Source organism: Dermacentor andersoni, chromosome 1 (genome assembly GCF_023375885.2).
Source record: "Dermacentor andersoni chromosome 1, qqDerAnde1_hic_scaffold, whole genome shotgun sequence".
Lineage (NCBI taxonomy): Eukaryota > Metazoa > Arthropoda > Arachnida > Ixodida > Ixodidae > Dermacentor > Dermacentor andersoni.
The window spans coordinates 120,887,743-121,103,153 of NC_092814.1; the positions used below are offsets into that span (position 1 = coordinate 120,887,743).

At 45.1% G+C, this 215,411-nt stretch overlaps 3 protein-coding genes and 4 long non-coding RNA genes across 11 annotated transcripts; 3 read left to right on the top strand and 4 right to left on the bottom strand.

The window, feature by feature from the left end:
* Positions 1–20,292: 20,292 nt before the first annotated feature.
* Positions 20,293–21,859, top strand: LOC126544041 (probable nuclear transport factor 2). The gene is made up of 4 exons (XM_050191231.3): positions 20,293–20,537; positions 20,826–20,897; positions 21,094–21,192; positions 21,581–21,859. The coding sequence occupies exons 1-4, from the start codon at positions 20,430–20,432 to the stop codon at positions 21,692–21,694; spliced, it is 393 nt and encodes a 130-aa protein (XP_050047188.1). The 5' UTR covers positions 20,293–20,429; the 3' UTR covers positions 21,695–21,859.
* A 15,775-nt stretch (positions 21,860–37,634) lies between these two features.
* Prosalpha4 (proteasome alpha4 subunit) lies at positions 37,635–69,577 on the bottom strand. The gene is made up of 6 exons (XM_050191224.3): positions 69,363–69,577; positions 69,030–69,156; positions 68,829–68,953; positions 58,609–58,731; positions 43,395–43,571; positions 37,635–37,788 (listed from the first exon to the last, which is right to left on the bottom strand). Exons 1-6 carry the CDS (start codon positions 69,465–69,467, stop codon positions 37,699–37,701), a joined length of 747 nt encoding a protein of 248 aa, XP_050047181.1. The 5' UTR covers positions 69,468–69,577; the 3' UTR covers positions 37,635–37,698.
* An 8,362-nt stretch (positions 69,578–77,939) lies between these two features.
* Positions 77,940–176,478, bottom strand: LOC126544037 (type 2 phosphatidylinositol 4,5-bisphosphate 4-phosphatase-like). Of its 2 annotated transcripts, XM_050191225.3 has the most exons (10): positions 176,395–176,478; positions 176,211–176,341; positions 153,653–153,807; positions 150,850–150,956; positions 142,415–142,556; positions 135,393–135,442; positions 117,331–117,415; positions 108,550–108,601; positions 104,008–104,116; positions 77,940–78,085 (listed from the first exon to the last, which is right to left on the bottom strand). In XM_050191225.3, exons 2-9 carry the CDS (start codon positions 176,281–176,283, stop codon positions 104,034–104,036), a joined length of 747 nt encoding a protein of 248 aa, XP_050047182.1. In that variant the 5' UTR covers positions 176,284–176,341; positions 176,395–176,478; the 3' UTR covers positions 77,940–78,085; positions 104,008–104,033. The 2 variants fall into 2 exon arrangements, 1 of the variants encoding a protein (XP_050047182.1); XR_008608710.2 differs by lacking the exon at positions 108,550–108,601 and having other exon boundaries at positions 176,211–176,429.
* On the top strand, positions 152,665–184,575 carry LOC129380575 (uncharacterized). The gene is made up of 5 exons (XR_011893188.1): positions 152,665–153,028; positions 158,712–158,803; positions 164,643–164,677; positions 165,528–165,576; positions 184,372–184,575. It is a non-coding gene; the product is annotated as an uncharacterized lncRNA (long non-coding RNA).
* On the top strand, positions 176,593–182,587 carry LOC140216524 (uncharacterized). The gene is made up of 2 exons (XR_011893187.1): positions 176,593–176,746; positions 180,882–182,587. It is a non-coding gene; the product is annotated as an uncharacterized lncRNA (long non-coding RNA).
* On the bottom strand, positions 182,598–185,264 carry LOC126544045 (uncharacterized). 2 transcript variants are annotated; one of them, XR_008608711.2, is made up of 3 exons: positions 185,123–185,264; positions 183,047–183,968; positions 182,598–182,978 (listed from the first exon to the last, which is right to left on the bottom strand). It is a non-coding gene; the product is annotated as an uncharacterized lncRNA (long non-coding RNA). The 2 variants fall into 2 exon arrangements; XR_007602046.3 differs by lacking the exon at positions 185,123–185,264 and having other exon boundaries at positions 183,047–184,377.
* A 15,072-nt stretch (positions 185,265–200,336) lies between these two features.
* LOC140215245 (uncharacterized) lies at positions 200,337–203,652 on the bottom strand. 3 transcript variants are annotated; one of them, XR_011892191.1, is made up of 5 exons: positions 202,749–203,652; positions 202,548–202,612; positions 202,152–202,475; positions 201,428–201,587; positions 200,337–200,609 (listed from the first exon to the last, which is right to left on the bottom strand). It is a non-coding gene; the product is annotated as an uncharacterized lncRNA (long non-coding RNA). The 3 variants fall into 3 exon arrangements; XR_011892190.1 differs by having other exon boundaries at positions 200,340–200,609; positions 202,152–202,310; positions 202,384–202,612; positions 202,749–203,650; XR_011892189.1 differs by having other exon boundaries at positions 200,338–200,609; positions 202,152–202,612.
* Between the last annotated feature and the right edge of the window lie 11,759 nt (positions 203,653–215,411).

Genomic DNA, 215,411 nt, shown 5'->3' on the forward strand with positions numbered 1-215,411 from the left:
CCCGGAAAGGTGTTGAGTTTTTCTTCTTTTTCGATCGTCGGGGGCCATTACTGATAGAATTTGCTAAATCTTGAGAGGCTATCAATTATTTCCGATATTGTGAAACGCCGGATTGGCTGCGAGTCGCAATCAAGAACAAACGACGGGGAAAATTGACGAATGGGGTCATCTTGTTCCACGACAATGCCCGTCCCCACGTCCCTGATGTGGTTAATATAAAACTGGCAAAGTTCAAGTAGGGAACGCTGCAACATCCGCCACACAGCTCAGACCTGTCGCCTTGCGACTTCCACATTTTGGGGCAACTGAAAAAACAGCTCAAGGGAACCAGATTCGTGTCGGACGATAGAGTCAGTTGCAGGCTTTTTGAAGCAGCAACCCAAGGAGCTTTATGAGAAGGAAATCACGCGACTCGTTAGTCAATGGGAGAAATGTCTAAATGCTCATAGAGACTACTTTTAAATAAGGTGCCCCGTTTGTCATGTATTCCCATTGGCTCGTTTTCATTGGACTCGCCCTCGTATATTTTGCAGAACTCGTGCTTTTTATACGTGCTCTCTGTTGCGACTATAATTTCGGTGCAATTACTCACGATATACGACCGGTGACAGCTGCTCCTGCGTAATACATTCGAACAAACGACAGCGTCATTGAGATTATTCTCTGGTTGTTGCATATGTACGAGAATGTGAACAAGGTTCTTGAATGACAGTTTCATTAACACATTTTTCGTCAACTTGTTCATTTCATGGGCTTTACCTTTTTCATATCAGTGGCACGCACTGCTTTGCTGGCTTCGAACTGATCTAGTTCTAAAGTTCGTGTGATATTTCCTTTACTTATTAGATAGACAAAAACATGGAAGCATTGATATAAGTTGTTTCGGGCACAATTTTTGGGACACACGAGTATATTCTGTTATGAAAAAAATTGGCTGAAGGCTTAGCTTGGTTAAACCTGAAAGATTGCGAAAGCAATACCCTTGGCTGCGCCTTGGTTCGGCTGATGGTGTGGACATGGTTGCCCTTTATTAAACTTATGGCTATACATCATCCGACATAGCGCAAGGCAGCGCGCCGACCACGGCGAGGAGCCGAGCTGTAGCCCCATTTATCCTCCTAGCGAGACGTCACACCAGCGAGCGCCCTCTCTCGGTAGCGCCGCAGCAGCGGCGCGCAAGGCTTCGCCTCCACCATCGATGCCGCGAGCTGGGGCCCCGTCTCTCGGTCTGGCGTGACGTCACACGGTCACGTGACGCGCAGCTGTGTAAGGTGGCGCCACGACCACCGATGGGCCGAAAGTGCGAGCAGTATTGCTTTCGCAATAAAAATACATATTTTGCTTGTTTTGACAGTGTGTAGCGTTCAAGAATTCGTTTCCAGCATCTTTGGCAATGGCACTGCAGTTATTATTCATGTATTTGATCCCTCGACAAATTGTTTAAGAGGAAGCTTTAGCTCGGGCCCAACACCGACGCGGCCTATTCAAGTACATGCAAAACGCAGAAACGCTTTTCTGAGATAACCCCTCGATCGCTTTCATTGAAATTTGTTGCACTTGAGAGAGAAAGTTAAATTATAGTGTTTGTTGGAAGCGGAATTACGGTTTACAGTCTGAATTTTGTTTAATTATTTTGAAAAAATCGAAACTTCGAAAAAGAAGAAGCACGACGTTTAAGAACTAATAGCTCTGCATCAAGAACAGATATCGCGGTTCTCTAAACGGCATCTATTCTAACAGTCAAAGCGGACAAATTTGATATGTCAATTTGCATCTTACGTGAATTGCTTACGTTGTGTACAATGCTTCTGCAAAAGCCCTATTTCCATAATACTAAAGTTCTTGAGATTCATGGGTAACATATCAATATTGTCCGCTGTAGATGTACTATTATATGCAATTCACAGAATTGCGATATTATTTGTCATTGTTGAGTTACAGAGTTGTAAACTTGATAGTTTCGTTTTCTGAAAATTTGCGATATTTTGCAATTTTTAATAAAGAATTTACAACATAAATGAAAAACTCGAAACCAAAAGCCAGTAGAATTTAGGTTTTTATATTAAATCCAAAAAACCTCGTCAAATTTGGTGCAGTGGTTGCCGAGAAAAACGAATTCTCCTTCAACATGTATTTACAAAGGAGCACCTGAGCTAAAGCTTTCTCTTGAGGAGGAGGCCGAGCTACAATGTGAGCTCCCGCCGAACGAAATTTCTGGCTACGCCACTGGAGGGGGCACCCTTATAAAGCGAAGGAGAGCCCTTGGAGCGCAATCCTTCTTATTGCACTGGAGATGATCCGGCACTGGTCTTGAGCGGAAGTGCAGGTCAGAAGAGTCTCCCAGTAAGACTCCGCCACGGCAGGTGATGGGGGATGAGGGAACGTGGGGCATGTGAGGAGGGTGTGTAGGAAGTCTCCTGGTTGGGCGGAGCGCCCCGGCTGCTGCCGTTCGCGCGCTGTACACAAGAGTGACGCGCACTGTAATACTCAGCGAACTGCAGTAGTCTCGACTGTCGAAATCAAAACGAAATATTCTGCTCTATAGTATCACCAAGCATCGCCAAGTTATGCGCTAGCATCAGGAATTGCAAAAGGCGGTGCCGGAAATCTAATGCTCCCCTTGCTGTCTGAGCTTGCTTTGTCCCTACTTGCGCTGCCTCTTCCGAACGCAGCTGTCGAAAGTATGTTGTTCAGTCTGGTTTCGTTGATAAAGAGTGATCTGAGAAACCGCATGTCGAATGAGACACTGCGTTAAGTTAGGCCTGGCAGAGAGTGGGGACTGCTACAAAGGTATTCGGTCAGATGAAGTTTCTGTCGCGTTCCAACTCTGCCATTCTATTCGGCCCGAGTGGCAGTGAGAAACTGGGCAAGAGAGTATATTTAATCCATTTGCGTAAATCACCAGTGTGAGAAGAATCAACTGGGACGCTACACAATGTTTCTTTTCCTTCTTTGTTTTAGTCAAGCAGCTTTGTATTGCGTGACGGTTGCGATTGTTTAATGATACTTTTTGAACGTTGCATCTTATTGCAATGATAAGCTGCGTAAATATATTAAAAGGATGTTTGTCCACAGTGAAGATGGCAAGACAGTTGCTCTCCAAAGGTCGGTGAGTGATTGCTTTGCCAAATTCAGGTTGAGAACTCGTCGATTTTCACACCGTACTTCTGCGGCATTTTTTTTTCCTTTAATCTATGTGCCTACGAGTAACTGCGATTATGGCTTGCTTTGTAAATGTACATACTTTATGACCATTGTAATTCCTCTTTGTTCGTATTACTATTGTACTTTGCTCACGCGTATTTTCGAGCTGTGATGAAAAGAAAAAACTGCGTTCGACATACATAATAGGCGTTCGTGGTACTGTTACGTCCATATTTTATTATTTTTGCCCATATCACTGTGGTGGTTGGGCAAAGAGTTCTTGCTACTTTGCAAAGGTTTATACAGTGTTCTATTGGCATCCTATTCTGATGTACAGTGCTTGAATTTGTTAGACAAAGGGGTTTACGCTGTACTTGATGACAGCCGTCTGGGACCCATTAAATAAATTGTCTTCCCTAGTGAAATTACATTTCATTTTTTTTTAATCGCACTGGAAGTAAGGTACACAGCCCCCCCTCGGAAATTTGGCAACACACGCATTCGTGCCTGCATTCACAGAAACTTACGTACATGTTTTTCATATTGCACGAATCTTGCGCAGTTCACAAAATTCAAATTCAGTTCAGTTCAGTTCAGTTCAAATCTTGCGCAGTGCACGAAATATTGCGCAGTTCAACTCTTTTCGATACTGATACCGCCTGCATTATTGCCAGCGCCATAATCTAGGTGGCAATTGAAACTATAAACTTTAATTAACATATTCTGTTAATGGGCAGCAGGTCGTTCTGTTTGTTTCCACTCAAAAGCGAATTGCAGTCACAACTGCCGCTTCTTCGCACGAGGAAAACGCGAGAAGGTTTCAAGTTTTCTTCAGAGTCCAGTCTTCCTCCAAGCAGCGGCATTTGCTAACTCAGCTTCGAGCTGCTTTCGAGTAAATTGAGAGAGAGAGAGAGAGAGATAACATGTTTATTTTATAAACCAAGCCTGTAGGAAAGGCATCCCTATTTTAATGCCTTGAGTTCGGGCAGCCTCTTGGGCACTAGATCGTGACCAGCCGAATCTGATCCTTGAGGCTGGAGCTGGCAATAGTTTGCTTGACTCTTTAGAAGAATGCCTTGGGTACAGCGAGGCGTGAACTAAAGTTAGCTTAGAACGTGGCTCAGTAAATACCAATAAAGTCATGAGTAAATCGGAAATGAAATTCTTCAGTTCGTTGTAACAATAAGTGGTGCCTAAATCTACGTCTGAGTAGCAGCTCTCACTAGAATTCTTTACGCAGATCTTGAGGCCAGTGTTGTGCTGGTTGCGTGCGGCGGAGTAATTTTGGAGCCGCAAAAATGCGCGCCGAGATTTGGACACCGTCTACACCATCTGCAGAGACAGCTGCAGAATATCATCAAACGTTTTGGCTACGGTTTTGGCTACTTTTCGCTCACAAAAAATTAGGGTTTGGCTATTTTTGGGCTACATTTTGAGATCATTTGGCTATTTTTGTTCGGACCATCTGGCAACCCTGTCCGCCATCTTGCACTTGCGGCAGCAGCTCCCGGAAGCATAACGCGCGAGCTGGCGTACAAGGCGCGGGAAGAGACCTCGATACCCGCAAGTTCCCGAGAGGGTGCTACGAGATCTTGCCGTTGAGTGCAGGAGTTGGCCGACGTTGAGGAGGATTTTGAGAACTGAAGGTTTATTTATATTATTTACAGTAATAACACAAAGTAATGAACAGTCATAAAGTCATTGACGACCGGCAGCATATCGGACGCTGCGGCCCGTGGCAAGAACGAAAAAAAAAAAAAAACTCTTCTCCGTCTCACGCTTTTAACCCCTTCAGTCTCGGGGTGAGGTCATTTTCGGCCAATCGTCGAGCCAGCTCAGGTGTCATCATTTTCCTCCAATGGTAGGCGCCCGTGCAAGTGCCGTCACATTCAGCCAATGGGGACGCTCCAAGGGCTCCATTGTCCGAGGGTTGACTTGCCTCCGGTGTCACCTCCTCGCCTGGAAGCGCTGAGCTGGAGGGGACGGGTTGTTCTCTAACGACCTTCCAGAGCCGCAAAACAGCTTTGCTCGGGACCAAGATCAACTACCAGGCACACCATAATTGGAATGCGACGGCGATTGGATGTGGTCGGGGAACTTGAGTGATGCCAGGAAAAGGGTCCGTATCCAACAGTACATATACACATCATCAACACGCCTTTTATTGTTTTTTTTTGTTTTTTTTCCTTTAATACTCGTATACGTATATACCCTCAGTCTTCGTGGCCAGATGTCCTCACGTTACATACTACAATCCCGAATAGAAGCAGGAATATGGCGGGGGTACGTGGTTCAGCAACACACCGTGGTCACGCACCACATGCACGGACAGTGTATATCGTAGGTCGGCAAGTGCGGGTACGCAGACAAGTGCGCGAAGGCACGCCAATTATTCGGGAAACAGTGAAAAAGGATTAGGAGAGTGGCTACCTGACCGCGCCTAACTAGCGAACCGCCGTGCACGCAAATTAGAAGGCGCACCACAAGTGAAACGATTCAGATATCGGACCTTCGTCTGTTTCGCACTGAGCCCAGCAACACGTCAGCACGTCTTTGGATTCTATGCGGATTTCGGAGTACATGGAGGCGAGTGGGATAGCAGCATACTATTCAGCACAGCTGTCCCTGCCGGTCCCTGCCTCTTCTGCTGCCACGTGCGGACGAGCCCCCTGAACCATCTCACACCTCTTTCCTCTTTACCTCCTACTCCTCCTCTCCCCTATGACGCTGCGCCGTGCTCCCTGATGGGCTGCAGAAATTAAGCATCTCTTTCCTGCTTAATAATCACCATATATAGCTCAAATGCTCAAGTCGTAAAAACTAAGGGGGTACACCACGCTGCTTCCAGTGACATATATTGTCGATAAGAGGCACGTACCCAGGATTTTTTTCGGGGGGGGGGGGGGTACCTTTAGTAGTACTAATGTGAATAACGCCCACCATTCGCCATAAAAACGCGCAAACCCACAAAAGAGAAATGAAATAAGGTGTATTTTACACGTACGCCTGTGCGATACACCTCTCCTTTGCTTGGCAAACTAAGAACCACGTCAAATGGAGAGAGAGAGAAAAAACATTTATTTGTCATGAGATTGGGTGTCTTCCTCGTACCCAATCTCAAGACAAATGTTTTCTCTCTCTCTCCATTTGACGTGGTTCTGGACTCGCGCAGGAAAGAAGCGCAGAAAGAACACTGCCAAGAGCAAGTAAAGAAGCAAAAGTGTAAAATAAAGATTGCTTTAGTAGAATAGAACTTTAAAAAACAGCAGTTGGCAACAAAGGCACACGGACTGCGCGGAGTTAGATTACTCCGCCAGCCAATCACAGAAGCAAACAAAATCGTCGTCATGCGGCCTTTTCACCATGGCATCGTACTTGACACCTCCGGAGCGTCTGCTGTTCTTGAAGAGTCTTTTCAACGGCAGAAGCAATGAGGTGTGCAAAAGACATGGACATAATTATGGGGTCTTCAAAAGTCTGCGGTGCACTTCATTTCACTGCTGCACCAGCTTTACTCATGAAACTTCACTGCCAACTGAAGTGAAACTTTACAACAAATAGTTGTAGCGAAGCAAACACGTTATTCCAGTTCAATTAGGAATTAGACATTCGCCATTCCACTATAATAGGCGAGGGAAAAGGTATAAAATTACGCGATAATAATTTGACTTCTGTAGTTACCGCCTTATTTGGGTAACAGAAAAAGTTTGAAGTACGAATTATTTGCAGCCTCGCGGAGAAACAGTGGCTAGCGGTTATGAGGGCGTGGTCGGGGTTTCATTGCAGACTTAGGTTGTGTCCGACTATAGTAGCGTTTTTTTAATTAGCTCTAGAAGAATTATACAGAAATATATATTCGCGGAATAATCACAGTTCTTTTCGATCCCTCATTTACTGCTCTAACAAGTGCCACAACCGACTCGTATACTGTTATTTGGGAAGTTACGTAACGATGCGTGGTGTTAAGAATGGCCATACGGGGTGGCAACGTGCCAGCTTTCAGCCCGCTGCACGTGTTCCAAGCCCACCAGTCGGTGCGCCCTTCCGAGAGCTGCGAACGGCCGGCAGCCACGAGGCGCGTGATCAACTCCGGAAATTGGTACTTGGCCGCACCACCCGGGACAAAGCAGTTCTACGAGGCCCTCTGACGTCGGCACTGAAAGCTGGGCAGTACCGAGAACTGCGGATGACCGGCAGCCACGTGGCGCGCGGTCAGTTCAGGAATGTGGCACTCCGCTGCGCCACACCAGACGGAGCAGTTCTACGAAGCCCTCGGTCGTCGACTCCGGAGCCTTTGTGTGTATGGTTTCGCACCTGTGTGTTTGCGTGTGTTTGGGCGATAAACGATAGTGCGGGGCGGCGACAAGTTTACAATGCTTGGACGAACCTTCCCGACCATTCCTGCTCCGACCCACCTCATCCTCCAAGCCGGCACACCTCACCCTCCATTCCTGCTCCGTCCTCGTCCGAACGATGACGTCGAACTATGACGTCAAGTGGAGAGCTTATAAGCAGCGTTTGCCGGCTGCTAGGGAGTGCTCGTGTCGTGATCGTTGTCGGGAGCTGAGTGCTCTGTCATACTAGAAATGTACTAGTGAGCTGTGTGCTCGTAAACTGTTTGCTGTATGTTAGTTTTGCGGGCTCCATATGGGAGTCGCGCTAGTCTGCCAATGTATGTCCAGTTTTAAATGTAAATCCTGCAATTAAATCCTGCTCGCCTAGCCCTGTCGTCCCAAGTTCATCTCTACGACTACGACCGCCAAATCTAATAGTGGCCGCCAATCGCGTACAACCGCGTATGGCGCAAGAAGCTGCGATTCTAGACGTACTGCGCCCACCGCGGAAGGTTAGAAAAACACTACATAAACACAGCAGAGAAGTGGCTACGTTAGGCGGCTCTAATGATAACTGTAGAAGCGTCATTCAGAACACACGGAATTGTCCTCCACTTCCGGCGGCGTTTTCTCTGTTTCCTTTTTAAATAAAGAGATGTTGATCCATAAATATTTTCATAAATAATGGCTAAATTTGTTCATTTTCGCTTTTTCTTCCTGTTTGGCTGTTGTCTCGGCCCTCTCCCTTAGTAGATCGCTTAATTTCCCAACTCCTTGAGACTCTTCTTTCCAATTGCCAATTTTGCACGAAAAGTGCTGTACAATGAGAGAAAAACCAGACGAGTTAACGGGTGACAGTCATATTGCTCATGAGTTTAAGGGTTATTGCAGGGTTCGATGATGAACGCTCTATCGCATTATTTTATTTTCCACCTTATCTAACCCATATCACGGGTATATGGTTCCGAGGATCTGTCAGCGTCGTGGCGAGCCGTCACTCGAGGAAATAATTAATGAAACAAAAAGAAAAGTTAAACGCAATTGGCATACAGACCAGCTGCATACAGACCAGCTGACCACGAACTGTATCCCTTTCCTGGTCCCTAGATCAGTCCAGACGTAGAAGGTTCAACTAATGAAGCAACAACGATGCTCGTGACCGTTGAATAGAACTGAACGCATCTCGAGTTAATCGCGCGTGCACCGAATTGATGAGGAAACTGGCCTTCACATCCCAGTAGACGCCGATAACTACCGCCATCCAAAAGGAGTGAAAAGGGCAACAAAATGTTGACCGCTGAATAGCTGTCAAGTCTCAACATTGACTTGGCGGCGCTTTAGGAATGTGTGTGAGAAGTGGTGGCGTGGGCGGAGGGGGGGGGGGGGGGGCCCTTGGGTACGTGCCTGGTCGATAACTATTATTGCAGACGAGACGCAACACGATCCGCGAGACTGCAATTAAGCATGCAAAAAACCCGTTAGCTGCTTGTACATTGCGTCGGCCACTTTTTACATACTATAGATGATACGTGACACTGCACAACCCATCTCTCTCTACCACTCCCACCCCTCTAGGGAGCAGGTGGTTTTGTTTCATACACGCACACACGCTTAAAGGGACACTAAAGGTTACTATGAAGTCGAGTTACAGCAACAAAGCAATGCTCTAGAACGTCTAAGGCGTCAATATAATCGCGAACAGAGCTTTAGTAACCAAGAATTTGAGGCAAATGCATGACACGATTTGACACCCCCCAGCGACATTCCGGTACTAGCCCGATGACGAAGGCACTCCTCATCATAATTTGTCACTAGTACTCAACTACTGGTATTAAAAAGAACATTTCATTAAGTTATAAGACGGAAAAAAATGCTACTTGTCTATTTCTGTTCGATTCTAAGAAAAAATAATATTTTGACGTTACCCTTCAGTAGCATGGGTGGTCGAAAGGTTTCGTTTTCGCTCGACTCTGCGCCGCGCGCGCCTTGGAGTTTGTTGTTTCGTTATCGCGTCGTGCTGCGCTGGTTCTGCTGGCTCGCGAAACTTGCATTTGGAACAAGAACGCGAGAATACCACGTCCATGTGATGCCGTGGGATGCGCGAACGGTCCGCGGAACTTGGCCAAGAACAGTTGCAGCGGCGAATCCAACGTTACTTATCACTGTGTGCCAACGAGTGAACCTCTCCGTTCGAAGTGGTTAAGTGCCGTACCTCTGCCACAGCGCGTTGGCAAAGAGCCGAAAAATCGGATAGTGTGCTCGCTGCACTTTCGTCCAGAGGATTACGAGTTCAACGCCGACTTACTGAAGTCGTGTGGAGTGCCTTTCAAACCAATGCTTTCCCGTAGCGCTGTTCCGTCGGTCTTGCCTGCATTCTCCGAAGCGCAAGAACAACTGCATGTCGAAGACGGGGTGGTGAGTGCGGCATTTGGTTTTCACAAATGAAAAGCTACAAATGTGCGAATATGTACAGCCATGACATACGGTTGCCGTCGTAGTAGTACGCAACGACGCCGGCAGCGCGAGCCCTCAGCAGCAGGTCACGTTCATCAATGTTTATATCGCTGAAGTCGAGCCTAGTATCGCGAGCCAATGTGTCGTTGTCAGAGTCGTCCATTGCAACGAGCGTCAAAGTTGGCGTCATAAAATAAAGAACCAGCTTATCGTCGCGCGCTTTCCCTTCTGCACGGAGCAAGATGTCTTCCTCCGTGGCCTTCTGCTAGCCACCATAGTTCCGCTTTCGCGCTGCTGTTGGCTCTGTCTCGGCTGTGTTTCTGGCCGCGCGTTTGCGTTTTGCGCAGAAAAGCTGTAGCGCCGTTTTACTCACCGACGGCGCAACGTCACTATGAGACCATGACGTCACCAGTCCTCGGTCGGAGGGCGGGGGATATGAACTGCGCTAGAGGTACGCGGACGCTTCAAAACGCATTTTTTTCTTAAAATAAGCCTCTTCTTCGCACGAAACAAGCGTTTCGACGTTTCTGGGATGGTATTTCAACAGTCCACGTTGACTTAATATTAACCTTTAGTGTCCCTTTAAGCGTTGTTTTTGTGCGTATAAAGACTCGCTACATCCCCCCACCCCTACCCTTCAATTCCCAAGAAACTGCAACAAAACCTTTGAAAGGCGACATCTGCCGTTTTCAATTCAGCCCATGTCCCCCACTACGGCGTGCTTCATAATCATATCGTGGTTTTGGCACAAAAAACTCCTTTTTTTTTTCATAAGTACGCATTGCATGTGTTTTACGAACTGCTTATGCGTTTAAATCTCGCAACCTATTTGTTATTGCCTCACTGAAATGTGCTCTGGCAACTGGGTGATGCAATGCGCACGTGAACAAAAGCGCTGTGATACGCGGAATAGATTAGCAGCTGCAATATTTTTGTCCTCTCTGTTATACTAAGCATAACGAGCAAAACGAGAACAAGGTGAAAGCAGGAGCCAACGTTTCGACAAGTGGAAGACAAGTTCACTTGTCGAAACGTTGGCTCCTGCTTTCACCTTGTTCTCGTTTTGCTCATCGTCTTGAATGCCTTCCCCCTGTTTTCCCTAGATTTATACTAAGCGTGGCACTCAATTTATCAGAAACGACGGCACTCATGTTGCAGTGCCGTACGTCTGGTGCACGTATGGCTACGTATACAGTTCATTGCCTTCTTGCTTCATCGGATTAGAGAGGAGACGCAGACGCGGCGAAGTTCAACGCTGCAGCTAGCAGACGCCCAGAAAACGACGGCGCTGAGCTGCACAGAAATGCGATTCGCTATATCATGTAATCCGGATATTGGACGCATAGAACGATGGCGACATAGCATGTGACCACACTTCCTCTTTTGCCGTTCGGTACACAATCGTATTTTCCCTCGCTTATTAACGGAAGATAGGCAAACATTGTCAGAAGATAGGCGAAGTATGGTGTACACATATGAGATGACCGGAGAAGTGATAAGGTCGTCTCGTAATGTGAAAATATCAGAAAACACATGTGAACATGTAAGAAAAACATTTCTCTCAAGCGACCCGCCGTGGTTGCTCAGTGGCTATGGTGTTAGGCTGCTGAGCACGAGGTCGCGGGATCGAATCCCGGCCACGGCGGCCGCATTTCGTTGGGGGCGAAATGCGAAAACACCCGTGTACTTAGATTTAGGTGCACGTTAAAGAACCCCAGGTGGTCGAAATTTCCGGAGTCCTCCACTACGGCGTGCCTCATAATCAGAAAGTGGTTTTGGCACGTAAAACCCCATAATTTATTATTTCTCTCAAGCGGGAACTGAAACGCCGAGCCTCTGGAGCAAGCTCTGATGGCAGTCACGCATGAAGACAGGCAAGCCGACGTATACTGTGGCAAACGCCGTTCTATTAAAAGCAAATAAATGTGAAAGTAGACGCCGCAGGTATCGGACAAGAGCGTCAGAAATCAGACTGCATGGACGTGTGCTAGACCTCCAAGTGCGAAAAAGCTGCAACTGCTATTGCTCAATTTTTCTTGTTTACTGCCATAAACATGAGGAAACATAAAGGAACAATACACTCGGTTGTCATTTTTTTAAAACTGCTATACATAGAAATTATTGACCGTTCAGCGCGTAGAACAATGGAACATCACAGACATCCACCTAGCGACCTCAACGCCAGTCACCTGGCCTATAAAAGACAAGGGAGGGGTGGAAGGAGGGGGGAATGCATGTGTCATCATTACAATTCAGTGCGTCCTCTACGCATTGCATGCTCTCGCCCATTGAAAATGTAAAAGCGTTACGCCGACTTCACTGTTTAAACAGTTCAACGTTTTTTCAAGCGAAGCTTGTATTGGCTCACAAGTTTCGGTGGCGTTGTCGTGGTCACGCAAAAAACCCAATTGCTCCCAGAGCAGAGCAGCTGCGGGAAAGGGCGGTTTGATGAGTTGGCAGCTGCGCCGGAGCGTGAGTCATTAGCAAGGACTCCAGCTGCATAGGCGCGCGCTCACGTCACGCGCGCAACCAATCAGCCGTTTCGCTTCCGCAGGGAGGGATAGGGCAGGAAATAAAGGCAGGCCCTTTTCGTTTCCGTTCAGTCACGGAAAACGGTAGGACGGCCACGCGTTGTGCGTTCCCCCAAGGAACATGCAGCCTTCGACGAGCGATAACTCGCCAATGAAAGGGCTCGCTGTCGGCGCGCCGATCCAGCCGCTAGAGCCGCCCGAGCCCAGGCAATCCTACAGCAACGAAAAGATCCCGAGCTGAGGAAGCGGGAGGCCGAAGCTATCCGGCACCGTTACCTGTGGGTTTCCTAACCGTAACGAAGGTCAAGTGCACGCAAGACAAGCTTCGCTTACCCCCATTTTCCGGTAAGGGAAGGGTTGGTCATTTCTTTAAAAGCCCACGCTGAGAGCAACCTGTAATGTCACGCAGCTGTATCGACGCCACCGGCGCCGACGTTCTTTTTTTTTTTTTTTTTTTTTTTGACGCCCACGCCACAGGGCGTATTCGGTATTAACGCGATAGCATTACGGGCCCCGTGTCACAGAAGATCCGGCGTCCAGCGTCGTTTTGGCAAAAAAATTCTAACCACGCATACACAACCACGCAGGTCCTCCATATAGCACATTGAAGTAAATAATTGAATTTCTCAAGGTAAAATACGTCAGAAAATCGTAAAGTACGACTTACACACAACCTACAGACATGATAGCATCGAATTGTAATTTTGATATACCAGAAAACATAATTCTGTTGCGCGGAAACTAAAAAAAAAAAATACAGATCCCATTTCCAGCGTTTCTACCATTCATATAGCAGCCATGGCCTCCGAGATTTGCACGCGCAAATCTCAAAGGCCAAAGCGACGCGCCTGGTTCCTTGCAAAACCTCCAGATATGCTCGCCTCCGCCGCATCGTAGGAAGCCTCCATGTACATGTTACATGGAGAATCCCTGCCGCATCGCGGCCCACACGGTTGTATACCAGAAAGCTCGCCTTCGTGCATAGCGTTCGCCGCCAGCATTTTCCGGTAAACATCACGGTTACATAAGCTGCAGTTTCTGGGAAGCGTGAGAAGCAATTGGTGATCTTTGAATGCTACCGCGTTCCACTTTTAAAGGCGAAGCTTAAGCGTCCTCCAAATTATTTTTACTGTCTTTTGCTGCACCTCTGTCTTCCTAGAAACACAGAGGCATGTGCAATGCATGGACGGTATTCCCGAAGCACTTCGTACAACTAAAGCGGCTCGCGAGAACACGTACCGACGGTGTTGCGACAGTGTTAGCGGCCATTACGTTAGCAAATACACACACACACATACACACACAAGAATTCTGCCCTAGTTTCGCATCGAAGATATAAGGCATCTATGTGTTGTGCGCTAGCCCAATAATACCCGAGAAAGAAATAGAAAGTTACTCTCAGACATAAATCCTGCATGTGTCTGGCTTCCCAGTAATATCGGCTTGTATAGGAATGTTGCAGAGTGGTACCTCTCTCTTGCTTGCTGCCGTTTTCTGGAAACTTGGCCTATGTTTCCTGCACCCTCGCTCGGCTGCCCCAAACAGGGTTTAACATCAATTTATTGGCACATCCCTTTGGTGCTTTGATGAGGAGTGCGTGCTGATTTTTTTTCTTCGGAGTGTAAACTTGGGGAGGGGGTACATTATATACCTTAACTGTTACAACATAAGCTCTATTAGTTAACCGCTCAACTGCTATAACTCCCCCTGTTAAACCTCTGCTAAGTGGACTGCAACTCATCGATAACATTTACTGAACAAACACCTTTTCACGTGCTGCTAATAACTTCAAGTTGTCTAATTTTCCCAATACCATCGAACAACGGCTCTTTTTTTTATGGGGCATCATCCGCTGTTGCAGCTAAATTAGTCTTTTTTTTTTAGATATGCTGTGCATTTATTCTCCCAGTAGGTACGCATCCTTGCAAATCTATTGTAGGTTTAATAGGACATATTTGCTGGATTTTGTGTGCTTTGCTATGTCTTCCAGCCTGAATTAATTATTGTAAATACTACTCTATCTGGAATGGCCGAAAGCCCGATGTGCGACTCCTGTGGGTGCGAGGAAACCATCGAGCACCTATTGTGTATCTGCCCTCGCTACGATGTACAACGCCTCTCTCTGCGGGCGACTACACCAACTGGACTCAAGACCGTTCACCGAGTCAAAAAATACTCGGACCATGGCCACACCCGTCACTGGCACAAAAAGCGATTCTTTCACTTGAGCAATACTTGCAGTGCACCTGCTTAAAAGAGACTGTTTATAGTGGCCCTGTGTAGTCTCCCTCCCACACGCACTCAGTGCTTACTCTCTCCTTTTTTTTCCTTCTTTCTATTCCCCTTTCCCCCACCCCCACTGTAATATAGCAAACCGGGTGCTCTTCTGGTTGACCTCCCTGCCTTTCCTGTCCTTGCTTTCTCTCTCTCTCTCTACTCTATCAATGCCACTCCTGTCATTACCCGTTTAGGCCTGTCCTATGTAAATATACGTAAATAAGCAAATAAATGCAGAAATAAATAAATTGTCCGCGAGGTGTGGTACCAACTGTGCTGCAGGAGAAGTTGTTGGGCTAGTAGGTGTTTACTTTTTAAACAACTTATCGTAGCACAAAGGCACAATCACAAAGAAATGAGTCTGTGTGTTCCTATTGTGGTTGTGCCTTCGCGCTACAATATTTCGTTAACTTTGCTGTGTTCATCCTAGGTGTGTGGTGAGAGCATTGTTATCGCTCGCTTAGTTTGACCATTTGTCACGTGGCATATTGGTTAACCACAGCCATGCAATTAGAGCAAAAAAGTGAGGACGCCTTTAACTTACTATTGCCAATTTTTATTATTTTCCCCTTCATTCTATGAGATGTTCTTGCATACTGATCTCTGTCGCCAATCCCCCTCCTAGGTATGCACCGTGGGTTCAGGCAGAAGGTGGTGCAAGATGTGGGTCAAGGACTTTTCCACCAGACGACAACTGACCGATCGACCAACCAACCAACGTGAAGGGATGACTTTACTGTTGACTGAAAGCAATATGCTACTTTCAGTCAACAGTTAAGTCTTCCCTTCTGGACAGGCAGTTCTGGAGAGGCGGTATACCGCCTGTCCAGCACGCATTCTTGGGATATCAGCGGATAGTCAATAGTGGTCAAGTAGCATGAGAAAAAAAACTGCATAATCAGAGTCGCTGACCAAGCGGCGTGAGTTCGCGAGGTTTCTTTGTTAGCAATGGGCCTCTCTGCGCGAGGCGGTGCTTTCAGCCAATGAGTGTTGCATATGCAGCGTCTCGAAAAGTTCGGGACTGCCAGGGACGGATAATCAAAGAGGCCCAGTGTATCAGAATAACGCCTTTATCCAAAACTGGACACATTACTAAATTAATGTGTACGGTTATATAACTTGCTGTGGCCTGTCAGAATACCAGGTAACATCTCATGCATGGTTCTTACTTCGTGTTTTGAATCTTTTCAGCGATGCTTTACAGCAACAGCAGCATACATGTATGGGTCATTAGATGCTTTTCATCTGCCATCCTGCTATAGTCTACCTGCGTGCATATGCGACGTGGCCGCTATCATAGCTCCCTCCAGAGATTCGGCCTTCGAATTTTCACATGAGAGATGCATTTTGTGTTTATTATAGGCCAACGTTGTGACGTGTGTGACGTTTACACGTCACATGCACGCCCGTAGTCTGTATATTTTCCTGTAAAAAACTGCAATGCGACATTGAAAGTTATCAGAGGGTCAAGAACAATGGGACATACCAGTGCGCCTTGCACCTCTGTGTGCACGTTAGTGTGCAGAGGGAAAGCTCCCACTTGAGGGTTGCCAGGCGCACGTGACCGAACTACTGTAGCCAACCTCCGCGATCTCACTGGCTCATTCCGCACAATGACCATGAGGAGCAGCGTCTGTCAAACTCTGGACTAACAGAATAATTGGACGAATAGGAATATTGGGTGAATAAATTACCGGACAAGTCGAGATCCACACACTGCAGTTCCCTCTTTTTATTATTTAGTCGTAAGGAAATGTAAAAAAAAAAAAATTACTAGAGCATGCTATATCGCAGTTCGGCCTGTTCAGGATCTGAAAAGGCAGCCATTACTTGCCCGACAAATCGCGGTATTCCTGTAGCTAATTAACTTTTCATTATTCACTTTAAGGTGCATGTTATAGCAGCGAAATTGAAGCTGAGCAGTAGTCAAGTCACGCATGCTTCACAAATCTCCTGTCTAGTACCATTTTCGAAATGTCCGTCCTTAAAACGTGCTACAAAAATACATTGGCGTTTCATTTAAGTTTCCCAGAAGCCTCCCTCTAGTTCACCAGTGCTTCTTTTGGCAGCTTTGAGAACGATTGTAGTCAATGTCGCATGCGAGTAGCACGGGAAGTCGGCACAGGCATAGGAGTTTTAACTGCTATTATTTTACAAACAATAAAAACTTAAGGTAACCCACACATATTGTCGATGGGTTGTAGTTCTTCAAAGTGAAGGCACCCCGAACAAGCAGCTTTGACATGCTGTCTTATGTCCTCCAGCTAGACGATGAAGAACGTCACATTACGGAGCTCCGGATTTTCACGAGTAAAAAGCGCTCCAAACAGCAATTTTTTTTCTCCCTTTTTTTTGTGGGTGTGTGGGTGTGCATGGGTGCGTGCATACACCCGCTGTAATGTGGTCGGGAACAGAAACCGCGACCTCGGGTTCTGTCCTAACTCCATTGAGTCAGAGCGGCATGTTCATTAATCGATTGCGAGCACAGGAGGTCACATATTGCAGCCTTCAAAACACATCAGTATTGACGCTGGTGTGCATCGAACGGTTTGAGCATTTGAGAACGAAATCAAGAAAACGCGATTTTTTAACGATCCATTTAATTTTCAGCTGTTTTCATCAGCAGTAGTGGCAACAGGGAAGCTTCGTCCTAAAAAAAAATGACGGGGGAAGGGGGAGGAACGAATCGTTACAAAATATGGCCCCAGTACTTTCGTGTGGTTTGATGTGCGCTGGTCGCCCCGCTAACCGTAATATGAATAATAATACAGGGTGTTTCAGCAAACACTTTCAAAAATATTTAAAAATTTCCTATGGCAGATAGCAAAATTCTAGTCCATTAGCTGGTCTACTCAAGAGGCGGACATTACTTGCACAAAAATTGAAATGCCTAGTCCACTAATTAACAAAATTCTACAAATTATGTTTTTAACTAATTACCTTACGTCGCTCGCATATTGCAAGTTACGAATTCCAGCAGGTGGGACTGCAAGGAATTGTGTGGATGACACCATTTACGAGATATGCGACGTCAAATTTGCGGTCAAAATGCAGGGTCGTTCCACTTACTTTCTTAACAAGGCGTCGTTTTATGCATTGAAGCACAAAAGTAACTGGAACGCCAATGCATTTCTCCACAAAATTCTGGAATACCTAGAAACTGGCGTCATCCTGAGAATTAGTTCTAAGTGGATCCGCCTTGCGAACTCCCCTGGCTAGAATTTATAAATTGCTATATGTGCCATATGGTAATTAAAAACTTATTGAATTTTTGTTCATTATTCAATTATGCATTTCAATTTTTGAGCATGTCCGCCTCTTCCAGCAGACCAGCTCATGAACTACAATTGTGATGTCTGCTACAGGCAATTAAAAAAATATATTGAAAGTGTTCGCTGAAACACCTGGTATACGGCATGCTCTTGTTTGAAACCATGCAGAATTTTAAAAGCTGCCTGTGGCAGAAGCGCAATTGTAGTCCTTTAGCTGAGTCACTTGAAGCGGCAGACATTACTCGCACAAGGAATCAAAAGGTATAATCGACTAATTGACAAGTATTCACAAATTAACCTTTTAATTAATTACCTATTATTTATTGCAAATCACGAATTGTAGCCGGTGAGTTTGCGAGACATATCCACTTGCAACGAATTCTCAGGATCACAGGGCTTTGAGACGTGCGCCGTGAAACCTGCTGGAACAATGCAGTATTGTTCCACTTTCTTTACGAACCGACGTTTAATGCATTGAATGAAGCAGAAAAGTAACTGGAATGCCCATGTACTTCGTCACACACTTTGGGAATATCTCGAAACTGGTGTCATCCCGAAAATTATTTCCAAGTGGATACGCCTTTCGAACTCGCCTGCTGCAATTCAACTGCAATATGTGCTTTAATTAAAATTAGTTAAGTGTTTGTTAATTAGTCATTCATGCAATTCGACTTCTCATGGAAGCAATGCACACCTTCTTCGGTAATACAGCTCAGTGGTTAGAATTATGCAATCTGCCACTGACGAATTTTGAAAATTTTGTATGGTCTAAAAAGAGTAAAAAAAAAAACATTTAAAAAATGCAAATGATTAACATGGAAGTTGCAGTTCTTGCTGCTTCACAGTGGGATAAGTTCGTACTTCATGTAACTTGACTGCAACTAGTAAAATTTCAAACATTCACACAACCCGTTTAGGACAAACGGCTTAATTTGTCACCATCCTAGTAAAGCGGGGAAGTCATCACGCATCAAGTTCCTTACCCAAGATGCATGGTTGGATTCCCCGCCGCGTTTCCCGATGTTGACGGAATACAAAAACGCTCGTTGAAAAAAGAAAAAAGGAATATGGGGTTTTACATGCCATAACCACGATCTGATTATAAGGCACGCCGTAGCGGGGGACTCCAAAAATTTGGATCACCTGGGTTTCTTTAACGTGCACTTAAATCTAAGTACACGGGTGTTTTCGCAATGCGCACTCATAGTAATGTGGCCGCCCCGGCCAAAATTCGATCCCGCAACTTCGTGCTTACAGCTCAACACCATAGCCACTAAACCACGGCGGGTCTCGTTTACGGCCTCTCACTGCGCTTGTGTTGCTTTTGGACGCCAAACTCCAACGACCATCATTGGTCAAAAACGTGAACTCGACAGACACCCCACCCCGCATACCACACTCTGGAGCATTTGGAATCGACATTCGCCATAGTACATGGCGATCCCGTGATATTGTGGGTAGCTCCTCATATACAGGTGAACTTTTACCTTATCGTTTCAAAGTTGAGTATACGGCCTTAAACTGCCACTGCGATTATAAATTTTATTTATCGATCGACGGCGGGCCATTACGCCGTAAGTTCACTAGCTAATATATAACAGCGGGACATGGCTAGACAGACCGGTTTTGTTGAGCTAATAATGAATGTCCGTCTAGAAATGCAGGTCACTCCAAAACAAAAGTGATCTCACCTGCCCCTTACATGTTTTCAGATTGACTATAGATAAGCGATACAATTTGGCAGGCAAGCAGCGGTTTTTCTTTAAAACAGGCGCTACAACTGGACATACTGATAACTATTTTGCTTTCGATTAGCTAGAATGTGCTCGCGCTAGTGGTGCCTTTAGTGAATCCGCGCGCGCTTTTGTCATCCGGACAGCCCGTAATGTTCCGGAACGGTACCTACTGTGTGCTTTATGCGCATGTGTGGATGTTGCATTAATAAACGCGTAAAACAGGGCTGCAAGAGCGCACAAAACACGGAAAAACTTCGCACATGGAAACATGAATCACAATAAACCACAGAATATGGAAGAAAACGATCAGACCATACAACAAACCCACAGCCGCAGCCCAGCCCATGCGCAGCCGGTATAACCGGAAACACAGTGCTCATTCAAAAATGAGGCACGGAAGGGAACATAAATTTTTTGTCTCGATATTGAACTACTAAAAACGCTATCTTACAATAGCATATTTAAAATGTTAAATATTTTAAGACCATTTTAACAATTGGTGAATATTATTTGTTAAAATTTACCTTAATTACGCGAGATTTTGGAGTTGGCAAGCGGAGTGGCGGAGTCCGGTGCTGTCGGTACTCTGTCCGTGCTCTCCGTGCTAGGCCTACTGGCAGCGGTTATTTATTTCTTGCTGTGGTTGTGTTACAACCCACTAAGTCACAGGCGATTTTAAGTATGTCGCTAAATCCACAATACGACACAATCGGGAAAACTTTTATACAGCAGTACTATGCTATGTTCGATGATCCTGCCTTGCGACCAAATTTGGGGACGCTGTACAATGTAAGCTATCTTTGCTCTTACTTCTAGGCTAGGTATTTGAAATGAGGAACCTAATAACGTTTCAAGCTCTAGTAATGATTCTAAGTTCACCAGATGTTGTGTGGAAACTCGGCTGATTGCATAGTGATGAGTCTGTTAGCAATGTTGCACATAGTGAACGCATTTCCGTGCATGTTCCGTGCGTGTGGGTGGAGACCTGCTTGACCCATTGACAAGGATCAACTAAAACAGGACTTTGCCTGCTCGTTCAGGTACGCTGAAACTGCAATTTGAGTTCTCGTCTTGCAGGAAGAAAAGTCACTGATGACGTTTGAAGGACAACAGATTTTCGGACGAACGAAAATACTAGAAAAAATACAGGTAAGTTGTACCGGTTATTTAGCGAGTGCGGCTACTTGATTCAGTGCACCGTGAATTCTTTCTGTTTAAGTGACAGCTACGTAGATGTAAGCGCGTGACAAGCAGTCCCGAAACAGGAAGAAACGTGCATTGTTGTGACGTTTCTGATAATCGCACCTTTAATAGAAAATTTCATATTTCTCCCGTGTCTGACTAGGGTCTGGGCTTTCAGAAGATATGCCACTCTGTTACTATCATCGACTGTCAGCCAATGTTCGACGGTGGTATCCTAATATCCGTCTTAGGCCAGCTCAAGGTGAGTTCAAATTGTTGCACATTTATTGGTTTTGTTTAGAAATGTTACTGCAGACGTTTCAGTAGTCACAGTTGTCATAACCAGCAACTTAATGCTTACATAGAGCTGACATTCCCGATATGACAGTATTAACCTGGTGTACCATTTTCAAGTGTGGTAGTTGAACTAGGAGTCGAGATGCTAAGCATGAGCACATTTTTGCCCCAGTGCCAAAGAAATATGATTGTCATCTGTGCTGCTAGCTGTGTGTGCATTAAACAAGAGATGTGTGGGAATTTGTGGATATTTGGCCCTTTGCAACCATTTATGAGGTAGTTTCAGATAGAGTGGGCCCAAGTAATAGTGGCTGAAGCCAGTATGGCTTTTCTTTTCTTTTTCTTTTCTGCAGACTGACGATGATCCAGCACATACATTTAACCAGGTGTTTGTGTTGAAGCCAATTGGGGACAGCTTTTATGTGGAGCACGATGTCTTCCGGCTAGCCCTGCACCACACGGCATGAGGACAACCAGTGGCAGCAACATGCGGTGTAGATCAGGGGACACCTGCTCTGCTGCCTGTATCGTCTCCGGTAGCTACGGCACAGATGGCTCAGGAGACAGCCCCAATTTGCTTTTGAAAGTTGTATGCGTGGTTTGTAATAAATGTACATTTCGCTCCTTTTTCACAGGCATCTCAAAATGTGACTTACTGCCTGAAATCTATGTTTGAGAAGGTTCATGTGCTTACTATTTCCATGCTTCTCGATAGAATACTGTGGCACCATGCACTTTTCTGCTTTTCGAGACACATGGTTGTTGTTCATAGCAGTAACACACAAGTATGGATGCAGACTTGTGTGTCACTCATTGGACTTCAAATAATTTATAACTGTAAGAACACAGGCTTTTACTGTGCACGTCTAGTGTAGATGCACTTTCAATGTTAAGTCAGAATTTTAAATTGCGCTTGTAGATCTAGGATACATGTTGCATGGAAACTTCAGCGAATTGCTGAATGTGTTCTTATATTGGTCTAACAGTGCTAAAGCAGACAAGGACTAAAGGCACACACCAGTGCTGACTTGCAAGTTTATTGTTGAAAAAACAATACAGGGAACAAATAGAAAAAAGTTTTTTTTTTAGTTGTGTGTGGTGGTACATGGTGGTATCAAAAAGGTTTGAGACTGGCCCTGTTCTGAAGAAAGTAATTTATTTGTGTGCATTGAAACACTGTCGCCTTTTAAATAGTCCCTTGCACAGCAATACAGCACTCCCAGCGTTCCTGCCACATTGCGAATGTCCTGGATGTCTTCTTTCCAGAAGGAGTCTAGCACTATGCTGTGATTCAAGCTAGACAAAGGCAGTCATGCCAGATTGGTGACTTTTGAGCTGAGTTTACTTTGGCAAGAGACTGAAATAAGTGGCAGCCAAGTGTGACAAGCAGGGTAGAAATAATGTTTTCGACAAGCTCGCGTGTGCTGAGTGATTTGTAATAGGGTGCTTTGTGATTGCGCAGCATCCTGCTCCAGACAGCCTTCCTCAGATGCCCTACACCTTGGCAGGAAAGCTCGCTGTTCATAATCTGGCCATTTTGGATGAATTCCTAATGCACAGTGCCATGAATGCCGAAAAAAAGCTACATGCGTGCGCTTTGTCGAGTTGTGAACATTTCTAAAGTTTTTTTTTTTTTTTGTCATAGATACAGGTTTTTCCACTGCAACGAATATTGCTTCGTCTTAGAGTCATAACCGTACACCCAAGTTGCACTCCTAGTGATGACCTTTGTCGTGAAAGATTGGTAACTCGTGTTTGCTTCTGCTTATTTCATTCTTCCCAAAATTAACAATCCAGCTTGAACATCTCCATTCTGACACAATTTAAATTGAGTTCAAATAGAAGGGTGTTCAACTCATTTTGGTAAAGAGCCGTCCAGGCATATTCTCAAATTTTCAGGAATGCTGGGAGCACTATATTGCTGTGCAAGGGGATTATTTCGAAGGTTAGTATATTTGCACATAAATTAATTTCTTCAATACAGAGCCAGTCTTGAAACTTTCGGTACCACCTCATATATGTTTTTTCATCAATAAGCATAGCTGTGAATAAGCGCTCGCATGCATACCTTATAGTCTTTGTCAGATTTAGCGTTGTTCAATGTAGCTGTAGTAATTTCTTAGTAAACTGGCCTTCTCATATTTCGTCATTTGTGATTGAAGTCTAAAGCATGGTTCAAGGCTATTGTTGGCAACCTTAAATATAGTGGTCTTTTTTATCTACTGTCATTAGTGGGTTTTTTTTTTATCTTGGTTCATGCAATAATTTTCATCTATTGACCTACCAACACGGGGAATGACTGCAGGTCATTATTGTTGATGCCAAACAAAAACGAGAATATTAACCGTTGAAACCTACGTAGCATATTCCTGTTGAAAAATTGTCTACTGTAGCACAGATTTGTTAACTAAAACTAGCTCCTTTGGGTGTATCCAGCAGTGTCTGGTGCAAATGTGGTTTATTTATTTATTTATACTGCAACCCCGAGTTGGGGTTTTAGCAGAGTGGAGTTACATTTGTTGGGTTTTTCAAATTTCCAAACAACTGTAACAATAAAGGAAATACATGGAAAGGAAGTACATAACTTGGCAATGTAAACACAATGATTTACTGGAACCAACACAATAGCATATAATAAGCTTAGTGTGGCATGCGAGACAAGTCACTGCTGTGGGTGTACAGTAAAAAGGTTTACGGATGGTTGTGAAACGACTTCATTAGTAAGTTTTTTCCATACAGTTATTGTCCTAGGAAAAAAGAATACTTAAAAGTGTTATTTCGAGTGGAAAAAGGAGTTGTGGTCAAGGCGTGTCTCTTCCCTGTGGCATATCCTGTAGAAAAAGTATCTGCGATATGTCTACCTTATAATCTTTAACTAACTGAAACAAAAATTTCAATCTCAAAATGCGATTTCTTTGCGTTAGTGTTGGGAGGTTGGCTTTTGCTAATAATTATGTGATTGAAGTTCGCCCAAAGCTGTTTTAAATAAATCTCGCCACTCTCTTTTGCATTTTTATTTTTCAATTTGGTTAACGTGTTTCTGAGTGTACAGGTACCAAATTATAGCTGTGTAACCTAAAGTTGACTGAACAATTGCCTTAAATGCAATAAGGCGAACAGCAGGAGTGGAAAGTTGGGCAGCTTATCTTAGATAAAAAGTTCGATGAGCTAACTACAGCGTTTGTTTCATCCAGCTAAGGTCATGTGAAATCCATAGAGCAGTGCTCCACTTCCAGCAGAAAGACGTTACAAGATGAATGAAGAGGATTACGCTTATGGGAAATTTTAATGAGAACGATCTTTTCAAAATTAATAGACATTTGCCATTTATCACACCAATGAACGACCCTTTGAAGTGCTTCATTCAAATGAATTTGATCGTGCTGGCTTTCGATTTCCGAGTAAAGGATGCAGTCATCTGCATATAACTTTACTTTTACAGGTGTGTCTTGTATTATATCATTTATAAATAAAAGAAACAAAAGGGGCCCGAGCACAGAGCACTGAGGGACACCAGAGTCAACTGGTACTGTGTGAGAACAGTGATCATTAAAGGAAACATACTGTTTTCGATTAGAGAGAGAAGCAGAAATCCAATTTACAAGCTGAGAGTTTTTAAACATATCTAATTTAAAGAGTAGTTTATTGTGAGAGACTTTATCAAAAGCTTTAGCGAAATCCATAAAAATTGCATCAATCTATTTTCCAGAATTTATAGCTTGAGCAAAATCATGTATGGTAATTATTGAATGCAAGTAGAAAACTCTTTTGAATCCATGTTGAGAACTTGACAAAACATTATACTTATCTAAAAATTACGAAATATGCTTATGTATTATACGTTCAAAAATTTTACATGAAGTGTAAATTAGTGATTGGGTGATAATTAGTAACGTAATGTGTGCTTCCACTCTTGTGAAGGGGCGTGACTCTGCCAGTTACCCAGTCATCTGGAACTCGGCTCTCGTTAAAAGATTCAGAGAATAGAATTGTCAGATACTTTGAAACCCACTTTGCATAATACTTTAGGAACTCATTGGGTATTCCATCCGGCCCAGGAGATTTTTTTTACATCAAGTTGCAAAAGTAATTTAAAAAGCACTGCTCACTAATCGTAATGTCGGATATAGGTGGGCACGACACATCAAAATGCTCAAGGACTTTGTTATCCTTAGTGAATACTGATTTAAAATGAGCATTGAGAGCATTATAAATAACGAAACAGTCGCTAGTTTCTACACCATTAATTTAAAAACACATCACTGGTCACAGTATTTGGAGAAATCAGACTCCAGAACCTCTCGGGAGACGACGATACGAAGTTGGGAACCTGCTCCCCGAGATAGCGTTCCTTGTCAGCCGATACATTTGTCTTGACTTGAGAAGAAGGTTCCGTTATTCGCTGCTAGAGAGCACCTACGTCATTAAAATTGCGTACTTTATTTTTTAACCGTTTTAGTCGTCTTTGCAACTGCCACGTCTCCCGAGAAATCCAGGGGTTCTTTCCTTTCAATTTCTTTACAATATGTGGAATAAATCTTTCAATGCACTAACTTATGAGTACCTTAAAACTATTGCATAAGCCATGAATATCTGCAGTACTGCTTGAAAAAGAATTGTATTCAAATGAAAGCAAGTCCAATATTCAAGTATTGTCTGCACGTGAAAAGTTAGAGAAAGAGACCTTCTTGGAATTTTTATTTAAAACATCAGAAAGGGTTAGTTTCACAGCCTGATGATCAGATATTCCAGGGAGACCATAACAGCTAGCTTGAGCAGCAACTGCCCCACTTATGAAAAAAAGATGTTGAACGAGAGTTTCCCTGAATTCTGGTGAATTTGTTGACAATTTGCAATGCAGCAACTGCCCCACTTATGAAAAAAAAAGATGTATTGTTGAACGAGAGTTTCCCTGAATTCTGGTGAATTTGTTGACAATTTGCAATAAGTCAAAAGAAAATGCGATATCGATCATGTTTTCACCGATTTTGTCATTAGGCTGTTTTAAAGAAAAAGAGGGCCAATTAATATGAGGCAACTTAAAATCTCCGGCCAAAATAATCTGATCTCCAGGCTTTACATGTGCAACAATATAGTTGTTTGATTCATCAAGAACATCAGTGGAAGTGGTGAGTGGCCAATAAATAGCCCCGGTGACATACCTCGTCTTTCCATAATAAGCTTTGCAAAATATACCTTCAACGTTAAGTATGTCCGGCATTTTTAATATTTGTAGTGATTGTCTAAAAAGAATCTCCACTCCACCACCTCTACTACCACGGTCATTCCTGGGTAAGCATTGAGTATGCTATTTACAGTAGTGCATTGATGCAGTCATGATTAGTGCTCACTTGCTTTTGAAGTCGCCCATTTTTGCATGATTTGACCTGTACCTGCAAGCTGTCGTGTACCGCAATTTCAACACTGCACAACCTGTTATAGCAGGTGCTATGTGAATTTTCGTTGTCAGTCTGCATTCATTCTCAAATTCCACACGAGTGAGTTTTTGGCATCTGTTAGCACTTTTTAAGTCAACACGTTTGGTTATATTTGTCTTTGTGGTTACAGCTTTTGCAAAAATTCGCTTTTGGGTATTAAGGTGAATTTATTTAGATGCTACAGCAAGCCCTTCAAACAAAATGTTGGTGAAGCACTTTTATTGAAATGCTTTAACTTTAATATATAAATTAATTTAGATTTTACACCTTGTTGTAGCAGTTGTAAACATTGTTATCCTGTTCTTTCTAATCAAATGCCTTGCAGCATAGATAATTGTCTTTCCTGGGTAACACTTGGAGTTGTGTAGCTGTACATCAAGTTGAAGCCCAATGCTGATGGCTGCATAGGCACATTAGACAGTTTTTTCGGTATGTGAACAGAATAAATTAATGGGGGATTGCAGATCTGGCTAACTTGGAACGTAAGGGTGATAGGCCAAATTTAACTACTTTTCCCCCGTATTGTTCATTGTGCTAGTGCTTTGTTGTTTTTTACATCATGTTTAAGCATATTGATGTTGGTGTAATTATCCATCACTCTCTACTGCGTTTTAGAGTTAGGCCATGAGGCCTATCTCCCCGAAGTAAGCCAAAAACGCCAAGCTTGAAAACAAATGGCAAGTATTGCCACATTGTATTGATACTGTGCATGTCACTGCAGTAATTGTATGGTGATGATGATGTGATAGTTTGAAAAGCAGCTTATATGGCCACTTGGTGAGCACCTAGTAGATTTGGGAAGTAAAAGCCAGTGAAAAAAAAAAAATTTGTCTCGCACATAGCAAAGCTGCTGGAAAATTGCAGTGCTGCAACTGCATATGGAAATATAATAGGAAAGTAGGGAAGATGTTTTTCTGCTGTCCCTTGAATAACAAAACTACTAGGGCAGCCAGCACTCCTTTCAAGTGCACCTTTGCTGGGTCTACTGTTTATAACGAAGCGAATACTTGCTGCCGGTTTGCGGCACCGTTTTCCCCATTTCTGTGGCATACGGGAGGCAGGTCCGGCCTCTCTCTAGCCATATGAGAACTGGGCTGCCATTTGATGCTATTCCTTTTTGCGCTTTGCCAGTGGTCAGAGCAACGCTCCCAGCGTCATCGGTGGGATCAGCCGGCCATGAACGGTAGATAAAAGAGTGGCACAAAATCGAGCGGAAGACATCGCTGCAAAAATCGCGGCTCTGTTGTTTCATGCGCTTGCACCACGCTAAATGTAGGTCGCGGAAACGTCGCGGCAGAGGAACGTTGCAGCTATGATTGTGGTCGGGAGCACTATCCCGCACCAGGCGCGCGCCCGGAAGCAGGTTCCGTGTATACCAGGGGCGTAACCAATAGATGGGTTTGGGAGGCTAAGCATATATGAGAACATTCTCTAAAATGTATCCCAGTGGGTTCACCAGAAAAATCCCCAATGCCGATAAGATCGTGGATCCACACTCCCAAATATAAATGGCACCATTGACAACGGGGACGTGACGCTCTTCTGAGAGGCACTCCTCACCAGGAAAACGCCGAGCGCCGTTAAGGTCGTCGAAGGCAGCGTTCCCGCCTGCTTTCACGTCAAAATCGGGAAGTGAGCCCGCGCCAGCAAGTACTTACGCGCCTTTGCACGCGGCTCCAGATTGATGTGCACGTTGATGTGCTGGTCAGCTGCAAAGGATACGCAGCCAGATGAAGTCATCGAGTCCATTAACACTTGCTTCAATGATGTCACTACATGTCACTCTACCACTGCCATTTCGCATACGTCTAGTTAGAGGGCGTGCCACAACGAAGATCAGGTGGAGTTCGTTGGCGGTGTACGTATCCGGAAAACGGCGGCAGAGGTGAACTGCCGCTATACCCGCCTTCTGTGTGTGGTGAAGCTGGTGAAAATTGGGGCTAACGGCTGCGACTGATGCACTTTTTTTGGGTGGTGCTTTGCTTGAGCACTTTGTTGATGCAGGATACATAAACTAAAATGATTTCAGAGCTGCAATCGAAGTTGGGTGTAAGGCAAGCTGGCAGCAAGGAGGTAAGAGACAGAATAGTGGTCAGTGTGTGTGTCGCAGCGCGCATCCTTGAGCCAACCACTGGTCATGGCCGAAAGGTCAACCGAGAACACAAGGTGGCGCACCTTGGGGACGTTTCCTCCGAGAGTTACTTTTGAGAATATCGCTCTCCGTGCGCGCGCTGGTTGGCTGGCTGAACAAAACCGCACGAATCGTACAACACGCCGTGTACTACGTCACACGAAAGTGATCGTCCGAGAATACGTTCCTTGCTTTCTCGGTAGATCACTTTCTGGGATTTTTTCACGTGACGTAGCGTCCAGCCGACAGCTCACTGGAGCGACCTGTATGTATCCTGTGCGCTGGCTTAGTCAACAGAGCGCACTGAAATTGTTATTCCTGAAAGTGATCTACTGATTATGCGTTCTCAAGACCTAGGCCTGTCGTGAACTCGGCTTCTTGCAGCACTACTGCGTTTGACTACATGCACCAGTATGAAATAATACAACCGGTAGGTTTCCATGCTATAGCCATTCCACAGAAAATCAGCGATGCCATCGTACGAAAAAATTCAGACAGAACTAATCTACCTACGATGGCTATCCGAATATGTGAATAGCCGAAACGGGTCTTGTATGAGGCGTGTACCAGCTGCAGCCGGGGCTCCTCTCGCACTTCCTTCTGGACACGCTACGCCACCTAGCGGCGCGCCCCGGAAGTCTGGACGTGGCTTCCAAGACTGTTGGGATGAGGTTTTCTTCAGGGATGCCCTTAAGTAGACCATCAAAAAAGATTTGCCGCTTGACGCGCACGGCTGAATATTCCTCCTAATTGAAAATTAAAATGGAATGCCATAAAATTTACTTGTGATTCTTGGTCTCCATAGCATATGTTGTCGTAGACTGGCAGTGTGTCACGCTGATCTTGATGCACATTATGTGCATGAATATTTTAGAGTCTATTAGTGCTTACGTAGAAAAGTTACAAAACCCTGTACTGGACCGGCTGTCACACACTGAAGCACTGAAAAAATATTAGTCACCTATAGCCTATACCAAGCTGACACAATATGCAGTTATTTGAGGGTTAATAATATGCTCTACTTGCATTTGTATTGACATTACAATCATTCTATTTTTTAGCTTCCGTTGACAAATGTAGGAAATAAAAAAGAGGGAAAAGATTGTGGTGCAGTGTGATAAAGTGTCGGGTTACTGTGCTAAGGAACCCGTTTGACACCGGTGTCACATACACATTTCTGATCACGATTGGCATTGATCCAGATGATTATTGACTGCGACTGGCTCTCTTGCACATTTTGTGCAAAGAAGCCAATCACGACCGAGGAATTCGATCCGGATCGGGCTTGACCGCGATTGAAAGTGCGCCGTGTGACACCCGTATGATGTGGGGTCGATTCCGCCCAGCGTCGAATAAATTTTAGAGGATTTTTTTTTTTAAAGAGCATCGTGAATGAGGTTAGGCCCACATTTATAGCGTACTACCTTTGGAATGCACACATTTTTCGTTAGATAGGCAGAAAGAAAACTGGTCTGACAATGCCAAGAATGCTATCCACATTAGAAGGGCAGGTTGGCAACTGGTCCTGATTTACCTGTGCATGTCACTTCAAGGACGGTCTCTGTGATGCAAATCAATCAGAAGTGGAAGAAAGCTACACCAGGAGTTACGGTTTAGACCATGGAGCCTATAAGAGCTGGGACATTCATTTAGGCATGATGTCTGGAGATATTCAACTTCAGTGCCCTTGTAGTTGAGATCAACAGTGAACGGAGTGGATGGAGTGGAAATGAAACATAACATGGTATTACTTCACCGCATTATTAATCCCGCCAGAACACACACCTTTGTGTACACGCAAGCGCACCAAAAACTTTTGAAATAAACCTTTTGTGCATGTACACATGCACACACAAAATACACCTCTATTGTACCACACCAGCATGTTACAGGATGCACAGTACAGTCTAAAAATTTTACTGCACTAAGCAATTATGACCTAGGTATTCTTATATCCCTGTAACATCATGGTTCCTTGCAAGATCATGGTTCAGTATAACGTCACGATTGCTTTATCACGGCTCCTTGTAACATTTATTGTCATCATGCTGCCATCGTCACAGTGTCATTGTCACGCTGCCATCATTGCATTGTTGTCACATTGTCTTCATCATGCTGCCGTCATCACACCATCGTCATTATTCCGTTGCTGTCAGGCCATCTTCGTCATGCTGCTGCCATCACACTGTCATCATTTCTGTTGCAATCATGTCATCGTCACCATTCTTGTTACACACACGCTTGCATCGCACAACTGGACATCTCAGCCGTGTTTCACCATAAAGCTATTTCCTGACTTGGACCATCATCCCTTGATGGTTTCCGTTTTGCTTTAACTGTGCTAAGTAAGCAATTATGATCTTGGTATCGGGATATCCCTGAATGTCATGGTTTCTTGTAGCATCACGACTGCTTGTAACATTCCAGTTAGTTTTAATATCACAGCACCTTGAAAGCCTCAGAAATTAAAACTTAGGATGAATTTGCCCACTTGCAGGGTCACAATGTGACAACAGTGCACAATCATAAGAAGCCAACAAACAAGGACACAAGGACAACAAAGGGGAAGTTACTTGTACTTACTAACTGAATTAAAGAAATGATAAATTAATGGAAATCAAAGTGGATGAAAAAACAACTGGCCGCAGGTGGGATACGAACCCACATCCCTATGGTGTCCTTGTTTGTTGGCTTCTTATATGATTAACAAAAATCGGGCCCCATGGTTCCCTTTCTTCTCATACAGTGCACAATGGCATTCAAGTGAAAACCAATCTTGACCATTGCTAATGTAAAACATGGTTATAATTTTTTTGAGATATTAAGGGCGCATGTAAATGCAGATTGTCACATTGGTAGTTGCTTTCAACAAAAATTTTAGGAACATTTCAATTCATCTCAACAAGAAACCTCATAACTATAATAACCCAACTATTGTAGACCCTATAAAGATGTCCACAAATCGGATTTCTAAACGTTAAGTACTGTGCACCTGCATTTAGCTTATCTTACACGATTTACATAAGCACCTTTACAACCAGCACAGAATGATTGTCCTGCAGTGAAAAAAAAAGTGAAAAGAATCTAATTTAAAATTATTCATGCTCTAATTCCCATCTTGATAAACTAGTTTGTAGTTACATATTCTATTCAAAGTTTTAACAAATGCATCTTCTCCACAAAGTCCATGTGGTCATTCAGTAAACAAATATTTTTAAAAAAGTTAGCTAGGTAGTGCTGTAGCGCGGGTAACAACAACAGACGCAGTAGGTGCAAGCAATGGAATGGTTTATTGAAGATAGCGTGGCTGCTTTTATTCTGTACGAATCAGTAGGTGCATGCGCACTTCGTGATGCGATAGGCGGGCTTGCAATGACGCGATGCGGCACTTCGTCCCCCTTAGAGCATAGCCTGTCGGGTGGTCTCCTTGTGCGCATAGAACGCCTAGGAAGTCCTAAGCCCGCCAGTACACTTGAGGTTGCTTCACTGGAAGCCTGGGATGTACCAAGTGATCTGTCTGCCAATGGTTCAGAGTCTTCCACTGCAGAGGGTTGATTACTCTCTGTGATTTGGTTGTCTCCAGGTCGAGCTGCGTAGAATTCTTGCTTTACTTCATCCGCTGCAAGTCGTAGCCGCACTTGGTCCACGTGACGGCGCTGCACCCCTCCTGTGGTGTCCATCGTGACCATACGCCTACCTCTTGTTGACGTCACCGTGCCGGGTAACCATCTCTGGCAAGCGTGATTGTACTGCCGCGACCAAACAGGCGCTCCCGGTGAAAAGGCTTGTGACAACAGTGCCAAGGGTCTGCTCACCGTGGGATCCCGTGCCACCTCTTCCTCTGGAAAATGTGCGCTTAAGCGGGTGCTCGGTTGAAAACCCAGCAACATCTCGGCGGGCGACTTGCCATCTCGAGTCGGTGTTGCCCTGTAGCATAGCAAGAACTTGGAAATACGATTGGGCAGACTTCCATCCTTATTTTTCTTGATACCTTCCTTAATGGTGCGCACTGCACGCTCCGCCAATCCATTTGACTGCGGATAGTATGGAGCTGAGGTAACATGACACACATGGTTATCTTTCAAAAATCTTTCAGTCACTGAACTGCTAAATTGTGGCTCATTGTCGGAAACGACTGTACGGGGCAGACCAAAACGCACGAAGATTCCTCGCAGTACTTTGACTGTAGTTTCTGCACTTGCTGTTTTAAGGTGTACTGCCTCTATCCATTTCGTTTCCGCATCTACCACCACCAAGATCATGTGACCTTCCACTGGCCCTGCATAGTCGATATGCAGGCGAGACCAACGTTTGTTGTTTTTCGGCCAGCTTGAAGGGACCTGTACCGCTGGCATGGGCCAACATTGCACGCACTGCTGGCAGCTTTGTACCAGCTTGTCTATGTTGTGGTCCAATCCGGGGTACCAAAACATTGTACGGGCCAGGCGCTTCATTGCAGTCATGCCTGGGTGGGTGTCGTGAAGTTCTCTCAGAATAAGTGCCCGCACGGTCTCGGGCAGAACTACGCGATGATCCCAGTATATTAGTCCTTTACTCACAGTGAGTTCGTATCTGCGGGTGAAGTACGGCTGAAGGCACTGTTGCTCCGGCCCCAGCTGGTTTAGCCAACCGCGAAGGATCCACGTCTTCACCTGTCGGAGAAGCATGTCTTCGCTCGTGCTGTCTGCCAACTTCTGTGCGCTAAGAGAAAAATCTGTCAAAGCTTGCGCGTGTAGCACATATTCGACGGGATCATCTTCACCAGGGTGCCCTTGCTCCGGCAGCGGCAAACGGCTCAAAGCATCGGCCTTCACGTGTAATGGTCCTTTCCGGAATTCTATGTCATACTGATACGCTGATAAAAGGAGCGGCCAACGCCGTATCCTGGCCGCCGCCATCTGCGGAATTGGTTTCTCGGGATGGAACAGCCCTGTCAACGGCTTGTGGTCCGTTATCAAACAAAATTTATTACCGAAAAGATAGTCTCTGAACCTTGTCACACCGAAAACTATGGCGAGCGCTTCCTTTTCCGGTTGCGAGTAATTTCGCTCCGCCGGCGTCAAGGTTCTAGAGCGAAAAGCTATCGGATAGTCTTCGCCGTTGATGCGGTGGGACAGCACTGCGCCCAACCCGACCGATGAGGCATCGCATTCCAGTCGAAGGGGTTTTCGCGGGTCATAGTGGACCAGAAATTTAGCCTTGCCTAAGGCACTCTTTGCTTCTCTATATGTGCTGTCCTGGGACGGCCCCCATTGCCACAAAACCCCCTTTAGCAGCAAGCGATATAAGGGAGCCAGCGTCATTGACAAGTTGGGTAAGAATTTAGCATAATAAGTAACCAAGCCCAAGAAAGATTTCAGCTGGCTCACCGATGTTGGCTTCGGCGTGGCCAGTACTGCCTCGAGGTTATCTTGCAGAGGATGAAGACCTTTGGCATCGATGTGGTGCCCCAGAAACGACACTTGTGCTTCCCTAAACCGGCACTTGGCTTTGTTCAACTTCAGGTTGTGTTCGCGAAGCCACTGAAACACCTGCCGCAGTACCGATTTGTCGTTTTCCTTCTCCACCACAATGATGTCGTCGAGGTACACTTGAACATTCGGCAAACCTGGTAAAATCGATTCCATGCGTCGCTGGAACAAGGCGGGGGCTGAAGCAATTCCAAATGCTAGGTGATTGTAGCAGTAAAGGCCCCGGTGTGTGTTGAGTACCGCCATCTTTCTAGCTTCGTCGTCCAGCGGCAGCTGATTGTACGCGTTGCATAGGTCCAGAGTGCTGAAGACTTCGCCTCCAGAAAGCGCCGCAAATATGTCTTCAACTTTGGGCAGGGGATACTGTTCCAAGTGCGACGCCGGGTTGACTGTTAACTTGAAGTCGCCGCACAATCGTATATCGCAGTTCTTTTTTGCTACTGGAACCACCGGTGTTGCCCAATCTGAAATGCTTATCGACGAAAGCACTCCGTCTTGTACAAGACAGTCGATCTCTGCTGAAACTTTGGAGCGCATGGCATAAGGCACTGTACGTGCCTTACAGAAATGTGGGCGGGCTCCTTCTTTGAGGTGTAATTGCACAGGGGGGCCCTTGCAACAGCCAAGCTTGTTGTCGAAAAGATCCGAAAATTCATCGAGCAGAGGCGTCATCTTGTTATCACGAACCACGTTTACACTTGAGGTGGTTCTAGTGTCCCAGAAGGACAAACCCGCCTCATGGAAGGCCGCAGAGCAGTGGTCCATTACATGCCACCATGATTCGCGTGCTGGTCACAACAGTCGATCCAGACTGAACCCTCATGGTTATCTCGCCGACAACTGGCAATGGCCCGAGGAAGCATGTTAAGCGGAGTGACATTTTTTCCAGTGCCGGCCACCATTTGCGATGTTTCTTAAATATGTTCTTCAGTATGACGCTGACCGGAGAACCCTTGTCTAGAATCATTCGCAATTTCCTGCCCTGCCATGTCAACTCTTCCTCGAGAAGCTTCTACGTAGCTCTGTCGGCGGAGCTGTGAGCGACAAGAGCAAGCAACATTTCTTCTTCGTTCTCACCTTCCATTTCCTCGATGGCAAAGGCACCACGTTCCCGAGGGCGGCCACTGCTGCAAACCTTCGCCAGATGACCTTTCCTACCGCAATGGTGGCACTTGGTGTTTCGATGACGGCACATGCGTGTTGCGTGGGGGCTGCCGCAACGCTCACATGAATGGTTGTTCTTTGCACTGTTCCACTTCATCCAGGGTCGTCGCCCTCGTTGCGACTGTACAACATTGATGCTGGTTCCCGTAGTCATTGGGTCTGCTTCTCGCATGTCACGAACGTCGCCTAGCGCCTTCTCTGAAGCTATGGCAAATTCTTCTGCCTCCTCAAAAGTTAGCTTCTTTCGTGTTAATAGGCATCGTCATGCGTCGTCGTCCTTGATTCCGCATACTATGCGGTCTCGCAGCATACGGTGCAGTGAGTTGCCGAAGTTGCAACTTTCTGCCAGTCTCCAAAGGTCGGCGATGTATTCCCAAACGCTCTCTCCGTCCCTTTGCTTGCGCATGAAGAACGAGAAACTCACCGCTATTTCATTAACACGAGGATTGTAATGTTCCTCGAGGTATTCAACGACTTCATCATAAGTCTGGCTGTTAACCGACACGGTTGGAAGGCGTCCTTGCAACATGCGCACGACATTATCGCTCAATAAAGACACCAGCAGAGCTCGGCGTTTGGCCGTGTCGGTAATTCCATTGCCTTCAAAATAAGCTTCCAGCCGTATCCTGTACGTGCTCCAGCTGCTCACCGTCTCGTCGAAAACCGGTGGGCGAGATGCCATCAATCGATCCTGTCAGTCGCAGACCATGCTCACATGAAATCCCATCTTCATCGCCACTGCTGTAGTGCGGGTAACAAGATGCAGTAGGTGCAAGCAATGGAATGGTTTATTGAAGATATCGTGGCTGCTTTTATTCTTTATGAATCAGTAGGTGCATGCGCACTTCGTGATGCGATAGGCGGGCTTGCAAAAAACGCGATACGGCAGGCAGTGTTTTGGTTTAATGCTTGTATGGCTTTTGGAGAAATTGAAGTTTCCTTAAGCTCCTTTCCTCAATTAGTCTTTACTTCAAGTGCCGAGTACTTTTGTTCAATACTAAATGTTTTCACATATTCGCTTACCAGGACAGAGGAACACAGGCTAAATGGCCATGGTTAAGCACTTATTCTGGTGTGAATGATCTTTGTACTCCTGTGTATACCAGTGCCATACGCTACCACAGTTACCAAGCTGCCATTATCACCTTGGTAATAAGGCAGGCAATAGAAACAAACTGGTCAATCCAGTAGTTATCCTGCTCACTGTTGTGGCCTGAAGTACTAACAGGTGTCGCAGCAATTCTGAGGTACTATCATGCTCAATATGCATTGCAACACGGGCATACACCCACCAATTCTTTCAATAATAAAAATTACAAGTGCCATTTTTCTTGAAAAGAGGGTGCTACCAGTAATTGGAAGTGTTCATTTTTGTGCAGGCACTGCTATGCTGCCATACAGCCACGGCATGGCAGTCACACACACATACACAAAAAAATCAGATTCTCCTGTTGCAACATGTATTGAGTGCAAAAGCACATGGAAGCATTCTTTAAGTTCTTTAATTTGGAAGAGAGGGATTAAATACAAGAATCTGCAGCAATTTCCCAGTGAATGCGCATATCTCGAAGAAAATGACATATAAAGTATCAAGTTTGTTACAGGTCAAGAATGCAATGCCAAGTGCCCCTCAAAAAGAATAGCAGTACATTTACTGCTGCCGAACAAAAGGGGCACCTCCATTTCATGTTGGTGTAAGGAACTTCTTTTTGAAGTGTGGAGGGAGGAAGGGGAGGTAAATCATGCTTTTTTGAGAGGATCCTTCCTTCAACTCTTGACCAGTGAGTGACTATAGTTCACTTGTCTTAAATGCTGAATACATTTCAACATGATTAGTCGGAACTCGCTAAACTATCTTTCATTAGAAGTTAATCACGGTAACTACGTTTTGGTCATGCTTCTTGCTCTGGTTGCGCTGTGGCTAATTTTCAGCTTTACGTCACGCTGCCGACATCTTGCAGCAGTGAAAACAGCAAACAAATATCAGATATAACACAGCTTGGAGTAGGAAATGTGTATCGGGAGAAATGTGTGAAAGTGATATCTGCATTTGATATTGAACTAAGTTGTTTACTTTCTTTTTTCTTGTGTTTTTCAAGATTTAGTCAAATGCGAATTCCCTGTTACAAAGGCATGGCCATATTTCAGTTGCCACTGCCTATGGCATGCATAATAGGTAACAAATAAGACTTCAACAGCAGCATACAATGATGAATTCAGATTTACTGATAAAACATTGTTGGTTACACTCTCAGAGGAATCAGCTGCTACTTCTTCTGTTTCTTTTTCTCAGCTTCATCTTCTTTTTCCTTCTCAATTTCTTCAACATACTTTTCAATCTCCTTTGCTTCCAGCATCTGGAAAGAAAGAAAATTTGACTATAATGTTGCAATAGACATGCTCTCAATTGACAAGCTCCTCAAAGCAGCAGTTATAACTTCACGCACCAGTCATGCACTCATTTTAATAATGAAGCTCTCCTCTAACCATGGCACTTCCTTTTGGCTTTAAAAGCAAGTCACACAATGCTATGAAACACTCAAAAGATGTCCACATCACCTTCATACCACTACGAAACATATGGGTATCAGAACAAATGCCAGAACATATTGTCTTCTAAGCAGTTTCTAATAATTCACTGTACTGCAGCAGTTTTGGCAGCAATGCACTGCCAAAAGTGCTGCAGTACAGTGAAGCAGCAAAGTGCAGTAGATAACAGATTTTGAACTTAGCACTCACAATCTCTAAACTAAAATTAAATTATGGGGCTTTACATGCCAAAACCACAATACGATAACGAGACATGCCACAATGGGAGACTGAATTAATTTCGACCACCTGGGGTTCTTCGACCTGCACCTGTATGCAAGTACACTGTCATCCTTTATGAAAGGGAACACGCGAGCGCGTGGCCTGTGCTCTGCGGTGGCTGCCTACAGCGCCATCAACTGACATCTAAAGAAAGCACGTCTGCTTTTGGCGTCTATTGGCAAACAAAATAATGAGTCATGGGCAGTGGACAAGCACTGCTAGGTTACGCTCCTTCTCCGCTCGTGCAACGGACGATGCCTGCAGCGCGTCGTCTGCTGCAAACAAATCGAGTATGGTGTGCGAGCACAGTCGAAACGTAGCAGCACTGTCTCTCAGCTTACGCGAGTAGCGCTTCGCCTAAACTAGAGCTGTAGAGGCAAGAGTGATGCACTCAGGTGAAGGTTTGGTTGTGGTTTGCTTTCTCAAATGTGTATCACTGAACGCCGTGGAAATTTTCCTTCGAGGCAGAATCCCACTTACCCGGAAAGTACTGGTCTGTCGGCAGAGAAAGTACTCTGTCGTTTAGTATAGTATATCCACGCTTGATGCTATAATGCCATGCGATATCAATGCACCCTGGTCGTGATGACAGCGAAGGAGATGTTGCTACGTAAGAAACGTGATGCAAAAAAAAATGTTCCAAATGTTTGTAAAAGTTTTTATGAATGTTGTATCTGTAATGTAAAAGATGGGAGCACAAAATGCAAGAACAGATATCAATACATTTATTGACATAAAAAAATATGTAAATTTTTCTTTTCTCTTGAGCACCGAAACAAAAAGCTGAAATATGTTGTGTTGAGACACCTCTCAGTACCTCGTGGCATTGCGATTTGCTGCGACGACAGCTGCCGTTCTTGAGGGTAGCGAGTTATACAAGGCGGCCATTAGTGATCTGTTGCTTCTCAGCCGCTCCCACTCCTCCTTTGTGGCACCCTAAAGGTCGTCGGCCGACAGTCCGTGCAGAGACTGACCCACCAGCGCAGCTCTCGAAAGGCTCCACACATTTTCAATAATATTAAGGTCTGGAGACTGGGGCGGCCACCTTAGAGTTGATTCCACGATCTTCGAAAAAGCTTGTCACCCTTCGGGATGCGTGGAAGGGCGAGTTGTCTTGCTGGAAGATGTAATCACCTTCTGGGAAGGGCCCATTTGCAAGTAGGGCACCATCACGTCATCCAGGTCTGAGCAGTAGCCAGCAGATGCGAATCTGTCCTCTATGCGGACTAGTGGCCCAAGCCCTTCTTTGGTCACGAGGCCCCACACGCACACTGCTGAACGGCAACTTGCAGCCACTCGCTGGAGGTATTCTGGTCTGTAACGGTAGAAAACTATCATTAGATCAGGCATTGACACCAAACCAACAGTCACTGAACTAATCTCGAATAGCCTTCCTTTACGCCAAACATGCGGTATTCCACTGTGCTACATAGCGTGCACTATTGCCGGCAGTTCATATCTACTTTCATACTGTTTTCGATTCTTATTCACTTTCCTATTTCCTTCAACTTATTTACAGTCGAACCCACTTATAACAATATTCAAGTGCCATGAAAATTTCACTGTTATAACCAATAAGTGTTATAACCGGGTTGCATGAAAAAACTAAAATAAGGGGATGGCAGAGCCGATGGAAAAAACTGTAATGGCGGCAAGGCCAGTGCCCCTCCCCACCACCTTCCTCCATCTGGCTGCTGATTGGGTTCACTAGTTTAACTGCTTCCTGGGCGCTCCAATTGCGTGTAACAAGCCGCGGCTGTCGGCATTAAAGAATGGCACTGCTATAAGAACTGCAAAACGGTGTCAGGGGTGACAAGCGATTGCGAGCATTGCTGAGGGATCACATTGGTGGCCCCGAAAGTGGCCTTTTAGAAGTTGCGAGAAGGCTGCTGCGGCAGAGTGAAATGAAGCCCTGGAGGGACTGAATCATGCTTGGCCTCCTGTGAGGACAACACTGAGGCAGCTTGCCCTACCGCGTCATCGCTGCCGCTGTCACCAGCACTATCCAATGAAAGCACATTCGCAACGATCGTCTCATCGGCTAGAAGCACTTAGTTTCCAAATCTATAGCCGTGCACTTTCTTTTCACCGGCAACGTTGTGCATTGCCAATGATCAGCAGGCAGATCCGCCATCTTCCGTTTAAGCGGCGAGTCAAGCGAAGTTGAGAAACCGCGTGACTAGGAACTACTTCGACACAACCAACAAAACTGAATGCGAGCGATTAAGCTGTTTGCAGAATTGCACTGAATGAGGAGCCAGTGAGCGACATGCGAGCGATCTGCTTGTGGCGCAGTTGGAACAGTCCATTTGTGTTTCGGAGGGTGGGGCGGTGTAGAGCTATGGGCGCAGCCCATTCGTGTTCGGAGGGGTGGAAAGGTGACGGGAGAGAGCCGCACAGAGATGGCTGGAAAATGAGCGCGTCTGGGCTGTTGAAGCAGTGGCCCATCGTGGAGCAGCTTGAATTCTCGTTTTCTTTTTTTTCTTTTCAAGGATTTCACATTTCACTACCTGTCGGCTCAGACACCCAGCAGCCAGACTTCATCGTTATAACCGATAATGCGGCATCGGGGCATTGTAGTAACCGGGTTATTTCACCATGGAAAACATACAAAAGTCGACGGTGCAGCAGCTTCTGATTGGTATAACCGATATAGTGTTAAAACCGGTATAGTTATAAGTGGGTTCGACTGTATTTTCTATTCCCTCATATCGAAACAGCAATTGGGCTGGTGGTGTGCCTCTGTTTGTGGCAGTTGCCAGCCTACTGCCCCCTCTTCTGTGTCTATACTTTCATCATGTGCTAAAGTATCTTTAAGTACGAAGTAATACTGATGAGGTTAATAATATTAGTAATATTAGAGAACACAACTACACATTAACGCTGGTGAACGTAATATCAAGTTCTCACTGCTGTCTACACGATAAAGACCCTACAATATCACACAATGCGAAAAAGAGTGATCGTCCAGTAGAGTTTTTTCAGCATTTTTTAGTGATATAATTACCTTTAAGCATGGAACATCACTCACCGGCTGTTTTCTGGGCGCCACACTCTGTCTCTGGTCCCACCGGGTCATGAATGAGCTCTCGTCGGTGAATAAAACTTTCCCAGTTGGAGGTAGTTCAATCTGTGTAGTCCTTCGCAAACTGCCGGCGTTTGGCTTTGTGTCTCAAAGCAGCAGTTTCTTGCAAGCAACCCTCTTTTTGAGACCAGCTTCTGCGAGGTGGTGCTTCGCAGTCGTCTCGCATGCCTTAATACCAAGTTCCTTCAGTACTTCAGGCACTGTGGTCTTGGTGCTCAGTTACAAACGCACAGTCTTCGTCTTCAGTTGTTACCCGAGGTCTGCACCTGTGCGGAGCATCCCTCACACGGTGTTCCTTCTTGAAGGCCTGCATGATCTTGTTTACAGTTTTTAGCTTCTTGTTTGTAGTTGATGCAATATACTGCTGGCTGTAGCCAGCAATACTAAACTCAATAATTTTTTCGCGTTCCTCGAGTGGAACATGAGCCATTTTGACGGCCTTCTGCCTCGTGGATCACAAAAAAGGAATTAAACCACACATGCCCCTATCACTTCTTAACAAGCCAGCAGGCACGACGTTCAGCATCCTACCTTTCCCTCACATAGTATTTTTCGAGCCCATGTGTTACACATATAAACTAGAGCTTTGTCACTACTACCTTTGCCCTGGTATTCCTAAATGATCCTCGACTCGAACTTGGTCCACAGACCGAACTGATGACAGCGCCGCCGCTCGGCTGAAAACCATGCAGCAGTTTTTAAGGATTGCTGCCGATAATTGCACACACACAGTGAACATTTAGCTGAGGGGAATCGCTCCCGTAACACGACGGCGATTCCCCTCAGCGGCGAAGTCATGGAGCTCGCATGATACAGAGTATCCCTGAATGATACAGTGATAGATAAACCACAACCAAACCTTCACCTAAGTGCATTGCTCTCGTCTATATAGCTCTAGTTTAGGCAAAGCGCAACTCTCGTAAGCCGAGAGACAGCACTGTTACGTTTCGACTGTGCTTGCGCAACACGCTTGATTTGTTGGCAGCAGACGATGCGCTGCAGGCATCGCCAATTGCTTGAGCGGAGAGGGAGCGTAATCTAGCTGCGCTTGTCCACAGGCCATCACTCATTATTTTGTTTGCCAATAAATGACGCCAAAAGCGGATTTGCTTTTTTTTTAGCTGTCAGTTGATGGCACTGTAGGCAGCCACTGCAGAGCACAGGCCACGCGCTTGCGCATGCCCTTTCATAAAGGATGATGGTGTACATGAGCATTTTTGCATTTTGCCCCATCGAAAATGCACGACCGGGAATCGAACTTGCGATCTCGTGCTTTGCAGTGCAACGCCATAGCCATTAAGCCACCTTAGCAGGTACAAACTCTAAACAAAAAGGACAGCTAGCATTCAAGATATATAATATCATTTACTAATATGAGCTGTACGTCTCATGCAGTGTGCAGAAAACCAAGCCTTCTCAAAGTATTTGTCAAACTAGTTGTCCACGGCTCACTAGACTATACCCGTCTTGTACACGATGCACTGTGCCAATCAATTGTGTTTTTGTCAACACAAGTATGCTGAATTACATTAATGAATACAATGCAGTTCATTGTTGACGGGAACACACGAGCGTACAACATGTGCAAATTTCTCAGTCAGGCAAATGTAAAATCGCCTGGCTTTGCAGTAGATGACTTGTGCTTGGTGGCGCTGGCACCTTCCTATGAAAGGTGCTACACATTTGTACACTGGAATAACCGAGCTTTAGCTGGCACTTGCAGCTAGAGCACCTGCAAAGTGAGCTGCATATTCGAGTGTTACCTCTAACAATGGACCACACTGTACAAACAGTGGCACGAGGCCCCGATAACACAATTTGGTAGTCTTCTATAATTCTTTCTTTCGTGATGTGTTGTAATTTCAGAGATTCCTGTTACTGAATATGCACCTGACAGGTTAACAAAACAGTTTTAACCAACTATGCTAACCCTGCCTGCCATGTCTCATAGTTCACCCCACACTAGCAATGGCCTTCCAACATTATCTACCAAACTGGAGTGGCCTAAGCGGAATTGCCATGAAAAATGATTACCACAACAAAAGAACCAGTGCAAACAAATCTAACCTTCAATGGCTTCCCACGCTCCATCACTGCCACTTCCAGGTTGTGGCCTTGGATAACCTCCAGTAGAGCACGTATTGCTAGCTTCACTGCACCTTCGTCGGACTCCATCTTATCTGCAGAATAGTTCTTCTCAAGGTACTCACGTACTGTCTTGGCACTCCTTCCGGTGGCATTTGCCTGTTACAACAGAACAACATGCACTTTCTGTAAGGCTCTGAACTCAGCAGATGATTTATAAAGCATGAAATGTGCAACTTCTAATCAATATCATGTGCCCATAGAAAGAAACTTTTATACAGAGGATGGGGGGAGGGGCATGCCTCAGGGTAAAAAATAGGCCAAAAATTTATTCCCATTCAAGCTAAGGAAAATATACATACAAAAAATCTAGAGCATCACAGCCAAAGTTAGTCTCTTGAAGCCAGTGCAAATTTAAGACATTTGTGATAACCACAAATGTGAAGTATGTAAACTTCCTATGGTCAATGTAAGAATGTTACTTGGCAGACTTTCCCTGCATCATTGACTCCTTGTGTGCACCATCGTCTCAAGTGAACCTTCTTGCATCCATGAGGTGCCACAGTGTACACTTCTACATAAACTACTTTGCAGGCTTGCATGTCATCTCAAGACACTGCATATGGAGCAGGCTATAGACAGTATCCACGGCACTGCGAGCAGTGTAATGCAGCAATGACGAGCACAAACCTACATGCCAGCCAGAATATGCAAGCATTTAGCAGATGTAGCCGTGCAAATAGCACTGAAAAAGCATTTGACCACTGCAATCTGAAGGCAAGAGAGTTCATCCGAACTTGTTGGACAAGTTGGTAACAGTAAACAACGCCACCTGTGCACACAAACGGCCTGTTGGGTTTCTTCTGGCATCCAGCTTTCTTGCTGGCACAGCAAATGTGTGGACACAGGGCAATCTAGAATCTGCTCTAATGAATCTGTGTCCTCATGCAATGCAGGATAGTTTATTACAATTGGCAAGACTAATTTTGGCTATCTGTGCTCAATTTTCAGACAGTCTTTGAGGTCCTCCCGCAAAAAGAGAGGGCACCAGATCAAGAAGAACCTTAATGTAATTTCGAGTACAACAGATTTCATGTTTTCTCATCTGGGACCTTTTTTTTCTAAGCGCTTTATCACTTGTGCTCGTGCTTATGTTGTTTGTCCGTCTTAAATCTGCAGCACTGTATTGTAATTGTGCTATTTCAACTAGCCCCAACACAAGCCTTAATGACCAGCACCTTCCAGAAAGGGCACATGTACAAAGTGGTGCCATACCTTCACTGGATGTCCCACAATGTTAAAAAATCCACAAACAGGTATGGCATTCCTCTTGTTTATTCAGCACAGCACAAGCTGGCCAACTTGCATCCATGCATCAACAAGAAAGCTGGATGCCAGAAGAAGCACACCAAAACATATATGAAGTACACAACCAGTGTTGCATACGCGATACTGCTATGGTGTGAAAAGACCTCTGTAGGTCAAAGGGCACTGTACCAATGACTGAGCACAGAAGCAAAACTACAGTCAAACCCACTTATAACAATGTTCAAGTGCCACGAAAATTCCATTGTTATAACAGATAATCGTTATAACCGGGTTGCATGAAAAAATCAAAATAGGGGGATGGCAGAGCTGTTGTGAGAAAACAATGGTGGGGTGGCCAGTGCCCCTCCCCACCACCAGTGGTGTAGCTAGGTCATCTGGCACCTGGGGCCCATAGGTCTTCTGTCCGGGCCTTCTGTGAGGACAACGTTGAGGCAGCCTGCTCTACCTTGTCATCACTGCCGTCATCGCCGTCGCTATCCATGCAAGCATGTTTGCGACCATCACCTCATCAGTTAGAAGCACTTAGTTTGTAAACCCATAGCCGTGCACTTTCTTTTCAAGCAAAGTGCAAAATTTTCTATTTCTGGAGTGAATCTTTCAGTGGCGTTTTGACAAAATCGTCCATGCAGCAAATGACACTGAACAGCAAGTGTGCAGCTCATAATTCTACTTCACCGATGGATAACGATTCATGTTGCACTATCTGCTTTTCTTCTGAAGAAGTGACTCAAAAAGCAGGCTACTGGATCCAAGCAGCGAGGTATCCATTTCATACAACGGAGAAGCTAACACTTGCATATGAGCATACAATGATGCATTCCATCAATTGGAGTGCTAGTGCATGTGTGCGCTGGCCCATCAAGCAAGTTTTACGAGGGGTGCCTGAAAAGTTCGCAGCCCACTCATGAAATCTTTTTCGCGTGGTCTTGTTCTGCAATGCAATATGTTATTCAGTTATTTGAATGGGCTCATGAGCAATCTGGACTTATTTTGATTTCTTTGGTTTCAGGTACAGCGGTTTAAAGCAAGGTTGCGAAGCTTAAATATGGAAATTGAGAGAAATTTGCAAAGCGAGCAGTCATTCAATACCTTTTGAAAAAAGGACTTAAACAACAAGAAATTCGCAAGGACATGCTGCAGACCTTAGGGGACAATGCTCCTTCTTATGCTATGGTAAAAAATTGGGCTGCAAATTTCAAGCGAGGCCAGATCAATTGAAGATGCTGTGTGCAGTGATCGTCCCTCAACAGCATGCACAGATGAAAATGTCCAAAAAGTGCAAGACATTGTAATGGCTGATCAATGTGTCACACAGCGACACATTGCAGAATGTGTGGACATATCAGTGGAGAGGGTTGGCCATATCCTAACACAGCTCCTGAACATGTACAAAGCTTCAGCTCGATGGGTTCCCAGACTAGAGAACAAACTTCTGGTAGAACTTCACTTTCAGAAAACCTGCAACTGTTTGAAGGTGATATTAATCTTTTTCTGCAGAGATTCGTCACAACGGATGAAACTTGGGTCGTCCTGAGTCAAAAGAAGCCTCGAAACAGTCAAAATATCCCACCTCCCCCCACCCCAAAAAGGCAAAGGTGGTTCCATTCGCTGGCAAGGTTATGGCATCAGTGTTCTGGGATTGCAAGGCTGTCATTCTCCTGGAATTCCTCCCGGAAGGTCAAGCCATCAACGGCGAATACTGTGTAGCTCAGATTCTTCGTCTGAGGTCAGCAATTAAGGAAGAACGGCGAGGGGTGCTCTGGCAAGGAGTGCGATTTCACCAGGACAATGCGCCAGTTCACACATCAGCTGTTGCAATGGCTGCAATTCACTCCTGTGCTTTCCAAGTGCTTTAGCACTCGCCCTATTGCCCAGACTTGGCTGCCTCGGACTACCACCTATTCCCACAGGTGAAAAAGCACCTTGGTGGAAGTAGTTTTTCTTCTAATGAAGCCGTCATGGATGCCGTAAAAGACTTTTTGAAGGAGCAGGTCGAAACATTCTACCAAAGTAGACTAATGAAACTCCAAGAGCGATGGCATACATGTGTGCCCCTCAAGGCAGACTATGTCGAAAACTGATAGCAATATTTCGACCCACAGTCACTACGTCCGGGTCAAGCCACAAACTTTTCAGGCAACCCTCGTACCTATCATGCTTTGCCCAAGCACAGCTGCTGCTGCCAACGCTACATTGAACTGTGACCTAGCCTTTACTTCCTGCTGTTGCAAGCACCACCAGCTACAAGATTGGAAGAGGCTTCCCACCAGCGTAGAATAAGAGGACACATCTGAATCATATTGTTGCTGTTGCCATCGCCATCACATTATATAGCATGGTTTCAACAGTGAAAAGCATGTCTTCATAAATCATTATTTATGTGTGTGATATATTGGCACCACAAGCAAATGATAGGCCAGAAAAATGTCATGTCCTGACTAAAGGAGAGATGTCTGGCAGCCCATTGGCAATTTACAGCGTTGATACGTGGAATCACACTTGTGCTTCTTTCTCATAAACCCAACCATGAACTTCTTTATACTCATATCAGCGCATGCAATCCTTGCTAACAGCATTCGGGCTATGCTATCTGCGACCACCAGGCTGACTACAGGCTGTTTAGGGAGTTCCTGTGGCATGCCACTAGTTCTAATGTCCTGGGGAATGAAAATAACTCAACATCCAGAGTTCTGGAGTGTCAGGAGTACCACAAGAACAGCACCACACAGCCGAAAGACACATAACTAGCTGTTTAGCCGGTGCAGTGTTATGTCGCATTATAATTTGTGACAATATGATGGAGGCGTATAGCAGCCTGTGTACTTTTGAAAAAGGCTGTACATTTATAACTAATATAGGATATAACACAGGTATTTTATTGTTTCATGCAACTTAACTATAACAAGGTTTGATTTCATTCATTCTGGTGCAACAATACATGAACGTGTTATACCAACGTTCCAAGTGTTGACTCCCCTCACCTCCTTTTCTGTGTGATCATTCTCCAAGGCTGATAGATTAAAAGATATTTCAAAAAGCCTACACCTTTTTTCCCTTCTTTTAATGCAAATATGAAAGGGAAAGTTGGCATCCACCCGAAAGTAAAACAAAGCTATAAATGAAACCCCATATGGGTTTCTCTGAAAGAAAGTACCAAAGCTGAAGAAACATTTACGGGGTTGCTTCTGACACTATTGCCTTTCCTGGGCAGTGATGATGTATCGCGTTTAATGGCGTAAGGGCCAGGTATGGCCAAAGAGCACCAAGAAATGGTATTGAGCGATCAATGGATTGGTGAATAGCTGTAAGTAAATGTAACGTAATGGCGTAATGACACTATTGCCTTTCCTGGGCAGTGATGATGTATCGCGTTTAATGGCGTAAGGGCCAGGTATGGCCAAAGAGCACCAAGAAATGGTATTGAGCGATCAATGGATTGGTGAATAGCTGTAAGTAAATGTAACGTGGCTGTATAGAGGCCTAAAATTTATTGCTGTATAAATGCGTAAAACATATAATTGCAATAAAACTATCGCAATGTCTAGAGTGAGGTGGGCTATGTATACAAATGACATATAAATTTAAACATTCAATTATTAGTAATTTTTCAAGCAGCACTACTGCCTCAGCAGGGCCCTTGTATGCAAGGGCCTGGAGCTGCGTGCTATTAGCCCTGAGAATGACCTACAGGGACACTACAAGCACCGCTCGCGTAACGCCAGGGCACGGACTCTCGCCTGTCTGCTGCAGTTCGGGCGGTGTCCAGGCGCCTTCTACAATGTTTCCGTTTGTTTGCTCTCGTTCCCTATGCTTGTATACTTATGATGGCCACCTAGAAATATATTTTTAAATGTGTTCGTTTGCGAAAATTTATTCAAAGAGCTTATTTTCTAGACAATATATTTCTCAAAGGTAACGCTACAGTGCCAGGTGAAGGAGCTCAGACTAGCCCACTGCCGGTTTTCCATTCCCACAGATCTACACTTTGCAGCAGTAGCTCACGTGAATAATAAAAGCATAAATGCAAAAACATGGCACATAAGAATCCAGTTAGAATATCATACCTGCGGTGATGCAACAAGCATCTCAGAAATGCTGGCATTCTATGACTTCTACAACATTTACCTCGATTTTAACCCACTAAAACATGTTTGCTCACAACGTTCATGGTATAATAACGAATGTTTGAATTTCTTCACAGTATCGCTCGGAAGTAACACGAGGACTAATCACGCTGTCGTTGTTTATTCACTGCAAGAGCAACAATGCAGTTTAAATTCTACCAGCACCACTTGCTTCTTCAAATGCTTCTCAAAATTAGGCCGTTCTTCAACGGTTAGCTTTAAGTGGTGGTAATTTGAAGTAAAGCCAATTGAAGCTTACAGCTATTTGCAGCATATGGAAAGGAACATACCAATATGTATTACCTTTTCTGTGCTATACGTTCAACTCATTTGAGCAATTTACTGGGGCTTGTTGCTCAAGGAACAGACATGATGAATCTGTTTGGCGAACTGACACAGGCTGCTCGGCCCAAATTTTTTAAGGGAAATATGCCTTTTGGACCGTTTGGCATACAGCCAGAAAGAATCCGAAGCCTCATTTATTAGTAGTATCGGGCATATTGAAGATACTATATCATTATTCCGCAGTGGACGTCAAAAATCCAGTGAATTCATGTGAGGCTTGTGGTGTCTTCCTTATGAGGCGGGTATGCGAGTTTTTCTTAATGTATTGACGAAGCGAATAGTTTTCGGTTTGAATAATTAAACAACGCAGGTTCGAGACATGGTGAGGCAAAAGGTACATGCTTGAATTTTCATATTTAAGGCAGCCTATGCTGCACTGTCGTGCCTTGAGTATACTTTAATTGCAATTGACACTGTAAAAACTGCATCAGGGTTTCAATTCGACGTTGTAGTAAACTGATGTGTTTCACGAACCATGCATGCCTCGCCATATAACAACAGTCGGTTGCTTCCGTTGTGTGAGGGGTATGTTATGTTGATCGCGCTACAATCCAAGATCTTCGCGCTACAATCCAAGATCATGTTACCGTACCAACTCGCCTAACTTTCTATCCTTTTGCATTACATTTCTTGTACACAGGGCTCTTTTCAATGTGAATGCTTTAACCTTTCTAGTAAAGCCAATGTTGCTTCTTTGATTGCAATAACTGTTTGCAAAGTCCGAACAGTGGCATGGTACAGTAGAACAGGCAGATGCCCTCTGGATATTCAAGCAATTTTTGCAAGCATGAATCCTTCAACAGGACACTCCCGAAGGATGGCCCGTATACTGAACTCAGCTCTGGTGACGGAGTCCGTTTCTTCAGGGACATGCTACTAGTTTTGTGCGGGAGAGCCCCAAGTGCGGATGGCCAACGAAGACATTTTCGGGGATGAATTAGGATAGCGGAGCAAACCACGGAATTCCTATGGGCCCAAGCTCGTCTTTCGTTACCGAAGAAGGATAAGACTACACGGGACCAAAGAAACGTGTTTGTACTCGGCAATCAACAACTCCCAGGAAACATCGAAAATACTCTGCGCAAGGGACCAAAGTTTGCCTGTGAACCTGATTTGTCACTTCCAAAAAAGGTCTGCTTGTCTAGATACCTTTCTCGTTGGGTCATCTTCGACCAAGATGTGTGACTGAGCGCGTTGATGTGATCGCAAGGACAGCACCTCAGCCCTGTAAGTCAGACAACCTATCTGGTGTGTCGCGTTTTTTTTTCGTCAAGCATCAGCTAAGGTTGGTTGGAACAACAACAAAGAAGGTTTCTTTGTTGTTGTTCCCGAGGAATTGTACACACAAAGAGCTAAAACTGCTATTGACAAAAATTTTGTTTAAAAAAAGACCAACTTATAAAAGTGAAAAATGCCGCGACTGATTTGCTTGAGCGCCTCACGTCGGGAGTAAATCCAAGGGACCGCACCTCGACATATTTTTTTAGTGCTAAGACGCATAAGCCGGAAGTTCCTTTTCGAGCCATTATTTCTGAAAAAGGAACGTGGCAGTACATTGTCTCAACCTTTGTGCATAATGTGCTATTTTCAGTTGTCTTCAAGACCCCTTCCTAATAAGACATTCAGAAGAAATTGTAGTCTTCCCAACCAAAAATAATCCAGGTAAATGCTCGGAAATCAGTGTTGATGTAAAAGATCTTTTTTATTCAAACAGAACTAATGTGCCTTATCTCATGTGTAATTCTATCAGCTCTGGAAGTAGAGCTTTGACAATTGTTTAGGGAAGCTCTGAACTCGGCAACACTAAATGGACAGTTGTAAGATTCATTTTCATTACACTTCCTGTTCAGCGGTCTGCTTTCTGCTAATTGTTTTTGCTTAAGCAATGGCTCCAAATAGTGTTCTGAGCAAGATGCAAGCTTGAAATGTTGCCCAAGGGCATTAGCCTTGGTCATCGACCAAAGGCAGATGGTAAGGCTGATGGTCCATTAATTTTGTCAGCCGGTTCCATACTTTTCCTTCTTGAGTATAGGAATTAATGCTGGAGACATATTTTCCCCAGATTTTTCTTCTAGCAATGCACTATGTTCGTCTTCCTTTGGACTTTATATGTTTGAAGTTAATGAGGTTTTCAGTTGTTGTAGACTGAAGTAGCATGCCCCAAGCCTTTTTCTGTTTTTCTTTCCTATGTTCCTGCAATCTTTGTTCCACCAGGGCATGCGCCTTTTCTTTCCAGTCTCATTCGTTTGTGGAATGCACTATAATATGGTGTCAATGATAAAAGTGGTAAAATAAGCAACAGTATGGTTTATATTGCAATCATTAAGAGCATTGCAAAGCATATGTGTCATTTGGTTAAATCTTTCCCAGTATGCAGATGTATTTTCCATTGAGGGGCATGTGGGGGAGGATCATCTTCTGTAGTTGTAAGACATACAGGAAAATTATCACTGTCCTAATGGCTCATAAAAACATTCCATTCTAAAAAGTACTAAGGTCGGGGACACTCCGGTTTAAATCTATAGAAGTACAGTAAAACCTCCTTAAACCGTACCGGCTTAAGCAGTAGTTTCATTTTAAAAGTAGTAAAGTCATATCCCCGACTCAGCGGCCATTGAACATAATGCATTTTGTATCTGCATAAACTGTACTAGCTTATTGCATATGTATCGGTTAACACGTAGTCTTTCCACTTTTCGTAGCGAAATCATGGCGGTACGTCGGCCTGGCAGAACAATGAGCCTCAGAGATCGGACCAGCCTCCAAGCGCAAACGCAGAGGCTGCTTGGAAGGGTGAAGCCACATCAACATCAGCATCATTTCGGCGCCGTGCCAGAGTTGCCCGTGTTGTGGTGTCGTGCAAGCTAGGACAAAAGTCGGGTGCTCAGCATAGAAGAAAAATGTGACATCGTTTGCTGTCGAACGTGGCACGAAGAAGTCTGTGCTGACACGCAAGAGGGATCTACTGTTGACTACAGTGTGTGTGGCATTTGGAATGCGAAGGAGAAGTTAGTTGGCAATGCTGCTGCGACCGTGAAAATACGTCGGCTACGAGGTTCGACTTCTTGCCATTGTTGCCTCTGTTATTGCCGAAGTGTCGCCTAACGACAGTGATGAGGATGACACGGAAAGCGACAGCACAAGCGATTCAGGCCTGACAGTGGCAGATGCTGCGCATTATGTCACCCTCATGCGGGTGTTTGCCGAGAAGAGGAGGCTGGCGGAAAAGCTAGCTGGTAGCTTGAGCGAGTTTGAGGCCGCCATTGTCGCTGCTAGCCCGCCGCAGCATCAAACGAAAATAACCCTTTCGTTATGCAAAGCGAATAAATACTGAATGTTTTCTGCCCTTTCATCGCACTCACTCGTAGTTCCATCTTTTACAGGTAAGTGGCCGAACTCTTGCTATTTTGCTTAAGCAGTATACTACCGTTTAGTACATACTTTTTCCGAGCTCTGACCAACTACGGTTTAACGAGGTTTCACTGTACGTGTATTATGTGCTAGACTGTAATATGTAGGTACTTTCCTATTTAGCATGCAGGTGCCTGAAGAAAAAAGGACTTGTTCTATGATTCAGCCCCTTGTATTGCATCGCGAATCTCCCAAAAGTGTATTGTGTGCGTTGAAATCACCAACTAGTATGTAAGGTTCTCGCACACCATCTATTAATCCCTCAAGTTCTGTTGTAAAGGGTCCATAATTAGGCGGTATGTAGTGAGAACAAATGGTAACTAGTTTTCCAAACAATAAGGCTCGAACCCCAACTGCCTCAAGAGGCGTCCGGAGTTCTGAAGCCCGACATACTACGCACTTATCAACGATTATTGCAACATCACCAGACGAGGCGTTAGCATTGTACGGTCCTTGAAAAAAATGATGAATTGTTGCAGAAAGCCTGTCTGGGTAGGTTTTAAGTATGTCTCTTGTACAAACAGTACCTTTGGATTAAATTGATGTACGAGTTCTTTGATGTCATCGAGGTTGTGGAGAAGACCTCTCACGTTGCAGTGTAATACTTGTATATCTATATTGTTAGTGTTTTTGTGCTATGTGTCAAGACGAGTCAAGTTCGCTTAGGGAGCCTTCCCAGGCCCCATAATCCGGGGTTTGTCTTTCTTGAAGCAGTCATGAGAATTGCGCTGCTCTCGAGACGCTGGGGTTGTGCCACCTGGATTGGAGTTTTGTCCATCGACCCCTGGGAGCCGCTGGACTTCTGCTCAATCGAGTGGGGTGCTTTGGGGGTAGGCCTTGCCTCGAAAAGCAGGGCCTTGGAGGCAACCAACCCAGAGGCCAGTAAGCTCTCCTTCAGAGACGATGCAGCAGTGCTGGCTGCTGTCGCCTGGGGGGCTTGTGGCACTGCCACGGCCACACTCTTTGTGGGCCAGGCTGATGCCAGCTTCTGCTGTGGTGTTGCCCCCTTACGCACCTCCTAAGCATACCCTGCGGTATGAAGAAATAAAACGCGCTTCCGCGCTTCCTGAAACGAGATGTTATCACGTAGCTTAAGTGTAATCACTTCCTTTTCTTGTTTACATGAAGGACAAGACCGTGAGTAAGCTGGCTGCACAGCACCACAGTTTTCGCAGTGCAGTGTTTCATTGCAATTGTCTGCAAGCTGGTCATTCTAAGCACAAATGGCACAGGCGAGCTGGCCTCAGCTGGACTGTAAGCTATAACCAAATCGTTGACAATTAAAGCACTGTGGTGGTTGGGTACACAGGCGAACAAGGGTTTTGGTGCAGCCAGTTTCAATATGCTCTGGTAAAGTACTTGTGCAAGAGGTAAGAAAGAGGTGTTTTGTTGTGATTTCTTTGTCTTCTCTTCCAGTTTTAATTCTCTGAAGATTTCTTGCACAATACTCCTCCCAGCCCTCAAGGAGCTCTGTTTAGCCCTCAAGGAGCTCTGTGTAGTATCGGATCAGGAGCAAGTCCTGATCCGATACTACCCCTCACGTGCTATTCATAGAACGATGAGGGCTTACAGAAATTTGGGTGTCGCCAAATGTGATAACTTTTGAGAGTTTTGCATGCTGAGGCTTGTCGCTGATTTTGAGGAGGTCACCACTGGTCATTTTTGTGACTCTGTATCCGCAGCCCAGGGTGTTGGTAAGGCATTTTGCAACAACAAAAGGTGATACTGTTTTTACGGTGTTGTCAGGGGATTTGTTGTGAATCACGTGGAAACGTGGGAAAATTTCACTGAGCTTAATGAAAAAGTTGAAAGTTTCATTGGTGCACCCTCCTTTTGCGAAAGGGCATTCAAGGAGTTTGGGGAATGAGGAAGCTATACAGATTGGACCGATTCTGGCAGCAGTGCCAGCTGCCCACCGTGAAGCCCAACAATGTGCACAGAAACAAGATCTGTCAACGCCAGCAGTACACAGTCACTATAACCGAATATGTTATAACCAAGGTTGGTTATCTCAAACAAGGTTAACCCTTGCTGCCGGGAAGATCGGAAGTAAAAAGAAGTGACGACAAGAAAGATTGAAAGTGAGAGAGAAAGATAAATGTTGGAGAGATAGAGACAGGAAAAGGCAACTGCCAATTTCCCCGGGGTGGGTCAGTCCAGGGGTGCCGTCTACGTGAAGTGGAGGCCAAAGGGGTGTGTTGCCTCCTCCGGGGGGCCTTAAAGGTGCAAACACCCGGCATCGACTCAACCCCCAGGATCCCCTTTTTCCCTGTACATGGGTAAGCCGTGCATGACTACATGTGGGAGGGTTCAACCCCCACGTGCTCAGGTCCATGGTGTCGCAACACACTGAACATCTGCTTACGCAGACGCCCCTGCGGGGTCCAGGGCAGCCACTGTACTAAACATGACAACCAGGATGCTAGCAGACAGTAGGGTGAAAGCAGGAAAACAGAATAAGCTAATGAGTTCAGTGAAAATTCGCAATGCAGAGAAAGTTTGCTTACTCAGAGTCGGAGCTCATTCACTTATTCGATTTGCTTTGTGCTCTTGTCACTGATCTATGAGTAGAATGCTTGTTGCTCTACATAGACCTTTAGGTCTATGCAACAAGCATTCATTAGCGAATGGGTTAAGTGCTTCAAAGCAAATTTGGTAATTCTTGTGCAACAATTAACAGAATCGCACACAGAAAAAAACACAAACAAGAAGCATTTGTCATTTTCTGCAATTCCTCTAAAGGCCCTTGAGTACTTAGGGCAACTCCGGCGATTTTTTTTAACCTAGTCAAGATAACGGAATATTTAGGTTCTTGACACCCCCTTGTCATGCGTCTGATAGTAGAAGTGTTCCGCAAATTTGAAAATAATTTTAAATAAGCAAAGAAGCGCAAAATTGAAACCGTAACCTGACCAAGCCGCCAGGCGAACCTCTTCGTGTGACGTCGCGAGTGTTCCCCAGCGGAGGGCGCCGCAAGGCATGCCAATCTCGCCCGCTGGGTGAACAAAACCAACGAAGACCAGACATTCAACTAGTTTGTGACCGCGCCAGACCTTTGGATGACAATGTCTATTGTCAGCTGCACCAGCTCTTCAGCAATAATTAGTGACAGCTATGATTCTGACAAATTCAACAGCTATGAATCGCCATTCGCATTCGACCCACCATTGCGAGAGCCAGCGCCCAGGCGTAACATTTCGTGCTGGAACATGAAGACCAAGGGTAGTAGGCCTGTATAAGCACTGATTTTATACATGCTGCTTGCTATTTTAGGTGTTTCAGCCCTTCTCAGGAAAGCGCTCCGCATACTCACTGTAAGATGTGAAGCCCGACTTTCTGTATTTGTGTCCCGCAAGAACACTGATCACAATCCAAAGCACCGCCCGGTGCATTTGCTTACATTGGCAGGTACAGCGACCATTCGTTGTACCTGCTAGCCGCTCATCGCTGGCAGGTACATGATGCTAGCCGCTCATCGATGACATCAATTAATGTCAGAACATATCAAAACACGCAGATTTTGTGCATGTACGCACCGTTGCATCACTCTCGAGTCGCGTTGATATGAGCAACCACACACCTTTGAAAACAGCAAGCGGGAGACCGTACGTAGTACAGGGGCGTTGTTATGCTGCCTACATACCATTCTTCGTTTTCTCTTCATGCATACAATGTGTTCCGTAAAGTAGACACAGATGGGGACTTTGTGCATATGATCATTTATTTAGAGAACGCATAGTTTTCTAGTGGAAACGCCGATGCCACTATTGAACTTTGCGCATATGATCGTTTATTTAGAGAATGCATACCGTATTTCCCCGATTCTAACGTGCCCTCGATTGTAAAGCACACCCATTTTCCGTGAACAAAAAAGAAAAAAACATTCTCCAATGTAACGCGTTTGCCGTGACCCAAAAAAAGAAAAGTCCTTTACAGTACCGTGCACCTCATTCTTTCATACAGAAATACAACTTTCTCTTATTTGGAAAAACAGATTTACTCCCAATACACTAATAAACTTTTAAACATTCGCTAACTAACTAACAAGCATGGTGTCACGCATGCACAAGCAAACATGAACACATCTCACTCAGTGACCACAGAAACTTATCAAAATGCAGGAGTGAGGAAGTGCTCTAGCAAGAGCGAGCAAGACCCGCCGTGGTTGCTTAGTGGCTATGGTGTTGGGCTGCTAAGCAAGAGGTCGCGGGATCGAATCCCGGGGACGGCGGCTGCATTTCAATGGGGGCGAAATGCGAAAACACCAGTGCACTTAGATTTAGGTGCACGTTAAAGAACCCCAGGTGGTCGAAATTTATGGAGTCCCCACTATGGCATGCCTCATAATCAGAAATTGGTTTTGGCACGTAAAACCCCATAATTTAATTTTTAAGAGCGAGCAAATTTACCTTTGTGCGGCCTCTCGCTTCAACGCAAACTAAGCAACAAGAGTGCAGCGCGGTACGCCTAGATGGGTAGATTGTCTCCATTGCAGGTCGATTTCAAGATAGGGGCCGCGCGGCTGCGCCATACACAGCAGCTACCAGAGTAGAACACCGAACGCCCGTGATGCGGCCCAATTTCCGTCCATCTCCACACACATGATCACTTTCCTTTTACTTGCAACATCGCGTGTCTTCGCAGTCGGCACTTCCATATTGAGAGAGCAAACGCAGAAGACGGGAAGATGGACAGTGTACTAACCTAAGCACACATACTACAGAACATGGAGGAAGCTACGGCAGCTAGGCTCAAAGCGTGTGCAAAGCGGCCATTTCGAAATACCGATGGCAATATGGTAACGCATATTTAGGGTCATACTCGATTCTAACGCGCACGCAATTTTTGGACCCATTTTATCGGAAAAAAAAGTGCGCGTTAGATTCGAGTAAATATGGTAGTTTTCTCACGGAAACACCGATGCCAGTATTGACACTGTTGGTAGCTGAATGATGTGGTTGTTTACGCTGCTGTGTCGAAGGGGCCTCTGCTTGCTGCCCATTTAGGATACGAGGCAAACAGTGCACCTTGGAAGTTAAACAATGAGTCAGCATCACAATAGGTAATAATACACCCATGTATGTAGTCACATTTAATTTATGGAAGCACCAGCGAGTGCGACTGGCCACGTTCGAGAACAGCAATGTACGGATGTTGATAGCGCGTCGTGTCGCTTCTAGCTTTTTGCGTGCGCACTGTACGAAATTAGGAATGCTTTATTTTAAATACGTATGGTCATAACTGAAATATAGAAGCAGCTTTCTTCATCCTAATAGCTTAATTAGCTTTAGGTCAGTCGCTCAGGTCTGCCAACACAGTAGATGCACAAACTCGGCGACTGTGATGGGCTTAACCTCGGCTGAACGCGATCGGCATCAGCTCAAACTGTGTGCAGATGGTGACAGCTGAAGTTCATGCAGCCAACAACGCAACACAACTTGCCACCCATCTTTTGCCCGTCCACAGGAAGCGAGACTTCTCGCGACTGCAACTTCTCACGCCAAGCATTAGCTCACGATTGTACACTCCTCCACGCTTTCGTCACTGTCATCTGCATGATCCCGGCATTCTCTGTGTGGAACACTCCTGACGTCATGCACAGTGTTGTCTGTAGCTGAGGATGAGATAAGATAGGGTGTTCGAGGCAATTAATTAAATTCATTTGTAAAAAAATTGTGCAACTCTGAAATCTGAATTTCTTGAGGACATAACGGAAGTGTTCAGAGGAACGTACCCAGCGAATTTCGTCCACATCCACTGACAAAGAAAAATTGCCGGAGTTGCCCTTTAAAAGCAGATAGACGGACTCTCTAATAATGTTAATAAGGCATAACATTGCACTGACATCATTACATACGAACAATAGACAGCATGCACAACTTTAGAAAAACAACCAGTAAGGTACTTCAAACTGTTGTTACTATGCCTCTGCAGACAAATGGCTGCAAATGCAGAAAAACAAGGCAATTTATAAAAATCAAACCCACCTTCCACTCATGGTAAACACCAGATGGATCAGTCTGAAAGAGCCTAGGTGTGCCATCGAAGTCAAACCCAGCAATAAGAGCAGAGATCCCAAACGGTCGTCGGCCATTACTCTGTGTGTACCTCTAGAAAAAAAAAGTTATTGGAGTCAGTTTCAGCAAGATTACCTCTGCACACAAAGACCTGTGTGCAAGTGCATGCACACACATGCATGACCACAAGGAAGTGCACAAATAGATATGGAGGATTAATGCAGAATTAGTAGCATGCTTCTTTTATACTCATTAAAAATAATTATTAAAATGCCTACAAGAGTACTTCACTGTGATAGTCATTTGTGCTACACCCTGGCCTGAAAACATATTGAATGGGATCCTGAGGAACTGCAGCTCTGGCACACTCACTGCCGCAGGGCAGGTGTGCACGAGACCTGTCCAGTGCTGAATAACAAATATTGATAAACCACAAAAACACACACACAGCCACTTGCTGCATCTCTAGCTCTAGAAGCAACTACATTACTTGAACAATACATTTTGTCCAACAACATAGAGAAAACAGCAGAAACGTTTTCAATGACACCATTTATTTTAGGCTATCACATAGACCTTTTTAGGGAAACACCTTAACTTCAGGAGCCTAGTCACAGCCAAGTGTAACTACAAGGACACGAAGTAAATAGAAGTGCCATAACCAATGTACATAACAACCACTTTTAAAATGCCAAAGAAAGTACTCCAACATATGTGCTTCTCTGAATAAACTCTGATGTAAATGCGTATCTGTGGACATGTCACCTGCTAATGACCAGAGTGGGCCCACACCACTTTTAACTGCAAAGAGTAACATTAAAGAACTGCGAAAAATGGTTTTGAAAATCAATATAGAGCTGTCAAATGTTGACACTCTTCAGAAACACTTTCCTCAGTGCTCTGCTGACTGCCCTCAATATTTCCACAACACTGCATGATTTTCATGATTCATCAATGAATGCCAGTGCAGGCACAATGTAGGTGATTGCATATCCGAACAGGGCTTCTATGATTTTTTTTTATAATGGAATTACTGTTGGTCTCGTATACATTTACTCAGCATTTGCTTGCTCTGCATTGCAAGCTAGTCATGGCTCCTGTTCACAAACTAGTACACATTGATAATAAAAAGCTGTTGTGTGACCCACATTATCACGGAATCACATAAAGGATGGCAGCATCATGCAGCAGCTATCATCGCCAGGGAAAAGTCCCTGTCTACACACTTACTACTTGAATCGATGATCAATTGATTATTGGATGTTATTGGCACAAGAGCCAGGTGTGGCCAAAGAGTGCCAAGGCAATGATAATTAGCTGTCAATGGTGCATGAACTCTGAATATTGAAGGGTAGATGTAACACGACTGTACAGAGAGAGGCCCAAATACATGTCATCATCATCATCATCATCAGCCTAGTTACGCCCACTGCAGGGCAAAGGCCTCTCCCATACTTCTCCAACTACCCCGGTCATGTACTAATTGCGGCCATGTTGTCCCTGCAAACGCCTTAATGTCATCCGCCCACCTAACTTTCTGCCGCCCCCTACTACGCTTCCCTTCCCTTGGAATCCAGTCCGTAACCATTAATGACCATCGGTCATCTTCCCTCCTCATTACATGTCCGGCCCATGCCCATTTCTTTTTCTTGATTTCAACTAAGATGTCATTTACCCGCGTTTGTTCCCTCACCCAATCTGCTCTTTTCTTATCCCTTAACGTTACACCTATCATTCTTCTTTCCATAGCTCGTTGCGTCGTCCTCAATTTCAGCAGAACCCTTTTCGTAAGCCTCCAGGTTTCTGCCCCGAAGGTGAGTACTGGTAAGACCCAGCTGTTATACACTTTCCTCTTGAGGGATAGTGGCAACCTGCTGTTCACGATTTGAGAATGCCTGCCAAACGCACCCCAGCCCATTCTTATTCTTCTGGTTATTTCAGTCTCATGATCCGGATCCATGGTCACTCCCTGCCCTAAGTAGATGTATTCCCTTACCACTTCCAGTGCCTCGCTAGCTATCGTAAACTGCTGTTCTCTTCAGAGACTGTTAAACATTACTTTAGTTTTCTGTAGATTAATTTTCAGACCCACCCTTCTGCTTTGCCTTTCCAGGTCAGTGAGCATGCATTGCAATTGGTCTCCCGAGTTACTAAGCAAGGCAATATCATCAGCGAATCGCAAGTTGCTAAGGTATTCTCCATCAACTTTTATCCCCAATTCTTCCCACTCCAGGTCTCTGAATACCTCCTGTAAACATGCTGTGAATAGCATTGGAGATATCGTATCTCCCTGTCTGACGCCTTTCTTTATTGGGATTTTGTTGCTTTCTTTGTGGAGGATTACGGTGGCTGTGGAACCGCTATAGATATCTTCCAGTATCTTTACATATGCCTCATCTACACCCTGATTCCATAGTGCCTTCATGACTGCTGAGGTTTCGACTGAATCAAATGCTTTTTCGTAATCAATGAAGGCTATATATAAGGGTTAGTTATATTCCGCACATTTCTCTATCACCTGATTGATAGTGTGAATATGGTCTATTGTTGAGTAGCCTTTACGGAATCCTGCCTGGTCCTTTGGTTGACAGAAATCTAAGGTATTCCTGATTCTATTTGCGATTACCTTAGTAAATACTTTGTAGGCAACGGACAGAAAGCTGATCGGTCTATAATTTTTCAAGTCTTTGGCGTCCCCTTTCTTATGGATTAGGATTCTGTTAGCGTTCTTCCAAGATTCCGGTACGTTCGAGGTCATGAGGCATTGTGTATATAGGGCGGCCAATCTTTCTAGGACAGTGTTCCCACCATCCTTCAACAAATCTGCTGTTACCTGATCCTCCCCAGCTGCCTTCCCCCTTTGCATAGCTCCCAAGGCGTTCTTTACCTCTTCCGGTGTTACTTGTGGGATTTCAAGCTCCTCTAGCCTATTCTCTCTCACCTTATCATCGTGGGTGTTACTGGTACTGTATAAATCTCTATAAAACTCTTCAGCCACTTGAACTATCTCATCCATATTAGTAACAATATTGCCGGCTTTGTCTCTTAACGCACACATCTGATTCTTGCCTATTCCTAGTTTCCTTTTCACTGCTTTTAGGCTTCCTCCGTTCCTGAGAGCCTGTTCAATTCTATCCATATTATAGTTCCTTATGTCCGCTGTCTTACGCTTGTTGATTAACTTAGAAAGTTCTGCCAGCTGTAGCTGTAGGGTTAGAGGCTTTCATACATTGGCGTTTCTTGATCAGATCTTTCGTCTCCTGCGATAGCTTACTGGTTTCCTGTTTAACGGCGTTACCACCGACTTCTATTGCGCACTCCTTAATGATGCCCATAAGATTGTTGTTCATTGCTTCAACACTATGGTCCTCTTCCTGGGTTAAAGCCGAATACCTGTTCTGTAGCTTGATCCGGAATTCCTCTAGTTTCCCTCTTACCGCTAACTCATTGATTGGCTTCTTATGTACCAGTTTCTTCCGTTCCCTCCTCAAGTCAAGGCTAATTCGAGTTCTTACCATCCTATGGTCACTGCAGCGCACCTTGCCGAGCACGTCTACATCTTGTATGATGCCAGGGTTCGCGCAGAGTATGAAGTCGATTTCATTTCTAGTCTCACCATTCGGGCTCCTCCACGTCCACTTTCGGCTAACCCGCTTGCGGAAAAAGGTATTCATTACCCGCATATTATTCTGTTCTGCAAACTCTACTAATAACTCTCCTCTGCTATTCCTAGAGCCTATGCCATATTCCCCCACTGACTTGTCTCCGGCCTGCTTCTTGCCTACCCTGGCATTGAAATCGCCCATCAGTATACTATATTTTGTTTTGACTTTACCCATCGCCGATTCTACGTCTTCATAGAAGCTTTCAACTTCCTGGTCATCATGACTAGATGTAGGGGCGTAGACCTGTACAACCTTCATTTTGTACCTCTTATTAAGTTTCACAACAAGACATGCCACCCTCTCGTTAATGCTATAGAATTCCTGTATGTTACCAGCTATGTTCTTATTAATCAGGAATCCAACTCCTAGTTCTCGTCTCTCTGCTAAGCCCCGGTAGCACAGGACGTGCCCGCTTTTTAGCACTGTATGTGCTTCTTTTGGCCTCCTAACTTCACTGAGCCCTATTATATCCCATTTACTGCCGTCTAATTCCTCCAATAGCACTGCTAGACTCGCCTCACTAGATAACGTTCTAGCGTTAAACGTTGCCAGGTTCATATTCCAATGGCGGCCTGTCCGGAGACGGGGATTCTTAGCACCCTCCGCAGCGTCGCAGGTCTGACCGCCGCCGTGGTCAGTTGCTTCGCAGCTGCTGGGGACTGAGGGCCGGGGTTTGATTGTTGTGTTCATATAGGAGGTTGTGGCCAAGTACTGCACCAGGGTGGCCAATCCTGCTCTGGTGAGAGAGTGCGTTACCGGAAAGCGCATCAAATATTTATGTATTAAAACTATGATGATGACATGCAAGGTGTGTGATGTGCTGTGGTCGTAAATGATATGCAACGAGGGGATGATAAACAAAAGCTATGGGTGTCAGTAGCACTAATGCCTCGGCAGGACCCTTAAAAGGCAACGGCCTGGAAGCACGTGCTCACAAAAGCGTATCACAGCAGCAGCCTCCACTGAGAGGATGTGCTACGAATCTCTTGGCTTTATGACTTGCAAAATGTCAGTATCGTGTAAAAGGTTCAAAACTACTTTACTGTCAGATGTATTAAGATTTGTCGGCAGGCTAATGAAAAGCGCTTTTTTCTTTTAGTGTCTGCTTCCAGATACTCCAAGACGTGGAGGACGGTAAGCGTCTTGCCACATTTGCTGCAGATAGCAGTTTCGTCACTGGTCAACAGGTAAGAATATGTTTCATATGGGTGGCTTATTCTAAGTCAGCAGAAAATGACCTCAGTCCACCTTATTTTCGTTACTGGAGGCAAATTTCCCAGATCTGTCTTAAATAAATGCAGCTTACTTGACGTTTCAGTGTCCCAGGTTCGTTGGCAATGGCTTCTTAGTTTTCTGTGCAAAAATGACTTAAGGTCCATGGCAGGAACAGCTATGGAAGTGTTGCTAGATTTCAGTGCTATGGATGTGGCAATTTCATCTGCAAGCATGGTGCCTTCGATACGTCTATGTCCAGGCACTCAACATATTCCAATGTTGGTTAGATGAAGAAGTAGCACATAGCAGCAAATAAAGATTATTGATTACAGGATTTTTGTGTTTATGCAAGGATATTAAAGCTTTCACAACGCTTAAGGTGCCAGTGTATACAATTGCCTTTTGTAGCTTTAATTTCCTGATGTGTTTTACAGCAGATAATATTGCATAGGCCTCTGCTGTGAAGATGCTTATTTTAGGCTGCAGGATTTCAAATTCTATAAAGGAGGAACCAACTGCTGCATAAGACACACTGGTATGTGATTTTGGTGCATCTGTATAAAATTCTGAGCCCGAGTACTTTGCCTGAAGTTCTACGAAATGCCTTATAATGTGCATCTCTGGAGCATGCTTAGTGACCTCAACAAACTATGCGTCACGCTCTAAGAGATGCCACTGCCACAGCGGTAACAGCGTCGTTGGGGCCATAAGACGACGTTCAAACAGCGAAACACCTTCTTCCTCACTACAGTTCCTTACACACATCAAGAACTGGTTTCTCGATACAGGTCGGTTATGGAAGTATGTGGCAGTGGTCATATCTTTTATGATTGAATAAGAAGGGTGTTAATGTTCGCGTGTACTCTCAGAAAATATGTAAAACTGTTATATGACTGCTACAGATGAAGTGGCCACTGATTCAACTTTACATAGAGGCTCTGGATCGGACTTGTCCTGAAAGCACCAGTCACGAGACTGATACCCAGGTGGTGAACAGGGTCTATGATTTTTAATGCACTTGGCGTTAAGAATGATAAACTATAGCTCCGTAATCAATATCCGAGCAGACAAGACTGCTTGCTATACAAGTTCAAGAGACACTTCTAATCACTACCTCAAGTCGGGCGCAACAGAATTTTTAAAAGGTTCATAGTCTTCAGGCATTTTGTCCTCCGATACTTAAGATGAGGAATAAACGCCAGTTTAGAATCTAAAATGATCCCTAGAAACTTATGCTCACTGCTCACAAAGAGCGCATCTCCATTGATTGCAATACTTGGGACTGGCAAAAGATGCCTCTCTTGTGTGTAAAGAGTATGCAAGTGCTTATTTGCTTAAAGGCCCAAACACATCCACACAATTTTCGAGCGACGGTGACAAGCGACAGGTTTTGCCATCGTGGAGGGCAATCTGTCGCTGTAGCTTGTCACGTCCCCAGTTTTTGGCGAGCCATAATATTTCACTTGCTTCCCTGCGGTCCGAACAGCAATAGTGTGGTTGCACAACATAGCAGCAACCAGTTCGCCCACTTCGATCTAATTGTAATTTGCTTTCTACCGTGACAGCAAAAAAAATAGTTAAATCAGCCATCACTCTGTTTCACCTCAAGCAGAGCACAAAATATTGGCATTGCTATGTCATTATTATTGAGATCAGCTCTTTAATTAAATTAAATTATGGGGTTTTGGGCGCTAAAACCATGATTCGATTATGAGGCACATTGTAGTGGGGGGGGGGCTCCGGAATAATTTGGACCAACTGGGGTTCTTTAATGTGCACCTAAATCTAAGTACACATAAGTTTTCGCATTTCACCCCCATCGAAATTCGGCCGCCGTGGTCAGGATTTAATCCTGCGAGCTCATGCTTAGCAGCCCAACACCACAGCCACTAGGCGACCACAGCGGGTAGATCAGTTGTTTTGATGCTGTTAGGCCCGAGACCCCACTGAAAGCCGCAAAAGTGAGTTTTTCTCACCAGATGGCACCCCAGCATTTCAAGCTGGTGGCATGGAACTGATTTTCACTGGAGATGACAGCATATTAAAGGTAGCACTAATGCACCTTTGTTAAAGCACTGGCCTCGTGGTACGTTTGCGATTCTTTACGAGTGCACGATTGTATTTATTCAGACAGCAATGTGAATTTGTTGCTACATTTTTTCGCGATGTTGTGTGCATGTGACTGCTTCAGGCCACGACGCGTCGCTTGAATATTGCCTGCATGTCGTTGCCACTTTAAAGCCATTTCCATTTGCACATTAAGAAAATTTATTTAAACAAAGCTGCACCTGCCACTCGCAGATAGCAATATTACAGGATTTAAAACCTACCTGTACATCGTCAACGTACATGGAATAAAACATGGTGCGTGGAATGACTGTATAAAATGAATTCATTTGCACAACAAAGAATGCGCAACTAAGCACTCCGCTTTGCAGTACGTCAGTCTCTTGGGTGAAGGGTTTGGAAAAAGCATTGACAACTCTTATGTGGAATGTGTGGTCAGACAGGTAGCTTTCAATAATGATCAACTGCTACTGCAGACACCCAGTGCTGACAGATCTCGATGTCTAAAAATACAGATAAGTATTGTTTATGAATGAAGGCATCCCTAATATTTGCCTCAACGCGGAGTAGATGGTCAGTTGTCGATCTGCCATCCCTGAAACTGCATTGGTATGGATCAGGCAATTTATTAAATGCATAAGCATTTCTATGCCTGTTCAATGAGGAAACCCATTCGTCCACCCCGTAGGATGATAACTTTCAAGATAGGGCAGCGAGCTAATTGACCTACATGCCGACTCTCTCTTCAATGCAAGCTAAGCGGCGAGAACACAGTGCACACAAAGCTATCAGCACTTGGCCCACTCTGTCCCCATTGCAGATCGCTTTCAAAATAGGGCGCGCGCACCCGCTTTAACAAGAAATAAGTGGCGAGAACATAGCACACATGAAACTATCAGCACTCAGCGCACTCTGTCCTCATCGTAGATCACTTTCAAGATAGGGCCTGCACGGCCATGCCATATGCAGCCGCACCGTAGTTTGATTGATCACAGTTGATAATGGTTCGGCGCAGATGGCAAAGGCGCTAATGAGCAATAACGGCCGATAATGATCGCAGCGATCAGTGCACCTCACGCCGCCTGCAGTAGTTTAATTGCACCATCAATTCACCTTGCACTGTTGTCTGCAGCATTTCGTGTCGCTGCAGGACTGTCGTTTATACTAGTCGGATCAAGTTTCATAACACCGATAATGACATCCGGCTGTTGCTCTCCAGAAAATGCAGTAGGCGCAGATTTACCATCTTTTTGAACAACTTGCAAAGGCAGCTCATCAATGCTATAGGCCTATAACTGGTGGATAAAGATAGGTCCTTGCCCCCTCTGAAAATTGGAATTATAACTGCCTCCTTCCAAGAGGACGGGATATACCCTAAGACCATATAGTGTTGAAAAGAGACGGGAGAGCTTTCTGGGTTTCAGTGTGTAAGTGCTTCATGACATCATAGATGATTTGATAATCCTGGAGCAGAATTATTACTACAGTTCAGGGATGCCTGGAGCTCGGCTAAGTTAAATGGACGGTTGTGTGCCTCATTTAGTGCGCATTTCCGTTCCAAAGGCTGTTGTTCTGCCCGTTGTTTGCATCTAACGAATGTTTAAGAATAGTGTAAAGAAATGGAGATATTTTAAAAATGTGCAGCCAGAAAATCTGCCTGGTCTTTGAGACTATCTCCCTCAGTGCTTACCAAAGGTTTGAGGAACCCGTATGGGTTTCCTTTGTAGCACTTAGCTACGTTTGGGTGGATGTCTCATTTTCCCTTTATTAATTACTTGTCTCCACCTTGCCGGTTTCCGCAGAACTATTACGTCAAACTCTTGCCTTTGCTTCTGAGTTATTCATAAATTCGACTTCGCCTGCTATGTGCTAGCTGCCTGGTTAGCTCAGATGGTAGAGCGGCTGCCCCTGAAAGTGGTTGTCCCGCATTCTAAATTTGCAAGACTACAGTGTCAAGTAGAAGTAAAACAGTAAGGGATGACATCTGTGCCCTAAGCATAGGTGATGCTGTTGCATACATCACACCTTTCATTATTGATGCTGCATCCATATGCATCCCACAAACAACCGGTTGCAACCGGTTTGACTGCCGGCCTTTTATTCTAACAACTATTCCATATTTTTCACTCGTCTGTATAATAGTTCATACCAGAGATACACTTTTAATAACTTTCTCTCCTAGTCTGTTCACACGTCCTTATTCTTTGCAATTTTACATGCTTGAAACTAGGTTTTTCACAGCTGGAAAATCGCAAAGGAGTCCCCACACTTTGTTTTGCTGCTTAGGCGCTTTCCTACATTCTTCATTCCATTAATAAAGTAAAAATGAGACATCCACCCAAACGTAGCTAAGTGCTACAAAGGAAACCCATACGGGTTCCTCAAAAGAAAAGCTTAGCAGTTGAAGAAAACTTCATCCTAGTCCAGGACTCGAACGCGGGACAACCACCTTTCAGGGGCAGCCGCTCTACCATCTGAGCTAACCAGGCAGCTAGCACATAGCAGGCGAAGTCGAATTTATGAATAACTCAGAAGCAAAGGCAAGAGTTTGACGTAATAGTTCTGCGGAAACCCGCAAGGTGGAGACAATTAATAAAGGGAAAATGAGACATCCACCCAAACGTAGCTAAGTGCTACAAAGGAAACCCATACGGGTTCCTCAAAAGAAAAGATTTGTGGGATGCGTATGGATGCAGCATCAATAATGAAAGGTGTGATGTATGCAAAAGCATCACCTATGCTTAGGGCACCGACGTCATCCCTTACTGTTTGACTTCTACTTGACACTGTAGTCTTGCAAATTTAGAACAGTGAAACTTTTTTTCTTTTGCTCAATTCAAAAGTTGCCATTTAACATTAGTTATATTTTCATGAAGGTTGATGCTTCTCATATTTTATTTTCACATCATTGCTCTACTGCTCTCCACCTAAGTATTTTGCCTATTTACTCACACTCCTCAAGCAGTGCTACTGCTTTGTAGATCATCCATTTCAATGGACAATCCAGAACCACAGTGGCAGTAACTTAGTATCAGGCGCTACTGCCACTTTGGTAGTGCCGGTGCCAGAAAAACGGCTGAATTTTTTGGGGGGAAAAAAATTAAGCTATTGCGTGCGGTTGTCCAGTAGCATTGGAGTAATGCTAACCTAAACGAATTTATTTGCACAGGCAAATTGGCATCTTTGTTTCCAACGTCTTCCCTTCACAATGCAACACAGTCAAATATTGTGAATCAAGCATACCTGTTTCAACTGGGCGATGTAGCGAGTGATGTACTCCAGCGTGACGGGGTCTTCTACAGTGAGTTTGTGGCTTTGACATTCCACCCTAGCTCGGTCAATCAGTATTCTTGCATCGGCGGTAAGACCTTTACAGAAGTATAAACAACAATTCATGCGACCAGGCTTCAACTATACCGAGTACTGGGATACGAAAATGTTTACCTGCAAAGGCCATGACAACATGGTCATCGAGAAGACAGATCTTCCGCACTGTCCGTTCCTCCTGTAATTTGGCCACAGATTTCTTTTCCACGGCGAGGACAACTATATTTGCACCTTTGATGCCAACCTAGAACATTGGGGAAGAACCACACAGTGACGTCTCCAGGAACTCGTACGATGCGGGCAGCTTATACCACTTCTTATCACTTTATTTTTAGTTGTAATTCCTTTTTACACAAAACACATCAAACCCCTTCATACAGGTGCCGCTTTTCAATACCATTTACGCCGGATATGCTAAACGCATCCCTACAAGAGGCGGAAAATGCTTACCGCTGTAGACCCCTTTTTTACGGCTTCTTGAGCGTACTCGACTTGAAAAAGATGACCATCTGGGGAAAATACAGTGATTGCCCGGTCATATCGTGCAGTGCCCATGATTTAAACTAAAGCAGCAACGAATCCCGCTGTCTACCAAGTACGCAATGACAACACAATTTTAAGCACGCCGAACTGGCCGAATGCTGCAGCTCGGCCGGCTCGAAGGCTAACGGTTGACTTCGTAACCGAAGTCAAGCTCGCGCATAAACTGAGGGCGCTGAAGAATGCCAGAGCGTACAAAAATTAATTAAATATGTATTTTGTCACCTAGTAAAGTTTTGTGCTTTGAATAACATCTATAAATTGAGTTGAATAAATATTTGAGACACTTGTAACACAAGACTTGTCATACGGTGCACGGTAGTGTACAAGTCAACGGCTCATAGCGTGGCGTCCTCTGAAGCTAAATGCAGGTCTTAAAGGCCATGCTTCTGTTGGTTGGACGCGGCGGAAGCGATTTTGGGAGCCAAAATACGTGATTGGTGTCGCAATTGCGACAGCCAGAAACATGCGACGCGTGCCTCCAAGTTTTGGAGGCCATGTGGAGGGTGCTAGTTATGGGGGAAGGTGGAGGAGAAATAAACGTTTATTTTCGAAACAGGACACTCGGCGAAAACTGGCAAAAGGAAACACGTCACGCCTAGTGTTAATCCCATCCTTTCATAGACTTTCTCACCATAACATTGTCTATGCATCCGTTAGTTGACGCGAGCATCGGAAAACAAGAATGTGAGATGAACTTACAGACAACGTTTTATTTTTTATTCTTTCCCGCTAAAACTAAAAAGTGCTGCGTATAAATAAACTTATACTTTGCGACTTATTTTTCTTGCGTCACGTACACTATTAAGCAAAATTACACCCTTTTGCCACACAACGATAATCGCCATCTGCCTTGTCCGCATTTCCTTTCTTTAACGCGGCGAGCCCGGTACTTTCCAGTCACGAACGGCATGCGCGTTATCAGCATGACATAGCGTTCCCGACAGGAAAGTAGCGGCGCGGCGTTTTCAAGAAAGGAAACGCAAGCAAGACAGATGACGATTATCGTTGTGTGGCAGAGATAGCTAAGATAGCCGCCATGCCAGCTTGCTGATTGGCTGAAGCAATCTCCCGTGAAGAGCGTCACAGGAAGGGCTGTTTCGTAAACGTCATTTTGACGATGCGTGACGTTGCGCTGGGCCGCCATTGCTGAGATTTTCCGCCATAATTTGTGGTGCGAGCCGCGCGAATTATGCTAATTAGCAGCCATATGCAATGGCAGCCGAGAGGAATGCGTATCGCCACATTTTCCGCGTCGTTTTGCGCCATAAAAATATTTTGTTCATAACGCGTGCTCATAGTATTTGCATCGCTCTCGGGTGGTGTTGGCATTTGTGTTTGGGGCCATGAATTTTTAAAGGAACGCGTTTATACGAAATAATATTGATTGAACATAGCAAGCTTTCGGCAATGTTGTCCACTTTTCATTGCTGCATTTGTATTGTAACAACGGCGTCTTTCTACTTTATAAAAAGAAATGTACGCAAGGCGGCGGCGCCTTGAAGTTTCCTCCCGCGGTGCGAGTAACCAGCGGAGTGAACAAGAAGTGGCAGCGCCGGCGTTTGCGTCGCGCTAGTGGATATCTCTGGCGCGCGCAACGCTCTCGGTGATATTCGGCCACTTCTCAGCCAGCCGAGTCGGGCTGAGTCACTTAGTGGTGCTGTCAGCGCAAGACGCTATCCGCAAACGCAAAACCCTATTCTAAAACTCTTCACTCCTGTGTGCCCCAACGATAACACCCGCAAAGCTCTTTAGGGCCCCAAACAAATGGAGCCCCTATTCTAAAGCTACCTAAGTTCCTTCCGTTCCAAGGAGATTACGAACTTAACTGAAGCGATGTGTAGCTCAAACTGGACGACAGAGAAACTGGCCTTCTCTGTTGTCTTGGGTGCCCCATTTGAGCTCGCTACACGTATACATCGCGTGGCGCCTCAGTTTAAATCGGCCTAAGAATACTCGGGCAGATTTATTTTCGCAGTCACCTATGGTTGCCAGTACACTCAACGTTAGACTCTCATGATAAAGATGACGTACAGGGCGAAGGACAAGGACCGCAAGAGACGACATACACTGCGCTGACTTCCAACAATATTTTATTGCGTTGCCACACCATGTGTATATACAAGATATATACTGTATATACGCAGAAAATGAAAGGCAGTCACAAGGGGTGTTCTAAGAGCAAGTGATTGTACTAAGAACATAGTCACTTGAGAAAAAAAAACGAACATTACTATTTCTATCTGTTGAGATACATGACTTCACTACGGGTCAGTGCGATGGGGGGGGGGGGGGGGGTGCACTAACGCACACGTCTGATGAAATCAGCTTCTATAATTTCCCGCGTGAGCTGTGAGCTGCGTCTCGCTAAACTTCCGTATATTCAAGGAGGGGCACGCAGCCGCAGTCCTGGTGGATGTCCAAGTGGCCTTGAACAGTGTTATGGACGTTGTTATAGCGCTCTCTTAAACGATCGTTTAAGCACCTACCTGTCTGTCCAACATAGTCAGTGCCGCGAAACAAGGGAATCTGGTAAACCACATTCGTTGCGCATGTCACAAAACGTTTTCTGTGCCCGACAGAGCAACAACTTTGACGTGAGTTACAGGCGCATTTACACGTTTACAGAGCCTTGCCAGCTTTTCCGGAGCTGACAAAACGTCTAATTCCTGCACGCTGCCCAATCTTTTTTAGCCTATGTGAAACATGCACATATACGGTACCACTGCAAACCTGCATCTTTCAACCGGCTGGTTCCTTGACTGAGCGAGCTCATCACATTTTGTGCGCCTCAGAAGCTGTCCCGCTATGGCCCCACTTGGTCCTCCATTGCCGGGACTGCGGCTGCGTGCCCCTCTTTGAAGATACGGAAGTTTCAGCGATACACAGCTCACGCGGAAAATATACACATGATGTGGCAACGCAATAAAATATTGCTGGAAGTCAGCGCAGTGTATGTCATCTCTCGCAGTCCTTGTCCTTCGCGCTGTACGTCGTTTTTATCATGAATTACCAACTAGCCCCAGCAACCACCCTAGTTAGGCTCTCTCCGCAAAGCACACACAAAATACTGAGTAGCTTTTATATTGCTGCACCTGCTTTCCGATGCTTAACCTTGTCTCAATATCCTGTCCTGTCAACCAACCTGCCGTGGTAGCGTTCATACTGTGGGTGGAAACGCTGGTTTCACTTTAGAAGGGTGGTAAGGATAGGCACCTCACCAAAATGGGGTGGTTGTATATCGATTCCGTCATAAACATGTTTTAGGTTTAGTGTCGTCTGGATGAAATGTACCCTTGTAGGTACAACCATTTCGGCGTTTCGGTCCATCATTCGCGTTTTCCACAAGCTGTGCATTCCCATGAGAAAAAACATATCGAAAGGTGCATTATTATCAGAGGTCGGCAGCAGGTATCGCATAGTATAAGCGTTAATCTCAGTGTTTTTTTTAAGTCCGTTGGAGGACATGCCAAAATGGATGGCGTCAGTGCAGCTAATAAAACAACGTTCAATTGTCTCTGGCACATCGCAAAGGCTGTAGTTAACAGAAGAGACAAAGATACCCTTTTTCTGTTGCCATGTTTATACCGGTATATGGTTTCACTATGAATTTTCTTAAATAATTTTGCAGTAAGGGGATACATACACTTTACGAACTCGCTTTAGTACATCGTGGCCTGGCCATTTAATGTATAGTGATCGGTAAAATGGAGGCGGAAATAGCATGGATAATAAATATTTGTATATCGTTTTACGCGACACACAGTACAAGTATTCAGTGGAAAACCGAACTGTCAGGAAACGAACCGCCAAGTAAACTTCTTGCATGACCCCCCCACAGGCATAAACACGAAGAAAAATGGGAAGGAGCGACTAAATCAGGTAACGCATTAACAAGTGCGACTTGCATGAATGGCCGAATTATAGTATGCGAAGTATCGCGAAAAAAGAAACGAGACACTATTTGCCGCACATAAAGATCTACTGAGCCCAGCCCACTTTCACTAACATGCCTAAAAATATTGTCTCGCCTCATGGGCTCAAAAGTTGAAGACCATAAGAAGGTTGCAAAGATTCGGTGAAAGCGTTGGATGTTTCCTGGTGCAATGAATAACTTGCAATACATAGTAAAATTTTGTTGCCAAGAACTTATTGCAGGCTTCGGCTTTCCCAAAAATACAAAGTCGGTGTGGAACGAATGTCTGGGCATAACTTTTCAGGGCCGAAACTCGTTCTTTCCAATAGTGTATACGCTTAATTTATATGCGTTTAGCGGCATCTAGCGTTTGGCGGGACATCAGCCCACTTAACGCCTGCAAACTGTGTGTGACTTTCATTGTGCCCTCCATTCTCTGACAATGCACAACTGGTGAATGTCTGGTTGAATTCTACTGTAATAAATACCATGAAAGAAAAAAAAAGACCTGCCGTGGTAGAGTACCAGACTTGTGAGCGCGAGGACTTGAATTCGAATCCTACTTTCGGGCGTTTTTTTTTTCAGCTCAGTAATTTTTTTATCGGAGTATGAATGCCTAATTTCATTAATTCCACCTTTACGAAGCATCGGAAAGAATGACCGTTACTCCCTTGAGGAGCATCGGAAGAGAGCAACTGTTAGTCCTCGAAGGAGTAACCGCATGGGGATTAACAGTTCATCAACTCGCACTTCCTCTAAGGGGAGGAATCGTTGTGGCAGATCCGTTCCTCCCCTAAAGGAGTAGCCTCAATGCCCCATTTCCTCCTTTTCTTAGAGTGTAGTGCGACTTACGCAAAGCGCGCTTTCCTTCGTCTTGTGATAAACCGATCTGTCTAACATGCGTATATATAGCGTCTATTTGTTCTGATCATTGTGACTTGCGCCGCAATTTGTTTCTTTATGAACTGTGTAATTGAATAAAATTTGACAAATACCTGCCTTACCTTTTATAAATAGCACAAATATATTGCTAATTTTTGCAATGTATGTGGATGCGAGGTTGCAGCGCCTTTTAAACTGTCGGAGCTTCAAGTTTAATTGCAACCTGGCACCGAATCGCGCGCTTCAGATGATTTAGTTTCTGCTTGGCATTCGCGTTGCTTAAAGCAATTTAACTTTCTCCAATGTAAAAAAAAATTCCTACGTGCATATGTGCTGACATTTTCATTTAACATGTTATTTTATGCGCTTATTACTTATGCCGATATACATTGGTTGATCCATAGTCTTGCAGTCGGTCGTACTGTTGCCATATATTGTTTCTATGAACCGTATTTTGTTCTTTGCGTAAATGTATTCAAATTGTTTTTTTCTTGGCTGTTAGGATGCATTTAATGTGCTGTCTTTGTAAATTATTTGGGCAGATCCTTTCTGAATTTATTGAATATTTTACTCTCCATTATTTACGCGATCGGTTGTAGTTTTTGATGTCGCGAGTCGCAATCAAGCACGACTGCCGTGCTCCACACAAAGGCGACTTTTTTTTGAAGCTGAAGCGGGCTGATTTATACGATCGTATGTATTTTTATGTTCGCGAATAAATACACCGTGTTGAATATCCCATTAGTAGCAACACATTTACTTGAATGCTTTTTCTACGTAAACCAATAAAGTTACCTTATTCTGTTAATTGTTTGGTGGCATGCAGAGCGATTATACTACGCGTTCGGGCGATCGATTTTTCTACTCTGACTAACCTCCGTATTGTATCTTGCCACTGAGAAAGCGATGCGCAAAGGCAAAGCCCACATATTGGCGCGAGAAAAAGTGCGTATATCTCGCTGCTATGAGTTGGCGCCACGCTCCTGCATTCACCACTTTGGGCGACAGTAAAAAAAAATGGTGCGATATTTATCCGGCTCCGTGTGTATTCTTGCGCTTCATGCAGCGAGAGCTGTCAATAAATGGCTGTATAGCATCGATATAAAATTCTTTCACGTTCTTATCAAAAAGTACAAACAATGCTAGCCACTTACAGGTATCTCTAAAAAACATTGAAACACTTCGACAGCTATGTGTTGAACAGTGTACAGCACATTATTTGCGCCGGTGTGCGTGTTTCAAGTGCATTTACGCACGTCCTTGTATTTATTCAGAAGCAAATTGCGCATTCCCAAAAGTTTTGATTGATATTGGCCTATGCACGTACACGTTGTCAATCGAGTTTAGAGCTATTAATTTTACGCTCGATCCATGCTTTTCCTTGACGTATGTATAGACGTAATGAGAGGGTACCAAGAAGTGCACGCATTTATACTAGGTATAGTCATTTTGGGATTATAGCTATGTAACAGCCCTGTAAGCCGATAAAAGCATCGAAATATTTTAAAACATCCAAAAACAGATTAGCACAGACATCTTGCATACGTACGTTTACGCAAAGCGTTATCAAGCAGTCTTCTGACGACGTTTTAAAGATGTATTAGCAATATGTAAGCAGAAGACATCTTAACGTCTCCTAGCCGTCTTGTAGCCGCCCTAAATAGTTCGACGTTTTAGTTCATTTTCGCTGCTCTAAGACTTCTTCAAAACGTCGTGTTCAGTGGGTTTAAAGCAGTGAAATGCAAAACTGTGACATTGTATGCAGGCCGAGTAGGTCAGAACAGCTGAAGTTGACTTACAAGCTGTTGAGAATCTCGCTTGCGACAAAGTTCGGGCCTAATACCAAAGAGCTTGCTATCAGTTGATAGAAATACCTCATTTTCAAAAATATTTGCTTTTGTATGCATCGCTTTTTATCCGTATTTGGAGATGCTCGACTTGCTTTGAAATGGGCTTTACCATTCTTTTTGAAGATATTTTATTCGTTTTGCATTTTACTAACCCCTCCCTTCAGTTTTCTATTTTCAATAAAATTAACACTTACTATTCAAACTGGATTAAGTCGTTCTTTTTTAACATGCTTACCAGAGAGCGACAGCATCGGGCGACATGGTGTCAGGCCGTCTTGACATAAAACAAAGTTTTGTGTCATTCAGGGAATTTTGCAAAGATTCAAGAAAAACTCCGGGAACTTGAAAATGTCAACTTGATAAACACCCTGGGGACATGACTGAGAACTGTCGTGTTGGAGAGGGCGGCGACCGAAGAACTTACGTAGTGGACTCGATCAGCGAGCTGGACGAGGCGGTCGAGGGTAATGTCCCCTGCAGCGGCCAAAACAAGGCGGGTGAACTGTGGCAAGCGCTACAGGAAGAGTTCCCTCTACAGCGCACCGTTCGAGTTGACGTTGCTTGTGCCTATAGGAGCTGCCGCATGCTGTTGAGCAGCTAGGAGGGACGAAGATCTCCACGGTCATCGGAGGCGAGCAGGTGCTACAGGAGCGTGCTCTCAGACGCCATGGCGCAGTCTAAAATATACTCTGCTTAACAAAGGTGTAGCGATGACTTCCTTCACCTCTTAAGCCACCTCAGGAGACAGGTTGCAAAGTAAGTGCCTGAACCGAGAAGTCTCCGAGGTGATGTGGTGCAGATTGAAGATGGCTTCGGCCTGTGCGAAACAAACCTGCGGGTACTTGCGCCAGAATGCGGGCAAGCAGAGCTGCGACGTCCCATACGCGCGAGGTAGCGTCACCTACCGCCCAAGGGCGGTAGGCTGCTGGGGTTGGTCATCTCTTTGGCCAGTCATCACTGTTGGGAACTAAGGAGCAGCAACGGAGTGCCAGAACAAGAGTACCAGCGTAGCGGGCTTTTAGAACCACACTGCCCGTGCCATGCTTCCGCAATGAGCACGTCACCTTTTTTTTTCCTTGTTTTTCGCAGCCAGCACCAAGGCGCCGGTTGAGAGCGCCGACCTTAGCATTCCCGCGTTGCGGCATTACGCAGTTTATAGTTTTACGAGTCATACATTGCAGGAAGCATTCAACTAAACGATCATGGTGTCATGTGCAGACAGACATGGACAAATCTCACTTGTTGACAGCAAGCACTTGATGCAAAGCTGCTAGGAGGATTGCCGGCAGCAGGGCGCATGCGCCCTTGTCCCAAAGCAAATGTTTTGTGCTGCTGCTCGCTCCACCATTTCAACTACGATACATCTTGAAAACTCTGATTACACGACCTCCAACAATGGGTGTGCAGGTTGCACGAAGCCACCAGTCAGCGTGCCCTTGCATGCTCGCCGTTTGCTTTAGCACCTGAAGCATAAGACCTCTACGGTGGGCGGGCCGCGCATGACCCGTCACACTGGCAGCCACGGCCAGGTGAGAGGAGACGTACGTTCTTCGCCTCTACACAAGGGTTCTATTACATCGTAAGCTTTGCTGCAGGGCAGCACGAGCTCGGTTACGTGACCTCCAATGATGGACGTATGGGAAAAGTTTGAGCATGAAGCCACCATTCTCAACTGGCCCTCGCAACCACAGCACAACACGTCACCACCAACATACCGTGCACACCGCTCATTCTCTTGGCACTTCACTTTATTCGGGACAGCAACGGTGAAGGAAAAAATGCACCTGGCATGCCCATATAGTTGCTATCGAAATAAAATGCATGCAAGTCAAGACAATGTGCAATCAAACACAGAACTTTATTCATACACTCATTTAACACTAAGTATAAACGTCTTGAAGATGCTGCAGTGTAGTAGTTACGACGCTGATAGGAATTATGGAGGCCACAAGTTAGTATCTTTTGCAGTCCTGCAGGCTGGAACTCTGGGGAAAAAAAGAAAAGAAGTTTTTGGGTTGTCACATTGGTAGAGTTCATATAGCACAAAGGCCAAGTCGCATTTATTATGGTGCTTTAATTAAGTACTGACACAAAACTTTTCGATCTTGTTTTTTCCGCTGCAATAAGTAGCTAATGACCCAGTAATCACGGCACGAAACATTTGCTTCAGAGCGCGACAGGTAATTATTTGGAGTCTTATTTGTAGCGACCAGTCCAAGTTTCGGTTTCAGAGAGCAACGCGATGGGTCAAAGAAGGAATGTAAACACAGCTAAGCACGTGATCGCACAAAACTGACGTACGCACACCAGCTCGCTCGCCGGAGCGCGAGCTTCGTGTTGCTATAGTTCGTCTGCTACGTCTGCACATGCTTTGCAATGTACTCGCCATCATCGTTGTCCTCGTTTTCGTCCTCCAGCGGCGAGTAGTTTCTGCAGGCGGGAGTCGCCGCCGTATTAGACGTGGCCAACCACTTTTGATTGGATCCACTACAAAGCAGTGACAGCTATCAATATGCGTACGCAGTACTTGTTAGTAGTACTAACACTTCGTCGAGGGCGCTTTGGGAATGAAGCATATATGCCGGAGCAGGACACAAGGCGGGGTAAAATTCGGCACAGCATCAGGCTTGGGGGTCATAGTCTTGGTGGAAGATAATCGGACTGCTCTAACCTCGGCGGGTTTTGTTTTATCAGGCCCGCTCGAAATGAAACGAGCAAATCTGGCTGCTCTTCAGCGGAGTCCATTCTAAGAGTCCAGCGGCGCGCACGAACTCTGACCACTATGCCGCTCATCGACGCCGACGGTAGCGAATAAAGCCCCTCCATCCACGCGCCACCGCCGACCAGCGGCGGTGGCGCGTGGATGGAGGGGCTTTAGTAGCGAACGAGCTAGCCAGGCGAGCTGGCGATCGCTGGGAAACGATACGTCGGATCCGAGGCCGACGGCCCTTGCGATCCGTCCGCAGCTCGTAATAAAGCACCTATATTCATCAACACAATCAACGTCTGCACATTTATGTCGCTTATAAGTGACAATAGGATTAGTTTTCCCGACGCCATTGGTAGCGATGAGAAAACACGTTGGCCAGGCGAGCCGCTTCGCGGAGACGATTGCAGCGGCGGCTGCGCTGACCACTTGCGAGTGCAAATCACGCCAACGATTTACTATTTCGCGCAACGTTTTATAACATGCACACTTTCCAGGTCGCTTTAATCTACGAGTTATTTCGTGTTGGAAAAAAATTTTTGCCGATTTTTTGTGCTGCCGTCAGCGGCGAAAAAAAAGAAGCACCAGGGCTATCAGAGGCGAGAAACTTGCTCACAGGGCCCGCCCCGATGGCAGCGCACTGGTGATACAGTGAAACAGAAGGCTTCTGGTTCACTGTACTCGTGACGTAGCGTTTTCTCGGTTGTTCACATTCCTTCATTTTTTTACTTCCTTAAAGGAGTACTGACACAAAAAAAAAAAACACGTGGTTTTTTTCTGCTTTAATAAGTAGTTAAATGACCCAGTAATCACGGCACGAAACCTCATTTACTTAAGCGCGACAGGTAATTATTTGCAGTCTTTTTGTAGCGACCAGTCGAAGTTTCGGTTCCAGAGAGCAACGAGACGGAAGAAACGGGAATGTAAACAAAGTGGTCACGTGTTTGCAAAAAGCCATGACGTATGCTCTGACGCGCAGCCAGCGTGCGCGACCAACTTGCTGAATATTGTCGTGCGACTGCCGCATCGGTCGGAGGACCGCAGCCAATGACAGCGCCGGTAGCGTGAACGTCATGGCCACGTGTAGACCCGGCGGGGCGGGGCCGGCGAGCGGGCGCCTTGCCGCTCTGATCATGTCTGTTTTTTTCTCTCCCTGGTCGAAACGCGGGCCTCTTTCGCCGCTGACGGCGGCACATAAATCGGCTACAGTTTCTTTCTGACATGAAATAACTTCTAGAATAAAGTGACCTCGAAAGAGTGCGAGTTATAAAACGTTGTGCGAAATAGTAAATCGTTGGCGTGATTTCTACTCGGACGCGGTAAGCGCAGACGCGCCAGCAATCGTCTGTATACGAAGCGGCACGCCTGACTGGCATGTTTGCTCATCGCTACTAACGGCACCGGGAAAACTAACCGTATTTTCACTTAAGAGAAACATAAATGTTCAGGCATTGATTGTGCTGACGAATTAGGCGCTTTATTACGAGCGGCGGACGCATCGCAAGGACCCTCGGCCCCGGATAGACGGCCGGCGAGCTAGGCCTACATCGTCTCCCAGCGATCGCAAGCTTGCCTGACATGCTCGTTCGCTTCTGTCGGCGCCAATGAAATCAAATGTGCTGCAATTTAAGCGTGACATAGCTTTGTACACGTTGTGCCGACTAACATAGGCGCTTCGTTATACGAGCTGCAAGCGATCGTGTCACAAGCGCAACCGGTGTCGGATTCGATCGCCCAGCGAGCTATGCCTGCCGGCTCCTGGCCATCGGCGGCTGTCAACGGATCCGATACTGCTAACCCGGCCTTGCGGAAACACGTCTACAGTGCTCGCATAGACGTGTTTATATTGTCATCGTTTGTTTCAAACAAGATAGCTGTGCAAATACGGTTGCTTTCACTTTCTGTTCGAAGTTACGCAGCATTCCGAACTTCCACGCAGGGACACCGGTTCTGGGCGGAGCTACCCGCCGCTCGCTCATTCGTACCATGTGTCCTGAATCGCCGCATGCGGCAAGTCGCACACGACACGCCGTACGACAGATCGCATGGAAAATCGCACCATGTGTCTCGCGCTTTAGACGTGGCCAATGACTTAGGGACTCAGATATTGCGGCCGGCGATGGCGAGGACGAACCTCAACAAAACCCCCGCATCGGCCACGATCAATGGTAAGACGCAACAAATCGGCGTTGAACGTTGTGGCAGCGTAGTCAAGCTGCAGTTGCAGCGACACGGAGAGCGTCCCACTACATGTAAAACAGCTAGAATAAGCAACAACAGAGGAGAAGAGCACATGTAAGCGGCATGGCAGCCAACGAAAATTCGTGACATAGCCAAGCGTTTTCTTGGCTATTTACAATCCCGCGTGATGTCAATGTCGCGAGGTGCTCTGTTTTGCGGTTGGCTGCGCGCACGTACTTTAAGATTGATTTTAAATATGTTCTAAGCGATATTCGCTGCTGATATTTTATAGACGGTGTGTGTGTGATTAACTAAATCGATCTCACAAGTTATCTCGACTTCAAATTTTTGTGTCAGTACTTTAAAGCCCCACACGGGGGTATTACATAGGGGTGGGATTACAACAATAGTTAAAACAATAGTTAGGGTGAGAATTGCTGACACCTCTTCCGTGAGTGCAGATGAACTGGTGATGGCAGCGATGCCGCAAGGAAGGCTGTTCCAGTGTACAACTATACGAGGGAAAAACAAGGGCGAAAAAGTGAGTGTGCGTTTTGGGGCGAGCGACACTTCATGAACGACCAGTACGACGTAATGCTCGTGCCGGCGGTGAAATGTATGGTAAAGTATGGAAATGTATGGAGCGGACTGTAAAAAAAAAAATTGCGAAATAATAAGCTGGCGATGCGACGGCGATACAAAAGAGTTGGCAAACTGGAGTCTGCTTTTAAGGATGATGCACTGATGTCGTAAGCATATGCTGAGTGAATGAACCTAGCAGCGCGATTCTGTAAGACAGCTTCAAGGGCGTTAATAAAGTAAATTTCATGCGGGCACCAGACGTTTTGCGGTTGTCTGCGCACACGCGTACTTTAAAATTGATTTTAAATATGTGTGTAAGCTCTATTCGCCGTTTATATTTTGCAGACGATGTGTGCGTGCCCACATAAATCGATCTCACACGTTAACTAGACTTCGAATTTTTGTGTCAGTACTCCGTTAAAGGGCCCCTCACCAGGTCTGACAAATTTTAGCTGACAAGCGCAGAGCATACATTGCGTGATAACGATCGCGTCTGCAAAGTATTATATCGCTACGCGCCGCGAAAAGATATGAAATTTCAAACCGAACGCCGTTTTTCCTTCTCCTCGCGACCGCCGCGCTCCAAGCCGGAGGATGACACTCGCGTCCCTGTGCCTACGTACTCGGGTCCGTAGTGTGACGTCGCTCATGGTGACACGAGACTTCGAGAATTATTCAAGGCACCTGTAATTTGTGTTATCTGTTGCTTGAATTCACGAATTGAAGTTTAGAGAAATAATAACACACAAATGCAATGTCTGCATTTTTTTACTTCGCACCGAAGCGAGAAATGTACTTCCGCTTCGTCTGCTTGTTCCCCCGGTCGTGCAGTCACGTGCGCAGGTACCGAAACTATGCCATTTTCTACCATGTTCCAGCGCGGGATCAGGCTCTGCGATCCGCTTGTTCTGCCTCAGTATTCGCGTAGCACAGAGTTATACCCGGCCTAGGAAACTCGGCTTCTCCGGTGGCAGAGATAATTGGCGCCATCCATCGGGAGGGCGGGAAAGCAAACCCACTTCCTTTGTACGACCTCCTAGATCGGCGCGCGCCCCCAGGGGTGAATCTCCGCATGGCTGCCATTGGCTGTTTTGAAGCCGACGCTAGCGCCAAGGTCCCGGGACCTTCAGTTACAGCCCTGACAGGAGGGAGACACTTTAGCAAAATGGCGGCGCACACGATTGTTTACGTTGTCATGGCAAGAGGAACAGCAGCCGCGCGGTGCCTCCTCTCCGCAGCATTTTTTTTTTTATTATGCTGACCCGCTCCGCTCCCTTACCCCCTTTCCCCTATGCCGCGCACACCACTTGCTTTTCTTTTGTTGTTGCCTGTACGCGGCGCGTCCTCGTGCTTTCTTTTTCATCGCGCGCGCTACGCCGTGCAATGGCATTGCTCAAATGATATTGCGCAGCAAGAAAACGACACGGACGTAAGAGACGACGACACACCAAGCGAAAACTTTCAACTAAGTTTATTGTACCACTGAAACCGATTTTATACATGTGAAGCAGTGCAGACCGCGCATGCGCTTACATGAAAATGAACTGCTCATTCATGTAACATAGTTACGAGTCATGTGATGCCGCCTCAAAAAGTTCAGCAAAAAGTTCGTCGAGTGTGTCCACCGGGTGGTTTACAACCTCCCGCTTTTATGTGGGAAGCAATATATCGGACAAACTGGGCGTTGCCTCAATGATCGGCTCCGCGAACACAGCGACATTGTAAAAGATGGCTCCGGTGGTTTCTTGGCGATTCATTGTCGCGATCATGGCTGCAAACCTCTTGAGGACAAATGCACGATTGTTTCCCGTGGCAGCACGCAGCTCATCCGTGAAATATCTGAAGCGCAGATGATCGCAAAATTGGGTGATAAATGTGTTAGCTTCCCTAAAGCCCCTTAAACTTCGTAAAGTAGTGCCATGCTTTGAAGAATGCCGCCGCCTCGTCGAGCGCTCTGGCCGAAGCCGCGTCGCTATTGGCCTAATGGCATCACGTGGCCCCTTGCGCCGGCTTCGTTTGTTTAGTCACGCTTCAGTGCCATTTTTGCTCGAGAAGCGGCGCTTGTTGGCGCCATTCCTTCCATTCGTATTCTGTGTTTTGATTTTGTGAACGCCTTGAAGGATGTTTTGCGGCAAGTGCGACGTCGCTTCACGTCATTTTCTGTGACCATGACCTGCTGCGCATTCGGATGCCAATATAGTTTTAGCAAAGGCAAGAATCTGTTCGCGATAACGTACGTCCGGTAAGCGCGATAGGTTAAGAACGACATGGCTTCACCGAATCGGGAGGGAGAACTTCCGAACAACTTCCTACGCGCGACTATGCGAGGTAAGTTGTGTCTCTCAGAGTGTAGTATGTGCCAGGCTTGCGTATTGTGCTGCGGGCAATAACGTCGTAGATATTGCACAGTTCACTGTGCATGTTGTCATTTGTACGCACGCTTTAACACGATTTTTACGCAACGTCTGCTTTGTTTATATACGCACTACGTAGTCGTGTAAGTCGTATTTGGTGCGCTTAATAGTTTTGTACGCCAACCGGCTTGAGTTCGCGGGCACGTGAGGTTGCGTGTAATAACATGATTATGAAATTTTTAAGATTCAGCGAAGTCCTTTTGACAAAATTTTAGTCTCGATCATGAAAGCGCCTCAGGAGAGCAACTCTGCCTTTTGTGGTTACTTACTAGCCTTCTTTAGATAGAATAGCTTTCTTTGCCTCATTTGTTCGTGTTCCTCGTTGGCGGTCGCCCGGTGCATCTGCGATAAAGAGGCACCGATGCCTGCGTGCTCTCCCGAAACCGTGTTACGCGGTGCGTTCGTCGCCGAGCGACAGCATCATAGGTAATTGAGAAGTATGTGCTAATTCGCGTGCGCTTTAAAGTGTGCGAAGCTTAAGATGCGGCGGGGGAGCACTCGCAAAGAAAACGTGCGGTCGCCCGCCCGCTCCATGGCTGGTTTAGTCGTCGTTCGCGCTTAGTCGTTTGCTCGTTCGTTTAGTTCGCGCGCTCGTATAGTCGTTCGCTTGTTCGTTCATTCCACTATTAGTTTCTACAGTCACTATGCCTAATTGAGACGCGCTTGCTGTAGGACTCTTAGGCTGGTGCGTTTATTTACGCAATGAGACAATAAATGGTGCACACGGACTTGTGACTGCAAAGGCAAATCTGTAGTGCATCTATGTGAAAATAAACTGTTAACTTGCAACTCGAATGCCGTTTCATATCATTTTGACCTATAGATAAAACATTTCACTTGCCGCAATTTCGGCCGCGTCATGGCGGGGGGATTCATTGCGCGATCATGACTTCACTAATACAGTCATGTCTCGCAAATGTTACGTCGGAGGGAGTGCAACCGTCCTCAATGCATGCACCTCAGTGCAACTCAGTTCACGACAAGTACGTCACTAGTAAACGGATGAACCAACGTAAGATGAAGTGTTATTCGTGATAAGTCATTAACCTGAAAAAAATTACTGAAGCCCACAGTGGTCTTGTTTGAGAGTGAGTCAAGCATTGTTATCGCGCACGAATGCTAAAAACATTTTGTTTTCTTGTGTACGCAGAGTCCCGACTCGATGATCGGCCGCGGTATTTCTGTCGACGTTGAGACACGAGAAACATAATAGCACCAGCGCCCACCTCTGAGCCTTTGCGCGCGCTTAGATTGGCAAGCACGCACGTTGACGGCACTGTAGCTTGTAATACACTTTCGAACCTTCAGAGCAGTGATCTCCGTCAGCCTTTGTACGTCATAGCTGATACGCGCCACGAATTCACATGGTAAGGGCGGCGCGGATTCTTTAGGCTGAGGGCTTGCTGGAAGCCAAGAGGTTGTCATTCGATCGTAAACGTGTTACTTACAACCATTCGCAACAAGATCTTGCGACACGCCCTTGACATATGTTGCGTACCTAATTGTAAGGCACGCGATACATTCGCAGTCGTCAACACACAGCGTTAACACTCCTTCAGATACGTATTTAAGAAATAGTTATAAAAAATGAAACAAAAGCTGCCGTTACTGAATTTGTATAACCATACAACTAGAAATTCTATGCTGTACACGAAGTTACGCGGAGCTGGAAAGCCAACGTGAACGCCTAAAGAGCACTGCCTTGCTATGCGTGCATTCACTCTGCGAAAGGTCGTCTGGTGCGCTCGAGCATTGTAGGCGGCGCCACGGGCGAGGAGGGAGCATGAAAGAGAGGAGAAACGAGGAGTGAAGGCGAAGGAGGAGAGTGTCACTACTTTACGAAGTTTAAAGGAGTACTGACACAAAAATTTGAAGTCGAGATAACTTGTGAGATCGATTTAGTTGGTCACACACACATCGTCTATAAAATATCAGCGGCGAATATCGCTTAGAACATATTTAAAATCAATTTTAAAGTACGTGCGCGCAGCCAACCGCAATACAGAGCACCTCGCGACATTGACATCAAACGGGATTGTAAATAGCCAAGAAAACGCTACGTCACGAATTTTCGTTGGCTGCTATGCGGCTTACATGTGCTCTTCTCCTTTGTTGTTGCTTGTTCTAGCTGTTGTACTTGTAGTGGGACGCTCTCCGTGTCGGTGCAACTGCAGTTTTTGTCGTGTCCATCGGGATATTTCCCACACTATCAGCTTGACTGCGCTGCCACAACGTTCAACGCCGATTTGTTGTGTCTTACCATTAATTGTGGCCAATGCGAGGGTTTTGTTGAAGTTCGTCCTCGCCATCGCCGGCCGCAATATCGAGTCGCTAAGTGATTGGTCACGTCTAAAGCGCGAGACATGGCGCGATTTTCCGTGCGATCTGTAGTACGGCGCGTCGTGTGCGACTTGCCGCATGCGGCGATTCGGGACACATGGTACGAATGAGCGAGCGGCGGCCCAGAACCGGCGCCCCTGCGTGGAAGTTCGGAAAGCTGCGTAACTTCGAAGAGAAAGTGAAAGCAACCGTATTTGCACAGCTATCTTGTTTGAAACAAACGATGACAATATAAACACGTCTATGCGAGCACTGTAGACGTGTTTCCGCAAGGCTGCGTTAGCAGTATCGGATGCGTTGACAGCCGCCGATGGCCAAGAGCCGGCAGGCATAGCGAACACCTCCTACAGGAGGTGTTGGCATAGCTCGCTGGGCCATGGAATCCGACACTGGTTACGCTTGTGACACGATCGCTTGCAGCTCGTATAACGAAGCGCCTATGTTAGTCGGCACAACGTGTACAGAGTTATGTCACGCTTAAATTGCAGCACATTTGATGTCATTGGCGCCGACAGAAGCGAACGAGCATGCCAAGCGAGCTTGCGATCGCTGGGAGACGATGTAGGCCTAGCTCGCCGGCCGTCTATCCGGGGCCGAGGGTCCTTGCGATGCGTCCGCAGCTCGTAATAAAGCATCTAAATTCGTCAGCACAATCAATGCCTGAACATTTATGTTTATCTTAAGTGAAAATACGGTTAGTTTTCCCGGTGCCGTTAGTAGCGATGAGTAAACAGGCCAGTCAGGCGAGCCGCTTCGTATACAGACGATTGCAGGCGCGTCTGCGCTTACTGCGTCCGAGTAGAAATCACGCCAACGATTTACTATTTCGCACAACGTTTTATAACTCGCACTCTTTCGAGGTCACTTTATTCTAGAAGTTATCTCGTGTCAGAAACAAATTGTAGCCCATGTATGTGCCGCCGTCAGCGGCGAAAGAGGCCCGCGTTTCGACCAGGGAGAGAAAAAAAATGGCTGTGGCTTAGCTAAGGTTAAGCCCAGGATGCGAAGCATACTAGAGTAGAAGTACTCCCAGATACACTCGCAACTTCATCCTTTACCTCGGACTCTGTGGAGGAACGCTGCTGTTTAGCCGTGTACTGTGCACGTCGCTTGGCAAGCCGAACTTCTCGTTCTTCGGCCGTTTCCGTGCCTCTTTGTAACTTGCGCTTTGCGGTCTGACGAGCGGCCCTTTCCTTTCCCGCCATCGCCTGGCCTCGACGAGAGCGCGCCGCTCTTCTATAGACCGTTTTTTCGTAGGCGCCGCCATGTTGTGAACGCAGTGGCGCCGCCTATGAGCAGCGCCATACTGGCTTGGGTGAAAGCGGTATTTTGCCTGGCAGGTATAGGCTCGGCGGTAGGTTATGGCGTTTGTTTTCGCGGTCGTGCGGTCTCTTTAGAATGACGTGCGTCTTCTACGTGGGAAACGTTCTGTGAGACGTGATGAAGTGGTTTAAGGCGTCATGGCCGAAATTTCTGCTGGCGTTGAGGTGGACGGAACACGCAGCGCGATGTGTGCGCGCATATCTGAGCCTACAATCAGCCTCGGTGATCAATTTTGTATTTCTGATTGTTCCAATCACTAATGTGACCTTATTGCAGTATTATCCTCTATTTCTAAGCTGCTGTTTAGGAGGCATAAAACATACGCGACGATCGTAACAGCGTGGGTACCGTTCTGCTACGATAGGAGCTGTGATGTTATACTTTGACAAGCGTTCAAACTGTTTGCTGCAAGTTACATTGCATGACTACTTGGTTCGATGGATGCGGTTTCCGCCCCTGAATAAAATAGTTTTGGCAAGTAATAGCAGCATATCTTACAGTCTGAATTAAGCTTGTGCAGCAAAGAGACTGTTTACGAACTGCGCGAGCATCCTAAGCAGTGGTAGGTCCTGGATTACAGATATCTTTGTTCTATATACAGCATGGTTCAAGCATACGGCATCAGCGATTATGTATTTATAAACGTTGTGCGGCGTGACTATGCGAGGTCGTATTGCGGCGTTAGCGCGTTTTATCTTGCTTTTTCGTGAAAGAGGATAACCGATTTTTTTTTTTCGGCTGTGTTCGTTCCGTTCTCTACGACGCACTCACACGTATTATGGAAATTTTGTCCTCAAGAATAGGCATCGCATTATTTTTAGGCGATCCCTCTCATATATTATGGCTGTATACGGGCCAAAAAGGCAATGCCGAAGCGCACAGCTTGCATATGTATCGTGCTGGTTCACCAACCGCAGTGATCGCTGTGTTGAGCAGCGCCATCGGCCTCATGCAGGAATGCTAGCGTAGACATATGGTAATTTGAAGGCTACTAGACTTGAAATGCGCTAGAACGATGCCAGTGCAACACAAATATTTGATAGCGCCTGCCGCTTAGATGTTTCGTGGTTGCCTTATGTTGGCCGTGCACGAGAATGTTTTATCTTTTACTCCCTACGCCAAGCGATCAGACTGAGCTGATTTACCATTTAATGCTGGTAATACACAGACACCGGTTTTCGTTGTTGGATTAAAGCCGATATAAGCAAAATGGTTCACAACACCTACACACATCGCGACTGATGATGCGCGTACACCACGGCTGATTATGTGCGTTACATTTTTGCGCCCCCAAGAGATATTTCCGCCTACTGTAGTTACCGATGCACCGAACGGCTTCCCCGACGACCTTATATGAAGGGACATGACATAAATTTCACAAAGCACCATCTAAAACATCTCGAAATCGTTCCGCAGCACGCGACAGCAATACTTTCAAGCAGCGCCGCGCCGGATCGCCCAAGCCAGAGAGGAGGAAAGGCTCTCCGCGCGCCCTATCCTCCTCGCCCGATGAAAAGGTCTATACAGCTGTTATGACGCCAGTGCCCTAGCGGGAGGAACGGTACGTTCACACTGAGGAATCCGGCGTCTACAGCGAATGGAATTCTCCTGCCGCCGAAAATCGCGTAGTTCACACTGCTTGCGGACCGCGCCGCCGGAAAGACATACAGCGCCATCTGCCCCATAAAGTGCTAACCTCCAATCAAGCTCCGGATATCCCGGATGTTCGCGCGGCTCGAAATTGCGCAGTTCTCTCCGCTCGCGTCAAGTTCGTGTGTTTACGTTGCGCCAAGACAATGATGAACCCCGAGCAAGAAGAGGCAGTACTGCTCGGCCTGTTGGCAAGCACCTTTCTGGCGATGCATGACGCGCAGAAGCATTCGCCGAAGAGACGGCGGCAGCGGCGTTGGTGGGTTCGCCCAGCTCTGCAAGAGCGCGACTCGGCCGCCATCTTTGGAAGTTCTGTTTCGCGCTCCCCGATTGGTCAGCGCCGCGCGGCGGCGAGGCAATCCGGCGGCAGCTGCCGCAAAAATCGGTACGGGAGCGATCGGCGCGGAAGGGGCTATTCCGGCGGATCTCGCCGCCGCTGAACTGGGTTCCGCCGAACTGGGCGCCGCTCCAGACGCCGAATGTCTCAGTGTGAACGGGGCATCAGGCGGCAGCACCGGCTGTGCGACCGCAGGCGAGCGCCAGAGTTGAGCCCGGCTTGCAGCTGTTGTGACGTCAGTGCCCTAGCGGGAGGAGCGGGAGTTAGGCCGCAGTACCATCTTTGCGACCGCAGGCGAGCGCACGAGCTGAGACCTGGCTATGTAGCTATGCGGCCGCAAGCGAGCGCACGAGTTGAGCCTCCGCTTTTGCAGCTGTTATGACGTCATATGGTAGCTACGCGGCCGCGCGCGGCGCAGCAAGGAAGAGCGTGGTTGTGCGGCTAGTATGCTTCGCATAAAAAAAAAAACAGACATGATCGGAGCGGCGAGGCGCCCGCTCGCCGGCCCCGCCCCGCCGGGTCTACCACGTGGCCATGACGTTCACGCTACCGGCGCTGTCATTGGCTGCGGTCGTCCGACCGATGCGGCAGTCGCACGACAATATTCAGCAAGTTGGTCGCGCACGCTGTCTGCGCGTCAGAGCATACGTCATGGCTTTTTGCGAACACGTGACCACTTTGTTTACATTCCCGTTTGTCCCGTCTCGTTGCTCTCTGGAACTGAAACTTCGACTGGTCGCTACAAAAAAAGACTGCAAATAATTACCTGTCGCGCTCTGAAGTAAGTGAGGTTTCGTGCCGTAATTACTGGGTCATTAACTACTTATTAAAGCAGAAAAAACCATATGGATTTTTTTTGTGTCAGTACTCCTTTAAGTGGCTTTAATCTTCCCTTCTCTGGCTCTCACAGAAAAAGAACTAAGTTTCTTGGAGGCGGCATCACATGACTCGTAACTGCATAAGCAGTTGGAGATTAATAAACTAGAGGCTATACAGAAAAAAGCTGTGCGATTTATATGTCATCGTTACGATCGAGACTTTTCGCCCTCTTCTGCACTTTCTTCCTTGAACCTAAACACGCTCTCTTCTCGTCGCCGTGTCGACTCATTAAAATTCTTGCACTCCATAGTCAATTCTTTAGTTAGGCTCTCAAATGATAATTACATTAACTTCACGCCGGGATCATCCACGAGAAGACATCATGACCTAAACTTGATACCCTACTACGCACGTACTAACATGTTCAAATTCAGCTTCTTTCCCCGCTCAATCGAAGACTGGAATTCATTACCTGGATCCATTCGCTCATGCTCATCCCAAATTTTTGCAACCGCCATCCCAGATGCATAATCATGGGTATAGGTATGGGCATAATCAGGCATGGGTATGCCTGGCAGCATTTGTATTTGTATAACTTGTGTATTCTTTCACCAGTGCTCTTTTGCAAAAGTGTTTACTTGTATTTTTGTGTATTTTCTTTTTTATCTGTGCTCTTTAAAAGTGTTCACTTGTGTATACCGCTGTATACTCCAATGCTTTTTTTTGTACATTTTCTTAACCCACTCCTGCTATAGCGCAAATTGCGCTGCAGTATGTATAAATAAATAAATAAATAAATAAAATAAACTATGTTACATGAATGCGCAGTTCATTTTTATGTAAGCGCATGTGCGGTCTACACTGCTTCACATAAAAAAATTCCACTTCGAACGCAACAGATCTCTGTTATCGCTTTATTGACATCGTTTCCAAAAAAGATTTTTCTTATAACGTGGTGTGATACACGCTCAAAAAATGAACAAAAGTGAAAAGTGCATGACATATACATGAGTACTAAACACAAAAGTTCACTGACAGTGAAATAAAAAAACGCTAGAAAACGCGAAGGCCGTTTCATGTACACACAAATATAAAAAAAAACATGATTTTTACATAACGACCTCAAGACCAAAGTGTAGATGAGCTTTTGATATATGCACTATGATACTGCACAAAACTGGACGACGTGTATGACATAGACATGACAACTTAAGAAAGTGAAAATTCACCGGCAATGGCATGCAAGATACCTAAGAAATACAACGAAAAGCAGATTGTTTTAGTGAGTCATACAAAAAAAAAATGGAAATTAAATACTTAAACCTGCACAAAAGTGTACGAAATGTGTGACATGTTCATTACTACTGAACAAAATGAAAAAGACATGGCAGAACAAAAATAACATTGTACTAAAAACTGAAATACGCATCACATTATTTTGCACTTGGCCACAACTTGAGTAAGGGTGGCAAGGGGGAACAGAAGGTAGTCAGCTTTTGCAGCAGCACATAGAAAACATTCGCAGAAAGGCCTATTCCTAAATCAAATGCCAGGTAAAATAAGCCAACTACACAACTTTTCTTTCACCCCGAGTGCAATGCTTAACAGTAAAATTACGTCACTTAAGGCACTAAGTTGTAACTACTCGGCACTCATTTGTGTAATTAACACGAACTGCAAAAATCTGCATTTAGGACACTTGCAATGCTCATGCTTTCCCGAAGAAAAAGAATGCGCATCATGCCTACACACGAAGGTAGTTCGCACGGTTTTTCCATCGGCAATTACTTAGATAATACACAAACACGAACAGTAATTTTTCAGCTGTTAGTACGTTTGTAGAACGTAACACACAGAGAGAGAGAGAGAGAGAGAGAGAAAACATTTATTTATCAGGAGTTTGGGCGACTTCCTCGCAGGGTGGAGCCCTTAGTTCAGGGCCCCATTGGCTCGCGCCACTCCGCGTGCCCGCCGGATCAGCCATCGCTGCTCTTGCGGGTCTGAGCTGGCCAGCGCAGTCTCCCAGGAGGAAGGGGAAGGTGAAGGAATAGGGGAGTAGCCCGGAGGGTGTGGGCACTCCCAGGTGCAATGATATACTGTGGGCTTTGCTCCACAATAGGGACAGTATGAGGTATATTGTGTGGGGGCACTGAGGGCGGAATAGAAAGCTGGGCGAGTTTGTGAAGTTGCAGAATGAGACTTGGCGCAGGAAAACAAGTCATAGACAAGGTGACAATGAGGAGGAACATCTATTTGTCAGCTTTCTCTACCGGTAAGAGGGACGTGTAGCACAATCAAGGCGCAACGACGTCCGGAGACTCATGGAGCACACACATGGACAGGGCCGTGTTCGTGTACATGCGCCTTATGAAGTCCTTAGGTCTGTGCGCTCACCTGTTTTTAGGCACCCGGAGCAACCTTGCAGGGCTTGTTTTTGAGGTATTCGTGCACCACTGCACGATGCACGAGCGGTACGAGTCGTGAAACGGGTGAAACATCGCGGAGCACAAGCACACAACTATCGAGGACCTTGAAACTGACGAACCTGCCCACACCGGTCAACGCATAGCAGCGCACGCTTCCCGATAGCAGAACATAACGAAACATGAAACGTCATGTAGCGGGCTAAGTGGCGCCTGGCCGTCAGGTGCGCACGGAGACAGTCGAAGGTGAAGGGGTTGAGAAGAGGACAAGGGGGAGAAGTTGAGAGGAGGGGCGAAGGGGCACAGCTTCCTGGATCGGCGGGCGCGCCCAGCCTCGGAAACTCCGCCTCTTCCGTGGCAGAGGTAATTGGCGCCATCCATCGGGAGGGCGGGAAAGCAACTCCGCTTCCTTTGCACGGCCTCTTAGATTGGTGCGCGCCGACCCAGGACGCTGTGCCCTTTCGCCCCTCCTCACAACTCCTCTCCCCTTGCCCTCCCACGCAACTTCCTCACTTTCGACTGTCTTCGCGCATACCCGCCAGCTCGGCGCTAGCTTAGCCCGCTGCATAAAGTTTCATGTTTACTTATCTGCTGTTATCGGGAAGCGTGCGCTGCTGTGTGTTGACCGGCGTGTGTTGTATGGCTGTCAATCAAACAATCTTACCATTTTATTATATTTTTAGGTATTTTGCGTGTCAGTGTTTATGTCATTACCAGTGAGTTTTCTCTTTCTATAGTTATCATGACATGTCATACACATCGTCCAGTTTTGTGCAACCAGAAGCTATCAGTGTGCATATCAGAAGCTATTCTACACTTTGGTCTTTAGGGCATTATATAAAAATCTTTTATATGTGTGTACATGAAACGGCCTTTGGGATTTCTTGAGTTTTTTTTTTTTATTTCACTATCTGTGAACTATTGTGTTGTTTAGTAATCATGTACATGTCATGCATTTTTTACCTTTAGTTTCTGAGCGTGTATCATACCACGTTATGCGAAAATATGTTTTCGGAAACGAAAATCAATAAAACGAGGTCAAAGAACTGTTGTGTTGGAAGCGGAATATATATGTGTTCTGGCATATGCTGGCATACTCAAAATATGGACAAGACTGCGTGCATACTAACACATAAAGAACCCACGGCGCACCACGTGCCAGTTCACAAACAATGCCTGGAGTAGGGCACGCGCGCAAAAAAAGAAAAAGTATGCGCCGCGGACAGGCAAAAAGAAAGCAATAGTAAAGGCGCGCGGGGCATGGGGGAGGGTGGAGAGGGAGCAGGTAGTCATAATAAAAACAAAGAAAAAACAAAGCACTATGGTGAGGAGGTGCCGTGCGCCTGCTGTTTCTGTTGACATGACAATGTAAACAATCGTGTGCGCCGCCATTTTTCCAATGTATCGCCCTCATGCTAGGGCCGTAACTGAAGGGGACCTTGGCGCCAGCGTCGAAAGAGCGTCTGCTCAAAAATAGCCAATGGCAGCCATGCGGAGATTCACCCCTGGGGTTATACCGCTAGTCCTGTGTCCTTGTGCACAGCGCGCAAAATCGTGCGCTGCGCGAAACGATAACAGCTCACGCGCAACGTCGCCAGCGGAAGTGCACACCGCACTAGCATGTACAGTTAAATATCGTTATAACGAACTTCAATATAACGAAGTATTTAACTTTTCGTAACCTTTTCTCCATAGAACACAATGCATTTAGAACCTTAATATAACTAAGTTTGTATGCAATTTGAATGTAACAAAATTTCCCTGCCGCCGCAAAGGAATGCCGAGACAAGAAATGGATACTTCCGCGGAAGCAGATGGTCAAATGATTAAATTACAAGCGACTGCTTGCAAACGTACCTCTCAAATTGCGCGACATGCTCGACCGCTGAAGTGGAGCCACATTATGTTCCATATAACGTACAAGTGCGACAAGAGCCTATCGCGCCCCGCGCACTTTAGGTGCGAGTGAAAGTGTGCGAGGGTGAGACAAAAAAGATGGTGGCTTCACGAGTGCCACCTTCTTGCGCAAGCAAAGGGAAAGAGGGGAGGAAGCTCTCTCACGGTAATGCGATCAAGCGCGCGCGAGGGAGCGGGGAGTAACTTGGCGCGCATCTCGGCTGTGGCTGCAAATGGCTGTAAGCGCAGCTGGGCGCATACGCAGCCACACACCCAGCTTTAGAGGCAATCTGCCGCGTGTGCAAAGAATGAGCGTGCTGAGACTGCATGGTACCATGTAAGCTGTCTTACCGCGCGTTTACAGTAGTACTGGATGTTGCGTAATCTCGAGTTTTGGTGACCCGTTGGAGCGAGGTAGACGAAGCATTCCCTCCCCTCTGCCGGTGCTTTTCCTGATAGCGTCGGCCGCACCGTGGGGGCGGAGTGCATGCGGAAGCATGGCTGGCTTCGCTTAATTTGTACCGCCAATGTAAAGATATTGCCGATGTACGTGGCTCGAAACCGTATCATTCGTCGCCGACTACCAAATTTATCAAAATGAACTGCGTTCTCATTCAAATCTGCTTTTTTCGATTGCCCGATAATTCGGGAAATTCTGCGGCCCCTTCCTTGTAAGAAAAATCAATCGGTGACTACTTATTTGCCTGAAAGGTCGAATTTCAATAGAACGAAATTTCGACATAACGAAGCAAATTACCGATTTTACTGGCTTCGTTATATCGAGGTTGAACTGTACGTAGGCGCACTTGCGCGTTTGACGCCGACTCTATGGCTGGGAGCGAGGAGAAGAGCAAACGGTGTTGGGTTTGAAATTTAAGCTCCTTTCGCGGCACGTAGCAGACACGATTGTTAGCACGCATTGTATGCATTGCGCTTGTCAGCTCAAAATGGCTAGACCTGTTGAGGGGCCCTTGAAAGAAAACAAAGTAAAGCAATCCATAAGATTAAAAAAGATAGTCAGTAGGGACTACAGTATATACAAACAAAATGGTAGTCGTGTCATGAATTCGTAAGGTTTTGAATAACCTGATAAAGGTAGCATAGTGTTGGGGCTAGGGTGGCGTTCAGGGCATGGAATCCACCAAGCCCATCGACTACTACATCAAGTTGTAGAAAATAAAGGAAAAAGGGTTTATTAACTTAGTTACACGGCTCCAGCATGGAAGCCCACTCCATGCAGGAGCAAGTTAAATGTCTCAGTTCACATCAGGACCCTCTGTCCTCACCTTCGAAAAGTCTCTGCTTTTAATCCCGTCGTCTTCTCTAGGTGAGTAAACTAGGGTATCTGAAGACTGTCCAGCAGCAAATCACCATCGTCGACTGCGTTGCGATACCACGCCCATGCTATCCATAACCCGCAGTAACTCCGCCTCGAAGAAGCTGGTTTGGAATTTGTGGAAGAAAGAAATCATCCGACGACACCTGGTTCGTTCATTGTTGCCCACCCCGCTCTTCGCTCAGTGTGGTGGGTGAGGCGCGGGCTGCGGGCCTTTTGTGGAACCCTGCAACAGCCGGTTTGCACGCTGTCTTTCTTCTTTGCTCAGCCAGCCAGGGAAAGGGCGGCCAAGGGCTTTTCGTGGAACCCCACAACAGCCAGTTTACACGCTGTCTTGATGGCCGGATAAGTGCCGAGGGATGGATGGTGATTTGACTCGTCCAACTGCGCTTATCCATTCATTGTCGTGGTTCCCTCCCATTCATCCTTTTCTCCAGTTTTCAGGTAATGGTGGGGTGAGCGCTTTTAGTCGTTGTCCACGCAGTGCTGACGTCTGAATACGAGGCGCGGTGGTGTGACGCATGGCAAACGTTCAATTAACACCCTTGGTGGTATTGAGACATAACAATAGCAATATGGCTTTCCGAAATATTATGCCCACGATAAACTTAGCCGCCTGTGTGCTTGTATTTCAAGACACTGCAAGACCAAGTCTTGTGAAAAAGAATACACAAAGCCTTTTGAGCCTTGCTGTGGGTGATACAAGATTACGACCACACAGGAATAAGTTCATCAAGACAATATTTCATTATAGGACATTGGAAAACAACCATTCAATCAGAAATATGATTGCTGCCAACTCGCGCACTGTGCTGAACACACAGTGGACAAACAAACTATGCTGCAGAAAAGTAGGCATACAGTAGCATGTGAACTGTCTGAAACATTCCATATTCTATGAAATGGTCTTCGATAAACAAGTAACACAGCTTTTAATGTGTGAGAATATGACAAGCTCAGCTTTTAACCCTTCCGTTATCCTACACCAAAGAAGGATGACTTTCACCTGATCCTCAGATTCAGACCAATGTTCATAAATGCTATTCACATTAAAAAAAGAATTCTGAATTTGCTTGAAGGGGCCTGTATTAGCTTTCGTGTTATAAAAGTTTACAAGTTCCCTGCTTGTGGAAAGCCTGGCACAGTAAGAAGGATGCTAGAGGGCTGAAATTATCCTCCATATTTGCCTTAGATGTCATGCTTACATCAGGAAAGTGTTATATGCGAACGATGAGCCTCACTCATCCAGGGATTTTATTTTGCCTAGTAAATGTCACACACAAGTGGCAGATGTTTTCTCACACTGATTTTAATGCTCTGCTAGTAAATGGCAAAAGCTTCATTGAAAATTAATGTTTGTGGCTGCCGTCGCTGATAATGCAATGGAAGTGTACCTTCCCTGGTGTTCAAAAATGTAGGTGCCATACTTGTGACAGCGGTGACAGGCAAGTGCTTTTCTCTGCACAATAAACATGGATTTTGGATGTGTCATCCTGCTCAAGTGAGCAAATAGAGCTAGAAAGCTTGAGTCACTTGTCTTCAGGTCTGCAAGTTAGTAATGACAAGAGTGAGGAGGAGTTTGAGCCACTAGCAGCCTCTCGCACATGAATGTGGCTCAAAATAAATGCTTTGCCCCCTGCAATTTCTTTTCTTTGCCTTGCAAGGAAAGATGTGTCAGGTGGAGAACAATGAAAACACAGCTTGAATTCTTCTAACTGTTCATCGACCATGAAATAATCGAGATGAATCATCGGGACAAGATGAAGACTTCCAAAACAAAAAAGTTGATGGTACCATACAGAAAGAAAGAAAAAATAAAAGCAATGAACTGCTGATACTAAAAAACTAAGAGCTTCTTTTAATAAAAACAAACAGATAAATAAATAAGTAAAACAAGAATTTTTTGTTGTTCTTCAAAATAAAATAAGAAAATGAGTTGGCATGGAAAGCATTTACTGAAAATTGGCTTATTTACTTGCACAGTAAGCCGTGTTTACATGAATGCAACAGAAACCTGTCGTATTAACTTTCAAGTGTATTGCATCTCGTGTTAATAAGGTAATTCACTAGGAGGGCATAGTGCATCAAATGCAGCAAAAGGGGGTAGTTAGAGATGGAAAATGCTCATTTCAGTGGCCCATGTAAACCGAAGCGTAACATAAAGAGAATTACTGTATTTACTCAATTCTAATGTGCCCTCGATTGTAACGTGCACCCGTTTTCTCTGATAAAAAAATAAATAAAATAAAATAAAAAAATTGAGTACAATATTGCACACCTAGAGCTTTCATATAGAAATACTATTTTCTCTCATTTGTAAAAACAGATTTATTTTCAATACACAAAGTTGCAATAAATAAAAACACAAATTGAAGCGGCGTAACTTGCCGCCAAGATTTTCCCTGCGCAGGTACGAGTCGCGTGGGGCAATAGATATTGCTCGTCGTCTCTATCAGACAACTCCTTATCGCCATCAACAGACCAAAGGATTTCACCCTCGGTGCCATCCATGGCATTCGAAATCCCGCACTTTTTAAAGGCCTTGTTGACTATGGAAGGTGGGATCGCGCACCATGCATCTTTCACCCATCCAGCAAACTCCTGCAGTGAGGCAGGCTTCATTTTATTGGTGAGCGTGAATTGGTGGCAGCCACTAACAAACCATTCGCCCCCTTCTTTTCAACGGTTGTGGTGGCAGGCATGTCAAAGTAGAACGGGGTCTGATTGGCATTTCGAATCTGTCCGAAGTGGTAGCCGTTTTTATGGTGCAACTTCAAAACATACCGCTTCAAAACGGCAATTTCTCTTCATATTCTTCTGCAATTTTTGGCACATCCCTGTTCGCCTTCGAAGAGAAAAGCCTTTTCTGTTCATAAAATTTGATAGCCTGCACCTGCTCGCTTTGAAGTCACTTCGCATTAGCCCTTTCTGTAGGTCTAACTGCATCGCCAGTACTTTGAGCCGATCGGTCGTTACAGACCGTTGTGCTGCTCGCTGCTCTTGCACATATTCGGCGAGCAGCTCTTCTATTTCGGCAAAGCGGCCCTGCTTTGGTCCACTGAAACCCTTCCTTTTTGCTTTGCTGGCGAAAATAATCTCCTTCTGTTTGCGCCAGCCCCACACGCAAGTTTCAGGAACTCCAAACGCACGTGATGTTGGCCGGTTTCCGTCCGTCTCTGCGCACATGATAACTTTCCTTTTAAATGCGACATCATGGTTGACTCGGCATGTCTTCGCAGTCGGCGCTTTCATGCCAATGAAATAGACGCAGAAAACGGGAAGACGCACAGTAAACTAGGTTACACCAGCGCCTGGTTACACATACAACACGGAGGTATGCACATTGAGGAAGCTACGGCAGCTAGGCTAGAAGCGTGTACAAGGCGGCCATTTTTCGAATGCCGATGGTGATATGGTAACGCGAATTTAGGGTTGTACTCAATTCTAACGCGCATGCAATTTTTGAACCCGTTTTATCAGAAAAAAGGTGCACGTTAGATTCGAGTAAATACGGTATGGGCTGCACGCAATTTCTTTTCGCTCGTGAGCACATTACTTGCATTTAGACAGTGTTCTTTTTCAATAGTAAATTATATTACCAGCAGCAAATTGTTTGATTCATGGCGTTAACATGGTCCAGTCCACTCTGAGGGGATAGCAGTCGAGATGGCCACCCTCTGCTACAAATAGACACAGCAGCATGCAGGAAATTTTAGTATCCCAATACGGTACATTTTCGCAAATTAAATATCGCATAAATTTAGTCTACATGGACAAATTAATGGACGGCATGGATGGCATGCCGTCCACTACATGGACGGCATGTACCTGACACCCACAGGGCATTGGGTAAATTCAGTGCATTTTGGCACTTCCCATACTTTTGAGGCATTTCAAGCGACAGCAAACGTGCATTAATCGGAAGTGAGAGCGCTAACTTTCAAAGATGAGACTAGATGGCATTAGCTCGCTAGACAGGAAAATGTGCGTTGATGTAAATGGTGGCGTATAGGTATATGCGATCCGGTAAATGAATAAGATACGTTAAACCGTATCCACGTAAATGTGGCTATAATTGCACCTCTATTTTCCCCAAGAAACCTCGGGGAGTGCGCTTAAAATGTGGGGTAAATTTTATGGGAACCCTATTTGAAAGATCAAACTAGAAGTAATAAGGTAATGAGTGAAAAGATGCATTAGATAGCTTTACAGTAAATATACACGTCCACTATTTGCAAAAAGAAACACCTTTTTCAAAGCAATGACAGCTGTCCGATCTCCAGCCCCAGAAGGCGTGATGTGTTCAATACATAGCAAGCAGCTTGTCCTTCTGCCAGTAGAGCACACAAGTTTCGTCAACACCAAAATACCTTTTAGCAGCATGATTACTGTGCTCCACTGCATACACCATAGCCTTTGACTTAATGGATACATAATGAATTAAAAGGCCCCTGAAAAGGTTCGGACAAATTTTGTAGACGCGTAGGGCTTAAGTAAAACATTCGCACCACAATTTAAGTGAAGCGTTACGTATTAATCGAGGTACAAGCGATTACAAGTTACCCTCCTCCCTAGCCATGCGTTCCCTCCTCAACTCGTTCGCCAAGCAATTGGGTCTAAGCTCCGCCTTCACTGGTTCTGCATCACGATGCGACGTCACATCGTCCACTTCCGGTTGTTTTGGAGCCCGCCTCCACTCGCGAAGCGGCTTGGCCGTCAACCCCAAGCGAGAGCTATTGAAGCAGCGTGCGTTGTGAGCATTCTGTCGTAGCGCCGAACATGTCTGGTATTCCGGTAATCGCACACTAGCAGAACGTGAAGGCATAAACTCAAGCTGATGAAGGAACTTAAGCGTAGACATACATGAGCTGCCTGATTGGTCTCCACGGTCCAGCCACCCGTTGGCGCAGAGCTTAACCAGCCAAAGAAAGAGCTAATATTGCTCTAACCAAGTGTAAAACATTGTAAATATTTACAAAAACAACATGTTAACGATTACACTACTGCAAAAAATTTACACCAGCAGCAAAGAAGAATACATTTTGTTACTGCTACTGTGTGTGGTTGAGCTCTATGCCACCAGGTGGCTGCCCCATGCAGACCATTCACATTTGCGCCCCTGAAACGACACGCAAGGGGACACGGCCTGGCCCTGTCCCCTTGCACTTGCGTTGACCCTAATACCGGACTCGCGAAACGCTATTGCCTTAGTAACCTTCCGGTGTAAAGTGACGGCTGCAATCGCGCAAATCCTGGCGCCCATCGGATAGCGGCTGTCCAATGCGCTGCAGTCAGTCCGCTCGTCTACTGGCTTGCAGAAGGACACGATGTCGCAGCTTGACATATTGCCAGTCGTTACGTTTGCAGTCCACAACGCAAAGAAGTCGAATCATAGCGCTCGCGAAAAGACAGACAGACACTGACTGCGGAGCTCTCGTCAAAGACGGACCACGTTTTAACACAAGCAGACGACACTTGCTGTGTGCCGGAAGTGCTTAAGTGTACTGAAAAATTGTTCTTGTGCATTCTCTTTATGTTACTTTCTTTTTATAAAAATAAATTAACTAACATTCCAACTATTACAAACATTATTTGTTTACCATAAAGTTAGAAAAATTATTGATCACGTGCCCTGGTCAGCCAATCGGATAGCTCGCCCGGCTGATATCACACGGGCGATTTCCGTCATGTGGGTAGGGGCGGCTTAAAATTCTGCCGAGCAGTGTGCTGCGATCGGCAGCGATGTGCATCTTTAAAACCTTATAATAAATTACACGCTTTACGCAGAACACTAAATTTGTCAATTAATGATCAGAAGGACCTACTCTAACGACTCAGTACGTTTGTAGAAAATCGTCAAAATCATTTCAGGGTCCCCTTAAGGCCTATTGCGCACAGCAAAATGCAACAGGCTGAAAAGCGAGCTGCAGACAGTTGTTTTTGAAAGAGAAAAGAAAAATCATGCGGATCCATGCACTGTGGGAATTGATATAAACAACGCTTTGATGAGCCAGCAAGATAAAATGGTGCGTTACGATAAAGAAACGCCCAGTGGATTTCGGCAACATGCTCCTCAGCGGTCATCAGCCACGGTGGTGTACCTTGCAGAGCAAAAGCAATTTTTTTTTCAGGGGCGATATTCTTGAGTGATCACTTTTGATGATACCATTACTTTCACGAGATTTTATGTGACTCGGCAGCGAGTGTGTCGAACTACAGTAGAAGCTTGATAGGAATCTCTCAGGATGGTGAAAAAATTTGTGTCACCCAAAAATGTACAATAAACAGGAAATTAAGGGGGGATGCAGCAATGAAATGGCGGACTAGCTCCAAATTTCTGATTTTTAAATCTTTTTCCCCTACAAACCTCAGACCTTCCTTTATCGCGTGGCAAAATATTTGGAAGAAATATGCAGTGGAATTTGAGAAAATTAGCCTTCTTTAGTGTGCTGTTGTTTATTCTCTCTCTGTTACTTGGGGGGGGGGGGGGCAGCAAGTTAACCAAAATTCCAAATATTACGGACATTTGTTCGTCGTAAAGTTGGAGAAACTATTGATCATGCAACCTTGCGACCAATCGGATAGCTCGCCCAACTGACGTCGATTGGGCTAACTACGACAAATGTGAAGGGGTGGCTGAAAATTCGGCGGAATAGCACCACTGCAATTCGTAGCGATGCATTTTTAGAGCCTAATAATAAATTCCACGCTTTACACGGAGCACTTAAATGTGGTGTCACTTAACGATCAGAACGACCTACCCTAACAACTCGGTACATTTGTACAAGATCGTCAAAATCATCTCAGCATCTCTTTAAGGTGGGAAAATTGTGAAAATACTGATGATTCAAAAGACAAAAATACGTCATGCCGCATACCAGAAATAGCATATGCACGAGTATGGGTTCCCCCTGTTACGAACGGCCTGCAAGGGTACCGACCTACAAAATTTTCCCAGCCAGCCGCAGCTGCGAGGGTGGCGAGCTTCCCAGAAGTGACCTTGGAAGCCTTCCCCATCTGCTGTGGCGACTTGTTTTGTAGGGACGACGATGTGCGGCATCAGCACCCCCTCGGCGCCGCTATGACTAAACGCGGTCGGCGGACCAAGTATTGTTCGTGGATTCACCGTGGCCGCCACGCGCTGTTAGAACTAGGGGAGCCCCAGGAAGATATTTTGCGCTGCAGTCTCACGCAGCTTAGGAGTCATGGACAGACGCGGCGGCCATTGTCTGCAGAGTCAACACTGGGATGAAGAGGCGCCTGCTCGGGTCAAGCACCGTGTCTGCAAGAACCCACTCACCTTGGCGTGGTCAGTGAAACCTGTGCAGCAGTGTGTGTAACCCCCCCCCCCTCGAAGGCGGGTCGGCTACGATGACTTTGAACGCTCCAAATTGGTAGCAGGTTGAACGGCCGTTTTTCCCTCACCTAGGGATCTAGGCAGGACAGAGTGTTTATAAGCAGCTGTTGTGCGGCTGCTGAGAGTGCATTCCTCTTTCAGTCATGTTAGACTAATGAACTGTAACATTCTCCCCATGTAGATACTGCAAATAAATCTCATATTCCTCGTTCTCGATGAGAACAAGTCTCTCCCTTCAACAACGTCCTCAGCGTGGATAAGTTGGACGACGGCATGGGCCAGCTACCATCTATTTCATGACCGACTTCAAACATTACGCTCCCTACTTTATCATCAGCAATGACATTGCCAGCATTTCACTATTAAATCGCAGAGACTTATCGTAACAGTTCAAAATTAAAGCACGCAACTGACATACTGCTTGTCTTGTTTTGTGCTTTACACCAGTGCACACACAAAAGCAATGCGTGCAAAATATTCAACCGCTTGAGCGTCACAAGTGTATGGGAAAGCAAGGGAGAGGAAGGCACTGGCCGACTTACTTAGGTCAGTGACACAGGCTTGCTTGTTATCGTACTTCAACGGTGCTTTTCTTTAGGAACAGCAGCCAAAGGCCATATAAAATGAAGACAACGGCAAGGGCAAGTCCCACTAAAAAGAGAGAAAAAAAGAAAGACATGCCATATTTTAAACAGGAACTAATACTACTATCTCCCTGCCTATTTCTTTTGCTTTAACATGAATAGAACTAGTAAGCAAGTTTCACACACCTATCATCTTTCCTAGTGAGCTTCCTTTTGTAAACACTATCAGAGCCGGGAAATGCACAATGCTCTCCAGCTTTACTCTGGATAAGCATAATGGCCATAGACTAGTATTGAACAATATTCACACACCCAACGTGGTTGCTGGTAGGAATTCGCTTTACTGACAAGAAAAAATATCAAACATTACAGTACTTGTCCAGCTTTCTACCCAACACATTCAGGCTTGCATTGATGCCAGAGAGCTTAAGTGATGACTAGTAGTCTTACCTTATGATGAATATTGCTGTGCAGCATTTAGTTTAACCCTTTCAGTGCCACTGATGTACCGGTAAATCCTCCGCTATATTCAGTCAGATATGCGCAGTAACACGAAGTTGGCAAGTTATGAGGTAGTTCTGCCATATGTTGTATATCTCTAGAAGCATATTTTCTCATCTCTCTGTTTGCTCAGTATGGGTTTTTGATAGCACGTTTTGCAGGCATGGTTGCGCCACATGGTGCGCACATCCGGCAATCAAAGACTCCCAGACTTTGTGCACCTCTATCGTGGCAATTCTCCATTCAAATATTCATGCCATAGCGTGTTTCTACCCCATTTGTTGTACGTTTGTAACAGTTTCTTTATTTGATCCTGACACGGTGATGCTATCTCAAAATTCAGGTGAAAACTAGGTGAAAAAGGAAAAACAGCTCTGAAAAGGTCTATTGCAAATTCAATATTTCACAAAACATATGTGGATAAGGAAACACAACAGTAGAATCTTGGGGGAAAATGTGGTGGGACATTAACAAAAAAGTGCCTCTTTCAAATGAGCCAAATGGCTGCAGTAGCAAACATAGTGCTGGAGCAGTGGAGAACATAAAAAGCTCAATTTTTGCATGTCCATTCATTAAATTCAGTTTGTAGAAGTGATACAAAACGCTACTACTGGTAAAGTATCATCCAAGAGCCACAAAACATGGCAAGGTTATGAAGCAGTAGCTGTATAATTCAAAAGTGCCATTATAATTTTTTTTCTTTGGGAATTTTGTTGGCATAGGAGATCTGCATCCCAAATTAGACAGGACTGCCACTTAAATGGAACAACATGATTGGAGTTAGGTGGCGTTAGTATTTTGGCAAAGCAATAAAACATTTGCTAAATGGAACCAACTTCTTCCATCCAAGAGATAAACAGAACTACATAAACTGTACCAAAAAGGCAATACCAGTGTCATCATGGACAACACGCTTGTACTCACTTCTTCCCATATTTTTTTCATACCATGAGCTTAGGTAAATATGTGCACCTACATTTGAATAAAGTTTATCTAAGCTTGACTCCTCCAATGGGCGAAGGAGACAGTGAAGCATCTAATTTGTTCTGTGCATGCAGCTGGACAAAAATTTTCCCTTCTGTTTTTAGTAACTATGCTTGTAGTGGGAATTGTGGAGAACTGAGAACAGGGCAAGAGCTGTTGGAATTTCGGCCTTGTGCCCTTGTCATCTCTTGCTACTGAGGCTGCTATCTTCCTATTCGTGCTTTCTGTCAGAACCATCATGTGACTGTGGATGCCATAGTCAATGACTCAGCCTCAACGAGTGATGCGAGATCTAGGTCTAGAGCACCATGCAAAATCTTGAGGTGATGATGTGGACAGGAAGACTAATGTTTTATACTGTATGTGCTCTTGTTTACTGTCCTTTTTGCTGCCATTTCAACCTGTACCAGTGGGCACAACTAATGACTTCCATGACACTAAGTTAGTGTTTCATAGAGGATCAGTGAACGCACTTTGTACAATCATTGAGCACATTTTATTCTGTGCTTGTTTAACCGTGTGCCTCTGCAGAGAGTAGCACAAGATTGTGTACATAAGGGAGCTAAAGCACATAGTCGAAACTGTGTGCAGCCTGGTTACAACTGCATCCTGTATCACAGTTATTATAGACATGTGCCACATGGTACTACAGCAAAATGGGAACGGGCTGAAAGCAGATGAATATTCCTGCTTTTCAGGGGAGGCACTCACCAGAACAGTGGCTTAAACAAATTAATTGCCTGTGTATTTGGAGCAATTTCTTCGTGCATAAAAATGCAAACACTGTACCAACGACATACAGGTTTATCTGTCATTAGAAGAAATACCTCATTCATAGCAGCATTTAACACTTTGCAGTCATGTGTCCGGCACCACTTGAAGCACAAAAATATCCCTTGCCAAAGCGGAGCAGCGTCACATTCCGTATTTAAGTACAAGTGTGATAAGATCCTATAGCACCCCATATGCTGCATGCTTTGCATGTGGGTGAAAGCGCGCAAGGGTTAGCCAAGAAAGTTTGTGGCTCGAGCACGGTCTTCCTCTGAGAGTAAGTGGAAAGGGGGTAGGGGAGCAAGGTCACAGTAGTGCGATCTAGTGCATGAAAGGGGAGGGGGGTGAACAGGTTGGCACGTCTCCTTTTCCAGCACAATCATGCCTGCTGTCAGCATGGATGAGTGAGCGCAATGCAGCCTGCACACCCCTTTTCAGAGGTAATCTGTCGCACGTGCAAAGAGTGGGCGTGGTATCATGTGCACTGTCTTCCAGAGTGTTTAATACTGGAGGTTATGTAATCTCGAGTTTCAGAGACTTGTTGAAGCAAGAGGCAGACGAAGAATTCGTTCCCTGCTGCCAGTGCTTTTCACAATAGCATCATCCCCAGTGGGAGACACCAGGACACTATCAGCCACCGCAGCGGTATGGATGCAAAAGCGTGGCTGGCTTCTCTTCGTACTGCCAATGTTAAGATATCGTTGACATGGCCCTGAAATGGTATCCTTCACTACCCACTCTCAAATTTAACAAAATAAAGTTTTGCTTCATTCAAGCTAGCTTTTTTCGATTGCCCAATAATTCAGAAAATTTTGCTGCCCCTTCCGTGTAAGAAAAATGTATTGGTGACTTGTTATTTGTATAAAAAGTCTAATACAACCAAATTTCTATTAATGAAGCAAACTATCGATTTTATCGACTTCGTTATATTGAGCTTTAAGTGCAATTACACTTCTCATGTCTCCAGACGAGGACAGCAGTTTTATTTTTCCTTCCTTCATGCTTGAAGAGATTTTCATGCGATTTTTGGCGTGAAGTGCCGACACGATGGCGGTGTTTTCTGCATGTGTGTTTTATGGGCGAAATACACATAAGTTCAGTGAATCAGAAGATGATTTTAGTGCCATGGATGAATATATTTCGCCTTCAGAGGGTCAGCAAATGTCCTTGGATGAGAGCACTTTAGAAAACAGCTACTATGAGGACCCTACAGACCTGCAGTGCAAATCCTGATCTTTACCCAGGTGAGTGCTTTGAGCACTACCACAGTGCTCAAGTACTGTTTGAGCTTTTGAGCCTCAGGAATAAGTAAATAAATAAAAAATCACTTAACATGCATTCGTTTACCTGAGCATTTTTTCTGCGTGGTGTCTAACTGTGTGAAATAGCTCCCCACTGGAATGACTACAAATTAGGCAATTGAGCGTGACCGCAAAAGGTAAATCTGAAATAACTTGCAACATACCTTCCAATTTACTAAGAAAAAGTTCTGCAGAAAAACACAATATAAGAAAAACGACTTTAAATGTTTTAAACAAGTGCAATTATATTCGGCAATTATATTTATATCTGGTCCTGTGCTCTTCCTTGTCCATGTGTTTTTTTGGCACTGTTTAAAATGAATATTTTCAACGCTTACAAGCTCATAAAAAATCCTTGTGCAGCATGTGCTGGACTTGGCTCAGCAATTCAACACTCATCCGTGGCAAGAACTCACCTTTTAGCACCTTTAACTCTGGCAATCCCCTTTGGGATTACACTGAAATCTTGCATTACATTGACTAAGCCAATTCCAGTAGGTGTGTCCTTTAGCTGGAGATACCCTATTTTGGATTTTGAGTGTTGTTTTTTTTTTGGCTCTATGCATGTGCCACCACAAATTATGGCAGCGCACAAAGCCAGAGAGTGCGGAAACATGTTTCCAATCAGGGTGCACATTCCTCGCTGGGCTTTCTTCCAGCAGCACGAGCACACTTGGAAAAAAGTGAACAGTGGCACTTTCTCCCTGATATGCAACAGCATGCTTAAGGTGTGGATGTGCCAACAAACATGGATGCAATTTTTTATAGTCTTTATCACAGAGAAGCTTGATGAACATGTCAGAAAATTGAAAGCAACAAAAATCTGAAAATGCAACTTTAACTCAAAACTGTGACCTTCCTCTGAAACCAACAATGAGACGGCACTCCCAATAAAAATCAACAAGATAGCAAAGTAGAAATGCTATAAAAATTTCTCACTTACATAAATACGCCCACCAGTAGCCTGAGTTGTGCTTTAGCATCATAGTAGATATCTTCATAGAGATGGAAAGAAAAATGAATAAAGATTTATGTACAACAAAATAAAAACAAGCTGAAAGAAACAATACATGCAGCCATGAAATTGCAACTCCCCCGATACAAAATGGCAATGGCAACCAAAAGTTCCAAGAATCATGCATCTCTGCAAAACATGCATATTAATATAAATATTCAATAACAACAGTTGCCATGGAATGTTCATCGATTCAAAAGAGCCATTCATTGCAGTTTGCTTTTTAGAAAATTTCAGAGAAAGAATATCACAGTTTCGTCATAAGAGCGAAGCAATGAATGTGATAACAACATGTTAGAATTTTACATGAAGTGCAAGATTCTGTTCATGGTCTACTCAGCAATATGAACCAACTAGCCCAGCAACATGTACTTCTGTTACGATCAGCCAGTGCGGGAAAGTAACAGTAGAGCCTCCTGCTCTAATGCTACGAATCGCTTCGTGAAGCTAACAATGCGTCCCCTCGGACAGACCAGCAGTGACACCAAGGCGAGATGTTTGGCGAATGAAGTGTTGATGGATGCCATACTGACGCCGTCCCCGACGCTGGGAGCAAGAAACTCCTGGAAAAGGGCTTTCTACGCAGCTTCCTCATGGCCACTGCTAGCTGCCAAGGCCGTATGACAGATGCACCAGCTAATTGAAAGGCCATCCCAGGAACTAAGAAGCGCCAATTGAGTCGAGCGTGACAACTCTTCTACGAGCGTTCCCCCACTCTTCCTCCATCCCACCTCCTTTCTCTGGGGCAGTGATTCGGGTGCCCTGAGGTGCCAGTGTGATTGTGTGCACCCTCACCCTCAAGGCGGATCTTTCGGCGACTTTGGATGCTGCGATTGGATGAAGGTGTGACAGCAGATTTCCCTGGCCTAGCGATCTATATTCCGTTCCATACATAGCAGTCAACGCTCAGAAGATGCAAAATCCACTCCAACAGAAATAGCAAAAGAGGTAGTCTTGGCTAAAGAAACCTAGCTAGGCTAGAGGGAAGAAAAAAACGGTTGAAGAAATCCTGCCAGCTGACCAGCTCAATGAGAGCGTATCACAAGGCACGTGTCAAAGTTCACGCCCGCAGGAAGGGCCAGCTGACGCACTCGCAAGCGAGATGGGTTCGTTCCTGTCACCGGCCGCTAAGCACCTTGATCGGCTCTTATGTGTGGACAGCGTTACAAACGGCCGGCAAGGGTACCGACCTACAAATTTTTCACAGCCAGCCGCAGCTGCGAGGGTGGCGAGCTTCCCAGAAGTGACCATGGATGCCTTCCCCATCTGCCGCAGCGACTCGTTCTGTAGGGACGACGGTGTGCTGCATTTACACCCCCTTGGCGCCGCTATGACTAAACGCAGTCGGCGGGCCAAGTATTGTTTTTGGAATCGCCACCGCCTTCACGGTTCGATAGGAGCAGGGGAGCCCCTCGGAGATATATTGTGGTGCCATCTCACGCAGCTAGGGCGGCTAGAAGGGGAGGTGTGAATACCGGCGGCGCTTTCCTTCGGGCGCGCGTGATCCCCTTGCGCACCGATGCCGCCAAGGGGAACGCGGCGCTGCTGCTCGTGGCGTGGTATTACCGTATTATGGCGTGGTACTTCCGCGCTGGCCTGCGCCCTCCGCTGTCAGTTGGTCTCGTCGCCTGTTTTGGAGTGTTCCTCCCGACATTTCGTCATTCGAGGGCGAGATGCTGTGGACCACCAAAGTTATGTTGAGCACCGCAGCAACGCACAGCTAGTTTATTACATTACAGGTTATGTGGCGAGAAGGCGTGTTTTGCCCACACATTGTGAAGACTGCGAAGCACCATAAAGGCAATATCCCCAGAGTACAGTGGCTGTACCCAGACCCACTGTACCCAGAGAGCTTCCACCAGAGGCATTCAAAGAGTGGGACCTAGAGGGCCTTTCATATCCCTCAGAATCGCTCTATAAGCTGGACAATGCCCTTGAAAACAAACTCACTCGTTTATTCAGTGTGGCACCCGCCGTGGTTGCTCAGTGGCTATGGTGTTGGGCTGCTGAGCACGAGGTCGTGGGATCGAATCCCGGCCACGGCGGCCGCACTTCGATGGGGGCGAAATGTGAAAACACCCGTGTACTTAGATCTAGGTGCACGTTAAAGAACCCCAGGTGGTCAAAATTTCTGGAGCCCTCCACTACGGCGTGCCTCATAATCAGAAAGTGGTTTTGGCACGTAGAACCCGATAATTTTTAATTCAGTGTAACACGCTAGCATGCCAAAGCTGTGGCCGAGATTTTGCAGTCAATTGGTTAAATGTCAAAGATTGGTTGCTTTAGACCATTCTGCTACCCTGACAGCCTCAGTTATACGTTTTTATTGCCTCACAAGGATTCACTTTTTGCTTAAAGGTGTCAATCAGCAGAGCAGTGAGAAGAAACAGAAAACACTGAAACCTTGTGTGTTGTAAATTTTTTCCTCACTTGTAAATAAACGATTTCATGACCAGATCTGTTGCTTCACTGTCTGCAATCATAGTAAATTGCTTATATGAGCGTCAAAATGACATGCTACAGGTCTGCAAGAGCAGACAAAGAGTGGTTTGTAAATACGTCCAGACTTTATCAGGTAATGTCTGCAGTTTACAGATCTTACGGTACGCATAGGGTGATTGACTGCTGATCTCGAGGACGATGGTCGCATTTTCAGGGAGGCGATATGCAAGGCGCCCGTGTGCCGTATGATGTCAGTGCGCGTTAAAGAACCCGAAGTGGTCGAAATTATTTCGAAGCCCCCCACTAGCCCCTAACACCCAAAGCCAGCTCACGAAACGCGCACAGACAAAACGCGTTTGAATCTCGATACAGTGCGAACTGGGCCCGTAAAATTTCACAGGAGTAATGATGTGGGCTGACATAACATTGTTTTCATGATAAAGATTCATTCTTTGACGCTCGCAGAAAGCGCGCGATACCCGAAACGGGCTCACTTTCACTTCGGTGGTAGAGATGCAGCCGACGCGAGGCTGGCGAGGCGCTCATTTCGGCTGCGTGCTTACCCCGCCTTGGTCAACAGCGCCGCCCCGCGGCATCGGTGCACTGTGGGGTCACGTTTGTGCCGCCGGTATTCACACCTCCCCTTCTAGCCACCCTAACACAGCTTAGAAGTCATGGACAGACGCGGCGGCCATTGTCTGCAGGGTCAACGATGGGATGAAGAGGCGCCTGCTCGGGGCAGGAGCTGCGTCTGCGAGAACCCTCTCACCTCAGTGTGGTCAGTGAAACCTGTGCGGAAGTGAGTGCGTAAACACCTCCCCCTCAAAGGCGGGTCGGCTACGATGACTTTGAACGCTCCGTTTGGTCGAACGGCCGTTTTTCCCTCACCTAGGGATCTAGGGAGGACAGAGTGTATTTAAGGAGCTGTTGGTGGCTCCTCAGTGTGCATTCCTCTTTCAGTCATGTTAGACTGATGAACTGCAACATTCTCATGTAGATACTGTAAATAAATCCCATATTCCTCGTTCTCAATGAGAACAAGACTCTCCCTTCAACAACGTCCTCAGCATGGATAAGTTGGACGATGGCATGGGCCAGCTACCATCTATTTCATGCCCGACCCCAACCATTACAACTGGCTGACAGCGGTGAGATGGACTTTGCGACATGGTGTTGTGTCTGCGGTGAGTGCTTGGTTCTTGCTTTGACTCTCTAGGCTTCATTTTGTGGTTGTTCTGTTTAGAACAGTAGGGAGGCTAGATTGTTGATTGTTAGCTAGGTTGTGTTTACCTATGTAGGTTTAGCGAGCAGGATCAAGGCAGTAAAGTAGCAATCATGGAGTTAAGGACACTGCTGAGAGACGAACTGTTGATTGTTGGTGAGGAAGTGGGCCTAGAGGTACACAAGGAAACGCTAAAATGGGAATTATTGAAGCTGATTTCAGAAAAGGCCAGTGAGGAAGACATTGAAATTGGGCTAGAACTTCTTAGGAAAAGAGAGAAACGGGACAGAGAGAGAGAAGAGCGGGACAGAGAGGAACGCGAGTTGAGAAAAATGTAACTTGAGCTTGAAAGAAAACGTTTGGAGTTGTCTCAAGGAAGTGAAGGGGCTCTTGGACGATCAAGTGAGGCACAATCATACTGCATGGACAGGCTGTTACAGCCATTTGAGGTCGGGAACGACATAGGCTTGTTCCTAGGAAATTTTTAAAGGACTTGCGACTGGTCCGAGTACATAGCCACCGTGGTTGCTGTCTATGTTGCCGTGCGAGGCTGTGGAAGTAATCGCCAGACTCGGTGCGCAGGATGCATATGATTATGCGAAAGTTAAGGCTAGTCTTCTGAAGAAATACCGCCTTTCAGCCGAAGCTTTTCGGCAGAGGTTTAGAAGCACAGGCAAGAAGGATAGCAATGGATATCTGGAGTTTGCATACAGCTTAAAGGCAAACCTAGTCGAGTGGTTGAAAAGCGCAGAAGCGTACGAGAGCATAGACGTGATTATTGACTGCATGTGTCTAGAGCAGTTTTACAGAAGCATCCCACAATCTGTGAAGCTGTGCGTGCAAGACAGAGGAAATGTAAACACTGTGGAAAGGGCGGCTGAATTAGCCGAAGAGTATGCAATGCGTACAAAGCTGAGCGCCGAGGAAAGAAATTGGGATCGCCGAAATGGACCACGGAAACCATTTCCGTTCAAGAAGGGTTCGCAGACTAGACGACCGGAGCCTGCAGACGTGGCGGAAAAGCCCTCAGAATAGAGTGAGGAGAAGTCCAACAAGGAAACCGCACAAAAAGAGCAGAAAAGAAAATTAGAATCTTTTAGACCAATCCGCTGCTGTAAGTGCCACAAACTCCGACATATCGCTGTAAACTGCGTGAAGCCTAGCGCAGTTTTCTCCTACGTGGATGAAAAAGACGAGAATATGGAACTTTTAAGGTCATATTTTCGCGACCTGCAAGTTAATGGGAAACCATGCCGGGTGTTGCGAGGCAGTGCCGCCTCTCTGGACATTGTCCAGCTGTCTTACGTGATGGTAGATGACTTCACGGGAGAAGTAGCATGGATGAAATGGGTTGTAGAAAAATACAGCATGTGTCTGCCCATGGCCAACGTCAAAATTAGTGGACCGTTCGGGGAGCTAGTGACCGAGGCTGTAGTTTCCAAATTTCATCACCTGGCTTTGCGTCTTTTTGGGGGGAAGTACAAAGCAGTGATTTTGTGTAACCGTTACAGAAGTATTTCGAGTAAAGTCAACGTTGCTGTAGAGTGAAGAGTTCGCAGCCCCAAGGGCAGCCATGAACTTGAAGGCACTAAAGAAGCCTGAATTGTTAAACTTGGCCAGAGAGTTGGGCCTCCAAATTGCCGAATCAAAGTGAAAGCTGGAGATCGAGGCGATCGAAGCAGACGACAATGAACTTGGAGGAATGTCTAGAAAGCCTTGCAGAAAAAGATGAGTGTGAGCGTGTAGCGCTAGAGAGAAAGCGAGAACAGGAAGAGCACGAAAGGGAATCGGAACACAAACGGGTAGAGCACAGAATTCAGAGGGAAGAAATGCAAAAGGAAATTCAGAATCTTAGAGGGCAACAGGTACGGTCCAGGCTGCGTGTACTCAAAGTCAGCAAAAACATATTAAGTTTTCTGGCCCTTTTCGAGAAGGTTTGTGCGGAGGTTGAGCTTGACCGTGAACATTGGTTTTTTGAGCTGTAAGGCGTGTTTCCCATTAACGTGTCCGACGTCTTTGTCTAGCCTTTCTGATGACGAGTTCCAGAATTACAATACAGCTAAGAGAGCTTTATTCAGTTATTTCGGTATTCCGGTTGAGGGCGAGCGGAAGGGTCAAAGAGACGAACAGAGAGCTCCTTCTCCTGAAGCAACTGAGCGACAAGTCGGGGTTGGGGGTCGTGTCAGTGAATGGAGAGCACAGCAAGTGCAACGTAGCAGACCCCTCAGAGAGCGAGGCCGTCGCCTGTCTACAAACAGGGGCCGTTCCGGAAAGCGTTCCTTGTGAAGACGAGGCTGGTTCCAGCAGCCATGTGAAGATGAGGAGTCGCTGGAGACCTTGCTCATGCCTTTGTGTAGGTACAGGCAAAATGGTGGAGTCGTCTAAGGTAGACCCAGATAGCGGGGCAGCCGAGCAAAGTAAGGACGCGACAATTCAAGATTCCAACAGTACTGTCGGGAAGCGCCTGGCTAAGCAAGAGGTTTGCAGCGTTAGCACAGGTAAATTGGATCGACAATACAGGGAACCGGAGATTGCTCTGGGCGCAAGTTTCGGGGAGTGCGCAATCGAGGTGTCCACTGAAACAGAGTCAGCGGTCATCTTGGAGAGCGCTCCTTGAGGAGATGAGGCTAGTTCCAGCAACCCCAATGGGGTCAGTGTGGAACTGGATACGACCCTCGGGCCTCAGCACATGAGAGACTCTTAGGCCGTGTTGAATGTAGAGAGCAAGGACGTCGCAGAAGCAGAGGCAGTGGTGATTCTGGGTGGGCGCGTTGCTTGTGGAGATGTTCCGGAATCATCAAAAGTAGAGTAGTATGTCATGGCAGCCAACTACAACAGGAACCCAACGCTCGGGGGTTTCAGGTGCACCACAGATGAGCGCTTGGCAAGGAAAATCTTGTCAGACAGCGCCGCGAGAGAAAAAAAAACTAGTATTCGGCAGAGCGTAAACTTGAGAAAGACGCCACACCGCAGTGCATAAGACTAGGTAACAGACCATCGCGCAAAAGGCAAAGGTTTCATTCTGGCGGTTCAGAAAACGGAGGCACCGCTAACGACTGACTGCGACAGAACAGGGCGCGTCTCCGTGAGCAAGGGTGCGGCTCAAATTTTCAACCTGGTTGAGACATGCGCGTACAAACCAGGCCAGTCGAACAGTCACTGAAATCGAATGCACTGTAGGGGCAAGGACAAAAGGAGAATGGCGATTCTTCCCGCATTTACAGCCTCCCCTTCAGGGTCAAGAAAGCAAGCTGCGGGGACACAAAGAGGCAGGTGTCTGCAGAGAACATTGCAAATCTGGCACCCTTTGTTGTCCTTGACATGGCCCAAAGGCTTTCAGACTGCTACCCCTTCGAGTGTGCGTTAAGAGGCAGTAATTGATAAATTAGGTGTACCCATTAGTTTTTTGTTTGCATGTAGAACATGATGCATTTTCTGTTAGTTATTAAGAACTTTTGCTTTTAAATTCAAAAGTTCATGCTGGACTTTGCGTTTATTTTGTGTCATTGTATGCAACCTTCGATTTGTAGATGAAACTGTCCTGTTCAGCAACACTGGGGACGAGTTACAACAAATGATTGAGGACCTTAACAGAGAGAGTATAAGAGTGGGGTTGTATGCAGAAGACAAAGATAATGATCAACAGCCTAATGTCTGCGAAGGAGTGTATGTTTACCAAGGTCAATTACTCACAGGGAACCCTGATCATGAGAAGGAAATTTAAAGAAGAATAAAAATAGGTTGGAGCACTTTCGGCAGACATTGTCAGATCCTGACTGGAAGCTTACCATTATCATTAAAAAGTAATGTGTACAATCAATGCATTCTACCGGTGCTGACATATGGGGCACAAACTTGGAGACTGACAAAGAAGCTTGAAAACAAGTTAAGGACCACGCAAAGAGCGATGGAACGAAGAATGTTAGCCATAACGTTAAGGGACAGGAAGAGAGCAGTCTGGATCATAGATGAAACAGGGATAACCGATATTCTAATTGACAGTAAGAGAAAGAAAGGGAGCTGGGCAGGTCATGTAATGCGTAGGTTAGATAACCGGTGGATCATTAGGGTTACAGAATGGGTGCCAATAAAAGGGAAGCGCAGTTGAGGAGGGCAGAATTCACAGGTGTTAGCTGGAATCGGTTGGCGCAGGACAGGGGTAATTGGAGATCGCAGGGAGAGGTCTTCGTCCTGCAGTGGACATAAAATAGGCTGATGATGATGATGACAACAAGCCAGTTACACGAATGAAAGTGAAGCAGGTTTTGTGACGGTGGTGGCTAGTGGTCGTACTGATTTTGTAGGTAAGCACTGAAATTGGAGGTGCGCAGAGACAGACCTAAGTTTGTTAAATTAATGCTTACAGTGTAGAGCGTGTATCGGTTACCATTGTAGAAATTTTTCTTGCTGAAGTGCATCTGGAGAAGCAGAATATTTTTGTTCAAGGCTTTTTTACGCGCAGACTGAGCGTAGCTTTTTTTTTCTTTTTTTTTTTGTCACTCTATGAATTAGTATAATTAAGAGCTGAAGTGGTCAGCAGAGAGCAGTACGTTCCGCACTAAAGGTGCTGGCACTGGCTGGTAGCATTGACCGAATGAGCCACTTAATATGTGACATTTGTCCCTTTGACTTTCGATCGCAGTCATGAATTCCGTGGTTCAAAAATTCACCACTGTTTTCTGTTTCTGTGGCAACTTAAGAATAATCCACCACTTAGGCGAATTGTTAGCTCGGAAAGGCAGAGTTTGAGGATGCACGACACATTACCTGGAGAGGATCCAGACTATTTAAGAAAAGAGACATGGCCTATCCGTACTGTGTGAGACCGTTTTGCTATCAGAAGAGTAAACTTAATGGGAATGCAGATGGTCCAAGTCGCTGCCCCTCGTTTTCTGTTGCAGTATTGCAGACTCAGCATTGTTATTCATAATCAGTGATCTCATGCACAGTACTAAAAATGGATGCAATAAAAAATTAAATGTTGCTTCCCTTTTAAGTCATGTTAAAGCATCAAGATATGCGAGGTCAAAACAATGAATACATACCATGAGAATCATCACAAATAGAACAAGAAGAGCTCCGATAAAAATGCAAAAAATAGACTTCTTATTAGAGCAATCAACAGTGGATCTGTAAAAGAGAGAAAGTAAAAAAAACATCAGACTATGGTAATACTTTTAAGAGCGCTGCATGCGTTGCGAGTGTGAAAGAGAGAGAGAGAGAGAGAGCTAAAAAAAAGGGAAAAAGGAAGAGAACAAAACAAAGAAAGGAAAAGAAAATCACTTGCTACTTAGGCTGAAGCTATCACTATCTACACTGCCGACATTTTAATTTCTCTGCGCTTTGGCTAAGATATGTACTGTTCTCCTCCTTCAGTTACGCTTGTTACGCGTCAGTGGCATTCACAAATGCGGTAATTCAATTAATTCTTTATTTGGAATAGAATATGAACTTTACAGGTACACATATGTGCATTTTACATACAAAGACTTGGACATCCCAAGTTTACATTGCTAAATGGCATGGTATCTTAACATATCCCCAGACAATAAGCAAAGCAATAAGAATTTCTATCAGGCACTTGTAACATGCCACAAAGTTAAAGAATTGACCACAGAAACAACCTTTAGCCTAAGCCTGCGTGCTTTCTTTGCTTGCCAAACTGCACATATCAGCACTCAACTTTTCTTCTTATATTACTGGTAACGGACACACATAAAGCTGTAATAAATGAAGATGCAAAAGTGACTTTCACAAGTATACATACACAACAGAACGAAATAAGAGCTAAACACCTATACAGCACAGGAAAATAATATTATCAAATATATTGCGCTTCAAACCAGATGGCACAAACATGTTCTTATTCATTCTATCACATGTTCAAAGCTAACAGAAAGCAACAGCTTCATGATCTATTTTAATGTGGGATAAGAATTAAACAAACACAACAAGCATTTGTTTCCCACTACATGTGCTTCATGCAAATGAAAACTTCAAATGTGTACACACACACATGTGCAGTGTGGAAAACTGTACAGCAACATAGTGTGACAATACAGTGACGGGGTAACAAAATACTGACATATAGATGCATCTTTTCTGATGCGAGTCCATTATAATAAAAATACAATGAAGCAAGGTTGCAAACTGCGCAATCTGGTATGGTTGCAAGGTGTAACATTGCAGAAGTAACAGGAATATAATATATGAACAGACAAACTACTATGTACAGTTGTTGTGAGGAAATGTCCGGAGACCACGGGTTCCACAAAAACTTTCCTTTTTTTTTTCTTCTTCTCTCTCTCTTTCTTTGCTGTCTAGGTATGCAGGCTGAAATCATGTGGCACAGTTTATGCGAACCTATTCGAACATTGCAATGCACTGAGAAAAACCCACACTGCATGGCTGTGCTAGAACATTGTCTAATTTTTTGCTGATGCCATGGTCTCTTTTGTGCACAGCAAGCCAATATGAAAGAGAAAACCTAATTTTCTTTTAAACATCATAATTTTCCATGTTCATGCACTTAATTGCTTTTGTCCCTACCTATGACTGCCCAAGGCCTGAAATACAGGTTTGCAGGACAAATAAAAAGCAAGAAACCTTTTGAAGCTGGGTTCCCCGTCTCACGAGACCTAGAAAAATCAGTGCTGCAGACCAGAGCTTATCAGTGGCATCAAGTAGGGTTGCGGTGAGCCGCTGTGAAATTCAATGGTTCTTGTGGTCCCCCAGTGTCACGAATGTCACCAGTCGTGCCTTGCCAATCTCACAGAGCCTCATTGGACACATAACTATTAGGGTCAAATGTTCCAAAGCTGAAAACTGTAGCTATTAGGGTAGCTGCCGTGGAGGGTTCCAGATTATTTTGGCAAACTGGGAGTTTTGAACGTGGAGCTAAATCCAAGTACAAGAGGTTGCAAAGGGGCACAGATGACTGTTGGCTCACCAGTGGGTCATAAAGCACCATAGGAATATCATGTGTGACCCACAATGGGTCATGATGCAAAGGTACTAGAACACCGAGAAGTGCTATCACTGTGAACATATCAGTCTTTAAACCTGCCCTTAGAATTTACCAGTTAAGGCCTTCAATCATTTTTTGTAAGTTATTTCCAGCATTGCTGAACAGGACAATGTCATCTGTAAAGCACAGGTTGCTGGCATATTCCCAGTTAATCTTCACACCTAATTATTCCCTATGAAACATCTTCCAAGCAAGTAGTGAATTGGAGCGATTGTTTCAGTCTTTCGAACACCCTTCCCAAGTGGTATTTTTCTACTATTTTTGTGAAGAATTAAAAGAGCTGTGATATCTCTGGATATTTCACAAGATATCCATGCATGCTTCCTCTACTCCTTGACTATGCAGTGCCTCCATGACTGCTGGTATCTCAAGTGAATAAAATGCCTTTTCATTCTAAGAGGGCCATAAACAGAGGTTGGTTATATATTCTAGATTTCTCAATTACATGATTGGTAGTTCTTCCAGTTAAATTAAGTGTTGCCCCCGTTATATTTGAAATTACCATAGTGAATAATTTGTACAAAATCTAAAGCACCCTAATAGGCCTATAATGTTTACACTCTAACATAATTTCTTAAGGATTATTATTATGTTGGCGTTCTGCCAAGCCTCTAATACATTTACGATGCACTGTCTATAAAGAGTAGCACGCTTTTTAGTACAATATTCTTACCATCTTTCATCAGGTCGACTGTTAGTCTACCTACTTATGCAGCTTTTCTCCTGGACATGTCTTGCAAAGCCCTTCCAACTCTACCCCTAGTTATAGATTGGACTTCCAGTTCTTTGCTGCAACTATGTCTAACCATGGCAATGGGTACTGTACAGTTCAGTATAGAATTCCTCTGCAGCCCTTATTATATCACTGACATTCCTGGTGACATTTCTTCAATTAAGACTGCACACATCACCTGCAACCCATGCCAAAGTCAAGGAGAGGGGGCCTTGGTTCAGACAGCTGACATGCTTGCCAAGTTCTACAGGGAATATGAGAGACTGCAACAAAGCAATAGGAGTAGCAGCCAAAATTGGCAACCATTAAGAGAGAGACACAACTCGGACCTCGGAGATGAGAGCACACCACTGAATGTAAAAGTTTATTTATTTTGCGGCTTTTTCCTTCCGCATCTCAGCAAACGTGAAACTATCGCATGTGAAGCTGCGTTGATTCAGCATCTGTTCCAAGCAACCAAAAGCACTGTCAAATGCTGGCAGACTACTTGGCGCCATAGCACATGTGCAGCAGCCACGCTCCCATAGCTTTTCCCTCATTGCCACAGAAAGTTGTCTGCGAGTATAGATCCATTAGGATGAGCACTTTCAAAGTGGCCACATTTGCCACATCATAAGGTGCACAACTAAGTTAAGCTTTACAGTTAACAATGCAATGCTTAAAATCGTAGCTTGCTGCACACCATTTTCTTGCATATCTATAGCATATAAGGTAGAACCTAGCTTGATACTCTAAAGAAATTTTTCAAGAAAACATTTAAAAATAGGCAACATTCAACGCCTTACTCTGTACCATGTTAGTTCTAGAAGTGATCATTTCTGGGTGAACAACAGTAGCCTTAGCCTGGAGCCAATGTTTCGATAAACGGACTTGTCTCTGTCAGCAAAACTGCAAGACAACTTCCCTTGTTGAAATATTGGTTCGAGGATAAGGCCTCCATTGTTCACCCCACATTGATCACTAAGTTTCCATCTTACCATGAGCCCTTTGTCTAGTCTAGGTCTAGGAGGCTAATGACATTTATATTTTGTGTGAAAAGCTATATTGATCGGAGAGAGGAAAAATAGAATAAGAAATGCAGTGCTGCCTTTGTATAAACATTTCATGGATTTAAAATTGGACAAAGTGATCACGTGTAAAGTGCCCAGATCTAATGCCACACGGATGTTTTCCATGTACTATTTTTCTTCTAAAAAGTGCATTTAATGTTTATTGGTCAATCTTTCAAGAGGTTCCTCCAAACAGCTCACTGGCTTAAATGGATCCGCTGTGCCCTGCAGGTGCTAATCACAGTTGGTGCCCTGCAAGGACGCTTCCGAGCAGCAGCTTGGCTCTTGAGCACTGTCAATGAAACCAGCGCAGTGTGGGTCCAGGGCTCTACCTATCCTGTAGTCCTTTTTTACCTTGCAGCTTATCTTATTTTTATTAAGCGCTGGAACACATCCTTGTCTAACCAGTACTTTGTGAAGCCTCTGGGCCTCAAAGCACAGGAAAAATGGCTTGCATCTCAACTATGTCTAGGCAACAGCTGATGCACTGACACCAAGTCCTGAAGGAGACATGGGTGCCAACAGAAACATCAGTGGTTTACACACCCTCTGTAGTACCTGGGTGAATTCCTTTCTGTTTAAAGGCTAGCCATTTTCCGGCTTAAAGGTATGTGACATTTTATTTAATTTTTTAATGTCTTACATTGATCCCACTCTGCCCAGGATATGGAGTAGGTCATATCAGACCACCACGGTTTGCATTTTTCAATTCATACTTGCAATCAGTACTGTGGTTTATGCAGTCACATTTAGGCATCAACAGCAGCATTTGTAAGAGCAAATAAGAGAAGCTTTTGGCATTTTTTTCACAAATGTTAACCCAGCTGTGCTTCTTTCAATCAACATAGAGCCTCTCTTGCACTTCCAATGCCCAATTTCAGTCACCATCACTATTGCATTTTGCGTGGCCTATTACGCCGAATTATAAAGTTCCCCAGGCACATGATGGTGTTGGTGTCAGAGCAGTTTCTGTGAATGACATTTATTATGAGTTTTTCTCAACAAAAACTAATGTAATGACCACATTCCCAATACTTAATTCAAGTGCTTTTCATTGCACCCAGTCATTGCTGCAATGGACTCCGAATGACACTTTGTTTTGCCAAGTAGTGCCAAACTGCCGAAAGAGCACTCAGTTAGGCAAAGTGCACTTGCTCAAAGTGACTAAATTTGTTAGTCCAATGGGTCAATCTAGGCTGGTAGATTAAACTTAGAACTCTCAGCCTTTCTACAATAAAAAAAGATGGCTTATCAGTTAAGCAAACAAAAGCCAAGCTTCTCTTTTTGAATTTTGTGCCTAAATCACGGCACTTACAACATTATTGTGGCATCAGGGATTTCATGGTATTTTAGTATACAGTAAAACCTCACTATAATAAAGTTGTTAAAATTGGTAATTTGCTTCATTACATCAAAATTTTGTTATACTGTTAGTTATGTAGGGTTTTATGGTGCAAAAGAAACTATGGCTATGATGCGCCATTCACAGGGTGAGAATATATATATTGATGAAAGTGCTCCAAGCCACAGAAATTATTACTTTAGAGTTTAAGAAACCTGTTTCTTCAAGGAACTTAAAAATATTGGCTAGAGATACAAGTGTGTTTTCAGCTAGGATCAGGGAGGGATGACTGGTTGTTAGTGTTTTGAAAAGTTCATAAAAATATTTGTCTTTTTTCCTCCAATGCCGGAGATGTTATTAGAATGTGATCCATAGTTAGAGGTTCTTGGCATTGATTACAAACCGCTTATTCTTCATTTTTCAATAAAAAGTTATGTTTGTGTCCAATACAAACCCGACATAGAATAATTTCCATGAAACGTTCCTGGTGGTATGAAGTCTTCTACTCCTGTAGTATGCGCTTTACTATTTGTAGTTAGTTGTTAACTTGACAGTTCCAATCCTTTTGCCACTTTGAGGTGATCGCAGCTCCGACCACCCGGACACAGTCGTTGAATGGAAGATTTATTTGTGTTAGTCTTTCATGGACTGTCATTGCTGCATATTGGTCAGCTTTCTAATTTCCAGAGATTCCAATGTGGCTTGGAACTCAACAGAAACGAATTAATTTACCGTGATTTTCACTTTCGCCAAGCATTCTCAGGATGCCGTCGAGAAGAGGTTCGCACTCTGATTTTCTATGGAAGGAATTAAGTGAACTGAGAGAATCTGTGTAGACAACTGCTTTTTTGTAATCTCCTGTTACTATTTTTTCCAAAGCCATAAGCAGGGCGTATACTTCAGCTGTAAAGACCAAAGCAACTTAAGACAATTTTGCCAGTGTTCCGATACAACTGCACTTCCAACATGTTCATTTGTCTACGACCCGTCAGTGTAAAACTCGAAGTAGTCATTGTATTTTTCTTGCAATTCTGAGAAATCTTGCACGGTGTTTCTTTTTTCTTGTGGCGTGTAAGAATGAAACAACAAAAGTGTGCAAAATCATACCACGGAGACAGTCTGTTCGGCCTTTTCACGACTCAGTCTCACTCGGAACATCGTAGTTTTGGCACATTTCTTCTAAACAAAGTATACGTAGTTTGACGCTATGTGGTTTGTTCGTATAGTGCATTCTGTTTGTGGTGTAAGTGACAAGAGTGTGACATATATGATAAGGTAGAGATGTGATTTTGAGTATGTATGAAATTGTGAGCAAGGCTCTTCGGTGCTCTAAACAGGGTTCGTTACTGTCGGCATATGGGCTTTCTACTGCTGAGGTCCTGTACGCACCAGCTGCTAAGTGTAGTCAGTGATTGTATGTGGGATCAAGACGTTTGATGTACGACTGCCTTGCTGACCTGTAAACTATGCACCCGTAGTCAAGAATGCTGTGCACCACAGAGTGGTAAATACGCAACAGGCATGTTCGGTCGGTGACCCAATGCTTACATGATAGGACCTTCAGGATGTTAAAGGGCCCCTCACCAGGTCTGGCCATTTTGAGCTGACAAGCGCAGAGCATACAATGCCCTACAATGCATACAATGTCTGCTAAGTATTACGTCGCTACGCGCCATGGAAAGATATCAAATTTCAAACCTAACACTGTTTTCCCTTCTCCACGCGGCCACCCCACTCCAAGCTAGAGGATGGCGTACACATGCTAGTGCGCCTACGTACATGTGTTTGATGCTGTGACGTCGCTTGTAGTGACACGTGATCTCGAGAATTATTCAAGGCAACATCTGTTATTTGTGTAATCTGTTGCTTGAATAGACGAATTAAAGTTTAGAGAAATAATAAGACACACAAACCAAATGTCTGTGTGTTTTTGTTTTACTTTGCACCGCAGCAAGAGAGATGTACTTCCGTTTTGTCTGCTTGTTCCCACGTCATGCAGTCACGCGTGCAGTCACGCGTGCAGACATAGAAACTATGTCATTTTTTTACCGTGTTCCAGCATGTGATCATGCTTTTTTCCAAAGCCATAAACAGGGCGTATACTTCGGCTGTAAAGACCGAAGTGATCCGCTTGTGTCTGCCTCAGTATTTGTGTAGCACTGACTTATACTGCTAGTCAGGTGTCCTTGTGCACAGCACGTAAAATTGTGCGGTGCGCGAAACGAGACAATCGCAACAGCCCGCGCCCAATACCATCAGCGGAAGTGTGCCTCACCGCAAAAAAAGAGACGAGGAAAAAAAAAAAAAAAAAAAAAAAAAAAAAAAAAATGAAGGTGGGGCCCATGACGTATGTGACATGCGTTTCTAGAGCTTCGGTATGGGAGAACGCAGGGAAGGAATTTCGCTTGCGGAGGCTAGACGAAGCAAGTGGAGAGAGTCTCTCTTGGCAGTGGCACTTGCCTCCTGAAATCATGAGTTCACGGCACTGAAATATTTCTATTTCGGCTATTAATAAACCAATTAGAAAAATTTTTGCGGCAGCACGCTCCGTAGAGGACAGGTAACAACTTCCAGCGTATAACCAAAATTTGCTATGTGGCCTGATGAGGGGCCCTTTTAAGTGCTTTGTTTGCTTTAGTTTTTACGCTGTTAATGTGGGCAATGAAATTTAATTTATTTTCAAAAATTATTCCTAAAAACTTTTGTTCGTGCTTAAATGGTAGTAGGCTTCGGTTTAATTTGAGAGCTGGGTCCGGGTGTAAGCCCTTTTGTGAAAACACGACTGCCACAGTTTTTTTGTGTAGAAAAATGGAATCCATTTTTATCGACCCATTGTGTCAACCTGTTTATTGTTATCTGGATTTGCCTTTCGCACATAGATATACTCGAGGCACAGCCTGCAAATCGCAGGTCGTCGACGAATAAAGAGTACATAACGTTAGACGGTATAACTGAATTTATAAGTTCACATTCACCACGAAAAGCGTAGTGCTTTAATAGGCAATCCTGTGGGACAGCATTTTCTTGGACAGACTTGGGACAATGTTGCACCCAGACGAACTTGAAATGTTCGGTTTGATAGAAAATCGGCCAGACAGTTGAGCATTCTGCCACGTATTCCTAGCGTTGCTAGATCTTGTAAAATACCCTACCTCCATGTGGTGTCGTATGCTTTTTCTAGGTTGAAAAAGATAACTAGGCAGTGTTGTTTATAAAGGAATGCCTCACGTATAGTATGTTCAAGACGAACAAGATGGTCAGTTTTTGAGCAGCCTTCCTTGTAACCACACTGGTGAGTGTGGTTACACAGCAAGTTATCTGTTTCGAGAACATATGCTACTCTTATATTTATTATGCTTTCATATGATTTTGCCATGCAACTTGTTAGTGCTATAGGTCTGTAGCTACTGGGAGTATTTGGCGACTTTCCCGCTTTCAGGAAGGGGACAATAACTGCGTTTTTCCACTCTGCAGGCATTTTACCCATTTCCCAGATTGCACTGAAGAAACACAAGTCTTCCACCGCGTTCTAGGACAGGTGGGCCAGCATAGTGTAATATATTTTGTCAGGACCAGGAGCTGTCTTCTTATCCGAAGAGAGTACGCTGTACATTTCATGGAGCGTTAAAGGAACATTGAATGGTCTATCTGAACTTCCCGTTGTAGGAAGCTTTTTGTTTTTCTGCGAACTGTTTGTTTTAGGAACGTTGCGGAATAGTTTGCAGGGCTAGATATAGTGTAGAAGTGCTGGCCTAATATGCCTGCTTGTTCCTGTAGACTTGTTTGTGTGCCTGGAGCTAAGAGTATGGGGATTGTTCACGGAGCATAATCGCCCCTCAACTTGCGAACCTGGTTCTCTTGGATGTGGTTGAGGTGTTACTTGATGAAATATAACTTTTCCGTTAGTCCCCCCCCCCCCCCCTTTTTTTTTTCTTGCCTGCGGATATACCTTGCTTTCACTTTCGCTTTTTTGAACGACAGAAGATAATCATGTGTTGGGTACCTTCGAAAGATACCCCATGCTTTGTTTTGAAGTTTTTTAGCTTCTGTGCACTCGTTCGTCTGCCATGGTTTTAGTTTTTTCCTTAAGAATCCAGTAGATTGGGGAATTGCCCCTTCTGCCACAGTACTATGCAAACAGTAATCCTCTCGCTCGCTTCGTCTATGCTTAGGTCATCTAAAATCACTTTATCCACACTGGCTTTTTCGGTGAAGAGGCGCCAGTTTGCTAGATGAAGTTTCCAATGGCATGCTCTACAAGGTAGAATAGGTATTGTGCATGTTAGTTTTATGCATGTGGGCATACGGTCACTACCATAGGGATGAGCTATTACATTCCATTGAAGATCAGTGAATAGAGATAGAAAATAGAATACCAAATTGAGACAACTCATAGCTCCTGTGCTCCGGGAGCAGTAGGTTGCAGCACCAGTGTTTAAAAGGCATATGCCATTTGTTAGGATAAAATCTTCCAAGTGTTTGTCCCCTGGTGTCTTTTGTTTTGCTACCCCATAACATGTTATGTGTGTCAAATTCACCTGCTATTAAAGAGGTTCAGGTAGATGGTTTAAAATTAACTCTACATCTGTTACAGTAAAATGCAAATACAGTGCAGGTAGATGGTTTAAAATTAACTCTACATCTGTTACAGTAAAATGCAAATACAGTGGAATGTATAGTAAACAAATGGTGATGTTATTGCGAGCTAAAATGGTGACAGCAATGGCTTACAGTTACGTAAGAGTCCTCTGAAATTCTAGTGAATAATAAAATCCATCTTGAAACTGAAAGGTAAAAGATCGTTTTCTTATTTAACAGGGTTATCGGGACTTTGTCCTTCTTTACAGGCTCGAGAGAGTGTGTGTTCGGCGTCGACGACACCAGGATTTTTGACTTGACTTTCATCGCTCCCTCTGAGGTGCTGGAGGACCGAGAGTTGGACATCGAGACAGTTGTCTCGGGCCTTGGGGTTCACTTGATTTTAGGGCTCTGTGGGACTGGTGTCTGCAGGGCCTTTGAAGAGGATGGAGCAGCACTGGCTGCTTCTACCACGGGGGCAGGCGGAGTCACTCCGGGACCACTATGTGTGGGCTCGGAGGACTCCCAAGACTTCTGTGACATTGCCCCCATCTGCATCACATCGGCTTAACTACTTCTTGAAAGGTATGAAAATCGCTTTCTTGCTTCAAAGAGCGAGATTTTTTAACAGTTAGTGCAATTACTTCCTTTTCTCTTTTCCAGCAAGGGCAAAACCACGAGTAAGCTTTGCAGTTAACGCAATGTGGGGAAGAAGTGCAATTGTCAGATTGGTGATCATTGGAGCTGCATTTAGCACAGGTTGTTTGTCGTCGGCATGCATGCGAAACGTGTCCAAACCTCTGACATTTGAAACATCGTCTGGCGTTCGGTACATATGGTCTGACATTTACTCTTATATATCCTGCATGTAGCGAGGTAGGCATTACGCTTGTTCCAAAAGTGAGTATAACATGTTTTGTGGGGATTCCTTGGCGATTTCTGCGGATGACGATTCTTTGTGCTTTGGTCACGTTTTGTTCCTGGAAACCCTCCAGCAGTTCCTCCTCGCTCAAGTCAAGAAAGTCTTCCTGAGATATCCCACCTCTGCTTGTATTTAGTGTTCTGTGGACTGAAATTGTCACTGTTGTGTCGCCAATACTGTTAAGTTCCGAGAGCTTTCGTGCTTGATTTTTGTCATTTAGTTCTAAGAGGAGGTCTCCGCTAGACATTTTTGAGGCATTGTATGTCGGTCCAATTTTGTCTTTCAGGCACTTGGCCACAAGGAACGGAGAGAGCTTTCATACTGGTATGCTGTCTTCGCTGTGGACTACACAGTACTTGGGAAATAACGAAATGTTGCTACGGAAGGAGAACTGCAACGCTGCTGCGGGCTGCGGCATTTTTCAGATGCCGGTCATAGACAACATAAGTTTGCGCTGCCAAAAGAAAATGTGTATGTTCAGCAACAGCACCGACCGCCCACCACGGAGTCCAACGTGGGGACGTGGCAGAGCTTGCATACAAGCCTGCAAGACGCCAGTTGTACGCCGCTACTATAACTAAATATGATGTACCGAAGGTAGGATAGCCACACAGGGTTAACCCTTGGAGAACGGGAGGAAATGGAAGAGAGAAGGAGACAGCAAAGGCCAGAAAGTAAGAGAGAGAGAGATGAAGATTTGAGGAGAGAGAGAGAGACAGGAAAAGGCGACTGCTGGTTTCCTCCAAGTGGGTCAGTCTGGAGGTGCCGTCTATGTGAAGCAGAGGCTAAAGAAGTGTGTTGCCTCCGCCAGTGGGCCTTGAAGGTCCGAACACCTGGCATTGGCTCAACCCCCAGAATCCCCCTTTCCCCAGACACAGCTAAGCTGCGCACGGCTACACGCCGGAGGGTCCAACCCTCATGTGCTTGGGTACTTGGTGTCGCAACACACCAAACACCTGCTGACACAGACCTAGAGGGCAAAGTTTTGTTGTACTGAAATTATATCTTTTATGCAAATAAATACAGTTACTGATGGTTATTTTTACATGGAAAGGGACACAAAACTTTCCGAATTATCGGGCAATCAGAAAAAATGAATATCAATGAAAATAATAATAATAATTTTGCCGAATTTGAGAGTCGGCGACGAAAAATACGGTCTCATACCGTGTCGGTGATATTTTCACATCAGCGGTACGAAGCAAAGCCAGCCATGCTTTCATGTCCGCTCCACCCCAGCCGCTGACAGTGTTGCCCACAGTGGACCAACACAATCATGAAAAGCGCCAGCAGTAGGAAGTGGATGCTTCATCTGACCTCTTGACACCATCTCCGAAACTCGAGATTACCACAGCTGCTCTCGGTCACATGGTGCATGATTTGAGAAGTGCGTTTACAAGCAGCTGCATGTAATTCAGCCATTTGACCATCTGCGGCACAGAAGTTTCCATTCATTGTCTCGGTATTCCTTCGCGGTGGAACTGAAATTGTTTTATACTGAAATTGTGTATAAACACACTTCGTCATAGTGAAATTCAAAATACACATTCTATGGACAAGAAGTTATACAATGTTACATGGTTTGTTATATTGAGAATTTTGTTATATTGAAGTTCGTTATATCGACGTTTGACTGTATTTTGATCCACTCAATCATAAACATTGCCAGGTTGTTTTCACCCATTTTCAAAACCACGCATTCCTTTTTATAAATAAAGAATTAACTAGCCTTAGCAAGATGATGCCAAAATCTATAACATAATCAGGAGCTGGTGAGGTAATTTAATGCCTGACAACTTCCATATCTCAAAATTAGAGAGACTAGCTGAGTGGGGTAATCATGAAAAGAGAGAGAGGAGAAAGCAGTGATGAGCAGCACATCATGCCTTTCATTTGAACAAACCTTATTACTTTTAGTGCATGTACCGTATTTACCCGCGTATAACCCGCCCCTGCGTATAACCCGCACCCCTAACTTTGAACTCGGCGGAAAAAAAAAAAAAAAACTCGCGTATAACCCGCACGTTTACCTGAAAAAAAAAAAATGAGCGCTAGAAAGATGCAACTCACACTCAGTGATCATTTCGTTTTCAGAACATTTATTCAAACGACCGCCACCACGTCACTGGTTATCCGATTCTTAATCGTCGCCGCTCTCACTACTGCCATCCGAGGCTTCATCGCCACTCTCAAAGACGTAGTCGTCCTCGGAACCATCCAAACTATTACTGATCGCACATTTTTTAAAGCTTTTCCGCACCAAATCGGCCGGTATCGCTTTCCACGCATCCACGATCCACTGGCACAGCAATGGAATATCAGGCCTTCGCACGCGTCCCGTCGGTGTGAGGGCGTAAATGCCGTCGGCCATCCACTGGGCATACAGCCGCTTCACGTGTGCCTTGAACGGCTTGTTCAGGCACACGTCGAGTGGCTGTAGCATGGACGTCATGCCGCCAGGTATTATGACGAGGTCGGTGCTGGTCTCGGCAAGGCGAGCCTTCACCGCATCAGTGCAGTGGCCTCTGAAGGAATCTAGTACGAGCATCGACCGGCGTGCCAGCAAGGCACCTGGTCTTCGCTCCCCGATTACTCGAAGCCAGTCACCGACTAGGCCACTGTTCATCCACGAATTTTCTTCCGCACGCACAACGATTCCTGGGGGCAGTGGAATGCTAGGTAGCGTCTTGCGTTTGAAAATGACATACGGGCGCAGTTTCGTGCCGTCAGCCAAAGCGCATAGCATGACTGTGCAGCGCAGCTTGGCATTTCCGCCGGTCAGCACGCTGACTGATTTGGAGCCCTTTTTTTCCATGGTCGTGTCCATCGGCATCTCAAAGTACACAGGTGTTTGATCAGCATTTCCCACCTGAGACAGCAAATAGCTGTGCTCCTTCCGAAGTGCGATCACATATCGTTGAAAGTTCAACAACTTTTCCTCGTAGGCTTCAGGAAGCCGCTGGCACATGGTTGTTCGCCGCCGCATAGAAAATCCATGTCTTCGCATGAAGCGCTGAAGCCATCCACGGCTTGCACGAAACTCACGTGGAATGTTCAATTCCCGGGCCAACTTCAGGGCTTCCATTTGCGCCATCTCAGTCGAAACAGCGTGGCCACGACTTCTCTGCTCCTCAATGAACTTCGCAAGCTGCGTCTCGAGGTGGGGGTACGCGCCAGTCTTCGGACCCCGAAACGCTCGCCTGTCCCGGTTCGTTGCTTCGAGACTCTCTTTTTTCTTCCTCCAGTCGCGAATGCACGACTCGTCGACGTCATGCTGTCTTGCAGCAGCTCTGTTGCCGATTTCTTCGGCAGCGGCTATAATCTTTAGCTTCTCTTTCGCTGTGAAACACTGCCGTCGAGTCGCACTCATGATGCCAAAACAAAGCAGGCAAACAGTGCAAACTGGGGTAAGTACACTAAACAGCGCCTAACGCGAGGCTCAACAATGCTGGCCTTTCGTTGGCCCTTCATCGGCTTGACAAGCGTCGATGACGATGGGGATGGCGGACTACACGGGGAGGCCGCCGCACATTGCGGTGAAGCCGACCCCCCCCCCCCCCCCCCTCCCAAGGAAAAAATTCGCAGATAACCCGCACCCCCACTTTTTAAACGCGTTTTTTCACATTTTGGTGCGGGTTATACGCGAATAAATACGGTATATCACAAGAACCCTTCCTGCATGCTACCCATCAAAAAAATGATGATAATTGTAATCATCACAAATGATGAAGCAGGTAAGAAAGGGTAATTTAATCATGATGGTCATCATGAAATTGTGCCACCGCCAGACTCGTGTGCAGCAGTAAGCACACCAGCAGCGAAAGCACAAGGCCACCTCTAGGATGAATCGATTCCAGCTCTGCCATTTACGTAGAGATGCTGTGAATAAATGCAGCATTAAGCATGGCCTCTCAGATCAACACATTGCATGCTAGCATCTCATGGCACCGTAACTGATGGAAGCCATGTATCAAGCTACTTAACAACAGTGTCACATTAAGCTGTGGTCTGCAACCAATCTAATGGTGGAAGCACGGGGTACTAAAATTATCTCTGAAGTTATGGCTTTATAATTGCATTACTGCTCCTTGACAGCATGTCGATCCAGTTCAGCTACACCAACTGGCCTTTCTTTTTGTATCTGGGTGGTCCAATTTTCTCAGTTATAAAACTGTACAAAACGACCAAAATTTGTACTTTGTACAAATACTCCAGGAGACTTGGCAGGTATGCAATTTAGAGGTAGGATTGCTTCCTGTATTTATTTGCAGTTCTTTCTTGCATACCAAGATTCTAATTATAGTAACGCTGTTGTATATTCACAATCCAAGAAGAGTAATAATGAGGGACATTCATTAGAGATTTCCCCTGACCACTTCTTTTTATCGCAGGATGCTGAAACTATTATAGGTGAAGTCTCTATGGGTTATTTGCAAATTTGCAACCCTGAACCAATATGGGTATTGCTCTAACAGGCGGTGAAGCAGTGCAATAATGGACCCAGTGGACTACACAGCAGTCAACAAGTTCCTTTACTTGAAAGACTGCACACCAAGGAAGATGTTTGATGAGTGAAAGAGGTTTATGGAGAGGATTCCTCATCATATGATGTAGTAAAGAACTAGCATCGTGAATATAAACATGGTCAGATTTCGGTGGAAACAACTCCAATTACAAGGCGACCCCACTCTGCTATTAATCAGCACACCATTCAGCAAGCGGAAGCCCCAATTTTGGAAAATCACCACGTAACCCTTCGAGACCTAGCCCGAAATGTCAAGATTAGTGTGGGGTCTATGTAAAAAATAATTCAAAAACATGTTCATATGCATAAGTCATCCGCTCGCTGGGTTCCCTGGCTGCTCACACTTTTCCAGAAACTGGAATGAGACTAATGCTCTCAGGCTCTTTTGACGATGGACAATGGAAACCAGGAGGACTTTTTGAACAGACTGATCATACAGGAAGAAAGCTGGGTCCATCACTGTAATCGGAAGACTAAAGTCCAATCGATGCTATGGAAGCATTCAGGCTCACCGACTCCAAAGAAGGCACGTGCCCAATCCTTGGCAGGCAAGGTCATGCTCAGTCTTGAGAGCAGCATGGTGTAGCAAACGGTACCACGATAACTGGGGCATATTGTGCATCACTACTGTGGAAATTGCTAGAGTCCATCAAAACCATGAGATGTGGCATGCTCACCAAATGTGTTAGCCTTCTGCAAGACAGTGCCCCAGTTCACAACTTGCATGTTGCTCAGATGGAAGCAGCACGCTGCTGCAGGTTTTAAATTCTACTGCATCCCTCTTATTCCCCTGCCCTCGCACCATCGTATTTGCACCTCTTTTCACCAATGAAGCCATTTTTGAAGGGCAAGCACTTTCCAGATGATGAGACTATGATTTCTGAAGTCATAACGTGGACTTTGGAACAACCTATTGGCTTCTACAAGTGAAGTATATAAGGTATTTAACATTGCATAAAGAGATGGGAGGAGTGTGTGTCCCTAGGCGGCACCTATGTGTGCCAAGTTCCATTGCTCTCAGTCCACAGGAAATAGGCAAGGGGAAATCTTTAATGAATGCTCCTTGTACCAACTTAATCAAAAGAGCTCCTGCGACGCTATTTTAACAGTCAAGTGCTACACAACAATGAGCTCCTTGTAAGGTCCTAAGGTGATTTCAAAAAGAATTATGAAAATTGGTGTAGGCATATGAAATTTATTAAATTTACAAATTAAGAACTAGAGCAGGTGAAAGAAAGAGGCATACCCTTTCGCATTTTGCTCACTCAGCGATGACTTATGGCGCTTCCAATGAAGCATGGTTTATTAGTTCACCTCGTAAAAGCTGCTCTTTCATGGTGGCCTTTCCATGACAGCACTCAACCGTGCTTTTTGATGGATGCCCTTACTATGGTTACAATTGCAATGTGCACTACATGTTACCAGAGTGCTGGTAGCGACATCTTGTGCAACACCTTGTTCAACCAAAACATCTGAGAAATGTTTGTGCCGCATTATTGTTCTTGCAGAAGGGGAGAAAGCATACTAGCGCTTATACTGGCATAAATAGTGTACTAGTACTAAAGCACATACTAGTATATTGATTGTTCCTGCCAGAACCCTTTGGACTAACAGATATGGATAACCATTTTCATTGTAATTATATTTTTGCTTGTTCTAACTGACGTCAGTGTCACATCACTATAGTAACGGTGCTGACATGCACACTAGCGTTTCCGGGGAACCTGTTACAGTGTATTTAGTAAGGTTCCATAAATTTACAGGCAGGCTAGAACCCCCTAATGATCTTTTCTCATATGACAGAATTGGAACGCAATATACTGCAGATACGTTAGGTGCTATGCATCATCATGTGCAACGACAAACCCTTGGAAAAACCTGAATTGGCACCGAGTTCAATGTGATAGTAGGTGAAGAACGTGCATCATGTAAACCATTAGACAGTGCACCTAGCGTCATTTGTAAATGTTTTAATTAATATTCCACAGTAGCTAAGACTTCCTTGTAGTCGTAAAAAGCATAAAACATGCTTTTCTTTAAGTCATGACTGTACATGCATATCATACATGCATAGTATGATCTCCATGCTCAACAAATCAGACAGCGTATGACCTATGTGTCACGTGCCTTTTGCCTCACGTACACTCCTTAGACGTGGAGTGGGACGATGCGGTCGGCACGGTAACCGATTTTGGAGCAAAGTAAAATACTAAGTACTCTGATCTCAGCACTTTCACTGCTGCTGAAATCAGCAAACATGTAACCAGCAAATGTGGAATAAAACAATATGCATAATATACGCTGCAGGGCCCATTAACTTAATATTCCTGTTAAACGTATTTTTCCTAATTCATAAAATTTGTGTGCAAAATAAGCATGGTTTACTACACCAAGAGAAAATGGATACCAGAAAGTGAACCGAGTAGGACAGGATGTGGGCAACATGCATTGAAACATGACATAGCAGCAGCAACAGCATAGAGGAAGGAAAAAAGACTAGGAGGGAGCATGACTTCAGACAACCCACCTTGGCAAAGCAACCTCCTCTGATTCCACCCTTCCTTTCCTTCGGAGCCCACCTACGTGTTGACTTTTGCGCAAGACGCCCTGCACGGTTGCCTCATCTTTCAAGGCGTTGCAGGGTTCGTGCTAGCTTGCGGTGCTGCTATCGTCACGGTCGGCCCTTGCCCCCACTTGCTCTTTTGCTCTGCACTACCTCATACTCTTTGTGCACTTGGTAGCTAGAAATTACCGCTTGCCTATCACGTGACAAGGGCCTATTTCCCATGAGTCTTTCCTTTACATTTTTATGATTAGGTCCCAAGATTGTCACATGATGCTCCCTTCTAGTCATTGTCCTTCCTCCATGAGCAACAGTGATCATGTTGGTAATGACATTATAATGATAACTATCAGCAAAAGGTTCAGTACCGCTTTCCACAATGTCTGCAGCGAAAGCGAGAAGAAGGTGCTGCATCCAACTGCACATAAAACAGAGAAAAAGAAAGTCAATGATATGCATGCATTCAAATATATGGAGTCAATATGCCATTAAATGACGCATGTATATCCAAAAGTAAACCCCCTCCCATACACAAAAAGGAAATCTTACTACCATGAGTCAATTATACAGGGTCCATTATGAAAGTAATGCGCATTTTCTGGGAAAAATAGATTTATTGACAGGACCTGTACAAATGGCTAAAATTCTTCAAAATACTCTCCCCCTGCATCAATACACTTGCGGAGACGTGTCTGCCACGCCTGGAAGGCACCCTGAAAGTCCTCGACGGGAATGTCTCTCTGGAATGCTGTAACATGCTTTTGGATATTTTCCACGATCTCCCAATGCTTTCCTTTCAGCGCTCTTTACAGTCGGAAGGGGGGGGGGGGGGGGAAAGACGCACGGAGCCAAGTAAGGACTGTAAGGGGGATGGAGGACCACCGGGGTGTTGCTACGGGTCAGGAAGTTGGTAACAATGAAGAATGTGTGGCTAAGGGCATTGTCATGGTGGAGCTTGACCGTGTCTCTGATGTCAGCCCTCATGCGCACGACTCGGAATTTCAATCTCTTGAGCACCTCCAGGTAAATGTTGAGAGTTTCTCCCTGTGGTACAAACTCAAAATGGACAATTCCTCGGGCGTCAAGGAAGACAATGAGCATCGTTTTGATGCGAGACTTGCTCATTCGCACGTTCTTGGGGCGTGGTGATGATTTTGAGTCCCACTTGCTGCTCTGCCTTTTCGATTCTGGGTCGTACTCGAACATCCAGGATTCGTCTCCGGTTACGACAGAGTTAAGAAAGTCCGTTTCATTCTGAATCAAATTCAACAATTCTTGACAGCGCAAAACTCTGGAAGTTTTTTTCTGATCTTCCGTCAACACTTTCAGCACAAGCTTTGTGCAGACCTTGCGCATTTGCAGATCCTCGGTCACTATCCCATGTACCGCAAATGTGGACATGTGTAGGGTGTCAGCAATTTGCTGGATGGTCAATCGACGCAAAACTTCGCACACATGATCCACCTTTTCGTCGGTTCTGGTCGTTGTTGGGCGTCCAGAACGGGGTTCGCCGGCGACCTCCTCCCAGCCTCCTTGAACGAACGCCTTGTGCCACCTCCCAGACTGTGACCTTGAAATGCAGTCATCCTTGAAGGCCTGCCTCCATTGTTGCATTCTTTCCAAGCTTCACGCAAAACTTGATAGCGTATCACTGTTCAAGCGAACGCTCCATCGCACCGTGTTATCCACTCACACTGCTCGGAGTAAACTGGTGACTGGCTGCATTGGCAGGGTAGAACCCTTGCCACGTTTCCAGACCAGTTTTACCGCACTGCCATGAATAGTCGCGTCATAATAAAATCATGCACATTACTTTCATAATGGACCCTGTATAAATTATGTATTTATAGCATTACTGATTCATTATGTATGACAAAACAATCGTTCTTAGATGATTCTATAAATAAACTACATTGAAATAAGGAAACTCTTTCAAAATGTGTCTATAGCATGACAATAATATCAACTGTAGAACAAAACCAGATGCGAATTTCATTTTTTCAAACCCATTTTCTGAATGAAAATAGCACGTGTGCACAGCACCTTGCACGTGGCATAAGCTAGCCTCATGTTGAGAACAAACCAGGCAGAAGTCGCTTGAACTAGAGAAAACAAATGCCACATGACTTCATTGGCTACATAACATGGTCCCCTTATTTCCTGGAATTCTCCTGAATGAACAAAACCTTTATTACCTCTTATGGCAAAGATGATCCCAAGTTAAAAATTAAATTATGGGGTTTTACGTGCCAAAACCACTTTCTGATTATGAGGCACGCCATAGTGGAGGACTCCGGAAATTTCGACCACCTGGGGTTCTTTAACGTGCACCTAAATCTAAGTACACGGGTGTTTTCGCATTTCGCCCCCATCGAAATGCGGCCGCCGTGGCCGGGATTCGATCCCGCGACCTCGTGCTCAGCAGCCCAACACCATAGCCACTGAGCAACCACGGCGGGTGACGATCCCAAGTTGCAGGACACCATGAGTGCAAAAATAAATATGTGCATTTGAGCAGTATCACTCTGATGAATACCCATGGTATTGTATTCCACCACAACACAGGCGTTCGAGCTCTCTTGAAAAAGGCTGATTACCTAGCTTTTCTTGCTTACAATATTTCCTAGTCAAACCACATAATAAAAGAAATTGTTTTAAGGTCAGTCAGTGGTCATTGTGCTATGCCAGCGAAAGAACTGAAGAGAGCTGTAACAGTAACATTAGTAACACCACTATACGTGGGTACTGTACAATTCCATAGCACATCATAACAATGAAGGAATGTATTTGTGCCTGGCAGGTGAGGATTTACTTGTTTTATCTTTGTATTGTTTTCTTTCTTTAAGCTATGGCTTCTCTGACATGCATGCATGTTGAATACGACTCATTCCACGCCAAATCAACCAGTATATTTTTTGGCCATCAGAGATATATCGAAAAAATTTCCATGTGTCTGTAGAAGTTCAAAACTCATTCTCCCCATTTATTTTTCCTCCCTAAGATTTTCTACCATTTCGGCAAAAATTTATTGTTCTTGCCCAGCTGAACCAGAAGGCATCAATCATCATTTTTTTTTTAAAAGGCACATTGTATGACTCAGCCGTTCAAATGGTGTCTATGGTAAAACAATGAAGTGATGTGGTCCAAAATAAACAAAATTTCAACTATTTGAACACATTGGGTGCTTTTGGCACCCGCAAAAGCTGGTAAAATTGCAAAGTTTGAATTTATTTTCTCAGAACACGTGAAAATCCAGAAGCCACAAATGAAATATAGAATGGCAGCCCGATTGACATAGTATAGTCGAAAAATAATTGAAGCTTTGAATGTTCAGCCGATCACCTGAAAAAATAACTGTAAAGTTATTTTTTTGCAACAAGCTTCATGTTCAAGGTAGAAAATGTAGCTTTGGTGGTCGGCTTAAAAAGATAGCTCTACATGTCTGCTATCCATGTGAGAAGTCACAAAAAGGTATTACTTTTTAAACACGAAAAATTATTTTTTTGAATTTTTGTGTCAGCACCTCCTTCTCTCTGACGTGCGCCCAAGCTTGCTGGCCTGGGTTGCAGGCAACAATGCTGGCCTCATCAGAGACACAGATGACAGTGTCATGGCCTGCGTTTTATTGCCAAGATATGCATGCCAGGTGAACCATACAGCCAATGCACATGAAATATCACGATGTGTTAAATTCGTCAGGGAGTCCTGCAGAGTTAAAATGTACGATTCATGCAGTTTATACAAAGAAATATTTGCACTTAAGTGGCTAGTAGATAAAGAAAGAGCACTGATATCGTTCACACAAAGCACTGCAATAAAGTGCAACGTATCAACATGCATCAAAACATGCCGTGCAGGGCAACATACAGGAAGCAGGACGCTTTGTGCCCTGCTCCCTGGAACCTAAAGACTTGTCATAAGGTGTTGCAAGTAGAAAACACCTTCATAATTACAACTGAAAGCCTACATGAGCATGAACAAAATCTTCTGCTGTAGTGCATTAATGCTGTTCGACAGCAGGAATATGCTTGGCTATAAAATTCATATGTGCCCTGTACAGGATGATGTGCTCAGATGTGGTTGACGTCCACTTTTCATACTCATGGAAAGAAATAAGAGTCGAGGCAGCGGCGCTTGTCTTCATATAATAAAAAGAAGCAAATCGCAGTCTGTCGAAAAGTTTCTCGAGCTCATTTTATTAACAATGTTTCCTTGCTAGAGGGCAAGACTTCATATATTTCTGCTGTCCGCACAATGCACGCACGAACATTTCAAAAACTAATTTTTCGCATTTAAAACATACCTTTTTGTAACTTCTCACATGAATAATAGAAATGTAGAGCTATCTAATGATACGTCACTTACCGTATTTGCACGATTCTACCGCGCCACTGATTGTAACGCACAGTTATATTATTGTCGAAATATACAAAAAAAAAAAAAAAAAAAAAAAAAAAACACTTTGGTGCCGATTCCACCGTGCACATCAACTAACGATATCCGAGTCGACATGTACTGTGTTGAAACGATATAATGGAACATAAAAAAATGGTAGGCGACCCTAATCTTTGACTTGGCTGTCTTCTTTGTGGCACTCGCACCTCGGCATTGGTGTTCTTTAGGTTAACTTTAGGCAAACAGAATGCACAAACCGAACTCGTAGGCAACTGTATTCCATTAATTAGCCGGTTAAATACCAAGCCAGCTCCCTGTGTATCACGTCACTAGTGACATCATTACTCCGGCTTTCTACTTCCAGGTTTCCAGGAATTTCGCCAATGTTGTGCTCACGTGGTGGGTCTCTAATGTATACGATTCTGCGCTTTGGTGTACAGTAATCAGTCACTCCTAATTAATTCGAATTATTTCAATCATTTCAGTAACTCAACTTGTAACTAAACTTATGCTTTGATATCATATCTATAATGAAACCCATGAATTTTGTGCTGTACTATTTATTTATTTATTTATTTTCCTGATTTATTTTGGGTTTCCTCCCCGGTCGTCTCGGGAGGTGAATTGGAAGTGCTGCGCAAGGAAACAAGAGTGTCACTTCATGCTCATACCACAAAAAAGGCGCACAGGCATGCACAGAGCTGAATCTTAGCTGCTAGTGGCTATCAGAGTCTGACGACACCTCCTTTTCACTGTCTACTGACTACAGAAAGTCATCTTCAGTTCCATTTAATGCATTACAAATGCCACACTTGTGGAAGCTTGTGCAACCATCGTCTGCGGGAGGGCACTCCACGCACCATCGACCCACCTTGCGATGTCTCCGAGCGTCACTTTCTTCAGACAACCCATTCACTGGCATTGTGGATAGCTACCTTGATTGAGCTTATCTTGAGTAGAATTTGTCGCAATTGTAATGCACATGCAAATTTGAACACACCTATTATTTAAAAAAAGTGCACATCAGAGTCGTGCAAATACAGTATATATTTAAGCCGACCACCAAAGCTACTTTTTTTACCATGAACACGAAGCTTCTCGCAAAAAATTATAACTTTACAGTTATTGTTCAGGCGATTCGCTGAACCATCAAAGCTTCAAATATTATTTGGTCATACTATGTCAACTGAGCTGCCATCTCGATTTTACCACATTCCAAGAAAAAAAATTTAAACTTTGCAATTTTACCAGCTTTTGCCGGTGCCAAAAGCACCCAATGTGTTAAAATATTTGAAATATTGGTTATTTTGGCAGTCACATCACTTCATTGTCTTGCCATACACACCATTTGAATGACTGGGTCATACAATATGCCTTTGGAAAAAATGTTGATTGATGCCTTCGGGCTCAGCTGGGCAAGAAAAATCAATTTTCGCCATCATGCTAGAAAATTTATGGAAGAACAATAACTGGGGAGAATGAGTTTTGAACTTCTACAAACACATGGAAATTTTTTCAACTATATCTGTGATGGTTGAATTACCCATATGGCATTTTTATGTTTGCCCATCATTGCATGTTTGCCCAACTTGCATTAACCAAAGCTCGTGATGCTTGCACTTGCAAAAAAGACGAACGAGCCCAACTTGTCCAGTGCTGCTGTACTTCTCAAGTAGCTCTCAAGATGATTTGAGCTTGGCCTCTGCTCTCTGGTTTTATATAACACCAGATGGCAGAAGGTGCCCGATGAACAAAGACTTATATTTTTGTTTTGTTATAGTGTCACCAGCTGTCTATTTCAAAAAGGCAGTGTTGAAAAGAAAAGAAAGCTGAGCTTCTTTATGTAAGAGTGATTTTGTGATACAGTTTGTTCTGCTCAAACACGTAAAAAAGAAAAACCAAGCCATGCAATGAAGCCTACCTTCATTACAGTTAAACAAATTTTCTTCCAATAAACTTTCCCTTTCTGACACAAACTTTTACTTTGGCTTTGCTTTATGTTATCAACAGAATCATTGGCTTATAACTGAGGTGCCCATGATGGCTGTTCAAAGTGGCACAGGAAGAAATCTTTCTGGTCTGCTTTGTTACCCCATGCAGTACTGGTTCATCACTGATGATCCAGTGTTTGAACTGTTTAGTGAGGATCTGCAAGACTAATGATTTTATGCAAGATCAAACAAATTAGCTAGATCAGCAAGACCAAAAAATCTTGAGTGAAACACAGTTGATTTGTCTATAGGGATTTCATATGCTAAATAACTTACTTAGCAGTGGGTGCTCGACAAGTTCATCTTCTCTCCGACCTTTAACTTTTCCCGCACCACATACAGTATATAATTTAACTTAAACAATCTTAAGAGGTCAATTAAGCCACCTAAGGTCACTTAATGGGCTACTTGGACCATACACTGTAACCTGGGATAATACCCTTGTCATTCAGTTGCCCTATCATAGCCAGGTGGTGTCCCTTCTACCTGTGCCAATATTGACATGGTATAAATGAATGCATGTCTAGAATAACTTCAGTTAGTAGTAGTGCTTGTCCGGTCTACTTTGTGTCAGTTTTTTCTCTGGCGGTGCCAGAAAACAAAAACAAACAACAAACAAAACATTATTATCAGCATACTTGCATTTCCTCTACATAATTTTCATTTGCCTGTATATCCAGATAGCTCATTGAAGTAAACCATTTTCTTTTTGAATATGAGTAAAGCCACACACAGCTGCCTCAATCTTTTGAGGACATTGTATATTTTACTTCTGGTGGTGCACTAGATCAAAGAACATTTTTCAGTTTGTTCTATCTAGGCTCATTTTGCCATGTTAGGCAGTTGTCAACAAAAGAAGAGTGGGGGTACGGCATGCTTACAAATGTGGAAGGGCCTGGCACACCAGATAAATAAGTGCCTTTGTAGGCTCTTCGAGGCAAAGAGGCCCCTATGTCGTAACCACCAACACAAAAGTTGCAATATTGTTATGCAGACACACTCACCACAGAAACACTCTGACAGTGCCCACAAACAAATCTGTATGAAGGCTCTGCGTGTGGTTCTGTCAATTCTTCTCTCCGTGTTCCTGGCCGCTGTGTCTTTGCCTTCACTGTTGAATTACCTTCGGGCTTTATGACTGCACCACTGACACAGAAAACAATGCAAAACTATTGTTAAAAATGTGAACCGACTGAGAAGAAATACAGGTTTTACCAGAGATGAGGGACAAAAAGAAATAGCAATGCTAATATTTTATATGGTCCAGACTTTGCAATTATTTCTATACACTTTATAAAATTATTTGAAATGCTTACACAGCCAAGTTCAGACCCATGCTGACCACTGTAGTGAACACACCTCAGGCCACAGTGTTCCCTGTTGGGAAAAAGCCTGTGTATTTATCGGCATCTCTAATTATACAATTGTGTATCTCATCTACACAAGTGCAAAACGGTATGCAGCGCTATCTAAACTACACAGCACTGCGTATAATACATTATACTACATCTCGCCTTCTATTCTAGAAATGCTCACGAATTCAGTCTCTTTGATGGCACAACTCTTCGCCTTGATTGTGAACAGTAGGGCCTTAGGTGACAGGGAGTGTGAACACCTGTGTGACCATGTTCTGGATTAGGCACGTCACTGAAGTTTAGCCTTCACTGGGTAGCACGTAGTTACCATATCGCCATCCATAAGCATCCACAACCACAACCATATCACCATCCCAACAAGTCTGCGTCCCAGGTGAACCGTAGGGCACAAACTGATGCCTGTTTCACACCAGAACACTACTTGGCATCTCTACCCCATACCTTCAGCACCGTTGTGCAGAGCTCAACACTGTTACGGTGCTCTTTACATCTGCTCCTACACGTGCTGGCCTGGTTTCAGACTGGGAAGCTCCTGGGATCAATGGTGACAGTCAAAGTCGGATGCTTGTCTCTGCCACATGGCTGTGTCCCGCTCGACCACAACCTCAGGATCTGGCCATTGTGGATACAGCTTATTCTTGGGTTTTGGCAATGTAGTCCGAAGACATCTGCCCATGAGGAGTTATGCAGGGCTAAACCCATTAGACCTAGGGGTGTCCTGCAATATGAGCAACAACGTTTTGCAGCCAGCATTCTTGTGCCATAGTTATTTCTCTGTTCGCACCGCACTCTCAACTTCCCCATTTTACTGTAGAAATTCTGGACTGCTTGTGCGACGAGCAAAACTGTGCCTCGATGCAAGCACCACAAATTGATGTGAAGAAAACTGCAGGCCGTTGTCGCTGTGCACGACCTCCAGAATGCCAAACGGGCAAAGGCGCTCTTCAATGTAGTGGCAATCACACTGCTGAAAGTTCCACGTAGAGTCAGCACTTCCGGGAAATGGGAGTAATTATTGGTCACTAGCCAATAGTCTAACTTTCATGTGGAATAGGTCTGCGTGGACTTGTTGCTATGGGTGATCTGGTGTTGGTGATGGCAACATTGGCTCTGCTCACTATTACCTTACCGTCGCACACTGTTCACGGTTGTCCACAACTTCGACTTCTTTGATTCAACAACTGATTCCTGGCCACCAGACTGACTCACATACCCTTGCCTTGAAGCGGAACACACCAAGATGGCCTTCGTGGATCAGGCAGAGGGCATCATCCTGAAGCACCGCAGGAACTACGACTCTACTCCATTTAAGCAGGAGGGAATTGGCAACTGCGAGCTCGGCGCAATGCGTCCAGTACGCTATCAGGTGTCCAGATAGCCTCAACTTTGTTGGCCAGCCGGATTTGCCAAACCTGAGTAAAGCAGAGCACACGCCATCAGGTGCCTGATGCCATTTGATTGTTTTCCATTTCATAGGCGCAGACTTCTTTACTGCATCGATGATAACGGTGTATTGCTCGATCGAGTCAACTGCCGTGCTCACTGTGTAGCAAGTAGCTTGACGGGAGCACTTTGTGCTGATAATGCACGGGTTTGATGCATAGGTGTTTCATGCGTGGTGGCAAGAGATCGACACCCATCTCAGACGGGCAACATCAATGGGAAGTGGAGATGAATTACAAGCTTCATGCTCATTTACGGTGTCTTCATGTTGCCTGGCCATTGTGAGAGCTTCTTGCAAAGACAATCGCAGATTCTGACACAAATGGTCCAAGAGCTTCCAATTCAGCAAAGCAACAATGAATCTGTCCCTGACCAGCCTCTCTTTGATGTCGGATGACTGGTAATTGCAATGCTTGACTAGGGAACAAAGTGCGGTGAAAAAGGCATCTATAGTGCCCTGGGCTGCTGGGCACAGCTATGAAGTGGGATGACTTGTACAACCTGTTTATCTGATGTATGAAGTGGTCAGAAGAGACCTTCTTCATCACCAAAATGTCTTTGAGATTGACTTCTTTAAGTGTAGTACAGGCGATAATTTCTCTGATTTTCAGACACATGCAGTATAGCATTGAGTGCACTTTGATTACCAGATAAACGACGCAGAAACCCACAGTGAAATAGAAATCCTCATACTGGATCAACCACATAGGCTAAGAGCCCGACTTTTCAAAGTCGAGTCGTGGTGGTGCTCATAGAAGCAGTGCCAAGCCTTGAACGAATGTCAGAGAAGCGGTGGCAGTGCCCCGTCCCTTGTTTGTTTCGCTGGTACTCATGATACAGCGACAGAGCACAGAAAAAGCATGGTGCATGCACAGACACGCAAGATCACCGAAACAGCATGCCCAGCAGGCTTCAATTCTGACAGCATGTAATGAACACACCTCAGGCCACGTTGATCACTGGCTGGAAAAAGCCCATGTGTATTAATATGTGCCCCTATTTATACAATCGTGTGTATCTATACAGGGACAGAATGGTATGCAGCACCAACCAAGCTATGCAGCGCCACCTATGCTACATATTTATAAAACCATAATCATCTGCTACAATAATGCATGTTGTGGCCTCTGAAATCAGATGCAGACGCCAACACTCCCAGAGTATTTGGAGAGCAAAACCTTGCACAAATTACCATGTGCAAATTTGGAACAATAGCACAGTGTGTCCAGCTCCCAAGAGCACATTGCCACATGAAAATGAGCCCAACTCCCAGTGGAGGTTGTAAGTGAAGTTTTGTTTGAAGGGCCTAAGCACTTAATTGGCTAGCCTTTGTGCGTTTTGCTGACCTTTGCATGTTCCTACAACATAGGTGTGACACCTCTATAATGAAACCATTGAATATCATGTGCTCTTCTATTATTAGCAGGTCTGTGCGCTTTAGATCATGAGCTGTTTAAATATACAGGCATTACGTCGTGGTTTATTTTTTGGTTAGGTTTGCAGAACGGAGACTGACTCATTGGCACTAGTTTACGAGCCAAAATGCCCTGCTATATAAGGCAGGTCTGCTGGGGTTTCAGCTGTCTACAGCGTGAGAAATGCAGTGGAGGTAGTGGACCCAGTTTTTTAAAGAAAAGCTTTCTTATCCTCTTCTCGCCACTTTACGACACTGGCTGCTGCTGTCTTGCCAATTATAATACTTGGACCAATAGGTATTTTCCATTAGTTATCTGCCCGAATAGACAACTTAAGCCACTGGGTATGTGCAACTGGGCAAGTGCCATCGAGTATGTGACCACTCTTGGCCAATCCCCCAGAATGACCATGGGCCACTGGGTAGATGCTCGAACAGACAAGTGCAAGTAGAACAGAGGCACAAAGTGAAGAAGCCGGCAACAAAAGCTGAGTGTGGAGAAAGAAGTACAAGGAACCAAACAGCACCAGAGCCTGCATTGAGCAAGGGACGTTGAGCAACAACTGCTACAAAGAAGTTGGCAACAGAAGCAGCCGAGCTTGAAGAAAGAAGTCAAGCGGACAAACTGCAAAGCAAACAAAGACGTGAAGAAGAAATGAAGACATTTCAGGAACCATCAAAGAAAGCTTTGTTTATCCCCAATGCCCACATATGCGTGGGATTCACAGATTTTTCTTCACTTAGGACGAGAGTGAAGCTGAGGATAAAGCAGCAGCCTCGTAAAAATACATTTAACTGTACAAATTTCATTCAAATTGTTTGAAAAATAATGTTTTTTGGAGTGCCTCATCTCCCCTTAACGGGAAGGGTAGACAGATGAACGGATGGACAAAGTAAATGTAATTTCAAACTTTTAGCTGCCGTTGGAGTGAAATATCCTAGTCAAACTTTTACTTGGAGCATATTTTGATGCTGCTGCAATTTACAGGTGTTAACTGCTGTGCAATACTTGCACCAAAATCATTCGATAATGGCAGAGTTTATGCATGATGCTTGCAATATACTATAAGATGTGGAATATACAAACCCTCATATCGTAGAATGCTTATCTGCACCTCCTCTGTGTTTGTGTAAGCTCGGTCAGTAGTGGTCTTTCAATCAGTAGTTAAGGGGGTTTTTAACATGATCAAAAGTTCTATTTCATTCTCTCTCTCTGCCAACCTGTGAACTTGTCAAAATTTGTAAAAATTGCTTGTACAAGAAACTGAAGGGGGAGAATAGTCCGTATTTCTTTAATAATCCGTAATAATAAATGTATTTAAAGAATAATAAACTGAAACTGAATAATCTGTATTTCTTTTCAAAGCATGCCCTGAGAACATGCCTTTAGTGGTATACATACACACTTTATAAATGACGATTTAAAACTCAAATTTAATTTTAGTGTTTTACGTGCCAAAACCATGGTCAAGAGCATGATCTTAGAACAATTAAGAAAGCAAGCCGTTTGCTTACCCTCACATGAATGTTCAGAATTGCGCGTTCGTCAGCAAAAGTGCGATTATGAGCAATCATGCTAGGGCAAGAGAACAGTTCACTTTCTGAACAGACATAAGATCGCATCTCTGATTATAAGGCATGTTGTAATGGTAAACTCATGATTAATTTTGACCACCTGGAGTTCTTTAATGTGCATCCAATGCATGGTACACAAACGTTTTTGCATTCCACATCATCAAAATGCAGCTGCCGCAGCTTGGTTTGAACCTGTGACCACGAGCTCAGCAGTGAAACGCCATAGCCACTAGTCAACCGCAGCGGGTAAATGACGATTTACCCTTAGTTGTTGCACACAAGCAACAGCAAACTCGGAACAGCAAAGACTGACAAGGAACACACTGTTTATAGATCACAGTGACTTTTTCACCAACTTTGCTGTTGCTGAATTTGTCCACTTCAGGAACTTGTCTGTGAAGCAAGTATCTTTCTGGCATCCTTTCATCATCAGATTTCCAACAAAAGATTTGGAGACTGATGAGCAAAACTTTCTTGTGAACAGTAGCAAAACGTGATACAACATTTGTAAAATCGTAAAACAAGCTCAAATTTGTAAACTTTACGGAAAATTCAAGAAACAGTACAAAAACAATGAAGACGACAGTATGAGTGCTCTTGTCATCATGTAGAACACTTGTCCTATAGTCTTCCATGTTTTCGTGCTATTTGGTGCTTGTCCTTTCATATTCATGAACATGTACCAACTCGTCAAACAACTTGCTTTGTAGAATGTTCCCTCACTCGACACTCCAACTCTAGAAAGTGGAGGAAAGCAATGTCTCTTGATTGAACCAGACGCTGTGCTTAGATAACACTGATTTCGCAGTCATTCCTGAGCCCAAATATTGTAACCAGGCACACACAGCATCTATTCAGAGGCTCAGAAGTGGAGGGGTGCTTCTGAAGCCAGTCCTTGTCAAGGAATCACCAAGCAGCGCACATCACTGTGTTCCACTCAGAAGAGTGTTGAGTTGAGGCCCATTCGAGCCACAGGAATTATTCCATACCCATTTTACTAATTTATTTCCTGAGAAAAATTTCTAGCGTTGCTATTAGCTGGCATTGTCGGACATTTACAGTTGCAGCATAATGGACTGGATACGCAGTTATTGACTAAATTATTAGCTAATTTTACCATCTCGATGAAGCATCTGGGCTATGTAGGATGCCGCAGTGTTCAGGGAAGCTCTTGATTAATTTATGTGTGAACTTACATTCAAAGACCATGCACCCAAATTTTAATACATGGGAATTGCTGTGACAATTTTTTAAATGTCTGTAGTGTTCACAAAGGCCAATAGCTGTGCTTGAGCAGCAAAAATGCACTTTTGGTAAACTTAGTTCAAAATTTATTGCGACACTAAAGGCACGACCACACCAACAGAAAAATCTTTGCACTGGGACACAAGCAGCAGAACATGCTCTGCGATATCAGGCTAGCATCAACAAGTTCCTACTACCATGTGAAAGGAACCCAGAGCTGTTCTTTGTGGCGCACCTCGTGCTGCTGATTTGAGGAAACAAATGAGATGCAGCCTGCCCAATCTTGTCAGTAAGTGCCAAAGGTAACTACTACCCTCTTTAGACTCGGCCAGGAATCACTGCCAACCTCAGCCTCAGCAACATGAGCAAAGCATGAAGCTATCACGTGACTGCTGTGTAGAAAGATCCCAGGCAGGACTGCCAGGATTGGCCATGCCAAGATTGGCACGTGTTAATGAAAGCAGCTTTACACACACATTTTCCGATAGTATGGGCATACCTTAATAGTATCACAGTTTTAGAATATTCAGTGTAAAACTGGGCCGAATGCATGCAGCCTTACCACACTTTAGCACAGTCTCACACTCTCTGTAGCACAAATGTGAAAAAAGAATTACATTTTCAACATGTCAATTGTCAAGAACATTTTCTTTCTGTGCCTCATAGATCAATAAAAAAGAAATTGGAAAAAAAAGTAAGCCTTGCTTATAGAGATTTATTTCCACAGAAAATTTTGATTTCCTGCACAAATGAACAAATGACAAACTGAAAAACAAAATGTTGCAGAAGCAATAACCCATATGCTAAATACCAAGACTGACTACAATACAAAAATACACTAGCTGTTTATTTTTCAGACAACATAGGTAAAAAAAATCCCTGTGGCAGAAACACGATTCTGCTGCTTTTTCGCATTTTGCATTGGTCATTAAGTGCACTGCTTTTAATTACTTTAGACCACATGGTGGATTTGCAGAACTGAATGCCTGTCAGTGCACAAAACATGCACATTTAGTTACCATCAAGAAACTAGAGCCAGTTTAGCAATATGGAGATATGCTACAATGTACATTTACAAGCAACTTTGTTGAACAGCATGCAAAGTAGGCTTTTTGGAGAACTAACATATAGAATGCCAATGTATTTCAAGGCATATTTTATAAATTAATATCTTGAAACTTGCACAAGTTTCAGGATGCCTACTCAACTGCCTCAAAATAAACTAGCTTCTATTGTACAGTTGGAACCGTAAGATGTTAAGTAATACAGCAGGCTCCCGTTAAAATTAACCTGGAAAAGCCTACTTTTCAGATATGACAATCCGTGAACATTTGGTTGATGTCCCATAGACCTAGCATAAATAAAAGTCCACTTAAGAAGAACTGTTAATTCGGCTGAGGCAAACTTCTGCAGCTACCTCTGACGTCTGCTATTTGGATCACCGAGAGGCCTGAATTGGCAGACATGGAGGAAGCAACTCTGCTAGCAACATGTTAAGCAAATGGCGTTTCTGTAAACATGAACAGCTATGTCAGCATCAACAATAATATGGAGACCTGCAAGGTGATAATTGTGGTGAGGACACTGCCTAGGAGCCTCAAGAACTAGCGGTGGTCACACATGATGCAGCTGATAATGCCCTGAATGCTTTGGAGCATTTTTTCCAAACATGCGAGGGCACCGAAAAATTTTTGAACAAGCAATGCGAAATGTCACCTTTCGTAACAGAGCACAGGTTATGACAGCACAATTAAACTACCAATGTGTTTATTAAGTAAGAGTGCATAAAGCAATACCTTCTATCATGCAAATTCAATTTCTCTTCTTATAGCTAGCTCCCTCTTGGTTTTAGTGCAGTTTATTTTTTGCGTTGTGGATATTTGGGCACCTGAGGAATGGTATATTTTTAGTTTTGTGGATCACTTCTGTTAAATGAACTTCTGATAAGACAGATTTTCAAGGCCCCTTTGAGTTAGTCTTAATTGGGGTCTACTGTACACTAAGTAGTCATTAAAATTTTGTTAATTAGCTCATTGTATGTTGTGACCTGCGGCCAGCAGAATTTATGCTTTTTGGCATAGGCTTAATCCATCTGCAGCAGGAGAATTTAAAATTCCCGGAAAATAATTGAAAGCATGCAGAGTAAAATATTAACCCCGTAACAATACAATAGTATTAGGCACAGGTAAGGTTTTCTTTTTTTTAACCAATGCACAATAGATACACGTTTATCTTTATTAAATAAAATATAGGAATAGCAGTTGTAAAAGTGCTCCCTCAGTTCAAGGCTCCACCTATAAATGAATAGCAAGCAACTGTCCATGGCATAAGCCTCAGACAAAGTGTACTGCAGCACACTATAAACAAAGCAGAATTGATGACTCACCAGCCAGGCCTGGAACATGTTATGCTGGTTGCGCTTTTGACACACTGCAAAAGCCTGTTGCAACCACACCGTATGTACCGTTTTCCTTTTGGGGGATTGCCTAAAGCCTGAAAGATATGTGCACCAAAATTTTTTATGTTCTGCCACATTGCAGCCATCTTGTTTCTGCATTACTCCATTCACATAAAGTATTAGGTATGACTATAAACTCATAGTGAGAAGCGAGACTCTATTGAGAGAAAACAGCAAAACGTAAGAGCTTGTTCATAGGCATGTCCAAAAAAATACAACAAGCAACCATTGTTGGTAGCCACTCCGTTAACTAATGTTGCCTCGCATGGAAGTCCATGGCCTTTCTTGTTATGCACACCAGAAGAAAAGGAAGTTCTTTTGTTTTGGAATTTGCTTTTTGCTATTTTTAATATATGCAAAGATATCAATTTCAAATACAAATTAAATACTTATGTTTTGAACTGAGGTATCTAGTCAAATAACTTATTATTCAATTTATTGAAATATTTGAATTACAGGCAAACATACAAATTTACCACACTAATTGGAAACTGCCTGCCATGGAAAAGGGCTCTTCCATATGCTCCATTAGCCACTTAAAGTGCATTTGGTAAGACAACCATGCAGGAACTGTGGTTACCTTCAACTTTTTAAAAATTTATTTACAAGCCAGGACAGTCAGACTGACTTCCAAATAGCACTGTGTGTATTGATGAAATGAACCAACATTTTTTAACCTTTCCTCTCCATGTTTCTTTTCCTACATTTAGGAATTGCAGAATATCATTCAGTTGCAAATTGCTTTGCAATATGATCGTGAGCATGACTGTAACAATAGGCAATGAGTGTTGCTACATATTCTATAGATTTAGCTCATGCTGTTATACCAGTGCAAAACCTAATGGGGTGAAAAACACAACAAGGACAAGTACTGAACTTCCCTACTGAATTCTATTGAACACTGCAGAGACATTTACACTAGAAATCATTTGATGACACATGTACTGGTGAAGCCAAAAGACCAACAAGAAACAGTGAAAAACACCCAAACCACTTATGGTTTGAGTGTTCTTCACTGTTTCTTGTTGGTTGTTGTTGTAAAACCCCACAAACCAAATTGTGGGGCTTTACGTGCCAAAACCATGATTTTAATACGAGGCACGCCCCTAGCAGGGGACTCCGGATCAATTTTGACTACCTGGGGATCTTTATCGTGCCCCTGTTGCACAATACACGGGCGTCTTTTCATTTTGCCCCCATCGAAATGCAGCCGCCGTGGCCCGGATTTTTTTCTTGGGTCAGTGCCAGAAGACACACTGACACGATCATCACCGAGCCGTAAGATTTAAACTGTTTCTGTTATTTCCTGTGTGGTTCGGCCATTGCTCTTTTCTATTACTGTAGTACCTTCCGTGTGTGATTGGCACCCCACTTTTTGCAGTAAAATGCCAAGAAAGTCTGATGCAAAAATTCACTTCTAGCTAATTGCATGTTTAATTAGTATTGACAGTCCCACCTCAGTTTCACTGTTTGACCCATTCGCACATATTTGGAACAAAAAGATTAGCTGGCTAGATCAACAATAATCAACTGGTTATTTAGTGTTTCTAGAGGCACCAATGGAATCTAAACACTGATTGGTCTTAATTGGACCCTAAATGTCATGGGATACCCCATGGTTGAGCAATAATGTGAAAAAATTTTAGAAATAACCCGAAAATCCTCCAGTCAAACATGAGCAATGTTTTCTTCTGATGCTATTTTTGGAGTACAGCTTTAGTTATCACAAAATGAAATTACGTTCGTTTCACAAAAAACTAGATACACCCAGTTCCTACTTCGTGAACATTTTCTGTATAAGGGATATGGGAAAACATAAATTATCTTGGCATACACTTTATTATCTTTTCTAGCCAAAGCATATCACCAGAACTGTGAATAAAGCAAAGAATACTTCTTGTCTTGGGTCTACACTTTCAATGCCTGCCCTGAAAGAATAGAATTGCTGTATGCTGTACACTACGTACATTCTAGGGGTGTGCAAAAATCAAAATGAGAAAATTTGCAAATATCAAAGCTTCGTGCAACTCTCTCAGGTGGATGACAATTTTTTCGTGAAGATACCTCCAACTTGTGGATTTTCACAGAACTGATCTTCCAAAGTGCGGTATGTTTGAATATCCTAAAATACAGCACTTTGCAATGCATACTGTGTGATATGAATACAAACAAATACCATGTTTATATTGTGTAGCATTTTTTTAGTATCCAAGAACCCTTTTATGACAAAGTTCCTCCCAAATCACTGAGCATGGCCTCTCCAGTAGGAATTATTGAAATAAGGCAACAAGTATGAGTACCACCTTTTATGTATAAAGTTTACACCAGCAGTTATAAAGGATGCTGCATTGAAAGGTCTCCAAGTAAGTTTGGATACCGAGAGTGTCAAAATAAATTGGGAGCGTGATGTTGCCACCACGGCCAGGAGTCGAAAATGTGAGCACAGCAAATAGACACTATGACTATGTTCTGTGTGTATATATATGATTACTTTCAGAACACAAATATACTTACATAAGATGGTCTCCAGTAATACTATGCTAGTTTCCGCCTTTAGGAACACAAGTTTACAACTACCGTGAAACGCTTAGTACAGAGACATATAATGAGGTATGAATGTGGTTTCTTAAGGACTTGGTGAATGGTATTCAGTGGTATAATGGTGAAGGTGGCTTCTTTAGGACTTGGTGATACCTAAAAGTAAATTCATGCAAATAATGGGCCGACTTACTGTAAGTTCGTTGCAGCGAGGGCATGTAACCACATAGTCATTGGCATGCTTTAATATGTCAATCTGGTAGCTGCACACATCGCACACCTTTACTCTAGATGGTGCAAAACTGACAACATCATATGGTGGAGGTGGGGAGTCTCTTGTAGACGGTGCTGAAATAAACCATATTGAATTACACATAAAGGTGTTGTATCATGCGGATATTATTTGCAAGTTTCAGAAATAACATGTCCAGTGGAAACATAGTACACAAAAGAGACAGGGTAAGTGATGCGCTTAAAGCTAACTTTTTGGAGAGTAGTACTTGTCCCATCCTTTTCTTCTGTATGTATTACATTTTCCACTACATGCTAGTTCAAAGGGGCAGAACAGCTAGCCCATGAGCAAGTGATATTAATATATAACACAATTCATTTTCAGCTTAATTTAGCCACTATAATGCAAAACAACTAGACTTAACAAAAATGCATGAAGTAACCACAAATCAACCGTGTGTATTTAAAGAAACAGACACACAGACACACACACAAAGTATTTCAGGATAACATTTGAAAAGCTAATGCAGTGCAAAAAGATAAATTCGAACAATTTTCACTTCTCATTCTGCTCCATGAAAGTACCTTTGTCAAATTATCAGAAAAAGGAAGTGGTTATTCTTAAAGATGCATTTCTCAATTGAGTATGTCGGCATCAAAATAAACAAATGTAGCTAATGTAACTAATCAAAGGCGTGTGGATACCACTGACAGATCATGAAGCAACTACAAATATCTAGCACTTGTAGTAGCAAGAAATAATGTGCCACGGAAGTGCATAGTGACAAATAGGCATCAATAAATGAAAAAAAAAAAAAAAGCACGTTTCAGCCAACTAACTGAAGTACGAGTCCTATTGCAATACGTCCATTGCCGATTGATTTTTCATACCTGCTCCGATCATTTTGATTTTCTCACGGAACTGCTGCATTCTTTAGGCATAGACACTGGAGGATTCAAAAAGGGAGGGTGGTCCAGGGCCCTGCCCGAGACATGCTCACATACTTCAGTTCCGACAAAGTTGAACGTGATTTTAGAATGCCATATGGCTGCCACTAAGAGATTTTCATTGACTCTGCCCCAAATCACAACGTTCCCCACAGGATCCTGATGAAGAGGCACTGATTAGGCCTAGCAGAACATGGCCATGACAAAACGTAGGCGCCAGTCGGCCAACGGAGCGGCAGGCGACAAGATGTGGCGGAATGTATGCACGTTCATCTGTATGTTTGTACCAGATACCTATTCGGCAACTGGACATGTGATCACGCACACGCGCCAAACTGCCGGCCGCGGTATAGTGGAGATTAGGTCCACGGTCAATTCGCCGGAAACTACCGCGAACTCGCCTATACTACTCTTGTGCTCTTAATGGACAAAACAGTGTAGGCAGAAAGCTCCAAACTTACAAAATTGCACACATCACACACTTCGTGACGAGTGCGTGACAATGCACGATGCGCATCAGGCTTCACAACGGAAGGCATGGGTGAACACGAAGTTTCCCTACGGCAACAACCATTGGATTATTTTAAGTAGGTACTATTTCAGCAAAGAACAACACAGCACAAAATGAGGCGTTTTCTTCGTACAGCTGGCGATTTATTTTTGCAGCAAAAGCTTTTCCCAATTTTGAAGTCTGCTCGAATATGCTGAGCAGGTGTGTGTCGGAGCAGGTGTAGCACAATAGCTGCGATAAACAATTTCATACTGCATTTCCTTCGCGGCACAGTACTTCAATCACTGCAGTTTATGTGAAGTGCTAAGTTAATGATCCAACGCAGCTCAGTTTTCTCAGAGCCTTTATGGAGTGAATCGCCTGCAACGTGGACAGGCATTTGCGTATTGTGTCATGGGTCAAGATGCAGTGCAGTGTCGATCAAAGATACATGATGCAGGTTATGGTGAAGCTAACTATGGTAACACTGCAACCTCACTAAGGCCTGGCCAGGTCCAGGCTGGGGACCAGGTCAATTTTTTATTTTTTTGCTCGATATCGAGGTTGAAAAGGTAAATTTTTGGGAGTGTTGAAAACATGCAGGCTGTCATGACAAATGCTCAGAAAGAAATCCCAGATTGAGACTTCCAGGCCAGCTATTATGACGCATGGCAGGACCATTAGCAATGGTGTAGTGATGCTCAAATGTGTTATTTTTAATAATATTCAATCTACGTAAACACTTCTTCAATAGACACTTTGAAAAAAAGTTGCTGCGCATGCGCGAGCACACCTCTCGCGAGCGCCCCCTATGTGGTTGGAAAGCTAGCAGACCACTCCCCACCTGGCTGCACATTCCGGCACACTCAGGCAAGCTCCCATGTCCAAGTTTCTGAATGCTATGCCAGCGCACTGCATCGTGTATGAATCTACGAATTATTGTGCAAACAATAATGTTGTTTTTGTTTTCCGGTTGTTTCTGTCCAAGTAGCGGTATCCATTAAAAAATAGTGTCATGGGTGAATGCCGTAAAGCGGTTGAATGTGGACAGCTCAGTGTGGTAACCAAATAAGCACTCAGGGATTCAGATTTGCAGCGAGCGCTTTATAACAGGTATACGTCACGAATTTTGGCCTGTAATGAGTCATTTGTATTAATATTTGCCCTTCTTCAATTTTAGGCCAGCCTTCAAACTTTTCTACCCGCTCTACGTGCTAACTGTTTGCACATACACCCAAACTTCTTGTCAGGCTACAGTGCAGCGGCACTGTCATAGCATGGATAAAGAGGCATGTGTCCTTAATGACAGCAAAGTAGGATTTCAGTGTGGCATACACGCAACGGCATTGGTTAGAGGTTTCAGAGCACGCTCTGGCGCTCGGTGTATACGCTCATAGCTCTGAACGCGCGGGCTCGCTCCGCCGGCGTCTCGCAAGCGTAAACAATGCGCATGCCAGCTAACACACGTGTTTTTATTGCGAGTGGAAATTAAAATCAGAGGCCGTATTTGGTAACGATTATTTTGAAAATCATGTCATACCATCTCGCATGTCGCTATGCTTTCGATAGCAGATAGATTGGTTACTTGATGCGACAAGTTATGACATAAATGCTATCTGTTGGAAAATATGGCACTAAGTCCGCGATCATTCTATGCTGCCACTCGAAGTGCGAGAAGTGAGCGATATGAAGCAAAGGCTTGCCGACGGAATGCAGCCTGCTTCGACAGCCGACGATGCAACAGGTTGTATGAGTTATAGCGCCTACTCAAGCCCCTCCAGTTCATTCCTGGGTTTCATTTTAGCTTTGTTTTAATACATACATGTAACAGTTTGCACAGCACTATGTGCATTGTAATGCATATAGTTCAGCTTCTACAACACTGCAGGAAGGGAAAAGCAAGAGTGAGTCTACAGACGTCAAATCCAATGGGGGCAGGTGCAAGCTGCCCGAACAAGACCCACTTGTGGGTCACTGGCGCTCAGAGTGAGCATAACATTTTGCACATACCACTCTTCTTTAAATTCCCAACCACAATGGGCCTGATGCACGATCACAGTTGTTGAGTGCAGGGAGCTCCACACCTGGTTGCTGGCGATCGAGCAACGCCAAGTCACAAGTCTATACCGAGCCCAAAAAAGAAAATGGAATGCAGTTTTCCTCCGTCGTTTTGACACGACGTAAGATGGCTAAATAAACAACACAGGCGTGATTTCACGCTATCAAACTTGATAGCAGAGGTAGCAACAAGGCGACGATGGGGAATGTTTGCCACACAAATACTCTCGCACCCAGCGCCCCGAACGCTTCCTCATGCCTACGGCAGAAGGCGCTCACTTTTTTCCAAAGTGTCCATTAAATGAGCTTTCTAGACTCAGTCTCATTAATTTCTGAACCTACCCTCTATAAGCTTCAGTTTTTGTACATATAACTCAGTGATATCCTTAACAATCCTCAACGAACAGACTGGATTTCTAGCATCCTAAAAAATTGCTCACAATACATTAGCTTTAATTCTGCAAACTCCTACACCGTTAGTGTATCGTCTGGCATCCCACAGGGCTTGGTTCATGGCCCTTTATTAGTAATTTCCTGCCTATATAAGTGACCTTGCAAATAGGCAATATAGCTTCCCAGGTCCATCCATACGACGACGACTGTGTGCTATATGATGAAATCAGATCCCCAGATGACCACCAGAGGCTTGATTAGTCATTCAGCATGTTCTGCACCTGATGTGAACCTGGCAAATGAGCATTAATTTCACCAAAACAGTAGTAATGTCCTTCACCAACAGCTGATCCCCATCATAGTTTGACTATTCATTCAATAATTGATCTAAATAGAGAGTATGTGAATAAATACCTTGGCACTGTTTTTAATGTACATTATGGTCAGAGCATAGTGCAGTATGTAGAAGTGTTAGGGTAAAGGGCAGTGATCATAAGTTAGTGAGGTCTAGGATTGCTCTGTTTGAAGAGCGGAAGAGCAAAATTAGTCAAGAAGGAACAGGCTAACCTAGATGGAGTAAGGGTAAAAGCAGACGAATTTAGGCTGGTGCTCACGAACAAATATGCAGCTTTAAAACAGAATGATGAAGATAACATAGAGGTAATGAATGAAACCCTAACTAGGTTGATTTCAAAAGCAACAATTCAAGTGGGGGTCAAGACACCAAAGCAACCAGTAAGTAAGCTCTCCCAACTAACAAATGACCTAACCAAGAAAAGAGATATGAGAGAGAATCATTGAACTGTCAAAGCTGATAAACAAGAGGGAAGTTGGTGATATTCAAAATTATAGATGAAGTTAGAAGGGCCTTGCAAGACATGTCCCAGGGTAAAGCGGCTGTAGGAGATGGAATAACCGTTGATTTAATTCAACAAGGAGGAGATGATATTACGTTTGAAAAGCTTGCGGCCCTTTATACGCAATGCCTCACGACTTCAAACATATTAGAGAGCTGGAAGAATGCCAACATTATACTAATCCATAAGAAGGGAGACATTAAAGAATTGAATTATAGGCCCATTAGCTTGTTTTTAGTACTGTATAAAATATTCACCAAGATTATTTCCAACAGAATCAGGGTGACACGACTTCAATCAACCAAGAGAACAGGCTGGCTTCATGAAGGGATATTCTACAATGGATCACGTCCATGTCCTTAATCAGGTAATTGAGAAATCTGCAGAGTACAATCAAACTCTCTATACGGCATTCATAGATTATGAAAAGGCATTTGATTCAGTAGAGATACCAGCTGTCATAGAGGCATTATGTAATGAAGGAGTACAGGAGGCATACATAAATATCTTAGGAAACATCTACAAAGTTTCCATAGCTACCTTGTTTCTCCATGAGTAGAAAATTACCGAATAAAAAAAGGGGCAGGCAAAGAGACACAATCTCTCCAATGCTAGTCACTGCATGCTTAGAAGTATTCCAGCTATTAGACTGGGAAGGCTTAGGAGTGAAGATCAACGGCGAATATCTCAACAACCTTCGGTTTGTAGATGACATTGTCCTGTTAACAACACTGGGGATGATTTGCAACAAATAACTGAGGTTAACCGAGAAAGGCTTGAAACTTAATATGCAGAAGACAAAGGTAATGTTCAATAGCCAGGCAAGGGAACAAGAACCATCATCACCAGTCAGCCTCTAGAGTCTGTGCAGGAGTATGTTTATCTAGGTCAATTACTCACAGGGGACCCTGATCATGAGAAGGGCACATACAGAAGAATAAAAATGGGTTGGAGTGCATATGGCAGACATTGTCAGAACCTGACTCAAAGCTTACCACTATCATTGAAAAGAAAGGTATACAATCAATGCATTCTACCGATGCTAACATGTGGGGCAGAAACTTGCAGGTTAACAAAGAAGTTCGAGAACAAGTTAAGGACCATGCAAAGAGTGATGGAATTAAAAATGTTAGGTGTAACAGTAAGAGACAGGAAGAGAGTGGTGTAGATCGGAGAGCAAATAGGGATATCCGGTATTCTAGGGTGCGATCTTGTATGCGTTCCAAAATTGAACGGAGGCGGTCCATTCTTTACATCACGAAATAGGCAGTCCGTTCCATTGCGTTCGTCCGATTGCAGACGACACAGAATGATTGACAGCAGATATCACGTTACAATTGAAGTCATGGCATTCGTCATGGTTCAAATTGACCAATCATGTGCGGCTCGGTGGAACGGACCACCTCTGTTATATTTTGGAACGTGTACAAGATCGCACCCCTAGTTGACATTAAAGGGGCCCTGAAAGACAGAGGAGCTCATACCCCTGACACACGGGCACTCTAAAGTCCTTTAGGTAAGGGGACATCTACCGGAAAGGCGTTCAAGTGCAGTGACACACGACAAAGGAGTATCTCCTTTATGGCAAAGTTCTTTTTCGGGAAAGGAGATCGTGCAACTACTTTTCGAGCGGAAAAGGAGTTACTCTCGCACACAGCGTGCACAATTCGTCAATAGAAGGAAACCTGCCACACAACTACGGTGCCCATAGGTATTTTTTTTTACCTTGCGAAAACATTTTAATTGTTAGCGGTAATACAATTTGTCGAATAGTGAAGATTTCCTCTAGCTATACTCTCAAACGCTCGCATAACGTCGCTAGTGCCACCATGTTGAATTCTGGCAGTGTTGTCGTCGTTTGCTGCGCGCATATGGTGTGTTCACATCGCGAGATGGAGACTGAACAATCAGCGCCCGCAGGAAATACCCAGAAGAAACCACAGTTGTTGGAATAACATATTGAATGAAACGCGTTACGCCTGCGCGCACAAAGGAAGGGACAAAAAAGACGTGAAAAAGGACGACAGAAACGTGGGCATCACCAGAATAAACAGCACGCACAGCAAAACACCGGCTGCACATAGTTGCTGGACCAAGTTAAATGGCTGCTAACAACGCAAAAATGCGAATAAAATAAACGACTATAAGCATTATTAGCCATCAACAATGAAAAATATATATTTTTAGGTTCTACAGTAGCTAAGTGTAATTAAATACGCAGCTTTTTAAGAATGTTTTCTCTCTTGTGGCTTTAACAGTCAGCGCTATTTTTCTTGCGGCGTTCATCTGAGGAACTACATAAAGAAGTTCAGTACGGTGCCGTGTGTCATCGGCGCAACTGCTTTCTGCAAAGGGTCCTTCAGAGTAGCAAAAGGGGTTTACTGGAAAGGACTTTAGTTTTGCCCGTGTGTCAGGGGTATAAGGCACATAGTACAGCATGAACTTTTCGTGCCATGTGTTGTATCGCTCCTTTTCTTTGTATGTCCAGTCTCTGGCTGTCTTTCCTGGCTGAGTATACTCTACCTACTCAGCCAATCTCAATTGGGTAGTCAGGAAAAGTAAAACTTCAATTGGAGGTAACAACGAAGCTAGCCTTCAGTGCTTGCTAGCACTCTACTCAAGATAACGACACAAAATTCGCAATTTGGTCAACTTGGCACCAAAGTTTTAAATGACAACAGCAATGAAAACAAGAAGCTTCTCTCTGGTTGTATAATGTTCCGATAAGTCCCGGCTGTTTTAACGATGTCTCAAACAACTGTAGATGCTCATAAGTGTGTGTCATTTTGGTAATAGTGTTCGACTAATACCAAGTGCAACTTTATTTTCCCCACTGTGAGTTGCTTGAATCCATCAGCGTTCCCACAGCGTATGTACAAATTATTACGAGCAATCCTTTCCGCTGTGTGAGGTTCTTGCTCACACAAGAGCAGTTGATTTCAGAAAAACCTTCGACCGAAGCTTGACTAGCAGTTCTAAACTCTTAAATTTTGAACACCTCCTGTGCAAGTGTCCTTATTCATTACTGTACAATATTGTGTAGCACTCCACATTACTGAACAGCACTGTACATGAACTAAACAAAGTGCTTGTAGGCTTCAGCACCAGTTGAATGCACACTAGACCGCTTAGCTTGCACAGAAAGGCTGATCAAATGCAATAATAAAGTATAAGGAAGCTTCTTCTGCATGCTCCCTGACCTAACTACCACTGCTTTGCGAGCAAAGAATGCAGTGAAGAACGAACCAGGTGCCTACTGCATTAAGTAAAAACAAATGCTCCCTGTGTAATAGGAACTAACCCATTTTAAAAATTATGGAGTTTTACGTGCCAAAACCACTTTCTGATTATGAGGCACGCCGTAGTGGAGGGCTCCGGAAATTTCGACCACCTGGGGTTCTTTAACGTGCACCTAAATCTAAGCACACGGGTGTTTTTGCATTTCGCCCCCATCGAAATGCGGCCGCCATGGCCGGGATTCAGCAGCCCAACACCATAGCCACTGAGCAACCACGGCGGGTAACTAACTCATTTTCACATATGTGAAGCTACTGCTTTCTTGCATAGCATGGGCATCACTATGGCTAGTATTTACACCAATAAATCTTCAAAATTTTTTAGCGTCATCTGACTTACAAAAGTTGGGAGCTAGGTGCATATTTTGTATATTTCAGATTTTGTTTGCTCTCAGCACTTATACTAAAATGGCAAATTGCACTTTCATTCGTGTTCCTTGAGGTGCTTCTTTGAAGTTTCACTGGCCCAACCAGGAGCGTCTTCTCCAAGTCCCAGCAACAATGTAGTGTGGCACTTCATAGAGGACCCAGATGCCGAGTAACCACAATATTTTAGCAAGATCCGTATATGTCACAGCTTCACCCTAGCCATCAGTGCGCACATCAAGTGAACTGGGTAACTTCTGTCTCCCTCTCTTTCTCCTACTCGAGCAGGTTATCATCAGTGTTGGTGCTGATGTCTTCACAACAATAATGAGGGGGGATGGCCAACGAAATTCCTAAATGTGCAGAAAGCAATGTATGAAGGACTGCAGAGGACATAATGAAAATGGGGATGGGGGGGGGGGGGGGGGTAATTGAGTAATTCCTTAATTACTTTCAGGGGTAGTAATCGGTAACTGTAATAAATTACATTACTGAATGAAGTAATTGTACTTAGTTACCTTTTTTTCTGCTATGTCCACAAGTCTGACCACAATGCAAGCAAATTTATGGCACCAGTATCAGGCGAGGTTTCGCGTGAACCACTGAGTTGCAGATGACGCGCCGCACGCACTGTCTTTGGCTCTGAATGCACTTGCGCAAATAGTTCTCTCGGAGGAGGCATCTGGAACATCGTGGAGCACGGCTGTGTGCTCACATGTTTTCCCCTAAGAGTGGGTTAGCTGTACATATGGTAACTAGCAAAGCACTTCGAAAAGTTGGATATGTAAAGCGCACGCTTTCTGCTGCTCTTCAAGATATGAAGCTACAATTGTATTATACGTTTATCCAAACAATACTTGAGTATGCCTCTGCTGTTTGGTGCCCCTTAAACCAGTGTGATGAGTGATAATGAAATGGAGTTCTTGCAGGAAAAATTATTATGCTTCATGTGCCACAGATACGACCGCAGCTTCTCACCCTCTGCTGCTCTTCCTTCCTAGAACTTGACCGCACTCTTGGCCTGACGCAATGTGGACTCTAACATTTTTTCACATTATCATTAATTCTTCCTTTTAACTATCAAGCAGTACACACTTAACAACGCTAGCGGAACTTCTACCAGAAGTTATCACGAGCTTAATCTGAAAACATTCCATTCATATCATGTTTAGATACACAGTTTTTATCCCAGAACACTTGACCTTTGGAATTCCTTACATGGTAGTGACCTAGTGATAATTACACGGTAGTGATCATCCTCTTAATGGTTTTATTCTGCACTTGATACATGTCATGTTCACCGATATATATATATATATAAATTTATTTTCTAATGAATCCTTCACCAGGCCCCATAGAAAATTTTGGTTATACGCTGGAAGTTGTTACATGTCCTCTAGGGAGCATTCTCCCATAATAATTTTTGAAATTGGCTCATTAAGAGCCAAGATAGAAATATTTCAGTGCTGTGAACTCATGATTTCAGGAGCTGAGCTCCACTGCCAAGCAAGACACTCTCCCACTTGCCCTGTCTAGCCTCCGCAAGCGAAATTTCTTGCCTGCGTTCTCCCATACCACACCTCGACGATCGCGTGACACATACATCACAGGCCCCTCCATTTATTTATTTTTTCTCCTTGTTTTTTTTTACGGTGCGGCACATTACCGCTGACGCCGTCCCGTGTGAGCTGTTGCGATTGTCTTGTTCTGTGCAGCGCACAATTTTGCATGCTACCTGACTAGAGGTATAAGTCAGTGCTATACGAATACTGAGGCAGACACAAGCAGATCACAGAGCATGATCCCGCACTAGAACACGATAGAAAAAGAAATAGTTTCGGTGTCTGCACGTGTGACTGCACAACGTGGGAACAAGCAGACAAGACGGAAGTACATCTGTCTTGCTGTGGTGCAAAGTAAAACAAAAACACATGGACGTTCAGTTTGTGTCTTATTATTTCTCTAAACTTTAATTCATCTATTCAAGCAACAGATTACACAAATAACAGATGTTGCCTCGAATAATTCTCGAAGTCTGTGTCACCACGATTGACGTCACAGCCGAAACACATGTATGTAGGCGCACGAGCATGTGTACGTCATCCTCCAGCTTGGAGCGGGGCGGCCGCGAGAATGGAAAACACCGTTCGGTTTGAAATTTCAGATCCTTCCGCAGCATGTAGCGATGTAATACTTGTAATACTTTGCAGACACAATCGTTATTGCGCAATGTATGCTCTGCGCTTGTCAGCTCAAAATGGCCATACCTGGTGAGGGGCCCTTTAAACATTCATGTTGTTTGTTGCTGAATCATTCTTTGTGAGTTCTCTGTTGTATCCGCTCTTGCTATAGCCCTTGTAGGGCTGCAGTATGTAAAATAAATAAATATGCATTGGCAGTAAGATTTCCACTTCATTTCGATGCTGTTACTTCAGTGTGAACTACTGCTGTTGTTTGCCATGTAAGATTAGAATACTACAGAACAGAAAACCTAAGCTGTACTGGTGACTGATGTTGTACAGCCAGAATTATTTTACCATGCAGGTATCTTGCCAGCTAGCAGCAAAGGACTACAACTAGTAAGTAAATATTATTAATTGTGCAGCACTCAGCCTGAAGCTGGATGAGTTGTAATTTAGTTATTACCTTAATAAAATTATTAGCATATCTTAAGCTACTGGGAAATAGACTTCCAAGGAGAAGCTACTCAACTTTGATGCAATAAGAAAATATAAACAGCCAGGAAGCAGTTTTAATGAAAAACAAGTGGAGCTGTGGAGTGTTGCAGCAACAAAGCCATAGCTTCTCTATAGCAGTGGGAAACATTCTGTAAGTGTCACTGTTTTAACCCTTTAACTCCCAAGTCCTTTCATGAAAAATTGTAAAAATTTTCTCCAATTTTATTTTACTCCAGCAAATGCTTGCAAATTATATCCAGATTTGAAAAATATAATACATGTGCAGTTTGCTTCTTATATATACTTGAATTAATGAAAGACAGTTGCTCTAAAAAAAAAAAAAAAAAAAGCTTTCCTTCAACATGCATCTCAGGCTCTAATGTAGTTATCTCAATAGATGATAGCAAAAGGAATGGAAAGCATCAAAGATTATGCTGAAGCGCCAAAACTGATATGAACGGCAAGAACTGAGTGAATTCACAAGCGTGAACTCGGTTCACAGGCTGGGCCCTGGGTGAGTACAGCTTATCCTTGGCAATATCAGTACAAACAACTAGGACAAACGCAACCTGGGATTCATAGTTAAAAGGTAATATCCATTTCAGTATTAGTCATATCAGCAGAAACGTAAGTATTTGGGCTGGTTGGTTCATCACTTGAGCAAAAACATAAAATAACAGGACACGAGAAAAAGCATTGTCTGTCCCTTTCTTATGTCCTGTCCTGTTATTTTGCACTGTTTCCATTTCAGTCATAACAGTTGTGTGTACCTAGTAGCAGTGTGACAGAGGCCTAATAATGTAAGTAAAAGTACCAAATTATGGGAGTCGTGCTCATGTTGAGCCATGTGTACTGTCTCATCTTTGCATATTATTTACAAACTAGGGTACAGTAAAAAAATATTAAATCACCTACCACAACCTGCTCTATCACAACACAAAACTTTCTGTGTTTTGCCTATCTATACTACCCGAATAACACATATGAAATCTTAAGGGGGCATAGAGGCTGAAAAACAGAACTTTATGTTTAAAACATTTTTTAGATTTTGGTTAGAAAATTGCATTATATCCACAAATACATCTGGCAAGATACTGACAGACAGACTGACTGAGGGACACAATACCCTTGTGCGTTAGGCAAAGTAAGCTTCATTATGCAAATGAGAGAGGTGAGGCGTGCAGACAGGACACAAGAGAAAAGAAGTGGACAACACGAACGCCGAACTTCTCTACTCTTGTGTCCTGTCTGCACGCCTCACCTCTCTTTTTTGCATAATGAATCCTTACCAACTAGCTCAGCTTTCTGTCGTTCTAAGCAAAGTAAGCTTCACTTTAAAAGTGAGTTGGGTTTGAAAAAGGAAACTTTTGATGTAAAGATAGGAAGCAGGTGTTATGGCTAGTGGTTCCGGAAGTGTGCAGTCACTTTGTCGTAAAACATACACAGAGAGGTACCATAAGCTATATATACAGGGTGTTTCACGTAACTTGTGCCAAGGATTTGAAATAAAGTTGTTTGCCGTCATGTGGCGCTCCTTAGAGTATTTTTTATAGGCCACTTAATTAGTTATTAGCTAAGATGCCCGCAGCTCTGGGCATCGGCTTCACAGCGCATCAGCATCTTCGACGGTGGCACACGGAAAGGAAACGCCATTGTCCCTGATAAGCGATGGGCGCGATGCACGGTTGAGAGCACTGTAATAGGCACCCTGCAATGAAATTTGCCTGTACATATTGTGCCACCTAGCACCGGCGGTGAGCACCTGCGAGTAGGCCCTCACTGCATTTCACCATTGCCCATGGTGCGCCCAGGCACACCTGAAAGCCTGCTTTTCCAATTTTTCAATGGATTCACCGCGGCCTCTTGACAGCTCCTCCGTGAAAAATGTGAACAAAAAGAACAAGCGCAGATACTGCTGCGTTAAGCATTGTCACAACCGCAAAGGGGATATGGGCATCACATTGTACCGCTTCCCTTCAAAACCGTGGGAAGCAACCGGCGGCCGAAGTGGATCATCGTGGTTCGTGTCACTCTTGCGAATTTCTGTTAAACGAACTAAGACATAAATGCAAGAAGAAAAAAAAAAGAGCCAGCAACGGCATCCGTAAGAACGCACAATAAAGCGACAACTGCATAAAAATGCGTGAACTGAATCCCACTGTTGTAAATTGGTTTAGATAGTTCTTCAGCTGGGTGTACTGGGTGTGCACAAAAGACTGATTTAAATCTGACTTGGTCTAGCTACCTCGCGCATAAGGCCAACGACGCGGAGGTTCAGGCCCACGAGGCAGAGAAGCGACAACATTGACGTCAACGTAAACACTGGGGCTGCGCATTTCAGGGTTGCATAAGTGGTGTTCTTTATGAGTATTTTATGAACATCTCATTTTTTGATCATTTTCAGTCACTTACGGGCAGTTTTTCAGGAAATTATGGCCACATCTGTACAATCAGAATAATTGGTCGGAATTCGGGAGTCTCCCGGATAAATCGGGAGAGTTGGCCAGTATGCAAATGACAGTTGAAAAAGTCCACAGCCATATTTGCTCACTTAAGTGGCATAAAATAATTATTTGTTAACTCACTTTGAGTTCAACATTGTAAGCGTGCTTGCTTTGTTATGACAAACACTTTGCGACCTGCGGTGGCTGCTTAGTGGCTGTGGTGTTGGGCTGATGAGCACGAGGTCGCGGCATCAAAGCCTGGCCACGGCGGCCGAATTTCAACGGGGGTGAAATGCAAAAACGGCCGTGTACTTAGATTTAGCTCCACGTTAAAGAACCCCAGGTGGTCCAAATTATTCCGGAGTCCCCCACTACGGCGTGCCTCATAATCAGATCGTGGTTCTGGCCCCTAAAACCCCATAATTTAATTTAAGCACTTCGCTGCAATGTCTGTGCTATTTACTTATGCGACACGATATACATGGTTGTAGTCGTAAATTTGACATTCTTTCTCAAGCGTCACTGGTCCAAAATTAAGAGATGGTCATTTTAGGGATCGCCCGACATTTGTAGGCAGGCGTGAGTAAGAGCGGGCACGAGAGAAAATCTGGGGGATTTTGCTCCTTGAATATTGAGGGCAAGGACTTACGGAGTCGCCATCTGTCGGAAGAGCCTCCCTTGCGTAATTTAGAAAGACTAACATGTTTCAAACGAGCACCCCAAAAGCATGCCTCCATAGCAGTGGCCGCCTCGGTGTTTCGTGGAACTGACACGGTGGCGCTCATGGCTGAGCCGATCGCTGCGCCGCCTGACCATTGAATGTAAACCATACGATAGCGCACAAGTGCAGTCACATGCTTTTAGTTCATATTTCGCGGGCTTTCTTTAAACGCCGAAAAAGAAAGACTTGATGCAGCACGTATACGTTGCCACAAACAAAAATTGAATTGGTTGTTTCTCAATCCCCTCTACAACGTAACGAAACGCACTTGGCCGTAAAGATAATAAAAAAATTAATTATTCAGAAATTTTAACAACTAATTACCGTAAAATTCCAGCTTCATTTGTAGTCTTCCCGTGAGCGCCCAATGCGAGACATCCCACTGACCTTCGGCTGCCTTCGAGTCCTGACTGGACCCTTGATTTCAAGCAAACAACCGCATTTCCAAATGTAAGTCCTGGAACCATTACACCTTTCCACATACCCCGGAGCATCTCGTACCTATTGTATCCCCATAGCACTCTGCATTTCATTAGGGCCACATTTCTCTTCCCTTCACTGTTGTTTTTTTCTGTGTTTTCATATATCTATTGCCTTCGTTTATCCATATACCAAGGCATTTATATTCTTTTACTCGAGGTATTTTCTGACCCTTTATTGTCATTGTCTCTGCTGTTTTCATTTCATTGTATACCGTAACACCCGATTTTTTTTTACGCTAAATTTCAGACCTAACTTATCGCCTTCCTGTCCGCAGATATTAGCCAGACGTTGCATGTCACTTTGCTTGTTAGCTAGCAACACAATGTTGTCCTCATAAAACAAACCTGGAAGCTGCTGCTCTACTACTGTACCCACCTGTTTGTATGAGAGATTAAACCCGATATTACTTCCTTCTAGTGTCCTTTCTATCCTCACCCTGTAAATCATAAACAGAAATGGGGATAAAGGGCACCCCTGCCTCAGTCTCTTATTGATATTGTTACGGAAGGATAAAAGAAGGGGAAGGAAGCAGAAGTTTGTGAGACACTGGCTGCTGTGTGCTGGTCAGCCATTTTTAACTACACTGACTCTAATTGTGTATATATTGTTAATACAGTCTTTCTATACTCCCAACATCCCCGTAATATATTAGTGGGAGGTGCTGCGTACCACGGCTGGGAATGGAGCTCCGCAGTGGATGTCGCATCACCGTCCCCACTATGAATGGCGGTGAGCATGCGAGACCAACATTGTTGCCGCCTCTAACGTTACCGTCGACAGCTACGTCGCTGTCCCCTTTGGTTGTGGTTGTGCAACCCAAAGGATCCTGGAAATTTCTGCGGGACTGATGGCGCCAACGTTGAGGAGTGGGTGGCTACGTACGACTGCATGAGTGGAATCAACAGATGGGACCCTACGCTTATGCTAGCTAACCTGTTGTTCTACCCAAGAGGCACGGCAAAGGTGCGGCACGAAAACCATGAAGAGGAGCTAACCAGCCGAGACCAATGCAAAGAGAAGTTGACAGAGTTGTTTGGCAAACCAGCCGGCCGTAAAATTGATGCAAAGCAGGAACTGGCCTCCCGTGCCCAATCCGCCACAGAGTCCTCTGTCTCGTATATCCAGGACATGCTGGCCCTTTGTCGTAAAGCCGATCACGACATGACAGAAGCTGAGAAGGCCGGGCACGTGCTGAAGGGCATTCCTGACGACGCCTTTAATCTGCTCATGTGCAAGAGCTGCTCGACAGTGAAAGCTGATGCTATCATCAAAGAGTGCCGACAATTCGAGCAGGCCAAAAGCTGACGTGTCTTGCAACTATTCGCCAGACTTCCCAATATTGCCGCAACATCGGCATGTGAAGATCAAACCACACAGCAGCATGCGTCGCTATCGGAGGACGTGGTGCAAATTGTTCAACATGAACTGGATGCGATAGCGCCCACAGCTTTCTATTCACGTCGCAGCTTTCACAGCTTTCAGTTCCCCTCGTACAAGCCATCGTTCGCCAGGGACTTGAAAACATTGGTTTACATTCTGTCTGTACTGTCACCAACCCCAGCCAGAGCCAATGAATGCCCTTCTACTATTTTCGCTCCACCCCGATGCTTCTCTTCGCGTTATCGCAACCCAAGTGAGTGGAGACGGACGAGCATTTCACCTGTCGCCGCATTGGTCATGTCATCCAATACTGTCGCAACTTGTGGCCCTCAACACTCACGCGCTGACCAACCTGAGCCATTTTGATGGAAATGCAATGCTCCTGCGACATTTGAATGTATGATGGACTCTCTTCTGCGAGGCTACAAATGGACCACCTGTCTTTGTTACCTTGACGATGTCATTGTTTTTGCTCCCACGTTCGGCAGCCACTTTACCCGACTCGCTGCCATTCTTGCAGTCTTCTGAAAAGCTAACCTCTAACTGAACTCCACGAAATGTCAATTTGGGCGCCGTCAGATTACCATGTTGGGACACCTCTTTGACGAATCCAGTGTACTACCGGATCTGGAAAAAGTTTGCGCCGTTCGCAGTTTCCCTGTGCCACGTTCTGCTTCTGACGTGCGCTCCTTCGTCGGCCTGTGTTCGTACTTTCGCCGTTGCGTCAAAAACTTCGCCGATGTTGCTCAGCCTTTGACAGATCTAAAGAAGAACACACCATTCTCATTGGGACAGGCTCAGCAGGCTCACGCATTCACCGCCTTTATTGGGTTTCTGACCACCCCTCCCAGACTTGCCCACTTTGATCCGTCTGCACCGTACGAAGTCCACACTGACGCAAATGGCCATGGCATCGGCGCTGTTCTCGCCCAACAACAGAATGATACTGAGTGCGTGATAGCATATGCCAGCCACCTGCTGTCACCTGCCGAGAGAAATTACTCCATCACCGAGCAGGATCGCTCGGTGATCCTGCTCAGTGATGGAGTTTAGTTTGGGATGCCACTAAGTTCCAGCCATATTTGTATGGCCGCACTTTTTTGGTCGTTACAGACCACTATCCACTCTGCTGGCTGTCTTCTCTCCAGGAATTTTCATTTATTGTCAATTACAAATCTGGACACCTCCACAAGGATGCTGACTGCCCCTCTCGTCACCCCGTGGATCCTCCTGATCCTGCTGCACATGATCGGTGACCTGCGTGTTGGCTTTTACTGAAATGACCGACATGCGTGCTGAACAACACGACAAATCCTTACAGTCCATCATCGCCGGACTGCAATCTGGCAGCACCGACGGCACATGCCGCATGTTCGTGCTGCATGACGGCATCCTCTACCGCCGCAATATCAACCCTGATGGCCCTGAGTTGCTCCTTGTCCTCCCTCGCCATCTGCGATCCGTCGCTCTTAAACAACTTCACGATGCACCGATGGCGGAACACCGTGGAGTTTTGCATACATACGACCGTGTACGACGCCAGTTCTTCTGGCCAGGTCTCTACCGCTCTGTGCGTTATGTTGCATGCAACTTGCGAACTGTGCCAGTGCCAGAAGAAACCTCCCCTGCCACCTGTCGGACGACTCCATCCAATTGAAGTTCCATCTGAACCTTTCTTTCACGTAGGCCTTGACCTGCTTCGCCCTTTTCCGACGACGACTAGAGGGAATAAGTGGATCGCTCTCGCTATTGATTACGCGACATGCTACGCAATTACAAAGCCGTTGCCGACTAGTTGTGCAACAGACGTTGCCGATTTCCTCCTCCACAATGTCATTCTCCACCACGGTACACCTCAACAGTTACTTACAGACCGCAGCCGCTCGCTCTTGTCACGAGTTGTCAACGACCTTCTCCACTCTTGTACCCCTAAGCACAAGCTGTGCACCGCCTACCATCCACAAACGAATCGTCTTACGAAACATCACAACTGAACACTCACAGAGATGCTGTCGATGCACATCTCCAATGATCACCGCGACTGGGATGCCATGCTGGCCTGCGTGACATTCGCGTATAATTCATCCCTGCATGACACCGCAGGATATTCACCCTTTTATCTTTTGTATGGTCGCGACCCCACAGTGCCGTTTGACACCATCCTCCCTTCTGTGCCACGTGTTGCAACTGAGTACGCTCGTGAAGTCATCGATCACACTCACATAGCGCATCAAGTCACCCGATCTCGTTTATAAGCCGCGTAGCAAATACAAAAAGAGCTTTATGACTGGTGACATCGCAATGTTAAGTTCGCCCCAAGTGCTTGGGCGCTCATTTAGTCACCATGTCGTCGGGTCAGCCTCTCCCAGAAGCTTGTCTCTCGTTACACAGGGCCTTATGAAGTCCTACGTCAAGTTAAAGACGTCAATTACGAGATTTTGCCGTTACAGTTTAATCCATCCTTAAGTCCGACACCTGTTGACATCGTGCACATTTCGCGGCAGAAGCCATACTTCACTTGCAATGTTTCGCCTACCATGCACCGAGACGGCGCTTCAGCACCCGGGAATCCTGTTATGGAAGGATAAAAGAAGAGGAAGAAAGAAGACTGCGAGACGGTGGCTGCTGCGTGTTGTTGCTGGTCAGCCATTTTTAACCCTTTGAGGGTCAATGACGTAAATATATGGCGTCACGAACAAGTCCCAAAATGGTTGATGCCGTATATTTACGGCGCCGTCTGTATGTTTAAAAAGCCCGCCAATTTCCTAACTTTTTCTTTTTTGTCATGTGCTGCCACTATGAGGGAATACAGGGAATTTTTTTCGCGTGCCTCCCTCTCTTTGTTTTCGTTGCATTGTTTGTTTTAGAGCTAGTTTGCTCCCGCGCCTCTATATACTACCTACCGCTGGCACATTGGTGAGAGCGCGGGTGGGCGACGGTTCGGGTTTTGTTCCACAGGCGGTGTAAGTTTCTTGCGCTTGCAAAACTGATGGCTAACTCGTTAATAATTGCTCAAAGGGCGACTGCCTCTTTCTCGCTCGTTTAGTGCTCACAGGGGTGCGCATAGGAAGGATGTAGCCATGCATCCGTTTCCGTTGCCTTTTTTTTTTTTTTGACACTCGCGAAAACTAATTGTTTCTGGTTGGAAATAAGATTAAGATTAGCGGAAGTTTTTCACACGTGCTTTTTTGACGGGCACAGAACCACACAGATTCCTTGAGTGCGCGCACCTACGCAGTTCGATTACGCTATGGATGTATATATTAGTGTAAGAGCAGGAACATTTGAGTCTTGCAAAATATTCTCGTGTGTGCATTTTTAAGGCCTTGAACTATGTGTATAAAAATGCATCATATCTATAATCCTTATAAGTTTATTTCCTTTTTTATTGTTATTATTCATGAATGAAGAATACTTATATACCAACGGAAATATTTTTTTCTTACTTTACGGTCACTCTAGAAAAATTGCAGTAAATGTTTTTCGAAATAAGTCCCTAAGATGAATTGGAATTTGCAATAAAAGAAATCGACCCTCAAAGGGTTAACTACACTGACTCTGCTTCTGTGTATATTGTAAATACCGTCTTTCTATGCTCCCAACATCTTCGTAACAAAATCAACTGCCTCCTCACTCGTCATCCCTTCCCATTCAACGCAAACGGTATTTTCTAGTTAAATCTCTCTCAAAAGCTGTAGACAACTGTCGCCTAAGCCTTCCCTTTCCATAATATCCCACGAAATGTTGCAGTCTACGTTGTAATATGCTCCTGTAATGTCTAAAGAGGCCACATATAGTGGTCTCCTTTCTACTCTTGGCATTTCAATACACTGAGTAAGGACAAATAAGTTATCATCCAAATGCCTACCTATTCTGAAGCCATTCTGAAGTTCTTCCAAAATGCCATTATTCTCTGCCCATACTTGCAGCTTTAACTTAACTGCCTGCGTTGCTAACCTGTATATTACCAATGTAATTGTCAACGGTTTATATGAATGAATTCTACCTTTCTCCCCCTTACCTTTATAAATTAAATTCATTCTACTTTGTCACCAAGTGTCTGATATTCGTGTATCTTTTAGACTTTCTTCTACTGCTTTCAATAGAGGTTCCTTACTTTTTGGTCCTAGTTCATTAATCAGCGTAACGGGAACCTCGTCTAGCCCTGTGGTTGTGCACTTCGGAATTTCTCTTCGGCTTTCTTCCAGTTTAAATTTGTCAGCACCAGCTCCTTTTCCATCTGGTTCTTTTTCATGCCCCTTTTTTCTTCAACTACAACCTCATCATTGCTTTGGAAAGATTCGGATGTTATTGTTCGGATGTAATTTAATGCCGCATGCCCTTCCAGTTTGTTTCCATCTTCGTCTGGGATATGTTGTTGTATTGTTTCAGACTTCCTGCCTAATAATTTGATGTGGTTCCGAAATATTCTAGGTGCGGCCTTTTTTTTTCTCATGTGTTTCTGACAACCAACATTAACTTTCACCTTTTATCTTTACTTGCACCAGTATTTGAACCATACAGCCGTACCGGGATAGCACCCCCACCCCGCTTTGCCAGTAATTTCGACTTGCTCGCAATTTTACGGTAAGCAGAATGTAAAAAATACTCTAAGGAGCGCCACATGATAGCAAACCGTATCTGCCATTAGTTTCATTCAGCTGTGGCTAACCACTTTTTTTTTAATCCTTGGCACAAGCTACGTGAAACACCCTGTATATAAACATTACATCAGCAAATACTATATCTGGTAAGATACTGACAGACCTACCAAGGGACATGACATCATGGTGGGCTAAGCAAAGAATGCTTTGCTTTAAACGTGCGAGGGGTTTAAAAAATAAAACAGTTGATGTAGAGATGGGGGAGTAGTTGTTATGGCTAGTGGCTTTGGAAGTGTGCAGTCCCTTGATGGCAAAATACCCACAGTGAGGTAGCATTAGTTGAAAGTGACGACATAACGGTAGCAGAAAGAGCTCACGAGACACACTGCACAAAGTTTTACGGACTGCGAATTATATTTTAAACCAGCTTGGGCCAATACACACAGCACCATCCATCACCAGCAAAAATGAGATGTTGCCACATGTTATTACATAATTATACTACCTTGGCACATTATAATGAAATGCTGAACGTTTCAACAAAGTACCTGTGTATTCTGTTAAGCATACTTAGGCAGGGATAACGTAATGAGTCTATTCTAATTTTTTCCTTCTTTTCATGCATTGTCAGTGGTCTGAGCGGTGCTCCGCCTTACATTACCAGGATCGGCCAGTCGTGAACGGTAGATGGTAAGAAAGGAATAGAATCTAGCGAAATGAATCTTTACATTTTGCCAGCACTCAAGTGTCAGTGAAGTAGTCCTTTAAAATAGTGCCGTAGATTTATATACATCATTTTTCCATCAACATTGTTATCTTTGCGCAGACGGACACCAAAATCGTGATACTATCACTGGCCGTCCAACTAAACTTCATTAAATAACTTCTTGTGAATTGAAGCCAGTTAGTGCTCAACACTCACTTTGTACGTATCCCAAAAGTAACACAAGTTTCGAGATATCAGTCTGCAAGCTTGTGCCGAAACGGAGACGTATTATCGGACGATCACTTTTGGTGATTCTATCGCCTTCACGTGACACAGTGCTCAACTAGCCAATCAGCTCATCCGGTTTTACTCGACCAGCCAATAAGCATGCACTGAAAGTGATACTGCCAAAAGTGATCATGCGAGAATAAGTCCCATGTAGTATTTGCATTCTCCTTACTTTCTCAGAAAGCCTTGTTTACTGCCCTTGCTCTACTTTTCCTAACAACCTCCTTGCTCATTTCCACTTGCTTATGCTCCACACTCAGCCTGAGCAAGATAAAATTGCGTTGATGAGCATTCGTTAAGCATGTGCTGGTGGCATCAGTTAGTATGAGGTCGGGTCACGCGATGGCATAACTTTCAAAGCGCTGCCTAACTTTTGCGAGTAAAGCAAGATAAAATGAGCAGACTTGTACGTAACAAGTTAAATGTAATTAATTACTTGTAATACATTACATTTATGGACAGTTCTGTAACTGGGCGAAGCTTATGCGTTCTCCAAGTTTTTGTTTAGTCGCGCGGCCTGCATTGCCGGCACTGCATTTTGGATCTCGCAATGGTTTCGAGTTCCGATGCCGCACGAGCACAACCACGCAAGAACGCTCATGTTCGGTGAGTTAAGACTTCACTCTTTCCATTGTCATTGGATAGTTTCCCGCCTAATATCCCCGTCCGGTACGTTAATACACCGCGCACATCTAGCGAGTTTTTTGTGTTGCTGCTGATGTACTCAAAAGAAAACGAAGGAAGATGACCGACGACAATTCTGAAAAGCAACTGTTAGTAAAATCGTACAAAAACTGAAAATACATACCTGAAGGATACACCGACGAGTAATTCCCACTGGAAGTATTTCCTAGTAGCGGAGACGCTTCGGCGTACGCCATTTCCAACGACTAGGCGCTACAACACGTGCCGCAAGTGCCGGGCGAGGCCACAGAACACCTACATAAACATAGAATGAAGAACTACATAAACTTAGAAAAGGGAAACTGTACCTTCCACCTGCCTTCCACAGTGCAACGGAAATAATATAGAATTTCAGATTAGTATGAAAATAAAAGTAGCGGTGGCGTTGTGAACTAAAGTATGCGACCTAGAGATGGCGCTGGCAAAATGAAAATGAAATAAGCTAGGGTAAAGCTAGGGAAACGACGGAGCATATTTTATTAGAATGTGAAGAAGTCTATCCAGCGGTCGATTTAGGCACTGGCCTCCTTGAAGCCCTTGGGTTCAGCGGGAGCAGTGGTAAAGCAAACAGGTCCGCAATAGACATCAGTAAGAGGCGATTGGAGGATTGGTGGAAGAAAAGTAGGGAAACGACAAAAGACGGAGGCGTACAAAAGCACAGTTCGCAATAGGGTATCAGAAAATTTGGACGTGGTAGTTCATAGTGGGGTTTTTTTGTTTTTTCATTGGTTAACCTAGGTAGGATATTAAGCAGCATAGTAGCAAGAGCTTGGTGGCGCAAGCCACCGCCCCGTTCCAAAGGGGACGCTCATAACATCCATCCATCCATGAAATGAAAGCGAGGGCGAAGTGGGAGGCAGGGAGCCAAAGCCAGCGGTCGCCAGCTCGCCGCCGGTGAATCGGCGTAGCTATAGCGAAGCAGCGCAACACGCCCCGAGTGAGGCGACGCTGCAGCCACAGGAAGCCGGGAAGCAGGGAGAGGTAGGAGAGAATGAAAGAGTGATTATCGCTGGCGACTCAAACATGGCTGGGTGCTCAAAAGCAATTGTGGAGAGGGTGAAAGGCGACAAAAGAGTGGCGGTAGGGACATTTCCAGGGCAGACACTGGGTTCTGTCATGGAGCGAGCAAAAGAAAAGCTCACGGAAAATGCCCACGTGCGCAACCTTGTCGTAGTAGCAGGTGGGCTAAATGACGTCATGAACAGGAAAGGGCCAGGACTAGCCCAGCGCTTGGCGAAGGGGGTGGACGACTTGCGCGAATTATCCCCTCAGGTGCAGATCGTGGTGTGCACGGTGCCGGAGGTGCCTGTGCGTGACAGTCACGTACAAAGAGCCGTAATGGCTGCCAATGAGGCAATATGGAAAATGAGCCGAGAGAAAGGCTTCGAGGTTGTCGAAGTAAACAGGGAAGTGAGAAGTTGTGGTGGTTTTAAACGAGATGGGATCCACTTCAATTACAGGCTAGCACGAGAAGTGGGCTGGTGACTTGGGGGTCGCGCTGTTGCTTTTTTAGGGGGCCCGCGGGCGCTCAGGAGGTCAGAGTAGGTAGTAATAAAGAAGGTCCCCTAGGGGAACATCAGAAGAGCATCGCCGTCGATAACAGGAAGAGGAGGAAAACAAGAACAAGAGCTCGCCATGCAATAGGCTACATAAACATGCAGGGCGGCAGAAGAAAGGAAAAGTGGGCAGAGATTGAGGAGCAGTTACATAGAGAACAAATAGGGGTGTATGCGGTTACAGAAACGCACCTTAGAGACTCAGAAGAGCCGCCAGTTATTGAGAATTATGTATGGGAAGGGTGCAACAGAACTAAGTCGGAAAGAAAGGGAGGGGGAGTCGGAATGCTCATCCATCAGGGAGCCAAATGGAAAAGAGTAAATTCACAATGTCAAGAGCATCTTTGGTTAACAGGTACAATGAGTGGGAAAGAAACTTGGCTTGGAGTTACGTATTTGTGGACCGGAATAAATTGCACAGAGAAGAATAAAGAGTTAGTGGAATGCATAAGCGCTGATATTAGGGGTTTCGGGAATGGTGCTGAGATAGTCCTATTAGGTGACATGAATGCCCACATACAGGATTTAGATGGCTATACCGACAATAACGGGAAGTCAATGCTAGACCTTTGCGAGCAACATAATCTCGTGATCGTGAATACAGGGCCTAAGTGTGAAGGACAGATCACGTGGGAAGTGGGAAACTGGCAATCGACCATTGATTACTGTCTGATGACAGAAGGAATTCATGATAAGTTGAGAGAAATGGTCATCGATGAGGAAGGGTTTAGCAGCATAGGGAGTGACCATAAACGCATCATTTTGAAAATGGGATATGTAGTTGGGAAAGAGAGCAACGAAAGCAAAATGGCCAGTCCAAATTTGAACGCTGAACAAATAGCAAATATAGTCACTAGAGTGGAGGAAGAAATTGGCAAGTCGCCAAGTAAGGGGTGGGAATATGGTGAGCTTCTAAGTGTAGTAACGACAGAAATACGGAAAGAGAAACAACATGTTCATTGGAAAGGAAAAAAGAAACCGAAAAGCTGGTGGAACAAGGAGATACGAGAAGCCATCGCCGAACGACAGAAAGCATCTCGAGAGCACAGGCAGGCAAAGAAGGCGCAGTTGCCATAGGATGAAGTAACCAGTAAATGGGAAATATACCGGGATAAAAAGTCTATGGTTCAAATACTGGTGCAAGCAAAATTAAAAGGTGAAAGTGAACGTTGGTTGTCAGAAATACGTGAGAAAAAGAAGGCCGCACCTAGAATATTTTGGAATCACATAAAATTATTAGGCAGGAAGGCAACAACAATACAACAACATATCCTAGACGAAGATGAAAACAGACTGGAAGGAGAAGCAGCAATAAATTACATCCAAAAAGTAACAGCCGAATCTTTCCAAGGCAAGAACAAGGTTGTATTTGAAGAAAAAAAGAGCATGAAAGAGACCCAAGGGGGAAAGGAGCTAGTGCTTACAAATTTAAACTGGAAGAAAGCGGAAGAGAAAATTCCTAAGCGCACAGCCACAGGGCTAGACGAGGTTCCCGTTAGGCTGATAAATGAACTGGGACCAAAAAGTAAGGAAGCTCTCGTGAAAGCAGTTGAAAAAACTTTAAAAGATAGACGAATACCAGACAGTTGGCGACAAAGTAGAATGAATTTAATTTATAAAGGTAAGGGGGAGAAAGACAGAATTCACTCGTATAGACCGTTGACCATTACATCGGTAATATACAGGCTAGCATTGCAGGCAATCAAATTAAAGCTTCAAGCATGGGCAGAAAATAATGGCATTTTGGGAGAGCTTCAGAATGGCTTTAGAATAGGTAGGTGTTTGGATGATAACTTGTTTGTTCTTACTCAGTGTATTGAAATATCAAAAGCAGAAAGCAGACCGTTGTATGTGGCCTTTTTGGACATTACAGGAGCATACGACAACGTAGACCGCAGCATTTTGTGGGATATTCTGGAAGGGGAAGGCTTAGGTAACGATTGTTTACAGCTTTTGAGAGAGATTTACCTAGAAAATACTGTTTGCGTTGAATGGGAAGGGATGAGGAGCGCGGAGAAAGTTCATATCAACAAGGGACTGAGGCAGGGGTGCCCTTTATCCCCGCTGCTGTTTATGATGTACATGGTGAGGATGGAGAGGGCGCTAGAAGGAAGTAATATCGGGTTTAAGCTCTCATACAAACAGGCAGGTACAGTAATAGAGCAGCAACTCCCAGGTTTATTTTATGCGGACGACATTGTGTTGCTCGCAAACAAGCAAAGTGATTTGCAACGTCTGGCTAATATCTGTGGACAGGAAGGCAACAAGTTAGGTTTGAAATTTAGTGTTAGAAAATCAGGTGTTATTGTATTCAATGAAAACAGTGAACAGACAGTGGAGATACAAGGCCAAGAAATACCTCGGGTAACAGAATATAAATACCTTGGTATATGGATAAACGAAGGCAACGGATATATGGAAACACAGGAAAAAACCATAACAGTCAAGGGGAAGAGAAATGCAGCCATAATGAAGCACAGAGCGCTATGGGGATACAATAGGTACGAGGTCCTCCGAGGTATGTGGAAAGGGGTAATGGTTCCAGGACTTACTTTTGGAAATGCGGTTGTTTGCTTTAAATCAGGGGTACAATCAGGACTCGACGGGAACCAAAGGTCAGTGGGTCGCCTCGCATTGGGCGCTCACGGGACGACTACAAATGAAGCTGTGCAAGGGGATATGGGCTGGACTAGTTTTGAAGTGAGGGAAGCCCGCAGTAAAATTGAGTATGAAGAACGGCTGAGGAATATGGAGGAAAGTAAATGGGCCGGGAGAGTGTTCAGGTATCTGTACAGGCAAAACATTGATTCACAGTGGAGGAAAAGAACTAGGAAGCTTACCAGCAAGTATGCGGCCTGTGGGGTGGGCAACACAGCAACAAAGAAGGTCAAGCGGAAAGTCAGAGAGGCTGAATTAATCTCATGGGTGGCGGCAATGGAAAAGAAACCTGCCATGAGTAACTACTTAAGGGGAAAAAACGAAATTAGGAAAGAAACCATTTATGATAACTCAAAGGGAAGCTCATTACTTTTCGAAGCGAGATCGGGATGCCTTAGAACACGCACCTATAAAGCGAGATATAAGAAGGAAGAAGAAACATGTGCTTGCTGCGGTAAAGCTAGGGAAACGACGGAGCATATTTTATTAGAATGTGAAGACGTCTACCCAGCGGTCGATTTAGGCACCACTGGCCTCCTTGAAGCCCTTGGGTTCAGCGGGAGCAGTGGTAAAGCAAACAGGTCCGCAATAGACATCAGTAAGAGGCGATTGGAGGATTGGTGGAAGAAAAGCAGGGAAACGACAAAAGACGGAGACGTACAAAAGCACAGTTCGCAATAGGGTATCAGAAAATTTGGACGTGGTAGTTCATAGTGTTTTTTTTTTTTTTTTCATTGGTGAACTTAGGTAGGATATTAGGCAGCATAGTAGTAAGAGCTTGGTGGCGCAAGCCACCGCCCCGTTCCAAAGGGGACGCTCATAACATCCATCCATCCATCCATCCTTTTGCAAACTCTAGGTTTGTTTGATTCAGAAAAACGTGCACGGCACCTCAAACGAAAAAGTGCAGGGGGTGCCGGGCTGCACCCACCCGCTGCAAGGTTCAAGGGTGCAGTGCACCGCGGCGGCACCTTGCATTGCACCCCGTTCAATCAAGCACGGGGGTGCAGGGTGCACTCGGTGTCGTGATGTGTGCGTGCAGCCGTGTGTTTGGGCTTTATAAGTTGGTTCTTTATTCTATGTTGCGGGACGGTGTGGGTGTGGTCCATGTTGGCCGTACAGGTGGCAGTTATGCAACCGAGGGATGATCCTGTTGAAGTTTCCGGCGGTATGCGGTTTTCAGCGGTCATGCCTGTAGCAGGAGTGTCACGTACTCCACGAGGTTACGAGCTCGAAGCTGTGGTCAGATTCTTCGTTGGCGTTCCGTAATTCTCTTTGCACGGGCGCGGTATGTTGCAAAAGCCGCTTTCGCGATCTATCGTAGCGACGATAGAGCGGGTTTCTTTATTATTATAAGTACTGATCCAGCTGTAGGGCACATGTAACCGACAAACGGAAGTCTCAGGAGAGCACCTGAGATTATAATAAAGCAGGCGGCACCGGAACTCCAGGGCACCCAAGGGACAGTGGGGGAATCAAAGCTCGAAGCAGAACGGTACGTAGGTTGGGGCCGCCGAGGCAGGTGTGTGCCAGGGAGTGTTCGCACGGACAGCTCCCCTGGCACGCGCAGCAGTGCCTCGCAAGGTCGAGATACTTTAAAGGCACCTGCGCCCATGATCTTTCTTTTGCCTCGGTGCAGTTAGCACGATTAATGAGAATAATATGGAGGGCATCCGGTGCAGTCGCGAATGCGTCATGGCAAATGTAGCTCGCGTCGCCTGGCGTGTGTAATATCAGAGTTGGTTGTATGAACTTCATCATATTAATGCGCTTTGTTACGGTACCTTAACGGAATGGGTCTAGAGGACGGTGTTGGTACATTTTTTTCGTACTGCCCTAATCCTGTTATACCCCCCCCCCTTTCTTTTTATGTATACATACAATTCCTTGCCATGATGGATCATAGCCTCCTTTATTTTTGAAAAATAGAGGAGGCTATGGACGGATTGACCAGCTCAAGTTGTCAACTTGTCAGTAACTGTCATAGGAATGACTGTAATAAACACAATTCCACGATCGGATTGTTTACTTTCATTTTTTGTTGTAACACTGAGGACTACATAGAACTTTATTTTGTATATGTGAGAGAAGTATGTGGATATCACGAGCTTAAGCCAATGTGCGATACACAGACAGAACAGCTGCTACAACATGAACTGCATTGAGGGCCACACAACACATATGTAATTAAAGGTGCAAAATATAGGGGGAAGCTTCAAAATGCGCTCTGTAGCACTGCAAAGTATAACATATATTGTATGTGTACAATAAATGTTCAAAAAAACAATGCATCAATGTCCCATTTGCCTTCAAGTTTATTATCAAGTTCAAGTTTACTGAAGTTTATTATGAGCATATGTACAACAGGAATCTACTAACACACCCGCAGTTAAGGTGGCTGTTCGAGGTGTGCTGGCTGCCTCAGTGTAAGAAAAAGAAATTGGGTGAATGTCGACACCAGTGCCACTGCTTCTTGCCTCTGACCTGCACGTGCCTCCGCGGCATCTTTGTGCACAAGTGTGCTGGCGTGGCGAACGTAGGAGTCATCCGAGAGAAAGAGTATCGTTTACATGGAGAAGTGGCTGTTCACATTGCCTGTCGCTTTCCCTCAAATGTTTCCTTGGCGACTAGGGTGACACACCCGCAGTCAAGGTGGCTGTTCGAGGTGTGCTGGCTGTCTAAACGAAAGAAAAAGAAAGAAATTAGATGAATGTCGATACCAGTGCTATTGCTTCTTGCCTCTTACCTGCATTTGCCTCCACGGCCTCTTGGCTTGCGGAGTCTGTATGAGGGAGCTGCTGTGGCTAGGCGAAGGCATTGTCGAAGGAAAAAGAAAAGGCCCTTCAAATGGGGAATCATAGAAATAAATGCAGTTCTTATTTCTGTTTCTTGCACTGTTCTCGCCTAAAAGTTTTCAAAGAGTGTCCAGAATACACCAGCACTTTGACTGCTTTTGCTGTTTACCTGCAAGTGTTGCTGTGAGATCCTTAGTATGGCTGCGTGCAGCATTGTAACACTTAGTGGAGGCATTTGAAGTGGTAGCCAAAAATATAAAGAATAATCCTTGTCTGCATGAATGCTTTCAATTTCTAGATGCAGTGGTAACTATTACTATTGGTGCAAGGCCCCCCACATCTATGCGGCAAGTGCCATAGCTCGAAACTGAATTTTTCCTTTAGTGTTTCACAAGGTGTCTGATATGTCCACATTAGACGTGATCCGTTTCTTATTATTTATACCAGTGTGGAGAGAGCATCATTAAATAGTTTTTTTTTATTTTTGCATGGCTTGCTTTTTGGTTTGTTTCTAAATTTATCAAACAGCAGTCTCATGATGCTAAAGTGACTCATGATATGACAGTCATCAGCTTTAGTTTTTCAGAAAAACAACGCATTTCCTGACCCATTGTGTGCTATCCCATTACTCGCATAATTTCTCAGAGTATTCTACCTATACTGACTTGCTTGATTTCCACTAAAGAATCTTGCATCTTCAAATACCATTCTTTCCTTAAAATCATTCGACACTTAATTCTCATAATTTTTGTACCTTGGGCTTCTGATACTCTGCATTCACCATTTTTGCTTGTTTCTGACTAGAAATTTCTTCTTTAATTTAGAGCTTAAATTTTAGCTTTGGAACACACTGAAGGGCTTGCCATTGCATATCTGCATAAAAGGGAAACATGTTTCATGCGAAATGCAATTGAAGATTGATGAATGCAGCTTGCAGTGTGATATGACTGAATGATCCATAAAAGTAACTCATCTCACTTGGTAAATTAAAGCACTTATTAGTGTGATGTACAAGATACGTTACACTAACGTGGTGGGTTCTCTTGCTTATACAGTAAAATAATCGATGCGCGAGAAAAAAAAATATATTTTTGCATGCCCCTTGTACACACTGATTTAAGGAAAATGAGCTGGAGCTGTCCACATGATCTACTTATTTTACCTGCGAGTATGGCCAACAAAAATGTGTCCCAGCTGCTTAGTGGTATTTGAGATTATGTCAGTATTGCATATGTGCCTGTTGTCTAAAATAACTGAATTTTGAAAATGCTCGCAGGGATCTGATGTGCATATCTGCAGTTTATGGATACATGTAAAAGACTCAGCATCAAGTGCAAGTGAACGGACCTACAGGCCCGAAGTCGATCATGCAAATAGATTCGCTGCACAAATTTGTGACCAGAAAAGATATTCCACATGAAATGGCATGCAAGGAAGTGTTGAAAATATTGCACAGTTAATAAAACGCCTACGCTATTAATATGTGGGTTGATACACTCGTTATGCAAAACGGAGGTGAGGCGTGCAGACAGGACACAAGAGTAGAGTATTTACAAGCAAACATGCAACACGAGCGCCGCCCACTTCTCTACTCTTGTGTCCTGTCTGCACGCCTCACCTCTGTTTTGCATAATGAATCCTTACCAACTAGCTCAGCTTTCTGTCGTTCTAAGTCTCGATGCACTCGATTTCGTCCGCATTAGGCACTCGCCTCTTGATTACTTCGTGGCACAGAAATGCTCGGCATCAGGCTGTTTTTCTGCTGTGGCATTTGTAGAAGCATGATTGTTCAAAGTGCAACAATTAAACAGATTCTTTGAGTTGCTTGTGGCTTCGCCAGTACAATTCCGGTGCGCTGGTCCGCCTGTCCAGCAATTTCCTACTGAAGGGAAACCTGCAAATAAAAACGCCGCTCCGCATGTAGAAAGATGCTCTACTGTGACGCTTCTCAAACGATTGTGATGCCCCACAAGAGCTGCCTATACTCGCGTGATATTCTCAACAAGGAGATACATTCGTTTACTTACATGTGAAGGTATATGCCTGGGCACTTCGGGGCTTCGGTGGCACATAAGGCACGAGTGTGCCATAGCGTCCGATGTCGACGCGCGATCGCATGTCAAACCAATGGTCAAACCAATGCCTTTGGTCAAACCTAACTGTACGAAACTACTACGCATCCAAAAAACAGATTCGAAACCGAAATTCGCGTCATCCTTTATTGCATGAATGCGTACTTCGTGATTTACATAAGTAACGGACTTAGTGATCGCTTTCTGTAAACTTAATATTAACGCACCACCTTCATAAAACCTCAGGTATGCGTTTTTAGATGACAAAGGATACGGTGACCTGTACTTGTTTTCAGCTCTTTCAATAGTAATTGCGCTGGCCACATTGACCAGTAGCAACAGGGCGGCGCCCTAGAGGTTCCCACTTTTCCGGCCCAGCTTTTCCTCTAGAGGTGTTCTACTAACTCTATGGTATTGGCCTCGAGCTCCACCACTGGAAAAGCTGGCGCCACCGTCGGCGTGACGTGCTATTAGGGATCACGTGGACATGGCGGCCGCGTCGGCTGCTTCGGGAGCGCCGAAGCGAGCTGAAAACGAGAGTTTAAATTCCCTCGTACGCTGCGGTCCTCATTTAGTGGCGAGATTTTCCCGTTTCGAGTGTCTCCTTTACAACGCTTGAAAGCACTACAATAGGTAGTGGCTGCCTTTGAAGGCGCGCAACATGGTAGGCTACTGTTCGGTGCCGCAGTGCCGGACGTACGCGACGGAGCCCGGTGTCAGCCTTATTCACACGTAGCCGCAGGACAAGAAGCTGCGTGAAGCTTGGCTCGCGAAACATAAAACCGGCAAACAGTCATCGGTTACAACTCGGGTATGCAGCAAGCACAGACGCGAGGAAGATTTCTGCTACGGCGCCGGGTCTGCGATGTTCGGAAAACGTGCACTGAGACGCTCGCCCGAGTCCGCTGCCCGTATAATGTCTTGACGGTTTAGTCTATGAACTTGTCGATGCTATAGATATTGGCAAGTTCACTGGAGTGGAAAGGGGGCGGTAAGAAGCACATTAAAAAAAGCACGGCATATGGTCATGCTTGTGTTATGAATTAATGCACTGGATTACAAAAAGGAAGCAGCGGGAAATCGCACGCTGAGAACACCGATACACATACAGTGTGATGCAACTCGAGAAATAATATTGAAACGTCCAAGAATTTAGAAGAAAAAAAAGATTGAATCGCCGCGACGGCACATCACAGTCCCCGTAGGCGTCGAAGTCTCTACAATGAAATTATTTTTGAACAGCTCTGATAGCTACCACGCAACAATGGTTGCTTGTATAATGTCAAATGCTCATATTCTGGCCTAAAGCTCATGGCACGGTGCGAAAACGCGCACGCGGCGAAAGCGAAACTACGCGGTTAAGAATGCAGACGCGCAGTCGGTCGCTGGGAAATCTGTGCGATCGCTGCATTGAGGCTTCATTCTATTCGCTCCATTTAGTTATACAAACACTATAAGAACATATTTCACATAGTTTGCTCTCAACGTTTACCTACCTTTCACGCAAGAAGCCGGTTTCGGGAGACTCTATCGCGGCGACCGCGCGCAGTGGCATTCACTGTACGTATTCGGTAAAGAGATAGCGTCTGTAAACTATTCTGTGCTTTCAGTTTGCCTAAGATTATTATTTAGACAGTAAAAAACTTCTCTCGTTTCGAAAGTACTTACAGAAATGTCTGGGAGAGCTCACGCCGGGTGTTTTCAGTGAGCGCTGGCAGCAAAACCTATGAGGAGCGCGCCGCGTGATCCCTCATACTACGCCAGCGCGGCGCTTCCGACAGATGGCGACTCCGTAACTCCTCGCCGCCAATAGTAACTCTATGGTAGTGAGAAACTCTATGGTATGGATAAACAAAGGGCAGATGTACACGGAAAAGTACGAACCAACGTTAATAGATCAATTTAGTAGCAATGGTACGAACAGTCTCTCATAGAAAATGGTTAAGAGATGCCGGGATAATGGAACATAGGGAATTGTGGGGGTACAACAGAGAGGTATTTGGAAGGGGGTAATTGTGCCGGGGCTTACTTTTGGGAATGCGGTCCTGTGTTTAAGGGCAGATGTTCAGTTGAGACTAGAAGTAAATCAGAGAGCTGTGGGAAGATTAGTACTAGGTGCCCACGGGAAAACCACAAACGAAGCAGTACAGGGGGTGGGCATCGTTCGAAGCACGGGAAGCTCAGAGTAAAATCCTATACGAAAAACGCCTGAGAGATTTGGACAATAACAAGCTTAGTGGGCAGCTAGGTATTTAAATACCTATACAGAAAGAGCGTTGACCCACAATGGCGGAAAAGAACTAGGAAGCTAACCAGTAAGTATGCCAGACACGAGGACGAAGAAAGACAGAGCATTAAACGACAGGTTAAAAATGCGGAAGGTAAAAATTGGATAAATTCAATGGAAAAGAAGCATAGTGTGGAACTATATCGATACTGGAAACAGCAGATCAGGAAGGAAGCGTTTTATGATAACTCAACAGGCAGTGCCCTACTCTTTGAAGGTAGGTCAGGATGTCTTAGAACGCCAAGCTATAAAAAGAAATTTAATGGAGAAGACACATGTACTGTGTGTGGTAAATATGTAGAAACAATTGAACACCTCATACTAAAATGTGATGGTATCATATGGAGGAAGGAAACTGAGGAGAGGCCCTACCCCCTCAGCGTGCTAGGAGAAAAGTGTGGAGGAAATTACGTAGTAGGTTCTCCTCTTTTTTACAGTTTCTTTATTTTTTTGCCGTAGCGGCCACGCCTTTCGGGACACAATGGCAGCTTTGTTATGGTTCTGTGCGCTTACACGTATTGCTCCGTAGGTTTCGTACCGTAGCAAAGGTGCTGTGCTGGCAGGTTTGCGTTGGACCCCATGTTTTGTTGCGCTGCGTTACCTGGACCGTGCTCTCCCGTATGTAGCTGTGGCCAGGTGGGACAGGAGGAACTAAAGTTCGGGAAATGAACGCGCATGCAACGCTGTACGCAATGTACCGCGCCACGGCAATGGCAACGGACGAAGAAATTATATCCGCGGGAAATTTTTCCCTCTTTGGGCGAATCATGCTAAAGTGCCATCGCAGGCCGAAACCCATGCGTTTCAGAATCTCTACAATGAACGCCTTGCATGTCAGTAATTACTGCTTTTGACAGCGCATATGGTGCATTTGCGCGGCGCGTAAAACGTACGTTATGAATGCATATAGTTCGTGTTCAGTAACAACTTGCTTTTGTGCATATTAAAACACATGTCGCTTAACTGTTGCTTGTTCCTCGCAGTACTCGCGACAGCACGAAGTCTTTTAGGCAGAGCGCGTTCGAGGTTCATGGCACACCTGCACAGGTGTACCTCAATACACGTGCTGGTAGAGCGTTACGCAGAATATATGCGCATTTTGCCGCCCTCGGCACCGTGCGCCTACCAGCCGACGCTTATACTGGAAGATGGGAAAGAAGCGGCTGCTTTGACTTAAGGGACAAATCCTCCCTACCGCAGGCGTATCTTATCTGTGCGCCCGAGAAGCGCAGGGAAGAGAAGGTTAGCGGAAGCGCTGCAAGAGCCGGCAAGGCTCCGCGGAACGTACGCCCGCGAACTCATCTGTTCCATGGTCGCACGTACGCCGGTTCTACACGCATACTGTTCTGCACCGTGCGCCGGCTATCGCAAAACTTTGGTTCCGTGATGATTCACTTAGCGTGGTAAGAAGGCACATCAGGCCGCAGTAATGAATCTAAACGTGGAGTCAGAAATGACATTCTGCCTCCTCGCCGGCGCGCTGTCGTAGTAATGCGCGGCCACCCGAAGTTTGTTCAGTAAAGCACGACGATTCCTCAAGCGAGGATGTGTTTGTGCTCATAAACTCCAAATGGATCGCAAATGGGTCGGTACGTGTGTCGTCCGTGTCTCCAGTGCGTTCTTGCAGTGCGGTGAGAATGCGTAGATTTTTTTCCTATCGCCAGACGTCTAGCTCGCAAGACCGTCTGAGAGCCCCGGGAGGTCCAATCAGAAAAAAGCAAGTAGAAGGCAGCGATAAAGGTGACCTTTTTTAAAATCGCGCAAGAACTGGCCAGCGGCCGAGATATTCCGCCATAATGTGTGGTGCGACGAGCCGCGCGAATTATGCTAATGAGCAGCAACCATATGCAATGGCGGTCGACAGGAATGCGTATCGCCACATTTTCCCCGTCGTTTGGCGCCATGAAAATCTTTTGTTAATAACACGTGCTCATAGTATTTGCATCGATCTCGGGTGGTGTTGGCATTTGTGTTTTGGGCCATCATCTTTTAAAAGAACGCGTATATAAAATAATGTTGGTTGAACATAGCAATCTTTCTGCAACTTTGTCCACTTTTCACTGCTGCGTTTGTATTGTAATCAGGATTAATGCCTTTTCGCACAATCACAAATTATATGACAACGGCGTCTTGTTAATTTATAAAAAGGAACGTACGTAAGGATGGATGGATGCTATGAGCGTCTCCTTTGGAACGGGGTGGTGGGTTACGCCACCAAGCCCTTGCTATTATACTTCCTAATGTCCTACCTAGGTTAACAGTAGCCGACAGCAGAGAGTTTCTCACTACATTACCTAGAGAGAAATCTGGCGCTGCTGCGCTGTGGTATGCATGGGAATGCCGGTATGTTGTGACTTCGGATTGGCGTCGTTCTCGGAGAGACAGGACACCTTGAAGATGCGCACTCTTAGGCAAAGTTACACCCTTTGGCTTGCCCCTTCTGCCACACAACAATAATCGTTATCTGCCTTGATGCGTTTCCTTTCTTTAACGCTGCGAGCCCGGTACTTTCCAGTAACGAACGGCACGCGCGTTATCAGCACAGAACAGTTTACACCGTTTGGAGTGCCCCTTCTGATAACGCGCGTGCCGTTCGTTACTGGAAAGTTCCGGGCTCGCAGCGTTAAAGAAAGGAAACGCATCAAGGCAGATAACGATTATCGTTGTGTGGCAGAAGGGGCAAGCCAAAGGGTGTAACTTTGCCTAAGAGTGCGCTTGGCAAGCACCGTTCCGTCTGTCACAATGATTCATTTTCTACTAAAACAGCACGTAAAAAGCTGTTTTAGCTTTATTATTACGCGAAAACATGTTTTGTTTAACTATGAGAACTTGTTATTGCGTGTACGACTATATGTTACGTACACTCTTAGGCAAAGTTACACCCTTTGGCTTGCCCCTTCTGCCACACAACGATAATCTACCTTGATGCGTTTCCTTTCTTTAACGCTGCGAGCCCGGTTCTTTCCAGTAACGAACGGCACGCGCGTTACACTCTAAAAACAGTTGCACCCTTTGGGGTATATATTTGTCCCACAACGATAATCGTCATCTGTCTTGCCCGCGTTTCCTTTCTTTAACGCTGCGAGCCGGGTACTTCCCAGTCACGAACGGCACGCGCGTTATCAGTGTGACGCAGCATTCTCGACAGGAAAGTAGCGAGCGCCGAGTTTTCAAGAAAGGAAACGAAAGCAAGGCAGATGACGATTATCGTTGTGGGACAAATATACACCCCAAAGGGTGCAAACCGTTTTTAGAGTGTATCAGAAGGGGCACTCCAAAGGGTGTAAACTGTTCTATGCTGATAACGCGCGTGCCGTTCGTTACTGGAAAGTACCGGGCTCGCAGCGTTAAAGAAAGGAAACGCATCAAGGCAGATAACGATTATTGTTGTGTGGCAGAAGGGGCAAGCCAAAGGGTGTAACTTTGCCTAAGAGTGTAAAATGTATCAGCGGGCCGCTAAAGTTGGAGGACAGACGACAAGGTTCGCGCTCGCTTTGAAACAGTTTGTCATCTGTTCTTGCTTTTCTTCGCTTGGTCATGCATTGTGGGTGAGTAAAGATGTTATATGCGTGAATGGAAACATTTTATGAAGATTTTACTTTGAGAACGCGTTATTTAATTTCAAAGCCATATCCACGTTTTAGACGAAGCCTCTTACAACACCAGCCAACACGAGTGTCGCAGACACATATATACCATCATTCCATGACGGCACGGTGCCTCCTTAAGAAACTCCCATAGACCGTGGTTATGGCCGACAGTAAGGCGGCGCCGTGAAGTTTCCTCCTGGTGGTGGTGGTGAAAAACGTTTAGTTTGCTCTATTTACATATGGATTTACCGGTTCTTCAGATGGCTTCTTCCATCTTGATATCCAAGGTTGGTGCCCCTAGTCCAGGGCCCCACTGAGGGTAGCTGCTGTGCGGGCACGCCTTACTAGCCCTTGCTGGACTTTTAGGATGTCGCTGGGAAGCATCCTCTCCCACTGTTCCGCACTCGGGTTTTCTATTATGGTTATTTCTTTTGCTTCTTGGCAGGCCCACGTGATATGGTATAGCGTGTGCTTGTCCCCGCACCAGGAGCATGTGTTCTCATATTGGGTAGGGTAAATTTTGTTTGGTATGTATATGTTCGGGTATGTCCCGTTTGTAGTTGCCGCCAGATTACGACTTCTTCTCGAGTTGTTTGTCTGGTGCCGGATATCTCATTCTGGCGCCTCTGAAGTGGTTTAGCGTGTCCGCGTATTTTTGGCCTACCGGTTCTGGGTCCTCTATAGACAAGAACGGCACCGAGAGCGGCGCTGCTGCGCCGGCGTTGAGAGCGCCGCATGCGAAGCAAAATTCTATTAGCGGGTGGTACCCCTCTCCCATCTCTCGTTCGCGTCGCCTTGATTGCCTCCTGCACTGCGCGTGTTTGGGCACGTTTCGCGCTGCGCGCGGTGTGTGCCTACGTGTGTACGCGTGAAGGGCGGGGACTCGACCACAGCCACCCGAAGTGAGCGGACGTGCCGTCGGCGCTCTCCGGACCCCGAAATCTGCCCGAAGAGAACGTACGTGCCGTCGGCGCGCACTCCGAACCGATCCGACGTGAGCTTTGGCCGTCGCCCCCTGCCCGGGCCTCCCGAGGCGCGAGCTTTGCCCGTCGCCCCCCGCCCGGGCCTCCCGAGGTGCCGTGCGCTGTGTGTGCCAGTCACCACGGAATACACACGAATCCCTTCCGTTTGCGCCGCTGCCGACCGCTAAACCTACATCCGAACTTTTTTGGACCGTATCGATGTCGGAAAGTCTGCTCCTGGCCAGCCGCCGCACTGGGTCTTGCCTCGCTGGAGGCTAGGCCAATCACTGGTAGCGCACCCACCCCCAACAGCCATGGAGGTGCAATCGCAGGGCGAAGACCTCGACCCGACAACGTTCAGACCCAGTTAGTGGACCACGATACTCCGCGCGTACAAGGGAGGCAAACCAAGCCCGGAAACGCTGGTTGTGCCTCCTCATGCAGCCCCTGTTCGAGATAAGCCTGCCGCGCCCGCCGTCGGTGCTCCGGCCGACACTGCCCCTGCGACCTTCAAGCCGACATACCGTGCTCAACAACAACAGCTGCGCGTGACGCACGCAATCGCATTGCGAAGTAAGCAACTTGCTTCACTCCCTCCCGGCACTATAAGGGTAGTCTTCCGACCAAGAGGAGGCCTCGCTTTGAACGGAGCCATGGCGCAGCCACTCATGAAAGCTCTGCGAGTCGCCGCCGCTGACCGGGACCTAGGAGAGTTTCACCTCCGGATTCACCCGACGAATAACACCTTCACGGTCGCTACACCTCACGAGTCAACGGCCCTTCACCTCGTCCAAATCAAGGAAGTGATCCTTCAAGAAACCAGTTACCCCGTCGCCGCCTACATCGCACCGCCGCCCGCTGCTGCGCGCGGAGTCATCTCGCAAGCCTACTGGGCGGAAACACCGGAAGAGATGCTACAAGACCTCCAGACTCGCAACCGGGAAGCTGATATCATCGCAGCCCGCAGAATGGGTAGGACCCTTTCCATATTGATTACATTTGCGCATGGCCCAGTCCCTCACACCATACGCTACATGAGTGTAGTGCATAGATGCACGGCGTACAAGGGAAGTCCAGACGCGTGCACAAACTGTCGTCGACCGGTCCACAGACACGACGTGTGCCCCCACCCCAAGAGTGGTCTCTGCCCGCGGTGCGGGGACAAGCATGAGCTGCAAGATGTTCCCTCCTGCATCCCGATCTGCATTCTCTGTGGGGGGCAGCACCTCACGGGCACCGGCTCGTGCAAGGCAAGAAATACCGCCACCAAACGACTTAGCCCACCGCCCCAGAAGTCAAAGTTCCCTACCAAGAAGGACTTTCCCCCGCTTAGCACGACCCTCCCGTCTACCTCTACATGGGCTTCCAAGGTTGCCAAGACGAACATCATGACTTCCCAGGACTCGGACTGTGAAGGCTCTGCGGGATGAGGTAAGGCAGCTCAAGGCAGCCCTCTCTACCTCCACCCCTGCTCTACCCCCCACTCCACCATCCCCATCTTCCTCATCCAACCCGTCCGACCAACCTCCTCAGAAAAAGAGGAGGCCTGATGAGAGCCCAGTCCAACCTATAGACCTGGAAGCCAAATTTCAGGACCTCGCCCAAAACCTAGAATCCAAGTTCACAGAGCGCATTACTGCGCAGGTCACTGCACAGTGCCAGACTATGATTGAAGCTACCATTACCGGTATAATAGATAGGGTCATATCTAGCATCATGGCCAAGGTTGAGGAGCGTTTAGCTAACCTTATATCTGGACTGTCAGCGGCCCCTCCTCCCGCAGTCCCGCCTTCTGCACTCCTCCTTCGCCCCGCCACCCTTCAACATGGCTCCTCCGAGGCACCATAATTCCTTACAAATTATTCAATGGAATTGCAGGGGCTTTCGGCGAAAGCGCGACCCTCTGCAGCAGATTATCGCCAATTCTTTGTCCCCACCAGACATTATCGCTATCCAGGATGCCAATGTTTGCAGGCAACTGCCAGGATACGCTGTTATCCCCTCTGACTCCACTGATCTTCCTCGGGTGGTTACATACGTCTGTAACACCTTGCATTACGCGGAGCACGACGTTACCTCTCCTATTGCTCACACCTTCATCGAAACTTTTCCCCACACCCCTGCACAATCTCCCCTGTTCATGCTTAACTGCTATCTTCTCCCACGACAGCCGATTCACCTACTTGCTCCACTCCTCAAATCCGTAACCCAAATGGCCGGATCAAACCCCCTACTGGTTGCCGGTGACTTTAACTGCGCTCACGTGGACTGGGGCTGTCGACGCACCAACCACAGAGGCACAGTTTTATACAATAATACGCTATTACTTCACCTGACCATCTTTAATGATTTTAGCCTACCTACGCGGGTTGGTAACAGTGTTACTGCCGATACTAGCCCAGACCTCACGCTTGGTAGAAACTTGGCTCACCTACAGTGGGAAAGAACGCAAGCCACACTAGGCAGCGACCACCACCTGATTCGCATAGCGGTGAACTATCGCCGACCTCAGCGCAAATTTACCGCTAGGCACACTAATTGGGATCAGCTCCGTAAACTTAGGCAAGCGCAGCCAGCACAGGGCCCCTTCGACCTAGACACCTGGACTACTCAGTTACAGAAAGACATTCGCCAACATACCCAAACGCTCGATACTACCCCAGACACCCCCATTATCGACAGTAAGCTCGCCCACCTTCTTGAAGCTCAAGAGAACATAACGCGAAGGTGGAGAACTCAAAAGCACAACAGGAAACTAAAACTCAAGCTCACCCAGCTTCAATCCCAAATAGAACAACATAGTGCCACTCTTTGCAAAGCTAACTGGGCTCAGGTTTGTGACGGCCTCCGAGGCAATCTCTCCACAACCCGTGCTTGGCACCTGTTACGCCATATGCTCGATCCCACGCAATCTAAAACTCAGACGCGTCTTAGCATTCGCCGCCTCACTCATAATCATCGGCAGGACACCGACGCCTTCCTCGCGCAGCTGAAATGCACCTATACCACCCCAGGTCCTCCTTGCAAACATCCCGAGTACACGGGCTCACCCCAACCACAGCTTGACGCTCCTATTACAGAATCTGAATTTCGCGCAGCCCTATTGAAATTGCGCAATACCACACCCGGGGAAGATCAAATTACGAATGCTGCCATCCGAAATCTTGATGATGTCTCCATATCTCACGTCGTTACCTACTTTAACGAGTGCTGGGAGGCAGGTACCCTCCCTGCCTCCTGGAAGCATGGAAAAATTATATTTATCCCAAAACCTCACAAGCCCATCACCCTCGAGAACATCCGCCCCATTTCTCTTACATCTTGCCTCGGCAAGACCTTTGAGCACATAATCCTTGCCCGACTGACAACGTACATGGAAGAAAATCACCTTTTCCCCCACAGTATGGTCGGCTTTCGTGCGCATCTATCTGCGCAGGATCCCCTACTTCAAATTACGCACGATGTGCTTGATGATACCATCCCCCATCTTACTAAAGCAATCCTGGCGGTTGACCTCATTAAGGCATTTGACAGAATTCGACACGCTGCCATCTTACGGGAACTGCAGGAACTACAGGTAGGCCCTAAGACCTACAACTACGTTCGCGCCTTCCTCTCTGGCCGCACTGCCTCCTTGCACATTGATCAGCTCAGCACACCCTCTTATACACTCGGTGAATTTGGAACCCCGCAAGGCGCGGTCCTCTCCCCCCTTTTATTTAACATTGCTCTCATCCCCTTAGCCCAGAAGCTCAATCTCATCCCACACGTAAAACATACTCTGTACGCTGATGATATTACCGCATGGACCACTCATGGCTCAGACGGGGAAATTGAGGAAACTCTACAATTAGCAGTAGACACGATCTCCGCTCACGTATCATCTATCGGACTCGAATGTTCCCCCTCTAAGTCCGCGCTCCTCCTAATTAGACCAAAATCTGCCGCTAACTCACCCATCCAAATCACTTTACAAGGATCCCCTATCCCCATCACTCCCACCCTACGCATCCTTGGCCTCTACCCGCAGGATTCCGGACGCAATGACCATACCCTTAAAACACTGAAGGCTTCCACGCAATCAGTGTTGCAGCTTCTACGCCGCGTATCTTCCCTGCACAAGGGTTTAGACGAAGCAGACAACATGAAAGTTGTACATGCTTTTACGCTTAGCCGCATTCTGTACGCCACTCCATATCTCAAGCTGAACTGCACGGAAACCGAGCGCGTGAACGCCATGATCCGCCTTGCAACTAAGGCAGCCCTCAACCTGCCTCGCAGCACTAGCACAGCCAAACTCCTTGCACTAGGCATGCATAACACGCTTCCTGAACTAGTTGAGGCGCACCTTCAGACGCAGTATTTAAGACTTGCCGCGAGCGCCACTGGCCGCCATATCCTCGCCTCCCTTCGCATCAACATACCCGCTAATCAGTCAACCCTTATAGCCATTCCTCGACACATTCATACACCCCTTGTAGTGAAACCCCTTCCTCGAAACGTCCATCCCCAATATCACATCTCTCGCCGCGTAGCTCGCGCAAATGCCCTCCACAAGTATTACGGACAAGTCGAGAAAGCCATCTGGGTGGACGCCGCATGTACAACGCATGAAGCTGTAGCAGTTGCTTACAACCCAACCTTACCCCGACCCCTAACTCACCATCTTCCCTCGGGCTCTACACCTGCGGAAGCAGAGGAGACCGCCATCGCCTTAGCCCTTGCCCTTTCGGATGCTGAATACATCTTTAGCGATTCAAAGACTGATTTGCCCAACTTTGCCAGAGGCAGAATTCACAGCCCTGCCTGGAATTTGTTGAACATTCCCACCCAGAATTTACCACGCAGGGTTGAGCTCCGGTGGGTGCCGGCTCACTCTGGGAACCCCGGAAACGAGGCTGCCGATAAATTGGCCCGAGGTTTAATTTGCCGGGCTCAGGACAGCCTCGATCCGGGTTTCTCGAGGGAGCGGGTACACAGCTTTGCGGAGCTCACGCAAATACCCCGTTTGGATTACCTCCTCCCCACCCCTCCCTGACGCACTACCAACAGATCCTCTGGAGACGCCTCCAGACCCGCTCTCTCCCATCCCCTCAGCTGCTATCCCACTACTGTGGCATCTCCCCTACATGCTCCCTATGCGGAGACCCTCACGCCACACTCTCCCACATCCTTTTTGGCTGCCCTGCCGATCCTCCCCCGCAGGGACAGCCCGCCATCTCAAGCTGGGAGGACTGGGAGGTCCTGCTCTCGTCGACGGACCCGACATCGCAGGTTACTGCGGTGGCTCGGGCTGCCGACGTCATGAACAAAAGGAGCATGAACGTTTCGACGTAGTGCGGGACCGTGCGGTGGTCCAGGGACCCAGAGGAGTCCAAACTCACTTGCTATGAATAAAGTTTTTCTGTCTGTCTGTCTGAAGGGCGGTGTACAGTCTGTTTCACATTTAGGGGAAAACTCGGAGCGCGTTGCATCGCGATGCGGCGAGTCAGGCGGCGGCAGCAGCTCGCGCAGGTGCTCGAGGGGCGGGATCTTGAACGGCGTCGTCTGCTACGGCGGCGCGCGCTGGCCGCATTGTCGGTAAAAGTTCTACTATCAGTTGCAGGGCGCCGATCTCATCGTTACGGCGTGAAATGAGCCGGTATTCTTTACTATGCGTTGTGCGACGCCAGCTGATATGCCTCGAAGGTAAGTTCATCGCTGCAGGGCAGTCATAGACGACGTACTGATTCCATACATTCTTGACGGCCCGTTTCTGGAAGGCGACTATATATTCTAACGCAATAGGTCGCCGATCCACACTGCTCGTGTGGTGCAACAACTGCTAGAAGAGCGCACAGTCACTCTCTTGGAGTGGCCGCCTCAATCCCTGGGCGCCAACATCATTTAAAATGTCTGGGGCTCGTTGAAAGTATCGCTGGCGCACCATCCCCTCTATCAGTCGCCCGAGGATAGGCTTCGATCCACCATCGTCAGCGACTGAGACGTGCTGCGAATGAACACATCCCTGATCAAGTCATTCTGCACTTCACTGCCTTCCAGGATGAACGCTGTCATCGCTGCCGCCGGGGACATGACGAGATATTAACTGAAGTTCCGAGCGTGACGTGTCCAATTCCCCGCCGGCGGGTAGAGTCTGTCTGGTGTAGCGAATGATTGTCGAGAAAAATCATTTCCAGCTCATTGTCTGAACCTAAAACATTCATTTAATCCTATCCGTTTGTTTCATCGTGTTCGACTCCCATAGTTATCATTGTTGAGTGCTTTGTTTTCCTTTCGAGTCAAACAAAGACTGAACACGTTGCGCGCACATCTTGGTGCGTCTTGTCGCTGCTTATTACGGTAGCACACACAGTGAAGAAATATGCGTGCACTGCCCCTGACAGTAGCACGCTTCCCGACAATGCGGCCAGCGCGCGCCGCCGTAGCAGACGACGCAGATCACGACTCCGCCCCTCGAGCGTCTGCACCTGCTCGAGCTGCTGCCACGGCACGACTTCATTGCTTGCCGCATCGCGATGCAATACGTTCCGAGTTTTCCCCTAAGTGTGAAACAGACTGTACACGCTTCTATTTGCCTTTAAGAAGATCAGTACGCTTGACGATTATTTTTATGGCTGCAATGCGGCGAAATGGCAGCGTCTGCTTAAAGGGACACTAAAGGTTACCAGAAAGTCAAGTTAAAGTGGTAGAGCAATGTTCTAGAACGTCTAAGTCGTCAATATAATCGCGAACAGAGCTTTAGTAACCGAGAAATTGAGGTAAATGCATGACACGATTTGAGACCCCCCAGCGACATTCCGGTACTAATCCGATGACGAAAGCACTCCCCATAATTTATGTTACTAATACTCAACTACTCGTATTAAAAATATCATTTCATTCGATTATAAGACGGAAGAAAATGCTACTTGTCTACGTCTATTCGATTCTAAGAAAAAATAACATTTTGACGTTACCCTTCAGTAGTATGGGTGGTCGAAAGGTTTCGTTTACGCTCGACTCTGCGCGCACGACTCGGCGCCGCGCACGCTTTGGAGTTTCAGTAGTTTCGATATCGCGTCGTGCTGTGCGGGTTCTGCTGGCTCGTGAAACTTTCATTTGGAACAAGCAGCGAGAATGCCACGTCCATGTGATGTCGTGGGATGCCCGAACGGTCCGCGGAACTTGGCCAAGGGCAGTCGCAGCGGCGAATCCAACGTTACCTGTGTGCCAAGGAGTGAACCTCTCCGTTCGAAGTGGTTAAGTGCCGTACCTCTGCTACAACTCGTTGGCAAAGAGCCGAAAAATCGCGTAGTGTGCTCGCTGCACTTTCGTCCAGAGGATTACGAGTTGAACGCCGACTTACTGAAGTCGTGTGGAGTGCCTATCAAAGCAATACTTTCCCGTAGCGCTGTTCCGTCGGTCTTGCCTGCATCCTCCGAAGCGCAAGAACTGCAGGACGAAGACGGGGCGGTGAGTGCGGCATTTTGTTTCCACGAAGGAAAAGCTTGGAAACGACATCGTATGTACCGCCGGAAAAATCGTCAGCACATACGATGCGGCACATACATACGGCACATACGAGCTAAAATCATTTTTGCAGTTTCTCACAATATGTTTGCTACAAATCCGTGTTGTCTCTGATGGCGACAACGGTCTTCCATCGACACTGTGCGGAAATAAACAAAATATATCGATTACTTAAATGATATTGCGCGACAAAAAACGACACGGACGTGAGAGACGACACACCAAGCGCACGTCGTCGACACACCAAGCGCTTGGTGTGTCGTCTCACGTCCGTGTCGTTTTTTGTCGCGCAATATCATTTAAGTAATGGATTACCAACTTGCCCGGAATGCTGCTCTCAAAAATATATCGCTGCATAGCACAACCCAAGCAACAAAAAGACCGTGGCAAAAAGTCGGCCCGACGTCTCCGGCCGACTGCAAAATGGTTGGCCCGACCTCGGCAACCGAGGGCGGCCCAGCTTTGGGGATTGACATTGGCCTAACGTCGGCCGATCGTCGGCAATCGATGTAGGCCCGACCACTGTGGCCGACTTGGCCGACGGCGTCCCATACGAGGGCCTACCAAGGCTTTAGGTACGTAGTCAGTCGGCCAGCCGTAGGGCCATTCTATTTGGCCAACGCAGCCGAGCGCATGCCACACGCGGGCCAGCCATGGCCCTGACGACAATAATGGTCGGCATTGCACCGGCCCGGTGCTGAAAGCCGACGTTGCTTTTGACGCCCCGAATAATCGCAGCTTTTGCATCATGCATTTACAACAGCATGCGCATCATGCATCATGCATCATGCTTGTGTGGTGGCCGGCATAGAAGTACCACACGAAAGCGAACGCTTTTTTGTACTTTTCATGCCACATAAATGCCAGGCAAAAGATTCTGATACAGGTCTTTATTTCTTGTAATTGTATATGTACACCGACACGTTCACAAGTTTCAAACACTAGTTCATACTTGGTGGGCTTGAAGCAGGGCCACGGCGCCTTCTTTCATTTCCGGCCTCCATCCCTGTCAGCTGCTCCAACCAACCAGCGTTTTGCGACTCCAGCCACTGATGCTAGTGAAGCGTCAGGGAACGTGCTCCTCACAGATGCTGCAAAAAAGCGGCACATATAAGAAAGCTGCCCCCGCTTTATAGTTCAGTTGGTGAGTCGCATTCCATTTGAAGAAGTGAAACAATCAAGAAGATCATAAGTCAGATATTCACGAAACATTAAAGAAACGACAACAAAGCAATATTAGGGACGTGCAAATCAGTATCGAAGCTGTCAGGAAGAGTGGCTGGACGACACAAATCGTGTAAGTACCGGATAGTTGGTAATTTATATGTCGTTAGCAATAGGGGGAACTGAACACGGAACCATAGCAAAACACCCATACACAGTGGCTACTGTGTCTATAGGTAGCGCGGCTATTTACACCACGATAGGTCTTGTTGCTTCCCGTGAGCACTGTATGAAACAGCCGAGTTGAAACGCTGAGACAAAGAACGCGCCGGAGCCCGGAGCGCGCCAAGCGGCACAAGGAGGTGAATAGGTAAATGTCTGGAGAGGCAAGAGGGGAAGCTTATGGCATGATACATATACTTGCTGACATGATGGCAACGATGATAGGTCTATGTTTTGCAGAAAACAGTTAGCATACATGGGTTAAAGCAGAAACAGCATATACAGCATATATTATATGGTGAAGCAAAACAAACTCCTCAAAAGCAGTGGCAAAATATGGACGCCGCAAGTAGAACTCACTTATTACGGCATTATTTTATTAAAGAAAATGCTAATACTGGACGCAGCAAGATGCAATAAGCAGCAGCTTGTTTGAATGAAGAAAAAAAAAAACTAAGCATGCAGTTGGTACCGATGTTCGCAACGTGCACTAGAAAGCTGATTGTTATGCAATATTTCTTACTTATATTCGTGATGGCCATGAGCTTCACGAAGGCGTGCTTCCTCCCCTGCGACCCTTTCCAGCTGAACTGCAGTGCAGCTTCATTTGTAAGTATGCCCTGCAGAATAGTGCTCACGGCACGACCGGTGTCCGTTCCTCCGTATCTGGAAAAAAAGTTCACCTGCACGAACCAGCGCACGTAGAGTTCAACCAGACATCCAAATACGTGGTTATCGTGGTCTGTAAAAAATAACGGCCAGGATAAGAAACGCTCTCGTTTTAAATGTTTTAACCACATAAAACAAATATATCTAGAAACAACGTTCTATGACAGAATGGCATATGGCTGCGGTATTGTATGAATGACAAAACGAAAATCAACCAAATATTAAACATGAATACATAGTTTCTCTAAAAAGAAAACACAGCATGTCATTCACCATCTGTTCCATGCGGGAATCTGAAGCTAAATATTCCTCTAAGATACGCTTTAGAGCCGCCCAAGGAAACATGAGGACAGGAAGGATAGGTTTACCGACTTTGGTCGGAATATCAGTGAAAAAAAAAAAAAAAAAACATCCAGGCAGCGCGATAAATGAATACAACACATAGTTGCACAAACAAAATTGCACGCAGACTGCCACGAGACAAATGTATAGGTATACATAACGTCGAGACCGCGGTGACAAAGTATTACACGTAAACTACGAAAATGCAACAAAAGAAAAATTGAGGAAGAACTTACATATGGGCTATCCGCAGGGTTTCACATACGTGTCTTCTTGTCTGATGTTCCTAGATCTACTCTAGTCCACATGCGCTGAAGCGCGCCACACACAATCCATTCTTACCTGCAATGCACCAGACGTATATCATACAGGTATTTACAGTTATGTTTTTTCATCTGTGGGAAGGAACGAAAGCAACTTCTAATTAATTATGACTTTTCCGCAATAATAACCAGACAAGCGTCTTACCCAATTTCTTCCCGAATGGTGATAACAGTTCCGAGAGTAGCAGGTCATTCGCACACTGTGCTTCAATTTAAGCAGTGTCGTTCCAGTGTTTCCTAGAGAAAAATTAACGAGAATACAAGACGAAAAAATAATATTAGAAATATATACATGAAAGTACGTCTCACATTTCCCTGTCCCAACTCTCGAACGCTTGATCCGTTCTCATGTAAAGCCTCTTTTTTTTTTCTTCCTGTCAGAAAAAATAAGCCCGAAAGTCAAGGAGTTTATCATACGTTGCAAAACCATTTACACAATACAAAGCGACCTTTGTTCACTTGAAAAAGACAGTCATGCATTACACAACGTGAAATTAAAATGCCACTTACGAGTACGCATATCTTGAACGGCGAGATACGGCGGTTCCACTGCATGTAAAGGGCTTGCGCTGTTCTTGTCCATGTCACTTTTGTGTAGCTTGCGTTTATATGCGCAGTCCATGATAACAGAAATGCACCAACTAGTCTACCATGAGACGCGGAACGAGCTGGCATCCAGAGCTAGCATTTGGCGGCAACTCACGCACCCGCGCCATTTGGCGGGAACTCGCCTGCGCCCCTGCAAGCAAGCGGCGTTGGCCTGACGAAGAAAAAATAGACAGCAAGGAAAGTCCCGTTTCGCTTTCTCGCCCCGTCCTCGCTGGTGGGAGCTGATGCTGACAGAGAGAATCGCCCGTCCCTGCTTTCCAAGAACCTCTTCATTCCTTCTGGGAGAGGGAGAGGCGACAGCCCAAGACGACCTCGGTTCCCCACACTTTTCCTTTTTTTTCGTTTTTCAGGCGCTTCCTGTGAGCGCGTTACCGTTTCCTTTTGGTGTGTGTGCTGTGCACGTGCGTGCGTGCGTGTGTGTAATGAAAATCTGCTTTCTATATTTTGCAGGGATTGGTAGCGCTATACGAATATGTATATACCTTATGTGAACAATAATTTTGACCTCTTCAACGCGTCGAACAGTACTTTGGGTGCTATGTACGTTAGCATGTAGGTTCTGTTTTCTTGTTTGGGAGTATTGTACAAATATCGTATAATCTTGATTGGTTTCCTTTTGTACTTGCTCAGTATTGTATACCTGTTATTACCGGGTGCAATTGTCTTTGTTTTAAAAGTGTCGCTGTAAAGGCTCTGCCAAGCGAAAGGGGGCTGCGGCTTTGTCAATCTGTATCTGACAGCTTTTTCTGCGCCTCTGCTGTCTGTACCTTTACAAGGCAGAAATAAATAATTTGAATTTTAATAAGTATTTGTCGTCAAAGCATCACGTCTATATGTGCACGAAGTTCGATAGGTGCATGCATGCATACACAGTCAATACGCTTTCCAGAGAGCTTTGCACGAAAATGGTAGATGTGCTTCACAGGAGACGGCGCTTGAAAAAACACTCATGATATACCATGAATTTATTAATTCTTAACTGCTTGATTGTTGAACGTCATTAGTTAATTGAGCGAAAATTGGAAGAATTTGATCTAACTCTAGTTCTTCCCAATCAAATCCACGTCGACAGCAGAAATGCTCTATTTTATGATTTACATTGATTGGCATGCAGCCTTAATTATTCTTAGACGAATCGACAATAGCTAGAAAAATTGCAGATTTTGACATCTCTTCACAATCCGCCTTCGTATAATCGCTTCTTTCACCCTCCCCAGTGAAAACATTCAACTGAAATGTTTCCTAGAACTGTACAGTCCACGAGTCGCCTGCGCTTAGTTCGTTTGACGATTTTTTCTGTGCTGCGACAGGGCCGTTTACAATTAACGCGCCGTTCGCGAACAATTTTGCTTGACTCTTTCTGCAGTTCAGATGACTATTACGAGAACTGTCTAATGCAATATCCACTTGATTAAATTTTGTTCCCCGTTAAATAGTTATTTTCTCGATAGTTTAACTACAAAAGAAGAAAGCAATAATGAACGACACAATAGTGTTGCAAACATATCCGTTTTTGAAGTATTGAAATCTTGTGCTTTTTGGTAAAGCAAATGTAATACTTACGCGATATGTCTTCTTCTTGCGACTTGCACACTGGTCTCCACGTACTCTTGCTCTCATAATAGTGGTCGTTGCATGCGCACCCGCATATATGGCGAAAATAAATTTGATTCTGATTTCATTATTCACTCTAATTACTAGAGTTCTATCAGTCCAGAACAAAACACAGAACCATCCTTTAGCCGGAAGGTGATCTAACTGCCAGATGAACTGTCACTGACGTCTGTATGTGATGGTTGCTGTTTTTCCCCGTGTGATGAACCGCCGTAATCGCTTTTGTATAGCTGGTATGTATTCCGTCATTATATATATTCGTCCTTCAACATTTGTTACGCAAAAGCAACAACAACAAAAAATTGCTGCCTCTCACTTCTTCAAAGGTCTGCGCAGCCTGTCGGAACGCACTGGCGCGTGTGAACGCATGGCCTGAAGGTTCAATTTCAAAGTGTTGTTCAATTGCTGCCTGAACCACTCGTGAAGACCTTTCGTGCCCCGTTACTTTATTATGCTAGCTTTTCTTGTGACCGATGACAAGACATTAAATTTGGCGGCCTCTGCAAGACTAAGCTGCATCAACACAGCTTCTTAAATATACGAATTGGCTCAGCGGCTGTCGGACAGTGTGCATGATCCCTTGTGGCACGTCACTAAAAAACCAATTAATTGCTTAGCGTATATGCACAAAATGATGCGACCACTAATATAACATGAGAGGGGACTTTCGGTCTCACAAAAAAAGACGATATATATATATATATATATATATATATATATATATATATATATATATATATATATTACACGAAGTGCGCATGCGCACAAGCATGATGCATGATGCATGCGCATCATGCATCATGCTTGTGTGGTGGCTGGCATAGAAGTACCACACGAAAGCGAACGCTTTTTTGTACTTTTCATGCCGCATAAATGCCAGGCAAAAGATTCTGATACAGGTCTTTATTTCTTGTAATTGTATATGTACACCGACACGTTCACAAGTTTCAAACACTAGTTCATATTTGGTGGGCTTGAAGCAGGGTCACGGCGCCTTCTTGATACCTGATAATATTTTTTTCACTGGCCTCTTTCTATAAGAAGGACGAACATTCTAGGCAGCGAAAAAAGTATGAGACATATTTCATCTTGGGGTAAATCTTTTATTCATAATATTCATTCCCAGAAAATATGATACAATGAAACGTTGATGCTTAAAAGCAAAACTTAAAGTTAAAGCGTTTTCAGATCACTGAGAAAGCGTAAGTCTTCATACGAGTTTGGTTTAAATGCGCAACGCAGTAAACAAATCCTTTAATGTAGTTTGCACCCATGATATTTCTTTGCTTGTTCTTGGCTTTAAGTTGGTTGCACTAAAATTGGCCATATGCCGCCGGATATGTTACATATTGCATACCATTAAGGCATATGCACATCACTAGTGCCTTTTCTAGGGATGTGTCATCGCTCATCTCAGCGTTTTCCTGCTGACGGCCGCATATGAGGAGCCTTGTTTCCCCCCAGACACTGCATGACCTTATAAGGTCGCTTAGCGCTATCTGAAAAAAAAAATTCTTTATACGCAAAGTATAATACTTTAGAGATGAAAATATGTTTCCTTTAGGCTAAATGTGTTTAAACTAGTACCTCTTGCTTTTTCACTGCTTTAACATTGATTGCACTTCTGAGATTTCTCCTACTGACTGCTCTTAAAATGTTGCGGTCCGGAAGTTTTTAGAATTTGGGGATATGGGAAAAATGGTCAAATCACCGCATTAATGAGAGCATGCATTGCAAGCCTGCTTCTGAAGCGACGAATGAAGGCTCAGAAAATTTCAGTGTTTTTGATAAGATCAGAAGGAACCTTTTCAATTTTGTTCATTTTTATCAATCCTACTTCCAAACATTTATTTGCTTTCAAATGGGACCTGAAAAACAAAATAACGATGTGCAAAACGCAATTAGGTGAGTCACATAGCTGCAACTGATATTATTCCATTATACTCTTGATAAAAATAAAGTTTAAAAGTTCGAACACAAGTGGCAACGCTTTTGATAGAAGCTTTCATTATAGAAGCAAAAATGAGCTATAAAAACGCAGTTACGCTTAATTCTAAACCCAATGGAGATGGAAATTCTGACAAGAATGGCATTCTACGTGAACTTATCACACGTGAACTTTCACTGTGGACATAGACATGTTTGCAGCTGGAAATCAAGAGCTGCAACGGGCAGAGTACATTCGTGTTCATCGAACACAGTCACACTTCCTCTTTTTAAAGCTAAAAATGTAAAATATGCAGAGCTACACAAGATAGATATTCTAATGCAGAGTGCAATTGAGGTTACAAATTAAGTAGCGCGTGTGGTTGCAACCTCGCATGCAGCGCTTCGGAGATGCAGGTTACTGTCAGTCGACAAATAGCTCACAAAATTATGAATTTTCACATTATAGGCCGCAGTATACTATGAGCGGCATACGCGGCAACTACACGGCATACACGGCACACCACATCGATGCGTCACTAACAGAGTTCTAAACCATGAGAAGAAGCACAGTGCAAAATGCAGTGACAACTCCAAGCTCGCCACCCTTGCCCGAGGCGAAATGGCAGCGGGCACAGAGAGAACGGTGAGTTGGCGAAGATAAATTAAAAACAATAGAAATGGTGTGAATTTGGTACTTCAGCGCAATTAGCTGAACAATTCAGAAAAATCCAACAGCCCGGTGTTAAAACTTGTTAAACAAGCACGATGATGACTGCTATCTATTTCGATCAACGCTACTGCTCGCTTTTCAATAAATTCACCATTACGGCAAATTTTGCACCACACATCATACAAGCACATACCGGAAATCATGACCAATTGGCAGTCAGCCGCTATTTAACAAAAGCGAACCATGAGTATTGTTCTTACCTGTATATTTAAATCGTCCATGAATAGCAGGTGAGGGACAGCTACATATATCCATTATCCATATGGCGCTGGAGCCGTCAGACCGCGGTGGATTCTCTCTCGTAAACTCTCGTAAACTCGGCACAGTGCACAATGTCTGCAGACACCACCGGCGTTGTACGCCATGAAGGTCTGTAGAAGTGAGCGTGGCGATACTATGGCGATACACACCAACTCTGACAATTAGACCGGAAGCTCTGCGCTGCAATGAACGAACGTCGCTCGTGGCAGTCCGCCAGAAAATCCACACGAAAAATGGCCGGGTGCAGTCTTCAAAACACCACGGTCTCCTTCAGCCCCCCCCCCCCCCCCCCCCCCCAAGAAAAGTTTCGCATTCACCGCAGGGCAGTGAGAAGACACACAGCGTTGTTTTCCCTCGCCCACGCTCCGCGCAGATCCCGTGATATAAAACGGATCCGCTATTCGGATTTTTTATATGGGTGATGGAAAGTTCCCACGCGAGCGCTCTGCGGGATGTTAAGCGTGTAATTTGCGTTTCTCACGCGTACGCGGCTCGCTCACGCTCGCACAAGACAGAACCATGGCAGGCAGTCTTGTCCTCATGCTTACACAAAGGAATGTCACGCTTATTTTCGGTCACGGGTGCCTGAAACGTCATCCGCGCCTCACTTACATGCGCGTCACGCTAAAACTCACAGTTTAGCGTGAGATTAAGCGTGGATTTTTTTTTTTTTTTTTTTTAGTGTATACTGAGGTATTTGTGTTCTTTTACTCGAGGTATTTCCTGGCCCTGTATTGTTACTGTCTGTTCACTGTTTTCATTGAGTACTGTTTACCATAAAAGCTGATTTCCTAACACTAAATTTCAAATGTTAAATTCTCACCTTCATGTGCACATATATTCTCCAGGCGTTGCATAACACTCCGCTTGTTAGCTAGCAACACAATGTCGTCCGCATAAAACGATCCTGGAAGCTACTGCTCTACTATTTTAACCGCCTGTTTGTATGAGAGAAAAAACCCAAAATTGCTTCCCTCTAGCGCCCTTTTCATACTTACCATGTACATCACAAACAGCAGTCCCTAGTTGATATCAACTTACTTCTCGCTCCTCATCCCTCCCCATTCAACGCAAACTGTATTTTCTAGGTAGGTCTCTGTCAAAAGCTATATAAAGTCGTTGCCTATGCCTTCCAGAATATCCCACAAAATTTTGTGGTCTACGTTGTCATACGCTCCGGTAATATCTAAAAAAGCCACATAAAACAGTCTCCTCTCTTTGGATATTTCAATACACTGAATAAGAACAAATAAGTTATCATCCAGACGCCTATTCTGAACCCGTTCTGAAGTTCTCCCATACCATTCTCTGCCCATGTTTGCACTTGTAATTTAATTACCTGTATTGCTAACATGTATATTGCCGATATAATGGTCAACGGTCTATATGGGTGAATTCAATTCTTTTCTCCGTTATCTTTATACATTAAATTCATTCTACTTTGTCTCCGGCTGTCTGGTATTCGCCTATCTTGTAAGCCATTTTCTACTGCTTCCCACAGAGCTTCCTTACTTTTTGATCCTAGTTCGCTAATCAGCCTAACGGGAACCTCGCCTAACCCTATGGCTGTGCGCTTTAGAATTTTCTCTGGTTCTCGTTAACGCTCTTCTTCTTTAAAACTACTTCATCATTGCCTTGGAATGATTCGGTCGTTATTTTTCGGATGTAATTTAATGTCGCATCCCCTTCCATTTTTTTTATCTTAGTCTAGGACATGCTGTTGTGTTCCAGACTTTCTGCTTAATAAGTTTGTGTGTTTCCAAAATATTCTAGGCGCGGCCTTCTTTTTCTCACGTATTTCCGACAACCAACGTTCACTTTCACCTTTGAACTTTGCTTGAACCAGTATTATAACAAAAGATTTTTTTTTTCTTCCGGTATATATACCGGAAGAAAAAAAAAATAAACAGAAAAAAAAAGAAAAAAAAAAAGTAGACAGAAAATTAGAAGTATACTTCTAATTTTCTGTCTACTTCAACCTGTGGCAGCTGCACTTTCTATGCCTGCTTATGTTCTCGTAATGCTTTCTGTCGTTCATCGATCGCTTCGGGTATCACGCTGTTCCACCAGCTTTTTTGACTTCCTTTTTGTTTTCCAACAAACGTGTTGCTTCTCCTTCCTAATTTCTCTCGTCATTACATTTAGAAGCTCATTGTATTCCCACTTTTTGCTTGGCCATTTGCCGTGTTCTTTCTCGACTCCCGCGGCTATATTTGTTATTTGTTGAGCGTTCAAATTTGGACTGGCCATTCTTCGCTCCGTGCTCTCCTTCACAACTACATATCCCATTTTCAAAATGGTGCGTTTATGGCCAGTCCTTGTGTTACTACAGTCTTACTCGCCAATGGCTCAACTTATCTCAACTGATCTGAACTTATCATAAATATCTTCCGTCATCAGACAGTAACCAATAGTCGATTGCCTATTTCCAACTTCCCATCTGATCTGACCATCAGATTTACGGCCCGTAATTACGATAACGAGGTTACGTTGCTCACAAAGGTCCAGCAATAACTTCCTGTTGTTGTCGGTATAAACGTCTAGATCCTGTATGTGGGCATTCATGTCACCTAACAGGGTAATTTCGGCATTATTTCCGAAAACGCCTAATATCAGCACTTAGGCATTCCGCTAAGCCTTGGTTCTTCTCTCTGCAATGTTTTCTCGTTCATAAATACGTTAAGCCCAGCCAAGTTTTATTTCCACTCATTGTGCCTGAAAACCAAAGATGCCCTTGACACTTTGAATATGCTTTTTCCCATTTGAACATTCCGGCCCCCCTCCCTTTCCTTTCGATTTAGTTCTGTTGCAACCTTCCCAAACATAATTCTCAATGACTGGTGCATCTTTTAAGTCTCTAAGGTGCGTTTTTTATAGCCGCATACACCCCGATTTGTTCTCTATTTAACTGCTCCTCAATTTAAAAGCGCTTTTCCTTTCTTCTGGCGCCCTGCATGTTTATGCAGCCTATTGCATGGCGAGCTCGCTTTTTTTTTTCCGCCTTTCTCTGTGGTACTAATCTGAGGTACCGCCACCTACCGGCCGTGGCCACTCAGACAGACCTCAAATGGCAGCTAGAAAAGGGCTTTGTCTTTCAGTTTCCGCGTAACAGAATTATGTTTTCCCGCATACTCGATTTGCAATCCGAAGTTATCATGTCTGAAGCTTGTGCGTAAGTTGTATTTTACGCATTTTCTGACAATTTACCCTCAAAGATTCATTTAGTTCCATAAGGCTCTTGCGCTTGGCGGGGGCCATGTATGCTGCACTTCCGTATACATGCGTGCCCGCGTTACGTACGTCGCTTGTGGTGTTAGTGGTGGTTGGTTTCTGAGTAACGTCGTCTAACGTCGGCAATCGTTTCGTTGTACATCCACTTTCACAGGGTGCAATGGAGGAGGGCTTTTTTTTTTTTTTTTTGCTAAGAATACTGCAGGGAACCTGCTGAGAAATATGCGCACAAAGCCACAAACGTGCGAAACCCGCACACAGCGTAGGCAGAATGTAGCTGTGATACCTTACGTTCACACACTATCCCACAATTTGGAAAAGGTGGCTCAGCGTTACGAGTGTTCGCTGCTCCCCATAAGCTGTAAAAGCTTTGTAGAATGACCGACCCGGAAGCAAGCCAGTAACGTGACTGCGGCATAAAGCACAGGCCGCCTTTTATTGAATACGCATAAGGGGTAGTCTATGAAATTCTTTTAAGGTGCGGAATAGTGTACATTGGCCATACTGGGAGATGTGTTAATGATAGGTTAAGGAAGCACGCAAACAATGTAAAAAAATCCGCGTGAAGGAAAAGATTTCGAAGGTTTTCTGGCAAGTCATTGTCTGACTTGCAGGGACTGTTCGCCCGACCTTGTAAAGACTTTCGTTATTAAGAAGAGTAAAACTCGTGTTATACGGGAAATCGCAGAATCTGAACCGATTTCTAGAAGTGAACTTTAACTTTATTTCCATCATCGATGGAGGAGAGGAAAAAAAAGCTGTGTAAGCATGGGGATGTGTCAACATGGCATCCATCACGCTGTCAGACAAATAGTTGGCATATTTACGAATGCGCAGATGATTAAACCGGGCTCGGACAGCATGTATATATTCGTGATTCATTCACAATAAATGTTTTTGAAAGTTCAGCACCCATCCTTGTCCTCTCGTCTCCATCCGTGTCTTCTTGCGCTACCGCCTTTTCAAATTCTTAGGATATAGCACGCACCTTCCACTGTGTGTTTTGCGGGGCAAGGAGTAGTATACGCGCGCCGGCGCGTTCCGGCGGCAGGAAGCCCGCTCCTCTCCCCAGCCCCGCTGTAACATGATCGCCGCCTGCACGGCATGAATGGTCCCCGCCTGCTCTCGCGCGACGTGTTGGTGGGGGGAGTGAGGGGGCTGTGTTCGTCTTTACATTCGGGGTCGCGGAAACCAGGCGGTTCGCTTGCCGCCGAACTCACAACTTTCTTTACCAGTGATCCAAGAAGAAGCTGAAAAAGAAAGAAAAAAAAGGCCAGAACAAGTTTCGTCCCCTCAGGCTCCGGAGAAAAGCATTCCGTCCGCAAGCAGCAGCGCGAGTTCGAAAAGAAAGGAGACTTCACAGTCTCGAGCAGCGCCGCGCCGTCCGTCACGAATCACCCGAAGAAGATGGCACATGCTGTCTGAAGGATTAGACTGAATTGCGCGCAGCCAGTGGCACATAGCGAATGATAAATCATGAATCTGAACATAAAGCACTATTCCATTAAGAGGTCGGTGTGCTGTAGATATACATATGAGCCGAAATCATAAGTGTTAGATTTTTTATGAAGGAACGTATTTTTTGTTGCACCGAAGAGAAACGCGCTTACTGCGAGGATACAGTTGTCTGTTATGTATGAGTGCCTACAGAGCGCTTGCCAGCCCAACTGGAAAACCGGAAAGCGGCGTGCCGAGTGTCAAATCGGCAGCCCGCACCATGAGGGAAAACCTTGCATTGCTATTTGAAAATCGCCCACGCGGAAACTATGCGAGAAAACCTGGGCGAGCGCGAAGTGCTGCTGCAGAAGCGTGCAACAGAGAAAGTCTTGCTGGGACGCACTCGTAAAAAGGGATCCTCGAGCCTTTGGCAAACCATTTCTTGAAAGAAGAAACAAAAATTTAGAGAATGGGTAGTGGGACTCGGTGCCGTAGCAGATGAATTGCGCCGTCGTAGCAGCCAAATCATTTCTACTAAAAGGAAGAAAAGATTGGCTGAGAAGATTTCGAGATTGTGTTGCTGTAGGTGCAACACCGAAGTTATACTATTGATGCATTTACGTTTCACAGTCCCGTAGCAAAGCAGGAACAGAAAACCCCTGGCGCTCCCCAGTCATCTCCTGCAAAATGAAGACATCAGCACTTTTATTAGGGGAAGTTAATTCTTAGTATGTCGCATAACGTTTGCTTGGGCTATTTGGCTCATGGGAAACATCATGGCGTGAAAGACGAGGACACAGGGCTCATTCTGTTTCTAGTCCTCTTTTTTTCTTGCGCCACTGTTTTTTTGTTTCCAGCGGTTTCCACATAATATGCATTTTCCTAACGGTAGTTCTATTCTTGGTTCAATACAATTCGCGTTCGCCTTTTGGCAAATGCTCAGCGTGCGTTCAGTGTTATCACCTCGTCGCGCATGTTCTTCCGAAATTTTAAATTCTGAATTCATATCTGACCAATTCATTTTGAGTAAACAATATATCTGCGCCAGCTGTAGTAAATAGATGTTTAACTAGTTCTCTGACACTTTCCTTACGTCAAATATCCAAAAGAGGAGGGGTCGAATAGTCTTGCCGTGATAAATGAAATATAAAAAATTCACTGTGGAGCAAGGCCTGCATTAGTTTTTCTGTTTGGGAATGAAAGCATCACCGCTCGGTACTGTCTGCTGAGCGGAATTCAAGGACTCCTAGCTCCACACTCTGTAATAATTCGCATAAGTTAACTTCAGGCTGAGCATACGTATGTTCTGGTGCACTTGTCGTTCACACGAGTGAAAGCGCTATTAGTTGATGCATAAAGTAGCTTGAGGGAGGCAAAGAAAGATGCCAAGCATCGTAAAACGCGTCTCTTTTTAGTGGTGGCTGAATGCAGTGGGTGGGGAAGGCGCCTCTGTGTTGCAGCTCTTGGCGCGGAGGCGGAGAGTCCGGGTGGAAGAGGGGGGTGACGTTTGTGGAGAGGAGACGCTTGTGGGAGGGAGTAGGAGGAAAACTAGCAGTGCAGCGAACGTGGCAGCGCGCCGAGGGCAGCGCTAACAGAGCGATGCGATGTCTGGTCGCACTAACCGCTTCAGCGCTCCGCCCCAGAGATTCGTCGGCGCTCTATGATTGCATCTCGGAGGCCATGTTTAGGGCGGTAGGTACAAGTTTAATTTAGTGACGTTTGCTTTGTTAAACCCCAAATATTTCTAGAAGTTTAGTGTTGAAATTACAGTAAAAAAGAATTAGCGAAAATTCATAATATATACCACAGCCCACGTGAAATTCCGCATGTTTACAGAATTAATCCTTGCAAGCATCCCGAGAATTTCCCTTAAAGAAGCATGGCAGGTTAATTCACATATTTACGCGTACGACGAGTTTCATATTGCTTCAGAAAACGGTCCCACACACATATATCGCTGTTTCTGAACGTATTGCGCTATAATGCAGCTGTGTATATATGTAATAGTCACGAAAAGTATAAATTATGTAAGCATAACAATGTATTACCTTCACCTATAACAAATTTCCCTAGTGAGAATTTTATAAGTATAGACCGACAGACAGGAATTGATATAAAAATTAAATTATGCTACTCATCGGCCTCGGGCGTTGGACCGACGCGTTGCCATCGTACCGAGCCGGCGACCAACTGGCGGGTCGGGAGTCAGTCTGACAGAGAGGTTGGCAAGACGCCCTCTGCCGACTGCCCGCCGGTAAAGGCGGCGGCCGTTGTCATACCGACCTCTCGCCAACCTTCGCTGGCCAATATAGTCGTTTGACGATCATTTCCCGACGATCGGCCAAGCAGCGGCAGTTGGCCAAGGTTGCTTGGGAAGTACGACATGCGCACACAACTTTAACTAGTGCGTCCCCTACAATATGGAATAGAAGCAGCAATGTAGACAGCTTGGTCATTTTTTAACAGTGCTCACGAGACGGAAGTTGAAAGTATTAGTAATCATTCCTGCTTCAGCAATGCCGGCACGACCAAGACGCGGGCGTGTATCGTCCAGCAACTCGATCGATCGGTGCAGTGGTGAAGCGGGAATGAACTCCGGTCATGTTCAATGCATCGTGCACATATTCAATTTCTCGGCACGCGTGAACTTCGGCCACTGCTAGCGCATACAACAGAAGTGGTTTCCATTCTTGGGCAGCGCACACATAAACGAAACACGAGAAAGAAGACAAGACAAGCGCTCGTCGAACAACTTAAAGTTTTTATATGAATAAAAGGATTATGTACCGAGTAATTATTAAATTCATGTGGGTTACATATAAAAACCGTCATACACTCAGGAGTGATCAATGAACGAGCTCGCTTCGTTTGCCAGTTGTTTACTTCGCTCGGCGCACCGCAGTAATCCATGTGTGTCGTCTGCTTATTTCGTACCATTTTCTTGTGAATCGGCAGAATTTCACTGGTGGCATCAACCATTTCGTGTTTACATTGCTGTCGTGACAGTTAACAACACAATCATAATTTCCGGTCATCCGAAGAGGCGCCGTCGCAAACAAGAGACGTTTCGCGCGCAGCGCGAAATGAACGCGGGCGCGACCGCGGAAGCGGCGGCGGAAACCTACACCCGTTGGAGATGAAATCGTTCCGCCAGGGGAGAAACGAGCGCTGGCCCCTAGGATGCTAGGATGAAACTTGGCGTGCGGTCGTCCATGGCGGCAGTGTTTTTGGACGCCCAGTTATTCTAGCCACCATAGCCCAGTTTCCCCCTGCGGAGCGATTAACCAGCGAAGTGAACAAGAGATGGCAGCGCCGGCGCTTGCGTCTCGCTAGCGCACATCTCTGGCGCGCGCCACGCTATC

Excerpts from the sequence above, each read along its gene's own strand:
- LOC126544041 (XM_050191231.3), top strand. The coding sequence starts at position 20,430 with ATGTCGCTAAATCCACAATACGACACAATCGGGAAAACTTTTATACAG. Across the intron at positions 20,538-20,825 it reads ATTTGGGGACGCTGTACAAT|GAAGAAAAGTCACTGATGAC; the intron begins GTAAGCTATCTT and ends CTCGTCTTGCAG. Across the intron at positions 21,193-21,580 it reads CCGTCTTAGGCCAGCTCAAG|ACTGACGATGATCCAGCACA; the intron begins GTGAGTTCAAAT and ends TCTTTTCTGCAG.
- Prosalpha4 (XM_050191224.3), bottom strand. The coding sequence starts at position 69,467 with ATGGGCACTGCACGATATGACCGGGCAATCACTGTATTTTCCCCAGAT. Across the intron at positions 68,954-69,029 it reads TGTTGTCATGGCCTTTGCAG|GTCTTACCGCCGATGCAAGA; the intron begins GTAAACATTTTC and ends ACTTCTGTAAAG. Across the intron at positions 58,732-68,828 it reads ACATCGCCCAGTTGAAACAG|AGGTACACACAGAGTAATGG; the intron begins GTATGCTTGATT and ends TTTTTTTTCTAG.
- LOC126544037 (XM_050191225.3), bottom strand. The coding sequence starts at position 176,283 with ATGGCGTACGCCGAAGCGTCTCCGCTACTAGGAAATACTTCCAGTGGG. Across the intron at positions 135,443-142,414 it reads ACTGTCAGAGTGTTTCTGTG|TTGGATGCAGCACCTTCTTC; the intron begins GTGAGTGTGTCT and ends TTTTATGTGCAG. Across the intron at positions 108,602-117,330 it reads TATTTGTGATGATTCTCATG|ATATCTACTATGATGCTAAA; the intron begins GTATGTATTCAT and ends ATCTCTATGAAG.